Source organism: Oryctolagus cuniculus, chromosome 3, assembly GCF_051225735.1.
Source record: "Oryctolagus cuniculus isolate XC-2025 breed Fujian yellow rabbit chromosome 3, ASM5122573v1, whole genome shotgun sequence".
Lineage (NCBI taxonomy): Eukaryota > Metazoa > Chordata > Mammalia > Lagomorpha > Leporidae > Oryctolagus > Oryctolagus cuniculus.
In genome coordinates this window covers 117,670,069-117,954,415 of record NC_142869.1, presented here as the reverse complement: position 1 = coordinate 117,954,415, position 284,347 = coordinate 117,670,069, and the positions used below count along the sequence as shown (strand labels likewise).

At 51.8% G+C, this 284,347-nt stretch overlaps 5 protein-coding genes and 1 long non-coding RNA gene across 16 annotated transcripts; 1 reads left to right on the top strand and 5 right to left on the bottom strand.

Moving 5' to 3' along the window:
* Positions 1-20,047: 20,047 nt before the first annotated feature.
* Positions 20,048-26,935, bottom strand: INHBB (inhibin subunit beta B). Its single transcript, XM_008258466.5, has 2 exons — positions 25,145-26,935; positions 20,048-22,601 (listed from the first exon to the last, which is right to left on the bottom strand). Exons 1-2 carry the CDS (start codon positions 25,590-25,592, stop codon positions 21,826-21,828), a joined length of 1,224 nt encoding a protein of 407 aa, XP_008256688.1. The 5' UTR covers positions 25,593-26,935; the 3' UTR covers positions 20,048-21,825.
* A 26,154-nt stretch (positions 26,936-53,089) lies between these two features.
* LOC149127474 (uncharacterized) lies at positions 53,090-59,490 on the bottom strand. Its single transcript, XR_016231640.1, has 2 exons — positions 53,937-59,490; positions 53,090-53,326 (listed from the first exon to the last, which is right to left on the bottom strand). It is a non-coding gene; the product is annotated as an uncharacterized LOC149127474 (long non-coding RNA).
* A 9,213-nt stretch (positions 59,491-68,703) lies between these two features.
* Positions 68,704-108,999, bottom strand: RALB (RAS like proto-oncogene B). Of its 2 annotated transcripts, none has more exons than XM_051848758.3 (5): positions 108,937-108,999; positions 88,345-88,495; positions 78,250-78,458; positions 72,486-72,663; positions 68,704-70,047 (listed from the first exon to the last, which is right to left on the bottom strand). In XM_051848758.3, the coding sequence occupies exons 2-5, from the start codon at positions 88,456-88,458 to the stop codon at positions 69,928-69,930; spliced, it is 621 nt and encodes a 206-aa protein (XP_051704718.1). In that variant the 5' UTR covers positions 88,459-88,495; positions 108,937-108,999; the 3' UTR covers positions 68,704-69,927. The 2 variants fall into 2 exon arrangements, with proteins under 2 accessions (XP_051704718.1, XP_069927133.1); XM_070071032.2 differs by having other exon boundaries at positions 108,277-108,960.
* Positions 109,000-132,120: 23,121 nt separating this feature from the next.
* TMEM185B (transmembrane protein 185B) lies at positions 132,121-134,216 on the top strand. Its single transcript, XM_002712400.6, has one exon. It carries the CDS (start codon positions 132,520-132,522, stop codon positions 133,564-133,566), a length of 1,047 nt encoding a protein of 348 aa, XP_002712446.3. The 5' UTR covers positions 132,121-132,519; the 3' UTR covers positions 133,567-134,216.
* Positions 134,217-156,070: 21,854 nt separating this feature from the next.
* EPB41L5 (erythrocyte membrane protein band 4.1 like 5) lies at positions 156,071-281,546 on the bottom strand. 10 transcript variants are annotated; one of them, XM_089329341.1, is made up of 25 exons: positions 281,395-281,546; positions 271,659-271,846; positions 254,315-254,419; positions 238,780-238,822; positions 236,899-236,977; positions 235,957-236,001; positions 235,731-235,783; positions 230,660-230,780; positions 230,438-230,525; positions 228,636-228,724; positions 228,276-228,345; positions 218,229-218,398; positions 216,496-216,602; positions 214,713-214,740; positions 208,971-209,013; positions 208,443-208,558; positions 185,476-185,639; positions 181,170-181,267; positions 176,271-176,399; positions 174,855-174,916; positions 173,583-173,673; positions 170,936-171,010; positions 169,088-169,129; positions 168,286-168,416; positions 156,071-159,209 (listed from the first exon to the last, which is right to left on the bottom strand). In XM_089329341.1, exons 2-25 carry the CDS (start codon positions 271,836-271,838, stop codon positions 159,143-159,145), a joined length of 2,196 nt encoding a protein of 731 aa, XP_089185467.1. In that variant the 5' UTR covers positions 271,839-271,846; positions 281,395-281,546; the 3' UTR covers positions 156,071-159,142. The 10 variants fall into 10 exon arrangements, with proteins under 10 accessions (XP_089185467.1, XP_089185470.1, XP_089185471.1 ...); XM_089329344.1 differs by having other exon boundaries at positions 168,286-168,413; XM_089329345.1 differs by having other exon boundaries at positions 214,713-214,737.
* Positions 246,838-249,809, bottom strand: LOC103348739 (large ribosomal subunit protein bL20m). The gene has a single exon (XM_070071031.2). It carries the CDS (start codon positions 247,442-247,444, stop codon positions 247,073-247,075), a length of 372 nt encoding a protein of 123 aa, XP_069927132.1. The 5' UTR covers positions 247,445-249,809; the 3' UTR covers positions 246,838-247,072.
* Positions 281,547-284,347: the final 2,801 nt, after the last annotated feature.

Below are 284,347 nucleotides of genomic sequence, written 5' to 3'. Positions count from 1 at the left end.
CAGGTCAACCGCGGTGCATCAGCCTCTGACTTAGGGGGAAGTAGAGGAAGGAAGTCGGCCCTACCCCTCCATCAGGTTTGCAGCGAGCCCCATCGGGGAGTTCACCGTGCCACCTGCTCAGCTGTGCATGGGGACATCACCCAGAGTCGCCCCCTGACCCGGCACATGTGGTTTGTGCTCGGCAACCTCTCGCTCTCGCTGCCCGGGGTCACCTCACTCCCTCCTGCCTTCTTTCAAAACACCGACCTCACCTGAGGATTGGGATGGGCCCGAGCATGACCAGGTATTTGTTGCCACGGAGCTTCCAGAATGACAGACTTCATCCTCACGACCTCCCTCCTGCCCCATAATCAGGGCCCTCTGACCCCAGACCCACACAGAGCCCACATGGGCCAGATGGCCATTCTGACCCTGCCAACCTCTGCTTCTCCGGTGGCCTCTTTGTCACCCGCTTGCTCCTGTCCAACAGGACTTCTCATGCCCCCAGCCCTGCCCCAGGCCACCTGCACAAGGAAGGAGGAAGTGGCTGCCCTGCAGGGTATGGGGGTGGGGGAGGGTGCAGGAAGTAGGATGAATCAAGAGGAAGCAGGATGAGGGAAGACTGAGGACAGCCTGGAACTCCCTGGGAGACTCCCTTGGGAGCCCAGGGCCCAGTGTTGGCTCAGGTCCTTGAGGAAAGGTGAGGAGGTGGGATGAAGACAGGTGAAGTGGAAGATTAGAGGCCAGGAGGGGGTTGTGTGTGTGTGCACAGCCCTGCAGCTGCCAGGCTGTACAAGTCAGTGAGCTGGGAAGCCCAGGACTCTGTGCACGGATTGGAATGTGGGGCCCCCTGTGTGGGAAAAAGCAGGTGCAATGAGGGTTCTAGCCAGGACAGTTAAGCTAAAGAATGAAATAAAGGAATCCAGATTGGAAAGGAAGAAGGGGAACCGTCTTGGTTTGCAAATGATAGGATCCTGTTCATAGAAAATCCTAAGAATGCCATGAGAAAACAGAGTCAATAAGCTGATCCATCCAGCTTAGAGGATGTAGTATCATTAGACACAAATCAATCCTATACAAAATACCTGGAATCTGAAGATGAAGTTAATACAACAATTCTGTTTACAATAGTTTATAAAATAATTATGAATATATTTAACCTCAAAATCCAAAATTTATACTTTATAAAACTTCTTGAAAGAAAGGAAGATCTCGACAAATAGAAAGGCATCCCATGTTCATGGATAGGACGACTTCACATTATTGAGATAACAACATTCCCCAGATGGTTTGACAGAGTCAGTGCAGTTCCCAGCAAGGCTTCCTCTGGCATCTTGGCAAGAAGTGACAGGCCAACCCTCCAATGCCCATGGATATCCAAGGGACCATGAAAAAACAAACTTGGAGGACTCACCCTTCCCAGAGACAGTAAACAAGACAGTTTGTTAATGGCACAAGACATACAGAGCAACAGAAGAGTCGGCAGTCCAGAAACAAATGTCCACATCTCATGTTGACTGGTTTTTGAAAGGTTCACCAAGACAATGCCATGGAGGAAAGAAAAGGTTTGCTCACAAACAATGCTGCGGCAACTGACCTACCCAAACATGGAGGAAAGAAGTTGGACCCTAACTCGCTCCATACAGAAAAATCAGCCCAAAGACCTAAGTGTAAGAGGTAAAGTGTAACACTCGTGTGAGAAAACAATGTTTATTTTGGTGCAAAAAAAATGTGAAATCAATGCACGGGCTTTTCATAACATAAATTTTCCCTGAACTTTTTGAAGACGAATCACAATGCAACTCAGCAATTCCACTCTTGGGTCTACATCCAGAGAACTGAACACACACGTCCATGCCAAAGCTTGGACACAAATGCAGCAAACTTCCTTAACACAGCCCAACATGAAAACAACCCAAACGTTCATCGACAGATTGACGGGCAAATGAAATAGGACCTGTCCATGCCACGGAATAGTATTAGGCCATAAAAAAAAATGAGGAAAGGCAGCCGGCGCCATGGCTCAATAAGCTAATCCTCTGCCTTGCGGCGCCGGCACACCGGGTTCTAGTCCCGGTCGGGGCGCCGGATTCTGTCCTGGTTGCCCCTCTTCCAGGCCAGCTCTCTGCTATGGCCCGGGAGTGCAGTGGAGGATGGCCCAAGTGCTTGGGCCCTGCACCGGCATGGGAGACCAGGAGAAGCACCTGGCTCCTGCATTCGGATCAGCGCAATGTGCCAGCCGTAGCGCGCCAGCCGCGGCAGCCATTGGAGGGTGAACCAACAACAAAAGGAAGACCTTCTCTCTGTCTCTCTCTCTCACTGTCCACTCCGCCTGTCAAAAAAAAAAAAAAAATGAGGAAAGGCCTAGCACATGCTACGACACGGACGACCCTTGAAAACATGAAGCTGAATGGACAAAGCCACACACAAAAGGCCACAGGCTGTGTGCTTCCATTTACATGAAATGTCCAGGAGAAACAGCATGGATTCCCGCGGGCCTACATCTGGAGTGGGGGTGGTGTTCCGGGGGGTAATTGTGGACCCACAGAGACCTGGGGGAGCTGGCCGAGGACCTCCCAGGCTGCACACGCCTCCCTTCAACCCAGCTGACCCTGCGTGCTCGCTCACCTTCTGGAGTTTCCTTGCTGGGCACCCGGCTGACCTCTCTCACCTGCTCCCCAACCCTCCCCCGCCCACACACGGGCTCCCAGAGCAGGCGGGAAGCTGCCCAGCAATTCCCTCCAGGCGGGCCCCTGCCCTGAGCTCCTGGGTGCCAGCCCCTCGTCCCTCTCTGATCATGATAGTGACGGTGGCGGTGACGATGGTGCGTGCCAACCCAGCCCGGGCATTCATTATGCACCAGTCACTTTACAGGCCTTATCTATCTCCCTTAATTCTCCGCAGACGCTGGTGAGGTCAACAACGACTATCATTACGCCCATTTTTAAGACAAGGAAACTGAGACCCGAAGAGACAAGATTTCTTGCCCGAAGACTCAGAACCAGGGAAAGCTGTGGAGCTGGGACTCAAGCTCAGGCTGCCGTGGCCAACTCGCCCCCTTCCCCACCTGGCCCCACCCCCGTTCCCCCCTCCTCCTCCCTCTGCACCTCGCCCAATCCCTGCCTGGGGTGCCTCTTCCTCCTGGGTGCCCCCCTGGATGTCCCTCGTGGCTGTGGCCCTCGGGACCCTTGTCCCAGCCTCTTTGGAGGCTGAAGCAGCCCAAATGCCTCAAAGCTCCCAGATGCCAAGGATCTGGCGTGGTCAGGCCCTGGGCGCCTGCTGGCTTCCTGGGACAGGCGGGTCCACGTGGCAGAAGTGAGTCAGGCCCACCTCTGAGGCCCAGCTCTGTTCCAGGAACAGGGCAGCCTTCTGAAACGAGGTGACTCAGGGCTCCGATGAGTAAGGCACACGTTCAGCTTGACAGACGATGGACAGACAGACAGGGTACCACAGCTGGAGTGCGTGGCCGGCAGCACGCAGATGCTGCGGGCTCTCCACAGGACCTGCCTGAACTCGCCACTCCCAGGAGTTGGGCTCCTGCTTCCAGGACCCCAGAAACCCCTGCGCCCCACCCCCAGCCCCAGCCCCAGGGTCAGCCCTCAACCCCGGCCTAGAGGAGCAGCCGCAGCCCCGCCTACTGCCGCCAGGATTCGCGCTTTTCTGTGCCAGCCACAGCCTTCCCCCAGGGCTCGGTGATCTACTTCTGCTTTTCCACCTTGGAAATAGCTTGTCGCCACAGCCTACCCACAGCCCTTGCAAGAGCAGGGGCCCCTCGCCCCCACGAGGACACCCTCACGGGCCAGGAATTTCTGAGGGCATGGCCGGCCTTGGGTGATAGGCCAACAAATTTTTCTTGAGTGACAAAAGGAAGGAAGGGGAGAGAGAGAGGGAGGGAGGGGAGATTCCAGCAGCCCCGGTCCACAGCGCGTCCTTGAAGTTGTCGGCTAAGATTACGCTCTGCCTGTCTTGCAGGGGCTGTGTGATCTTGGAGAAATCTAGCAGTGTCTCTGAGCCTCCCTGCACCAGCAGGGAGGAGGTTGGATTAGGCGGGGCCAGATTCTTGCAGCCTCCTGTGACCACAGCGATGTGGAGCCAGGCCCAGGGCTCTGGCAAGACCTTTTGAGCATTCAGGGGACCAGCTTGGATGGGTCTTCCAACAGCCTTCTCACTCCCCGAACCCCGACTCCCCTCACCCCCATACTGAGCTCCTGCAGGGGCCTTGCCTTGCAGCCCGCAGGTCAACCCGAGCTACGGCTGCTTAGAATCCCAGCCTCCAAGGAGAGGCTTGCACAACCCAGGACCCCTTTATGGCACTCAACAGTTTGTTCAGGTAGCGCTCGTGTGGGGACCTCTCCTCCCACAGCCCCAGAAACCCGGGACAATCAGGGAAATGCAGCTGTCACCTCCCCCCATATGCACACAGCATCTACAAATTCCCGCCTCCACTGCCTCCCTGCCCATCCCAGCCCTGCTGAGACCTCGGCTGCTGGCAGGTGCACCCAGTGCCGCTAGCCCATGCCCTGAGCATAGGAGATCCAACCACTCTCACCCTCGGGTGCGTTTGGAAACTGTCCTGAGGCCTGTGGGGATTTCGGCTCAGGGGAGTTCTCAGAAACACAGCCAGCTCACTGCCAGCTCACTGCCCTTCCCGTCCCAGCCCAAGCAGCGACCCCAAAATCAACACATCCATGCATGCACACACAGACACACACACACACACACACACAGGACAGCCTCTCCTGGGAATGTGCCCTGCAGGTGTCCTGGAACTCTGGCCTCTGCGTGAAACCAGGCTGTGGGGAGGGTGAAATGTGACAGCCCCGTGAGCCCACGGCATGGCCTGCCAGGGACTGTCCCCATCTCCCACCCCAGGACTGGAGGCCTGCAGCCATACACACACAAAACCTCAGCTCTGGACAGTGTAGACAGAGGAGAGGCAGGGCCATGAGGGTGGACCCCATGGAACCTCCAGGGAGCAGCAACACAGCCTCCCATGCCCAGCCAGTGGGGCTGCTGGCCTGGACCCCCAGAGAGCCCACTCGATGACCCTTGCGACCAGGGCCCTTGCTTGGGCCTCCTCGCCTTCTGCCCACACCGCAGCCCTGGGCTGCCCAGTCCTGAGCCCATCCCCATGCGTGGCCAAGCCCTGCAGACAAGGACTATAGTCAGCCTCCATCCTGGGTCCAGGGCCTTCTGAGCATCTTCATATCCCCGCCTGGCCCAGCTCCTGCAGGAGCCTCTGGCTGGATTCACTTCCTCCTTCTTCCTGCCAAGATCCGTTCTCCACACAGCAGCCCCGGGGATCTTTGGATCCCACCAGTCAGGTCACGTGGCACCCTTGCCAAAGACCCCCTGCTGTTCCATCGCAGGGGGAAGCCGCTGCCCCTCTGACCCCTGGGAATAATGTCCCTTCTTTGCTTCCAGAGGGATCCTTGCCATTTCTAGGAAACAAAAAGCTATTTACTGCCTCAGGGCCTTTGCACAATCTATTCCTGAGGTGTGGGATGCCCCACCCACCCCAGCCACAGCTATTTCTGTGGTTAGTGCTACACTTCAGTAAGGGCTGGAAAATGAATAGAGGGTGCACAGATAAACACAGATAGGATGGACACATGGGAAAGTTTGCACCCGAGCCGGCCGGCTCTGCCTTTTCTACACCCACTCGGTCACCTGCTGCAATGCCGAGGGCCTCCCCCAGGCGGATTGCTTCACTCGCGATGGAGGAACAGCCCTCGGCAGGGGACCGGGAGCTCACGGTCACTGGCAGCACAGGTGAGCTCCCGAGAGCAGACCCAGACCAATGACGTCAGCTTGTGGCAGACCACAGCTTGCAGCTAGAGCAAGGCTGGACTTGTGGGAGCCTCTGGGTGCCCCAAGGACAGCTGAGAGTCAGAACACCCCTGGCGGCTCTGGCAGAACCACTGCAGGGGTACAGGACAGAGATGGTGACAGCAAAGTCCTGGGGCCCTACCTGTCCTGCAAAGGATCTGCACCTCCCAAAGTGTCCGGGGCAGAGGAAGGGGGAAGCTCGCCCTGGCTGGCAGGGCAGGGGAGGGGGAGCAGGTCCTACTCCAGGTGTGTCTCTCTCAGCATCAGCCCTCTGGGGAGCTTGGCGGAAGTGCAGGCTCGCAGGCTGGCACTACTCCCTAATCTCAGATCCCAGGGGCTCTGTGTCACTAGGATATTTGCGAAGCTCTGTCTGCTCACAGGCATTCCCAGGGCCTGCTCGCCAGGGGGCCTGCACTGCACTGTAGTATTCTTGGCGTCTGCAAGAATGCACATATAGGAGATGTTCATCACCGCGGTATTTATCCAGAACAGCTAGGAATATCCAAAACACCTCCCAATAGCAAAATGTGTCCTCAATTAAGAAACAGCCACTAAAAATGCTCTTTCTTTTATTTTTTTTTATTTTTTGACAGGCAGAGTGGACAGTGAGAGAGAGAGACAGAGAGAAAGGTCTTCCTTTGCTGTTGGTTCACCCTCCAATGGCCACCGCGGCCAGCGCACTGTGGCCGGCGCACCGCACTGATCCGAAGCCAGGAGCCAGGTGCTTCTCCTGGCCTCCCATGGGGGCCATCCTCCACTGCACTCCCGGGCCATAGCAGAGAGCTGGCCTGGAAGAGGGGCACAGGGACAGAATCCGGTGCCCCGACCGGGACTAGAACCCGGTGTGCCGGCGCCGCAAGGTGGAGGATTAGCCTAACGAGCTGCGGTGCCGGCCTAAAAATGCTCTTTAAAAATATTTATCTATTTGAAAAGCAGAGTTAAAGAGAGAGAGGGACAAAGACAGACAGAAAGTTCTTCCATCCGCTGGTTCACTCCCCAAATGGTCGCACCAGCCGAGCTGGGCCAAGTTGAAACCAGGAACCAGGAGCTTCTTCCGGGTCTCCCAAGCAGGTGCAGGGGACCAAGAACTTGGGCCATCTTCTACTGCTTTCCCAGGCACATTAGCAGGGAGCTTGATCAAAAGTGGAACAGCCGGGACTCGAACCTGCGCCCATATGGTCTGCTGGAGCCAAGTCCGAGGCTGCAGATAGTGGCTTCACCCACTCCACCACAGCGCCAGTCCCCAAAATGCACCACGGACAGGCAAGCTCAGCTCTCTCTGAGCCACCGCACACCCCGGCACATCAGAGACCCACGGAGAATGAAATTCAAAGACAAGGTGCATTTCCCACACAGTGTCCAAAGGCCCCTGGTTCAGTGGTGCAGATTCTCCCACCAACACGTGACCTCGGCACCCTCTCATTCCCAGATCACAGGTGAGTTTTCTTTCCTGTTCTTTCCCTGGGTTTTCCTTACCATAACAATAATGAAACCACCTTTAAATTATTTTTGTTTTTTTTTTTTTTTAATTTGAGCAGCAGAGAGACAAAGAGAGCTGCCACCCACCCACTGGCTCACTCCCCAAATCCCTACCATAGCTGGGGCTGGGCCAGGCCAAAGCCAGGGGCTGGGAACTCAATCTGGGTCTCCCATGTGGGTGGCAGGGAACCACGTACCTGAACCTTCCGGGATCCACATGAGCAGGAAGCCAGAATTGGAAGTGGAGCTGAGACTTGAACCTAGGAACTCGGAAGTGAGATGCTGGAGTCCCACCCACTGGCCAAATGCCCAGCCCTGCTTTCTTCTTTCCTAAAATTATAGTGGGTGTCCCCGCCGAGTGCAGGGGGGGCCTAGGCACCGCCCTCTCCCAAGGTTCCGCCCCCCAGTCACCACAGGGGCCCGAGCGGGGCAAGGTCTACAAAGGCATTGAGGGGCAGCTGCCAAACGTTGCTGGCGAACTCTAGCACTTACTGGCCCCTCCTTGGCCCCCTGGCAAGGCCCCAAGCCCCAGGCTCCTCAGCCAGATTCCCTGCAAACCCTTGGTCTGAAGCTGGGAGATGACCCAAGAATGGACAGCCAGGGAGCACACTCGAAGCTCACAGGCTCAGACTCACGCCCAGCCCATGCAGGGCACACAGTGGCTGTGCTACACGGCACCCAAGTGAGTCTCTGCGTCCAGTGCACTCTGCCCAACAGGACGAGCTGGGAGGGCCACACAGCTCTCGAGGTGGCCCAGCCTCAGGCAGGGGCCAGACTTGGAGAATGAAGATGTCCACCTGCTCCGAGCAGTTCTCCCCCAGCATCGCCTTCCCTAGGAGTCATTTCCAAGGTCTCCGGGGGTGCCCGTGACACCTGCATCCCGCTCTGTTTGTGGGGCGGGGGAGCGGGGGAGCTGGCTTGAGAGGGAGCAGGCCACACCAGCCTCTGGCTCACAGGCGGGGAGGACACTTCCCCAGTTTCTAGGCTGGGTTTGTTGTTTTGAGAAGCGGAGAGAACAGATCCAAAGAGCTGCTGATCTGCTGGTTCGTTCCTCAAATGCCTGCAGCAGCCTGGGCGGGGCTAGGGCTGAGAGCCCGGAACTCAATCTGGGCATCCCACGTGGCTGGCAGGGACCCAAGTACTTGAGCCACCACTGGTGGCTCCCAGGGGGTTGTACCGGGCGGAGGCAGGGGTCAGAGCCAGGGACGCCGATCTGGAACACAGGGTCTGAATGGCTTAGCCAGATGCCGGCCCCATCTTCTTAAGCCTTGAGCTGGGATGAACTATGCCGACTATAAAACTGATGAGCTGAGCCATGATTTAGCGTCCAACCTGAGTGGTATTAAGAACAGGAGCGTTGGCCGGCGCCGCGGCTCAATAGGCTAATCCTCTGCCTGTAGCGCCAGCACACCGGGTTCTAGTCCCGGTCCGGGCGCCGGATTCTGTCCCGGTTGCCCCTCTTCCAGGCCAGCTCTCTGCTGTGGCCAGGGAGTGCAGTGGAGGATGGTCCAAGTGCTTGGGCCCTGCGCCCCATGGGAGACCAGGAGAAGCACCTGGCTCCTGCCTTCGAATCAGCGCGGTACGCCGGCCGTGTCGGCCATTGGAGGGTGAACCAACGGAAAAGGAAGACCTTTCTCTCTGTCTCTCTGTCTCTCTCTCTCACTGTCCACTCTGCCTGTCCAAAAAAAAAAAAAAAAAAAAAAAAAAAAAAAAAAAAAAAAAAAAAAAAAAAAAACCAGGAGCGCTGTACGACGGTCACCACTCTATCTTGCAAAACCGGAGCTCGGCATTCATTCCACAGCAGCTCCCCGTTCTCCTTCCTGCAGCCCCCGGCAGTCAGCTCACTACACTCTCTCCATGCTCACGCCTACCCGCCCCTCCAGGTCCTCCTGTCACTGCTGTCAGAGAGAGCATGTGTCCCTGTGTCACCAGCTCATCTCACCAAGCATGATGTCGGATCTCCTTTCTTTGTAAAGCTGGGTAATATTCCTCCCCATTCCGCAGTGTGTTCATCTGTTTGGCTGCTGTGAACACAGATGTACAAACCTCTCTTCAAGAGCCTATTTTCAGGGGCTGCTGTTGTGGCATAGCGAGTATAGCCACCGCCTGCAACACCGGCATCCCATGGGGTGCTGGTTCCAGTCCCAGCTGTTCCACTTCCGATCCAGCTCCCTGCTAATGGCCTGGGAAAATACAGCAGAAGATGGCCCAAGTATTTGGGCCCCTGGCACCCATGTGAGAGACCCAGATGAAGCTCCTGGCCCTGGGCTTCAGCCTGAGCCCAGCCCTGGCGATTGTGGTCATCTGGGGAGTGAAGCAGCAGGTAGAAGATCTCTCTCTATATATAACTCTTTCAAATAAACATTTAAAAAAAAAAAGCTTTCTTAAAAAGTAAAACAAGCTTACTTTCCATTCTTTTGGGTATCTGCCCACCAGAATTGCTGGATCATATGGTCACTCTGTTTCCCAGCTTTTCCTAACCACCAACACAGCACCAGGTGTCCTAATTGTGCACGTCCTAGCCAGCACTTGCTATTTTCTGGGTTTTGTCTTTATAGCAGGCAGCCTGGCTGTTGCTGGTTTTGATGCCAGTCGGCTCCCTGTTAGTCCTGCCCTGTGCTGGGTGTTCTGAGGGCTCGGCAGCCCAGCCGGCACCTGCTCGCCACATGTCTGGGACAGACCCACTCATGGTGCATCTCAAGGCTCAGGTGACTTGCTGGTCTTGGCCACGCTTAGGGAAGTGGGGTGGGCTCCCAGGAGCCGCCCCTGGCTCGAGGGAAGAGCTGTAGTGACCTGCTGGGACACCTGCCCAGCCCTCTGGACCACAGGCCAGAAAGCTTTTTCCGTAGAGGGTCAGCCCATCAATATTTTAGGTTTTGCAGGCCATACGAGTCTCTGACCTTAGGCATAAACAAGGGTCAGCACTGTGACACAGCAGGTAAAGCCACCACTTGCAGTGCCAACATCCCATCTCAAGTGCTGGTTCAAGTCCCAACTGTTCTGCTTCTGATCCAGCTCCCTGCTAATGCGCCTGGGAAAGCAGCAGAGGATGGCCCAAGTGCTTGGACCCCTGCACCCAGATGGAATTCCAGACTCCTGGCCTTGGCCTGGCCCAGCCCCAGGCTTTGTGGCCATTTGGGGAATGAACCAGTGGATGCAAATCTCTCTGTCTCTCTGTGTGTGACTCTAGATTTCAAATAAAGAAATAAATGCTTTTTTAAAATACTTGGATGCACATGGAAGCCATATTGCAATAAAAGCTAAGAGGCCGGAAATGAAGGTCCCGTCATTTTTGCATCATGCAATATTACTCTCTTCTGGTTCTCTTCTCAGCAGTCAGATACACAGTACAAACCATTCTTAGCTTGCAGGTCTGGCCAGCTGGCTGCGGCTCACCCAACCCTGCTCTAGACGGAACAGTGATGGCACTGGGAGGTCACAGGGCACATTCCCAGGGCTCCCTCCAGCCTGGTCACCTCAACCGGCTGGGACATCCTGGGTGACCCCGTCTGTGACAGAACGTGAGTGCCTTTGACCATGAGCCAAGGGCATCAGACCTCAGTCCATGATAGCATCGGAGGCCCCGTGGCCCTGAGGATGGCAGCAGGGGGTCCCTGGGCACGACCTTAGGGGCAAACGATGTCGGCCTGGCCTACTTCCTTGTTCCCCAAAACAATTCCAGAGCCCTATCTGAGCTTTATCCTGAAGGAAGGTCACCGTCACCCTGGAGCTCCCAAGAGGACCAGCCTGGCTCTGTGAGCCCTGAGCCGGCAGGGGGATACAGGGGCTTTCAGGGGAATACGGGGGCTTCACCATCTCCCTGGGGTGAGCCAACTTCAGGAGTTCAAGGGGGTACAGACCCCAGAGGCTGTAGCTAGGTGCTCGGAGCCCAGGACCTAGGACCCAGGATTCAATTCTGTCATCTGTATGGCCTTGGGCACATCACTCACTCGGCCTGCGCCTCAGTTTGTTGATCTGTGGAATGGAAACGCTCACCCTTCCCGGAGCTGCAGGGGCTCAGAAGAGCTCGGGGCACTTCCTGGACTGGCCTCAGTGGTGGCTGTCATTACGGTGATGCGCTCACTTACTCTGACGACAAGCCTGGGAGCTGGGTACTACTTTCAGCCCCATCATACCAGGAGGGAACAGGAGGGTTAAGGAAGCAGCCCTAGGACTGTGGAGGCCTGTGGGAAGCCACAGGAGCAGGGAGTCCTGGGCCCTGCACAGGCCCTGCAGAAAGTAGCCTGGGCCATCCAGCTGAGGGCTGCCTCCCCCAGGAAGCCCCACCGGGGTTTCTTTCCCTGCTGTGCTCCACCCGCTGTGAGCACACACATACACATGGGTATCATACTGCAGGTGAGGACGACACCTGGGGACAGGAGGCGGGTTTCCGCCCAAGAGTGGACCCAGAGACCCACACACAGAGCAAGGATCCAGGGCCCAGGTTGGTTTGCAGGAGCTGTGGGGGCTGGAGTTTCCCCATCTGTGGGAGGGGCTTCCCTACAGCTGTCAGATCCCACCAGCGTGTGAACCGTCTCTCACTCTGAGCAGTGGGCTCCCCCGGCCTCGCCTCCAAAACCACTACACCCCCAGGGCCTGCTTCAGGAACAGGGAGCCCTCATGTTCTCACTTGTGCCTGGCACACAAGCCCCAGCCTCACACAAGCCGTGGGCCCCGCGGTGGGTGAGGTCCCCCGAGCACAGATCTCAGAAGCGGAAGCCAACACTCTGTCACCTGCCCCCCAGCCACCAAGGCTCCCGAGTGGCCCTGCTACGGGCGCACCTGGGGCTCTGCCTGGGACCTGAAGTTGGCATGAAGTGGGCTCGGGATGACCTGCCTCTCCAAATGCAACAAAACCTCCCGGGGACTGGTTGCCAGCCGCGGCACCGACCAAAATGCTGCCCGTCTAGGGAACTGACTGTATACTGGCACTTAATAGGCACTTACTGAATACTAGAGAAACAAATGAGCAAATACATGGATGCTCTAGTCCAACTCACTCACTTTTCTTTTGTCTTTTTCTCTTCTTTTTATTTATTGACAGGCAGACAGGCAGAGCCCCAGCCACTGACTCACTCCCCAGATGCCTTCAACAGGCCCAGGCCAAATCCAGGAGCCAGCAAACTCAGGCCAGGTCTCCCATGTGGGTAACGAGGGACTCAACTACTTGTCACCTCCCGGGATGCACATTAGCAGGAAGCTGGACTCGCAGACAGAGCCGGGATTCGAACTCAGGCACCATGAGAGTCCCAAGCCGTGGCTTAACTGCTTGGCCAAGTCCATTCACTTGTAAGTGAGAAAACTGCAAGCTACAGAGGGTGGAAAACTTGCCTGAGGTCACACGACAAGTGAGTGGCTATTGATCCAAGAGTATCTATTAAGCACCTACTGAATGCCAGGCAGCATTGCTGGTGCTGGAGACACAGCAGGGCTCAAGAAGATGTGGTTCTGTCCTGAAGGGGCTCATAGTCTGCTCCCAGCTGGAGTGCCCCCCCGGACCCCTGGCAGCAGGGGACTGCGTCACCCTACAGGGGTGAAGGGGCCCCTGCACCGGGCGGCCTCGCTTACCTCCTCTGGACTGGCATGAACAGCCCTGGGCGGTGAACAGCCTTGTGTACCTTCCACTCCTCCGGCACCACTGGAGATTAATTATTAATGCTGAACTAATTGGCACTCGTTAATGTGCCAGTCATCCACAGGGCAGTGGGGCCCCACTCTAACTGATGCGCCTCTCGGTGATTGATTAATTAAAGCTGAGCTTTTACGAGACACCCCCGGGTGACAAGTCACACTCTCCCAAGGGTGGAAGGCAAGGGCAGCCCAAGAGACCTCTTTCGGGGTGCCGGGGCAGAGCTGGGAAGCCAGTAGCGATCTTCACGGGCGCCTGGGGCCCTGGGGTGCCACCCATGTGGCTTGGCATGGCCCTTGCCCGCCGCGGTGACGGCAGCAGCAGCAACAGCACGTGTGTGAGGCTTGCTTTGCTGTGAAGGGAACGCTGGCGCAAATTACAGGCTTTTGGAAATGCTATTAGGTGAATCACCATGGGGCACGGGGTGCTCTTCAAAGTAAGAAAAATAACAGAGGCGGGGTCAGCAGTGGCAGCTCCTGGTCTTGGCCAGGCCAAGCCTCTCCGTGGGGGTCTGCTGGAGTCCCCAGGGAAATGGGCGAGGGGGATTGCCTTTGCATCCCGAGACTGGGGGGTCCTTCGCTCACGTTAGAGCTGGGTGCTGAGCATGTACTGTGCCCCAGCCTCAGCTTGGGGGAGTGGTGAGCCACACAGGGTTCCAGCCCCCCAAAACCCAAGCCTGCAGCCTCTCGGAGGAGGCAGCTGTGCACAGGATAAGTGACCCCGCAGGTGAGAGCGGGAGGAGGCGTTCCACGAGGCTTGGGTGCAGAGCCCCAAAGGGTGAGTCCCAGTGAGGCAGAGAGGGGACAGAAAAGGTGTTCTGGGGGAGGAAGGGCATCTGGCAGGTGCAGAAGTGAGGGTGGGACCCAAAGCCCAGGCAAAGAGGGGCTGGCAGACTGCAGGTGGGCAGGTGAGCGGGCCAGGTGTAGGGCGCCCCAGAGCCCAGCAGGGACAAGATCGCTGCGCTCCTTACTCAGGAGGCACAAGAATAGGGCGCAGGTGAGTTTTGGACAAGGATCTTCTGCGCCCCTACGGCCGCAGTGCTGGCCTGGGACAGGTGGGAGGCAGTGCATCTTCCAGAGGCATAGTGAGACCCAAGGCATTGGGATTCAGCCAGGGGAAGGCTGGGGGCAGCCCTCGGTGCTGACAGCTCGCTGCACGGCCTTGCTGGGGAGACGAATCCTGCCAGGAGGCCCCTGCCCGGGCATCTCAGAGCTGTCGTGAGAACTCGGCTGCCCCAGCAGCTCTCTGCCCTGACAGGAGCAGCGGCTTCCCCTGGAGCCCAGTCTGCCAACAGGGATAATAAGATCGCCCTTCCTCGCTTCCCTTAGAGAGAGCCTAGCAGGAGGGGGCTGGCACCATAAGGCCTCAGCCCAGAGCTGGGCTAACCTGGAGGTTGGCAGGCTCTGGGGACTGGGTGGCCCCCCTCTGGGGGGATGGGAGGGTCCCTGGGGACACAGGAACCAGGCTGGGGGCTCAGAGAAGCCCAGGTCTTGCTCCTAGCAGGCCTGAGCCCACTCGGGGGCCAGATGGCCTGCAGACTCGCACAGGTGTTCCCCGGGCCAGGAAGCGTCTCCCTCCCCCTGCCAGACCCCGGCCACCAGGGAACTCTGGGTCCTGACAGGTGCTCCACCCATGGGCCTTGCAGGAAAGCAGGATTGAGGTAGAGCTGGGGGTGATTCAGAGCACCACAAACCCAGCCCCCGACAGCGCTCATTCCAGGTCTTCCTTCCCACCCAGTCCCTGGGACTGGGCAGAGGGCAGATCAAGGGCCTGCCTGCCTTCTGTGGATTGTGAACCACGGCAGCCTGGCACGGCCAAGTGTAAAGGCCATGAGCTGTCCCAGGGTCCCCTCCTGCCGGCACCCCCACCTGCTTCTGTGTCCCCAGCACAGAATGCCGTCCCCACCCTTGCAGCCCAGCTTGCGTCCCTAGAGGGACAGTGGGGCGGTGGTCAAGGCCCCCTCGGGAATCTCCCCTCCCCTGCCCCCAATCCCAAGGAGTCCAAAACCCCTCCCCTGAACTCCCACTTGGAAACGCAGTTGCGTGCAGCCTCCCAGGGCTTGCAGTGGCTCCATTCTGCCTCCAGGTGTAGCATCTCTCCCCAGGTGGGCCTGCCCCTCATACTTGGTGACCCCCACAGGAACAGGATAGGGCAGGGGTGACCAGGGGGCCTCTGAGGCACTTGGGAAGGGGCTCCCCAGCGGCTCTGCCTCCTACCTTTTCCTGGGCTCCCCCTCCCCGGCCCCCCAAGGGGCTCCAAGACCCCAAGGTTCTCCTGGGAGCCTAGAAGTGAGAGGAAAGACAGCCTTTGGATAGCCACAAACCCAGCTCCTCCCTTTGAGTAGCTACAAAGCCTCGAGCGAGACACTCAACTGCCCTGAGCCTCAACTTGCTCACCAGCTAAATGGGCGCAGGTCACCTGCCCAGCAGGAAGATGGCAGAGATAAGCCAGGTGTTGGGAAGCACTCTATCTGACTGAGGGTAGTTAGTGCTCAATAAATGCTGGCTGATACCATGGGGCAGCAGCCATTGTGAATAGTCCTTGAATGAATAACTGAGCATGAATGAGGTGCCTGGGGGAAGGGTGGGGCCCTTCCTGACACAGAGAATATTTTGGAAAACAGCAACAGCCAACTGCCACCCCCCCCCCCCAGCCTGGTCCTGCTCTGAGCTCTCACAACAACCCCTGCGGCAGGCACTGTCCAGACGGGAACTCTGAGAGGGAACCCAGGCTGGCAGCACGCCGTGAGGGAGGCTGAGCCTAACCCTGGTCCCCGAGACTTCTCTGGATGGTCCAGGTCACCCCCTCCTCCTCTAGGCCCAGAGACTTGCCCACAGCTTCCTGCCTCCAGCCTTCGGCCCTCAGTGCACACCCGCTCCTGTCCTGGAACCCTCGGCCCAGGAGCCTGCTCGCCCAGCCCACCCAGGAGGGAGTAGTCTTGGTGCGTGGACAGCTGTCCCCAGTGCAATGCACAGTTGCCACGGATGCACCAGGCTGGAGTTGGGGGCAGCTGATGGCTCCCAGGTGAACACCGAGAAAACAGCCCCAGCCTGGTCTTCCGCACTGGGAGGTCCCGGAACAGCCACCCCTCCTGGGCATCCGGGGGCTGCGGGTGACTCTTGAAACAGCTGCTTTGCAGCAAATCCCAGCTCTGCTACTTTGGATCTGTGTGACCTTCAGCACATGGCTTCTCTGTTCTCAGCCTCTGCTTTCTCATCCATACAATGGGGATCATGATTCCTGCTCCCCCTTCCCTTCCCCAGGTGCTTGTGAGGACTAAGCTGGGATGACGCTTGAACGCCTGCCTTGCAACAGCAGGCACCTGGGAAGTGTTTGTTGAGTGACTGAATGATTGGTTGGATGGTACTTTTCCATTCAGTTATTTCTTGTATTTATTTGGAAGGAAGGAAGGAAGGAAGGAAGGAAGGAAGGAAGGAAGGAAGGAAGGAAGGAAGGAAGGAGGGAGGGAGGGAGGGAGGGAGGGAGGGAGGGAGGGAGGAAAGGAGAGAGAGAGAGAGAGAGAGAGCGGGAGCGAGCTGTCTTTTATCTTTTATCTGCTGGTTCATTCTCCAAATGCCCTCAACAGCCAGAGCTGGGCCAGGCTGAAGCCAGAAGTCTGGAACTCAGTTTTGGTCTCATGAGTGACAGGGACCCAACTACCTGGGCTGTCACCTGCTGCTGCTCAGAGTGTGCCTTAGCAGGGGGCTGGATCAAAAGCAGAGCTGGGAATCCAACTCAGACACTCAAATGCGGCATGACGGTGGCTCAAGGAGCAACTTAATCCCAGTGCTAAACGCCCACCTGTCCATTCTATTTGCTAAGTGCTCCGGCTTTGAGGCTGCAGGGTGCCCTGGTGAGGCCCTGGCATTGGGTGGCCAGTGCAGGGCAGCAGGGGCTGGGAGAACTACATTGAGGGCACCTGCACTTGCGCCCACCGGTCCAGGCTGCCCCACACCTGCAAGGGTATGGGTGAGCACAGGCACTGTGTTCCAGGGGACTCTCAACACTAATTTAAAAATGTGAGAACACTTCAAAAAGTTCTAGGGAAAAAAATGGAGTAAAAAAATAAGTCTGAGTGCTGGCACTATGGTGCAGTGGGTTAAGCCACCACTGCTGGAATCACGTATGGACACTGGTTCAAGTCCCGGCTGCTCTACTTCCAATCCAGCTCCCTGCTAATGCACCTGGGAAAGCAGCAGAAGATGGCCCAAGTGCTTGGGCCCCCACCACCCATGTGGGAGACCCAGATGGAGTTCCAGGCTCCTGGCTTCAGCCTGGCCCAGCCCTGTCTGTTGCAGGCATTTAGGGAGTGAACCAGCAAGGCGAGTTCTCTGTCTCTCTCTTTCAAATAAAATGAAAGTAGCTTTTAAGGACTTATATGTTGACTTATTTGAAAGGTACAAGGACAGACAGGAGGCAGGCCACAAGGTCAGGCACTCTGAAATGGGATGCAAGCATCCCAAACTCCGGCTCAACTCACACCGCCACAACACCTGCCCTGAAAATAAGTTTTTTTTTTTTAAAGATATGCTTATTTTGGTGCGAAAAAAAAATCTTTGAAACCCAGGCATAAAGTTTTCACAATTTGCATTTTCTCTGAACATTCTGAAGCCCTGCATGTTGCTGTCCCCATCACTAAGGGTGGGACTGCCCAGGTGCACTGCCTCTGGGTGGGGACAAGCAGGCACAGCCCTCTCCACCCCACACAGTCTCACGCTCGCCCACACAACCTCACACACCTGAGCCCTGCACGGCCCAGCACCCCCCCTGCAGTCACAGCACAGCACCCTGTTGCACCTGGTCCACAGTTCCCAGGCCAACCTGCAGAGCCCTGCCCACAGCCCCCATGGCCACTCACGCCCGGCCTCCCACGCAGTGGCCCCTGCAGAGCCCAACAGGTGACTGGGCACCTGCTCACACCAAACGTCCAGCAGCCGGCCTGCGGGCCCGCAGGAGCTCCCAGGGCCTCTGCCCGTGGGAAGGGCGTTCTGTGTCTGCTTTGCCTGCACAGCCATTTGTGGCTTGGCCGCAGGCTGCAGCTTCCCTGGGAACCCCCCTGCCCCTGGGCCGCAGAGGAGGCCCAGGCACATGCAGGCTTCTCTGAGGTGCGGTGGCCCCCAAGTCCTCTTGGGGAGCACAGCAGTTGTTCCCTTGTGGCCCTTGTTGAGGGTCCTGCAGGTGCATGCTGGGCCAGCCTGAGCTCCAGGTGGATCAGGGGCCTGGCCAGGGTGCCCGCCGGAGCTGCCTGAATGACAGGGCCCTGGCTTGGGGCTGTGGTAGGGCTCCTGGCAATGGTGTCACAGCACGGCACAGCTACCAGGTGCAAAGCTCTGCCGCATAGTAGCCCTGTCCCCTTGAACACTGCTCCCAGCCCTGGGCTGGGCCACAAGGGTCCCTTATGTGACCTGTTCTGAGCCAGGCCCTGAGTGGGCTGGGAAGAAAAGCCTGGACCAGGAGAGGGGTGGGGACTCTGATGCTGGCCACCTCATCAGCTTGCCTGGGAAATGGGAGAGAAAGGGAGGGAGGGAGGGAGGAGTGGGTGCTGCCCTCCTACCAGTGCCCACCCCCTTCCCAAGTGGCTCCCACCCAGGCCTCGGGTTCCACTGCCGAGGGGCAGGGGCAGCTTTCCTGGTCAGCTGAGAATGACCCACATGGCAGTGGGAGGGTGGGGACCGGCTCCGGTTCCAGGTAGAGCTGAAGATGGGATGGCAGGTAACCCCCTGGACGCTACGAGAAGGAAGCGGGGCCCTGGAGTCCAGCGAGGTCCCTGAAGCCTGAAGCTCCAAGGATGCCTCCAGGAAGAGGTGGGGCCTTCTCTCCTCGGGCCAGGCCTGCTGGGGAGAGGCTGGGGAAGAAAGACTGCAGCATTGGGCGAGGGGAGCCATGGCTACAGGGAACCCGGGAGGCTGCACAGGGGGTGCCCAGCCCCTCAGCAAGTGCTCCGGGCAGACCAGACTCCAGGGGCATACATGCCAGCATGTCGCAGCAGGAGCCACTCGGGGCCCGTGTCCACCCTCCCCCTGGCCTGTGGACCTCAGGGCTTTGTGGCACGCCATATCCTACTTACAGAGGCAATTCTGGCTGGGTCTGCTCCTGGGGTCCAGCAAAGCAGGCAGGCGGGGGCTGGACTGGGGGCCTGAAACCACCAGACAGGGCCCACCCAGAGCAGAGGGGCCACCCAGGCCTGCCCTGTTCTCTTTTGCCTCTGTATGTTCACACTGTCTCAAGACTGCAAACAAACCCATCCTTAGGACAAAAGCCTGGCAGAGCAGCCAGAGAGGTCGTGTGAATCGGGACCTTGCTCCTGCAGCGGCCCAGGCCAACCTCAGTGTGACAATGAGGATTGTCACCTTCGTGGGTGACACTGAAGCCCCTCCTGCTCTGACACATGACCCCCACTCCTCACGGCAGAGCTCTGCAAGGCCAGAGCAGGCTAGTCCTCCAGGGGACACAGGTGGGCGGGCCATGGTACCCGGTCCCCAACGCTCTGGGTCCCTGTTCTGGCTCTGGGACCTCCAGATTCTCTGAGCCCCAGATGTCACACTCTGGGAAAATGAGGCTGGAACCCCTCGCCCTGAAGATGTCAGGGCTGGGCAGGCATCTCCGGCGCACCTGCAGCCGTTTCATCCCACTGAGGACCACCAGCTCCTGCCACTGCTTCTCCCAGCTCAACTGCCGTCTGCTGTCCCCCCGGATAGGGCAATCACGTGGATCCCAAGAGTCATAGCCCTTTTGGGTGACAACCGCCCCTGTGAGGACCCAAAGGTGAGCCTGGAGGTGAGAGGGGCGCCAGGTTTGTAGGTTTCACGCTACATTCCAGGGATGGGGCCTTAGCCAGCACTTCCAGACCAAACTAGAGGCAGCCTAACAAAAAACACAATTAGCCTTGGAACAAGCAAGGTAAACAAATGTGTCATTCACGAATTTGTCCTGCGTTTTGATCTTCTGCCATTTTCCTGAAATCTCAGAGTGGCACCTGTCTTCCCATGAGGACTCACAGAGCATGCCGGGAAGGAGCCATGGAGGCTGCTGGCACCAGAGCTGGACACCTAGACGAGCCCTCCTCCCTGACACACACCCTCCACCTCCAAGCCAGGCCCCAAGGGCCCCAGACATCACGCGAGGCAGGAAGCCCATGGCACTCCACTTTTATTTTCTTCAACTGTACACAGACGTAAAATACTTTAACAGCAAGTCTACGGGCAAATTGTTTGGTTTTAAATTATTTTGAGACAGAACCTAAGGGGAACTTTATTAAATAAACATAAAGATGGGGACGTAAGGATACACACCTGCCTTCTACTGTCTTCATTCTTTCCTCTACCTTCTGGGTGTGTAAGGATAGAAGAGACACATCAAACTGAATAAACAAAATCCATTTATACCCTGAAACATTGGCAGGCCACTTAAGCGATGGTCGCATCTACCTCATCGAAGACGGCCTCACCATCTAATAAAAATTAAATCAGATCTCTTGGCCTCTTTGGTTCCAAAATTATGTATAATACATTTAACTGTATTCATTTTTTTGCTGCTATAAAAATAACTTCTTTTTTCAAATGGCAGTTTCTAATCATGCAACTAAATCAGTGCAAACATTAAAAGCAATCATTCGCTTAAAAAAGAAGCAAAGGATTTCATTTCAAGTATAAAAAATATAAAAAGAGTCGTACAAGTCCAGTTTCGTCTAGTGTGGGTCAACCCTTTAAATTGCATAGTTCACGTGGCACTTGGCCATGGAGAGGGCGAGCGCACTCACTGCCCGGCCAAGGGCCACTTCTGGACACGCGCAGAATCGGCAAGTGCTATATCATGTGTGCGCTCAGGCGGGCGGGCAAGTGGGCAGGGGCCACGTCCATGGTCGGCCCTGGGGGCCGTGACCCACGTGAGCAACTTCTGCAAAGCAGCTGCAAGATCCTCCCCGTCTCCCCAAGACCTGCTAAGCAGGGGGGAGGGGGCGAGACCCCACCACCACGCCTCTCCCCTCCCCGAACCAGCCCCGGAGGAAGGTCCCCAGCGGAGGCCAACAGATTGCAACATTTTGTCTTCGCATCTAGAACAATTCAGATTTTTTTTTTTAACTGAGAAGGTCATTAACTAGTGGAAAAGTCCCCTTTTCGGTTACACAAGTGGCACAAATGACCTGTCAGCTCGCTGGAGTTCAATTAAAGCATCAAATTAAGACCCCTCGCCTTTCCCTCCCTCCCCACCCCAAAAACACAGACACACACACGTCACGGCAGGGACCCAAGCGACGCGACGAGCGCTCAAACGGTCGTCGGCTCTGCTCCACGGTCTCTGACAGGTTGCTGTGTCCTTTCTGGAACTTTCTCCCACTGCAAGGGCACCTCGGGACAGGCGCCCCCTGGTCTTGCAGCACGGCTGATGCCAGGCAGGGAGGAAGCAGCCGCCACTGCAGAGCAGGCCTGGCCTGGAATGAGCCTCCTGCCTGCCCCAAGCATGCTCCCACCCCGCATCTGCTCCTCCGCTCTGCGCCCGCCCCCACCCCCCTCTCTCTCTCAGTGTCTCTTTGTGCTTTTACGTATGCTCGGAAGGCGTGATACAGAGTGGCCGGGCCAGCTGCTGGGGTGGTGGCTGCGTGCCCCATTCCTTCCAAGCGAGAGGCATGGGCGCTGAGCGGCCGCTCGGCACTGTATCCATCGGCTGGGATGCCAGAGGCCGCCTCGCGGGTGGCAGGAGGAGGCGTAGGGCTGTGCGTGGCCTACGTGCGCATTTTCGTCTCTATAGAGTCAGTCCAGGGGTCTCCCCCGCCTCCCCCGGCTTGTGAGTGCTCGCTTTGCGAAGCCCCAAGGGAAAGCTTTCAGGCCTCAGCGTCCAAGGCTCAGCCTGGCGTGCAACCCCCCACCCCCACCCCGCCGGGGCCATGCTCCGCGCCCCCCGCGCCAGCGTCAGGCGCAGCCGCACTCCTCCACGATCATGTTGGGCACGTCCCGCTTCACGATGTTGTACTCGTCGTCGAAGTACAGCATGGACATGGAGCTCAGCTTGGTGGGGATGCAGCAGGAGTTCACCGGGCCGGGATTCAGGCCCCGCATGCGGTATTGGTTCACCACGGCCGTGTGGAAGGAGGAGGCGGAGCCGGGGACCCCCGCCAGGTAGGCAGGGCAGCTGCCCTCGCAGTAGTTGCCGTAGTAGCCCGTGGGCGCAATGATCCAATCGTGCCAGCCGATGAGCCGGAAGTCGATGAAGAACTGTTGCCTGCAACAGAGGTTGGTCCGCCCGTCGCACTCCAGGCCTCGCTTGCGAATGCGGTGCCGGCTGTCCCCGAGCCGGGCCTGCACCACCACGAAGGGCCGGTGCGACTCCTCGCCGGGGTCCACGAACACTGGCGCCACGGCCAGCTCCCCGCAGCTATCGCACTGCACGTCCAGGTTGAGCCGCCGCTCACCGCGCTCGAACAAGGCCTGGATGGCGTCGGTGAGCGGGAAGGTGTGCCAGCCGCTGCGTTTCAGGTCCACCTTCTTCTCCACCACGTTCCACCTGTCGCCGTGGCCCTGCTCCTGGAAGTACACCTTGACCCGCACCTTCCGCCGGCTGCCCTTCTCCAACACGTAGGGCAGCAGCTTCAGGTACAGCCACAGGCTGGCCTGGACCACAAACAGGTTCTGGTTGCCTTCATTGGAGACGAAGAAGGACAGGCGGACCCTGGAGGAGGCGAGGCCATCTGCGGAGACAAGAGGAGAGCAGGCCAAGTTCACGCAGGGGGAACCTGAGGCCGCCAGCCCCGGGGACTCAGCACTAGCCTGATGCTGGGATGCAGACTCGCCACACCGCTGGAAAAGGCCATGGACCAGGAGCGACACTCCCGGACCCAGGCAACCTGGGAGGGGCAGAGACAAGCGCTGTCCATCCAGGCCTCGGGAGCAGGTTGGAGCCGGAGGGCCCTGGGCCTGTGAAACTCCTGCCTCACCTCTCCTAGGCCAGGGCTCCCTGGAGACAGGCTGTCAGGCCTCAAAGCTCAACAGAGGAACTTGTCAGGAGGCCAAGATCTTAACAAGTTGTTATGGGTATCTGTGCAATCTGGAAAACAAAACCAGGATCGCAGCGAGGATTTTGGGGGTGGGCTACTTTAGTAGGTCTCCTTCTTTTCCTTCTCTCTCTCTCTTTTTTTTTCTGGTTAACTTAGGGCATTGCAAAATCGCGCTGAGCCACCTACCGCCTCTTTGCAGTGTTTACCTAAGCATGATCTGATCCAACCCCCAGTGGAACCTCCACCACAAACAAGCCAGCAAGTCCTGCTCTGCTTCCTGACACAGGAACGTGGGCTCTGCGCGCTGCAGAGCGCAGCCCTGTGTCTGTGTAGCTCCTAGGAACAGGGCATTCAGCCTGCACGCTGGCCGTCAGCTCCTTCCACCAGACCCCGGGGCCCCACCACCTGCACGGTCCACACCTCCCAGGAAAGGTGGGGAACTGGCTCACTTGCTTTCTCAATCATGCAGCTCCACAAGAAAACGGGGAACCCCAACCAAGAGCTGACTCCCCTCACATCCTGTGTCTTAGTGACCCACCCCTCTGACAATCTCTACTGCCCCCCACCCAGGAAGAACAAATAAAGCGACTCAGTGGCCACAGCTGGTTTTAACAAACATCCCTCCACGCCCCCCCCCCAACACCCGCCAGCCCCCTCCTCGGGCCCTGCATAGCTCCTTCTAATAACACTGACATCTGACTTTGAAATGGGGGAAGCTGTAGCCTTAAAAGCTGGTCTTGGACAAGCTGCCTGTGACCTGAATCTGTTATTTATACGCCAAAGAGCTGGCTCCGGGGAAACGGACTCGAAATATAACAGCCCCGCTGTCATTTTGTGCCATGGGGACCAAAAGGCCTCCTCGACCTTCCAGAATCGCATGTCCACCCCCCCCCCGGGGGGGGGCAGTGGCAGGGGTGGGGGGAGCAGCCCAAGCACCTTTTTAACCCAAGCCCTCTAATTGCAGGTCGAGCTTCCCGAACTCCCGGCCGGCTGCTAAAACAGCAATGCACCTCTTTCTAAGCACAAGCCGGCTCTGATTGTGTCTGCCTTTTTCCACACCCGGCCATGCAAAACTTTTCATCCCTTTTCATCTGCAAGCGGCACCAGCACGGTCTGCCTGCTGCCTGGGGGGGGGGGTGGCATCTGCAGCCAGGGGCACAACAGCTCCCCCCACCCAGACTCCTTTCCACCCCCAACCGCACAGGGGCTTCCCCCTCTGCGACCTTCTCCGCGGTTCCCTCCGCACAAATGGGGCCGGGCTCCAGGCACAAAAGCCAGCCTGGCTCATTCAAGTTCTGAAAAGGACAGCGGAACCCAAAGCACTTGCAGCATTTCAGCCGCGGCACATTTTCCTGCCTTTTTTTTTTTTTAAGTTCTAAAAGATTCCCCCCCTCTCCTTGCTCTTTATATTTAGACGGTGGTAGAAATTTGCAGTCTGCGGCCCCGAGCGTGTGTTGAGGGGTGGCTTCCAGAAAGGAGCCCTGCCCTTTGTTAACTGCGAACTCCGCGGCGCTGGGAGCGAGGGCTGCCGCCGGCCGCTGCCAGGCAAGGCCAAAGGCACGGGGCTGTCCCCGAGCCGCGTCTTTCTCTGCGTAAATGATGGACCTGTTGAGAAGCCGGCCTTCCGCCCGATTCTAATGCCCACACAATCGGAAGAGGTTGCCTAGCTCTCCCCAGCGAGGCTTCAGCAATCCTGGCAAGCCCACGCCGCCCGGCGAGGGAAGCGCCCCCGGGGGCCTCTCACGCAGACACACACACACGCACACACAAGCAAACACACACACACACACATGCACGCACGCACACACGCGCCCGTGCGCGCGCTCCTCCGGCCCACGTATATCAACAAGCACACACATCTCCATCCACACTGCTAAGCCTGCACTCCGATCGTGGGAAACAAAAACATTAGGCAATCACCAAGCAAGTGCCCGCAGAGCCAGCCGGGGCCGCACGCATCTGCCGGGAGGGGGGCCGCGCGCCCACAGGCGCTGGGGCCCCGATGCCAGCGAGCAGGGGGCGGTTGGGCAGCGGGGCCGGGAGAGGGGTCTACGGCCTGGGGAGGGAGGGCTGCGAGCCGCCGCAGCGCGCGCGGCACGGCCGGACGGGCCAGGCTGGGAGTCCAAGCTGCCCCCGGGGCGCTCGGGCTGCGGCCGGCCGGAGCCTGCAGGGAGAGGGGGAGAGGAAGGGAAGGAGGGGCGCGCGCAGCGGCTGGCAGCCCGGAGGGCACGACCCACCTGCCTCGGCAAAGCTGATAATTTCCGAGACGCGCTCCTGGCCGTCGGCGCCCGGGCTGGCATGGCCGTCGAGGTGCGGAATCTCCACGCGCCCGTCCTCGCGCACCTTGCCTGCGTGCAGCTTTCGCAGGGCCGTGACCATGGCGGCCTTGGGCACGGCGTGCGTGATGTTGGGCCGGCCCCGCAACTGCAGGCGGTTCAAGATGTGCCGCTTCACCGCCTCCAGGAAGTCGCCGTCCATCCGGCCCAGCTCCTCGGGCCGCCGGAAGCCGCCGCACGACGCACAGGTGTCCTGTGAGCCGCCCGGGGCTCCGGGCGGCGGGGGCGGCGGCGGCGCAGCGGGCGACGGCGGGGGCGTGGGCGAGCCCCAGGCCTCGGGCCCCAGCCAGCCGGCCGCCAGCAGCAGCAGGCAGGCGGCCCCCAACGCCCGACCGGGGAGCCCGTCCATGGTGCGCCGCTGGCGACGAGGGCGCCCGCCGCGAGGCGAGGCGAGCCGAGCGGAGCGGAGCGCAGGGCCGGGCTCCGGGCTCCGGGCGCACCGCCCCGCCCCGCCCCCGCCCGCGCCCGCCCGGGGCCTCCGCCCGCCCGCCCGCCGGGAGAGGGCTGCGGCCGGCTCGCAGGGGGAGGGGGCCCGGCCGGGCCGCGGGGGTTCCCGCGCGGTGGAGAAGGGGCGCCGAGGGCCGCGGGGCCCGGAGGGGCGCGCCGGGCGAGGCGGGGCTGGCGGGTCACTGCCGCGCGGGCGTCTCGGGGCGCTTCGGCATCCGCAGCCTGCTGCCCATCCTCGCCGCGTCGGGGCCCCGCAGCTTCGCTCGGGCGAAGCGAAAGCAGCCGCAGCGGCGAAGGAGGCTCGGTCGACGCAACTTGGCCGAGACGGAAGCGAAGGCGCCGGAGCCCCCCGGAGCGGAGCCGGGCGCGGCTTGGCGCGGCGCTGCGGCGGGCGCTGCGGCGGGGCCCCGCGCTCGCACCTGAGCGCCTCGCCCTCGCTCCTCGCGCCGGGGAAGCGAAGGGCAGCTGCGGGCGGCGACGGGCAGGTCTTCCTCTCGGCGGGCCGGCGGGCGGCGGTGCGGAGCGAACGCGGTGCCGGGGAGCGCCGGCCGCGCGGGCCCGCTCAGCAGCGGCGCCGAGCCCTCGGCCGCGGGCCCTGCAGTCCTGTCGGCGCGTCACGCGGCAAAGTTGTCTCCTGGCTCCCGGAGCGCCGCATCCACGGGCGGGCGGCGGCGGGCGGGCCGGCCGCTGCGCGCCTCGCCGGGGCCTCTGCTCCGCCCGCCTCCTCGCTGCCCGCCTCCCTCCCTCCGCCTTGCCTGCGCGGGCCGGCCGGGCGCGGGGTGCCGCGCGCGGAGGGCGAGGCGGAGGCAGGGCCCTTCTCGCCCGGTTCTCCTGTGCCGGTCGCGGCGCCGGCGGCGATGTGAGCTCGAGCGCCCAAAAGTCTTGCAGCGGCCCCGGAGCGGGCTCCTGGCTCGTGCCCGCACTGGCACACGCCGCGGGTGGAGAGAGCGCGGGCGGCGGCGGTGGCGGCAGCGGCGGCGTCCCCGCGCCCGGTCACGGCACGGAGTGCGGAGCGCGCGGAGGACAACGACTTCTCAGAGCCCTCGCTGCTCTTACTCTCCCCGTTTTTCCTCCCAAGGGATAAAAAAGCCGCACAATCTCCGTATGTGCGCGCGCGTTGAGATAGACGTTGGCAGAGAAAGGGGGCGGGGGAGTGTCGTCCCGGCCGTGCGGGAGGAGATGGTGCGCGCCTGCACGCCCGGGTCCCGAGGGAGGGGGCGGAATCTGCTCCGGTCGGGGCCGCCCCCAGCCCCGCTCCCCTCAGCTCTTTCCCTTTCTGCCCTGGCGAGGAGGAGGGGCGAGCCTGCCCTCGCCCCTCCCCCCAACCCCCCGCAATGCTAGGCCACTTTTGCTACCTCGAAACTTTCCCACCACGTGGGTGCCCCGGACCCTCGTCCTGCTTGGGCGGCGGGCGGCCCTGCCCCTGCCCCGGCCACCGTCCTCCCGGACCCGGGGAGCCGACTCCCGCTGCCTTGGCCGCCTCGGGCCCTCCGGGGTTCCCTTCTCTGGCCTGCCTGGGGAGGCGCGGAGGTGGGGGGGGGGGCGGCCGGCGCGGTTCCCGACGCCGCGGGACAGACTCCGCAGGTGCATGCGGCTCGCGACTACTGCCCCCACACCCAGCCCCTAAGCTGGAAGGCGGCAGTGGCCGCTGGAGGCCTGGCCAGCTGCTCCGCCATGGGGGAAGCTCCGAGCAACGCCCACATCTTGCGGGGTCTCGGCCTCTGGACTCCGAAGCCGGTGAGCCCCGGAGCTTGCCGGGCCAGCGGGGTCTCCAGCTCCACCTCCCCACTAATGCACAAACCTATACCCCGCTGGATCCCGGGATAGCTTTGCGGGGAGTGACCTTGGACAGAGCCTCCACCTCCCCGTCCCGGTCCCCGTCCAGGGGTCACAGTGGTATCTGTGTCACGGACTAGGTGCAAGCCTGCCAAGGGACGCCGAGGAACGCTGGCTCCAAGGCGCCAAGCAAGAAACACCAGGCGTGGGAACCTGACCCCCAGACCCTGAGTGCCATTTATTCCTCCCTCCCCTCCTCACGTCGCCACCTGGGGGCGGGGGCAGCAGGGCAGGGCCCACGGGAGGTCGCGCCCCCTCCCCCCACCCCTGCCTGGCCTGGCCGGACCCGCACCCGCAACAATAGGCGGGTCTCCACGGCAGAAGCAGGGGACCGAAAGTTACTCCGGCTTTCTTGGGATGGTGCGAGACCCGGACGAGCGTAGCCTCCGGCTGGAGATCCATCCCCCACCTCCCCGTTGAGAGCCTAGCCCGCGGGGCAGTCCCGCTGCCTTGGGGCTCGGCTGGGAGAGCTGCAGCCGGCCGAGGCCCGCCAAGCCTGGAGGCCGAGCGCCCCCTCCCTCCCAAGCGGAGGAACCGTCCTACAGTCCGCAGGGCAAGACGGGCCGGTCGGAGTTGGCTAAGCCCAGGTCAGAAGCAGGGACGCGAGAGGATGGGCCGTGACGACCCTGAGGCTTCTCCAGGGGCGTCTGTACTGCTCCCAACCACTTTCTCTGTCTGAGCCAACAGCTCCTATGGGGTGGCCCTGAGCCCTGCACCCACCCTGGCGACTCTGCTGTCTCCATCAGCCCAGTCCTGGACCACAGCAGGCACGCTCAGGCTCAGCACTGCTGACACACGCAGCGCCCTCTCTCCTGCGCCGTGAAACCTTTCCTTGCGCTGCTGTGCCCGGATCAAGACGCTCAGCCCGGCTGTTAGGTCCTCACCAAGGGGGGAAGACCAGACCTGACATATGAGCAGAGAGAGCTTATGGAAGCAATGATTGGTTGATGGGGTGAATGCGAGGCGTAACAGCCTGTGAATGGCTTAGCAACCCCCACTCCCCCACCTGAGACCCCCCCCCAATGGCTACAGCCCCCACCTGAGCTGGACAGTGCTGGGGGGGAGGGGGAGGGCGCCCCACCTTCTGGAAGGCACAGTGTCCTGCCTGCTGACCTGGCACCAGAGAGCAGCAAAAGCCACCACGTCCTTGCTGATAGGCGGAGGGAAGAGGATCCTGGGAGCAGGGTCCACACTTGGCTCCTCTGGTGGTGAAGCTGTTGGCCCTGCAGCCGGGAACTGGGTCAAGCGGTCCTCAGAAACCATCTGCTGGGGAAGCTGGGATTATCCCGCCCTCCACTGATCCCCCAGCCCATGGGCGCCCAGGGTGTAAATTGAGTTCTTCCAGATCACCTCGGACCTTTTTTTTGGGGGGGGGGTGCCCTGCATCTCCTCCTGTTCCTGTTACTTCAAAGCCCCTCATTTAGCATTGAGTTCAGTTCTCCTGGGCCTGGTAACCTCAACCTTCAGTCCTGGCCAGGGATGTGACCGCACCTGTCGGTTTTGAATACAATAATATTCATCAGTGCTGCAGCCAACACCCTCTACACAGGCTGCAAAACCAGGCCACCCCCACGCAGGATGCTGGCAACTGCAGCCCAGTGGCGGGGGCAAGACGGGAACATGGCGACACCATGGCTCTGGGCACACTGATGACACAGGAGGAGCCCTCCAGGAAGCCCTGGGCACTTGCTGTCCTGCCAGTCTTTTTGAACAACCCTGAGTGTCCATTTGTGGGTGGTGCAAAGATCCACAACCGACAAGGCAAACCTTAAAAGTGAGCCTTAAGGCTCTTGGGGATAAAAAAAAAAAAAGAATTGAGTACCAGGTGCAGTTCTTGGCTGCACAGCCCCTGCAGGTGCAGAGGTAAAGAGAGACACCCTTTGCATCAGAGGGCACTCGGCTGCAGCCAGGCTTTGGGCAGAGTTGGGCTCAAGGAGCTGGCATTCCTGGTGGAGTAGCTGCCATTGCCAAGCCCCACCGTGGTGTGTGCCTCGCACTGCCCAGCACAGCTCGGTGTCCCCAAGGGAGGGAGCCTCTCCAGACCCAACACTGTGCCGGCCCAACCAGCAGCCCAGGGCGTAGGACGGACAGCCCGAGCCCAGAGCCAGGCTCCGAGGAAGCGTCAGTTGGGGATGTCTCCAAGGACGAGGGCTCCAATGCCAGCATGAAGCCCCACAGAGCACCCACAGGCCACCTCCTGCCTTGACATCACAGAAGCAAGCCCTGGAGGAGAGAGCGGGGTAGGGAGGGCGATTTTGAGAAGACAGCCCCCGTGTTTCTCACCAGAGCCTGCTGAACGGCTTCCTCTTCCCCAGGACCCCTGTGGCTGCCCGCGTCCTTATGTCGGCTGTGGGCTCAGCGGGGATCTGGGGCTGAGACCTTCCTTGCTACACGCCCAGAGCAGCTCGGTGCCCAGAACGATGCCTGTGTCCATGAGCGCTGTGGTTCATCACGTGCACGGGATGAAGGAGCCGGGGTGTCCACGTGCGGCTCAGCCCAGACCCTGTAGGCCCCCTGCAGAGCTGGTTCTGCAACACAGCCCCCTTGTGTGTGTGCACATGTGTGTACATGTGTGTGTGCACACGTGTGCATGTGTGTTACTATTCCCTCTCCCCCAGGCACAGACACTCAGACACAGGAACAGCCCACTTGCTCATGCCCCCGAGCCTATTCCCTAAAGAGGCCTTAACAGAAAACCCTATTGGGGGGGGGGGCGCTTCTCATCCACTGTGCTACTCTTGAGCTGACTCCTCCACTTCCGAACACCTGCAATCTCTGATTTGTTGCCAAGGGCCCCCCAAAGCATCATGAACTGGGTCTCTCTCAGGAAGACCCTGGAGCCAAGAAGGCACCAGCTCAAGGGGACCCTTCTCCGCTTCTCCCGCAAGGGATGTGGGCGGGGCTGCTGGAGCTGCAGTAGAGGAGGGGTTAGCATGCTCTGAACACTTGGGAAATACTTCAACAGCAGGCCCCATCGGGCTGGCTGTCCAAGTCGGTGTATTTTCTAGAAAAAAAAAATAGAGGTGCTAAATGCAGCAGTTGGTTAGTGGCCCACTTCAAATTGCTAATCACAAACTATTCCTAGCGCAGAATTCCTTCCCATTCGTTCAATGAACACACCGGATTAACAGCTGGGAATACAGCCATGCCAGATCTTCCCCCTGGTCTACTGGGAGGAAGCAGGGGGCAAGCCACCCACCCCTGCCAGGAGTCGTCTCCAGAGAGGCAGGGTTGGACTGGAACCACGAAGCAGGAGGAGGTATTTTCTGGATGGACTCCAGAAAGGGTAGGTGGTCAAGGGATGGGGTCTACGTGCTGAACCCCCAGAGAGCAGGTTCTTGGTGAGGACCAAGGGCAAATCCAGGGTGCCCAGTCTAAGGGGGTGGGCCCATACGCAGCATCGTGCTGGGCGAGACCCAGCCCCTAGGGGAGGAGGAAGCCACAGGGAATTGGTGGCAGTGAGGACCAAAGGGAGGAAGGTGCTGACTGGGCTCCTTGCACTAGGACCCCTGAGCTGGGCAGCCCGTGGGAGGGGGGCAGGTTGGCTGGCCACAGAGCAGAGAGAGCCGGGGCGGGGGTGGCCCTCTCCATGCACTCTGCAGGACCCAGAACCCAAGGACCCATTTAGTTTACAACTAATAAGGAGAAAGAGGTATTTCCCAGGTTTCCTACCCTTGGGACCTTCAAGCCCAACTGTGTCCCATTGGAGAACCTCCTAGTAAGTAGCTTTCCTCAGTCCTCAGCTGGTGAACTTCAAAGCTGACCTTGGAGGAGGAGATGACCTGCCCACCTAATAAACCATCTGCAAGGCAAAGTGCACAGGCAGCCTAAGACGGCATTGCTCAGGCCCCAGCCGGCAGGGAAGAAAGGGGAACTATGCTTGCAGGTAGACAAGACCTGTTTCTTGCTCTTTGAACAAAGCTAGTGCACTCTCCAGTTCATTTACATGTATGAAAGCCAAGGTCCTCTATTCCCCATGGCCAACACCCCCAGCCGCACACAAGTGCTCCATATTCATAGAACTCAGCACCTGCGCAGCAGCCAGCGTAAAAATGGCTCAGAAAGCGAAACACAGCATCCCACGGGTCTCCCGGAAGCACGCAGACGATGCTCACCGCATTTCAAACGTTTTCCCACCAAAGTAAACTTTTTTTTTCCAATTCCACTATTTTTTTCTATGAACTTTTTGAAGTCCCTTCACATGGCTGGGCTGGGTGTCACGCACTCGCTCTTCTTTTCGACCCAAGACCCTAAGAGTTCTCCAAGTCAGTGAGACCGTCTCTGTCTTGCCACCAAAGGGGACTCTGTAGGGGAGACACTGAGGGGTAGAAGTGTGCTAACCTGAGAAAGGAGCCGCTTCTCACCCACCTCCTAGGGCCTGAGTGCATCCAATGCTTCCAGCACCTTCTCTTTCCCGTGTAGTAGATTATGGGTTTAAAATGCTGGCGGAGGGGAGGGGCCGCGGGGGAATGAAGACAAAGGGAAGGATCTGATGTTTGTTCCAAGTGTGAATGTATATTTAAATCTAATTGGGAGACCTCCTCGCGAAGACAGAGCTGCAACTGAGCGCTGGCCTATGAAAAGACAGGCACCTATGGTACACTCACTGTCTAAGCTGGTAAAAAAATTCCCCGAGGGGGGCAGCGCTGTGGTGTAGTGGACTAAGCCTCTGTCTGTGACGCCGGCATTCCATAGGGGCGCCCGTTCGAGACCCGACTGCTCCACTTCCGATCCAGCTCTCTGCTGTGGCCTGGGAAAGCAGTAGAAGATGGCCCAAGTCCTTGGGTCCCTGCACCCACATAGGAGACCTGGAGGAAGCTCCTGGCTCCTGGCTTCGGATGAGCTCAGCTCTGGCCGTTGTAGTCATCTGGGGAAATGAGCTAGTAGATGGAAGCCCTCTCTCTCTCTCTTTCTCTCTCTCTCTCTCTCTCTAGCTCTACCTCTCTCTGTAACTCTGTCTTTGAAATAAATAAAATAAATCTTTTAAAAGAAAAAAAAAAAAAAAAAAAACGATTCCCAGAGCCGGTTGCATCAGTGCTGCCGGGAGAACCCGGCGCGGAGCACAGGGTACCAGGCAGTGGCTCGGCTTCCACCCGCCAGCAGAGCTTCGTCTGCCCAGAGGTTTTTCATGCAAGCGGGTCCCAGGCCAGGAAGCTGAGGATTTGCCTGTCACACCTTGAGGACGGTAAGGGAGAGAAGCCGAAATGGTAGATGACAGTCAGGTGACTACATAGAAGATGGACAGATGATACAGATGCGCGGATGATTAGATAGACAGAAGAGAATGAGCATCTTTAGCAGGAAGAAACACAGACCAGTAAACTTTCTCTTGACCCTCAGCTCCCTTAGAGCATCTAGTGTTTCTTAATCGTTCTTCCTATTGATTCGGAAATAACAGCACAGAGCAAGTAACTTAATGAAAAAGAAAAGAAAAGGAGTGGGCGTTTGGCACAGCCATGAAGATGCCACTCTCGGATGCCTGCGTCCCGTATCAGAGCGCCTGGTCCTGGCTCTGCTCTCCACGTCAGCTTCCTGCTAACGCACACCTTGGGAGGCTGTGGCTGCCAGCTCAAGTGCTTGGGCCCCTGCCAGCCATGTGAGAGACTGGGATGGAGTTCCGGGCCCCTGACCTAGGCTTGGCGCAGCCCTGGCTGTTGCAGGCACTTGGGGAGTGAACCAGCAGATGGAAGACTTCTCTCTCTCTCTCTGCCTTTCAAGTAGATGAAAATAAATAAACATTGACAATCCCTTTGGGATGTTGTTTTTATTTCTGCACCTTACATAGCTAAACCCGTCTCCCTGAGCTCAGCTAACCACGAATGCCCTGGTCTGAGACGCACACTCACTGATCCTGCATTCTTTGGGGCAACAGACATAAGGGTGTGTTCTGGGTTCCCTCCAGCCCTCTCTGACACCTGAACACGGGGTCCGTGGCCTGTTCTTCTCCAGTCCTGTGCAACTGGTAGGAGCAGAGCACTGCAGAAGGCCGGAGCAGGCAGGGCCACACAGCAGGCCAGTGGGTAGGAGAGGCCCTGGCGATGGGGGCTTTGCACAGAGCGGGAAGGGAACAGGGGAGAGAGCTTCCCCAGGGGTAGGCACTGAGGGTGGCAGCGACCCTGGAGAAGGCAGGCCCAGCCGGTCATGGTTGTGTCTGGTGGGGGCCTCCCAGCCGGCAGGCTCCTGAGCACCAGAGTGGGGTCATGGTGACTTTGCAGGGCTGCTTCCCCCCCTCGGCTCTGACCCGGGGGACCGGGGAGGGGGTAAGGGTGGAGGACCTTGGGAGCCTTATCTGAGATTTTCCACCATTGTTGCCAAACTTAATGTCAGCTGACCCAAGGAGACAAGGAGCTGGGTGGGGATACCCAATTAGGGAGCAGGAGGGAATAACCATTAAATACAATGTGGCCCCTTGGGGTGGGGTGGGGGTGGTGGAGGGGACAGCGGGCCAGGGCACCACCACTGGCAACCTGGACCTCTGTGTTAAACCGACCAGGGTGGAGGAGCCAAGGCGAAGCGCCAGGACAGGGGTCCACCCTCCAGGCTTGGGTCACTGCAGTGCCCTAAGCTGGAGTGGGGGCTCTGCTGCTGGGCAGCCCCCAAAAAGAGGAACCAAGGGATGGCGGATTTTCAAAAGCAGAGGCCAGCTGAGCGTGTGCGGAGGTCTGTGGGCTGGCCCCATGGCCAAGTGCAGGGACCCTCCAGTTAGGCTGGGGGAGCGCCAGAACTGGGTGGGGTGGGTATGTGCACTGAGGGGTGTGTGTGCTGGGGAGGGGTCTGTGAGCAGCAGGATGTGTGTACTGGGTGTGTGTATTAGCATGTGTTGGGGTGTGTGTGTGTTGCACGTGTAGTAAGGTGCATGTTGGGGCACCTGTGTTATGTTTTGGAGTACGTGTCTCAGAGTATGTATGTGCACAGGTGCGTGACCGTGGCCAGTCTACGATGTTCAGCAGAGACTTGGAAGGCAGCGGTCAGGAGGAAGAAGGCTGGGGAGTGGCAGGTGCCTGGCACTAGGGCTGTGTGTTCCCGGATGCGTCTGACTTCAGAGCCAAGAGCCAGGTGAACGTGGGGCTGGCCCCTGGCGCAGGGGCCCAGCCCCGCCTGCCCTGGGGTGCTAGGCATGCTGCTTCTGGAGAAGTGCTGGACAGTGCAGAGCCCACCGCGCTGCAGCCGGAGGAATCGCTCTTCACCGCCTCCCTCCTGACGTGTCGTGCTTTCCAGAGCTTGTCCACTGCCCAGGGAGACATCCCCACGCCCTACCCTGCCCCGCAGGCGTCTCTTGCAGCCTCTGCCACCTCTCAGATCCCTGAAGAAGCCTTGTCTCATCTGCAGCTAGCATCAAGCTCTTCAAGTTCTATTTATGTTTACATTTGGTCTCCATCTATGGCTAACACAAGAGATTTCTCGCATAGGAAAACCCAGAATTAGGAATTCCTAGGGCAGTGTGATGGCTCCATAGTCATTCATGATCCATGCTCCCTCTATATTTCTTATCAGCATCTATCTTCAAGGTTTCTTCATAATCACAGGATGGCTGCTGGAGTACCATCCCTCACATCTCCATTTTAAGTGTAGAAAGGAGAAAAACACGGAAGAGCAAACCTTGCCATCCTGCCGGCTCGGCCAGTTCCTGTGAAATGACCACCCCAGAAGCCTCACTCTGCAGCTGGACTTGCTTCTCATGGTCACCCCTAGGTGTAAAGGAGGCTGGAAAATATCGACAGTCCCCTGGTACTACAACAGAAAGTAAGAAACACAGGAAAAAAAATCAAGTGGGTCGCAAAGGGTGTGAAAAGGAGGCTGGGCTTTGTTCTCAGTGCAATGAGAAGGCTGCAGAGTTTTGCGATCAGATAGACCCAGGGATCAGGTGCAGCCAGGGAGGGGTCCAAGCAGGCGGGTGATGCAGGGGTCCAAGCAGGGCGCTGCGCAATAATCCAGGTGGGAGCCGAGGGGGCCCAGGGCCAGCATCTCAGAGTGGAGGTGGTGAGAAGTGATGGTGCCGACAGCCCTTGCCGACAGATTGGGTGTGTGAATGAACAGCAGTGGGAGCAGGAGTGCGGGTTGGTTCCGGGTGGAAGGCTGGGCAGCCAAGAAGATGCAGGGCCACTTACAGGGACGGAAGAGACAGGGTGACCAAGCACGGCAGGGGTGACCAGGGTTCGGCCTGAGTGTGCATTCCCAGGGGTCCATGGGTGCCAGGTAAGGCTTTGATCCTGGTGGTTGGACGTAGAAGTCCGGGGTCCAGAGGCCAGATGAATTTGGGGCGCTGGCAACACACGGATGGTACCGAAAGCCGGGGGCAAGACGAGTTCACCAGGAGGGAGGGGTGTTGATGGAGAAGGGAAGCAGGCCAAGGACGAGCCCTGGGGCATGCTGGTTGTGCCAGGCCAGAGGTGGGGGAGGGGCACAAGCGCCAGGTGCTGTGAGCAGGGAACAGAGGCTCACCCGGGGATCCGGCAACCTGGAAGCTGGTTGGGAACCCTGAGAAGAGGCAGCAACAATTTCAGTAGAGAGGTAGGGGAAGGAAGGCCCCAAAAAGAATGGAGGGTGAGCAGGTACACGCGTGGAGTGGCTGGGAAAGCAGAGCAGGGAAGGGGGGAGCTGCAGGGGTTGGGAAGGGTGGACTGGGGGGGGCAGGCACAGCAGGGCTTCCCCTAAAGTCAAGCCCAAGGGCCCCAGGGTCATCCAGGCAGTGGGCCCTGCTTCCACAAGGGCCCCAAAGATGGGGCGCACAGAACAGTCAGAATTTAGCCCTGGGCACAGAGGGCCAGACTCTCCTGGTGGAAATCAGAGTTTCCATCCCCCTACCCACCCACCCACGACACTCCTGCTGGCCCCAGGTTGGTGGACTTGTACAGGAGCCACGCCAAGTGGGCACAGGGACGCTCACGGCTCACCGGTGTCAGCTCCATGCTGCCTGCTAGGGCTGCTCAATGCTTGAGGGTGAAGCCCTTCAACCCCCATTGTCTCTTTTTGGCTGTGTGACTGCACAGGTGCAGGTGGGTCTCTGTCTCCCTCTCCCTGGGCACGAGCGGAAGACAGGGACTGGCCTGGGATGGTTAGGGCCAGGCTTTTATTTTGTCTTATGGAGAAACTCGCCATGGGGCTGACGCTGTGGCATGGCGGGTGAAGCCAGCTAATGCACCTGGGAAAGCTGCGGAAGATGGCCACACACCCATGTGGGAGACCCAGAGGGAGCTCCTGGCTCCTGGCTTCGGGCTGGCTCAGCCCTGGGTGTTGTAGCCATTTTAGGGAGTGAACAAGCAGATAAAAGATGTTGTCTCTTTCTCCGTGTAACCCTGCCTTCCAAATAAATAAACACATCTTTTTTTAAAGCATAAAGAAAGAGAAGGAATTCCCCCAACACAGGCAGAATAACAATCAGTACAAGCAGTAGCTGGTGCAAGAGTCTGGTCCCAGAATCGGTTTTGCTAACTGCCCAAAGCCATGTCCCTTGAACAGCAGTTTGTCAAACCCCAGTGGGCTCAGAATACAAATTTCATAGATCGCAACCTGCACTTGTTTAATGCAATTACAAAAGCATTCGGGTAGAAAATCACATAAAATCACACACAAGAAGGTAAGAGACATGTTCCTTTCCATGACGTCACGTCTATGTTGCTACAAGGCTACTTGAAAAGGTTCGTGGTAGAAGGGGATTGAAAACATGAGTTTGTTTGGGTACCAGAACAAGTTGGAAATCCATGCGTCTTTGTTTCATAATATGATTTTCCACATATTATGGGGGGAAAAAATTTCTGGACCAAAAAAATGTTTTGGCACCCAAATAAACTCATACTTTTAATTCCATTTTTCCCCAAGTTGTTTGAAGTACCCTGGGATATGTGCGTGCCTGTGTGTTCTCGGGGGCGATAGCAAATGGATTTGCTCCGTCAGCTTAAAGCCAAAAGGGAGCCAAAGCCAGGGGCTCTGGGACCCCTCCTTCCCGTCCCTGCCACCCACCCCACCCCTCCCCTCACCGCCTCGGGGCAGGGACGTCCCCAGCTCAGCAGCTGGAGGTAGTCACCAGTCACCCGCTGGAGAAGTTGCTCTGTCCTGACGCCGATCCTGTGTCGCAGGCTGGCAGAGCCACACCAGGAAATGGCGCATCCAAGCACAGTAATACAATTCAACACACCCAGGGAAAGGCACTGCTCGCCCTGTGAAGCCACACAGCGGAGCACAGAGCCAGCAGGTGTGCAGGCTGGGGCGTTCACTGGTGAGCCTCAGCAGCCGTGGCGGATGCCACCCCCAAAGACCCTGATGAGACAGGCTTGGGACACTGCCTGGGGCTCGGGGGACCTCAAAAGACAGCTGGGCAGCGAACCACTGGCCTCAAAGGGGGTGTAGCGCTCGCGTCACGGGGCTGGGGTCCCAGAACTGCTGCAGCAGGGCGGGTGGGCTTGGGGGATTCTGTGTCCCATGCTGCTGCCCCTCCCCCCTGCTCTGGCCAAGTCAGGTCCCTCTGTCTCCTGGCACTTCTTTGTGTCTCAAGCCCCTGAGCCTCCAAGTGTTCCTTTGAGTGAGGAACACCCCAGCGGCCGCCTCTCCATTCTGCACGGGGATCAGTGGGTCACAGCTCGCCTTCCACCACATCCCTCGGACACCACGCCTGCGTAGAAAGGGCTTCACCCCTGCAGCCTCTAGAACCCTGCTCCTCCCCACCCCGCCCACCCCTGCTGGCCCTCTACTTCCCTCTCCCCAGCGGTTACCGGGGGAAGGGGCTGCCCAAAGGCAGTTGGGGCCAGGATTTTCCTAAATGCACGGCAGCTTGCTGATGGACATTCCCAAGCTCACACAGGAACAGAGAGGCTGCTACAGGGGGTCCCATGCACCCAGCAGCGCCCATGGTGGGTCCCAGCTCCCATCTGCTTGAGTTCCAACAGAGAGGACAGCCCAGCCACCGTGCCACAGCCCATCCCCCTACAAGTGTCTCCCAAGGATTGGGTTCAGCGGGGACCATTAACAGCCCCCAGGGGAACCAGGAGCTCCTGCCTGGAGGTTTAGCTCCCTGGGCTCAGAAACTGGCAGGAGTCCTCTCCCATGTGCAAGCCTGGCAGAAATCAATGGAGCTACTTCATTTAAAAAAATATTTAATTTATTTATTTGAGAGGTAGAGTTACAGAGAGACAAGAGGTCTTCCATCTACTGGTTCACTCCCCAAATGGCCATAGCAGCCAGAGCTGGGCCGATCCAAAGCCAGGAGCCAAGAGCTTCTTCTAGGTCTCCCATGTGGGTGCAGGAGCCCAAGGACTTGGGCCATCTTCTGCTGCTTTCCCAGACCATAGCTGAGAGCTGGATCAGAAGTGGAACAGCCGGGACTCGAACCAGCACCCATACAGGATGCCATAGCATTGGCCCCAAGCTGCTTCTTCATGTACAGCAAGTTATTTAAAGAGAAGTGGGATTGTGGAGGACGGGAGAGAAGATCACAGTTTGTCTGCCCCCATCTCCCTCCTGGGTTGGGGCTCGCCCGTCCACTCCACAGCTGGTCAGCCCCACATTGGCCAACAGCCTTAGAAGGGAAGGAAGGTGGGCACGGGGCACTGTGGCACAGCAGGGTAAGCCTCTACCTGTGCCACCAGCATCCCCCATGGGCACCGGTTCAGTTCCCAGCTGCTCTGCTTTCGATCCAGCCCCCTGCTGATGCAGCTGGGAAAAGCAGCCCAAGATGGCACAAGTGCTTAGACTCCTGCACCCACGTGGGAGACCTGGATGAAGCTCCTGGCTCCTGGCTTCAGCCTGGTCCAGCCCAGGCCGTGGTGGCCTATTGCAGAGTGACCCAGCAGATGGAAGACCTCTCCCACTCTCCCTCCCTCTCTTTCTGTGACTCCGCCTTTCAAATACATAAATACATCTTATTTTAAAAAAGAAAAAGAAAGAAACACCACCTCCAAATTCTGCCTGCCCCGAGTCACCCCCTTGCAGAGCCATGAGAACCCCAGCAGAAGTGTGTTTGTTTGGGGAGGGGGTAGGGCAACGGCCGGTGCCTCTTTAGAGACTTCAGTGGCTTTGTCTGGGTTTTGCTAACGGCTATGCTATCTGAACTGCAAACGAAAATAAATACTCCCCTGAAGTTAAACTATGTTATGACATCAAGGCTGATGTCATGGTTGCAACGCATGAGAAAATCATATTCCAGTATAATAGGTCCTTCTGTTTCACCAGAGAAAAGACCGGGCTACTGGCTTTTTGTCAACTGGAATTCGGTGTTTTCCATCATTGTTAAGCTCTGTGTGTGTGTGCACATACGTGTATGTGTAACCTAATTAGCAATATTTCAGTAATCGTGGTGTGAGAGTGTACAGACAGATACCGAAATATAATTGAGGGGTGCGAGTAAGGCCCTGGACCAACCCAGAGTTCCAGAAAGATTGGCCCCTGCCTGCCCTGTGCCTCGGGCCCCTCCCAGACTCAGCCTCTCCTGGGGGTGATGTTTAGGATTTTGGTGGCCCTCCAGGAGGTGAGGGTTCAGGGGCAAGGAAGGCTGCAGACAGACTAGGAGCTGACCCCACAGCCACGCAGGGCTGAGTGGGTCACTCACTGACCCACAGCCATGCAGGGCTGAGTGGGACACTCACTGACCCACAGCCACACAGGGCTGAGTGGGACACTCACTGACCCCCAGCCACACAGGGCTGAGTGGACACTCACTGACCCCACAGCCACGCAGGGCTGAGTGGACACTCACTCACCCCACAGCCACGCAGGGTTGAGCGGGACACTCACTGACCCCACAGCCATGCAGGGCTGAGTGGGTCACTCACTGACCCACAACCATGCAGGGCTGAATGAACACTCACTGACCCCACAGCCACGCAGGACTGAGTGGACACTCACTGCCCCCCAGCCATGCAGGGTTGAGTGGGACACTCGCTGACTCCCAGGCACGCAGAGCTGAGTGGGACACTCACTGACCCACAACCATGCAGGGCTGAGTGGACACTCACTGCCCCCCAGCCATGCAGGGCTGAGTGGGACACTTGCTGACCCCCAGCCATGCAGGGCTGAGTGGGACACTTGCTGACCCCCAGGCATGCAGGGCTGAGTAGCTCCTTTGCATCTTTCACAAGAGCCAGGCTGGGCAGACAGTGCCCAGAACACGTGGCCTCCTTCCGGACCCCAGGAGGTGTGAAGCTGTTGTGGAAAAACATGAACAGGAGTCACAGGACGTGCCCTCAAGTTCCCAACCCGTGCCACCTGAGCCCTTCCAGCCCCAGGTTCTACAGAGAAAGCTGAAGGTCTTTGGGTTTGGGTCTTGGTGTATACGGAGAGACCACTCAGCGACACAATCGCAAGCACGTGCAGAACCCAGAGCCAGCTGCTGTGCTGGCCCTCGAGCTCCTTCACCTAATGCCCCAGCTGAAGCAGGGGTGGGGACCAATGTTCCTGGGGTCATTTCATCTCATTGGATTCTACTGCAAAAACTCTCCCTCCTCCTATTGTACAGATGAGAAGACAGAGCCCCAGGGAGTGCGGGGGTGGGGTGGGGGAGGGCATTGCGTGTGTAGAGTTCAAGGCTTCATCTCTGGCTGCTGCTGTCAGCGAGTGCCACCGATGGGGTGGCTTCACCTACAGGTTCACATCTGCACCGTTCTGGGGGTCAAGGTGCTGGCAGAATTGGTTTCCACTCAGGCTTCTCTGCGCAGTTTTCAGGTGACCAACTTCTCCCCGTGTCTACACCTGGCTTCATCCTGTGCCCTAATCCCCTCCCCTTATACGGACACAGGCAGATTGGATTAGGGCCCACCGATGACCTCATGTCCCCTTGATTATCTCTCCAAATACCAAATACAGTCACACGCTGATGCCCTTGGACTAGGGCTTGAACACACGGATTCTGAAGGCACAAGGTGCCAGGGTGGGCAGTGGGAGGAGAGAAGTTAGGGGAAGTAGCTGGGGAAGCACCTGGTCCAGGGGGGCAGTGGGCTGGGGGTGGGGGGCTTGCTTAGGGTGGAGGTGGGGATGGTGCACAGCCAGCTCTAAACACCATCCCCATGGGCCAGCACTGTGGTACAGAGGGAGCTTAAGCTCCTTCCTTGCAGTGCCAGCATCCCATTTCAGAATGCTGGTTCTGGTCCCGGCTGTTCCACTTCCCATCCAGCTCTCTGCTATGGCCTGGGAAAGCAGCAGAGGATGGCCCAAGTGCTGGGGACCCTGCACCCACCTGGAAGAAGCTCCTGGTTCCTAGCTTCGGATCGGCACAGCTCCAGCCATTGCTGCCATTTGGGGAGTGAACCAGAGAATGGAAAACTTTTCTCTGTCTCTCCCTCTCTCTGATTGTAACTCTACCTCTCAAATAAATAAATAAGTAAAATCAACCTTTAAGAAAACAAAGATAAGGAGCATCCACAGTCTTTTACTGAGTGCCCTGGCCACATCAGGCCCTGGGAGGTGAGATGTCTGCCCCCACCCTCCACCATGCCGCTGCAGGAGGTGAAAGGGAACAGAGCTGCCAAAGGGGCTGCAGTCCCAGGACCAGGACAGGGACAGCGAGAGGAAGCGAGGGAGACTTTGCAAATACAGCGGTGCCTCCTTCTCTGCAGTCTCACTGCCCGCGGTCTCAGCCGCTGTGGACAGCAAGAAGAATGAGCACAACAGAGAGAGAGAGAGAGAAAGAGAAGGAGGGCAGGAGGGAGGGAGGGAGAGAGAGAGGGAGAGAGAGGGAGACCACATATATAGGCATCACGTCTTCCTAGCAAATTGCTATCATGTCTGTTATCATGGAGTATTGTTCATCTTTTACCGTGCTTAATTTAACAAGTACAACTTTGTCACCGGTCTACGTGTGTAGCGGGAAACAGGATACCTAGCTTTTGATACTAGCCCCGCTATCCGGCACTCACTGGGGGTCTCGGAACAAATCCCCCCAGGAGGGATAAGCAGGGGTGACTGGGTGTTCAAACCCCACCTGCCGGAGGACAGTGTAGACTTTGCAGCTTGGGGCTGAGACCACTCTCACCAGCCCCCAGCACAACTGGGCGCTCTCTGACCACTCCCGCTCCCCAGCCAACGGAGCATCGCGGCCATGGGGGCTCCGCGAGAATTTGCCAGGTAAGTAAAGGAATAAATCCAAGTTCTGACTGATGCAGCTCCTCCTGCACTGCTGAGACTTTGTTTCTCCCAGAACAAGGGTCTGTGTTCATTCCAACTCTGGATAGGATTGGAGCAGAGATGAGCGCCCCCCACCCCAGAGCGTCTCCTCCCCGACATGCTGAGACACCCAAGACGGGGGCATCCAAAATCCCCATGGGGAAGAGCAGTAGCAGGATCAGAAGCAGGGACGCGCCAGGCGCCTCCTGATGGAGCGCTTGCCGACTGCTGGGATCTGTCACCTGGGGGAGCTTCTCCGTAGGTTTCACCGGCAGCCCTGCTGATCCCCAGCCGTCTGGCTGAGCCGAGGTGCCGTCTCGCCTCAAGGCAGGAGTGAGAACCAGCTGACCTCTCGGGTTCCTTCCTGCCCTGGGATCTCAGGCAGACACGAACCTCTGGGGAGTGACAGTAGCTGAGCGATCCCAGTGGCCCCACGCCAGCAGTAACAGGGTGGCCCGGTCTGGGCAATCCTCCTGGAGCTAACCAGCGGGTGCGGCTGCAAACAGCCACGAGAGCTCCACCTGCGAGGATTGCCCGTTTGACAAAGTAAGAGGCAGTGGCTGCAGCGGCTCGGCGGCAGCTGCCTGGCGTGGGTGTGCGTCCACGCAAGGGTCAGCCCCCAGCACACATACACACACAAGGCGTTCATGCAAAGGTGGCCAGGAGGCCTGCTTGGGAGGTACGAAGGAGCCTGATAGAAATCACAGCCTCCAACCAAGACGTGTGCAACCCTCGAACCCCGGCTTTGCTCGCTATCTCTTCCCAGGAGCACAGGGCTCGTGTGCTCCTCTTAGGCTCACAGGGAACAGCGAGCAGCGGACTCCGACCCAGGGCGGCTGCCCTGCCTGCCGTGGTGCTGGGGTCTTTCTCAGCACTGCTCTCAGTCCAACCACCTTGGGCATCAGATCAGCTTTTTTTGTTTTTTTTTTTTTGTTGTTGTTGTTTTTTTTTTTTTTGAAGGCTGGTGTATAACAGTGCTTCGTCAATCACACCGTATCCTCATCATCAATCAGTCAATCAACTCACATGCATGTCCCCCCGCTGTGAGCGAAGGCCCCAGATGTGGAGGAAACACCACCGTCCTTCAAAGAGCTTAGAGGTTGGGAACCCACGAAGAATTCCAGAGAAATGAGGACCATGGGTGAGCTGGGCATCCAGAGAGCAGGGGCCTGTGGGGCCGGGACGCTGGGACGGACGACATTCCAGACCAAGTGAACCATGATGGAGGGTGTGACAGAACCATGGGACAAGTGCACCCTCTCCTGCCCCACCCCGCGAAGGCCGCAGGCCACAGAAATGTAGATGGGGCAGGCCTCGAGGGTGTGGGAAGGGGCAGAGGCCAGATGTGGCGGTGATTTGGGAGGTGGGGGGTTGGGTTTCAGCACGCAGGAAGTCTTCTGCAAAGCCCACCTAAAATCAGCGTATGGGGTCCCCTGCGGACAACTGCCAGAGAGAAGCTGGGGGCTCCAGACACAGGAAAGCTAAGGAGATGGAGAGGCCGGCTGCCTGGCCCGGCGGGTTCCCGCTGTGTGTCTGTGCTGAGATATTGTCCAAAATGTGCAAGCATTACATGGTAAGCTCTGAAGTCTGTTTTGTTTGTTTGAGAGGCAGAGTAATAGCAAGACAGATGTCTTGCATCTACTGGTTCACTCCCCAAATGGCAGCAATGGCCGGAGCTACGCCCATCCTAAGCCAGGAGCCAGGAGCTTCTTCCAAGTCTCCTATATGGGTGCAGGGGCCCAAGCTCGTGGGCCGTCTTCCGCTGCTTTCTTAGGCCATAGCAGAGAGCTGGATCGGAAGAGGAGCAGCATGGACTTGAACTGGCGCCCACATGGGATGCAGGCACCACAGGTGGAGGCTTACGCCACTAAAGCATAGTGCTGACCCCAGCCTAAAAGCCGCCCGAAGATAAGAGCCTGTGTGTCACTGGGAGCACTTTTACCCCATGAGCCAACCGCCCTTCTCCCGTAGCCGCTCATGTGTCCCGGCCCAGCCCTCACAGCCAGCACACCCCCGCGCCTGCACTCTGCGCTGTCACTTCTGCACCGGCTGCCTGCTTGCCTCTCCCCAAGCACACAAAGCCCTGTGGCAGCTGAGGCCCCTGCTGCAGAGCCTGTGACCCTGCAGCAGAGCCTGCCATGGGAAACCACTGTGACGTGCGGCTTTCCCGAGTCCCCTGATGTCCCAGGCAGAGTCCTGTGCTCGCGCCCCAGGCGCTGCAGAGGCGGGAAGGGACCCTGGGGAGTCCCCGTGACTCCACCAGCCCCGATGAGACACCTTTCCAGGCCATGCAGCAGGATCCCTTGCTTCCCTTTGTCCTAGGAAGAGGAAAAGCAGGACCAAAGCCACAACCTCGTCTGTGTTCAGACTTGTCCCTGATGTCACATTGCCACACCCACCACAATCGTATACCTGTTTGGAAAACGTTTTTCAGAAGAGCGCATGTTAAAAAAAAAAAAAAAAAAGAAAGAAAAAGAAAAAAAATCATTCAGGTGTCATTTCCCCTCCATGCCACTGTGGAACGTTCCAGAACCCCAGAAGAGGACTGCAAGGCAGCTTCTGCTCACACAAGCACCTGAGTGTTCTTGCCACGGCTGCTCCCCGGCTGCCAAAGGGGTGGCACGAACTTGGCCAAATGGAAAGTTGGGTTTTTTTTCTTTCCTAAGCCTGTCATTAAACGAGGTGTAGACAAACTTGGATCATCCCAAGCGGGGCTGTCCCTGCTGCTGCCTGTGGGCCTAAAACCTGCCTGCCTCCATTCTCAGGCCACTCTCTACTCTCCCCAGTTCTCCTCTGCCATTTCCTAGGAATCTGTTCTTCAGATCAGGTTCCAGTGCATTGCACCCATTGAGTGGAGCACCTGCGTCCAGGCGATTGATAAAGAAGAGAAGTTTCGCTGGTTCCCGGTTCTGGAAGCTGGGACATGCAACAACATGGCACCAGCAAGCTGCTGGCTGGGGTCGCCCTTCCTCCTCCTGTGGCGCCACTGATGCCTTTATGGGAGCCCAACCCATATGACCTGGTCTGACCCCAAGCACCTCCCCGCCACATACCAGGAACCTACAAATTTGGGGGTTGAGTGTCTGACACTTGCACTTTGGGTGGCACAAACCACAGCGAGATACAGAGCCTTAGGGAAAGCTGGGTGTAAACGTAGAACAAAAATGAGTCTGTGCAAGTGAAGATAAAAACCCACTGAGGAGCAAACACTGCCCAATCAGCGCCAGTCGACTTCCCATCCGTGAAGGTCTTCCTGAGACTTGCCTCAGGAAGCAGGGAGGAAAAGGAGGTCTCGGGACCCTGTCCTCCAGGCCTGGTAGCTAGCACAGGGGTTCCAGCTCATGCTGTTAGCAAGCCTCACCCACCCATGGGAAGATGGAGGAGGGTCCGGGCAGCCGAGGCAGCCAGCACAGAGGTCCTGCCCGAGACATAACAGCCTGGTGCTGTGCCCTCCTGGGGCTCATCTGCTCCAGGAAGGTGGCACCTGGCCCTGGCCCTGCCTGCACACCAGCCGGCTCCCCCTCCAGAAGCTACAAGGATCCACACTGAAGCTGCAGCATCGGGGAGGGGTCAGAGGTCAGGAAGTCCTGGGTCACCCGGCAGGTGAGTGGCAGTGCCCGGAAGCATACGGTGGTGTTCATGACACCACAGGCCAGCCTGTCCTTGACCGCAGGCCGGAGCAGAGCAGGTGAAAGCCCTCAGTCAGGCGTAGCACCTGCTGCGTTCGCCTGCGGCAGCACTGCCGCCATTTCGTGTTTGGCATTTCTCACTTCTCAGCGGCCTGGCTCCTTAGGCCCGAGTTTATCAGAGCATTGGGAATGCAGGGCACACTGAGTTCCTCATCTTGTCGCACTGGCCGCAGATCAGGCTGGTGCTGGCCTTGCAGGAGCACCCGCGCGCCCCCACGGAGGACCTCAGGCTAGCCTGGGAACTTGGCTTCCTTGCAGAAGACTGACAGACTGTGTGGCATCTCCCCTCCTCCCCCTTCCCCCAGAGTCCCACCCCTGGAGAGGGGGCCCAGCTCACAGAGGCTCCCTCACCATGCGCAGTGCACTCAGTCAGTTTCCAGCCGCCTAATTTCCCAGGGAGTAAGGCTCACAGTTGGGAAGCAGAGCTAACATCCTATAACTAAGAGCTTAAAAATGAGGGGTGCAAGCTGGTTTAGGATCTCGGGGTTCTTTGTCTGGAACAAGAAACCGCAGCTGGCCTGAAGGGCTGATCAAACTGTGGTCGCTTCCTGCACTCCCACGGACACAGGCCCTGTGGCCTTGGTGCAGCTCTGCAGGCCGGGCCTGCCTCCCCCGACCCCCGACCCCCCCATCCCCCACCCCGCAGGAGAAGGGAGAGAGAGGGCCAAGGACACTGGACACCTGCCGCGTGCCCTGGGGGTTTCATGGGCCTCCCTTATTTAATTTTCACAGCCCTGTTAAAGTAGGTGTTACCACATTTTACATGTAAAACCCAAGCCTCAGAAAGATTAAGGAACTGCCAAAGTCAACAGCTCCTGGGTGGCAGGGCCAGGACAGGAAGCCAGGTCTGCTCAAGCGCACAGCCCACGCTCTTCCCATCTGGGTGCTACATCCAGGCACACAGCACACAGCACACAGCACACAGCACACAGCGCACCTGCTCGCGTTCCATGTTCCACGCCCCACCGCGGTCAGCTGGCTCCCACTGCCAGAGGGCAGGAACCAGAAGTGGATGGCAGATGGGTGAGAGGCAGGAAGGCAGTGAGTTGCTTGGCCACTGGGAAGCCTTCATGGGGGCCTGAGCCACAGAGAAGTCCCCAGAAAGACAAGGAGAGGGGCACTCGGGGGACCTTAGGGACACGGGGTGAGCAGGGCCGGGCAGCTGGCCGGCTCACACCTGCCACCTGTGACCCCCCAAGAAGCAGCAGGCTGCTGGGGCAGGAGGACCAGGAACAGACCCAGAGGGTATGGGGGAGGTGGGCGATGTCTTGCACGAAGGTGGCAGCTGAAGCCAAAGTGGAAAACACAGCTTCCAAAAGGACAGATCTTGGAGGAGGAGGAGGAGGAAGAGCAGGAGCCCAGGCAAGGCCCCTGGGGATCCCTTCCCTGCCTCCCCTGACACAGAGCCAGCGAGTGTGGGAAAGGGAAGAACACGAGGCCAGGGGACAGCCCCACTCCAGCGGGAGGGTCTGGTGAGAGGAGCTGAGTGCCAGCACGAAGCCGAGGCGTGGGAACTACAGCCACGCTGGTGTCTGTGGCGACCCAGGCAGCCTCTGGGCTGGTCACCCCTCAAAAGGCAACAGCCGAGAGAAAGAGGGAGAGAGAGAGAGGAAGGCGGCCCGGAGCCGGTGAAATCTGCTGGGAGGAACAGCACGCACAGGACCCAGCTGAAGAGGAACTTCGGGGAGTGGGTGGGGCCAACATCAAGGGCATGGTGGATAAGCTTCGATTTGGAAGGAAAGGGAGGAGGGGAGCTGGAAACAGAGCAGCACTCGGGTAGGGGGACTCAGTGTCCGCGGATGACACTGCGCAGTGCAGAAAGAGCAGACCCCCGGGCACCTGCAGGGAGCCAGGCAAGGGGCAGGACGGGCTGCTGCCACAAAGGCCCAAGCCTTGGGGTGGTCCCCAGGGGAAGCCCGGGCCAAGGCAGATGGAGCGTGCGGCCTTCCACACGGTCAGCCTGGGCCCCAGGCTGCTTTCCTCTGGGGTCTGCAGCATTCCCTGGACAGGAGCCCGCACGCGGGGGCTGGGGGATTGCGTGGATGCTCTCCATGTCTTTAGAAGCAGCACACAACCCTTCAGCCCACACAGCACTGGACAGTGCTGCCAGCATAATGTCTTCGCTGAGTCGCAGGCAAGAGGCCCTCATGACAGCCATTCAGCTGTCGCCTCTGGAGCCCCCAGCCGTGGCCGGACACCACGCCCTCTCTACTCCACCACGTCCAGGGACACTGATCACCGTCACAACGGCTCACACACAGCAGCGTGGTGAAGATTTTCGGAAGTGCAACCCGTCTCAGAGAAATCCCAACCACTTCCTTTTGGGTTTGTGTGTGTGTGAAAGATGTATTTATTTATGTGAAAGTCAGAGTTACAGAGAGAGGAAGACACACACACACACACACAGAGAGAGAGAGAGAGAGAGAGAGAGAGAGAGAGAGAGAAGAGATTGATCTTCCATCCTCTGGTTCACTTCCCAAATGACCACAATGGCCAGGGCTGGGTCAGGCTGAAGCCAGGAACCAGAAGCTCCATCCAGGTCTCCCACACAGGTGCAGGGGCCCAAGCACTTGCGCCATCTTCCGATGCTTTCCCAGGCGCGTTAGCAGGGAGCTGGATCAGAAGCAGAGCATAGGCGCCCATAGGGGATGCTGGCATGACAGGCGGCGGCTGTGCCCTCTGCGCCACAGCGCCAGCCCCTTCCCTTTGCTTCTTATTCTAGGAATTGGCTTTTGCCATAGCATTCCCCGCCCCTCCCCTTGGTCATAAAAAACAAGGAAGCTGTGCTCCCTTGCGAAGGAACAAGTTTCCCAGGCCTGTGTTGCAGCTCCTCTCCCACGGTGTGGAAAAAGCCCGGGTGCCCATCGGCCCCCCGAGGGAGGCCGGGCGAGAGCTGGTAATCCCGCGGCTTGCTCATGGGCAGCTGCTGAAAACCATCAGTGCTGCAGAGAGCACGGGCAGCACCGGGCTGACAGATCCCAACGACTCAGGCGAGTCCTACGCATGTGTTGTGCGGATCTTGCAAAATCGGATGGGTGGGGGGGGGAGGGAGTGGGGAGAGAGGAAGAAAACAATCGAGCCCCAGAGGCAACTGTAAATGAATGCTCGGCTGTGTCTGGTGTTGCTCAACGGTGCCCTGCGTTCCCAGGGGCTGAGCCAGGCTCAGCTCCAGGCTCAGGCCCTGCTGATGGCTCATTTCAGCCCCGCTGGAAGGAACACAGGGAGCTGCTTCCCAGCTGCACTGCGGCCTTTGGGCAGCAGCGGCCCAGCCACGCCAGGGCATTAGGAGGGCATCTCTCCCATGGGAGTGGGGTGAGCAGACAAGCGCCTACCTGCACGAGCCGTGTTTACAGGAGGAAAGCGAGGTGCCTCTGTACCTCCGACACAGGCCGTCAGGGGAGAGAACAGAAGCTCATTCATTCCCTGGATGCCCCAGAGCCTAACCCTTCTCCTCCAGTTACCTGAACGCAGCAACCACAGCCCCGCAAGGCCAAGGCGAGGTGGGCGCTCTCCCCCACGCACATGCGCGCTGGCCCCTTTCCGGGGTAGGCACCGGTCGCCCTGGGACAGAGAAGGGGCGACCCTAGGGATGCCTCTCGGAGCCCTCCCTCCCTCCCCGCCCGTCTCCAGCCAGCTCTGATGGTGCTCTGTGAAGTTCACCCAGCAGCGACGCCCGCCCACCCTGCCCGCAGCCCACGCGGAGGTGCACAGGGAGAGCGAGCGGAGGGGGCCGGCTGAGAGCTGCACGGGCAGGCAGCCTGCGTTTCGGCAGGCCCCGGGGAATCTAATGAGCCTGTAATGGCCCGGCTGGAGGTGCGCAGGAAACGGCTCCTTGTGGCGATGGCTTTGAACTCCAACAGACCAGCTCGGAAGCAGGCGCACTGTTCCCTAAGGCCGAGGCCGTGTCTGCCTGATGATTGGCCGGGGCCGCGGGAAATTCTGTGGCGCCTGCTGCCCATCGTGGCCCAGGTGCCCTGGGCTCCGAGCCGTGGTTCAGCTGGGCCAGGCCCCGGTCTTTCCAGGCCTCCTCTGTCACTCTGGGTGACTTAACTTTCCTTTCTTCTTAGCAATCTTACTGATTCCCTTCCATTTTTATTTCTTTATCTGCAGGCAGAGATACAGACAGAGCGATGAGATCTTCCATCGCCCACTGGGTCTCTTCCCCAAGTGCCACGAGTCCAGAAGTCCAGCCAGGCTTCTTCCTACATGGGCGGCGGGGACTCAGGTCCTTGGGCCATCATTTGCTGCCTCCCAAGATGCACATCTGCAGGAAGCTGAATCAGAAGTGAAGCTGGGGGCCGGTGCTGTGGCTCAGCGGGTTAACGCCCTGGCCTGAAGCGCCAGCATCCCATGGGGGCACTGGTTCTAATCCCGGCTGCTCCTCTTCTGATCCAGCTCTCTGCTATGGCCTGGGAAAGCAGTAGAAGATGGCCCAAGTCCTTGGGCCCCTGCATCCGCGTGGGAGACCTGGAAGAAACTCCTGGCTCCTGGCTTTGGATCGGTGCAGCTCCAACCATTGTGGCCAACTGGGGAGTGAACCATCGGATGGAAGACCTCTCTCTCCTTCTCTCTCTCTCTCTCTCTCTCTCTCTGTAACTCTGTCTTTCAAATAAATAAAATAAATCTTTTAAAAAAAAAAAAAGTGAAGCTGGGACTGAAATCCAAGCACTCCACTCTGGGATGTGGATGTCCCAAATGACATGTTAGCACTGTGCCAAGATCCGTCCCACGGTGATGGAACCTTTTGGTTTTTTTTTTTTTTTTCTTTTTGAACACTGAAGCAGAACATTAGTGAGGATTTTTTTCCTAAAAGATCTATTTATTTATTTATTTATTTATTTGAAAGGCAGAGTGAAAGAGAGAGAGAGAGATTCTGTTGGCTTATTCCCCAGAGGGCCACATGACCAAGGCTGTGCCAGGCCAAAGCCAGAAGCCAGGAACTCCATCCAGGTCTCCTACATAGGAGGCAGGAGCCCGAGCCCTTGGGCCATCTTCCACTGCGCATTAGCAGGGAGCTGAAGCAGAGCGGAGCAGCCCGGACTCTGCTGTGGGATGTTGGCATCACAGGCAGCGGCTCAACCCGCTGTGCCACAGCACCAGCCCCGTGACTTAGCTTCTTTATGGCTTCACTTTTTTGTCTACAAATTGAAGTCAATAAACAGGATGCAGCCGGAGGAGCGGTGGGGAGGACCCAGCAGGATGAGCAACGGCAAGTCGCCCCCCCCACACACACTAGGAGCCAGAGGTGTCCAGGCCACTGCCCTCATGCTGGCTGATCCTCCTTCTCCGTGACCCTGCAACCCTCAACGCACCCGCACTCTGCTCCAGATGCCCCCAGCCCCCGGCCCCCAGTGCAGCTGTGAGCAGGACAGTCCCTGGCCTCAGAAAGCACTCATGTCCATGGCCACCAGCAAGCAATGGGGAGACGCTGCTCCAGGGCTAGGCAGAGGCCCCCTTCCCCACGGAGAACCCCGGCGCCCTGCCCCGCACAGCCTGCACACTCCCACACAGGCATCGCAGACCCCAAAATCCATCGCTTCTGTGTCCCACTCTGTCGGGAAAACACAGCTCCCCCTCTTGACACTGACTTCCCAGTCTGCCCTGAGCCCTGGGGAGGGAGGGGTGTTGATGTACTGCAGGGCGGGGGAGGGGGTACATGCCAGGAGTGAGGCTGGGCCCCTGAGCCCACCATGTCAGGCTCGGTCACCGGGTGAGAGGCAGGGCAGCCGGCAGAGGAGAGAGGCTGGGAAAGAGCCTGACTCCCACCCCCACTCCTGCCCCACGCCACTCCCCTCTGGTGCTGACCCCCTCCCCACTCCCAGCCCCAGGAGGGGACCTTGCTGGGCTGCCCCCCTCAGCGGCCACCCCCAGGGTATTTGATCCACCCCTCGGCACCAGAGCCCACCTGACAGGTTCACCCTTGGGGGGTGCCCCATCTCTGCTCCCGAGGGGTGGAACTACATGGAGCCCTGTAAGGCTGTGGGGCTGAGGGCACTTGGGTCCAGACAGACCTGATTTGATTCGCACCCAGTGCCCTCCTGGGCAGGCTGCCTCTCAGCTTCTAGTTGCACGGAGACCTTTTGGGGGAGCTGGTGGGCGCTGCTCCTCCAGGGGCTGGCACTTTGATAAGATATTTATTTGCTCTACCCAGGGTGGGCCACAAAGGGAGGGAAGTCTCAGCTCCTTTGTTTGGGTAAATGGGGCTGCCTGGAGGGGCCAGCCTGGGGGATGGGGGATGGGGGGGTGGTTTTATCCCAGAGCAGAAAGAATAGGGGGCTTGACCAGAGGCAAGAGGGAAGTGGGGGTGCGAGGAAGCCCAGGAAAGATGGGACTGCAGGCTGGACCATCTAACAGCGGGCAGTGACCATGACCGCCCCTTCAGCGTCACCAGCTCCCAGCACCCAGGGCAGCTCACGGTGTCTTTACAGAATCCTGGAATTCAGCCAAGTCTTCCTCGCCCTCCTACTGTCATTGAAGACTGCGGGCTGCACAGAGGAGGAGGAAGAGGAGGAGGACGCCTGTCTTGCCCTTGGCTCAAGGCAAGCCCAGGGGAGAGAAAGCCACCTCCCACTCCCGGAGAAGCAAGGGCCGGAAGTGCCAACCAGCAGAGCTGTGAATCCATGGGAGGCCCACTGAGGAGTGTGGGCAGAGAGTGAGGGGTCGCCCTCCCCCACCAGCTGCCCCTCCCCACTTCCCCTGCTGGTTCTGGAAACTTCAGTTCCTACCCGGTGGGTTAGAGCAGGATCAGCCAATGGCAGCCTGTGGGCCCCAGCTGGCCCGCCACTTTTTTTTTTTTTTTAAGATTTATTTATTTATTTGAAAATCAGAGTTACACAGAGAGAGGGGGGAGAGAGAGAGAGGTCTTCCATCCGCTGGTTCACTCCCCAGATGGCCGCAACGGCCGGAGCTGCACCGATCTGCTGCCACTTGTTTCTCTAGCCAGAGTCGCACTGAGACACAGTCCCCTCCTGACTTCCAGTGCTATGTCTTCCCAGAGCAGCGGGGATGGGTTCCAGGAGGCCTGAAAGACCTGAGTTACTGATTTCCCTGTATGTGGGAGAAAAGGTAGGGAAAGAGAGAGGGGGTGCCTCCTGCACCCCTTCCCTTGGCGAGGAAGGAGGAGCTGGCGGCCAAGCGAATGTTGGTGACATTGAGGTCCAGGCCGGCTCTACGTCAAGCCAATGAGGGCGGGGGGAGGCAGCTGTGGGAGCACAGAAGCCCCAGGAAGCTGAAGGACCCAGGGCGGGAGCTGAGATGTGAGCCCCCACCCGGGGGCAGGGAACGGGGCGGAGAGGGGCACAGTGCTGGCACCGAGGACCCCTGTGGCCGTCCCCCTGCACACCTAGCTCAGGTAGAGGAGGCCCCATGCTTGGGTTTTCTAGAGAGGAAGCAAGCACAACACTGCCCCTGGAGGAGGCGAGGGGGAAGGGCAGGCGGGAGAGCAGCGTCCCCTCCCCCAGCTGGGGACTCTGTGCTGGGACATGCGCTGGCCTCCCTGACAATGACCCCACACACTCTGCGGGGCAAACCCAGCCCCTCTGCGGCTTCCCAGGCTGCCCTGATATCACAGCTTCCAGGGTGGCCGTGACCCCTCCCCCTCCTGTCCCCTCCCCCACCGCAGCCAGGCTCACCTCTCCTATTTCCGGTTCTGCACCCTGCACCCAGGCCCCAGGAACCGCCAGTCCTCCGCGTGCCTTTCTCCTTCCCAGCTGGTGGGAGGCCACCTTCCACGTCCACTCTGAACTCCGCCCGGTGCCCTGCCCTGGCTTTGCGATTTCCTGTGTGTGCGTGTCCACAAAACCAACAGCCCTGCAGCCCTCTGGCCGGCCAGGCTCCTCGGCCTTGGCAATGACGTCACCCAGCCAGGCCCACTCCTTTGCTTCCTGCTCAAGACTCCCAACAGAGGCTTGGGGGCCCCTGGGGCTGAGTCCCCGACCTCACAGGGCCCAAAATAGTGAGAGGCTGGGCTCATGCCAGCGGCTGCTGAAGCCAGGAGGAAGTGCCCTGTGCGTTGTCCCAATCTTCCGGTTGTCACAATTCCCTGTGTGCTCAGTCCTGCTCACTCTGCTGAGGGCCACCAAGCAAAAGCAAGGCCTGCGAGGTGCAAGGGCTGCGTGGTCGCTGGTGCTCTCCCACCCTAAACATCTCCAATTGGAGAGGGACCTGGTCAGACCCGGGCTGCAGAAACCTCCCCGCTGGCACGCCCAGAAAGGACCAAGGTGCGGAAGCCTGGTGAGCTGGCGCCCAGGGGGCAGTGCAGGCTGTCAAGACGGAAGACACTCGGGGCGTCCTTGAGACAGGATTGCAGGACCCCTGACCCGTCTTTAGGGGTCAGGCTAAGAGAAAAGGGAAGGCAACTCGTGTCTCTCCTGCACGGCCAGCACTGAGCCATAGTACCCCACCCCCACCCCCCAGCAGCGGATACAGGAGCATCCAAGAGCCGGGCTGCCCCGCAGGGAGGAATGAATTATGGTTGCAAAGCATGACGTCATGACGCAGACACGTATCGTGACGCAAACGCGCGATGGCAGTGAGCGGCTGGGACAGCAAGCAGGTGCCCACGTGAGGGTGCGGAGGAGAAACAGCGACTGCCTACAAAGCAGAGAGACCGAAAAGCCTCGGGAATAAGGCGGGCGCGGACTCCGGACAGTTGCTGAAGAAAAAGTTAGGAAAACACAGGCCCTAGGCGAGCTGCCTCCTACACAAGCCAGGGGTTCCAGAGGGTTAGCGAGAGCTGGCAGGACGCCCCGCGGATCCCTAGTCGGGTACGCCGCGCAGGCTCTGGGTGCTGCCTCTGGAGAGCTCGCTCCATCCGCAGACGGCTCCATGTGCTTCAGAGAAATCTCTAAGGCCCCAGTCAGGGAACCTTCGCGGTACAGGTGGGGAAGGAGCAAGCAGAGCCGAAGAGGGGCCAGCTGGTGTGGCCCCTGCACCGGCCATGGGCCGAAGCCGAAAGAGGTGTTCGGATGTGCAGGCCCAGTGAGGGTTGGGAACGAGCCGGGACGAGAGGGACGAGGTGTGCAAGTCAGCGGCCGGTGGCCAGCGGCTCCTGGAGGCCAGGTGGATGACAGGCTGCTATGGAAAGTCCGCTGCAAAATCCAAGGCAGTGGATGGTTCCTAGGTCCCCGCAGGGTTGAGCTGCGGGGGCCGAAGATGAGCCAGAGCCACCGCACCCTACCCTCCATGCCCCCGCCAGGGCAGCCTGCCCACATCACAGCTCTGTCAAGGGTCCCCCAACCTGGTGTGAGAGGGCTCCAAGAGGCTTGTGGGAAAGGGAAGGATTGAATGAAATCCATGCCTCATTTTTGCATAACATGTTTTTCCATACGCATGGTTTTCACAATCTCTTGCACCAAAATAGACTTTTCGTTCTACTGGCCCATGAACTTTTTTCCAAGTCCCCTCCTAAGACAAAACGTCCCTAATGCCACATGGCATTCCCGTGACCCAGCGCCCAGCCGGGCAGAATGTGCATCCCCAAGTGCAAGGCGACAGGTCCCAGGTCAGGGTCCAGGCTCCACCCAGACGGCCAAGGGCGCATTATGCCCCCTCCCTCGTGGCTGAGGTCAGTTGTTTGGGCTAAGAGCAGATAAAGGCCATATCCTCCGATAGCAGCCCAGAAGGCCAGGGCCACTGTGGACACCAGCGGGAATGTGTGTCAATGTCAAGGTCTCCGTGCTTTTTCGAGGCTCCCGTTGCACGTGGAGGAAGCGGTCGCCTGTGGAGCTCCTGGCTTCCTCTCGCTTTCCAAAGCCTTTCTCAGTAAACAGAGCTGAGTGTGGGAACGGCTTCCTCTCAATTACAATGCAAATTGATTAATGCCGTAAAAATGCGAGCGAAAACCGCCGGCCCTCCGCAACAGTGGGGCTTATGTTGTCTGCCCAGCTTTGCACGGGGGGAAACTTCCTTAAGAGAGCCTGCATTGTTCACCCTTTTTCTTGGCACACCCACTGCACCCAAAGCCTGTAATAACGCAGGTCATTAAACCAAACAACTGCACTTGGAGCCTTTTCAAGGCAGTGATTCAGGCAAGCGCTGTCCGCACGGAACCGGTTTGCAAGGTGCGATCCATCGGATGCTGCTGCCCTCACCACCCAGGGGGAGACCGGCCCCCACCACATTTGCTAAGCCAAAAAAAAAAAAAAAAAAAAAAAAGGCGCTTTCTCGAAGCCGCTAGGTGGCGCTGGGTGTTTACCCAAAAAAGGGCAGGCTGTGCCTGGGCGTAGCTCCGACGTGCTGAAATGCCATTTTCCTGTGCAATGACCCTTTACACCAAAATGAATTGGAGGAGGGGTCTCTGTGCTGAGAAACACCTGAAAGTTTTCGACCTGGGAGAACCCCCTAAAGTGTGGCCAGAGATGCCCGTCTCTCACTTTACAGGAAGCGGTGGGAAGGGGTCAAGCAGTGTGTGTGTGTGTGTGTGTGTGTGTGTGTGTACGAACTTGGGAAGGGGCGGCCAGAATCCAAAGGGAGAGGTCTGCCTACAGAGCTCAGGAGAAGGGTTAGATGACCCTGAAGCACCTTCCAGCTTAGGAAGCTCTGTTTGCTAAAATGGCATTTACTTATTCTATTTATTTGAAAGGGAGAGGGAGAGAGAGAGAGAGAGAGAGAATCTGCCATCCACTGGTTCCCTCCCCCCAAATGCCCACAACAGCCAGGGCTGGGTCAGGCCAAAGCCAGGAGCCAGGAACTCCATCTGGGTCTCCCACATGGGTGGCAGAGACCCAGGCACTCAAGGCATTGCCCACTGCCTACCGGGGTGCGCATTAGCAGGAAGCCGGCATTGGGAGCAGAGCCGAGACTTGAACCCAGGCCCTCCGACACGAGTTGCAAGCATCCCCAGCAACGCCTTAACCGCTACTGCCAAACACCCACTCGGTTTTCTGGCCTATCTGCCGTGAACTGAAAGAGGAAAGCTAGTGCTTCTGTTCCAGACAAATCATGCAAACGTAAGGAGCGAGAAGTTTATATCAAAGCAGCAGATGTATTTCTAAAAGCAGTCTCCTCTTAAAGGAACCCGCTCCCTGGGTTTAGGCAGCAGCATCCAGCAGCGGGGCCTTTCCAGGGCTAACAGAAACTCCCAGCATGAGCCGCGCCTGCGCACACACACAGCGCTTGCCAAGTACTGTTATCTATAGGGTGTTCACGTCTTGCTTCCATTTTTTTCTTAATTAAAAAAAAAATAAGTTTCCTGTTCTAAGTGCTCAGAAAATGCTGGATTAAAACGCAAATCTTCTGGGGGCAGGCGTTGTGGTGCGGCAGGTTCAGCCACCACTTGTAACACCGGCACCCCCCATGGGGAGTCCCGGGGCAGCTTCGAGTCCCAGCTGCTCTGCCGCCAATCCAGCGCCCCATAACACGCTTGAGAAGCAGCCAGTGCTGGCGCGAGTGTTTGGGTTCCTGCCACCCACACGGAAGCCCGAAGGATGCTCCTGGCTCCTGGCTTCAGTCTGGCTCGGCCCCAGCTGCTGTGGCCATTTGGGGAGTGAACCAGCGGATGGAAGGAAGACCTCTCCCTCTGTCTCTCTGTGACTCTGCCTCTCGAATAAATAAATAAAAATCTTTTTAAAAAGTACATACATACAATGGTCCGATGAGCTCTCTGAACAGCCAAGGGGTGGACTCCGGCCCTCAGTTTCTGGAAAGCCAATTAGCATTTCTGAGAACCAGAGTGTTTGTGAGGAATGCAACATTCCGGCCAGGCCAGCGTTGACTGGAAGTCCCGCAGCCGTCCCGGTGAGTTCCTGGCACTTGGGCAAAAATGGCCAGCCCAGTTTGCTCGCACCCCGAGGGCAGGGGAAGGGCGGGGCCCAGGGGAAGTGCACTGGGGGGCAGGCACTGCCCCAGGCACTGAGCGATCCCCCCCCAGGCTGGTGTTGGGTGCCTGTCCCTGTCCGGCAGCTCTCTCCGAAGCCATAGAGCCACAGAAGCAAGTGCCTCCAACAGAAGGAAGTCTGGACGCTGCAGGAGCCACGCGGCTTGTGAAGGGCTGCGGTGGCACCAGGCGGGGCGGCTCTGCAGTGCTCGCCTGCGTCGCAGCCCCCAAGGCAGAGCCTTCCCCACTGAGGGAGGGGCTGGCGCCTCCCTCCTTTTCTGAGATGAGAAGACCCAGGTGACTCTCCGCTTGAGAGAGGGGCAGAGTCCTCACAGGCGGCGTCAAACTGCCCTTCCTGGTCCGCGTCAACAGGTTCAACTGCAACCTGCGATGCCTGCAACCCATGAGTGCCGGTTCGAGTCCCGGCTGCGCCACTTCCTATCCAGCTCTCTGCTATAGCCTGGGAAAGCAGTGGAAGATGACCCAAGTGCTTGGGCCCCTGCACCCATGTGGGAGACCCAGCTGGAGTTCCAGGCTCCTGGCCTTGGTCTGGCCCAGCCCTGGCCGTTGCAGCCATTTGAGAAATAAACCCAGATAGAAGATCTCTCAATCTCTCTCTCTCTCTCTTTCTCTCCCCCCACCCCTTTCAAATCACTCTGCCTTTTAAATAAATAAATCTTTTTAAAAAATCCTTTTTGTTGCTTCAGAAAACTGAGATGCCAGACATTTTCAAAGAGCTGTCAAAAACTCTTTTCAGGGTTAAATGTTAAAAAACCGGACTGGAAAATCCAGTGACCATTGTGGGGATGGAACCTGAGAAGGTCTGCAGAGCGTGCAAGAACTCCCATGCAGATCGCTGAGCAGGGCGTCCGGGTCCCCATGGGCCAGAGAAGGCGAACCTAAGAGTGGCTCACCACGCTATGGCGCTGACTGCTGTGTGAGATCAAGCTGAGGGCTGTTCCCCTCTGAGCCTCAGGGTCCAGACACCTGAGCCTGCAGCGCCAGGGACCCACCGGAACAAATGCCCAGAGGCTGCCACGCACTCAGCTAGATGACTTTGCCACTTCTGGCCACGGATCAGCCGCCGTGGCCCACGGGTCTGCTGGGCTCGGGAGGGTGACGTAGCCGAAGGCGGTGCTCACGCCTGTTCTGGTGCAGTCCTGGCCCCACCCCCGAGTGTAAGCGGGACCTGTGCCTTGCTACTAACCAATAGGGTCTAGCCATTGGTTGTCACTCCAAGTGACTCCCATTCCACCGTACACCTGCAGGCCTTGGAGACGCCGCAGTGCGAGCTGTCCAGGGAGAGGACCACCTAGCGGGGGACCTGGGCAGCCCTAGACTGAATGTAGAGTCTCTGTTCCAGCCAGAAATCCCCGCAGCTCTCACTTTTCCAGCCACAAGGCGGGAATTCTGCCGACAGTGGGGAGGAGCTTGGGAGTGGATTCTGGCGCAGGCGCCACCGTTGAGCGCAGTGGATAACCAGTACGCCCGCCGTGCAATCAGCAACTGGAGAAGTGGTTGGGGGCAGCAGACTGGATGAGAGCGAGGGGCTGCTGAGGGGAGGGCGGCGCCAGCCCTGCCCACCTCCCGGGGGTCTCTGTCGCCAGAGGCAGCTCACCAGCCTTGTGATCACCCACAGCGGGAACTTGGAGGACAAGGCCAATCCGTCTTCTTCACCCCTTCCCCCCTTCCCTGCGGCTGTCACAGGGTACCCGAGGCTGGGTGACTTAAAGAACAGAGGTTTATTTTGGTTCATGTGACTGGGCACTGGCCAGCCTAAGAGCACGGTGCCAGCTTCTCCAGCTCTCTGCAGAAAGCAGAAGGAAAAGTGCGGAGGAGACAAAACACTAGGGTGGCAGACTTGCTTTGTGCAAACCCCTTGCGGTAACTGACCCAGGCCCACAGGAGCGGCGTTAATCCTCTCAAAGGCCCCACCCCGCTCGCTGCACCGTCACAATGGCCCTCGGTTTTCAGGATGAGACTTGGCAGAGATAAACCACAGTCAAGCCAAACCACAGCAGCCCCGATCCAACACCATCTTTCTGATTTGCCTCTTTTTTAAAAAGATTATTTATTTGAAAGGCAGAGAGAGAGAGAGAGAGAGAGAGAATCTTCCATCAGCTGGTTCACTCCCAGATGGCCACATCGACTGGACCTGGGCCGATCCAAAGCCAGGAGCCAGGAGCTTCTTCCAGGTCTACCATGCGTGTGCAGGGGCCCAAGGCCTTGGGCCATCTTCCACTGCTTTCTCAGGCCATAGCAGAGAGCTGGATTGGAAGTGGAGCAGCTGGGACTTGAACTGGCACCCATATGGGATGCCAGCACTGCAGGCGGATGCTTTGCCTGCTACACCACAGCACCGGCCCCTGCTTTTACCTCTTAAAATTGTCTCAAATTCAAACTCTTCTCCATCAGCCACTGCTTTTCCAGGATGGCAGTGAGCTCCCTGCCTCCATCTCACTTCCTTTTACATCCTGCTGATGAGCACGGACGTCATCGGGGCCGTTTGTCCCCGTGTCTGCTGTAAGCTCAACACGAATCTTTCCCAAGACTCCTAGAAAGAAAAGTGCTGTCCCGACCCGAAGCTGTGCTATTCAGCACCTGTGTTCTTGTTTACCCCGCCCCCAGATACAAGCCATTCTCACCGCCTGGCCCAGCAGCTCTGGAAGTCCACCCTTAGGATGGAGCCGTGCCAGTGGGTGGTGGCTGGAAGAGGGATGGGGACTGCAGGGCTTGTCACCAGTGCCCCACTGTATGTGGCCTACTTCAGACCCAGAGGCATCTCAAAACAGGGGAGTCCCCAGGGGCCAGTACTAAAGCCACCGTCTGCAGCACCAGCAGCTCAGATGGGCAGTGGTTCAAGTCCCGGCTGCTCCTTTCCCATCCAGCTCCCTCCTGCTAATGGCCTGGAAAAAGCAGCAGAAGATGGCCCAAGTCTTTGAGCCACTGCACTCATGTGGGAGACCTGGATGAAGCTCCTCACTCCTGGCTTTGGTCTGGCCCAGCCCTGGTCATTGTGGCCATTTGGGGGGTGAACCAGCAGAAGGAAAATCCTTTTGTCTCTCCTCTCTATATACCTCTTTCAAATAAACAAATATTTTTTAAAAACCAGGGGAGTCTGCCACAGGGCGGCCTCCTGCAGAGGCTCCCAGCTACCCACCTCCCCATTTTCCCCGGGGTCAATGCAGTCACTTGTAGCTGCCTGTACACAGCAGACTGTTTCACTGTTTCTTTCATTTTGCTCGTATGCTGCCTCTGTCTCGAACACACTTTCTCCATTGGTTTGCCTCGCCCTTTCCTTTCTCATCCTTCAAGGCTCATCGCCTCATCACCTCCTCCAGGAAGCCTTCCTGAGCAGTCCAGACGGCCTTCCTCCCTTGCAGGGATGCCCACAGCCAGAGCAGTGCATTACCGCACGGTGTCACATGGTGGCGCTAGCATGGCGTATCCCTGCCGCTGCAGCTCTCACCTGTGTGCGTGATGCTGGGACTGTGTTTGCATGTCCCCCCACCCCGTGCTCAGCCCAAAGCTGGGGGGACAGAGCAGGAAGTAGTGCAATTGATGGCTTCTGCCCGTGAACTCACTGTCCACGGCTGCCGCGCCAGGAACTAGAAAGTTGATTAAAAACATAGCTCAGGGTGGGTGTTGGGTACAGCACAGAAGTCACCACTTGGGGCGCCCACATGCCACATCCGAGTGCCTGGTTAGAGTCCTGGCTCCTCTGCTTTGGGCCCAGCTTCCTGTTAATGCGCCTGGAAGGCAGCACAAGATGACCCAAGTACCTGGACCCCTGCCACGCTATGTGCGAGACCCGGATGGAGCTCCTGGCTCCTAGCTTTGACCTGGCCCAACCCCGGTTTTAGTGGGAACCAACAGATGGAAGTGCACTCACTTGCTCTCTCTCTCCCTCCCTCATCCCCCGCCATTCAAACAAAATAAAAATAAATTAGAAAGCAATAAGCAAAGCTCACGCTTCCTTATGTGTCGCTCACGTGAGCACCCACGTGGCACAGGAGCTGCCACGAGTCACCACCGGAGAAATCTCAGTTGCATGGCTGACTCTACTTCCCCGGGAGCTGGCCGGGCTCCTGGTCTCCCTTCCAGTGAAGGGGAGTCCACAAGTGTCCCTGCAGCCCCGAGCACCTCCACACCTGCTCCTCTTGCTGTGGAGCTGGGGGCCCATCCTCTGCTGCTTTCCCAGGCACATTAGCAGGGAGCTGGATTGGAAGGGAAGCAGCGCTCCGACGTGGGACGCCGGCATTGCAAGCAGCGGATTAACCCACGGAGCCACAACACAAGCCCCATAGCATGGATTCTAAGAGGAGGAGACAACACCCAGAGCAGGGACACCCAAAAAGACGCTGGAGCACTTGGGCTGGCCAGGTGGGCGCAGGCTGCCGTGCACAGTGCATGGCCACATCTGGCCAGAGGGAAGAGGATCCTTGCAGGATGGAGGCCTTGAAAGGATGGGGTTGGGGGGGACTTGGTGAGAACCTGGAATAGCAGCAGAATGAATCATAGGAGAACAGAGTGCAGAGGGGCAAGGGAAGGGCCCTGCTGAGCACCTGTCCCGCCCCCACCCCACCCCCCACGTGCCCCGCCACAAGGTGTCCGGGGCCACAGCCAAATCCATACAGAGGTGCACGTGAGCCCCAGGCGGGAGCCCCCTATCCACAGGTGCTGCGGCAGAAGAGCAGGGTGCAGGTCCAGGGGACGGAAGGTCACAGGGTAGTGACAGGGGTGCCCCAGAACCCCCAGGAACAGCCGGGGGGCTCAGTTGAAGCTGAGTTCTCATGGTGCCAGTGTACTGCAGCTTTAACTTGGGGTGTGTTTATTTGAGGCAGGGCTGCCGCCTGCTTGGAGACCAGTGACCTGCTTTGTGCTGACGTCTGCAGCCTACAGGGACGGCGCCATCTGGAGGGCGCTGGAAGCCAGCTGCAGGGGCAGCAGTGCCTACAGTGGATGGTGGGGGTGGGGGGTGGGGGTGGGAACCACCAGGACCACCACAGCCTGGCAGAAAGCTCACAAGGAAGAGGAACAGAGCCGCCTCTGGGTTTAGAGAAATAGAACTAAGCCAGACTTCTAAGGTAACCGAGAGAACTTTGAAAAAAAAATTATTTATTTATTTGAGAGGCAGAGGCAGATAGAGGTCTCCCATCACTGGTTCACTCCCCAAATGGCTGCAACAGCTGGAGCTGTGCCGATCCGAAGCCAGGAGCCAGGAGCTTCCTCTGGGTCTCCCACGCAGGTGCAGGGGCCCAAGGACTTGGGCCATCTACTACTGCTTTCCCAGGCCATTAGCAGGGAGCTGGATCAGAAGAGGAGCAGCTGGGACTCGAGCCAACACCCATATGGGATGCTGGCACTGCAGGTGGCAGCTTTGCCCACTACGCCACAGCACCGGCCCCAAGAGAGAACTTCTCAATTTGCTCCGACAGCAGCCTGGACTGGGAGGTGGGTCCCTGTACCCTGACAATGAACCAGCAGACTCAGCTGCTGCCCAGAGAAGGAAGCACCACTTTGATGGAGCTGACAACCAGCCCACATGCATTACCATCCAGTGCCAGGCGCCTGCCAGGGTAAATGAACTTCCCACTGGAGCAACGTAATTTGGTTTAGCAAAGCACTTGGACAACCCTGCAATGAGCCCCAAATGCTATCGGGCCCTGGAGACAGAGGGCGCACGCTCCTATGGGACAGGACTGTGACTGCACCCCAATTTCAAGTGACCCCTGCGTGAGGTCAGAGCGATGGGTTCCCTCTACCCTTCATCCAACAGTGATTTGCCAAGAAAAGGAAGGATTTGTGGAAATGAAATCAGGTCAAAATGGAAGACAGACCTCAAATGCGGGTCTCTCCTGCAACTTCCATTAGAATAAGTTTGGAAAGCTCCAAGAAGGCAAGAGAATGGGGGGAGCCGTTGGCTATGGCTCAGTCTGGTGCACTGACGAAAGCTGAGGCTGGGAGAAGCAGCAGAGGAGGGAAGGGGCTGCCCAGGGACGGGCTGAGCTGCCAGCAGGGTCCTTCCCTCGAAAGCAAGCAGCCCAGGGGGTGAGGGCCAAGGTGGCCACCTCCCCTGGGTCAGGCCTGAGGGGGGTCCCCCATGCCCCAGCTGATTCTCTACCCACTCACCCCAAAATCAACTGCTGTCCCACAAGCCCCACATGTGCACCTGCAGCTCCTGGTCATTCTGGAGGAAACCTGTGGTTTAGCCCAGAAAGAAGTAAAAATTGATCCGAGGGAACTCTGGGATGCAGTTAGAAAGCCCGGATATTGAGCCGCGACGCCAAGCGCAGTTGCCGTGAAAGGCAGCGGCTGGGTTCGAAGCCCACGCCGACTCCCGGATGAGCAGAAGCTTCCCGAGCGCCAAGGACCTGGTCTGCGCTGCTGTATTTTGAGATCCTACCCTGTGCCTGGCCGGTCACCAGCAGGGGAAGACGGGCAGGGAGGGAAGCAGTGACCGTGAACTCCAGAGATGGAAAACGAGGGCAGTGATGAGGCAGACAGAAACCCGGGAGGGTTCAACGCTGCTAACACTGGTTCTAGAAAGGAAGAGAACTCAGCAAGGAAATTTCAGAACCACATTTTCTAGAACAGAAGAGGCCAGTCTTCCTCACAAGAGCGCCGGAGCAGGATGGCTCATGAAGACCCACGGGCAGACCTGCCACCGTGTCCTCGGCTAAGGAGAGCGTCCTGGGTGACTGGGAGAGAGCGCAGGCCACCAGGACGGTGCCAGTGTGGAGGCGGAAGGGAGGCTGGGGGACACAGGACAAAGCCTTCCAACCAAGCGCGAGGGAAAATGATTTTGGCCTCAAAACTTCTAATGCACGCCAGACAGAGAGTAGCAGTGGCAACACTCACACACGCCCAGGGACTCTCCAAGCCTGCTCCCTGCACCCACTTCCTGAAAATACACCAAGAAAGAGATGTGAACTTGGGCCGGGCTCTGGTGCAGCAGGTGCAGCACTGCTTGGGACGCCAGCATCCCATACAGGAGCGCTGCTTCATGCCCTGGCTTCCCTGCTTCCAATCCAGCTCTCTGCTAATGTGCCTGGGAAAGGGGTAGAAAATGACCCACGGCCTTGGGCCCCTGCCACCCGTGTGGGAGACCCAGATAGAGTTCCCGGCTCCTGGTTTCAGCCTGGACCAGCCCTGGCTCTTTGCAGCCATCTGGGGAGTGAACCAGGGGATGGAAGATCTCTCTGTCTTTCACTGTCTGTCACCTTGCCTTTCAAATCAACATTTTTTGAAAAGAAAAAGCAGTTCAATTTCAAGACCATGGGAGGATAATGTCTAGGAAACAGTCTGAAAATGAAGGAAGCCAAAATGTGGCATGATGGGGCCATCAAAGGAAGAGAGCAGAGCTCAGGGGCACCCTCGGGGCAGAGGGAGACGCAGCGGTGGCACTGTGCTGGGCTCTGCTGAGTCTCATTACGGAAGCTGGAATAATTACATCACTGACTGGTATTCAACTTCTAGCCATCATTTACAGAGAAAACATCAAAGTCTGAGTTATGGTCCCAGAGTGGGATAAACGTGTCACTACCAGGGGACGTCAAAGTACAGGTGTAGCAGAGAAGGAAGATCCCACACAAGCTGGAGATGGCCAAGGCACATCCTCACCTTTCAACGTGGGATAGTGTTGACGCTGATTAAACAGGAAGCGGAAGTTTAAACACATAGCTGTAAAGTATGGGGGCGGGGAGGAGCGGCGCTGTGGCTTAGTGGGTTAAGCATCTGCCTACTTTGCCGGCATCCCATATGGGCGCTGGTTCGAGTCCCGGCTGCTCCACTTCCAATCTAGCTCCCTGTTGATGGCCTGGGAAAGCAGCAGAGGATGACCCAAGTGCCTGGGCTCCTGCACCCACATGGGAGACCCAGAGGAAGCTCCTGGCTTTGGATCCGCTCAGTTTCGGCCATCTGGAGAGTGAATCAGCAGGTGGAAGACCTCTAACTATGCCTCTCAAGTAAATAAATCTTTTTTAAAAAGGAAAAAAAAAAAAAAAGGTATAGCAGGGGCCAGCGCTGTGCCGCAGGTTAAGCTGCATCTTGGGACAGCCACATCCCATATCAGATAGTTCGAGTCCCGGCTGCTCTGCCTCCGAGCCAGCTCTGCTGATACAGCTGGGAAGGCAGCAGAAGATGGCCCAGGGCCTTGGGCCCCCGCACTCACTTGGGAGACCAGGATGGAGTTGCTGGCTCCTGGCTTTGGGCTGTTGAGGCCATACAGGGTGTGCAACAGCCGATGGAAAATATCTCTGCCTAGCCCTTTGTGTTGCTCTTTCAAGTAAATAAAAATAACCATTTTAACAAATAAAAGAGGTACAGCAGTCACCAAGAAAGCAAGCCATGATGGTGGTGATGGGGGGCGGAGGAGTGAGCAGAGCAAGGGAGCTAAACCCTCGTCGACTCCATCCTGTAGCCACTGGGAATGTTTGAGACTGAAAGCCAAGAACTAGTGGCCTTGGAATATGATTTAGAACCATGGGAGGACCAATGAATGACCTGGGAGTAGAAACAGTGAAATGTGACTTTTGAAGGCGAAGGCTGGAGTAGGGAGGCGCGAGACCACACACTTCTCATTGCAAATACTTCTCGACCATTCCAACTTAAAGGATGGTCACAATGATGGACAGTGTTCATGAGTTTTAACAATCAAATACCAAAGTCGTTGACTAATGTTAACATATTACATAACATCAACCTTTCCACTCTAAGATTTATTTCATCTATTTGAAAGTCAGAGTTAGAGTCAGAGAAAGACAAAGAGATCTTCCACCTGCTGAGCTGGACCAGCTGAAGCCAGGAGCCAGGAGCTTCATCCGGGTTTCCCACATCGGGGGCAGGGGCCCCAACACTTGGACCATCTTCCACTGCTTTTCCCAGACACATTAGCAGGGAGCTGGATTGGAAGTAGAGCAGCCAGGACATGAACCAGTGTCCACATGGGATGTTGGCACTGTAGGCAGTGGCTTTACCTGCTATGCCACAGCGCCAGCCCCAACCTTTCCACTTTTCAAACTTGCCCACCGTGAAGTCCATGGTGCTTTATTAGAGGGTAGCTTCTAGATAACCAGAGTAAACCTTAAAGTCATTGCCATTTAACTGAAATTAAACACCATAATTCACCCATTCTAAAATATACATTTCCCCCCATGTTTTTATGGCATTAATATCAAGGCAGATTAGTTTTTCTGGGCAACTACAAATTGCAAAGCCGTGGTCTTGCAGGCACTGATGGCTTAGAGTCAATACGGCAGGGATACCTACTGTCTATGCTTAGGCATTTCCCCTGGGCTACTGTACGGAATCGTGGACTATTGCTTCTTTTCCTAATACTCTTCCAATGCCTCACTGTACTCCAGCCACACGCAGGTCCCTGGGTATACCCCACTCACACCCCTGCTCCCCACCTACTGGCTCTTGCAGGTCCTGCAACCTCAAACGTCACCCCCCTGGAGAGGACGCCCGGTCCAAGCCTCTCCACCAGCGAGAGACGCCTCCTTTATTTTGCTGCCCAGCCTTATTTTCATCAGAGCCCTCACCCTGCTATTTTCACTTAGTTGTCTCTCTCCTCACTGGGGCCTAAGCTCCAGGGCAGTGGAGGAATCGCCTGTACTCGGTGCCTGGAATTGAGCCCAACACCAAGCAGCGACTCAGATGTTTCTAGAATGAACACGCCAGGAAAATGATGCTGAGCTGTGGACATTAACAGTTCATCATTTAGGCCGGCACCGCGGCTCACTAGGCTAATCCTCCGCCTAGCGGCGCCGGCACACCGGGTTCTAGTCCCGGTCGGGGCGCCGGATTCTGTCCCGGTTGCCCCTCTTCCAGGCCAGCCCTCTGCTGTGGCCAGGGAGTGCAGTGGAGGATGGCCCAGGTGCTTGGGCCCTGCACCCCATGGGAGACCAGGAAAAGCACCTGGCTCCTGGCTCCTGCCATCGGATCAGCGCGGTGTGCCGGCCGCAGCGCGCCGGCTGCGGCGGCCATTGGAGGGTGAACCAACGGCAAAAGGAAGACCTTTCTCTCTGTCTCTCTCTCTCACTGTCCACTCTGCCTGTCAAAAAAAAAAAAAAAAAAAAAAAACAGTTCATCATTTAGGAAACACTGACACACAGCGCTGCTTCCTGGTTTTCTACAGCAAAGTGCCTCCCAGGCAGAGTACCACAGCACCTTCTTTGGTTGGGAAGGCTTGGTTTCCACTGCGACCCGGCTGAGCATCACGGTAGAGGATCGCAGCGTGCAGCAGTGGCAACTCCTACGACGTACACGCCCATCACACGCACACACTCGCAGCCCACAGCCGCCACGGCAGGCATCAGAGAGGTGGCACAGCCGGGATGAAAACAAGAGGACACTTCAGAAATTCCCGAGTGGTTCCCCACAAGCGACCTCTCCCGAAGGAAAGGTGACGTTGAAAAATCACTGTTGTAATTTACTTCCCAGCTCCATTCCAAGGCTGAACTGAAGGGAACTGTGCAACATTTGACAAAAGCAGATACTCGGCTGGGGACTCCCTGCATTCTCACATTCTCTGTTCGTGACCAAAGAGTAAAATAAATAGGCGGAAGCCCCCCAAAAAGTATATCTGTCTGCTTTTTATTCCAAAAAAAATAAAAGCCCATGATCCTTTGGGAGGTGATACAAGATTGTTTGGCCACCGGCTCATGATGTCTGCAGTCTCCGGGGCAAGTTCAACGGTCCCCAGGCTTCCCCACCCCCATCCACTTTTGGCACCTGTACACCAAATGGCACTTCTGAAAAACAGGTGATGATGTGCTGAGAGGCCAGGTTTCGCACGGCGTGCCCTTCCCGACTGCCGGGCCTGGGACAGGGTCACCAGGAGAAAGACTAGGGAGAACCTTCCCCTACCTCACCAGGCAGGGCGACTAGATAAGGAATTAGACTAGCCCCAGCAGCCAGTGCTCAGGGGTTGGCAGCCGCGGGTCTCGCTTATCTTTCTCCACGGGTTCCTGATTCTTCTGGGAGGTAGCAGAGTGTGTGGCCCGGGGTTTGGCTCCGTGATTCGGGAATACAACTGTATCTGGTCACGGGGTCCTGGAAGGCTCCTGTGATTTGCTTAAAGAAACAGAAGCAGCAGCTCGGTGAACCTGTGCAGGCAGAGAGAAGCTGAGCAGGAAGGAGGCATGGAGGCCCCGGGGCAGGGAGGAGGTGGGGGCTCAGCCCGATGGGGAAACCGTCTCATCCATGAAGTGTGCCACTCTGCGCACACTGGAAAAAGGGTCCCCGCCCACAAACCAGAGGCTGTCGGAGAAAACCAGCCAGCGGACGCAGCCGCTAGCCGGTCCACGTTGGAGACTGAGGAGGAGTCACAAGCTCGGCGGTCGCCTATCTGGCCTGATTCAAGTTCATTTTCTTGAGCTGCACTCCGGACCTGCCGTGCAGTGCCGGCAAGCTTCTTGGAACACCTCTTGGAAACACCTCCAGGTTTCCTGGAGTGGATTGCTGTCTGATTAGGGGGAGTGGGGAGCCTCACCTCGGCCCCCTCTTCCAAAACCCTCATAAGGCATCTTCATTTCAAAACAAAAGATGCTAATAGTAAAAAATAAAAATTAGAAAAAGAAAAAAAAAAACTAGGGAAAAGATGCTAGGACGCCACTCCACTGCGGGGCAAGGGGGCGCTTCTTCCGGCAGCCACTGCCTCGCCCACGCCAGCATGTTAGGGCAGCACGCGTGGGCGGGCTGGGGAGAGCAGGGAGGGAGCAGGACGAGGAGGGCCACGCTGGTCTCCTGTGCGCAGAGCGCGGAGCCAGCCCGGGGTCCTGTGCGGCGGCTGCGCGCGGCGCTCACAGCAAGCAACACCTCTCTTTAAAGCTCTTCTTGTTCTTGCTGCTTTTCTTGCCGTTCTTCTCCTTGTTTTCCGACATCTTCTTGGCTCGGATCTCTCTCATGAGGTCAAAGAACACCTAGGGAGGGCAGGAAGGGTGCAAGGAACAGGGAGGGGAAAGTCACGTGAGGATCAGGGGGGAAAACTCGACCAAGCCGGATGTGAGTTAGCGCCGTGGAGGCACGCAGGGAAACTGCTGCGTGGACGTGGGACCTCGGAGAGAAAGCGCCCGGAGCAGGCGAAACAGGTCCTAACTCCAGCAGGCACACGTGTGGCCAAGCCAGGGACAGAGCCCTCGCAGTGTCCCCGCCACACAGCAGCTCATCTCAGACAGTGAAATCTGCTCCCCCAACGGCTGAGCGACAGGCGGCACCAGACTCCGCAGCGTCTCCAACCGCCAGGCGAGGGCGGGCTGGTAAGGGCACCTGTCTCCTGGTGCTTCGTCACACGTCGGTCTTCAGAACGCTCATGGAAAAGGCGTACCATGGAAAACAAAACTCTGCACAGATTTCAAGAACGCTTTGCTCCAAAATAAACCAGGCTTTTCATGCCATCTTCCATGAACTTTTTGAAGACCCTGGGGCCCCCCCGTGTGTGTCACTTACGCCTTACAGTGGCCCTAGCAAGGCTGGACTATTGCCTTGCTGCATACCAGCAGCCGCGGGAAGGGGGGACGGGGCCCCTGCTCTGGGAAGCTGGGGGCGGGGCGAGATGCCCACGACCACAGCCCTGGCCTCGCAGCCCCCGGACCCCAGAGGTCGGGAGCAAGCTCTCACCCCTGTGAGTCCAGTGGGGAGCGCTATCAGGGGCTGGTGAGCTGGCGAGAGCCGGCCGTGTCATTCAGATAGGGATTATCATGTCACAGTGTTTGGGTTCTGCCCTCTGCTCCCGGCAATCGTGCCAGAGAACTGATTGCACTCCCGCAGACAAAACACGCTCCTACAAGGAGACATCTGAGATGGCATGGAGACAACCGCGGAGATGGGGAGTGGGAGAGCGGGTGCGGGCCTCACCTCGGCACCGCCACACACCCGCCACCAGCTCCCCTCCTGTATTCTCGGTGGCAGGCAAGATCAGTGTTCTGGACCGCTAGGAATCCACCTGCTTTCACCTCCAGCTGCAGGCACAGACAAGGGCCCCCCAGGCTGGCTCGGACTGGCCTACCCAGCCCTGGTGCCACCTATCAGGGAAGCCTGTGGCCCACGTGGGCGCCAGCAAGAGCTTGGATGGTGCAGGTGTCTGTCTGCACAGCGCACAGCGAAAGGCCACAGCAAAAGGCCATGATCTTATCAAAAGTCTCCCTTGGGGCAAACTGCTTACAAGTGAATACGATGCTCCCAGTCCTAAGTTTCTACTGCTTTCCTGTGTGGCAGGTCCAGCTGGCCCCAGGAGGAGGGCAGAAGACAACCGTGCCCAGCCCCTTCCCCACCCCACCCGCCTCCTCAAGAAACACACAGGCTGGGGGAGCCTTCCAGGGGTTTCCAAGTGAAGCAGAGGCCTGGATTTCCCGTGTGTCTTCCACACACAGCTGGGAAACAGCGTGACGGAGGCGAGCCTGAGTGAACACTGCACACACGGGGTTGGCGGCCGTGTGGCAGCTGTGACTCGACAGACGGGGGTGCAGGTGCGCGGGGCGCTTCTCAAATGGAAGCCTGCCTCTCGCCAGCCTCCTCCCAGCACTGCTGCCAGCTCCAGGGAAGCCCAGCTAGGGGTCTCGCCTCGTCAGATAGGGGGCAAAGGGGAATCATGGCTCCACCACAAAGACAAGAGGGGACCTGAAGCTTGGGGTGCTGACGCGGCATGGCATGCCTGGGCCAAAAGCGGGCGCCACACACTAAGGAAAATGAACGGGGTGACGGCAGACGGGGAAGTGCCACCGGCACCGGGGGGTCAGCCTTGGGCACATGGAAGCCTGGAAAGGAGACTGCACCATTGCTGAGGGCACCCTTCCGTTAGCTTCAGAGGTTTGGAGGGGGACGCATGCTGCGGAGGGTGCGAGAGAAGAGACTCAGAGAGGCGAGTCTTGAGAGCATGCAGTAATTAGAGACTAAATTATAGAGAGAGCACCGGCCCCGCTGCAGGACAGCAAGCTGAGAAGACTAAATGTAGCCAATAACCCAGCGGCAGCAAAAGCAGAAACATTAGATTTTGTCCAAGGCCATCGCGGGCACCCGGGAAGCAGCCCCCTCTCCGCACAGCCTGCCCTGTGTCTCAAGGGTGACAGGGCTGTGGACGAGGGCACCCAGGAAGGGTGTTCCCGGCACGGTCTGCAGACCAGCAGCCGAGTGCTGCCCGGCTTCCAGGTGCTCCCCCCGGCACAGCGCGAGGGCTCCGTAGGCACTGAAGTGCGGGGTCAGCCCCCCGCCTCAACCCTGCAGTGCGTCTCACTTATGATGGCTTAGGCTTCCGGAAAAAATTGGGAGTCCTCATCCAGTCCCCAGAAACGGTTCCCTCCGAAGCACCCAGGGACCCGCACACAGCCCCTTCCCGAGGGACATGTGCAGAGCGTGGGCCCACCTTGTCCACATTGGCCCGCGTCTTCGCCGAGGTCTCCACGTACTGCACGCCCCACTCGTCCGCTTTGCTCCGAGCCTCCTCGACGGGCACCTGCCTCCGCTCCTCCAGGTCGGACTTGTTGCCCACCACCAGCAGCGGGATCTTATCTTCTTCCGACTTCACGCGGAGGATCTGTTCCCTGAGGCGCGGGAGACAGGGCAGTTCAGAAAGCCACCAAACCTAACGGCCTCCCCGATGCGGACACAGAAACTGCCCGCCTACTCGGGCACACAGCTGCCCCAACGGGGCCGGGCGGGCAAAGCCTGCTCCCCTCAGTCCACCTGTCTCAGAACAGCCAGGGCGGCCCGGCACAAGGCAGACGCTGGCCCCCACGGCCCTAACAGAAGCAGGGATCTGGATAGAGCCCTGGATCAGCCTTCCAACAGCGTCCGCAACTTCCACTGATGACAACAACACAAAAAGAAAAAAATGTGCCTTTCCGGGGTAAAAACACGCTAAAAGAAGTATTTCCGTAAATACATAATTCCCCTGGGGAAATGACTTGGTTTTTTTCTTATCACCATAAGAGCCTCAAAATCCTGTGCTTTGCACAAGGAGGGTGGCGCCCGTGAGTGGATCATGAAGTCACGCTCAGCAGGGGATTTCCCCCAGAGCAGGAGGACAGGACAGACAGCATAGACCAGAACAGAACAAAACAGCCAGGGGCCTCTCGGGAAGAAAGGTGAGTCTGCCTTTGTAAAGTGCAGCTTTGATTAGATCTGTGCGTCTGCCGACATCCCCGACACCGTCCAGGATTTCCACACAGAATGCTGGGCGCTAATCACGTCTCAGTGCACATCACCTTTGTATCGTTAAGTGAAATAACAAATAGACAAAAGGAAATGCTCCAAGGCCATGGAAAAGCATTGCTTCTCTGTACAAAACCTGTTACCTGTAGCACCAAAAATTCCACCTCTGCTAAGAATCACTAGAAGCAGGCATCAAAACCAGCGGCAGGCAGTTAGCCAGCGGGGAAGAGCCCACACCCCACAGCAGAGTCCTGGGCTCGGTTCCCAGCTCCGGCTCCCGACTCCAGCTTCCTGCCAACGCAGAGCCGGGGAGACAGCGGTGAGCTCAGGAGCACTGGGCTCCTGCCACCCACGTGGGAGGCTTGAATTGCATTCCCGGGGCCTGGCTACTGCAGGCATCTGGGGAGTGAACCAGACGGTGGGAGCTCTCTCTTTTCTCTGTCTCAAATAAGTAAAAATTTTGAAGTTATGTTAAAAAAATGAAATTGTCTTCAGCCATTATTTTGGTTGAGAGAGACATTTCTAGTTCTATATTCCAAAAAGAGCCCTGTTCAAAAAGTATTTGAGGGAGTTCTGCACTGACAGTTCTACACGCCACAATAACGAGAAGAGCATTTCAAATTTCCAGAGTGTCAATTTAGTACCAGATCTCAAATATCTTATGAAAAATGAAAAGAAAGTAGGTGCTTGAGAATGGCCTCTGAGTAGCTGTGTTATCCCCTACATTTAAAAAAAAAAAAAAGTGTTTTACTTATTTAATGAAAGGCAGCACGAGAGAGACAGAGAGAGAGAGAGAGAGAGAGATCCACCTGTTGCTTCACTCTCCAAATGCCCACAACAGCCAGGGCTGGGCCAGGCCAAGCCAGGAGCCCCAAACTCCATCAGGGTCTCCCTCCCGTGTGGTGGCAGGGACCCCAGTTACTTGGGCCAACATTTGCTGCCTTCAGGCATGTTAGCAGGAAGCTGGATCGGAAGTGGAATAGGCAGGACTCAGGCTACCACTCTGCTCTGGGACGCTGGCATCATAAGCAGCGACTCAACCTGCTGTGCCACAACATCTACCCCTCCCCTACCTTTTATTAAATGTTTATTTATTCATTTTATCTATCTGAAAGGCAGAGTGACAGAGAGAGAGACAGAGAGAGACAGAGACAGAGAAATCTCTTCCATCCATTGGTCCATTCCCCAAATGCCCACATAGTCGGGGCTGGGCCAGGCTGAAGCCAGGAACCAGGACTTCATCCAGGTCTCCCTTGTGGGTGGCAGGTACCCCAGTACTTGAACCACCATCTGCTGCCCCCCAGGTACAGTAGCAGGAAGCTGGATGGGAAGCAGAGGCAGGACTCAAACGCAGACACTCCTATATGGGACACAGGCTTCCAAAACAGAGTTTAACCCACTGGGCCACAAGATCCACCCCATATCCTCTCCTTTGAACAGGGTCAAAGAGCCTGATACATTCGGAAGTCACTTGATTAACACAAACTATGAACAATAAAGACTGGTAGCTTTCTGGCTCATGAGTCTTGCAGAGGTACGTAAAGTCACATCATAAACAAACGTACTGGAGGTAGGAGCTTGGCCTATTTAAGACGCCCCTCGGGACACCCACATCCCATATCAGCGTGGCTGACTTTGAGTCTCGCTCCACTCCTGGTTCCAGCTTCCCGCTAATGCACACCCCAGGAGGCAGCAGATGATGGTTCAAATACTCGGGTCCCTGCCAACCACTTGGGAGACCTGCACTGAGCTCCAGGTTCAGTCTTGCCCAGCCCTGCCCATGGAGGACACGTGGGGAGTGAACAAGCATATGTAAGATCTCCCTCTCTCATTCTGTCGCACTGCTTTTAGAATGAATGAATCAATGAATGAATGAATAAAAATAAATCTTTAAAAAATTTCATGGAAGAAAAAGTGTATTAAAAAAATTCAAAGATAGGGCTGGGATTGTGGGGCAGCCGTCTGCAACACCAACATTCTACATCGGAGCACAAGTTCAAGTCCTGGCTGCTCCACCTGACCCAGTGCCCTGCTAATGTACCTGGGAAGGCTGCACAAGATGGTGCAAGTACTCCTGGTCACCTGTGTGGGAGACCTAGGATGGGGCTCCTGGCTCCCGGCTTCAGCCTGGCCCAGCCCTGGCTGCTGCAGGCACTTGGAGAGTGAACCAGCAGATGGGTACTGTCTCTTACTCTCTGTCACTCTGCCTCTCAAATAAATCTTTTTTAAACATTTCAGAGAAGCCGGTGTATATTAGAATTTATTTTTACGGTGGCGCTTCTCCATCTGGAAGAGAAGTGCAGAAACGCCATGTGTGAGGGCTGCTGACAAGCATGAAGGTGACTGCGTTCGCCCACAGTGGCCCTGACGACCTAGGAGAGGATTCTGGGTCCAGCGGTTGAGCTGTCGGCTGGGACGCCCACATCCCACCTCCGAGGGCCTGTGTTCAAGTCCAGCTTCACTTCTGAGTCCAGCTTCCTGCCGATGCGCGTCCTGGCAGGCAGCATGGGATCGGACCCCAAGCACCCGGACGGGAGACCTGGACTGACCCAGCCCCGGGCAATGCGGCCGTGGAGGGAGTGAGGCAGCAGATGGGAGCTCTGTCTGTCTGCCTCCCAAACAGAGTTTTAAAACAATACTCTCCTGTTTCCAGTGTCGTAAGACCCCCAGGCAGCTCTGAGACTTGCACGCCAGTTCAAGTCATCAGGGCCAGCTTCTCCCTTCTGTGGTCGGAATCCACCTCTGTGGCTTCTCCTTAGGGCCCCTGGTCTCACACAAGGACGGAGGCCCTTTCCCAAGGCGAGATCACAGGGCTACCCGCTGTGTGCATGCGATAGTCCAGGGCCAGGCCTAGGGCGCCCTGCCTACACTCCGGAGAGGACTGCCGCCCAGCACCCCCCATCCTGGGGAGTCACGGGCGATGGGAGATAAAGGGCTCATTCCGGGGAAGAGGACAGGGCAGGCTGTGCCTCTGTCCCGTTTCCCCCTTGAGACGGCAGGAGGACGGGACGGCGTGGATGCCACTGCGATGGTGTCCGAGCCTAGGAAGCCCGAGGCGTGTCTGAGAGGTCTACGGGTCACTAGTGCTTCTCCCAATGCTCCCGGTCATCACTGATGACCACCCGCACACACCGCGGTCCTGGAGAGGTGACACGCTCGGCTCCCTTCGGGCCGAATGACCACCGAGGCGCTCCCCTGCGACCTGCCACGCTCGCTGCTGCTTTACCTGCGTTCAGCCCTCGAGAGGCCGCCTGGCTCAAGATTCTTCCTTCCGAGTCTTGGGGGCGACACTTAGCTTCCCCACTGTCACCTCTGCCTGATCAACCTTACTTTCCGATCAGCTTGCTAAAGAATGAAAAAAAAATCCACTTGGTTTTCGGTGTTTTCCTTTTTGACCTCTTTAGTTCCCAATTAGACTGAAAACAGACAAACCTTCAGGACAGATGCGGATTGGCAGGGTAGCTGAAAACTACAGCTGTGTAGGAGTGACGGGAAGGGCAGGGGACGGCGTGCAGAGAAGGTCGTGGAAGACAAGAATTAGGCCACGACCACCCCCACCCCCCCGTTTCCTAACCACCAAGTGGACTTCCGGAGTGTTCAGGTGCCACATTTGCACGGCAGTCATGGTGGGGAAGATGCACCTACTCGGACAGTGGGTCAGGGGCACAGGGAGGGGCTGTGGTTCCCACCCCCTACAGAATCCACAGCCTCCTGTGTCCTTGCGTTCCGCTTCTCAGCTACCAAGTGCACTGACAGAGGAAGAACCCGAGGTACCAGGCTGAGTCTCACATCCGCGGTCACTCGGCCGGGAAGCAGCAGGGCAGGCCCATCTGATTACACAGGCAGGTTCTCTCCTGCCCCCATGCTAACGATCCTCCCAGGGGTAGCGAGGGGCTACTCCAATGCACGTCCCTCATTCTCCTGCCCACAGTTCCTAAACCTCAGGTTTTATTATTTATTTATATTTATTTTAGTAAGATGTTAAAAAAAAAAAAGATGATTAGCTGTTTTCAAACCCCATGTTTCAGGATTATCTGAGCAAAATGGCAGGTTTTGGCTGAGCGTCATCTCTTGACAAATAAGATCCTTAACATTATTTTTGACATCAGCAATCGTAAAGCAGGGAGCCCTGGGAGCTCATGATAACAGCAGAATGAAATATCCTAGGGGCCAACGCTGTGGTGCACCAGGTTAATCCTTTGCCTGCGGCCTCGGCATCCCATATGGGCACTGGTTCGAGTCCCAGCTGCTCCTCTTCAGATCCAACTCTCTGCTGTGGCCTGGGAAAGCAGTAGAAGATGGCCCAAGTCCTTGGGCCCCAGGGCGACCTGGAGGAAGCTCCTGGTTCCTGGCTTCGGATGGTCCCAGCTCCGGCCACTGTAGCCAACTGGGGAGTGACCCAGCAGATGAAAGACCTCTCTCTGTCTCTCCCTCTCACTGTCTATAACTTTACCTCTCAAGTAAATACATAAATTCTTCAAAAAAGAAAAAGAGGCCGGCGCCGCGGCTCAATAGGCTAATCCTCCACCTGCGGCACCAGCACCCCGGGTTCTAGTCCCATTTGGGGCGCCGGATTCTGTCCCGGTTGCTCCTCTTCCATTCCAGCTCTCTGCTATGGCCCAGAAGTGCTTGCGCCCTGCACCTGCAAGGGAGAACCAGGAGAGGCATCTGGCTCCTGCCATAGGATCAGCGTGGTGCGCTGGCCACAGTGCACCAGCCGCAGCGGCCATTGGGGGGTGAACCAAAAGAAAAAGGAAGACCTTTCTCTCTGTCTCTCTCTCTCTCTCTCTCACTGTCCACTCTGCCTGTCAAAAAATAAAAAATAAAATAAAATAAAGAGAAAAAGAAAAAGAAATGTGCCAAGGTTCAGCAAGGCCCAGAAAATCCTTCAGAAAGAATTCCACCTATCACCAAGCTCAAGCCTCAGCGCAGACGCCAGGCACAAGTGCGAGGTGGTTCCGTCCTGCCCCACGCACCTGAACTCAGCCGTGGCCGTGAAGGACTCGTGCTCGGTGATGGAGAACAGCAGCAGGAAGCCTTCCCCACTCCGGAAGTAGTTGTCTCGAATGGCCGCGTAGTCCTCCTGGCCGGCCGTGTCCAGGATGTCTATCTGCACCTCCTCGCCGTCCAGAACCACTTTCTTCCTGTAGCTGTCGGCCTTCGTGGGCTCGTAGTCTTCCACAAACTGGGGAGATAAACAGCATCGCGAATTGGGACGCAGTGGGGCAAGATCCGCTACAAATGCGCATCGGTGCCTGAGTACTTGGCTTCAAATCAGCCAAGTGTGGGCTGGGTGCCTCTGTCACACGGTGGCTAAGATCCAAGAAAAGGACACGAGACCCTTCGCTTCTCTACCGCTCCATCCTGCAGTGCTCCGTGTTGTCTGTGAGCCACAGAGACAGACAGGCCCAGTCTACAGATGAGAAGACTGAGGACTGAGCAGAACACGTGGCGATATGACTGTCAGCACAGAATCTTAACACGAGCAGTGGAAGGTGAGAGCCAGGTGCCGGCACTCAGGGTTTCCAGGGATTCAAAAACCGCCTGAGAAGTTAGCAAGAGGCCCCAACAGGTTTCAATTACTACATGATGAGATCCACCCCAGATGGGGCAAGGATTCAGTATAGAAAACACAACCGCCCAACCAGCAAAAGGAAAATGGGCGGGGTCCTTTCATTACCTTCACGAAGGGAAGGCCTCTTTAACTACGGCTCAAAATCCAGAAGCCACGTAAGAAAAAACTGATAAATTAGACTACATAAAAAGTACTTTAGCCGGCGCCGCGGCTCACTAGGCTAATCCTCCACCTAGCGGAGCCGGCACACCGGGTTCTAGTCCCGGCTGGGGCGTCGGATTCTGTCCTGGTTGCCCCTCTTCCAGGCCAGCTCTCTGCTGTGGCCCGGGAGTGCAGTGGAGGATGGCCCAAGTGCTTGGGCCCTGCACCCCATGGGAGACCAGGAAAAGCACCTGGCTCCTGCCATCGGATCAGCGCAGTGCACCGGCCGCAGCGCGCCAGCCGTGGTGGCCATTGGAGGGTGAACCAACGGCAAAAGGAAGACCTTTCTCTCTGTCTCTCTCTCTATCCACTCTGCCTGTCAAAAAAAAAAAAAAAAAAAGTACTTCATAACTTCAGTATGGTATAACAAAGGCAAATGACAAAGAGGAGACACTGGACCCCATTATCGCAAAGAGCCAACCCCTCTAATATCCATAGAGTTCCTAGAAATGGGAGGGGGGCACAGCGGCAATGCAGTGCCGAGGGTGGGCAACACTCATGCACAGAAAAACACAAATGAGCAACGTGAAACACAGAACATATTCAGGCCAGGCACCTGGTCTACCTGTTGAGACGCCCACGTCCCATCTGGGAGTGTCTGACTTCCATACCTGCCTCTGACTCCCAGCCCCAGCCTCCTGCTAACGCAGGCCCTGGGAGGCAGCGGTGACGGCTCAAGTAACTGGGGTCCTGCCTCACCCAGGTGGGAGACCTGGATTGCGTTCCCAGCTCCCAGCTTTGGCACCAGCCCAACCACAGCTGTCGAACACAGGGCAAGTGACCCAGCAGATGGGAGCGCTCACTCACTCTCTCTCTCTGCCTCTCAAATTTAAAAAAAAAAAAAAGGAGAGACAGAGAGAGATACTCATCCTCATCAAGAAAATTAAAATTAAAGCTCCACTGGGGTACCATTTTTCACCTGCCAGACTGGCAAAAATCCCACAGTCGGCCAACGCGCCCTGGGGAAGGATACCTGTCCACTGCCTGTGGGAGCAGAGACCAGGACAGTCCCCCTGCGGAGAGGGATTCAGCAGTCCCTTGTCCCAGCTCTCCAGCTCCTGAGAATCTAATCAACAGCAACTCCTGCCCAAGAACAGACCAGGTAACTCACAGAGGCGCTGCGTGTTAACAGCCACAGATCAAAGCCCTGTGTATTTTTTGCACAGGGAAATTAGGGAGAGTAAAGAATAAACTTCTTTATATATGTATGAGTTTGCCAAAAAGACATCAAGAAGAATAGACTTAAAACTTAAAAGCTGTTCAACAGAAAACCCAAAGCAAATGAGGCTAACAATATTACATGGGTAATGAACCCACATAGAAAAAGAATGGAATTAGGGCCAGTGCTGTGGTGTAGTGGGTAAAGCCACCATCTGCAGCACCGGCATCCCCTATGGGCGCAGGTTCAAGACCCAAGTGCTCCACTTCCGATCCAGCTCCCTGCTAATGTGCCTGGGAAAGCAGCGGAGGATGGCCCAAATCCTTGGGCCCCTGCACCCACATGGAAGACCTGGAGGAAGTTCCTGGCTTCGAATTGGTGCATCTCCGGCCGTTGTGGCCATCTGGGGAGTGAACCAATGGACAGAAGACCTTTCCCTCTCTCTCTCTCTCTCCCTCTCCCTCTCTCTCTGTGTAACTCTTTCAAATAAATAAATTAATCTTTTTTTCTTTTGACAGGCAGAGTTAGACAGTGAGAGAGAGAGACAGAGAGAAAGGTCTTCCTTTCCATTGGTTCACCCCCCAAAATGGCCACTACAGCCAACACGCTGTGCCAATCCAAAGCCAGGGGCCAGGTGCTTCCTCCTGGTCTCCCATGCGGGTACAGGGCCCAAGCACTTGGGCCATCCTCCGCTGCACTCCCGGGCCATAGCAGAGAGCTAGCCTGGAAGAGGAGCAACCGGGACTGAATCCGGTGCCCCAACCAGGACTAGAACCCGAGGTGTCAGCACCGCAGGTGGAGGATTAGCCAAGTGAGCTGCAGCGCCGGCTAATAAATTTATCTTTTCTAAAAAAAAAGAAAAAGAATGGAATCAATTCAGGAGATTGTATTCTCCAGATGGAAAGACTTTTTCTTACTTTTTATTTCTTGTATTTATTTGAGAGGCAGAGAGACAAAGAGCTCTGATCCACAACTGAGATGCTCACAACAGCGGGGGCCAGGCCACAGTGAAGCCAGGAGCTGGGAACCCACCCCAGGTCCCCCAGGCAACACGGGCCCAAACCCCCAAGTCAGCACTGCTGCCCCACAGTGGCGCACATTGGCAGGAAGCTGGACAGGAATGAGGCCAGGACTCAAACCCGGGTACTCCGACAGGATACAGGTGTCCCAACCCGCATCCCATCTACGGGGCCCCACACCCCCACTCAAGAGCTTTCAGAAGAGAAACTTTTCATAGAATGCATCCCACTAGAAAAAGAGGAAGGGCAAAAAAATTTTTTTCTGAAGAAATGTTAAACCCCTTTCAGTAACTGAATTATTTAGAAATAAGGATATTGAAATTTCAGAGCTCTTTGTTATACAGCAAGTAAGAAATGTCAATGATGCTAAAAAATCAAGAAAATCAGAAAAATGGTATGGAAATGACAACACAGCACTACTGAACTGGTGCTGGTACAACTGGATACCTACACATAACAAAATGAAACTCGGGGAGCCGGCACTGTGGGCAGTGGGCTAGGCCTCCACCTGCAGTGCCAGCATCCCATACGGATGCTGGATCGAGTCCCGGCTGCTCCTCTTCTGATCCAGCTCTCTCTGCTTACAGCCTGGGAAAGCAGTGGAAGCTGGCCCAAGTGCTTGGGCTCCTGAATCCATGTGGGAGACCCAGAGGAAGCTCCTGGCTCTGAGCTTCAGATTGGCCTACTCCAGCCATTATGGCCATTTGGGGAGTGAATAATTAAATGGAAGACCTCTCTCTCCCTCTATCTCTGTAACTCTGCCTCTCAAATAAATAAATCTTTTTTTTAAAAAGAAAGTGTCCTGATTAAAAAAAAAAAAAAAAGAAAACTGGATCCATGCTTCACACTAACATACAAAAATGAACTTAAAACAGGTCAAAGACCTAAATGTAAGAGTTTAAAACTAGGGGCCAGCATTGTGGAATAGAGGGTGAAGCCGCCGCCTGCAGTGCCAGCATCCCATATGGGCGCCGGTACAAGTCCCACCTGCTCCACTTCTGATCCAGCTCTCTGCCATGGCCTGGGAAAGCAGTAGAAGATGGCCCAAGTCCATGGACCCCTGCACCTGCGTGTGAGACCAGGAGGAGACCCCTGGCTCCTGGCTTCGAATCGGCACAGCTCCAGCTGTTGCACCCATCTGGGGAGTGAACCAGCAGATGGTAGACCTCTCTCTCTCCCTCTGCCTCTCCTTCTTTCTCTGTGTAACTCTGAATTTCAAGTAAGTAAATAAATCTTTAAAAAAAGAAGAGTTTAAACTATAAACTCTTAACCCTTAGAGGAAACAGGCAAGCCTTTATGACCTTAGATTTGGCCATGGGGTCTTAGACATGACAGCACAAGCAACAAGGAAAACACAGATACAGCTGGACGCCATTGAAATGAAAAACTTTAATGCTTCAGAGGCATTTTCAAGCAAGTGAAGAGACCACTCGGCGGATATCTGCATCCATCATGTCTAATAAGGCACTTGTATCCAAGAATATATAAAGAACTCTTAAAATGCGACACGGAAGACACAAACAGGTGCAGGAAGGAGTCTGACCCAGCAGTTAGGACACTCAGGTACCATGCTGGAGTGCTTGGGTCCTCCGCTCCCGACTCCAGCTTCCTGCTACTGCAGATCCATGGGGGCCGTGAGACGGCCGTGAGATGGCCCAAGTGACAGGGTCCCTGCCGCCCACGTGGAAAACCCAGGCTGAGTCCTCAGCTCCGGCTCAGCCTGACCCAGTCTCCACCACTGCCAGTATCTGGGGAGCGAAACAGTCGATGGAAGCTCTCTGTCCACTTCTCAAATACATGGCTTTTTCAAAAGACAAATGATGTAAAACAGACAATTCTCCAAAGACAATATACACAAATGGCCAGTGGGGGAAATGTAAGTCAACACCACACCAGATATCACTTCAACCCCCAGGATGGCTGTCCCTGAGAAGACGGACAGCAGCAAGCGCTAGGAAGGACATGGGGAGCCTAGAGCCCACTGACAGCTGCCTTCCCACCACCCGTGCAGGATACTGGCATTGCGTTCCGGGCTCCTGGCTATGGCTCCCATCCAGCCTCCGCCACTGTGGGCAGCTGGGGAATGACCCCATGGGTGGGAGCTCTATTAGTGTCCCCTCTCTCTCTGCCTCTCAAATTAGAGACAAAAAAACAAAAATCCGGACGCCTGAACCCCACTACACTGCACAGTGGTGCAGCTACCGTACAAAGCTGTCCTTCGGTGCCTCACAGAGTCACACTCAGAATCTCGTGGCCCAGCACTTCCATGCCCAGGTATACAGGACCCAAGAGGACGTGAGACCTGTGTCTGCACAACCACCTCTGTGGAAATCTTTATTCATAACAACCAAACAGCAGAAGCAACCCAAATGTCCATCAGCTGATGAATGGAGAATAGAACATGGAGTGTCCAGGCGACTGGAATATTCTTCAGTCATGAAAAGGAATGACGCACTGGTGATGGCGACAATGAGGATGAACCTTGTCAATCTACAGTTAGGTAAACGAAGCCAGGCGCCCAAGGTCATATACCGGATAAGCCTGTATGTAGGTGAAATATGCGGAAGAGACAAATCTGCAGCTGCCCAGTCTAGCCGGATGAGGCTCAGGAAGTGACTGCTCCTGTGCACAAGGTACTTTTTGGGTGATGAAAATGTTCTGGAATTCCACAGTGCTGAGGGTTGTACAACCTTGTGGATATGCTAAAATCCCGCTCAAAGGTACACTTTCAAAGGGTAAATTTTATGCAAATCCTGTCCATTTTTTCCAAAAGAGAATGAAGCATAGTTCCATGCTCCAACACGGATGAACTTCCTAACACCGTGCTGAGTGAAAGGGAGCCAGGCACGGAGGTCGCACACCGCACGGCCCCATTTCCTGGAAATGGCCAGGACAAAGCTCTAGGAGCAGAAAGCAGCTGCCCGGGGCCAGGGGCGGCGGAGGCAGACACAGGCATGGGGCCCACTGCCAGCACGGGAGTTGTGCTGATTGTTTCAGAGTGATGAAAAGTGAGTGATGGGCCGGTGCTGCAGCTCACTAGGCTAATCCTCTGCCTTGCAGCACCAGCACACCAGGTTCTAGTCCCAGTCGGGGCGCCGGATTCTGTCCCGGTTGCCCCTCTTCCAGGCCAGCTCTCTGCCGTGGCCCAGGAGTGCAGTGGAGGATGGCCCAAGTCCTTGTGCCTTGCACCCCATGGGAGACCAGGAGAAGTACCTGGCTCCTGGCTTTGGGTCCACGAGGTGCGCCAGCCATGGCAGCCATTGGAGGGTGAACCAACGGCAAAGGAAGACCTTTCTCTCTGTCTCTCTCTCTCTCTCACTGTGAAAGAAAGAAAGAAAGAAAGAAAGAAAGAAAGAAAGAAAGAAAGAAAGAAAGAAAGAAAGAAAGAAAGAAAGAAAGAGAGAGAGAGAGAGAGAGAGAGAGAAAGAAAGAAAGAAAGAGAGAGAGAAAGAGAGAGAGAGAGAGAGAAAGAAAGAAAGAAAGAAAGAAAGAGAGAGAGAGAGAAAGAAAGAAAGAAAGAGAGAGAGAGAGAGAAAGAAAGAAAGAAAGAAAGAGAGAGAGAAAGAAAGAAAGAAAGAAAGAAAGAAAGAGAGAAAGAAAGAAAGAGAGAAAGAAAGAAAGAAAGAAAGAAAGAAAGAAAGAGAGAGAGAAAGAAAGAAAGAAAGAGAGAGAGAAAGAAAGAAAGAAAAGAAAGAAAAGAAAGAAAGAAAGAAAGAAAGAAAGAAGAGAAAAGAAAAGAAAAGAAAAGAAAAGAAAAGAAAAGAAAAGAAAAGAAAAGAAAAGAAAAGAAAAGAAAAGAAAAGAAAAAGAAAAAGAAAAAGAAAAAGAAAAAGAAAAAAGAACATTCCAGCCTGGCAACTTACCCAGGCCTAAACATGGGAAACCACCACAGCCTTTGCATCTGTGCCCCGTGGGATTCCCTCTCAGACGCTCAGGGCAGATGGCTCTAACACACCCTGAACCACAATTTGAGCTGACTCTGCCCGAGACAGAAGTCGCTAGCACTTGCTGCTTTAGAAATCTGCTTTCCCAGGGGCCAGTGCTGTGGTGTAGTGGGCTAAGCCTCTGCCTATAGTACTGGCATCCCACATGGGCACTGGTTCGAGTCCAGGCTGCTCCTCTTCTGATCCAGCTCTCTGCTACGGCATGGGAAAGCAGTGGAAGATGGCCCAAGTCCTTGGGCCCCTGCACCAGCATGGGAGGCCCAGAGGAAGCTCCTGGTTTCAAATTGGCCCAGCTCTGGCCATTGTGACCATTTGGGGAGTGAATCAGTAGATGGAAGACCTTTCTCTTTGTCTCTCCCTCTTAACCTCTCAAATAAATAAATAAATATCTAAAGAGAAGACGAAGAAAAGAAATCTACTTTCCCAAAGGAGACAAACAGCTAAGTCTCTGAGAGTTGGACCGAAGACAAAAGGATTAAAATTTCTGATCACTGCCCGCACTGGCAACTCCCCCCAGATCTTCTCACAGGCAGAAGTTAGGCATAAACGAAGTCTTCTGTGACCGTGGCTCCCACCTTAACCCAGCGTTCCTGGAAATCCCCCATAGAAGCTAACTATGCTTTTAGCCTGTGCATAATGCAGGGGACCAGGAGCAGAGCTTGACCAGCCCAAGGGATGATCGTGAACAGGCATCCAAGCACGGGACTCAGTTTCCCCTTCTGTGTGGTCGGGCTGGACTAGACAGTGCCTCGGGCAGGAGCTGCTACCCCTGGATGTGTTGGCAGCATCGGGAGTACATGATTCAGCATCGTGAGGACATCAATCATTGTTCCAGAAATGTTACTCAGTAGGTATTTTTCAAAACATTCCCCCAGGAGATTCCATGGTCTCCTGGGTTTGGACATTGTTCTAGGGGCTCTTTAAGTTCCAAAGTTATGGTTCGAGAACCGTCCTGTCCAGTAGAGCGGCCAGTAGCTGCATTCTAGTGCTGGGCAGAACACACGACACCCTCATCACTGCAGAGGGTCCCACAGGGTGGCGCTGTTCCAGAAACCAACTCAGGACAAGCACAGCTACTTCACCCTGTGCCTGCCCCGCCCAACTGCACCTTGCTCTTTCCTCGCAGAACTGGGCTCTGGGGCTGAACGTGCCCTCGGCTCTGGCATCCTGAGGCCTCGCCATCGTCACCCCCTCCCCTGATCTGCCAGGGTTCTGCCCCTGCTGTGGTCTGGATGTGGCCCGTGTGGAGAGCTGGCTGCCACTGCACCCAGTGCTGGGAGGTGCTGGGGCCTCCCAGGGCAGCCACCCTCAGCAAGGGGTGGAAGTTCCCGCGAGAGCCAGTTGGTGTTCTGTCTTTGTGCAGATGCCCGCGTGTCCTGTCTGCTGTCCGCTGCGCATGGAACAGCACGGCTGCTGCCGACAGAACACAGCGATGGGGAGCGCCCGCACAATCCCATTTCCTCACACACGAGCCGCCCTCCGCACCCACGCGCTCTGCATCTGTGGATTTAACCAGCACGTGGATTAAAAACGCAGTTAGACCAACAATGGCTGCATCTGCATACACGTGCACACTTTCTTGTCATCACTCCAAAACGGTTATAGGACAGCTACTTACGTGGCATTACGCTGTGTGAGGTATCAGAGTAATCTGGAGATGACACAAGCTCTGTAGGAGGATGTGCGCAAGGTTGTGTGCAAACACCACAGCACCTTACGGAAGGGCTTGAGCGCTGTGGAATCTGCAGTGTGCAGGGCACCCCTCCCACGGATAGGCAGGGAGAGACCGCTGGACTACCAAATTCAGGATGCCTCTATCAGGTTTGCTGTGAAATCTGAAAGAACTGTCTGGATGGCTCTCTAGCTCCCCACATTTCTTCCTTTGTTTTTTTTTGTTTGTTTGTTTTGTTTTGTTTGTTTTTTACAGGCAGAATGGACAGTGAGAGAGAGAGAGACAGAGAGAGAGAGAAAGAGAAAGGTCTTCCTTTGTCGTTGGTTCACCCTCCAATGGCCGCCGCGGCCAACGTGCTGCGACCGGCGCACCGCGCCGATCTGAAGGCAGGAGCCAGGTGCTTCTCCTGGTCTCCCATGGGGTGCAGGGCCCAAGCACTTGGGCCATCCTCTACTGCACTCCCGGGCCACAGCAGAAAGCTGGCCTGGAAGAGGGGCAACCGGGACAAAATCCGGTGCCCCGACCGGGACTAGAACCCGGTGTGCCGGCGCCGCTAGGCGGAGGATTAGCCTAGTGAGCTGCGGCGCCAGCCCTTCCTTTGTTTCTTCCCTGTCGCCCCCCACCCCTGCAGTGCCAGGTGCCACAGGAGGCGTTCACGCCTGGATCCACCTGGCCCTGCACATCACAGTGCATTTGAGTCAGCACAGTGGGTGGCAACTTGGCCACACACTAGAGGGACTGCAAACCACATACAGGCACCCAACCACCCCAGGCCAACTCAGCCCCTCATCCTACTTCCCTTGGCTAGATGCCAAAAACGGCCAGGGCCACTCCAATAAAAGAGGAAGCAGGCCCGGGGCAGGGGGAGGGGGAGTCTGGGGGACAGAGATGCGGATCTGCAATCCCACCACGGCTCCGCCTTCTTTGGCAAATGTCCTGAGACATACATCAGTGCAGACATGACGCAAGGGAGACGCCCTGAAGCGTAAGCCCTGACCCAACACTGCCTTGGCTGCGGCAGCAGCTATGGCCGGCCAGCAGGGACCCTGGCTGTCACCGTGGACCCGATGCCAGTCAGTCACATGGCCCACACTCAGTGATGGGACTTCAGGGCAGCGGGGTGCAAGCTCTTCCATGCTGCACGGCGACAGCCTGACGTCACCACCTGGAGAAAGCCTGAGCTCCCCACTCGCTGTGTCCCCAAATGGAGAGTCACAGAGCTGGACAGCTGACGCGTTCCGCACAGACACCCGCACACAGGCCTCTCTCCCCGCCTGTGCCCGGCTCACAAAGCAAGCTCCAAGCCTAACAGTGGAAAGAACACCAGCAGAGACTCCTGGAAACCCCCCCACTCACACCCCACCAGGGCTGAAATTACCACCTGGAATCAGCAATCCAGGTCTTAACGCTGATTAGCACTCCCCGCTCCCCGCCGAGAAAGCTAAACAGAAACCACTGGACACAGAGCTGGCGGGCGGGCGGGGTGGCTGGCGCCTCTTACCTCGTCGTACATGAACTGAAGCGTCAGGGCCGACTTGCCGACCCCTCCACTGCCGACCATGATCACCTTGTGCAGGGCCAAGGAGCTCTGGCCCTTGCTCTTGTTCGCAGCCATCCTGCCGGTCGTCTGCACAGGAGACCCAGGTGGAGAGCTGTTGACGACAGGGAGGCAAGACTCAGGCTGTGTGCTGGCAGCCCCACTGAAGGCAAGTGTCGTTCCTCCATCGCGCCCGCCAAGTCACACCTCTCAGCCCCTCCCAGCGTGGAGAAAAAGCCCGCCGAGGCCGAGGCTGGAGAGAAAAGATGGGCGCCCCAGCCCTAGGGAGGGATGAGCGGACACCCCATCACCAACACCCCATCTGCCCCCTACAGGGCCTCACGAGGCACAGGGGCCAAGTAGCTCCCAGGCCCGGCTCTCTACCTCCACCCCGAGCCACCTGGGGCCATGGACACCAGCCCAGAGACCTCAATCTCCAGCTCTCCATTTTCCCGCCCCTCTTTCCCTTGTACCTGTAGCCCCCAACATGCACGCGGGCCCAACCTGCATCCAGGCACGCATGCACACAGCCCTCCCGCAGAGCCAGGAGGCGACCGTCAGGGGGCTGTGTGACTGCATGCTTTGTGATAAGCCCCGCTTTACAAGACATACCAGAGCTAAAAGAGGGAGAAGCAGACAGACTACTTCCCCGGGGTTTAGCCGAAGTAATGAACTTTCCTAAAACCACAGCCTCTCGGTCAAAGCCAGTGAGTACAGCAGCGCTGGCATCGTGGGAGGAGGAGGTACCCTGAGTAAGTGAACTGAACAGACACCCGGCACCTGCTCTAACCGTATGTATGAAGACAGCGTCTCTCCGTATTTCACATACGTCACAGCGGAAGGAGAAAGGGCGGGCAGTGAGCGTCTTGTGGGCCTGGGTCTGATCCCGCCACTTAGGAGTGTGTGACCTAGAGCTAGTCATTGTGTTTCTACCTTGATGTGTGGTCCTGTGCCACAATGAGCGCACGCGGAAGGCCTAAGCGCAACCCATAGCACATAGTAGGACCGCCAGGAAGGCTGGTCTCCTTCTAGCCAATTTTAAGAGGATGTTTTTTCTAATTACCTAATTATATTCTAATTACCTAATTGCTAATTGTAAGGGGCTTCTCCTTCCATTGCTGCTGATAAGGTAACTTGAAGACACACTCAGTGGAAAAAAATAAATATACCCCCCCACACACACACACTTGTTGGGTAAAACACGCCACTGTAAGTCAGTGCTTCCCCTCCCCAGCTGCACGTCATGACCCGGGGTGCTTTCCAAGGTTCCCCTTGCAAAGATTCTGATGGGACTGGAATCTGAGCAGCCCTTCCTGTAATCCTGAATGGTTGCTTTCTTATGACTCTACACACACGGCGCTGGGAGACCAGACACCCACCAACGTAGGAGGGAGCGCTGAGACGCCCGAACAGGCCAGAAGACACCTGTCCACCCACAGGGGAAGATGACAACCGTGCTTATTCCCCCGAGTCCTGGCTGTGGGGGAAGGGAAACATCCCCTGAAAATCTGTGACCACAATACTCCTCCAAAACCATTAAAGGAGCAGGCACGGTGGCCCCAGGCTGGCGGAGCAGGAGAGCCCCAGGGTGCCAGGCAGAACATGACACAAACCTCTCAGGGGTCAGCAGGCATGGAGACTGGGCAGGAGTCTCACCGCCCAAGCCCACAATACCAACTCAAGAAACACAGTGGGGCCAGCGTCACGGCATGCCACATAGGACCGCTGGTTACCGCCCTGGCTGCCCCACTTTCGATCCAGTTTCCTGCTAATGTGCCTGGGAAGGCAGCAGGTGATGGTCTAAGTGCTTGGGCCCCTGTACCCACCCACGAGGGAGACCCACATGGAGCTCCTGGCTCCTGACTTCAGGAGCTGTTACACCCATTTGGGGAGCAAACCAGCAAACGAAGCTCTCTCTTTTTAAAAATATTTATTTATTTTTTTATTTGAAAGAGTTACAGAGAGAGGGGGAAAAACAGACAGAGATCAGTCTTCCATCTGCTGGTTCACTCCCCAGACAGCCACAATGGTCAGGGCTGGGCCAGGCCAAAGTCAGGGGCTTCGTTCATGTCTCCCATGCGGGTGGCAGGGGCCCAAGCACGTGGCCCATCTTCTGCTGCCTTCCAGGCCATTAGCAGGGAGCTGGATCAGAAGTGGAGCAGCTGGGACACAAACCAGCAGGGACACAAACCAGTACCTCATATGGGACTTTATAGCGACTTTACCTGCTACGCCACAACACCTGTCCCATTTCAAATAAATAAATCTTAAAATACACACAACAGAAAAACTGCCATGCATGGCAGTTAGCACTTATAATAAGATTTTCAGGCTGGTCCCAAATTGCACATCTCTTCGCTGTCTTATTCCCACTCTTATATTTAACAGCGATCACTTTTCAGTTAAGTTTCAACACTTAAGAATAAATGTGTATTGATTACAGTATTCAACCAAAAGTATTAAGTAGAACAAACAAAAAAAATACTAAGAGGGATAACGTATTAAGTTGTTCATCAACAGTCAGGGCAAGGGCTGATCAAGTCACCGTTTCTCATAGTGTTCATTTCACTTTAACAGGTTTCCTTTTTGGTGCTCGGTTAGTTGTCACCGATCAGGGAGAACATATGATATTTGTCCCTCTGGGACTGGCTTATTTCACTCAGCATAATGTTTTCCAAATTCCCAATAGGGATCACTTTTCAGTTAAAATTTAAACACCTAAGAATAATTGTGTGTTAATTACAGAGTTCAACCAATAGTACTAGAACAAAAAAAAAATACTAAAATGGATATAATCAGAGTCGGTGAACTCAAAAGGCTTCCATAGCCTTGGAAACTCATGACAAGAGCCTAGGGTGATTACTGATGCCATAAACAAGAGTGTCAATTTGTTAAGTCAACAACAGGAGTCACTGTGCACTTACTCCTCATGTAGGATCTCTGTCCTTAATGTGCTATACATTGTGATTAAATGCTATAACTAGTACTCAAACAGTATTTTTCACTTTGTGTTTCTATGTGGGTGCAAACTGTTGAAATCTTAATATATGCTAAACTGATCTTCTGTATATAAAGAGAATTGAAAATGAATCTTGATGTGAATGGAAGGGGAGAGGGAGCGGGAAAGGGGAGGGTTGCGGGTGGGAGGGAAGTTATTGGGGGGGGGAGCCATTGTAATCCATAAGCTGTACTTTGGAAATTTATATTCATTAAATAAAAGTTAAAAAAAAAAGATTTTCAGGCTGGTATCATTAAAAGGATAATTTGGTCCATTTTGGCATGAACAAAAGCAAAATTTGAGAAAAAAGGAGATTATCAAAAGAGTTGATGGTGTTGAACAAGGAAGCACTTAATATCCAGAATATTTTAAATTGATAAAATAAAGTCATGATGCTCAGTAACACATTTATAAAATACATAAAAACCATCTTTAAAATACACACCCAGCGTCTGTGGCACCTGCGACCCTGCGCCTGGGGACAGTCCCTATCCACTGTGTATTTGCTCCCGGTATTTTAATCTGTATCAAGATCATCCTTGTGGAGTTCTGCAAGTGAGCCGTCGTGTGTTCTGTCCTCTGATGCAGCACACACTGAACACGCTCGAGGCTTTGCGTGACAAGCGGAGGGCCAACTGAGGGCGTGCACGTGGGTTCCGTGCCTGGCCCTGGGCTGCTCGCTCCCAGCCCTTACGCCTGACCTGCAGTTCCCCTGCCTACACCAGGCATTCTTTCCACTCCCCCCTGTGCGAATTGCCAGCTTTTTTTTTTTTTTTTTTTTTTTTTTTTGACAGGCAGAGTGGACAGTGAGAGAGAGAGACAGAGAGAAAGGTCTTCCTTTGCTGTTGGTTCACCCTCCAATGGCCGCCGCGGCCAGCGCATTGCAGCCGGCGCACCGCGCTGATCCGATGGCAGGAGCCAGGAGCCAGGTGCTTATCCTGGTCTCCCATGGGGTGCAGGGCCCAAGCACCTGGGCCATCCTCCACTGCACTCCCGGGCCACAGCAGAGAGCTGGCCTGGAAGAGGGGCAACCGGGACAGAATCCGGCGCCCCAACCGGGACTAGAACCCGGTGTGCCGGCGCCGCTAGGTGGAGGATTAGCCTAGTGAGCCACGGCGCCGGCCGAATTGCCAGCTTTTTACTCAATGAGCTGAGCAATTAACTAGAGGATGAAGTGCCTCTGAACTGGGGCACTGGCGTCGAAGAACTGGGCGGGAGAGGCACACCTCTCTGAAAGGCTGCGCTTAGGCCCGGGAAGCTCCTCTCAGCCTTGCTTCTTGTGCACAAGTGTTTCCCACAGGGCTGGGGTGACGAGCAAGGGTGCCCCTTGCAGACAAGCGGCTGTCACGGTTTCTCCCGGGGCAGCCTTGCTAGGAAATGCAGAAGTATTTTCCAGGCTGCAGATAAGAACCTTGTAACCACTGACGCCACTGGCAGTCTAGTTACTGCTGTTCGTCCGGTGTTTGCTTGTGTGGAAGGCATCGCAGGAACAGAGCCGCTGCCCTAAAGAAACAGCCTGGTGACTGTGACAGGTTAGTAAGGCCGTAGCTGCGGTCCAGGGCGACTAGGAACACGGAGCAGAGACAAGGTCTGTGGCCATCTCCTGGGGGCAGAAACGCAGTGAACTGAGATGGAAGAGGAAGAGAGATACCAGGAGGAAGAAACCTAATCAGGGAACCACGGCAAGTCATGTTCATGATTCAAGGTTTACAACAGATCCTCTTCTGAAACAATGCAGGTGTCCTCCCCCGAGCACATCACTGTGAAAATCTGCAAGCATTTGGAAAAGTGGGGAGAACTTCATACTCCCCAACGTGGATCACACAACCAGCATTTGCTCCGCCCACTCCTCCCTCCATCCCTCAATGCACCCGAATTTTTGATGCATTTCAGCCTACGCTGCAGACATCAGCACACTTCATCAGTTCATCGCCAACTTCAGGACAGGCGTCTGTTTTTCCCAAGTTGCACTCTCCCCACCAGCTTCACCAACAGCCTCAGAACTGTATCCCGGGGCGGAGAGCAGGTGCAAATCTAATCCAGTCACGGAGCTACTTGGGTTCATAGCCACTCATGACAGTCAGCACACAGACCTTCCAACCAGAGGAAATGTGACAGAATAGCCATAAAAATGGAAAAACCCCTTTGAAGAGCAAGAGAGGATGATAAGAAAGACGGAAAGACAGATTGGGGCAAAATACTGGCTATACATGACAAAGTAATATACCTAATATGTAAAATGCACCTGCAAAGTGATGACAATAACCTAATTTTTTAAGTGGGAAAGAAAAAACTGCAGTAATTCACAGAGAAAGTGAACACAGATTAGCCAATAGATATATGGAGCCATACCTAATTATTCTAGTAGAAAAGAAATGCAAATAAAACATCTCCTTTTTAAGATTTATTTATTTTGGCCGGCGTCACTGCTCACTAGGCTAATCTTCCGCCTTGCGGCGCCGGCACACCAGGTTCTAGTCCCGGTTGTCCCTCTTCCAGGGCAGCTCTCTGCTGTGGCCAGGGAGTGCAGTGGAGGATGGCCCAAGTGCTTGGGCCCTGCACCCCATGGGAGACCAGGAGAAGCACCTGGCTCCTGCCTTTGGATAGGTGCGGTGCGCCGGCCACAGCGCGCCGGCCGCGGCGGCCATTGGAGGGTGAACCAATGGCAAAGGAAGACCTTTCTCTCTGTCTCTCTCTCTCACTGTCCACTCTGCCTGTCAAAAAAAAAAATAAATAATAAATAAAAAATAAAAAATTATAAAAAAAAAACCATGATGCTATGTGCAAAAAAATTCTATATGTATAAATATAGAAAAAATCAAGACAGGCTACATGCTATTAATACTGATAACAACAGTCAGATTGCAAGTGGGGTAATCTCCGTTTTACTTACAATTTTATATTACCATGCATTGCAAGAGGAATTATATAAAATCAACGGAATACTAAAGTTTGACTTAAAAAGTTACAGAATCGGGCATTGTATGAAGTGACCAGGAACTTTGTCCTGACGAGGTCCCTAAGGCCAGGCGAGATGAGTTATCACCCATGTTCACGGTCAGGGCTTGGTCTGTGTGGCTGAAGTTCTTGCCACTTGAAGTGGGGCCCAGCAACCACGACCCTGAGCCACACCTTGAAGTAGTAGGAATTGCAGACCCTCCAGCTGTCCCCCTGACCCAGGAACCAGAATCTGTAAGGCAGTCCCGGGCCAGGGCAGTGGGGGTGGGCGTCTGCAGAATAAAGTTAAAGCAGCACTATGCCAAGGGCCAAGGCAAATCCCCATTTTTATACCACTTCCTGTGTGCAATCCAAATTAAGAACGCCTCGGTCTTAGTGAGGACCACGAAGGACTCTCTCAAACAGGAAGTACCCCAGCAAACAGAAGGGCTCCAGGGTTTGCAAATGCTGCATAATTTAATAGTTAGAAATTTCTGTTAGTACAGCACTGAAAATCGACACGGAGTCTGTCTTCTTAACATCTAAAACCAAATTATGAGAGCGTTATCGCAGTATGAGCAAACCTGGGGGGCTGCCCCTGTGAGTGTGCAACAGCACGCCCCTCCTTGGCTGGCTCTCTATGGTGTCATCCCGATGACACACCAACTCCTGTCGTGTGAACATCTGTCTTGTGCACTCCCTGGGCATGGATTATAGCTTGCTCATTTCTGAGTCTCCAGGAACTCCAACTCTGACGTACAGGGTGTTAGGAACCCGGGAATGCCCAGAGAATAAATAAAGGGGTGAATGAATGGTGACGTGAAGAGTTACAATAAAAACGAGGACACCTCTTCAGCGATTTTCTGTAACACATGATGCCACATTCCTCACCCACAATCCATTAAGGAAATGCTGCCTGGAGGTAAGCTATTAAAGTAGCAGTCTCCCTTCCAAGTGCTTTGTGTGGTTTTATAGTAACTGCTAATAGCTACGAAAATTTAAAAGCAGCACACGTGCCTACACACCCATGCTCAGAAGCCAACTGGAAGAAGTTGGTGGAAGACGGGCAATTAATAATCAATAAAGTTAACTGCAATGGCTTGGAACACGTCAAATTTGTTTATAATGATATTTCTCAAAGCTCCTCATCAGTCCCCTTTGGAGAACCAGGAAAACAGTGCATTATTTTGAGAACTGGTAAATAAAGGCGAAGAATCAAAGATGTATCTTACTTCCGCTATACAAACCGTACTACTGGGGAGCCAAGTTTCTCTTCCCAGAAATATTCTAACAAACCAAGGGTGGTAGAATTTGGACTCTGACTCTTCTGCATCTTGTCTGAAATTAAGACATCTAAGCCCCGAGCACCCAGGGCTGCTACCATCACAAGGTGGGGGGGGGGGGGGCAACCTGACATTATCAGTATCTTGGAAAAGACACGTGACCACCAATGACACAACCCTGCCCGAAAGCATCCAAATCTAACCTGTTGCAGGAGCGATAGGGAACAGAAGGAGGAGACACGGACCATCAGCGACACGGAAACTCTAGGAAGTCCTGTGGAACAAACCACCCTGTGTCTTCAACAAACCAACTCCAAGGAAAACAGAGAGATGGAGGAGGAGCCTGCGCATCACGAGCCATACCAGACCCATCAACCAACGGAATCAGACCCTCCTGTGAACCAACACAATCTGAACGGATAACATAATGGACAATGGAATCCTTGATGTAATTCCTTGGTGATATTGTGTTTCACTTGATAGGATTCTCAGGTAATGTTAAACAGCCTCATGACAACACGGTTAAATGACACGTGAGGTGTGCGCCACAGTGATCAGGGAGGCAGTGTCGAGCAGGGATGAAGGCAAAATAAGGTCGGCCACAGATGGTTGTTGAGGCTGGTGATGGGGACAAGGGAACTTGAAAAAGGGCATGGAAAAAATGGCTTTACAAGGGGAGCTTATTTGGGGGCCTTTTTGAAATCCATGCATAGTTTGTTTGTTTGTTTCTTTCTTTCTTTCTTTCTTTCTTTTTTTTAATTTATTTGACAGGTAGAGTTACAGACAGTGAAAGAGAGAGACAGAGAGAAAGGTCTTCCCTCTGTTGGTTCACTCCCCAAATGGCCGCTATGGCCAGCACTGCGCCGATCTGAAGCCAGGAGCCAAGTGCCTCCTCCTGGTCTCATGGGGTACAGGGGCCCAAGCACTTGGGCCATCCTCCACTGCTCTCCCAGGCCACAGCAGAGAGCTGGACTGGAAGAGGAGCAGCCGGGACTGGAACCCAACGCCCATATGGGATGCTGGCGCCACAGGCAGAGGATTAACCAAGTGAGCCACGGCGCTGGCCCTCATAGTTCCTTCATAACACACGTTTCTCATGAATTCTCTTGAAGATTCCCGGTGCTTCGGGATGTGTTTTCAATTTCCCACTATAAAGAAACAAGGTGAACAAGCTCGGGCCATGCAGGGGATGCGTTGGGGGAACACCAGTGTATGTCACTGGCACAAAGAAGAAAAGGGACGCCACGCCACGGGGCGGCGGCCGGGACGTTGGGGCAGCGGTGAGCGGGCTCTGAAGGCTGCCAAGACCGTCACTGTGTTTCTCCCCACACGCTAGCTCTCTCTGCCCTGCTATACAGAACTAGAGCTGCCAATCTGTAAGACGTGGTGGCCTGCGGACACGCTGTGTCTGCTCACATAGTGCTTAAAAAAACTGATGGAGTTAGGAACATTAAAAAAGGAGATTGCACATAAAGTCCAATTTTCTGGTGTCTTTTGAAAAAAAAATCCAAAGTCTGATATTCCCAAGGAACTCCTGCAAGGCGCACTCACTGCCCGCAAGGCTGTGGTCAGCCAGCCCTTCTCCTTCCACCTGCTTTGCTCATGCGCAGAACCTGGCCGGCTCCCTGTCCCACAAGGCTCCCAGCCCTCTCAGTCTCGTACCCAGACCCCAGCTTGGGTCAAGTGCTCTGCTCAGTCAACCTCTCTTCTCTTGCGTAGCTACTGTGTTATCAGCACCAGACAGGAGTGTTGTGGTATGTGTGTACATGTATGATTCAGTTTCCATGTCTATGAAAATAAGGAAGCTGGGGCCGGCACCGTGGTATAGCGGGTAAAGCCACCACCTGCACTGCCAGCATCCCACCGGTTCGAGTCTCAGCTACTCCGCTTCCGATCCAGCTTTCTGCTATGGCCTGGGAAAGCAGTAGAAGACGGCCCAAATCCTTGGGCCCCTGCACTCGAGTGGGAGACCCGGAAGAAGCTCCTGGCTCCTGGCTTCAGGTGGGTGCAGCTCTGGCCATTGCGGCCATTTGTGGAGTCAACTAGCTCATGGAATACTCTCTCTCTCTCTCTCTCTCTGCCTCTCCTTCTCTCTCTGTGTAACTGTGACTTTCAAGTAAATTAAATAAATTTTTTAAAAAAAGGAAACTAAGTCAAATGATCTATGTGTCTTTTCAGGTAGAGGCTAATTTTCTTCCTGAAATTAGATCTGCAAAACAAAACAACTCAAGTGAGTGTGCTTCTGTATCTATGGAAATTTGTTTTAGGGATTTCTACTCCCTAATCTGCCTCCCCCACCAAAAAATTTAAAAAAAAATTCCAACACTAAATTAGCTAACTAAGACACAGGAGGTTGTGACTTCCCTTATCAGAAGCTCCTGGCTTCCATGTGCACCTCTCTGTACAAGCTCTGCCCCTGGAGAAGGACCCCCTGTAATTTCCCCAGCAGCCATCATAATACTTCCTGAACCCCTCAAGCTGTCCCCAGCGGCCCACTAGCCCAGGCTCAGCAGGCCGCCTGCCAGTCCATCTGCCTCCTGCTGCTGTGGAGGCAACAGGTCATTTGCTCCAAGCTGACCTCTGACCCTCCCACCACACGGCTGCCCATCATCTTCGCGTGCCTAGAGAAGCTCAATACTTGGATAAAAACCCCAGAGCCAGCGTTCTCCATCGGGTCCACGAGCTTTCGGGAGACGAACGGCAAGTGGCAGCTCTGAGACACCCGCTCACCCTCCTGGTTGACTTTCCTGGGCTACGCAGCAACTAAGAAAGGGCCAGAAGTTATTTGCAAGCTTGGATTTTCCGTAGAGTGCCTCTTTCGGACATTCGGTCCTCTCACACAATAAGCCCCCATCCCAGCCCAGGGCCTCTGAGGTTACCAGCCTCACAACTGAAACGCATCCACTCGGGGCCGGCACTGTGGTGCAATGGGCAAAGCCTGCAATGCCAGCATCCCATATGGGTACCGGTTCTAGTCCCAGCTGCTCCACTTCGATTCAGCTCTCTGCTATGGCCTGGGAAAGCAGTAGAGGATGGCCCAAGTCCTTGGGCCCCTGCACCCACATGGGAGACCCAGAGAAAGCTCCTGGCCCCTGGCTTTGGATAGGCCCAGCTCTAGCCATTGCAGCCTTCTGGGGAATGAACCAGTGGATGGAAGACCTCTCTCTCTCCCTCTCTGTAACTCTGCCTTTCAAATAAAGAAATAAATCTAAAAAAAAAAAAAAAAAGGACAGACATCCACCCTCAAGTTCCTCTGACTGCAAAGGCAGCCGCAGCCTGGGCCACATGTGAGCCACTTCATCTCTCAACAGGTGGAGGTCAAATTTGGAACTGGCACCCGTGTCCCTGTTTTCTGAGTTACTTATCCCAACACTTAAACAGACGTGGCTACTACTTCTACTTACAGCCTCATAGCACACTGCGTGCATTCATAGAACCTGTACTGCTTACCCAAGGTCGCCTAACTAGTGGAGGCAGAGCTGGGGTTTGAACCCGCAGCAGCGGCTTTGGAGCCTGTGCTGAGCCACTCACTGCCTCTGGCGTGGACCGGGGCGCAGTGGGGAAGATATCAGAGGAGGTGTGAGGGAGCAGGCATCTGAGCTGGTGGTTAAGACACCCGGGACCCACCGCGGAGTACCTGGGTCCAATTCCCAGCTCTGGCTTCCAGCTTCCTGCAGCCCCTGGGAGGCAGTGCCGAAGCTCCGGGGACTAGGGGAGACCTGGATTGTGCTCCCAGTTCCTGGCTTTGGCACAGTCCGAACCTGGCCAGGGTGGGCATTTGGGGGAGCACCAGCTCTTTCCGTCTCTCTCTCTCCCTCTCATTTTATAAACAGTGTGAACTACTGAAACTTGTTTCAAGGACATGGACCTACAAATCTGAAAGCTCATTAAAGAGACAGAAAAACGCTTAGGCAACACAGAACACATGTTCTAAACGAAGACCTTGGAGGACCAGAACAGAAGTAGTGACAGTGTTTATACCCCAAAGAATAGAAAGCAGGGACTCGAGCAGCTATTTGTGTACCCGTGTTCATATCAGCATTGTCAACGGGCAAAAGGTGGGAAAAAACTCAAATATCCATCAACATAAATAAAAGGCGGTACATACATGCAATGGAATATTACTCAGCCTGAAAAAGGAAACTGCCACTTCCTCCTATGTGGATGAATCCTGAAGACACCCCACTAAGAGACACAAAAAGCCAATAGCTGTGTGGTTCTGCTGGCACGGGGTACAGGGGACACTCACATGGAGAGAGAGAAGGAAGAACAGAGGTTACCAGGGCCCGGGGAGTTGTTATGTAATGGATACAAAATGCTCACAAGGACCTGTGAGAGAGTCAACAGTGTGACTACATTGAAGGCCCCCCAGAAGGGTACAGTGAAAGCAGGTCAAGTTAACATTCTTACTCCACCAGTTTTTACAAGTAGTTACATGGACCAGAAGCATGCCATCAGGAAGCTAACAGCTTTGTTTGGTGAAGCTATTTGACAGCTTCCTGGCGCAGGTCGGCTCTATGAAAACACAGGACAGCTCCATCCGCAGGGCTGCGGGCGAGAGGGAATGAGGAAGCCCCCTCCCACGCTGAGTGGGCACTTACCTTTCTGGACATCACTCTAAAATTCTAGAAAGTCTTGAGAGGAAAACTGGCCGGGGTGCCAAACCTTCGCTACAGCGGGATGGGCCCTGAAGAAGCAAGAGCTGAGGCAAGAGAGATTTCCGCGCTCAGAGCGTGCACTGGCAAGGGGGAGGCCTGGCTTCGCGTCCCCACCCAGTCGCTACAGGACAAGGGGAGTCAGAGCATCCTCCCTCGGGGCTTCGGCCACCACCCGAAGCTCAGGGCCAGGATCCACCTTGCCTGTCTCACGGGGCAACTGGCCAGATGGGGAAACAGGCGCCAAAGGGCATTTCAACGCGGAAGCCAGCGCAGCACCCTTCCTATCCATCACCCCAAATCACGGTGTCGCTGGCCTCCAGAAGCTCCAGGGTCACGAGGTAGGCCCGCCTTGGCCTAAATCTGCCCACGGCCCCTGAGCTTGCTCTAGGCAGAAGGTGTCTCCCCTCCTGCCTCCAGCCAAGAGGAACAAGATAACAGTCCTTCCTCCCTCCTCCGGCACTGGGTGCCTCCCTCTGTCCCCTCCCTCCCTCGACACAAGTCCCATTATCTCAAAGGCTTGGGTTTTCCCTGCCCCTCGCCTTCCTGTCAGCCCCACCGCCCTCATTTACGGAGGACACCTGACACTGGTTCCAGACCCTCCTCGGTGACTTCATATGCACGACCCAGCCTCGAGCCCTCTACCCTCACTGCACCAGCACACCCAGAACATGTGCTTCCAGCCTCTGCCTCCACCCTTCTAACTCAATTGCTCAAACCCTTCCCCCGCCCCTCAACCTCCGACTCCCCATGCATCAGGCCCCTGCAGGCCCCACTGCCCTCCCTCACCTGCTGAGATCCCAACTCAGGAAAGCCTTTCTGTAGGTCCGTCACCTCTCCCGCCCCTTTCTCCTTCCTCACACGCACCCCTGGCAAGCGAATGGTGCTGCTGCTGGAAAGAAGTTGTCAGGACCAGGGCTGTGGCGCTGTGGGCTAAGCCTCCACCTACAGCGCCAGCATCCCATGTGGGCGCCAGTTTGTGTCCTGGCTGCTCCACTTCTGATCCAGCTCTCTGCTATGGCCTGGGAAAGCAGCAGAAGATGGCCCAAGTCCTTGGGTCCCTGCACCCGCGTGGGAGACCCAGAAGAAGCTCCTAGCTCCTGATTGGCAGCTCCAGCTGTTGCAGCCATTTGGGGAGTGAATCAGCAGATGGAAGACCTGTCACTGTCTCTCCCTCTCTGTAACTCTGCCTCTCAAATAAATAAATAAGATCTTTAAAAAATAAGTCACCCGGTGCTACGGAATGCTCTTTAGGTGCATTTATGACCACAAACCAGGACTGGAAATCTCACCTTGATGCCCTCCCCATGCTCACTCCTTTCTTATTTTATTTATTTCTACTTATTTGAGAGTCAGAAAAAGGGAGCTCCCACCTGCTGGTTCACTCCCCAAATGCCTGCCAACAGTTGGAGCTGGGCCAGGCCAAAGCCAGGAGCCCAGAACTCCATCCAAGTCTCCCATGTGAGTGGTAGGGACCCAAGTACTTGAGCCATCACCTGCTGCCTCCCAGGGTGCTCGTGGTAGGAAGCTGGAATTAGAAGCGCAGCTGAACCTCAAGCCCAGGCATCCTGAGTGCTGACATAACAGCTACGCCAAATAGGGCCCAGCTAGGATCACTCTTCTTTTTTTTTTTTTTTTTTTTTTTTGACAGGCAGAGTGGACAGTGTGAGAGAGAGACAGAGAGAAAGGTCTTCCTTTGCCGTTGGTTCACCCTCCAATGGCCGCCGTGGCCAGCGCGCTGCGACCAGCGCACCGCACTGATCCGAAGGCAGGAGCCAGGTACTTATCCTGGTCTCCCATGGGGTGCAGGGCCCAAGCACTTGGGCCATCCTCCACTGCCCTCCCGGGCCACAGTAGAGAGCTGGCCTGGAAGAGGGGCAACCGGGACAGAATCCGGCGCCCCGACCGGGACTAGAACCCGGTGTGCCAGCGCCGCAAGGTGGAGGATTAGCCCAGTGAGCCGCAGCGCCAGCCAGGATCACTCTTGACTCTTAACTCATTATCCCCCCAAAACCACAGAAGCCATCAGGCTCAAACTCCCACCAGGGCCCTCCACCAAACCACAAGCCTACTAGCATCCACGCCCTCTTCCTGTCTCTGACCACACGGCCACTCCAGACCCCACGCCGCCCAGCCCTCTGTCCAAGAACTCCATTCCTGCCGCTCTCCTTTCCCCGCAGCACTAATCAGTCTCCAGCCCAATCTCCCACACGGTTGGCAGGGACCCAAGCACTTGAGCCTTCATCCACTGCCTCCGAGGGTGCATTAGCAGGAAGCTGGATCAGAAGCAGAGCAGCCAGGACTTGAACCAGCACTCTGATAACAGATGTGGGTGCCAAGCAACGACTCAACCAGCTGGCACCACACCGCCCACCCCTATAATTTGAGACTTTAAAAAGGCTTGACATGGCTGGCGCCGTGGCTCAACAGGCTAATCCTCCGCCTTGCGGCGCCGGCACACCGGGTTCTAGTCCCGGTCGGGGCGCCGGATTCTGTCCCGGTTGCCCCTCTTCCAGGCCAGCTCTCTGCTGTGGCCAGGGTGTGCAGTGGAGGATGGCCCAGGTGCTTGGGCCCTGCACCCCATGGGAGACCAGGAGAAGTACCTGGCTCCTGCCATCGGATCAGCGCGGTGCGCCGGCCGCAGCGCGCTGGCCGCGGTGGCCATTGGAGGGTGAACCAATGGCAAAAGGAAGACCTTTCTTTTCTCTCTGTCTCTCTCTCTCACTGTCCACTCTGCCTGTAAAAAAAAAAAAAAAAAAAAAAAAAGGCTTGACATGGGCCAGCGTTGTGGCAAAGCAGGTTAAGCCATTGCTTGTGACAGTGGACCCCATATCGGAGCGCAGGTTGAAGTTCCGGCAGCTCCCTGTTAATGTTCCTGGGAAAGCAGCAGGAGATGACCCAAGCGCTTGGGCCCCTGCACCCATGTGGGAGACCCGGAAGAAGCTCCTGGCTCCTGGCTTCGGCCTGGCCCAGCCCCGGCCATTGCAGCCATTTGGGGAGTGACCCAGAAGATGGAAGATCAATCTCTCTCTCTCTCTCTCTCTCTCTCTCGGACTCTCTCTGTCACTCTGCCTTTCAAATAAACAAAAATGAATTTTTTAAGGCTCAATATGTAAGCATTACGAGAGGCATCTCACTGGCTAAAATCATTCCTAACAACCAATGACTGGCCACGAATCCTTCCCGGTGGCAAGAAGGAGGGGGACTTATGGGAGAAGGAGGAGGAAAGAAAAGAAAGAGACTCTACCAGCTCCTAAATCAGGGCAGAGCATGGGAAAAGAGCCAAACACAGGAAGCAGAGGAAATGCAAATTGTGCAGACTTTTCCCTCTGGCTGATGGGGACTCTAACAACCTTCAACTGGCCTGGGATGAACAAAAGCGCTTCTCAGGAGGTTCTCTGAAGTTGCAATTTAGCATGATTAATGGAATCTTTTGCTTCAAAGGGTGTTTGTCACATAAAAATATCAGAACCAAAGAACTTTGGGAGACAAAAGGAAGCTGGGGGGTACTTGGCCAAGCTCCAGAGTCCTGGGCCCTCCTTTCCACCTGCAGACATGTCAGGGCATCCGCGCAGGGGCCTCTGGAGACTGCAAGAACAGCACCCTTCTACCAGGGGGGATTAAAATGCATGAGAATCCTGAGAGCTGAACAACTCATGGGCAAATAAACGCTGCCCAGATTTTAAAATAATGAGGGGGCGGGGGGGAGTTAGGTTCTCTAAAATTGTTTCAGCTACTCTGCCAATGAGTTTCATTTTCTGAGAATTCATAGATCAGTAATGATTAATTTTTTTTTTTTTTTTTTTTTTTTTTTTTGACAGGCAGAGTGGATAGTGAGAGAGAGAGACAGAGAGAAAGGTCTTCCTTTTGCCGTTGGTTCACCCTCCAATGGCCGCCGCGGCCGGCGCGCTGCGGCCGGCGCACCGCGCTGATCCGATGGCAGGAGCCAGGAGCCAGGTGCTTTTCCTGGTCTCCCATGGGGTGCAGGGCCCAAGCACCTGGGCCATCCTCCACTGCACTCCCTGGCCACAGCAGAGGGCTGGCCTGGAAGAGGGGCAACCGGGACAGAATCCGGCGCCCCGACCGGGACTAGAACCCGGTGTGCCGGCGCCGCTAGGCGGAGGATTAGCCTAATGAGCCACGGCGCCGGCCAGTAATGATTAATTTTAAGCTGTTCATCAAGGAGACCGTTTTGGCAATAATTTTTTACCAATTTGTTTTAGGATTAAAAAAAAAAAAAAAAAACAACCTCAGCTGTTCCATTTGGTTTAAGGACCAGCAAGATTTAAATTTCTAATTTCCAAAGCTACTGCATATTTGGCTAATTAATTCTAGCATCTGATAATGAAGAACCAGAAGAAAGAACATAAAGTTTCACGCGTAATATTCCGTTTCTGGACTAGTAAAAGCTCCAGCTGCGTTTTAATCCTCTACAACACTACATACTTGTACTTCAGAAAGCATCTGAAACAGATTTTTTTAATAAAGTCTGATCTGAACGTTTTTAAGAATCGTCATAGCTTGCCTCCAAGGACATCATCAGCCGCCAACCTCTCCTTGCGTAGTCCCTTCCTGCAAGTTTGGCCTGTGTTCTCACAGCAGCCATGTCACTTCCAAGACGAGACAGCCAGACTCTGCAGCTTGATCACTGTCACAGTCTAAAGTCCTCAACTTTAGAAACCGGGGCCAGTGCTATGGCGTAGCAGGTAAAGCCTCTGCCTGAGGTGCCAGCATCACATATGGGTGCTGGTTCGAGTCCCGGCTGCTCCAATTCCAATCCAGTTCTCTGCTATGGCCTGGGAAAGCAGTAGAAGATGGCCCAAGTCCTTGAGCCCCTGCACTCACGTGGGAGACCAGGAAGAAGCTCCTGGCTCCTGGCTTCGGATCCGCACAGCTCCAGCTGTTGTGGCCATTTGGGGAGTGAACCAGTGGATGGAAGACCTCTCTCCCTCTCTCCCTCTCTCTCTCTCTCTCTCTCTCTCTCCTCTCTCTGTGTAACTCTGACTTTTAAATAAATAAATCTTTTTAAAAAAACTTTAGAGACCGTGAGACAACAAACATCTGTGGTTTAAACTGTGAAATTTGAACAAACCGATCACATGGCAACAAAAATTTCATTCCCAAGGCAAACTTCAGAGCTGGCCAGCTACACACAAGCGTACTAAATGTCCTTCAACACATGCCATGTACTACATACAATTACCTGGCTGGGAGTATATCAACTTGTATCAGGCCTAACTTGACATAGACTGTCAATTCCCAATCTAGTGGGTCTAAAATACGCTACATATAAATGGTCCACAAAGTACTGGCCAACACGGTGACACATTTACATTAATAATTCTCAACTAACAACCTTTTTCTGCATTTTAGATTTCAGGACAGGAAGGGAGCAGAGGGGCGGGGGAGGGGAAGGGAGGGGAGAGGAGTCCCAAAGGAACAACTGGAAAAATGTGACCATAAACCTGAAATTGAGACCTGGCTGGCTGATACAGTTGCCACAGTAACCACACATGCCTCCCCTTCTCAACACTCGGCTTTCACACTCTCTCTTTTCTTCCACTCTCTTGTCTGCCAAAAACTCCAAACCTCTCGCCTAAAGGCCCCTCTACTTTTGGAGTACACATATACGCCCGCGTTCACATGCCTACATACCAGAGGAACTGAGCAGTTCAATCAGCCAGCTCATGGGCTAATCACCAAGGACAGACACGGGTCCAGCACTGCTCAGATCAGTGGGTTTGTGCCGAGGCGACAGCTGATGCTCACCGTTAGTTTCCCTCTCCTCCTCACCACATCCTAACCCGTGATTAGGGAAGAGGTTCCTTTTCTCTGGTACTCTGCTGTCTTTGATCTCACCATTCAGACTTCTCAACCACACACATTAGTTGAAAAATCGAAGTGTTTTGCACAGCTAACGGCACAGGCTGCTTAGCAGGAACTTGGGCCAATGAAAAGCAGGACTCCTGTATATCTTCTTGAAACAAGTTACACTGCAAACTTCTCCAAGGGTTTCCCCAATATCTCCCAGACCTATAGTTCTAGGCTGGCATGGTCTCCCCAGACTTAAAGTTCAGAAAGTGTCTCCAATTTCCATAAATTAGCTAAGAACCTAGTAACTGGGCAACAGGTGTTTAAGCCTAGTAGTGAAGACAACTTCATCCCACACCAGACAGCCTATGCTCTGAACCTAGTTCAGCCTAGCTCTGACTCCAGCTTCCCACCAATGCAGGGGCAGCGGCGTTCTGCCACTCATGTGGGAGACCTGGATTGAGTTCCTGGCTCCTGGCTGTGTCCCTGACACAGTTCCAGCCGCTGCAGGCATTTGAAGAGCGAACAAGCAAATAGGTACTCCTCCTCTCACATAAATGAAAATTTCCAAATTAGTAGCTGAATGCAGAGAGACACAGTGGGGCTGCGGGATGTGAGGCAGGCATTTGGCCCAGTGGTTAAGACGTCATTACTGGAGTCCCTGCATTGGAGCCCTGGCTCCACTCTGCATTCCGGCTTCCTGCTAATGTGCACTCTGGGAAGCAGCAGGTGAGGGTTCAAGCGGTTGGGTCTCTGCCACGCACATGGGAGACCTAGACTGACTTCCTAGATCCTGGTTTCAACCTGGCCCAGCCCTGACTGTTGCAGGCATTTAGGGAGTGAACTAGTAGATGGAAGATGTGTCTGTCTCTTGGTGCCTTTCAAATAAATTAATAAACTTTTAAAAAAGATTTTATTTATTTGAGAGGTAGAGTTACAGAAAAAGAGAGGGAGAGAAAGAGAGAGAGGGGTCTCCCATCACTGGTTCAACTCCCCAAATGGCTGCAAAGGCCAGAGCTAGGCTGATCGGAAGCCAGGAGCTTCTGCCAGGTCTCCCATGTGGGTGCAGGGGCCCAAGAACTTGAGCCATCTTCTCCTGCTTTCCCAGACCATAGCAGAGAGCTGGATCAGAAGAGGAGCAGCCGGGACTTGAACTAGTGCCCACATGAGATGCGGGCACCACAAGTGGAAGCTTAACCTATTACACTACAGTGCCAGCCCCTTAATAAAAACTTGTTAAAAGAGGATTTGTACAAGTTAGATTTATATGAAAAGTTTGCTTGTTTTTTCATGGAGTCTCAAGTTATCTTCAAGACGAGCATTTAGAACTTTTCCACTTCTCCCATCTTCTACCAAGAACTCTCCAGGTCGGGATCTTAAGGCTCTAATTCTTATTTTTCCATCTTTATGTGTTCCATATTCTCCAAAGATATCTAACGTCGGACACCCATGCTTTTTCCCACACAAAATCCTGGGAAAGTGGGGGGGGGGGCAGGGAAATCGCTGTGAGATTTCAGATAAGAGTACCGGCTGTTTGCAACCGGAAATCACGTGATCAGCAAAGGAAGGAAAGACAGAGATGACCAGAAGAAAGCCGACTAGCTGACACAACTGAAATCAGGCACAGGGGTGTGCAGCCCTGGCCTCTCCCCCCACTCCCTGCCACCGAGAACACTTTGCACATTCCTCATGTCACTTAATCCTAAAAATTAGGATAACCATGTTCACCTTTTTATACTTGACTCTGGAGTTCAAGGGCAAAAAAGCATGCTCAAGAGCCCATGGAAAGTTTCGGAACCAGTATCAAACCCAGCTCTCAAACGCAACCCTCCTGCTGTTGCCAATATCCAATGCCACCTTTCATTATTACTCCCTTCAATATTCTGACTGCTCTAGGCTTCTGGGACATCGCCAGCTTTGACGGCCAAAAATATCGCTGCTCTGCTTGGAACATCAGCAGTTACACACCTGAAAGGCGGGCTATGCCCTCTGATAATCAGTGCCCCCACGGTACAGCCCCAACGCCTCAGGAGAAGAAATGAGGTTAGGGAAATAGGGCAGCGCATCAAGTGTGGAAGTCAAGTCGCAGGCAACCCCGACGAACAATCAGGCGAGTCTGCCACTGACAACGTCAGCTCCCCTGGTGCTCCAGCTGCTCCCCAGAAGTCCCACCTGGTAACAAGATCAAAGTTCCAACACTGCTAGTATTCACCTTGCAAGGGAGCGCAGGGAGGTCGCAGCGGTGCCTGCGACCGGCAGTTCTGAGCCAACCTCGCAGACCCGCTAGAGGGCAGGAACGCAGGTGTGGACGCCCGGCCTGAGCAAGCAAAGTCCAGGGCGCTGCCCGTCGGAAGCCACCTTCCGCACGAGCCCCTACCGGCAAGGAGCCGCGGGGGAAGGGCGCGGCAAACAACCCTGCGCTGGTTTGCGAGACTGGACCCAAAGCAAGCACACCAGGAAACTTCGGGGGCGCGGCCCCAGCTCCTCGCAAGTCTCAGTTCCCACGGCGACAAGGAGTTTCTGCAACACTCCGCAGGAACTCCGACCCTGCGCGAGCGGCCACCGAGGGCCTGAGGAAGTGGCCCATCCTCGGGCGGGAGGCCCGAGACGCCAGGAAGTGGAAGTCGAGGCCATTTGTGGGGAAACAGAAGGGGCTGGGGCACCGCCCCCACTTTCTCAGCTCCAGGCCGGACTGGGAGGTCCGAGGCTTTCCCCAGGGGACCTCCCGGGGGCCCAGCGCGCCGCCGCCCGGAAGGCGGCCCCCGCCGGCCTCAGGGTACGACGTGCCCGGCGCGGACACCACAGGCCGCCGAGCACCGGGGGGCGCGCCCACTCCACCCCGAGGGACCCAGCCCGAGAGCGACTCCCTTACCTGGGACCCGTCCCGCTCCGCCTCGGCCGTCCGCACCCAGCCCCAGGCTCTTAAGTGCGCCCCGCCCCCTCCCGGGGCCGGACCCCAGCCGTCCCCAGCCGATTTGTCATTGAGCAGCCCGGGCTCGCGTCCCCACCCCACCCCCGAGCGCGCGCCCCGCGTCGTCCAGGCAACTCCGCCTCTCGAGAGCGCGCCCTCCTTTCCGGCCTCGCCCCGCCCCCGGAGGCCACGCCCATCGCGACCCTTCCAGTCAATCTAATGAGTAGCTTTCAGTCCGCGGCGGGGGCGTGGGAGAACACTTAGCCAATGAGAAGCAGCCTCCGGCAGAAGGGGCGGTCCCGGCACGTCTGCCCCGCCTACCTCCAGTTCCGTCTTTCCCGGGCCGGACGGGCTGCACGTGACCGCTGCTGCTGCAGTGGAAGCGCCGCGAGCCGGTCTGGGGACGCTGGGCGTGGGCGGGCGGAGTGGGGCTCGGGCTGTGGGATTCAGGCCAAGGTGAGTGCAGAGAAAAGCAAAAGTAAGGACAGGGCCGGCCAAGGAAGTCTATGAGGCGATGAAATATATGCAGTTACTTTCCGGACGCGGGGACCCAGGCCCCCTGCAGCGACCGAACCCTGTTCGCGCCAGAGCCGCGAGCTGCGAGCCGACTTACAACCACAGGCTTTCTCCCACTCACTGCACCCGCCAGGCCGAGCCCCGCAGCTGGTAATTTTCTGTGCAAACAGAGCTTCGCCTCCTGTGGCCCTGTGGCGTCTCCTACTTCACCGCCCTACTCCGAATCTTAGCCATTTCCGCCCCATAGGCCTGCGCCGGCACCGACCCCTACACAAACCTCAGGGCCCTCATACTGGGTCGAAATTCATGGCTAAAACGCCAGTCTCTCTCCTCTGTCCTGTTCACTGTGACACCCACAGCAGCTGGCAACAGTGCGATTAATTCTTGCCTTCGGGGTGAGCGTATGTTAGGATACAAATGTGTTACGGTGGCGACTTTGTGACTTGATTAGATTTTCTGTGTATCTGCTACTAACCCATCCAGACCCTCGCTCAACATATGTCTCAGATGCACTTCGTCTTAAGTTGCTGGCTTAACACGCAGCCAGAGACTCCTGGTGTTGTCCACTGTCTGAAGTATTGTCACCCTTACCCTTTAAGGACTGTCACTGAACGCGGCTGGTGTGGTAGGAACTCCGGAAGGGGCTGTGAGGGAGTCTGACGCGACTCAAAGAGGAAGCTCTCTGCTGTGCACAGCCCAGAAGGGGAATCAGACCCAAGCCTCTTCCTGTGCAACAACGGTGAAGTTCAGGTTTGCAGTCAAGAGGCACAGGCCCAGAGGAGGGCTCTACCATACACCTAGCAGCTAATTAGGAGGTTGCTTAACCTCTGTGGCCTCAGTTTCCCCACTGTCCACTAGGAACAGCACCTCCACCCTGTAGGTGTAAGAGATTCCAGGTAAAGCCCTCGGTTCAGGGCCGGCAACCGGGCAAGCTGCCATCCTGATTGTCACCGGGGGCCATAGGGCCAGCCAAGCATGATACAAGCAACCTGGCACAGCCTGTCCTCCAGAGGCCCATCTGTATCTAAGTGGGATACCTATGTGCAGCCTGCTGGACAGGCCTCTTATCAGATCTGAGTGTAGACAGGACAGTGCCTGCAGCAGTCTACGCAGGTGAACTGAGTGGTTCGGGGAACAGGGTCAGAAATCAGATCCAGGTCAGTGTTCTCCTGCCTCTCCCCACACCCAGCACCCACGGCAGCCCCAGGAGGTTTGCCCACCGTGCCTGGAGTGAGTACCTGCCATTCCTCTGTGTTAGCTAACAAGATGCAGGGTTTTCTGAGAAACGCCCGCTCATTCTCTGCCTACCCCTCACCCCTAGAACTCTTGGGGTTCCTGCTGGGACTCTACCGGCAGCTTCGTGACACTCTTCAGGGCAGCCAGGTGGGGACCAGCACGGTGGTGCAGCAGGTAAAGCCGCTGCTGGCAACAGCAACATCCCATATGGGCACCAGTTCAAGTCCCAGCTGCTCTACTTCCAATCCAGCTCACTGCTAGTGCACCTGGGAAAGGAGTAGAAGATGGCCCAAGTCCTTGAGCCCCTGCACCTGCTTGGGAGACCCAGAGGAAGCTCCTGGCTCCTGGCTTCAATTGGTCCAGTTCCGGCTATTTCGGCAATTTGGAGAGTGAGCCAGTGGATGGAGGACCTTTCTGTCTCTCCCTCTCCCTGTCTGTAATTCTGACTCTCAAATAAATAAATCTTTTAAACACACACAGCCAGGAGGCCTGGAGCAGTACAAGGCTGGAGAAGGAGGCAGGTGTCCCTCATGCAGGGACTTCTAGGTTGGAACTGACGCCTACTATGATGGAAGCTACAGAGGCCATGTAAGCCAGAAAGCTGACATGCTTCATTTAGGTTTTAGAAATAGCTGGCTGTTGTGGGGCAGATGGGCTGTGGGGGAAGCTGTGGCAGTGCGGGTTAGGAGAGCATTCCTGTGGGACCCACAGAGTCAGAGCTGGAGTCCGCGCCACGGGCGTCTCCTGACCAACCTGAGGCCCTAGAAGCCAGGCTTGCAGTCCAGATGCCCAGAGGTGGGCTGTGTGCTCAACAGCCAGGCAGGAAACGGGGCAGCCATGCAGACGGATGGCTGCCCGCTTTCCTCGAGCGCCCGCCACCGTGAGCTGGCAGGGTTATATAAATAGCCAGTATTATTAGAAAGAGTCCAGACAAGCACCGGCAGCCCTGCGGGCACTGGGACTTGGTGGCTGCCTCAATTAGATGAGAAAGGAGGTGGCCCATCTACAGCTGGGAGGTGGGGGAGGGGAAGGCTGTTCTCACCTCTCTGGGAAGAGCCGCTCTGCCCTGCCCAAGCAGTGGTGTTCTTTCTGTTGTCTCAGATGGCCTCTCCCTGCTTCCCACTATCTAATCCTACTCTCAGGAACAGGTTTCGCAGGCTCATTCACCAGCAGGAACCACTGACTAATGGCAGCCCAACACATGGACACTCCTCCCCGGACATGGGCGTCATTCCGCTGATCACCACCCGCGTCCTGAGCCAGGCGCAGCAGTCAGCGGGAAGCCCTGCGAGGATTGTTCGTTTGCTTCATTTCTTTGAAAGGCAGAGTTACAGAAATCTTCCACCTGCTGGTTCACTCCCCAGATGTTGGCAACAGCCAGGACAGGACCAGTCTGAAGCTAGGAACTGGAAATTCCATCTGGATCTCCCACGTGGGTGGCAGGGACCCAGGGCTGAGCCGTTACCTACTGCCCACAAGGGAGCGCATTAGCAGGAAGTTGGAATCGGGAAGGGGAGTCAGGACTTGAACCCAGGGACTCCAGTATGGGGTGTGACGCCCCAAGTGACAACTTAGGCACTGTGCCAAATGCCCACCCTGGGCCCAAGATCTTTAATTCATGCTACCAGGATGGAATGACTCGTTCTTCCTCTGGGAAAGGCTCCAGCTCCTGGGTCCTCACCCAGCGTCCCAGATAAGGGCGCTGTGGCGTTGGACTCCTCCCCAGCCTGGGCAATACCCCTGTACTTTCTGCACTGGTAGCCTTTTGCCAGCAGTGACGAAGACAAGCTCCTGGCATTCACTTATTCCCAACACAGAAAATCTGGGCTTTGGAAGTGGGTGTCACGGTACAGCACGTTAGACTGATGCTTTCAACGCAGGTATCCCAAATCAGAACGCTGGTTCAGTCCCGGCTGCTCCACTTCTGATCCAGCTCCCTGCTGATGGCACCTGGGGAGGCAGAGGAGAATGGCCCAGGTATGTGGGCCCCCTGCCACCCATGTGGGAGACCTGGGTGAAGCTCCTGGCTCCTGACTTTAGCCTGGCCCAGTCCTGGCTGTTGAGGCCATTTGGGGAGTCAACCAGCAGATGGAACATCTCTTTGTGTTGCTCTTCCTTTCAAATAAATAAAATTAATTTTTTAAAAAAGTAAAATCTCGACTTTGTTGCTCTGGTTCGTAATTGTCACCATAACAGACTTACTGGAGGTAGGGGGGTCTTAAATGCCACTTTTCTGGTGCCTTATGGGGGGAGTTTGCTTTCCTCCACTGTGGTCTTTCTCTAAGGCCCCTGCGTCCCCGCCAGCCAGCAGGAACCAGCCAGATGCTCCTGGGAATTTTGGCCCTGGAAGGTCAGAGGCCTGGGTAATTAGCTGGAGGGTGCGTTTTCATCTTCCAGCAGAAATGAATCTGCTTGCGCAATACCTCGGAAAGAAAAAACTGCCATTCATTCCTCCTTTCACATATTGAATTAGCTGGACTCATCATTCTGCCGTCCTCAGAGTGTCTCCCAGAAATGAGGCGCAGTCTGCCTTGGGATGGAGTCATAAGAGCTGATCCCCACCCCTGGCCGGCCTGCTCCGGGGCTCCCCGCCCATCCTCATGGAGACCCCTGCTCTGTGCTCCCCGAAATCCGCACCTCCTTAAGCAGCTGCGCAGATCTGCTACTGACCTCCAGGGGACCAAGAAGGAGCTGCTGCAGACAGACTGAGAGAAAAGTCTGGATCCTGTGTGGCGCTCTCTCCAAAGTGAGATGCGTCGCGCCATCTCCCGGGAAGTCCGCCTGGTGGAGGAGCCTGAACACAGCCCTCGGGAGGTCAAGGGGATTTGAGGATTTGACTTGCTCTGCCCTGGTCCTCGTCTCAGCAGCCAGAGCCAGCCCAGGTGGCCCAGGGCTCCCCCTGCCCTTCATGGGACCCGCAGTTCAAGGCTGATTCTGGCACCAAGGGGCCGGGTGTGGCTGCCTCTCAGAGGCAAAGTGCTCTCCTAGCCCGGACCCCCGGCTGGCTGGGGATTGCTCCCTGCCTCCCCCCCCCCACCCCGCTCCATCCCCATGTCCCCAGATCATCCCCCCTACCCCAGTCCTGGCCCAGCAGCTGGGAAGGAGCAGCGCCACCTGCCACTCCTGGGGTGTGGGGTGGCCCCTCAGCCCATGCCGGGCAGGTGGCCTCGGTCACTTTGTCCCTCTCACCCATGAGTACCAGACCCCTCCTTGGAAAAGTCTCCATAGCTGTGTGTGTGTGTGTGTGTCAATGTGGCTTTTTTTTTTTTTCTGGATAGCCTCTTTCCATCCCTGTATGTGTTCCAGGCCAAGGATCAGAGATCGGAGGAAGACAGGGTGGCTCTCGGGAATGAGGGAAGCCCTAAGCCAGGGGTACCCTGCTTGGCAAAGTAGGCAGGGGCCGGCACCGTGGCGTAATGGGTAAAGACACTGGCAGTGCTATATGGGCGCTTGTTCAAGTCCCGGCTGCTCCACTTCTGATCCAGCTCTCTGCTATGGCCTGGGAAAGCAGCAGAAGATGGCCCACGTCCTTGGGCCCCTGCACCCACGTGGGAGACCATTAAGAAACTCCCAGCTCCTGGCTTCGGATCGGTGCAGCTCCGGCTGTTGCAGCCAATTGGGGAGTGAAGACCTCTTTCTCTCTCTCTCTCTCTCTCTCTCTCCCTCTCCCCTTGCTGTATAACTCTGACTTTCAAATAAATAAATAAGTCTTAAAAACAAACAAACAAAAAAAACGAAGTAGGCATAACTGTTACTGTGCAAAACTACACAAGGCTGCACATCTGGGGGTGGGGGGGCTCAATGTGGACCTGCGGCCCTTCCCTCCCATCTCTTTTTCCATGGGGTCTAATTCTTTGGCCAAGACGAAACTTGGGGTCAGGAATAAAATTAAGGCAGCAGCAGTGGGGTCTGAGTAGCCTGCGGGTGGGAGAGCAGTGAGGATCCTCCGCAGGCCCCCCCGGGAGAGCTCCAGCAGGGTCAGTGCTCGGGGGTCCCTCTCAGCCACACTCCTGCACCAGGGGAGGGGTGCACGCGAGGTCTCCCGATGCAGCTGTGCAGGCCGCAAATCCAGCGTGGACACTCAGGGCCAGGAATCATAGAGAGGGCTGTGTAGCACAGAGCTGTGATGTGGAGGCAGAGCTGCCCCAGCCTTGCAGGAGGACGGAAGGGACAGCCAGCCAGAGCCACGTTCCTGTTGTCTGCACCTTGGGGTGCCTGGACAGGTAGGAGGAGAGGGGCAGAGCACAGAGGGCCCAAGGGACATGCTTGGAGCAGGCGAGGTGGTGGGGACCCTCGCCCCTCCCCACAGCAGCTCAGGCCCCTGCCAGGCCAGGTTCTGTGCCTAGCACTTTGTAGCACCCTCTCACACACAGCCTAAGAGGAAGGCGGGACTTCCTGCTCCCCGTGCAGGCCGGTGTGGAGGAGAGAAGTGAAGGCTCCTTCCAGAGTCGTCCAGCCTCCAACCATGCAGGCCTGCTGACAGACTCCGGGCTCTTTATCTGTCTCCACCATCTTTCCCACCACAGCCACGAGGCTGTGGGACCTCGGACGGCTCACTTCCCCCCGCTGGGCCTCGGTTTCTCATCTGCAAGTCCTGAGCACCTGCTGTGGGCTGCCCCAGAAGAGGGCTTCGAAGGTCCCCAGGCTGTCACCCCCCCCCCCGGTGGACACTGGGCACCAGGCCCCGGGACAAGATGGAGGAAGCACCACACACACCTTTGGCAGGGCCCCCCTCAGCTCCCTGAGAGCGGAGGCCTCTGGGGACCTCAGTGTCCATGTCCCCATCTTAATCATGGTCTGTAGCCATCACCAGGAACTTTCCAGACAAGTGGCCGTGTCTACGGGTTGCGTCCAGAGAACCCCGCCCCAGGGCACCTGCAGCTTCCGCGTGGGGAGGCTGGGCCCTCCGGGCAACCAGAAGCCACAGCTGCCGCTGTCCTCACTTCAACATGGATCCTTCAGTTCCCTTGGCAGCCAGGATGCTGTGCATCCAAGTGCCTGGCCCACAGTAAGCCTGGCAAAGAGCAGTTGGTTGTACGAATGAATGAGTGGATGGATGGGAGGGTGAACGCATGTTCTCTGCAGAAACCCATTCGGCTCACAGGTCCGGAGGCTGGGACGTATAAGGGGTCTTCTTGCTGTGTAAAAACATGGGGAGGGGGCTGTTGCCTTTTTCAACTCACCCACCCCTGTAGTAACAGCCTTAACCCACTCGTGAGGCTGGGCCCCATGACCTAATCCCCTCCTCGAACCCTCACATTGGCCGTCAAGGTTCAGCCTGGGCTTTGGAGGAGACAGACCACAGCAGGAACGGCTTGGAGGAAGAGTGATGGGGGGGGCTCAAGGACTAGGGGTGCCATTTGTGAGCTAGGGGTCCGTGGTGGGGCTGGCCTGAGGTGGTGGACAGAGGTATGGGCAGGAGGTGGGAGAGGCACACGGGGAGAGCACGCCGAATCTGCGACACGTGCCTACCTTGGTGGTAGTGCCTGTCTCCCACTGCAAGGAGCCAGGTCATTACAAGCCCCTTGCTGTCTGCCTGGGCAGCTCAGCTCACACAGACTAGCGGCTCAATTCTAGGCTGCCCTGGGTGTCGGTGAACCTGGGAAATGGGCTGGGCCAGGACCTTGAAGGCAGTGTCTGTAGTGGGCCCTGGCTCCGTAGCCTGGAGCACCCAGAGTGTCTACCTACACGCTCCTCTTCTCACTGGACACGCCTTAAGTCTGCAGCCACCTCCTAGGCAGTCTCAGGGACCTACTTATACTAAAAATGCAAACACAACTGGGCATCTTGTACTTGGTTTTGCAAAATCTGACAGCCCTCCCTAAGGCTCCAGGTGTGCAAATGTCAATGGCCCACCCACCATCGTTATCATAGCATCCAGCTGCAGGGGCCGCCACGAGGGGAGGCCGGAGCGGCAGGCACAAGACAGGAAATGTCCCTCCCCAGGACAGCTGGAGACTCAGATGAGAAGACATGGGGCAGTGTTCCCCAGGCCCTCCCCTCCCCTTCCATGTCCTTCTGCAAAATCCCACCCAGCCTGTGCCCACTCAGCACAGGGCGCTGAGCACCTGCCAGGGGCCGGGGAGACCATGATGGGTCAACAGCAGCCTCTAGCCCTACCCGGTGCCACCTCCTCCTCCGGGAAGCCTTCCCCTGACTCGGGCCTCCCTGATCTGCCCACAGATTGTCACAACTCTATGCATCCCTGTGTTGTGTGTCTGACGGCCCCAGCTGACGTGGGAAGACCCTAGTGATCTAAGTGCTGGAAACTGTCACCCAGAGAAAAACCCACCCTCGCCAAGACGCAAGGCCCACGGAAACCCCGGCCCTGCCACCTCCTAGCTGCAGGGCCTTGAGCAAGCCACGCCATGCCTCTGAGCCTGTTTCCTTGTCTGCCAGCAGAAAGCTCTCTTAGGATAAAATAACACAATGCAAAGTCTGGTCTGTAGGAGCCCCTTGGTTCAAATCCAATCCACTTATTTTTTTGCTTTGAGTTACTTTTTTTAAAGAGTTTATTTATTTACTTGAGAGGTAGAGTTACAGAGAGAGGGAGAGACAGAGAGAAAGGTCTTCCTTTCGCTGGTTCACTCCCCAAATGGCTGCAACAGCCAGAGCTGGGCCAATCCAAAGCCAGGAGCCAGGAGCCTCTTCCCAGTCTTCCATGCAGGTGCAGGGGCCAAGCACTTGGGCCATCTTCTACTGCTTTCCCAGGCCACAGCAGAGAGCTGGATTGGAAGAGAAGCAGCTGGAACTAGAACTGGCACCCATATGGAATGCTGGCACTGCAGGTGGAGGATTAACCTACTGCGCCACAGCACCAGTCCCTAATTTTATTATTTTTAAAAAGTTGTGCTAAAAATACATGACATAAAATTCACCATCTTAACGTTTTTTCCTAAATATTTCTTTTATCTATTTGAAAAACAGAGTTACAGAGAGAGAGAGAAAGAGAGCTTCCATCTGCTGGTTCACTTCTCAAATGGCTGCAATGGCTAGGGCTGGGCCAGGCTGCACTGCCAGGAGCCAGGAGCTTCCTCTGGGTCTCCCACGTAAATGCAGGGGCCCAAGCACTTGGGCCATCCTCTGCTGCTTTCCCAGGTGCATTAGCAGGGAGCTGGATCAGAAGTGAAGCAGCCAACATTTAAGCCTGCACCCATACGGGATACTGGTGTCACAGGAGACAGGTTTACACACCATGCCACAATGCTGGCCCCATCTTAACTAATTTTTTAAAGATTTTATTTATTTATTTGAGAGGTAGAGTTACAGACAGTGAGAGGGAGAGACAGAGAGAGAGGTCTTCCCACCGCTGCTTCACTCCCCAAATGGCCGCAACGGGCGGAGCTGCGCTGATCCGAAGCCAGGAGCCAGGAGCCAGGAGCCTCTTCCAGGTCTCCCATGCGGGCACAGGGGCCCAAGCACTTGGGCCATCTTCTACTGCTTTCCCAGGCGACAGCAGAGAGCTGGATTAGAAGAGGAGCAGCTGGGACTAGAACCGGCGCCCTTATGGGATGCCGGCGCCACAGGTGGAGGATTAACCTACCATGCCAGGATGCCAGCCCCAATCTTATCTATTTTTAAGTGTACAATTCAGTGGCATTAAGTATATTCACACTGTTGTGTAACCATCACCACCACCTAATCCAGACCCCAATTCTGCACCCATTAAACACTAACACCCTCCCCCTTCCCCACCCCCCAACACTCATTCTTTCCATCCCTTAGAACTTGTGTGGAATCACACAGTGTCAGTTTTCTTTGTGACTGCGTATTCCAACTTAGCATAATGTCCTCGCAGTGCGTCCACGTGGTGGCCTATGTCAGAATGCCCTTCCGGGGCTGGTACTATGATGCTGGCATCCCATCTCGGAATGAAGGTTCGAGTCCTGGCTGCCCCACTCCCAACCCAGCTTCCTGCTAATCTGCCTGGGAAGGCAGCAGAAGATGGCCCAGATACCTGGATGCCCGCATCCACGCAGGAGACCTGGGTGGAGTTCCCAGTTCCTGGCTTCAACCTGGCTCAACCCAGGCAGTTGCAGCCATTTGGGGAGTGAACCAGTGCGTGGAAGATCTGTCTGCTGCTCTGCCTTTCGAATAAATAACTAAATCTGTTTCAGAAAGGATGCTCTTGCTTTGTAAAGCTGAATGCCCTTCCATCCTAGGTGTGCCCGTATCTCGCTTACCCATTCACGCGCTGATGGACCCTTGGGCGGCTTCCCCCTGCTGGCTACTGTGGCTGGTGCTGCTGTGAGGGTGCCTGCAAATCCCTCTTGGAGACGCGCGCACCTGGCAGTCAGGTTCTCTGTGGATTGCTGTTCTCCACAGCAGCTGCAACATTTTACATTCCCCATAGCCCACCCACTCACACACCCGGTGCCACCCCCGCTGACTCAGCAGCAAACGTGGGGGCAGCACGGCTGGTTGGACAGCAGGAGGTCATGGACATGGTAAGCTCTGTGTGTGTTTGGGGGAGGGAGGCATGGAATGATCTAGAACAAGTCTGCGGATGGCAGGCTTGCTCTTCCTCCCCTGGGAGCCCAGGTTCCAATAGCAGCTCTGCCAGCGCATGCCTGGGACCCCCCCCCCCCCCCGGGCAAGGGCTTCCATATCGCTGAGCTTCCTCTGACACACGAGGACCACACCTGAGTCACAGCTTTGCCAAGTGGCTTCCAAGAGCAGTCTGGGTGCCCCTCCCACCTGGCCGCGGCCGTGGGACCGTCCTCCTCCCACTGCACAGATCCTACACACATCCAGACCCGCAGCTGGAGGGGAGGGGAAAACACATTAGATTCAAGGGCGATGGCCTTCCCCGTCTCTGCCCCGAGCCCCACCCCTGCGGCACCTCCGCTCCTGCCCTCCTTTGTGCTCTGGCTGCTGGGGAAACAACAGATCCCGCTGTGGCTTCCTTCCAGGCGCCTGCCCTTCCCTCCAGAAATTCCCCCAACGGCTGCCAAGCCCACTGATAAGGAAAGGGAACCAATGCCAGAGAAAGGACCCCGCCTTTCAGAGACAGCCCGGCCTGGCCCGTGGCCCCACCCATGCATGCAGAGTCCAGGGAGCCCTCTCAGTGGCACGTGGCCTGTGGGGGCAGGGACACTCAGCCGAGGGCTCTGCTCAGTGCTGCTCCAGCCCCTGCCCCACGTCCTGGACCTTAAGACTAAGTCCCCAGGCGGGGGCCATGGAGGGGCGGGGCCAGTAAAGGGGGAGATGTGTGCTGTGTCCCCCCCCCCCCATACATCTGTAGCTTGGAGACACCAGGGCTCCCGCAGGCAGTGGCGATCTGTCAACAGTTCTTCAGTGACAGCGCACGGGCCGCTGGGGGCGGTGCTGGGTACATCAAGACTAGGCTAATCCTCTGCCTTGTGGCGCCGGCACACCGGGTCCTAGTCCCAGTCGGGGCGCCGGATTCTGTCCCGGTTGCCCCTCTTCCAGGCCAGCTCTCTACTGTGGCCAGGGAGTGTAGTGGAGGATGGCCCAAGTCCTTGGGCCCTGCACCCCATGGGAGACCAGGATAAGTACCTGGCTCCTGCCATGGGATCAGCGCAGTGTGCGCAGCGGCCATTGGGGGGTGAACCAACGGCAAAGGAAGACCTTTCTCTCTGTCTCTCTCTCTCACACTGTCCACTCTGTCTGTCAAAAAAAAAAAAAAAAAAAGACCCAACAGTGAACAGAGCAGACCCCCACGGGGTGCAGGACAGGAGCCCTGAGGAGGGTGTGGATCTCCCCCAGTCCTCCCTGACCCCCTGGGCACAACGCTGACCAACCCAGAAACTGAGTGGGGGTCCTGAGTCCCATGGGGACAGCTGCCTGGCACAGGGCGCATGGACTGTGGGGCAGGACCAAGAGTGGGCGGTCCCAGGGAAGGACCCACCCATCCGCCTCCTCCAGGCCAAGTTCCACATCACCCCGAGCGGCAAGCTCATATTTTCCACCTGTTGTTGCAGGAAGGGCGACAGGGCTGCAGGGAGCGGGGCGCCCAGAACCAGGATCTGTGCCTGAGTCTAACTCAGGGCCTGCCCTTCACTTACCAGCTCCAAGCCAGCCCCTCCCGGGGTTGGTTTCTCCCAAACCTGCTCCACACAGGAACAAGCCCAGGTCCAGCCCTCCCCCACTCCCCGCCCTCATGTCCAGACTCAGCCTGGCCTTGGAGCCCAGCTACAGGCCACCCTCCCTCATGCTCCCCAGGCAGCGCCCTCCACCCCAGCCCCTCACCTCCCACCCTCCTGCTTCCCTATTCCTGCCCCTCAGGGCCCATGGCCCTCTCTACCTGTTCACCAAATGCAGCCAAGTATCAGAGGTCTTCAAAAAGTTCATGGAAATGCCTGGTTTTTTTTTTTTTTTTTTTTTTTTTTGTTTTTTTGTTTTTTTTTTGACAGGCAGAGTGGACAGTGAGAGAGAGAGACAGAGAGAAAGGTCTTCCTTTGCCGTTGGTTCACCCTCCAATGGCCGCCGCGGCCGGCGCGCTGCGGCCGGCGCACCGCACCGATCCGATGGCAGGAGCCAGGAGCCAGGTGCTTTTCCTGGTCTCCCATGGGGTGCAGGGCCCAAGCACCTGGGCCATCCTCCACTGCACTCCCGGGCCACAGCAGAGGGCTGGCCTGGAAGAGGGGCAACCGGGACAGAATCCGGCGCCCCGACCGGGACTAGAACCCGGTGTGCCGGCGCCGCTAGGCGGAGGATTAGCCTAGTGAGCCGCGGCGCCGGCTGGAAATGCCTGTTATTAAAAACTACATCTGAATTTTACAAACTTTGCTCTCACACATCTTTTAATTCTACTTTTCCATGATTTTTTAAAAAGATTTATTTATTTGAAAGTCAGAATTACACAGAGAGGGGAGAGAGAGAGAGAGAGAGAGAGGTCTTCCATTGGCTGGTTCACTGCCCAGATGGCCACAACGGCCGCAATCTGAAGCCAGGAGCTTCCTCCGGGTCTCCCATGCGGGTGCCAGGGCCCAGGGACTTGGGCCATCCTCTAGTGCTTTCCAGGCCACAGCAGAGAGCTGGATCGGAAGTAGAGCAGCAGGAACTGGAACCGGTGCCCGTTTGGGATGCGGGCACTGCAGGCAGCGCCTTTACCTGCTATGCCACAGCGCTGGCCCCTCCATGATTTTGTTTTGTTTTGTTTTGAGAAACAGAGAGCTCCCATCTTCTGTTTCTCTCCCCAGATGCTGGCAATGGCTGGGCCTGGGCTTAAGTCTCTGGGAATTAGGGACCCCATCCAGATCCCCCACAGGGGTGCTAGGAACCCAGTGAGTGGAGCCATCACCACTTCCTCTCAGGACCTGCATCTGGAGTTAGAAGGCACAACTGGGGCTCGAACCCAGGTGCTCTGTAGTGGCTCATCCATAACATGGGATTGTCCCATTATACAGGTAGGAAAATTGAGGCTTCAGGAGAACAGAGGATTGTGGAGGATTTGTGAACCAAGAGTAATCCTAATAGGGCTATATAGGCAACCAGATGTTTCCCAGGAGAGGTGCAGTTTGAATTTGAATTGGGCTTTAACAAATGTGAAGGGGCCAGCACTGTGGCGCAGCAGGTTAAAGCCCTGGCCTGCAGCCCCGGCATCCCATATGAGCGCTGGTTCGAGTTCCAGCTGCTCCACTTCTGATCCAGCTCTCTGCTATGGCCTGGGAAAGCAGTAGAAGATGGCCCAGGTCCTTGGGCCCCCGCACCCGCGTGGGAGACCCAGAAGAAGCTCCTGGTTCCTGGCTTCGGATTGGCAAAGCTCTGATCGTTGTGGTCATTTGGGGAGTGAAGCAGCGGATGGTAGACCTCTCTCTCTCTCTCTCTCTCTTTCTCTCTCTCTCTCTCTCTGGCTCTACCTCTCTTTAACTCTGACTTTCAAATAAATAAAATAAATTTTTTTAAAAAATGTAGACAATCCTGACTGGCATAAAAGAGGAAGACAGGGGTGGGTGTTTGACACAGCAATTAAGTTGCTACTTGGGAGTTCCTGCACCCCACATCAAAGTGAGTGGTTTAAGCTCCAGGTGCTCCACTTCTGATCCAGCTTCTTGCTGGTGTGCACCCTGGGGAGGCGGCAGGTGATGGCTCAAGTACTTGGGTTCCTGGCACCCCTGTGGGGACCTGGATGGGAGATCCAGACCCCTAACTTCAGCCTGGGCCAGCCTCATCTGTGGCTGTCTCTGCCTCCCTGCTTTTCAGAGGAACAAAACTAAATAAATAAGCATTTGAATTCTCTTCATTAACACAGAAATAAAGCACTGACTAAATACAAAACAAAAGAAAAAAAAGAGGAAGACAGAGCAAAGGAGGGTGCGCAAGGCTGTGGGACTGAGCTAAGCCAAGGGCCGGGGGCGGGGACTCCCAGGGAGCTATGGGCGAGGTTCACCAGGGCTGAGTAACGGGGAACCTGGGGTAGATTAGGAAAAATCCACCAGGAGCAGAAAGCCTGGGACCACAGGACAAGCACCTGCGGGGGGAGCAGGGAGGTTCTGAGCAGGAGGGGCTGAGTGTTTCAGAGAGGGAAGCCCCTGTGGACATCAGTGGAAAGCCCTGCGCAGGAGGCCGAGGGCCAGCATGAGAGACCCTGTGGCCGTGCGTTCCAGCGTTGGCTCTCACGCAAACGCCCCTGCCACTGGGCAGTGGCTCACTCTTCCCTCCCAAGGCTGAGCGCCCCCTCACCCCCTCACTCGGGCTCCTGCACTGCTCTCCCTGCTGCCAGGATCAGTGCTGCTCCGTGGAGTGTGCGCGCCCAGGGGCTCCCATGCACCTGCCAAGCACACCACAGTCAGGACCTCTTGGTCTCTTGTCCCCGAGACCCTCCCGCGAGGTGAACACAGCTCAGGCCCCCAGTGAGCTTGGCTCCTTGACTGGCTGTGTCCAAATGAACATGGAGCTCCGTGGTCAGATTCAGAGAACTGGATTCAGAGGAGCACCAGTGAGCCTAGCAACGGGCGAGGGGTACCCGGCTCACACCGGCTGCCAAGGCAACCCCAAGGAAAGACAAGAGACACAGGAAGACCTCGAGGGTTACGATTCGGAGCACAACCCAACTCCAGCTCACTGCGCTTATTCCACAGTGACCAGAGAGGAGATCTGAGTCGTGTTCTGGCTGTCCCAGCTGCCAGGTGGGCCCCAGGGGCTCCTGTGCTCCCCAGACTCTAGATCTGTGAAGAAGACCAAGGCAGGGGGCTGGCGCTGTGGCACAGGGGGTAAAGCACCGCCTGCAGTGCCGGCATCCCATACAGGTGCCGGTTCAAATCTTGGCTGCTCCACTTCTGATCCCGCTCTCTGCGATGCCTCTCTACTGCTGGGGAAAGCAGCAGAAGATGGCCCAAGTCCTTGGGCTCCTGCACCTGCGTGGGAGACTTGGAAGAGGCTCTTGGCTCCTGGCTTCAGATCGGCCCAGCTCCAGCCGTTGTGGCCATTTAGGGAGCAAACTGGCAGATGGAAGACCTCTCTCTTTCTCTCTGCCTCTGGCTCTCTGTAACTCTGCCTTTCAAATAAGAAAATAAATCTTTAAGAGAGAGAGAGAGAGAGAGAGAAATACCACCAAGGCAGGAGGCTCACCACTGCCTCCTCCCCCAAGGCTCTGCAGGTGCCCAGTTCTGCCCCTTAGAAGTGATGGGAGGCTCAATGGAGATGTTGCATGATGTTTGAGGTATCAGGCCTGGGGGTTGGGGGGACCTATGGAGGAGGTGGAGCTGCCCAGAGGGCACCTTGATCTAAAACATACCCCTCTGCACTTGGGAGGGAAGACACAGCTGAGCAGGCAGGAGGCCCCTCGGAGCTGGCCACAGTGCAACATACAACCTGGATCTTTTGTCTGACCGGTGATTGAGGATTTGGCGTCAGATGGATTTCTCACCCTCCCCGACCCCCCGCAAGCCTCACGTTAATTGGTTTTTGGAATCTACACCCCAAACTGCTGAGCTCCAGTTCCCAGGTGTCCTAGGAGCTGAGATACGGAGACTCTGACCTTGAAGTGGAAGCTGACAAGACACCTGGGCCGCACCTGCCTGTGTGAAGAGCCTGGGAAGGCAGCTCTGGGGCTGTGCCCGCGGGGCGGGGCTGGCGAGCATCTGAGGTCTCAGAGCCCGGCACGGCAGGCACTCTGCCAGTCACTGGGGGAGGCCGCTAATGAGCGGATGTGTTCCAGGTTGTCTGCCCTGGGGGCCAGCTGCACCTGGGCTGGGAGAGCCCTCAATGAGTGGTGAGCGGTGAGAGGCTGTAGAGTCGGCTCCAAGCTGGGCTGCCTGGGAACCCCAGCTCCGCACTGTGCCAGCTGCCCTAGCCTCAGGGTCCTTGTGTGCAAACACGTGGGTGACAACTGAACTCATCTTGTAGCCTGCAACAGCACCTGGTGCACAGTGTAGACCATGTAAGTGCTCCACAGTATTGTTTTAAAACTGTTTTTTATAAAGAATCATTCACAGAGTTACAGGGGGAGAGAGAGGAATCTTCCACCTACTTGTCCATTTCCCAAATGGCTGCAATGCAACGGCAGGGACTGGGCCAGGCCGAAGCCAGGAGTCTAGAACCCCATTCAGTTTTCCCACAGGAGTGCAGGGGCCAGTGCACTTTCCCAGGCCACAGCAGAGAGCTGGATCGAAAGTAGAGCAGCCGGGACTCCAATGAGCGACCATATGGGATGCCAGCACTTTAGGTGGTGGCTTTACCCACTATGCCACAGCACTGGCCCCACATATCTCTGATTTTTAAAAATTTTTTGGTGAGACAGACAGAATGCCCCAGTCCAGCCATAGCCATTGTGGGCTTTTGGAGAGTCAACCAGCATATGGGAGTTTTCTCTCTCATATTAAAAAAAAAAAATGGCACCCATTTAAATATAACAAATTAACCCTTGAGTTACCTACTATTCGTTGAACAACATTCTATAACTCAGGACACTTCCAACCCCACTCCACAAAGATAATTCGTTTTAACCAATAGTATTTAATTAAATGTGGATGCCCCAATTTCCCCAGAGGCTCACTCAGCTAGCTCATAGCATGTGGAGGTTGGGATCCGGCCCCAAATAAGCCACTAACTCTACGTGTACACAACTCACAGGAAGCTCAAACTGGTGCTAATTTTGTTTTCTTTTTAATTAATTAATTACTCGGTTTACTATGAATGGCAGAGACAGAGTGATGGTTTCCCATCCAGGGTTCACTCTCCAGAGTAAGCAACAGCCAGGGCTGGGGCAGGCTGAAGCCAGCAGCCAGGAACCCCACCTGGGCTTCTCACGCGGTAGCAGGGGCCTCCGTACTTAAACCACCACCTGCTGCCCCCCAGGGTGTGCACTGGCACTGGAACCCAGGCACTCCGACGCAGGCTGTGGCATCCCAGGCAGCAGCTTACCCACAGGCCAGACAGCTGCTGCATCCCCAATTGTTAGCCGACTTTGACGCTCACAGCCCTGCACGCAAGCCTGTCTTTGACTTCGGTCTGTTCACCTTGTTCATTTTAATTCTTCACCCGTGGAGTTTTCCAGACCAAATGAGCTCCACCAGCTGCTGTCACTAGCGGCAGATTTCCACCCAGACTCGGGGTCCATCCACTCTGTCACTGCCCGCACAGGGCGAATCAACCTACGGGAGCACCAGGCTGTGTGACTCCACCCTCCTTCGGGCGGACAACTCCGTTCCGGAGCCTCTGAATGCCAAGGAACTATGCCCCTTTGGAACAGCAGAGTCTCCGTATCTCAGAGAACAGAAAGAACCCACAAACGCAGCAGGCAGATGGGTGAAGACCGCTCAGGACAACCCTGTGATGTGCTATGGGTGACCGTGAGAAAGACGCTCCCGCGCCTACAGGGCTCGCGGCTGTTTCTACCTCTGCTGTTCCATCGCAGGTAAGAGAGGTGGTGATAAGCCTCGCCCCTATTTCAGGGCTACAAAGGCAGGCAAAGCTGGGGTATCCAGTGAGGCACCTACGTAGAGCAGGACCCCAAAGGGCTACGTCTTTGACGCAGAAAGTCAGCAAGGAAGGGGCCATGTCACCACCTGTGATGCCGGCTTCCCTTAAGAGCGCTGATTGTGAGTCCCGGCTAATGCACTTGAGAAGGCCGTGGAAGATGGCCTGAGTAGTAACGCCCCTGGGATTCCTGGCTCCCAGCTTCGGCCTGGCCAGCCCTGGCTCTTGTGGCTGTTTGGGGAGTGAACCAGCAGATGGAAGATTCTCTTTTTCTTTCTCTCTAATTTGGCCTTTCAACTGAATAAGTAACTCTTGAGATAAAGAAAAAGGGAGGAGGGGAGGGAAGAGGAAGGGGAGGGGGCAGGGAGGGGGGAAAAGAAAGTCAGCAAGGAAATCTACTGCCTCGACCCTGACCTTGGACACACACAGGGGCGCCTGAGACTGTGAGCGCGCCAGGGCTCCCACGGGGCTGAGTCCGACTTCGCACTAAGAGTTGGTCTGCAAACTCCTGCAGCAAAAGGCTGTACCCGGCTGTCAGTCTGACTTAAAGCGCTCCCAGCTGGTGGTGGTGCCCTCGGTGACTGCCAGAGCCAGTGCAGCCCCCTCCCACAGGGCCGAGGCCGAGGTTCAACGCCGCGACACAGCCCCAGCTGTGACACAGCACCAGCTAACCACGTGGTGCAAGATGTGGCGGGCTTTGCCGAAATGGGAAAATAAGCAAGGTGGGAAAACCAGTGTGAAACCAAAAAGCAGAGTCGAGGGGGCACCAGGGCGAGGACAGCTCTTTGCAGAGTGGCCAACCGGAAGGAAAATCGCAGTGAGTTTTCTTGACATGGAAAGAACACAGCTTTCCTTTCTTTAAGTGGCTCTGCACTTTCAAGTGACCTTGTATTTAGTGACTGCACAGGAAACAAAACAGCGTGATGTAAGCAGCGAGCAGTGATCAGGGAGGGCATCTTGGAGGAGGTGACGGCTGAGCTGAGAAGGAGCCCACAGAGAAGAAGCCATGGACACAGCTCACTGTTGCTGCGTCAATGCCCAGGGCAGGGCCCAGGTCACAGGCCAGATGCTGGACACATATTTGTTAAATTAACACATGAGCTAAGGAATGAATGTTATTAAAAAAAAAAAAAAGAAAAAAAAAACACCAAGCCTGTGGCCAGTGTTGTGGTGCAGTGGGTTAAGCCACCACTTGCAATGCCGGCACCCCACTGTATCAGAGCACCAGTTCTGCATCCGATCCAGCTTCCTGCTATTGTGCCTGGGAAAGCAGCCTGGGCCCCTGCCACCCACGTGGGAGAGAGGATGGGGTTCCTGGCTCCTGGCTTCAGCCGGGCCCAGCCAGGCCGTTGCAGCCACTTAGGGAGTGAAGCAGCAGATGGACGATCTCTCCATCTCTCCCTCTCTCTGTCACTCTCCGTTTCAGGTAAAGAAATCTTTTTTTTTTTTTTTTTTAAAGCAAGCCTAAGTCTTAAAGGACCCCAACCAGCTTGGTTCTTCCTGGGGCCATTCTCAGCCTGTCTCAGACCTCTGTTTCCTCATCCACAAAAGGCGAGGCCTTCGCCACCACCGCCTCTGGACGTTAGCTCCAGATGGCACGGCTCTGAACCCTGACCCCAGCACGGGCACAAGGGACTGTCACACTCCCGGAGGCCATCCTCACGTAACTCCAGGCCTGTGAGCTTTGGCCAAGCTGCTACGTCTCAGGAAGCTGCTGCCTGACTGCTCAGCCTGGGGGTGGGGATGGAGCCACAGAGCCTGCGAATTTCCTGCCCACCTGCGCCTTCCGGATACGGATACGTGTATCATGCCCAGGTCAGTGCTGGAAGCTGCAGATGCCGGGAGGAGAGATGGGTCCCAAACAGGATGACAACCCCACAGCCGGGGGTCTCAGGACCCCTCCCAAGCCAGGTGTCCCAAGCCAGGACATCCGGGGAGCGGAGAAGGAACCACAGCTGACAGAATTTGGTGTCCCTCCTCTGCTAAGGGAGGGACACCAAATCGCTCCCCAGAGGACAAGCGAGTCCACAGGACATTCCATGTATTTCTACATTGTTTCAATTTGCCGGCACACTTTGGGGAGTTGATGGCCCTTATCCAGTGGGAACAGGAGGCTCAGCTACTGGCCAAGGTCATGGAGCTGGGTTCATGCATTGGCCTGGGCTGCCCAGAGTCCATACCTGGAGTGTGCAAGCCATGGGGGAGGCAGGGAGCTGGGGGAGGGGGGTGTTGCAGGGAGAGGTGGGAGTGTGTTGCATTTAGGAACTGGGCGCTGAGGCTTTCACAAACAGCCAGGAGGCCACGGCTTCCTTGTGAAGAAGCTGATGGGAGCCAAGTCTGCAAGTTCCTGGCTTCCTGCACAATCACCCCTGCCCCCAAGCCAGCCCCATGCAGGACCTGTGGCAAGGGGACCTGGTCTCCTGCGGTCAGGGGCCACTGGAGGAATTCTGCCTCCCGCCCCATTCCAGTGCAAGCCCTGGAGTCTCCCAGGGCAACCTGGAGATCCAGCACCATCACCCTGGTCTGTGCTGGGGGGCGGGCACCAACCAAGGGCTTCCCCCCAGAGCCGCGCCCTCCCAGCTCTGAGCAGGAGCAGCGGGACTTTGAGGATTCTGCAGATGGAGTTAAGGTTACTGATGTGCTGCCCTTCGCTGGCAGGCAGGATCCCAGCTTATCTGGGTGGGCCTAGGTGAGCCCTGAAACGGGGGCAAGCAGGAGAGAGCTCCCAAGCCAGGACATCCGGGAGCGGAGAAGGAACCACAGCTGACAGACACAGAACTCGGATGCAGCACCCCCAGAGCGCAGCGCTGCAGCGGGGAGACCCTCACAGACACCAGGCAGACAGACAACGGGCAGGCCTGGGCTGAAACCCGCTAAGCCTTCTGGGACACCTGCAGCTTCCAGAGTTGGCTGAATCCGCCAGGGACTTCGAGAAGTGCCTCACTGTTGCCGATGCGTACTGGGTAGTTGAGACTTACCACGCTTGCCCTCCTCGTGGAGACTGTTTTGTTTGTTTGTTTTTCTTTTTTCTTGTCCTCATTCCCTGAACACAGAGTGGCTATTTACACAGCACTGACCTTGCCTAAGGCATGAGATGTAATCTAGAGGGACTTCAACAGGAGAAGGCGTATGACGTCACAGTTTATAGACAGCACTGCAGCACCCGTAGATTCTGGCATCCACATGGGGTCCTGGAAGCCATCTCCGGCAGACCCCGACGGAGAGCCATAACTGGAAGCGACAAGGGGCCTCCTCGGGTTACGTGAAGACACAGCCATCTGGGCAGTCTGGGCGCCTGGTGTTGGCTCCACACCGCCCCACAGGAGCATGGGAGGAACGGGGCTCCCAGATTTGACACAGTCACCGGCGGGGGTCAAATTCTGATTCTGTCACTCAACCAACATTTGTCAAACATTAGTTAAGATGTTAAGTGTTAGCTGAGTGTCTGGAACTCGGATCTCATGGAGTGACAGATGGCCACGCTGACTCAGACCCAGGGACAGGAAGTAAGTCACTGACGCTGGGGGCGGGGGGAGGCGGAGAGGCAGAGAAGGGTCCCTGGTCCACCCAGGGTCGAGGTTTCCCAGGCACTGCAGCCCTGTGCTGGCTCTTGTGATCCGGAAAGGAGGGAGGGATGAGGTGGTTGCCCCTTCTGGGAACAGCAGGGCCACAGCACGCTGTAGGGGTGGGGACATCATTTGGCCTGGCCCTGCCAAAGCAGCTGTGGGTTGGACTTGAAACTAAACCATAGCCGGCTGAGTTTTAAATTGATGATCAGTGTGGAGCCACACCAATGATGTGATAAAGATCCAAATGGCCCTGCGCAGAAAGAAGTTCCCCAGCCCTGGCACAGGGAGACCACGCGTGGCAGGCTCAGGAAAAGGACAGCTGACCGGCTGGGCCAGCATGCAGACCCCAACAAAGGGTGATGGCCAGCAGGGCGTGGGCCTCCGTGAGCCCAGGACGGCCTCCCAGGTCTGACAGGGGAGGCAGGTTGAAGGTGCCAGGCAGGGGAGAGCATGAGGGGTGAGACATCTTAGGACTTCCCCATCCCTCAGGCCACTCCAGCTCATCCTATGGGTCCCCACTGGTGGCAGGAAGCACCGCACCTGCACTTGGGTACCAGTGTCAGGTGACGCCGTGCTGTCCAGCACCTGGCACAAAGCAAACAATCCATGTTAGCTTTCAGGGTAAACAGAAAGACCAGGGCGGGTAGGCAGGCCTGCCGGGGGAGGGACAACACTGGCCGGCTCCACCCTTACCCTCTGACTTCTGACTGCCCCACCAGGCTCCCGGCGGTTTCTGCCACAGGCCCCTCCCCTCCCCAGGCTAAAACTGATCACTTACCTTTCTCCAGATGCAAAGTGGAACGCACGCACGCACGCACTCATCCATCCCCAAAGCTATCCTACAGGCTTTTGCTGGCCCATTTCACAGATGAAGAGCAAGCGCAACTGATCCACTGGTTTTTGTCAACTTTTTTTTTTTACACTTAAAAAAAAAAAAGAAAAAACACAAAACCCCAGTATCTAACTTTTTTTTTTTTGTCAGCACATTCTTCTGGAAAGGAAATAGTGCCCACAAGACCAACATGCAAAACAGCCAGATTAGCCCTAAGGACGTGGGCTGGGGGAGCAGGGGTGAGGGAGAAAGCCCAGCTCTCCACGCAGCCCGCGCCTTCCCCACAGGGACTGCCAAGGGGCTCCTCCAACTCAAGCCGCCTGAAGCCACAAATGAACTCGGGGCTGAACCCCAAGCACTCGCTGGTGACTCATTCAGCTGGAGTCCCTCCTCCGGGGTCACCGACTGCTGTGGCTCAGGTGGGCACAGGAGAGGCTGTGGGGAGACCTTTGAGGGGCTGTGACCGTGCACCCCATACCATGGCCAGGTAACGCCGGCTCCTGCATCAGGGGCAGAGCAGGGCTGTGTGGGTGCACTGGTTGCGTTCCTCTGATTTCTCCCTAACACTGTTCTGTCAGAATCAGACCGATCAAGCACGCCAAACAAATCAAAGTCCCGGAGTCTTAGTCCCAGCGGGCGACTGTACCCTTGCCTGGGGCTCTGTGACACCTAACACCTTGCCCAGCACATGCCCTGGGAATGAGACCACGGTGGCCCCCTGGGCACTCAGCATGGCCACCACGCAGACAGACCTGGAGGTCAGCCCCGGGAGCTCTCTGTTCGCGCAAAGTTCCCCCTGCCCTACGCCCTGCGTTGAGCCCGCACGCGGGTCTCCCTCGCGCTTGCCAGGGCACGGAGACCGCGCCGGCCCACGCAGCACGTCCCACATGTAACACCCGCCCTGACAAGGTCTATGGTTACCGCACCCCCTCGCCGGGCCACCCGCCTCCGTTCGTGTACACTCGGGCTTCCCGCCCCGCTCACTCTGCGCGTCCCGCTGCCCGCGGCCCTGCCCGAGAACCCGCGGCGAGCCACGCCCCGGACACGCCCCCACCCACCCAGCCCCGCCCCGCCCCGCTGGGCCACGCCCCGGGCCGGCGGAAGGATGTGAGCTCACACCCGCCTCCCTGTTCCGGCCGCCACCAGGAAGCGCCCGCCCGAGGTCGCGGCCCGCTCGCTGCCGACGCGCCAGCCCGGGAGTCAGCCGCGCAGGCCCGGCGCCGCACGCCGCGAGTGCCTCCCCGGCGGACGCGGAATGAAGGCGGGCGCCGCGGGCCCCCAGCCTGGTGGCGGCGGCGACAAGAGACCTAATACAGCCCGTCCGTCTTAGACGCCGCGTCGCCCGCGGGCCTGCGCACTCAGTGCCCTGCGCGCTTCCGGCCGAGCCACGTGACCGCGCGCGCACGTGTTCCGGCCTCTGCGCGCCGCAGCTCGGCGCCTCCGGGCCCCATGATGTCCACCTAGAGCGGGCGCGGGCCGGGCTGGGCTGGGCTGGGGGGCAGCGCCATGAACCCCAGGGGTCTGTTCCAGGACTTCAACCCGAGTAAGTTCCTCATCTACGCCTGCCTGCTGCTCTTCTCCGTGCTGCTGCCCCTGCGCCTGGACGGCATCCTGCAGTGGAGCTACTGGGCGGTCTTTGCGCCCATATGGCTGTGGAAGCTCCTGGTCATGGCGGGCGCGGCGGTGGGCGCGGCCGTGTGGGCGCGCAACCCCCGCTACCGCACGGAGGGCGAGGCCTGCGTGGAGTTCAAAGCCATGCTGATCGCCGTGGGCATCCACCTGCTGCTGCTCATGTTCGAGGTGCTGGTCTGCGACCGGCTGCAGAGGGGCACCCACTTCTGGCTGCTGGTCTTCATGCCCCTCTTCTTCGTGTCGCCCGTGTCGGTGGCCGCCTGCGTGTGGGGCTTCCGGCACGACCGCTCGCTGGAGCTGGAGCTGCTGTGCTCCGTCAACATCCTGCAGTTCATCTTCATCGCCCTGAGGCTGGACCGCATTATCCACTGGCCGTGGCTGGTGGTCTTCGTGCCCCTGTGGATCCTCATGTCCTTCCTGTGCCTGGTCGTGCTCTACTACGTCGTGTGGTCGCTGCTCTTCCTGCGCTCGCTGGACGTGGCGGCCGAGCAGCGGCGGACGCACGTGACCATGGCGGTCAGCTGGATCACCATCGTGGTGCCCTTGCTCACCTTCGAGGTACTGCTGGTTCACAGGCTGGACGGCCACAACACGTTCTCCTACGTCTCCATCTTCGTCCCGGTCTGGCTGTCCCTGCTGACCTTGATGGCCACCACGTTCCGGCGGAAGGGAGGCAACCACTGGTGGTTTGGCATTCGCCGCGATTTCTGCCAGTTCCTGCTGGAGATCTTCCCGTTTCTGCGGGAGTACGGGAACATTTCCTACGACCTCCATCACGAGGATAGCGAGGACCCCGAAGACGCGGCGGTTCCAGAAGCCCCAAAGATTGCGCCCGTGTTTGGGAAGACCAGGGTGGTCACCCAGAGCCCCGGGAAGTTCGTGCCGCCGCCTCCCAAGTTAAATATTGACATGCCGGATTAAGCGCCACTGCCGGGCCGAGTGGGGATTGCACACGCCCGCTTGCTTTGTCTCTCTACGCCTCCCCGGACCCTGGAAGTGGAAACGGGCTGCAGACGCGGCCTGCCCTCGCCCTGTGTCGCACGGAGGCCCGGCAGTGACTCGGTGTGCATGGCGGAAAGAGGAGCTTATTTTCATATGTGGTTGTGGTGTGTGTGTGTGTGTGTGTGACTGTGACCTTGCTTTCCAGGTTGCTGCTCTTAAGAGCTCGCGGGACATCCGTTGAATTGTTTCAGTAGGTCCTCACAAGGAATAACTACACAGCCTTTTTTTTTTTTTTTTTTTTTTTTTTTTTTTAGTGCTATTCTACCTATCAAAAGTATTGGTTAAAAAAAGAAGTATTTTTATACACTGCTAGTCCCAGATACTGTTTCCAATTGTGCCCATTGTGAAGTGACGGCAGCTGCGATGACATCTCCTCCCACACTTTGTAAACCTCACCGTTGTGATTTCCAGTGTTGCTACTGTTAAACTGGTTTTTCTCTGGGCTTTGCTGGTGGTGGTCTTTGCTACTCTAGTAGGTGAATTTTTCTAATGGAGTGCGTCCATGCATAGAGTATTTATATGAACATTACAGCAGTGTAATACATGTTGAATTCCAGTTCTTTGCGGTACAATGTACCATCCGAATGTTTTTTTTTAAGGCTTTATGAAAAGGAATGTGTCACAGATGCCTTCCTGTGTGCGTGGCGTGGGACCTGAGCGGTAGGCGTGGCTCTGACTCTTCCACTGTTAGCTGACTGAGGCCTGTGCCACTGACGACTGCAGAAGCCACCACTCTTGGGGACAGGGACGCGCTGCCATGTGCTTGGTGCCGGGCCATCCAGCCGCACTCTCCCCGAGCGCCTTGAATCAGCCAGGCAGCTGGGAGCAGCACGCGGCTTCTGCATTTCCAGGGCTCTTAGACTGCCGTGTCAGAGAAAGCGTGACTTGCCGTTGGGAAGCTGAGAGAGTGGCTTCAACCACAAACGGCCGAGAGAGTCAGGAACTCTAATGTAAAGGCCCAGACTTGGTGTGTGGCAGCCGTGGGGAGACAGGTGGACGGATTTTTTTAGACGCGTGCACTTTTGGCGGAAGGGCCTCCTTGCGTGCCAGGGAATCTGAGCAAGAGCCAAGCCCAGCAACAGGGAGGTGCCGAGCGCTGAGGCTGTGGCTGAGAGGAGACAGCTGGAACCTGCTTGTAATCTTAGCAGTTTACTCAAAACCATTGAATTTGGGCTCCACGTGAATTAACTGAGCAACTATACTCTGCCCTGGCCATGAGGCGAACCTGTTCAGTTTAGAGAAAAAGAAAAAGCTAAGCCTAAATGTACTATTTGTGTCCCATTTAGAACATGGTACAAAAGCAGGCTTGGTACAAATGCTAGCAACAGGTGGCAGTAACTGGAGCCAGCCATGACTGGGCTGAAGGGTTGGTGGGTAGATGTCAGTCTTTCTCTCTCTCTCTCTCTCTCTCTCTCTCACACACACACACACACACACACACACACACACACAAACGCGCTGTCAACTTATCCCAGCTGGCAGTGTGGGAAGCAGCCTCAAGCAGCAGCGGGTGGAACATTTCTTAAACAAGGATTCGTTCATTCATTTTCTCAACAAATAATATTTTTGAGGCTCTGCCTCAAGCCAGGCACGGTGTGGGGCAGCGGGGACACGGCGGGGAGCAATTCCAGTGGCTGCCTGCCCTTGCGGAGTCTGCAGTGGAAACAGCTGTGCCTCCCCGGCGCTCGTCCGACCCGTGCACCTGCAGCTCGTGGGAACCGTGAGGAAGGGTGCTGCCGGCCTTGGGCTGGCCTGTGCCTGGACCTGCGCGAGCCTGGTGCCTGCTCCCATGCCCCTCCGCAAAGACCTGGGTTCACACTTGAGGGGTGGAGGAGTGGGCGTTGCTGGAGCCGGGAGGCAGGTTGGGGTCTCTGGTGGGATCGCTGGCCCTCATGGCTGCTGTTCCAGACCAGGGGCTCCTTGGCATTGGCACAGCTTCCTGAACCTTGGCGGGTCCCACCCCACCGCCACCCAAGCGTCTTCCTCCATCCCAGCGTAGCTGTGCTGGAGAGCCTGGGTGATGCTTCCTCACCCAGGTAGGCTGTACACGGTGGGGGCTCACGGGCCCCAAGTCCTTCGGGTTGTAGACATTTGATCTGTGACGTTGATTCAATCTCAGTTGTACCTGGAGATTCACCCAAATTGCCTTGCAATACAGGTCCACAGTTTTAGCCTGGAGCTCTGATTGTGTAACTCCTGCTATAAAATGATGTACCAGGCAGCTTCTGCTGCAAGACCACCCCCAGAAGTCCCCGTGGCTACAGCTACAGCTTCTCATCCTTGTATCTACAAATAGCCTCGGGTTCCACTGCACTCCGGGCCGGGCTCTGGCCCAGTCAGCGCCGTAATGTGGCCCGAATTCTGGTTCCCAGGCGGAGGAGCAGTGTTGCGGGGACCACGTTCTGGAAGCACAAGAGACGAAACTGAGCCCCGCACGCACATGGACAGCCCCTGCCCACGCGTGCTGTGTGTGAAGCCTGCACACGTGTTGCAGGCCAGAGCATGCGGCTGAGTCTGGCCTCCCTGGGGTGACGCAGGCAGTTGGTCCTTTCTGGGGGCTCCACACCTGTGGATTCCACCGACTTCAGGCTGGCATTACGTTGTTTTCAAATTGCACCTCATCGTGGACAGACCTCCCTTACTGCTCCCTAGGCAGTATTTACGTAGTGTCTGTCGTATGAGGTGTGGTAAGTAATTGCTGCAGTTTGAACATGATTTGGCCCTGAACTCGTGTGGGACATTTAGACGCCATCATAAGTGGATGTACCTGGGGGTGGGATGGAGACATGGTTGATTTTCATGTTTTGTGGGGTGGGTGCTGTGCCCTGGGACGGTGGTTCTCAGGAGGAGGCCAGGCACGCATGCGTGAGTCCATTCTGCTCCCTGTGTGTTCTGTTCCTGGAGCACACTGACCCTTCTTTCCCCAGGATCAGCCAGGCCCACCCCACCCTCATCAGACGCCCAACACACTGGTGGATTGTTTTTTTTTTTTTTTTTAAGATTTATTTATTTGAGAGGCAGAGTCAGAGAGAGAGAGGGAGAGGTCTTCCATCTGCTGGTTCACTCCCCCAATGGCCACAATGGCCAGAGATGGGCCAGTCCAAAGCCAGGAACCAGGAGCTTCTTGCGGGTCTCCCACGTGAGTGCAAAGGGCCCAAGCACTTAGGCCATCTTCTGCTTTTCCAGGCACATTAGCAGGGAGCTGGATCGGAAGTGGAGCATCCAGGACTCAAACCGGTGCTCATACGGGATGCCGGCACTGCAGGCAGCGGCTTGATCCTGTACAGCACAACGCCGACCCCACATCCTGCACTTATCAGAAGCTGGTTCCGTTGCGAATCTATTGGGAGTTTGAAGAGCATGAGGAAGGCCCCGCATTCAGCCCCGCAGTGCACAGTGGTCAGGCGCAGAGGCTCCACCCAGGACAGCTCTGTGAAGCAGTCCTGGTTCGGGAAGGTCTGAGGAAGCCGCGGAGTGGAGGCGGGGCTCACAGCCACCCTGACTTTCCCAGGCCCTGCCCTGCTAAGGGAAGCCGTGGGCTTCCAGGCAGCTCAGCTCTGTGAGCACCAGGGGCCCCAGGCAGCCCCGGCCAAGCTCGTACTGCAGACTCCGATGAGGATGCTGCAGCTCTGCCACCAAAGGGGGCCACCAGTGCCACCCCGGCTGCCAAGAGCGCAAGAAGGAGACGCCAAGGAGGGAGGGTGTGATTGGGGGAGGCTCGAGCATGCATTGGTCTGCAGCTTCCAGACAGCCGGCAGCTGCGGCTTAGTGCAAGGGGGAGAGGCTCTGCCACAACTCGAGGGAGGATTTACCCCAAAGGGAGCACTGCAGAGATGAGGAGTAACCACAGAGGTCCCGGACTCCCTTCTGTCGCTCACCCTCCGTCCGGGCTTCCCCTGGGGCTGAGGTGCGCCTACCTGCTGCAGCTGTGCTTCCTCACAAACTGGCAGCTCCCCCCACCCCCGGCTTTGGAGGGGTCCTCGCTGTCTCCCAGAACGAACCGCGTGAAGCCAAAGGCCACAGCACGCTCCCCAAAGTGTGGCCCAAGGAGCCCGCGGCCCCTGGCCGCCCTTGCCCAGGGGCGGGTCCGGGAGACTGATGCTCCCCAGCCGAGGCCCCGCGCAGTGAGGATCGCTTGTGGAAGCGGAGTGGAGAACGCAGCTGCCTCCCGTGAGCTGAGCGCTAAGGTTCGCAAACAGCACCACCCTTCTCTCCCTGCACTTTATTCTCTTGGGAAAATATGGCTGATTTTCACAAAAAAGGAATCACCATGAAACAGATCTGCTGTTTAAAAAAAAAAATCGGGGCTGGCACTGTGGTGCAGCAGGTTAACGCCCTGGCCCGAAGCGCCAGCATCCCATATGGGTACCGGTTTGAGTCCCGGCTGCTCCACTTCCCATCCAGCTCTCTGCTGTAGCCTGGGAAAGCAGTAGAGGATGGCCCAAGTCTTTGGGCCCCTGCACCTGCGAGAGGTACCCGAAAGAAGCTCCTGGCTCCTGGCTTCAGATTGGTACAGCTCCGGCCGTTATGGCCAACTGGGGAGTGAACCAGCAGATGGAAGACCTCTCTCTCTCTGTCTCTACCTCTCTCTGTAACTCTGTCTTTCAAATAAATGAAATAAATCTTTTAAGAAAATAAATCACTAGGGGCCAGTGTTGTGAGGCTGCAGCCTCTTTCATCCTACCTTGGCGCGCTGGTTCGAGTCCCGGCCGCTCTGGTCCCTATTCAGCTTCCTCACAAGCCTGGGAAGACAGCGGGAGATGGCCCAGATGCTCTCGGGCCCCTCCGCAGGCGGAGTTCCTGGCTCCTAGCTTCAACCTGGCCTGGCCTGGGCTGCTGCAGCCATTGGGGGAGTGAGCAGCATATGGAAGTGCGCCCTCCCTCTCTCTCTCTCTCCCTCTCTCTCCTTTTCTCCCTATCACTGCTTTTTTAATTAAAATTTTTATAAAGGAATACATTTTTTAAGTTACTGGTGTTAATGTCTACCGTGTAAACATTGATATAACTCATAAACAAATGCCTTTTTTTAAATTTTTTGACAGGCAGAGTGGACAGTGAGAGAGAGAGACAGAGAGAAAGGTCTTCCTTTTGCCGTTGGTTCACCCTCCAATGGCCGCCGCGGCTGGTGTATCGCACTGATCCAAAGGCAGGAGCCAGGTGCTTCTCCTGGTCTCCCATGCAGGTGCAGGGCCCAAGGACTTGGCCCATCCTCCACTGCACTCTCGGGCCACAGCAGAGAGCTGGCCTGGAAGAGGGGCAACCGGGAAAGAACCCGGCGCCCCGACCGGGACTAGAACCCGGTGTGCCGGCGCCGCAGGCGGAGGATTAGCCTAGTGAGCCGTGGCGCCAGCCAAACAAATGCCCTTTAAGACCTTAATAATTCTTTTACATTTTTATTTTATTTATTTGAGAAGCAAGGAGAAAGAGAGAGAAGAGAGAGAGACACACACACACCCATCCACTGGCTTACTCCCCCAAATGCCTAAGACACCTAGCAATGGGCCAGGCTGAGCTGGAAGTCAGAAGCCAGAAACTCAATCAAGGCGTCCCTCATTGAGTGGCAGGAGCCCCATCCCTTGAGCAGTCACTGCTGCCTCCCAGGGTCTGCATTAGCAGGAAGCTGGAGTCGGGCGCCGGAGCTGGGACCTGAACCCAGCAGGCACTCTGATCTGCGAAGTGGGCATCATAAGCAGCATATTACCTACCAGGCCGCACACCTGCCCCTCCATCACGTGAGAGTCCTGTGACCGCAGACCTCGGAGCTGCGCTCCTAGGAGACAGCATCGTAGCCCAGCAGTCTCAGCTGCCTCCTGGGGCACCGACGACATCCCATAACAGAGCCTGGTTCCAGTGACAGCTTCCCAGCTCTTCCAATCCAGCATCATGCTGACGGGCCAGGGTGGCAGTGAAGAGTGACCCAGGTGCTACTTGGGTTCCTGCCCCCGGCTCGGGAGATCCGAATGGAGTCCCTGGCTTCTAGCTTCAGCCTAACCTAGCCCGGCTGTTGTGGGCATTTGGGGCGTGAACCAGTGGATGGCAGATTCCTTTCTCTCTGTCTCTCCATCTATCTCTGTCACTCTGCCTTTCAAATGCATACATCTTAAAAAAAAGAAAGAAAAGGAAAAAGAAAAGAACTGTTGCCCTATGTTATAGTGGGGGCAAGAGAGAGAACAGAAAAGGAAGTGTGGGTGAAGCACACACAAGTCTCTGGGCCGCCTAGGAGGGGAAAGATCAGGCCCCGTCCGCATTCTGCAACAGGTCACAGGCCAGCCAGTGCCTGCTTGGCTGGGATCTCCCCTCGGCAGGTGACTCACATCTGAGCCCGTGCTGGTCTTGCTGCTGTCTTTGGTTCCATCTCGCATGCAGGTGCTCAGAGCAGCCTGCGGCCCCACGTGGTGACAGCAATGCCATTTCCCCTTGGTGGTCCGCCCACAGTCGGGCAGGGGGTGAGGCTGGGCAGTAGGTCCTCGGTGGGTGGGGAGCAGCAGGACGGGCTGGGCAGTCACATCTGAAGCTCACTGCCACCTTCTCTGTTCCAGGACATCCTGTTTGCCTAACAGCTCTGCCGAGGAGGGGAAGTGGGCTTTGAAAACCTTTCCTCTCCCGCGGCAGCTTGGAACTCTGGCTGCTGTCCCGGCTGTGGGTCAGCCCCTCGCCCCTGGTTCTGGAGCTGGCGCTGTGCAGGTGTCCAGGAAGGGCCCTCAAGGCCAGGACCACATGCTACTCTCCAGGGACATCAGCGACTCCGTGGTGCAGGATCCGGGCCCACGCATCCCAGCAAATCTGTCGTCCCCTCCCAGCCCTGTCCCAGGTGCCTGCCCCCAATTCTCCCTACACTGAGGCCCTGCTCCCCAAGTCCTGAGCAGTGCCCTGGGTCTGACACACAACTGACCCTTTTCTGGGCCAGGTCCCCACACGCCGTGTAGCCAGTAGCCAAGGAGCGTGTGGCAGGAGCCCTCCTGCTTGCACAATTGCCCCCAGCGGCTGAATGGCCACTCAGGCTCTCTGCACCCCACCCCCACTCCCAAGCGTGTTTAACAGCCGGACCCCTGGGTGGGGGGACCCTGCTGGCGTGAACATCCCTGAGGCCCCTTTCTCTACTCCCGGCCTGCCTTTCCCCTCTCTTGGTTCCAGTTTGGCTCCCCACCCCACACACACCCTGTCCTTGCCTGCTGCTTAGCTCTCAACCCCCGTGGTTGGGACATCCGAGCCTGGTCCTCTGCCTGGGCTCTGCTCCAGTTTGGAGTGCACTCTGGGACCCACAGGGACTCTGAAAATGTCAGCTGCAGCCCCCCAGCGGGGGAGCTTGCTGAGGCCATCTGGACCCTAGCTGCAGCAGGGGTTGGGGGCCAGCCTGGACCGGACCCTGGTGGCCATGATCCTGCCAGGAGGTGTCAGGCCGAAGTCCATGTGCAGAGGAGGGCCACACCTGGGATGGCCCTGTACCCTGTTTGAGGACCTTCGGCAGGTAAGTGGGTGCATTTCGGAGCAGAGCCTCCCACGTGGGTGGCAGGGACCCAAGTATCTGGTCCACTTCTGTGGCCTCTGGTGTCCCTTGTCTGTCACTGTGTCACTGCAGGCTACGCTCAGTCACTACAGGGATTCTCCCCCATGTCTACATCTCTGTATCCAAATCTCTATTTATAGAAACACAACTCACCGGGCCAGGGCCCAGCCAGCTGCCAGTAAATCCCAGGCCACCTCCTCCAGGCAGTTTTCCTGGACAGCCTCACTCTTTAGGGGATGGGCAAGGGTGTCTCTGGCTTCTGACTCAGCATTTACTCTGCTGCCTTGACACGCCCTGCTGCTACGTCTCTGACTTCTTGGCAGGACTGTCCCCTTCCTCAAGGGCAGGACCAGGGCTGCTCTCTCCCGGGTTTCAGATGGGCCTGGTATACTGCACCTTAAAAAACAAATGGGGGCCAGCACTATGGTGTAGTGGGTAACGCCACTGCCTGCAGCGCTGACATCCCATATGGGCGCCGGTTCGAGTCCCTGCTGCTCCTCTTCCGATCCAGCTCTCTGCTATGGCCTGGGAAAGCAGTAGAAGATGGCCCAAGTCCTTGGGCCCCTGCACCCGCATGGGAGACCTGGAAGAAACTCCTGGCTCCTGGCTTTGGATCAGTTCAGCTCTGGCTGTTGTGGCCTTTTGGGGAGTGAACCAATAGATGGAAGACCTCTCTCTCTCTCTCTCTCTCTCTCTCTTTTTCTCTGCTTCTCTGTAACTCTGCCTGTCAAATAAATAAATCTTTTTTTAAAAAGAAAAAAAAATGAATGAATGAATGAATGAATGGGAGCCTCTGTGCCAGCCCGAGTCTGCTCCTGGATTGTCAAAGGGAATGAGGAGAGCGAAGCTGGGACAGAGGGAAGGGAGGTGGAGGGGAGCAAGGATTGAGGAGCCCCCAGAAGGCCCTGGGCGGGGGCATGGACTCAGAGCCAGGGCAGGGCAGGACAGTGCAGCCACCAGAAGTGGCAGCGGGGACCAAGGTTCTGAGGCCATGGGAGGAGACAGGTGAAGGCCGGCCAGGCCCCCTGTGGACAGATCTGTACTGGGGCCCCCCCGGCACCTCACCATGTGTGTAGCACGGTGCTCAGAGGGAACCGAGCTGCAGCAGGTGCAGTTCCAGGCCCCTGGCGTCCACTGCTCCCACCCCCTATGAAGCCAAAAAAGAAAGTGAAAGTGTCAGGCCAGCAGCAGCACAGCTCTGCCCAGTGCCCTCTGGGCGTGCCCGTCTCGCTGCGCAGAGCAGCCTCTGCCCGGGGCATATGGGCCCCGTGAGCCAGGGGGAGCTTCCCCCAGGGCCACGGCCTGGGCTGGCCTTCTGAGCAGCCGGCTCCTGTGGGGAGCCTGGCCTGGACAGGCACCTGCTGGCAGGGCTGGGGCTGAGACCTCACAGCCTCCTCCCCACACCCCCACCCCGCCCAGGTAGCGCCTGGCTCTGCAGCCTCCCCTAGTGGTGGCTTCTGCTGCCTGCAGCCACAGGTTGTCTCCCGTGCAGGCCCCACGTGATACCAGGGTCAACAGCCCTCTGTGGATCGCCTAGGCCTCAGTGCAGGGGGCATGGGCACCTGGGCCAATGCCAGCAGCCCCTTCCCATCCCCTGTGCCACCCCAAGAAGACCCGGTACGCCCCCTTCTGGCTCAGGGACCATCCTGCTCTGTGTGTGAGTGTGTGTGTGTGTGTGTATGGCTGGATTGGGCTCAGGTCAAGGGCAGGGGCAGAGCGTGGGAAATGGATGGCCAGGGGACCTTGAGAAGGGGAAGGAGAGGCTGGGCCGGCCTCAGCGGGCACGCCCAGGCAGGAAGTCCTGCCACGCCCGGGACTGACTTCCTGTCACTGGCAGGTTCTCCGTGGGGCTGTGGGCTGGGCCCGGGGCCTCCCGACTCCAGCCGCGGGGAGGGCTGAGCAGCGCCACCTGGACCGTGGCTCCCACAGACCTGACAACCAAGAGTGCTCAGAGCCCCTCGGCCCATCCCGGTGCCCGGCCAGGAAGGGACAGCTTGACCCCGCGGTGCCCCGTAGGCCCTTTTTCTGGAACACTCCTCACACTCTCCCATCCCCGTGGTCCCCACAGGCAGTCTGGGAGGCAGGGACGGCTCTTTCGGAATCCTGCCCGCCGCTTCCTGACGGAGATGCGGGAATACAGAGATTCCGCTGCAATGCCCTCGTCTCAGTTGGGCGATTTTTAATTGGACCTTGCAGTGATCCTTATTTTTTTTTCTTGGATCTGCAGCTCTACCGAAGAAGCTAAGGTTTATTGTTTGTTTGTTTTATTTCTTTGGGGTTTATTGTTTTGGTGAAGATAAGAAAACCAACATCTTACATACCTGTAAGTCCCAGATGGGACTGGCTTCCTCTCCAGGGGCCCACAGCCTCAGGACTGCACCAGGGCCCTGCGTGTCTCCCTCTCTGCTGCTGCCCTCGGGTTGGCCTCTCACAGGTCAGCTCTCACTGGAGAATTTCTCCCGGGAGCCCTTCAGTAGGTTTCTCCTCCCGTCTCATGGGCCCGAATCAAGCAGCTGGGTGGGTGTAGTAAAATATTTATATAACATGGAAGTTGCCATATTAACCATTTAAAACTTTTTTTTTTTTTACTTTATTTTACTTTTTTTGAGAGGGAGAGGATCAGAGAGAGAGAGAGAGAGAGAGAGAGAGATTTTCTAACTACTGGCTCACTCTCTAAATGTCTACAATGACCAGAGCTGGGCAAAGGCAAAGTCAGGAGCCAGGTCTCCCTCGTGGAAGGCAGGGACCCATCCCAGGTGTTTATTTAGAATTGGGAGCAGAGCTGGGACTTGAACCTGGGGCACTCTGATATGGACAGGTCGTAGGCTCCACTGCTAGGCCAATTACCCACCTGCCTGCTCCTTCGAGTGTGCAATTCAGGGACACTGGTTACATCCGCATTGCTGTGCCCCATCATCATCACATCATCCACATCTGACCCCCTCCACCAGCCCAAAGAGAAACCAACAGCCATTGAACAGGAGCTCCCGGCCTCCCCCAACCCCGGCCACGCCAGGCGCCTGGCAACCTGTACTCTGCGTCCTGCCTCCGTGAGCTGAACCGCTGTAGATATTTCAGAGAAGGGAGATCACACACTATTCCTCCTTCTGTGTCTGGCCCGTCTTCAAGGTTCAGGCACACTTCAGCCCTTCCTCGATTTTGATGGCTGGGTAATATCGCGAGGTTTGGGCACATCCCATTCAGCTTACCCATTCACCTGCTCGTGGCTACCTGGGTGCCTCCCACCTTTTCATTACTGCAAATGGTGCTGTGATGAACGCGGCCATTTAGGTTCCTGTTTTCAACTCTGTTGAACACCTAGGAGAAGGGTTGCTGGGTCATATGGAAATCTGTTTGGCTTTTCAAGGAAGTGCCAAACTCTTTCCACAAAGGTTGCACAATCTTGTATTCCTACCAACAATGTGTGAAGTTTCCAATGTTTCTGAAATCTCACCCACACTTCTTTTTAAGTTATAGCTTTCCTAGTAGACAGGGGTATCTCATTATGGCATTCCTCTGACCCTAATGACCACGATGTTGGCCATCTTTAAGAGCTTATTGGCCATGTGCATATATATATATATTTAAATTTATTTATTTACTTAAAAGTCAGAGAGGAGAGGAGAGGAGAGGTAGAGAGAGAGAGAGAGAGAGAGGCCTTCCATCAGCTGGTTCACTTCCCAGATGGCTGCAACGGCCAGAGCTGAGCCAATCCGAAGCCAGGAGCCAGGAGCTTCTTCCGGGTCTCCCATGAGGGTGCAGGGGCCCAAGGACTTGGGTCATCTTCTACTGCTTTCCCAGCCCACAGCAAAGAGCTGGATCAGAAGTGGAGCACCAGGACTTGAACCGGTGCCCATATGGGATGCCGGCCCTGCAGGTGGCAGCTTTACCTGCTATGCCACAGCGCCGGCCCCACATATATTCTTTAGAGAAATGTCTGTTTGAGCCTTTTGTGCACGTTTTAATCAAGTTGCTCATGCTGTTGGGTTTTAGTTCTTCTACATTCTGGATATTAATCCCTTATCAAATACATGCTTTGCCTACACTTTATCCTGTTCTATATGTTCCTTTCAGTTTCTGAAAACATCCTTTCATGAACAGGCATTTTTAGCTTTGATGAAGTCATTTTTCATTTGTTATTCATGCTTCTGAAGCCACATGAGAGAATCCATTGCCACACCCAGTGATTTAGCCCTGCACTTTCTTCTCCGAGTTTCAGAGTCTGTATCTTACACGTACGTTGTTCACCCACTTTGAGTCAACGTTTGTGACTAGCGCAGGGGCGGCTCCGAGTTCATTCTTCGGAAGCAGAAATCCGACTGTCATGGCACCACGCGTTGCAGACTCCTGTTCCCCCTCCCTGACCAGCGGTCTTGGAACCCCTGTCAACAGTCAGTGGGTATAGGGGTGGGCATTTGGCCTAGCAGTGGAGACACTGTATCTATCAGAGTGCCTGGATTTGCTCTCTGATAATCCTTTCCAGTTTGTTAGCTTACAATTAATGTGCACACTTTCACTTCTGATTTTAGTTTTTCGTGTCTCGTCATTTTTTCCTTAGTATGACTGAAAGTTTATCAATTTTGTCGCTATCTTCAAAGAACCAACTTTCAGTTTTGTTGCTTCTATTGGTTTTCTATTTTCCATTTTATTGATCTCTAATCTCTAGCATTTCCTCTGCCCTATAGACTTTGGGTTTACTTTTCTCTTCTTTTAGTGCCTCAAACTGTAAATATCTTACCTCTTTTAAAGGTAGGCACCTGCCACTGCAAAGCGCCCTCTAAGGGATTCTGATTTCCCTGTTTCCCTGGGGATTTCTCTCTCTCTCTCTCTCTCTCTCTCTCTTTTTTTTTTTTTTTTTTTTTTTTGGACAGGTAGAGTCAGTGAGAGAGGGAGACAGAGAGAAAGGTCTTCCTTCCGTTGGTTCACTCCCCAATGGCCGCTGCAGCCGGCGCACCACGGTGATCCGAAGGCAGGAGCCAGGTGCTTCTCCTGGTCTCCCAAGCGGGTGCAGAGCCCAAGCACTTGGGCCATCCTCCACTGCACTCCCGGGCCACAGCAGAGAGCTGGCCTGGAAGAGGAGCGACCGGGACTAGAACCCGGTGTGCCGGCGCCGCAGGCGGAGGATTAGCCTAGCGAGCCGCGGCGCCGGCCGTTATTTCTTCTTTGACCATTGGTCACTCAAGAATGTTTGTCTAATTCCCACATATTTCTGCAGTTTCGGTTTTCCTCTCTCATGGATGCTAGGTTCATCCCATGTGGTCAGAGAATGTGTGATTGGTGTGATTTCAGTGTTCTCCCATGCATTGAAGCTTGCTTTGGTGTCTGTCTTGGGCAGTTTGGACTGCTGTCACAAAGTACTGTAGACTGGGTGGCTTATAAACAGCAGAAAGGTCTCACGGTTCTGGGGGCTGGGAAGTCCAAGATGGGGTACAGGCATGGTCAGACTCTGGTGCGAGCTGGAGGCTGCTTATAACCTCACGTGGCGGGAAACAGGGCTTGCCAGCTCTCCGGTCTCTTCTAACCAGGGCACTAAGCCCATTTTGAGGGCTCCACCTTCACAACCTAATTACTCCTCAAGGCCCACCTCTAAAAGGCCCCCACCTCCCAGAGGCCCCACCTGTGGCGGTTCACACTAGAATTAGTTTCAACATATGGATCTGGGTGGGGTGGGTGGGATGCAGACACCGAATGGATTGCATGGCCTGATGCCCGTGAGTCCGCCCTGGAGAACATTCCATGTGCACGTGCAAAGACTGTGTTCTGCTCTTGCTGAGTGGCATGTTCTGTGGGGTAAGATCTATTGTGTTGTTCGAGTTCTCTGTTTCCTGCCTGGTGTTCCGACCAGCTAGTCTACCCGTTATTGAAGTGAAGTATTTAATTCCTCAACTATTACTGTAGAATTCCTTTTCCCTCTTTTAATCTGTCAATTTTTTCCAAATATTTTGGGGATTGTTTTGATCCACGCATGTTTATATTTATTATGCATTCTTGATGAGTTGACCATTATCACAATACATAATGTCTTTCTTTGCCCATGATAATTTTTCACTTAAAGTCAATAATTTCTGATCATGGTATGACCTCTCTCACCTCTGCTCTCTTTTGGTTACTATTTGCATGGAATATCCTTTTCTATCATTTCAATATCAATCTCTTTGTGTCTTTGGATTTAAAGTGGGTCTCTCCAGGAAAAGCACCTGGCTCCTGGCTCCTGCCATCGGATCAGCGCGGTGCGCCGGCCGCAGCGCACTAGCCGCGGCGGCCATTGGAGGGTGAACCAACGGCAAAGGAAGACCTTTCTCTCTGTCTCTCTCTCTCACTGTCCACTCTGCCTGTCAAAAAATAAAAAAAATAAAAATAAAAATAAAAAAAAATAAAAAAATAAAAAAAAAAGTGGGTCTCTTGCTGACAGCACATGCTTAGATCACATGTATGTTATCCATCCTGCTGATCTCTGCCATGTAATTAGAAAGATTAAGCCATTTACATTTAAAGTAATGACACAGAAGCAGGGATTTCTGCCTTGCTGTCTTCGCCAGGGGATGTCCTACTGTGCTTGCATGCCTCACTCCCTGCACTACTGCCTTCTTCTGTGTTTAGTCAACTACTTGTAGTGGACAATTTGATTCCCTTCTTGCTTTCTTTTTGTGCAATTTTCAGATACTTTGTTTTATTACAAATATTATATTTGTAATAAGGACTACATTTAATATCCTAAATTTATAAAAATATACATTTTAAAATGGATGCCAACATCACTTTACTAGCATACAGAAACTCACCTTCTATACAAGTCTGTCAAGCGGAGGAGTCAGGCCCCTCCGTCTCTAGCGGTCACTTAACAAACCGCTGTGCCGAATGCCCACCCCTTCCCCTTGGCTTTGTTATTGATGGTGCTCATTCAAACCTTGTTACACTCATGCGCTCACCTCATGGATTTTTCGGTAGATTCCTGAGACTGTCCATTGGCGATCAGGCTGCCCGTGAAGGCACACAGCTGTACTTTGCTGCACCCAGCCCGAGGGCCCGCAGTGCCTTGAGGAACTGAAGGGGCGGAGCAGATGCTGCTGGTCACTCGGGGAAAGCACTGGGTGCTGCATCTTTTTTTTTTTTTTTTTTTTTTTTTGACAGGCAGAGTGGATAGTGAGAGAGAGAGACAGAGAGAAAGCTCTTCCTTTTGCCATTGGTTCACCCTACAATGGCCGCCACAGCTGGTGCGCTGCGGCCGGTGCACCACGCTGATCCGAAGGCAGGAGCCAGGTGCTTCTCCTGGTCTCCCATGGGGTGCAGGGCCCAAGGACTTCCCAGGCCATAGCAGAGAGCTGGTCTGGAAGAGGGGCAACCGGGACAGAATCCGGCGCCCCGACCAGGACTAGAACCCAGTGTGCCGGCGCCGCTAGGTGGAAGATTAGCCTACTGAGCCGTGGCGTCGGCCGGTGCTGCATCCTAAGTATGACTTTCACTGCGTGTGGGAATGCCGCCAACCCCTATCAGGCTAAGGAAGCTCCCTTCCATTCTGAGTTTCCTGAGAATTTTGCTGACGAATGGACACTGAAGTTTGTCTAAAGTGTCTTGCTTCTACCAAGATGATCAAATAATCGGTTTTTCTTTAGTTGATTGGCAAGGGTGAACCATATTGACTGGTTTTAAAATGTTAAACAAGACATGCATTCGGGGATAAGGCCAACCTCGTGTCCTTTTAAAGGTATTATTGGATCCAAGTTCTTCATGTGTTTCAGGAATCTGTGCATCTATGCTTATTAAGGACATTATTTTGCACTTTTTTCTTGTAAAATCTTTGTCAAGTTTTGGTATCAGGGAAACGCTGGCCTCACGGAATAAGTAGGGACTACTCTCTTCTCCATTTTCTCAGAGAGTTGCGTCAACTGGGAATTACATCTCTCAAGTGCTACTTAAAATCCTCCCACGAGGCCATCTGCACCTCTAGTTTTCTTTCTGGGAAGATATTTAATTACGAATTCATTTTCTTTCACAGATACTGGAATACTCAGGTTATGTTTTTTTTTTTTGGTTATTTGTATTTTCAAAGAATTTGCTACTGTTGTCAAATTCATTGGTATTTAGTTGTTTATAATATTCCCTTACAAGCCTTATAAGATCTGCTGATTCTCAGGACTGGCATTGTGGGGTCAAGGGTAAAGCTTCTGTCTGCAATACCGGCATCCCATATGGGTGCTGGCTAGAGTCCCGGCTGCTCCACTTCTGATCCAGCTCCCTGCTAATGCTCCTGGGAAGGCAGAATGGGATAGCCCAAGTGCTTGGGCCTCTGCACCCACATGGGAGACCCTGAAGAAGCTCCTAGCTCCCGGCTTCAGCCTGACCCAGCCCCCGCTGTTGCGGCCATTTAGGGAGTGAACCAGCAGATGGAGGATCAACTTCACTGTCCCTCCCTCCCCCTCTCTCTGTAAACTGTGCTTTTCAAATAAATACATAAATCTTAAAAAAAAAGTCTGTTGGTGCTGTAGTGATAGCATATCTTACTCATGACATTGGTAACTAATTTATTTTCCTTATCTAACTCACAGGAAGTTTACTGCTTTCATTGGGTTTCTCAAAGAACTGTCCTGTGGTCACTTTATGAACATTCTCTTCTTTTTCACCGACCCCTGCCCTTCAGTTTGTCCTTTCTTCTCCTTCTCTGAGGTCCGATCGCTTTCTCCTCTTGCTGTTTTGGAAGGGTGTAAGCAGAGTGCCGAGTTGAGACCTTGTTTTTCAAGCCTAAGTGTTTAGTGCTGCTCACTTATTTCCCTGTACTGCAGTTTGTGAGATGTTGTGTTCCTGTATTCCTTCAGTTCCAAATAGCTAAATCCCCTCTTGATCTCTTCTCTGATCAGTAAGTCTTTTAGAAGGAAGGCAAGTAGCTGCCAAATACCTGAGGATGTTCCAAATCTCTTCCTGTTGTTGACGTCTAGTTTGATTCCATCATAGTCAGGTAATATGCTTTGTATGATCTGAGTCTTTTTAAATTCATTGAGACTTTTCTATGGCACAGAACATGATCAGTCCTGGTGAATTTTCAGTGTGTATTTGAAACTCTGTGCATTCTACTGTTCTGGGATGGAGGATTTTATAAATGTCCCTTAGGTCAGATTGATTGACAGTGTTGGTTATGCTATCACATCTTTATAGATTTTCTGTATATTTGTTTTTAAAAATATTTTATTTATTTGAAAGTCAGAGTTATGAGGCAGGGGAGGAAGAGAGAGAGGGACAGAGAGAGAGAGAGACAGAGAGAGAGAGAGAAGTCTTCCTTCTGCTGGTTCACTCCCCAAATGGCTGCAAGGGTTGGAGCTGGGCTGATCCAAAGCCAGGAACCAGGAGCTTCTTCCAGGCCTCCCATGTGGGTGCAGGGGCCCAAGGACTTGGGCCATCCTCCAATGCTTTCCCAGGTGCATTAGCAGAGAGCTGGATCAGAAGTGGAGCAGCCGGGACACTAGGTTTGTTTGCTTTTTTACCATCGGTGTAAATGTCAACACAGTGACAAGAAATACATTTCAATACTATCTAGGGATAGTTTCGACCTCCCAGACTGCCAGCTTCCCAGGACTGAACTGAGAAAACCTATAGACTGGAGCCTCCCAAATCCAGTGACCCAACTGTTCTCTCAATGTCTTCTCAGTGTGTCTCTAGTGGAAGTCTGGGCTCCCGCTAGAAATGCAACCCATGGCTGCTGGCTTAACGGTTGATGTCCTTGTGATGCTATGTTGTAGTGAACAGTACCTGGCTGAAGGCTCTGGTATTTGGGAAGTTCATGGCAACAGCTCAGGAAATACATATCAAAACCAGAAAAAGATATTACAAGAAAAGAAAACCACAGACCAATGCCCCTTATGAATACTGATGCAGGGGCCAGCACCGTGGCGCAGTAGGTTAATCCTCCACCTGCAGCGCCACCATCCCATATGGGCGCTGGTTCTAGTCCTGGCTCTCCGCTTCCAATCCAGCTCTCTGCTTTGGCCTGGGAAAGCAGTAGAAGATGGCCCAAGTCCTTGGGCCCCTGCACCTGCGTGGGAGACCCAGAAGAAGCTCCTGGCTCCTGGCTTCGGATCAGCATAGGTCCGGCTGTTGCGGCCAACTGGGGAGTGAACCAGCGGATGGAAGACTCTCTCTCTCTCTCTCTCTCTCTGTAACTCTGACTTTCAAATAAATAAATCTTAAAAAAAAAAAAAAGACATGGCCCTTTACCTACAACAAACACAAAAATTCCCTCAAAATGGATCAAAGATCTGAACATAAGCACTAATCTCCAAAACCCAGAAGCAACCTACCGGACACTTCCCTCACACTGCTTTGGCAATGATTTTGGCGGGGGGATAGAACTCCAAAAGCACAGGCAAATAAATACATTGAGAAAAAAATGGACTTGATCCGAAGCAAAGATTTTACCCCCCAACAGTGTGAAAATGAATCCCATGGAATGGGAGCAAATATCTGCAAGTCATACATCCGAGAAGGGTTTAATAGCAGGAGTGTATAAAGAACTCCTAAAATTCAACCATAACCAAAATAAAGTGTTCCAATGGCCATCCACAGTCCCCCAAGGAAGGATGACAAAAACAGCCAAGTAACACCCGAGAAGAGGCAGCGCCACCGAGCGCAGACAAGTGCTAAGATCAACCCCGATGAGAGGCGATGAGAGGCCGCCTACTGGCTTAGGGTGGACACTGTGGAACCTCGGCCCTGCCTGTGGGGCGCCCAGCGCTGCAGTGCTGTGCAAGGCAGCTTGGTGGCCCCCCCACCCCACCCCAAGTGAAGCAGAGTTAGGATCCCACCCAGCGACGCCAGTTCTGTACCCTCAAGCCCTGGAAGCAGGGTCTTGAAGAGATATTTGGCCTCCGATGTCCGCAGTGGCATCACTGGCAACAGCCACCCACGCGCCCATCAGCCAGGGAAGGGATCAACCAAATGTCCTCTCCCCAGAGCCTGGAATAGTTTTCAGCCTAAAAAATAAGGAGGTTCTGCCACAGACGACGCCGTGGGGGAACGTTGAAAGCCGAATCCACCAGACATCAGAGAGCAAACACAGTGGAAGTCCACGGAGAGGAGGTGCCAGGAGCCGGGGTGAGCAGAAAGGGGGTTCCCCGGGCCCGGGGCGCTGGTGCTGAGCGAGTGAAGTTCTGGAGACTGTGGGAGGCACACCACCGAGTCGGCGCTGGGTGCCACTCAACAGCATCCTTAAATAGGGCCAAGTCTGTCCGTATCCCGTATATTTTATCACAGCGTTGAAGAGCGCCTGGGAGGCCACAGGACAATGGCAGACCCGGAACTCCAAGTCCCTCGTGGCTCTTTCCACCTCCTCGTGGCCACAGAAACACCCAGGGGAGGGGCCAGGTGCCTGGACAAAGCGTGTCCAGGATGGAGGGCGGGGAGCAGGGTAGCACGCGCGCACCACTGCTCTGGTGCGGCACCCGGGGGAACCATAAGGTGATCAGGCCATAGGGGAGAGGCAGGGTCAAAGCGTGGGGGACTGCCAGGCCCGGCCCACTATCTGGGACACCATCAGAGAGACTGCCTGGAGGCGCCAGAGAGGAGGGCTGCACCTGCCTGCCTCGCGCAATGGCTCAGCGGGAAGACTCCACCTCCTCCCACCTCAGCAGCAGGTGCCTGATGCTCCACCCACTGCTCTCCGGGGCTCCGGAGAAGCCCCTCCTCTGCAGGACGTACCCCAGGACAGGGGCTTCCTCCTGGTGCCCCCTCCATCCCACAGCCCCGTGGGGCCAGGGCTCAGGCCCGGAGGAGGCCGGCGTGCGCTGCGCCTTCTCCGGCGTGGGCGCTGGAGGCGAGGCTCCGGGACGCTGCCCACGGCTTTCCTGGGAACAGCGTCACCTCGCGGTGAAAGCTCTTCACTGCAAGGCTGGCGTGTCTGGCTCGGTGCGTTTGTAACGTGGGTACCAGGCACCATTCTGGAAAGCAGTGCCCGCGTTCAATCCCTGCCTCCTGCCTCCAGCTTCTTGCCAGTGCAGACCCCGGGAAACGGCGGTTACAGCTCAAGAAGCTGGGGCCCGGTCACCCAGGTAGGAGACCTGGGTTGGGTTCCCGGCTCCCGACTTCTCAGTGCAGCCCCTGGAGTGAACCAGATGAGGGCTCTTTTCCTGCTTATCTGTCTCAGGCTCTGGCTCTCTGGCTCTCAAAAGAAAAAAAAAAAAAAACTTGCGGGAAGCAGAATTAAAACGTAAGTTTGGGGCCAGTGTTGTGGTCCAGTGGCTTAAGCCGCTGCCTGCAATGTCCCATCATCCCATGAGCGCTGGTTGGAGTCCTGGGCCCCAAGGACAGGTGGCAGGAAAGGCGCTCCACGTGGTGCTTAAGCCTGCGGTGGTTCCCTCACTCAGGGAGGGCAGTGCCCAGAGCAGCAGCCTCGGTGGCCTCTCTGCACCCCATGGCACAGTCCTGAGGGGTGCCCTCCCCCCCATTCACTGGTTCCTGCAACCAGTGCCGCACAGGACGGGGACACACGCTGCAAAGAACCCCTTGATTGAGAGCCATGGAAGGGGCACAGTGCCCACCAAAAACCAACTCCTGTATTTGGCTCAAGGAAAGACCCCAAGGTCCAGCCTGGGACTCCCGCTCTGCAGCCAGGGCTCCCCAAGGTCCAGCCTGGGATCCTGCTCCACAGCCCGGGCTCCGGCTCATGTCGTGTGTGTACTCGTGCCTTCTGTGTGCTGGCATGTTAGGTCACCAATCCTGGGCCTGAAGGGGCTTGGTTTTTGCTTCCCTTGTGTCCACTCTTCCCCTCCCAGTGCAGGCGGCAGGGGAGAGATGATGTCAGGGGTAGAGCTGGGGATGATACAGCCCATGGTGGAGGCAGGTGGCGCCCATCACACACAGAACCCGACACAGAGGGTGTCCAACGGCCACCTGCTGACTGCACCACTCAGAGACCCACTGCCCCTTGGGATGCAGAAGGGCTGCAGAACCTCCAAACCGGGTTCATTCGCCCATGGTGCAGCCAGTCCATCGCCGACACCAGGGGAGAGGACAGGTGTTTGTTTGCAAAGCCCAGCAAGGAAGAGCACGTGTAGCTCCCCCCAAGGGTCTCAGCCTCCAGGGGCTGGGATAAGGCATCTCGCAGACTGCAGCTGGGGCTGACCGGTGCGCGCTCAGCTCGAGGCTGGCCGTTGTGTCTGGGAATTTTGATGATAAAGGGACTGCTGGACTGTTTGCTCTGGGCCTGGGGTTTCCACCTTAGCAACACCCTCCAGACAAGAATGTAACATCTAACATCAAGATATTACCTACAGCTACAGAGGGGATAAATGACTTCCAGTCTTGCAACCCATAACCCCAGGGGGGCCGGCTGGAAGTAATTCACCCCCTCACTCCACCCTGAGTCAGGGGGCTCATTTTTTTATACTTATCTGAAAGGCAGATTTGAGGGCAGGGGGAGAAATGGAGAGAGATCTTTCACCCACTGGTTCACCTCCTAAATGGCCACATGGCCAGGCCGAAGCCAGGAGCCAGGAGGTTCTTCCAGGTCTCCTACCTGAGTGCAGGGGCCCAAGCACTTGGGCCGTCTTCCACTGCCTTCCCAGGCACATGAGCAGGGAGCTGGATCAGAAGTGGGGCAGCGGGTACTCAAACCAGCGCCCATATGGGATGCTGGCATTGCAGGCAGCGGCTTTACCCGCTACACCTCGGCGCCGGTCCCAGGGGCTCATCTGAGTTGAGGCTGGGTTGCCAGCATCATAGTAAGGGGCAACACTATGCTGAGGAGGGAGCCTGGGAAGGCCCACAGCACAGGCATTCCGGAGGGCCTCAGTCCCCGAGGCACGGCTCTCCCCATGCACCTGCCTGGCCACACGTTGCCAGCTTCCCTCTGGGGACTGTGGGAGCCCAGGAACCCAGCAAGAAACTCGGGTCGTCTGAGACGGACTTCCTCTAGGTCCCGGGCCTCAAATGCCTCTCCACCCCTGGGACCTGGCCAGGGGCCAAGGCCTTGCCTGATGGAGAGATCTAGAAGGTTCCGCCTGCCACCTCATGCTGTCTGGTTTCTGTGAGGGGCAGGTGCCAGCCAGGGAACCCGCAGCTCGGGTCAGACAGGGCAGTAGTGTCACTCTGGCTCTCCCAGAGCGCTCCAGGCGCCAGCCCTGCCTGGCATTCAAAGACCTCCTTCCCTGGGCCTGTGCCAACGTCAAGGCCAAGGTGTCTCCAGGGCAAGGAAGCGGTGTACACAACACGCACCGGTGCCCAGAGGCCCCGGGGTGGCCCGCCACCAGGGACATGGTCTCCTCCCTCCCTGGGCCCCACCAGGGAAAGACAGAGCTCCAGGGAGTGCAGGCTGTGCCTGCCAGACACGTGGTCCATGCTGTCTCCCTATGCCTCCCCGCGGGGCCAGAGCAACCCTTCCCCCCTTTCACAACCAGACGCTCCGCCTAAGCCAGGCTGGCGCTCAGTCCTCACTGCCAACACATTCCTTCCAGGAGCCCGGGTCCTGCTTGGTTTCCAGCCCAGCGCACGGTCTCCTCCCAGGAGGAGGGTGGGAGGGAGAGGGAAGGGGTTTCCCCAGCCGCTGCGCACCTGTGCCCCGCCGGAGTCCTGAACGCCGCTGGGCAGCACTGTGTGGGGAGCGGACGCGGAGGCGACCCCTGCCTACTCTCTGTGGGCCACAGCGACACTCATGTCTTGCGTTCCGGCAGGTGATGGTCCCGGGCACAGGCTGTGGAAGATGCATGCAGGCCTCCTGGGTATGGAGCAGTGGCCTGAGCTGCCTTCCCGGATGCGCTGGGGGTGACGCTGGGGTGTGACCTCTGCAAACGCCTCTGCTCCCACCTGCGCATGCGCGGCCTGCAGTGCACTGAGCACCGCCACTTCCACCCACGCCCCCACGCGGCCCCGCGGGGCCAGCAGGCAGGTACCACGCGTCTGAGAACCACATAGAACCGCTCGTGGGAACAGGAATGTGTCACACGCAGGTTTATTCGAGTGGGGCCACAGCTAGAATTCTCAGCTCAGTGCACAAACAACTCGTGGTTTCCAGTACAAGCAGTCACACAACACGGGACGTGGCATGCCATCGGTGCACTTGACAGAGAAATAAATGACACTTTGAAAGCGACTGCGCAGCTCTGCACGTACACAAAGTAAACAGAGCAGTCAGCTCTGAGGTCCCCACAGCTGCCGAACGTCCCAGCCAGGAACACGCAAAGCGGGGGCGGGGGGTGGGGTTTGTGCTACAGAAGCCACTCCGAGGAGCTGAAACCCTGAGATCACTGCCCCGAGCCACCAACAGGGCGGCGACAGACGCACGGGATGGTCCCGAAAGCACAGCTCCTCGCTTCTGAGGCTAACGCGTAGCAAATGTTTCCAGTGTTCTTTTGGTCACTCAAGAAGTGTTTTGATCTTTGAGGTGGGGGTGGGGGGGAGGCCACCTAATCTAGAAATTTCCATCTGTCCGTCTGCAGCAGCCTTGGGTTTCTAAGCAGCCACCTTGCTCCCTGGATGCTGGGGCTCCCAGCTCTGAGCTGACCTGCTGTAGCTGCCACCCCTGCAAGAGAGGCCATGGCACCTCCAATGACAAGGCGACACCTGCCTCCCAACCACTCTGCCCAGCTGGGCTCAGCAGCCGCTGCGTGGACAGCGCCCGTGTGTTCACGCCTCTGGGCCAGGCTGCAGAGGGAAAGGCTGCAGTCTGTCTCTGGCCCTCTCCAGAACAGGTGTGCACACCCCGCTATGTACGGAGCTGAGAACTGAACTTCTCAACACTCTTAGACCACCACGGGACGTTCCCGAGCGAGCACTCTGCTAGCAGGCGTTCCGAAGGTGCCGCGGAGAGTTCCCTTGGGGACCCTGCTAAGCGGACAGAGACAGAACTGAGGAGCAGAGAACCTGGTTCTAAGCACCTGTGCCAACCCTTTCCTGGCAGCACTGCAGATCGGACCCGTCAGAGCCCCCAGGCCCAGTGTCTCAGCTGCCTCCTCCCCAGCGGCACCCTCACCTGGCCCACTCACAGGCATTGGTTCCCCTCCTCTCCCTGCCGCACGCACAGGCCTCCTCCACCCTGCCTTCTCCCCACCCACTCGGCAGCCCTGGCGACAGTGCCGGCAGCAGCAGGGACAGGCACTGTGCACCTGCCAGGCAGCTCATGTGTCAGGGTGAACGCATCCCTCGAGGATCCCCTTCCACGGTTTCCAGTTCATGCCAGGATTGTAGACAAAATCTCTTTGGCCTGAGATTCAAATGAATTTTAACCGAAGTCCCTGTCGGTAACTGACTGGCAAGAATCCAGGGATCTGAAGACAAAGGTTCTGGAGTGTCTTCCACTACTTCATTCCTACAAAATGTACTTCATTGTACAAAGTGTGACACAGGCACCATGCTGCCTCCTAGACTGGATGGCAAACAGCCACCTCCCACACCGCAGGACACTGGCAACGGGAGGCCCGGCCCCTGGCTCCAGGCATCAGCCTCCGCTGCAAGACGATGTGTTTTACAAATAAGAACTGGCAGTGGCTCCACCAACGAGACCCAGAGGCCGGGCGTGCTGGCAGAAGGCAGCAGCCACCTGCTCTCCTCAGCCTGTTCCGTGCAGGAGCAGCTCCCTCCACCCTGTGTCCTGCGGGAGACCAGAACTCCTGAGCTCTCCCGGCATGCCCAAGCATGCGATGGTGCGACAGGAGCCCAGGCCACCCTGAACCACACCGTGCCGCAGGTCATCAAGCTGGAGGCGGCACAAGTTCACACTCGCTTACACACACGGCCCAGTGGCTTCCGCCTAACTGGGGCCTTGGCGTGACTCTAACCCCACAGTCTCCAGGCCATCCCTGCTCCCCATGCCCACGGAGGCTTCCCTCATTCACTGCCAAGTTTCAGAGCTGAAATTGTGCTGACGCTGCGTGCAGACAGCACAGGCGGACGTTTCTCTTTTCTCCAGGAAGAGCACACGTACATGAACATCCACAGTGTTTCTTTTTGTACTAGCCAACTGCAACAGGAAGGGTGTAGAGGGAAGCCTACACGGACCCAAACTTGCTGCCGCAATGCAAGACCCTTCAGTGTGCTGCGTGGACGTGTCCCCCTGCCGGGCATACCCTCCACAATCCTCTCACCCACCGCCACTCCTTGCATCTGGCCTGTTTCGGTTTTGCTCACTTTTGGTCAGTGTGCAAGCTCTCAATTCACCCAGTTCCCATGGACAGGACATGTGCCTTCGTCCAAACAGCATGGACTTGGGGCTCTGCAGGGCTGCGCCTTCCTGCTCCCTGTCCCTGGGTGGCCTGCACTCCCCTGTTGGCTGGGGGATGGTGGGAGCTGCAGGAAACACCCAGATCTGAACAGCGATCCAGCCCTCCGGGCCGCACAGCCACAGGACCTGCGTGTGGTACACGGGACAGCTCACTGCTCTGTGGTTCCTGTCGGATGTACCTGACTTTGATGTAAACTGGGAGGATTCAGATAACCAGCCCAGTAAATTCAAAGTACAAGAGACTGAAAAAAACAAACAAAAGAAAACCCTGTATACTAAACTTTTCTTTAGTAATCACTGGGGAACAAACACAACACCCGGTTTTATATCTACCTACACAGTGTGCACATTAGTTTCCTAATTCCTGACTCCAGGTGATGCATGGAAACAATACAACTTCCCAGCAGGCGTTCAGACCTAGGCCCTGGCCCTGCCACTGCACAGCAAAGCCTCCACGGAGAGACGGCCTCAGGCAGCTGTTGTGAGCAGCTGCAGCCGCTAGGGGGAGCTAAGAGGCTGGAGGAAACTGCAGGGAAAGCAGAGTCCTAGTCGCAACTTTGATAACACTGCAGACAGTCCAGGACCAGACGCCCTCATTGGGCAGCTGTGCAGTGTACCCAACCCTTGCAGTGGGACGGAAAAGGCGGCTCTCTGTTTTCCACCGAGCTGAAGTCAAATCTAGGCAGAGATCCATGTCTACAGGTACAGGATAAGCTCCTGAGTCCAACGGGTTCCAGGACGGAGTGCGGGCAGGGCGAGGCTTCCGGTCACAGCAGGGCGGGCAGTCCTCAGAGCTCCGTGGTCAGTAAACACCTGGGCTTCAAGGCGGCCTCTTCTGCCAGAGGTGGGGCAGAGCTGAAAGGAGGAGAGGGCGGTTACTGGGCTACCGGGCGCAACCAGGAGACGGGGGTGGTGGGGTGGGGTGGGTCATGCCAGAGCATGAGTGGGGGTGCAGGAATGAGGCGTTCCATCGGAGGGAACTTTCTGGATGACTGATGCTGACTTCATCCTGAAACGGCATGTGAAGCCACCACTCTCACACTTCCTGGGGTGAAATGTGCCACACCTACAGCCCACGGCTTCCATGGAGGCATGGTCAGGAGCACGGTGCTGTGCAAATGCTTGGGGAGCGCCAGGGGGAGCGAGCAGGGCTCCCCGGGTCCGCCCACTGCCCCTGGCTCGCCGACAGCCGGCCGAGCTCCCACACCGGCGAATCCACGCTTCTCCGACTGCTGCTCGTGAAGCTCGGGGCCATGGGTGCCAGGGTGCAGCCACTTCTACACTGGTTTCATGAAAACACTGTTTGAGCACCTGCCGGAGATGGCTGCACGGAGGGCAGTCACTCGTCCCACCCTCTCCATTCCTGCTACACAGTCAAACCCCTTCCAGCGGGTCTGGACCCCATGCGGGAACTCCCTCCCCCAGCAGCTGGACAGCTGGATGCACCTGCCAGGATGTCCCAAGGAAGGCTGCCTGGGGAGTATTTCAGAGAAACTGCGGCTCCAAACACCCCCATTCTCCGCTCACGTGTCCCCGACAGTCCACCTGGATGTCAGGTTCCAGCTGCAAAGTGATCTCCCTGGGGGATTCTGAAGGCATGCCCCTGTCCCCCAGCAGCTGCCCTAGAGACTGCACCTGTCAGCACCAGCCCCGCGCACGCATGTGTGTGTGTACGTGCACATGTGCGACCTTGTCCCCCCTGGCTGTCAATGCACCTGCCTCAGGGTGGTCTGGTTTCCTTCTCTGCTGGGCACTCAGCCCCATTACTCTGCAAGTGTGAGCTCTGTTCTGGGAACTCCTGACTTGGGGAGTGTCCTTGAATCAGAGTCCCAGCAGGGCTGTGAATGCTGATGCGACATCAGGCCCTGGGTCTCCCAGCCTCCCTCCCTCAGCTGCTGAATGGAGGGAGTGGCACAGCCAGCCCTCGAGATGCCAATCAGCAGACCCATGAGGTCATTTGCTTCCCCAACAGATCAGGCCAGGATTTCTCCTCGGGGAATTCCAGGTCTGGGCAGGGGAATTCCAACTCCCACCTGCATGAGGCTCCCAGGGGACTGAGGCCACCTGGCCATGGTAAAAATCCCCAAAGAGGACAGCACCTTGATGAGTAAGGAGCTCAGACATGGGCTGAACATGTAACAGATGCTGACTGTGTCTCCAACCAGCCCCCACGCACTCGGCTCTCCCTGCCCTCTGTTCCCCATTCCTGACTTCCCCTTGCTTGCAGCCTCCTTAGAAACCCCCAAGCAGGCTCTGTGGCATAGCAGGTAAGGTCGCCACCTGCGATGCAGGCATCCTATACAGGTGCTGGTTCAAGACTCGGCGGCTCCACTTCCCAGACAGCTCCCTCCTAATGCGCCTGGGAAAAGCAGTGGAGGGTGACCCAAGTGCTTGGGCCCTGCCACCCACATGGGAGACCTTGCTGGAGCTCCAGGCTCTGGCTTCAGCCTGGCCCAGCCCCTGCCACTGCAGCCATTTGGAGAGTAAACCAGTGGATGGAAGCTCTCTCTCTTTGTAACCCTGCCTTTCAAAAATAAATAAACCTTTAAAAAGCGAAACCCCAGAGCAGGCGAAGTTCCTGACCTGGAAAGTGTGCCGTGACGCTCTGTGGAGGGGTTACACTTTCCTCCGCCCGCAAACCTCATGCCTGTTGTGACGGGCACCGCGGACAGGGACGGAGCTGGCGGTGCCCCGTCCCCTCCACGGCCTCGGCCCTTCTTTCTAATCTCAGATCCCGGACTCCCCAGGCCAGTCATCCAGTTTCCGTATCCTTCTCTCCGTTTTCATCTTTCAGCTCTCCTTTTGGGAGACCACCTCAACCTTATTTTCCACACATTCTCTGATTATTTTCAACAGTGCATGGTTTTCGTTACACTCCCGCTTACTGTCTTCTCCACACTTAGACGCCATCATCTGATGGAGTGTTCTGCCGCCATGCTGCCTTCGTCTGCTCCTTGTCTCTCATCTCACCCACGACGCTTCCCACACACGCCTAACCTCTGGCACTTCTCACGCTCACCAGAGAAGCGCGGGACACCACCCGGGAGCTGCAGAGGCACGGGCAAAACTCTCCCACCACTGGGCCCCTGGGCAGCCAGCAAACTCCCCTGGGGGTCCACAGATGCTAGGAGCTGCAAGCCTTCTCTCTGGCGGCCGGTTCTCCAGAGAACAAGCCTCTAAGTTCCTCACCGACCTGCCTGCTTGGCCACGGTATTCAGGAAGTGGAGCACACGGAGGAAGGCTGGACACCTCAGCCTTCTTGGAGGTAAGCTCCTTGTCAGTTCAGAACCGTACTCCACGTGGTAACTTCCAAACCCAGCCTCCCAGCCTGGCTCCCCCAGTGGGAGTGGGCGCGGGGGCAGGGGTGGGGCGGGGAGGCCTGCGGTGAGCCGGGCCTGCTTTGTGTTTTCTCGGTTTGCACTCCGCCCCTTTTCCGGCTTAGCCTTTACCTTGCTCCACTCTGCTGGGTCACCACTTGTCATTTAGATGCTTTCAGAACTTGTGGAGGTCCCTCAACTGCTGTCTCTGTTCCTGTTCTTTGTCCTTGGGGATTTTATGCCTTTTTAAAAAAATTTTATTTATTTAGAGGCAGAGTTATAGACAGAGGGAGAGGGAGAGACAAAGAGGTTGGTTTTCCATCCATTGGTTCCCTCCCTAAATGGCCACAACAGCTGGAGCTAAACTGATCCGAAGCCAGGAGCCAGGAGCTTCCTCCGAGTCCCCCAGGCAGGTGCAGGGGCCCAAGGACTTGGGCCATCTTCCACTGCTTTCCCAGGCCATAGCAGAGAGCTGGATCGGAAGTGGAGCAGCCAGGACTAGAACTGGCACCCACATGGGATACCAGCCCTGCAGGCCGAGGCTTTACCTGCTATGTCACAGCGCCGGCACTGATTTTATAATTCTAAAGTAAAGCATCACACAGAACAAGACAAACTAAACCTGAGTCTATGAAGATGAGACTGAGTTACCATTTAAAAAATAATAATTGGGGGCCGGCACTGTGGCGTAGCTGGAAAAGCCACCGTCTGTGGTGCCATCATCCCATATGGGCACCAGCTCAAGTCCTGGCTGCGCCACTTTTTTTTTTTTTTTTTTTTTTTTTTTTTTTTTTTTACAGGCAGAGTGGACAGCGGGAGAGAGAGAGAGACAGAGAGAAAGGTCTTCCTTTGCCGTTGGTTCACCCCCCAGTGGCTGCTGCGGCCGGCCCACCGTGGTGATCCAAAGCCAGGAGCCAGGTGCTTCTGGTCTCCCATGCGGGTGCAGGGCCCAAGCACTTGGGCCATCCTCCACTGTACTCCCGGGCCACAGCAGAGAGCTGGACTGGAAGAGAAGCAACCAGGACAGAATCCGGCGCCCCAACCAGGACTAGAACCCTGTGTGCTGGCACCACAGGTGGAGGATTAGCCTAGTGAGCCGCGGCGCTGGCCCTGGCTGCTCCACTTCTGATCCAGCTTGCTGCTGATGTGCCTGGGAAAGCAGCAGAAGATGGCTTAAGTCCTTGGGCCCCTCTCCCACCTGGAATAAACTACAGGCTCCTGGCTTTGGCCTGGCCCAGCCCTGGCCATTGCAGCCATTTGGGGAGTGAACCAGTGGATGGAAGAACTCTTTCTCCTTGTTTCTCTGTAATTCTGCCTGTTAAATAAATAAATAAATCTTTAAAAAAAATATATACACACACAAAAAGCACAAAGTTGAGCTGATGTTTGCTGACTTCTGCCAACTGCAAACAGCTTTGTTGTCAGCATGCAGAACAGGTAAGAGAACACTAGTCATACTCTGAATGCCTCCAAGTCACTGCCTCCCGTCAAGGGTGACGTCAGAGCTCTGTGCTTCTCTTTGAACTGGATTTTCCCCACCCCTGTTCCTTGAAGATGACCCCAGTGACTCCCACCTCCTGGTGTTCACACTCTCGCCAGAGCTCCTCCCCTAGAGTACGGGCAGGACCTGTGACTTGCTTTAACCAGTACAATACACACAGGCACAGGAAGTCATTTCTGTGATGAGACGACACAGGACTGTGGCCTCTGTCTTGCGAGAAGACTCTACTGCCATTTCAGTTAGCACACTGGACAAGGTGAGCCATTAGGCTGTACTGGCCCAGGTGACAAGGACCGAGGGTAACCTTGTCCCACAGTCCTGGCTGACCCCCAGGCTGGGGCCCAAGCCCTGCCAACAGCCATGACCAGAGACCCTCCCTCTGACTGGGCCTTGAGAACCTGGCCACTGCCCAACCTGGCAGAAGCCTGTGAGGGACCCTGGCATACGGGACCCCGTCAGCTGTGTGGGCTCCTGACTCACAGAAGATGAGAGTGTAAATACTCGCTGTTCTCAGCTGCTAAGTCTGTGCTAATGTGCCACACAGGAACAGATAACTAACCCGAGTACGTTCATGGGATCTGCTTACTGCTACACTGCAGTGGTAGTTCGTTCATTTCCAATGCTCTGTTGTGAATGGCATTCGGCAGGTTTTCAGCTTGACCGTTATGAGTCGAGTAGATGCTATAAACACTGTTCACGGCTTCTGATGGCCACGCGTTCGTCATCTCACGGGGCAGTACTCAGGAGCAGACACTGAATCGCGGGTGCGCCCAACCTCAGCAGATGCTGCCAAGCCTACTTCAGCATGGGCATTCCAATCCAGGGTCCAGCCGCCGTGCCTGTACTCACCCTCAGCACCACATCAATGTTCAATTTCAGCCCCTCCAGTGGCGAGCTGTGGGATCACGCGGTGCTTGGGATCTGCCTCCCTCCGTGCCAGCCAAGACCCGTGCTGTCTCATATGCTTACTGGCCCTTGGATATCTTATTGTGAACTATCTGTGTAAGTCTCCTCCCAAGTTGCTATTGCACCGTCTCTACCATATGGATCTGAGAAGCTTTCTGTCCCTATGAGAGTCCTTTGTCCTACACATAGAGATGGGGAGAGATGGAGGGGACAGCCCCACACTTGAGAAAGCACAGTTTCTCCTGTTCTGTGGCTTCCCCTCTCTTGCTCTTCAAATTATATCTTGATTAATGCAATTTCTTGATAAAATCCAAGTTGTCCATTTTTCCTGAACAATTGAAAACCTTCTTGTGAGCTGTTTAAAAAAAAAAAAAAAAAAACTGGGGCTGGTGCTGTGGTGTAGTGGATAAAGCCACCACCTGCAGTGCCAGCATCCCAAATGGCTTCAAGTCCCAGCTGCTCCACTTCCAATCCAGCTCTCTGCTATGGCCTGGGAAAGCAGTGGAAGATGGCCCAAGTCCTTGGGCCTCTGCACAGTGTGGGAGACTGGGAAGAAGCTCCTGGCTCCTGATAGGCGCAGCTCCAGCCGTGTGGCCAACTGGGGAATAGTGAACCAGTGGATGGAAAATCTCTCTCTGACTCTGCCTCTCTAATAAAAATAAATCTTAAAAAACAATGGGGCTTGGGGCCGGCGCCTTGGCTCACTTGGTTAATCCTCTGCCTGAGGCGCCGTCATCCCATATGGGCACCGGTTCTAGTCCTGGCTGCTCCTCTTCCAGTCCAGCTCTCTGCTATGGCCCAGGAAGGCAGTGGAGGATGGCCCGAGTGCTTGGGCCCCTGCACCCGCATGGGAGACCGGGAGGAAGCACCTGGCTCCTGGCTTCGGATAGGCACAGTGCCAGCCATAGTGGCCATTTGGGGGGTGAACCAATGAAAGGAAGACTTTTCTCTCTGTCTCTCTCACTGTCTAACTCTATCAAATAAATAAAAAATTAAAAACAAAAACAAAAACAAAAACAATGGGGCTGGCGCCATGGTGCACTAGGTTAATCCTCTGCCTGCGGTGCCACCATCCCATATGGGCGCTGGTTCTAGTCCTGGTTGCTCCTCTTCCAGTCCAGCTCTCTGCTGTGGCCCAGGAAGGCAGTGAAGGATGGCCTGAGTGCTTGGGCCCCTGCACCCACATGGGAGACCGGGAGGAAGCACCTGGCTCCTGGCTTTAGACTGGCATAGCTCTGGCTGTTGCGGCCATCTGGGGAGTGAACCAACGGAAGGAAGACCTTTCTCTATAAATCTACCTGTAAAATAAATAAAATCTTTTTTTTTTTTTTTTGATAGGCAGAGTTAGAGAGAGAGAGAGAGAGAGAGAGATCCTCCTTTTTCCATTGGTTCACCCCCCAAGTGGCCGCTACGGCCAGCATGCTGTGGCCGGCGCACTGCGCTGATCTGAAGCCGGGAGCCAGGTGCTTCCTCCTGGTCTCCCATTCAGGTGCATGGCTCAAGCACTTGGGCCATCCTCCACTGTACTCCCTGACCACAGCAGAGAGCTGGACCGGAAGAGGAGCAACCGGGACAGAATCCAGCGCCCCAACCGGGATTAGAACCTGGGGTCGGCCGCAGCGTGCTGGCCACGGCGGCCATTGGAGGGTGAACCAATGGCAAAGGAAGACCTTTCTGTCTCTTTGTCCACTCTGCCTGTGGCAAAAAAAATAATCTGGGGTGCTGGCACCACAGGCAGAGGATTAGCCTAGTGAGCCATGGCACCGGCCAATAAATAAAATCTTTAAAAAAAACTTTGCCTATTTCAAGGTCACAAGAATGTTCACCAATACATCCTTCTAAAAGCTTTATTATTAGAGGTCTGATATTTAGACCTGCAATCCGCCCAGAATGGATTTTTGAAGATGGTATGAGCTTGGGTAAAGATGATTTTTTTCACGGAGTTGTAACAGCATCATTTTTTAAAAATGTAATCTCTGAGTTAAATTAGTATTTCCCCCAAATTGCCTTTTTTTTTTTTTTTTTTTTTAAAGGATTTTATTCGAGAAGCAGAGTTACAGACAGAGAGGTCGAGACAGAGAGAGAGGTCTTCCATCCACTGGTTCACTCCCCAAACAGCTGCAATGGCCAGAGCTGGGCCGATTTGAAGCCAGGACCTTCTTCCAAGACTCCCACATGGGTGCAGGGACCCAAAGACTTGGGCCATCTTCTACTGCTTTCCCAGGCCATTGCAGAGACCTGGATACAAAGAAGAGCAGCTGGGACATGAACTGGCGTCCATATGGGATGCTGGCATTGCAAGCAGAGGCTTAGTCTACTACACCACAGTGCCTGCCCCAACAGCAGCTTGACAGAATCACTTTTTAGTGTGAGCTGTATCAGAGTTAAGAAGATGTGTCAAAACTGCTACAGATTTTACAAATAAATGTTATAATTACTTTTAAAAAGATTAAAATTTTAGGGACTGGCATTGTGGTGCAATGGGTTAAGCCGCCACCTGTGATACTGGCATCCCATGAATACCAGTTCAAGTTCTGGCTGCTCCACTTCTAATCTACCTCTCCACTGATGAGCACGGGAAACAGCAGCAGGTGGCACAAGTGCTTGGGCCCCTGCCACCTACATGCAAGACTCAGATGGAGTTCCAGGCTCCTGGCTTTGGTCTGGCCCAACCTCAGCTATTGCAGCCATTTGAGGAGTAAGCCAATAAATAGAAAATCTCTCTCTGTCTCTCCTTCTATCTCTTTAACTCTGCCTTTCAAAGAAATAAATAAATCTCAAAAAAATATGAAAATCTGCACATGGACAACTAACTTGCCCAGCTGATTTCCTGAAAGGCCACTGTCTCCCGTGGCCTTTCCATAAACCAGGTCACTGTACATGTGTGGCTCTGTCTCTGGACTCTGTTCCACTAACTCATTTCACCTTCAGCCTCATGAAATCCTTTATTACTTGTGTGGGTTTGGGGGAGGAAGGGTCACAAACTCTTTCTGCACCTGTAATTATTAATTTGGAAGTCCTCAAGCGCATGTTGTGTAAATTCAGTCATGCCCCACCTGGTCCTCTAAGTGGCAATGACTAAGTACACTAATGCTTAGAAAAATCACTCATTACATTTGTATGAGGAGCTGTGCGGCCAGTGTGAGCTTCCACACCTGTCTGGTTCACTGCCGTCTTCAATGGCAGAAAACAATTCATGCCCGGAACGGAACACACGTTCAGGAAGTGTTTGCTGAGTGAATAATGATGCGGCTGGAAAGACTATGGAGATAAGAGGACAGTTCTAAAACCACACTATGAATTTCTTCTACGTTAATCATCTCCGACCATTTTCTTTGTTTCTCATTAGGAAATAATCTATTTCAATTAGCGCACATTCTGCACCCCCAGAGGCGGTGAGAACCGGCAGTGATCACCAGGAGCAACGTCAGGGGAACGGTGAGGGTGGCTGAGGGCCTTCCTGAAGCAGGCACAGCCGAGGTCCCAGCCGCCAAGAGCTGGAGGACCACAGCTTGCAAAGCCCCTCTGAGGGCCGGATGCTCGGTCTGGAAGGTAGGACGCTGGTTAGGACCCCTGCCTCCTGCATCAGAGGGCCTGGGTTCAGTCCCCAGCTCTGGCTCCCGACTCCAGCTTCCTGCTGACGCAGACCCTGGAGGCAGCTGGGATGGCTCAAATGACCAGGCTCCTGCCGCCCACGTGGGAGACCTGGATTGAGGTCCTGGCTCCTGGAACTCCAAAGCACTGCAGGCATCTGGGGAGTGACCCAGCAGATGGGAGCTCAGACTTCAAAATAAATAAATAGTAACTTAAAAAACACCTTTTAAGTCCAGTTTCTGTGGCGAGAAGTATGTTGAAATGAGCTCGGCACAGGTTTCAGTAAAGCCATATCAGGGCCGCACCTTCACTCTGTGCCTCTTCACCCACGGGCACCACACTCACGGTGTCGGGGAAGCCATGATCCTAACATGGTCCCAGGACACATACAACACCTTAACACAAGCCTGTTCATATCTCCACCTGGCAAAGACCTCACAAACAAACTCCAGCAAGGCTACCAAGGAAAACACCCACCACACCAAATACAAGCACAGGAAGAGTCATGTAACTAAGTTCAATAAGGAAGAACTGACGCTGCTGCCTGTGACCTGTTTCCATTCCGTCTCCTCCCCGAAGATGCCCAAGAACTTCCGCTGCACAACGGCCTCACCTGATCACGGCGTCCACCGAGAATGGCGCTGGGGGAGAGATCAGCGAGAGTCCGTCTTTTTTACTGGCTCCCTCCTTCCCTGCCAGGGATGCTCCACAGCCCACGAGGCCGTTGGAAATGGCATTGCTCTGCTAGGGACAGGAACACACAGGTCAGCAGTGGGGCTCCAGGTCAGCTTCACCAGTGACCACGCAGGACAGAAGATGGTTTGGAGGGTCAAGGTTGATTTTTATTTATTTATTTATTTATTTTGACAGGCAGAGTGGACAGTGAGAGAGAGAGACAGAGAGAAAGGTCTTCCTTTTTGCCGTTGGTTCACCCTCCAATGGCCGCTGCAGGCGGCGCACTGTGGCCGGCACATCACGCTGATCCAAAGCCAGGAGCCAGGTGCTTCTCCTGGTCTCCCATGCGGGTGCAGGGCCCAAGGACTTGGGCCATCCTCCACTGCATTCCCGGGCCACAGCAGAGAGCTGGACTGGAAGAGGAGCAACCGGGACAGAATCCGGCGCCCTGACTGGGACTAGAACCCGGTGTGCCGGCGCCGCAAGGCAGAGGATTAGCCTATTGAGCCACGGCACCGGCCAGATTTTTATTTTTGGAAATGTTCCTCACTCAGATTTCTGTTTTTGTGGTCAGCATTCTTAAGCATCCAACAGAAAAGTGTGGTTCCTAGTGGGAAGCTTGTGTGCTGAGAGAGCTCAGATAATGACACCCCTGTTGGAAAGGGAACCTTTGTGATCCATTAGCCCTCACTCTGAAAGGGAAACCGGAAGGAAAAAGATGCCAAGTATCGTGAACTTACAGGAATAATCCACCGGGGGGTGATCGTGGATGCTGAAGATACCTAAAACAAATTTTAGACATGAATTTACTTTTGGGGGAGACAGATTTATTTCCACAACTAAAATGCTTTCTGCTACAGTGAAATGCACCATGGGTGCTGATGTAGATTTCTGAATCCGAGACCCTTTCTGGGAATGCACGCTGTGTCTCACCACAGAAAACCTGTCCTAATTTAAGGGTCTCTTTAATCTGCAAATTCAGTGCTCGGAAACGCTAGGACTACTTTCAGTTCGTTAGACAGGACTTTTCCTTCCCCACACCTACTAGTCTCACATTTCACTTTCTGAAATTTCAGTTAAGTACAAATGATCCTTGCTTCCTGCTGGCATCCTGGAAAATGGGCTGTGATCAATCCAAGGGCACAGCACAAGGACAGGCCCAAGTGAAACACCTGTCCACACCCCGGGCCGTGCGACAGCAGCCAGAGGACACCTCCCTGAGCCGGACACCCAGCCTCTGTAAGTGTCTAGTCTTCTAGACTTCACTTCTATGTGCAGGGTTATGACCTCGTTAGCCTCCTCCCCTTTATGGAAACTGAGGCTAGTCCTTGCACTGGTGGCCTTAGATACTGCTAAAATTTTAAAGTAAAAATTAATATAAGTCAGGGTCTTCCTAAGTTAGATAACCATCCAAAGAATAAAAATATAAAGTATAACGTTCCTTCCTATATTAGGAATATGTGCATTAACGGTAGGAAATAGAGAAGTATGGCAAATAATAAACAAAAAAATGGTTTAGCAGAAGTAAATCCTAGAATAACCATAATTACAATAAACATAAATGGGTTGAACTCAGAGGATGGACTCTCAAATATGACTTGTCAAAAGAGAGCCTAGCAAGTCATGCTGTAAATTTTTTAAAAAATCAAATATACCCTTATTGTCTTAATTCTTTTTTTTTTTTAAGATTTATTTTATTTATTTGAAAGACAGAGTTACATAGATAGGTAGATACAGAGAGAGAGGTCTTCCATCCCCTGGTTCACTCCCCAGATGGCTGCAAAAGCCGGAGCTGCACCGATCCGAAGCCAGGAGCCAGGAGCTTCCTCCGGGTCTCCCACATGGGTGCAGGGGCCCAAGGACTTGGGCCATCTTCCACTGCTATCCCAGGCCATAGCAGAGAGCTGGATCAGAAGAGGAGCAGCCGGGACTAGAACCGGCGCCCATATGGGATGCCGGTGCTTCAGGCCAGGGCTTTAACCTGCTGCACCACAGTGCTAGCCTCATGTCTTAATTCTTAAATGCTGATTTACCACCATGTTTTCTCTCATTTCATTTAATATGGTCTTGCATTACAAATAGGCTTACAATGGCATCTTATTTCTATTCAGTGATGTGCAAATTCAAAGTGACACGGAAAGGCAATGCTAAGTGGTTACTGAAATATAAATGAGGGGCTGGCGCTGTGGCGTAGTGGGCTAAGCCACCTGTAGGGCCGGCATCCCATATGGGCGCCAATTCATGTCCTAGCTGCGTCTCTTCATATCCAGCTCTCTGTTATGGCCTGGGAAAGCAGTGGAGGATGGCCCAAGTCCTTGGGCTCCTGCACCCGCATAGGAGACCCAGAAGAAGCTCCTGGCTCCTGCCTTCAGATTGGCCCAGTTCCGGCTGTTGCAGCCATTTGGAAGTGAACCAGTGGAAGGAAGACCTTTCTCTCTGTCTCTCCCTCTCTGTAACTCTGGCTCACAAATAAAATAAATAAAAATCTTTTTAAAAAAGAAAGAAAGAAAAGGAAAACTCTGGAATGCAGCAGGAGTGTTTCTCAAAACAGAACTGCATTCCCCTCCGCTGTGCTGAAGCACACTCACCTGTGGTGTGATGGTGCGGTCAGCGAGATTCTCCGTCAGAGACAGGAGCAAGGCGTCCAGCTCATCTGTGGCCTCCTAGGGAAGTCAAGGCATCTGTAGTTGTTAAGTGGCTCATTTGTCATCACTGAGTTCCTCCCCTCCTCTCAACTGGTCATTTGGACCCGGGTCTTTAAACAAGCAGGATTCCAGGAACCATGGCCGTAAATGATTCCACTTCTGCACAAGGGGCAGCGAGGTTACAACTGGACTCAAACAGGAAGTGTCAGGTGAGTTTTCACACCACTGGTCCCTTGCTGAGACAACGCAGGCAGGGGTAAGACTGCCCTGGCTCCTAACTTTCAGACTAGAGGAGAGTGCCAAAAGGCTTGGCCCAGGAACTGGCGGATAAAGGAGAAGCCTGAACTCTCAATGCTTCTCTATCTAGATGGGGGCATCACCGTTGATATGAACTCTTCCCCAGTAAGTGGCAATTGATCATTTCTGTTTAACTAGTATCTGAAACACCTTACAAAGGGCCTGGTCTGTACCGCAGTGTGAGTGTTTAAAGAAGGAGTAGGAAGAATTTAAAAACAACAAAATTCCAATCTAGCAATAAGAAAAAAAAAAGGAACTAGGATGCAGTATGTAAGAAAAAAAGCCCCTTTGTACATCTTGACTTTGACCTTCAGGCCTTGGTGAACCTTCCGTTGGTATTTCAGCATGCAAGTTAATTTTCATCATATCTGTTACAGAATGCTCTCTCTCCTCTCCACATCCTCCTCTTTGTCTGCCCCACCGCTCCCACCCTGCTGCCTGGGAGAGCACACAACCACCACAACACACACTACACTTCTGTCCCCCACTCTGAATGCAAAGACTCATTCTTAGCAGGGGCTCAAGCACTTGAGCCACGATCTGCTGTCTCCCAGAAGTCATTAGTAGGAAGCTGGATCAGAAGCAGAGTAGTCAGGACTTGAACTGGCACTTTGATCTGGGATGTGGGTGTCCTAAGGCCATGGTTAGCCTACTGTGCCACAACACCATGCCTATCATGTGGTCTGGGGTGTACTATATACACAATAAATCTTTGAGCCACATATCCTTCTAAAGACATTTCACATGCACTTATGACTTCCAGTGACTAGTCAAAGATGTCTCTATGCCTCGGATGATCACTGACGTCATAAAAAAAGTGTTAATTGATAAAGGAACAACAGTAGTCACTGTGCACTTGCTCCCCGTCCCCACTGAATTGTAATATGAGAATCAACTGCAAACTCTCTCCCCAAACTGTACTCTATATGTTGTGTGTGGATGTGGGTGAAATTGTTGAAGTCTATGATTAGCATAGAGTTGGTCCTCTGTATATAAAGTCATGCTAAAAATGATCCATAATGAAGAAGGAGATGGAAGAGGGAGAGGGAGGTGGAATGGGAGTGGGGAGGGGCACGGGGCAAAGAACCACTATATTCCTACAGTTGTATCTATGAAAAAATGCTTTCATTAAGAATGAAAAAAAAGCTAAGCTAAAAAAAAAGATGTCTCTACATCTTTTTAGAATTTGAATTTGCAGAATATAAGCTTCCAGTTAAAGGTAATGCAGGTTTTTCTTTAAGTCAAAAAGTCTGAAAGGTAATACACCAAATGAGAACTATACCCTGTCTTTGGGTAGTGAGAATAAAGACAACTTCCAATTTTTCCTTTTTGTGAAATATTTGGTAAATTTTTATAATAAATGTACCTTATGCAATAAAAGAAAAAATGCTTACTTGCAAGGACAATTTTGAAATTTAACTTGCAAACTGAAACATTCATGGGGAGTGGACATTTGGCCTACTAGAAAAGACACCAGTACAGATATGTTCATCAGATCAGAGAGCCTGGGTTCAAGCCCCGGCTCTGCTTCCTATTCCAGCTTCCTGCTAGCGTGCACCCTGGGAGGCAGGAGTGAGGGCTCAAGGGGTTGGGTCTCTGTCACTCATGCTGGAGACCAGGACGGAGGTCCTGGCTCCCAGCTTCAGCCTGGCCCAGCCCAGCATTTGGAGAGTGAACTGGATAGGAGCTCTGTCTCTCCAATCATTCTATAAAAAAATTCATGGGCAATGAACTGGGTTTCTATGATTTCTGAGTTGGTATAGATATGACAAGTGAATACAGGAAAGGCACAAGTTAACTGGCTACATGACAACACAACCAGCGGCAGGTCCTTCTTATTTCAAAAAGTTTACTGCAATCCACAATTTAGTGCACACAATATGTCATGTACTCTTTGAGATACTGTGCATACCACAATGACCCAAACAAGTCAAGTCTGTCACAAGGCTTACATTCTGTGCAGCCAATCAGACTCAAATTTCAACATCACCCACATGTCAAAGATCTAGAGATCTTACGAACTGCCTATTTACATATAAAACATATCTTCTGAAAAGAAAAGTTGAAACACAGCTAGAATTCACAACTACCGCAATAACAAAAATGCAAACATCACAAAAACTGCAGAAACCCTGAGATACTCTTGTGGAGGATGTGGCCATAGGATTCTCCTTAGGGAGCTGACAGCTCAAGTCCCAGGGCCAATGAGAAGTCAGCAGGTGTCCCTGGTCACACGACAGGAGTCTACTCCATACTGCCTTTGCAGGAACTTTGGGAGTGACAGTCGTCTTACCTTCAGGATGGAACTGCTGTCTGCAGGTGCGGCAGGCGGGAGACCAAGAGCGTCTCTGGAGAGGGGCAGGTTACTGTCATTTAACGCAGTACTGGGAAGGGAAAGGCAAACCCACGTCAGGGAGGAACTGTACAGTTATCCACAGCGTCCTCAGGGAAAGAAACTAACGTAGGAGAGGAAGGAGTAAGAGCTGAGGGACACACAGCAGGCGGGGCTGCACCCACACCTCTGTGAGCCCGCCTGCATCCCTGCCCAGCCACCACGCAACAGCTCTCACGCCCACGTCACTCTCACCCAGGCTGAAACAGCACACTGCCTGGCCTCCCTCCTCAAACCTCACCAGGACAACAGGAAAGATTTTCTTGAACAACAAGAAAACGTTCATAACAGGTAAAGACTGTTAAATAATGGTCCTGTTCCCATCCCCTCCTTGGTAAGCAACTATTTTTGATAAGGTTATTCTGCAAGTCTTCAATAACAATAAAAGTACTAAAAATGTCAGTACTAATATTTATTAAAATTAATTTAAAAGGAGCTATTCCAGTTTCACTGTGATCACTGCTGGATTCTTTGGCCCACGCTGACCGTAGCCTGCAAACAACGTGTGCTGTGTGCCTGTACACCATGTTGAATATGATGTCTGAGTAACTACCTACCTGAGTAACTACCTGCCTGAGTAACTAGCCCTACCCTGAGAAACTTTCGAATAATGGGAAACGAAACAGCATTCATTCACCAACAAAAGCACCAACTAACTACAGAACACTGGATACACGGGAAAGAGCAAAGCAAATTGGCAGAGTAGGGAGTGCAAGCTTAACAAGACAAGTAAACAGCATAAAACTCATTAAAGAAAACAAATGCAGAAGGGACCTGAAGGGAGCAGCAAAGACCGTGAGAGCCCACAGTCAGCAAGTCTGCCAGCACGGGGCACCGTGATGCCCGGGTGCACAGAAATTAACCACGACTCCCCAGACAGAGTGTCCGTCCTTGCAGGTGCCCTGCAAGGCGGAAAATAGCACTAAAAATGGTGTCTGCTCCACAATTTGAGTCAGTTGAAGATGAAAGGGGATGCAGGGAGACTAGCTAGTATCTTCAGATAACCTAAAGCTGGTTACTAAGTAGCTCTACCACGGCCAGGAAAGAGCGAATTCAACTGCCTTTCACACGTATCCTGAGAGCACGTGGTGGAAGACTGGGGAAGAAGAAAAAAGACTGAAACGCCAGCAGGAACAACCAGCACCACGCTCACTCAGTGTAGCCTAGCTGTACCTGCTTGTGGAAGCATCCTGGATACTGGCGTTTTTATGGCTTAAGGCATCTTCTCTTGAAACCTAAGAAAACGAATTCATAAAGAAGTTAATCTTGTTACTAAAGTAACAAGACTTTCTAGTAAAAATAGAATTATCAGTTTGCTTCTGTTCAAAAAAGAGGTCACTGCACCTTATCAGTACTGCAACCAAGAGCCAACGTTAGCGTGTTTGGGATACAAATTCACACGTACCTGTCACACAGTTCTCAATTATGTAAGGCACCAGTCTGTTAACTCCACATATATAAGGGCACTTCAAGAAGTTCTTGGAAGATTAGAATTAAGAAATAAACTTTGGTGCGAAATTATTTTGAAATCCATGCAGTTTTTTCCTAATACACCTTTCCACGAACTTTCTGAAGATCTTTTGTATTTAAATGTAGTATAAAATAGCCATGTTAAATGCTGCTTGATGAATTTTGAAAAATATATCCAGGTATATTTGTAATTTCCCATCTCCTCCTTCCCAAATATTCTTGAGACTTCTCACATAACCCCCTCAAAAGCCCTCAAAGCAACCAATGAACTGTATACTTCCTACAGTTTCACATACTTGGAATCATATAACAATACCCCTCTTCTGGGTCTGCCTCTTTAGAGTGGCATGATGCTTTTGAAGTTCACCCGTGCTTGCTCCACGTATTACTAATTCATTCTTTTTATTTGCTTTATGGATACGCTGCAGTGTGTATCTGTTGATAAGACATCTGAGCTTTGTCTAGTTTTTAGTTATAAACCACGCTGCAAGGAACACACATTTCCCTTAGGTAAATATCTAAGAACGGAACTGCTGGGTCAGATGGTAGGAGTATGTTTAATACAGTGCCAAGCTCTTTTCTGAAGTGTTTATCTGACTGCATACCCCACCACATGTACCGCTGTGTGTACCTACCGCACACTGAGAACAGCAATGTACACAAAACCATGCACTCCATCGTTTCCCACGTGGGAGACCAGGATGGAGTTCCCGGCTCCTGGCTTTGGCCTGGTCTGGCCCTCACTGCTGCAGCCATCTGGGGAGTGAACCAGTGGCTAAAAGACATCTCTCGCTCTGTCTTCGCCACTTTATCTTTCAATAAATGAAATGAATCCTTAAAAAAATTAAAAATCACTAGGTTTCCTGGCTATAAAACTAGGCCAAATTAAAGATTCACTTTTACAGGAATTTGGCTTTTTTTTTTAAAGCTTTTAAACCCCAGCATCTCTACTCTTGCTTTTTACCCCACGACTGCCTCGTCTTGATTAGCTTGGTTAGAATCTAGAACCGAGGAAGGCGTTTTGCCATCCTGAGTATATTCTTGGTTCTGCACTTGAACCATCCGCCAAGCCCTGCACTGTGCACTTCACGAGGACTCTCCCCATTCAGAGCAGCTCACCTTATGCACCGCTTCTACTTGAGCTTTCAAAATGTTACTCTTGAAGTCAGGAGGAACTCTGACGGTGTTCAGTCCTGAGCTCTCGATGGCATTATTAAGACATTTCTCAGTCAACTTCACCACCTCCTCCTGCGTGTGAAAAATATGCTATCACCCGCTCACAGACCACAGTCACATGGAAACAGGACAGGACTCGATGGAAGCTCATATCCAGGCAACCAAGAACTCAACAGGTCTTAAACAGCCTATCCCATGCCAGACACAATCAATGCCTTCAATATCTACCTGCAAAGGCGTCAGAATTAAAAGGATCCATCTCTGAAGGCACAACCTAAAGCCCAGCTGAAATTAGTCAAGCAAAAGTTACAATTCTCTGTGTGTGGTCCAATTCAGGCTTCGATCCCGGATGGTATGGTCATCTGAGAGACCTGGGCTCACTGATTTCTAGAAGTCCCTAACAATTCATCTTTTATGCTGGTAACTCTGGAGCCGTCACCAAGGAGATGACTGTAGCTGGGATTATGGTGACAAAGCCACAAACAGGTCATCTTCAGACACAGACTTACGAAAAAAGGATAGAAAAAACACAACTCCAGTCGATGAAGACCACAGTTAAAGCAGTATAAATGAACTATCACCAAAGTAAAAGAATGGGAAGGAATAAATTGAGTTTAAAAGAAGGGCAAATCATTTGTACAATGGATACTGTAGTTAACTAAAAATGACTAATGATCGTTAATAATGATGACCATTATCCATCACTGTGGCTAATATTTTTTTAATTTATTTATTTGAAAGGCAGAGTTACAGAGAAGCAGAGGCAGAGAGAGCGAAGTCTTCCATCTGCTGGTTCACTCCCCAAATGACCGCAACGGCCAGAGCTCAGCTCATCCAAAGCCAGGAGCTTCTTCCGGGTCTCCCACGTCGGCGTAGGGGCCCAAGGACCTGAGCTTTCCCAGGCCATAGCAGAGAGCTGGACTAGAAGTAGAGCAGCTGGGACTCAAACCGGTGGTCATACAGGATGCAGACACTGCAGGCGGTGGCTTTACCTGCTACGCCACAGCGCCCATCCCAACCGTGGCTAATTTTTAACACCTGTCTACATAACAAACTCTAAATATGTTCTCAGTACCAGATCCTCTGGGCTTTCGCCCTGTGAGACAGGCTGGCTGTCAGGTGTAGGACTGCAGACTACTCCACTCCTCCGGAGGTGATAAGATGGAATTAACCTGCTTGCTCCAACTTGGCATTGCTGATTCTCAGGGTGTTCTCTGGACACCTGCTTCCAGGTGGGAACCCTCAAATCGGAATCTGTAAGCAGATTCCCCGTGCGACTGTGGCGGACAGCACAGCCTGGGAGTCATTACGCTAGACCAGACCCCCGGCGTCTGTCTTCAGATGGCTGCTGTCAGCTCAGACAGGCTGGCAGTCCTTTCTCAGTTGGGGCTGCTTCAAATGCTTTGACTTTCTTTTCAGAGACAAGCACATGGCAGACTAGGGACTACCTGCTAATCCCTGATGAGCTGCACATTACAGGGTTCTCAGAGTAACCTGCCTTTGGCGTAGGGAGAGACTGCTCTCTCTGCCTATATTAAAAGCAGAAATGAGAATTCAATGCAGGGGACACTGGTCAGAGAAGAAGCTGTTACAGGCCGGCGCCGTGGCTCACTAAGCTAATCCTCCGCCTTGCGGCGTTGGCACACCGGTTCTAGTCCCAGTCAGGCGCCAGATTCTGTCCCGGTTGCCCCTCTTCCAGGCCAGCTCTCTGCCGTGGCCCGGGAGTGCAGTGGAGGATGGCCCAAGTCCTTGGGCCCTGCACCCGCATGGGAGACCAGGAGAAGCACCTGGCTCCTGGCTTTGGATCAGCGCAATGCGCTGGCTGCGGCAGCCATTGGAGGGTGAACCAACGGCAAAGGAAGACCTTTCTCTCTGTCTCTCTCACTGTCCACTCTGCCTGTCAAAAAAAAAAAAAAAAAAAAAAAAAAAAGCTGTTACAGTGTCTCTAGAAGTCCCAAAGTTTTCAGAATGATGCCTGTCCTTAAACCCTTCCCCACTTCCTGGGTATGAACCCAGGGAAATACACATGACTGCAAATATTTAGTTGTAAGAATACTTCTCATGGATGGATGTTGAATTGGAATTTAATTAAAATCTGTAAGATTTTGGGGCCAGCATGACGTAGTAGGTTAAGCCTCCGCCTGTGGTGCTGGCATCCCATATGAGTGCTGGTTTGAGACCCAGCAGCTCCTCTTCCGATCCAGTTCCTTGCTAACGGCCTGGGAAAGTAGTGCAGGATGCCTCTGCACCTGTGTGGGAGACCCAGAGGAAGCTCCTGGCTCCCAGCTTCGGATCGGCACAGGGCTGGTCATTGTGGCCAGCTGAGGAGTCAACCAGCAGATGGAAGACCTCTCTATTTCTGTCTCTCCTTCTCTGTGTAACTCAATAAATAAATAAATAAATCTTCTTTTAAAAAAAAAAATCATTTAAATGTTTGGAAGGTATATATCTTTAAAATGTTAAATATGGGGGGTGGTGGTGTAGTGCAGCAAGTTAGGCTTATGCCAGCAATGCCAGTATCCCTTGTGGGTGTTGACTTGAGTCCTGGCTGCTCCACTTCCAATTCAGCTCCCTGCTAATGCACCTGGAAAAGCAGCAGAAGATGGCTCACATACGTGGAACCCTGGGACCATGCAGGAGACCTGGATGGAGTTCCAGGCACCCTGGCTTTTGTCTGGACCAGCACTAGCAACTGCAGCCATTTGAGGAGTGAAGCAGCAGATGGACGATCTCTCTGTGTCTCTTCCTCTTTGTAACTTTGCCTTTTAAATAAATAAATAAATAAATTTTTAAGGTCCCCAGAGTGAAATCTGGAGATAAAGGAAACCCTGGATTGCATCAGGTAATGGTGGGGGGTTGGGGGGAGTTAGGCTCTGCACACGGAGAGCACATGCCCCGAAGGCTCTCAGACTCAGGTCAAGACAAAACTCGGAGGCTGGGCCTCAGCTCCAGGAAGGAGGAGGCCCCAGGAAAGCCGGCAGAAGACCCGCACCCTCCTTGAATCCCGCACCTCCAGGGGAGGGACCAGCTGTCCATTCAACCTCCGGAGCACTCCCAAAGGTGGCTGCTTTGCAGTCTTAGCTGGAGGAACTGCCGTAGAGCCTCCTGCCTCCTGCATCCAGACGGCCGCCAGGAAATGCTGACACAAGGTGTGCCCAGCGCAGCCCCAGCAGACGTGCCTGCTGACCCGCACGCCTCTCAGAGGCCAGCAGAACACAAGCCACGTTGACTTCCTCTTTCACACTCGGCTGTTCGGATAACCAAATGTGGCCATGGAACTCTCCCCGAGACTTCTGTAGGGTGGCACTCGAGTTAACAATCCCCAGGCGCAGCCCAGGTCTCAGCCCCTTCACCCGTGGACCCCTGTCTTCTCCAACTGCCTCCAGTCTCCTGCGTCATTTCTAACAAGTGCTATCCGAAATGAGTCCAGTTCCATGGCTGGTCCCCTTCTGCAGCCCTCCCGATTCACAAACAGAGCTGTCACACAGCGCGGCATAAGTTTCCACACACACTCTAGTCCCTCTCCTGATTCTGCGTTTGTGAGCACTTGCCACAGGATCTTTCCTGAAGTCCGGTCCCTCCGTCCAGCCTGTCAAACTCCTCCAGGATCCACCTCTGCCTTGCAAACACTGTCTTCCCCGCTGTTCTCAGCCGAGCACTCCACCAGCGCAAGAGCCGGGTGGGAAGTGGTCACTTAAGACAGCCACTTGGAACACTAGCTTCTGTGGGGCTTGGTGGGACAAGTCCAAAGTTTCCTGAGAGCCAACAGCCCCTGCCCTCGATGTGGGAGACCCGGATGGAACTCCTGGCTCCTGGCTTCAGCCTGGTCCAGCCCTGGCCTTTGCAGCCATCTGGGGAGTCAACCCCAGTGGATGCAAGATCTCTCCCTCTCCTGCTGTCACTCCGCTTTGCAAAATCAATGCATCTTTAACAAACAAAAGGCTTACAAGTCCTTCAACAGGTCAGGCTAAATGAAGAGAGCAGGCTTCCAGCAGGATACTTTTCACTGTGGAAGGTCACGAGACGACCTTCCAGTTCTTAACTGTGCTGCACAAGCTTTCTCTTTCCCTCCTAGACAGCTACAGGTTTCATCCTTTTTTATTGAGAAACCAGGTGCATTCAGGTTGAGTATCCCTCATCCAAAATGTCTGGGTTCAACAGTGGGGTGGGCGTTTGGTTCAAACAGCTAAGATGCCACTCAGGACACTCACAGCCCAAACTGGAGTGACTGGGTTGATCCACTTCCAATGGCAGCTCCTACTAACGTGCATGCTTGGAGGCAGCAGTGGCGGCTCAAGTACTTGGGTTCCAGCCACCCATATGGGAGACCCCGATGGAGTTCCAGGCTCCTGGCTTTGGCTCATACCAGCCCGGTTCTTGCAGGCATTTTTGGATAAATGAGTTCTGTGTTTTTTCTCTCTCCCTCCCTCTCCCTCTTTCTCTGCCTTTGAAGTAAATTTAAAAAAATAAATTTCAACAACTAAAATATGGTTGGGACCAGAAGCACTTCAGAATTCATACTTTTTCTGCGCACAGACAATGAGCCATCTTGGGACCCAAGTCTAAGTACAGAATTCATGGCGTCTCACGTATTCCTTACACTGCCTGACGGCAACTCTGCACATTTTTCCAGTGTGTCTACATTTTGCCTGGGACTGTCACATGGAGTCAGGTGTGCCATTTCCCACTCAGGTCATGTCCATGCCCAACGTTCTTCAGATTTTGGAGCCTTTTGGATTAGGGATGCTCAACCTTTTACGAGAGCTCTGATTTCCCAGAAAAACAAGAGTATTAGCTCTGGAGCCGTGCTACGGTGTACACCGAGGCACTGTGCACACCCACCTGGCTGTTGACGTTCACGTTGACGCTGGGCCGTGGGGACAGCTGAGGACTGCTCTCCATCTCCAGCAGTTTGAGCTTCTCTGCAGTTTCTTTCAGAGCTGAAAAGCATGGCAACACAGCCCATTAGTCTGCCAGGCTATCCCAGGTGTGGGAGGGTACGGATTTAAGTTTTGTCTTTTTTTCCTCAATACCACTGTCATCTACTAAAATTAATAATCCAAGTAAACACACAAAAAATGTATTTCCTCTCCATAACCAAATTCTCTTAATTTGATTAAGAGCTAATCCTAAGCAGGAACTGTGGGGAGCAACTCGGACTAGACTAAGTTACTGGAATTAAGACTTATTCTATGCATCTGCTCTCCCACAATATGGTGCTGAGAAGGGAGTAACAGCTTCTACACAGCTGCCTCCAGTTCAACCAATAAACTGTAGGACCTGCTCCTGATTGGAGGAGAGCAGCATACTCAGCGTGTGTGTACCAGAGTTGGGATTGGTGGAAGAGGACTATAAAGGAGGAAAGAGACAACATGCACGAGGAACATCTAAGGGGAACATCTATCTGAAGGAACACCTGAGCAGCCCCCGAGAGAGCCGGCCGGCGGTGTGCCGCTCCCCCGCGGAAGTGGGGAAAGTGGCAGGGGGAACCGCCCTTCCACGGAGGTGGAAGGGACGGTAGCCAACCCGGGAAGAACCAGCAGCAAACCCGGGGAGGGCCGAGCAGATGAAAGAACAACGCAGGGTCCTGTGTCGTTCCTCCACGAAGACGGGGAGCGACAGAAACACTGCCTTCTATCTGCACCACTCCTAACAGACAACTGGATACAGAATCTCAGTGGCATGTGTGGTTAAGATTCACCCAGGAGCTGGCATGTGGTACAGTGGGTTAAGCCACTGCCTGCAATGCTGGCATCCTGTATGAGAGCTGGTTCTAGTCTTGGCTGCCCCAATTCTGATCCAGCTCCCTGGTAATGCATCTGGGAAAGCAATGGATGATGGCCCCCGTTCTCAGGCCCCTGCCATCCATGTGGGGGACCTGGGTGGATCCTTTTCTTCCCTTGGCACAATCCAATCTCAGGTGTAATCTTAGTACTTCACCATCTTTCTTCAGTGGCCCTAAGTACGCATTGCCTAAAACTAAACTCGTGTGGCGCAAGCTGATGAAGGACACTTTCTTATCAATGCACTGATCCATTATATAATACATTGATGTCATCAGGCAGGTTACAGGACAAGCATTTCGCCTTCATGGTTACCTTCCAAGCTGCAAAATACATTATAAATAAAAAACCTTCTAACCATTGAAGAAGTAATAATTTTAAACAAAACTCATCTTCAAATAAAATCCAAATTAACTACTCTGAAGTACTCTTGTTTTGTAGGGATTAATATGATCTAAACTTGAATTTTTATTTTACACTGTTACTTGACAAGAAGTTGCTGAATGCCTAATAATTTCTATATAATCAGGTAGAAGAAAGGAGGGGAGAACTCTGTGTAAAGGGATCCTCTAGAAGCATCCATAAATTAATCCAGAGGATTCTCTCCGATTGCACGTTAGAGCCACATGGGGAGCTTGCCGGAAATTCTGATTCCAGGGCGCGTTCAAACCCACTGTCTCAGCGTCTCTGGAGGTGCAGTTCTGCCCTGGCAGTTCTGAGAATTCTCCAGGTAGCAATGAAGAACCACCAGGGCTAAAATCAAGTCACCACCATCTAAAGCGCATCCCTGGCTACTGAACCGCCATCTGCTGGTTTTCCTGTGCTTCCAATTAGCTGACTGCATTTTTAACACGATGATGTTGGGATCACAACTGCTTTGGTTTATGCTGGTAAGTTAACACTTCTTTTAGTTGAAATAGAGCTGCTTCGTCTGCTTCTGTTTAGCTGAGCAATGTTCTGAGATGCAGGACAATCGACTGCCCAAAGTGACCTCCATAACTACTTACCTATGTGAACGAAGATTTTGACATTACAACTAAAATAAGATCCTCCATACAAAGACTAGTAAGACCTTACCATAACAATTATTTTCACTGATTGAGTAAATGTTAGCTCTCTGAAGTGAGTTAAATTCACGAAACCCTTACACTACATAAGTATTTCTTCTGCCACAACCGTCACAGCTGGTGTACTTTCTCCAAGGAGGGGTCACTAATACTCAGGTACCTACTTTTATTGCACAGCAGAAACAACTAAAAAACTCTTCCCTACACCAATGCAAATTCCACTTCTCTATACATGTAAATTGCTCACCAGTACAGTCCCATAAAATAAACTCTTTGATATACCACACTTGAAAATAACTGCTGAATATCACATCTCATTTAATCTTTACTTTCCTAGGCGTCCCTAGTTCATTCAGCCATGCTGTCCTCTGCTAAAAACTATGTGTTCAATAAACGCTTGCTAATCAAACACCATTATAGTGTTGAAGAAATTAAACTTTAAGAATTTCTATAATGGGAGTTGGCATTGTGGTGCAGCAAGTAAAACTGACACTTGGAATGCCAGCACCCCTTAACAGAGTGAAGGTGTGAGTGCCTGCTACTCTACCTACTCCCCATCCAGCTTCCTGCTCAGGAACCTGGGAAGGCAGCAGATACAGCCCAACTACTTGGGTCCCTGCCACCCACATGGGAAACGCAGATGGAGTTCTAGGCTCCTGGCTGTGGCTCGGCCCAGCCCCAGTTGCTGTGGGCATTTGGGGAGTGAACCAGCAGATGGAAGCTCTCTCAATCTCTCTATCTCTCTTTCTCTGTCCCTCCAACTTCTCCTTACTTCTACTTCTCCTTCTTTCTCTGTCACTCTCTACCTTTCAAATAAATAAATCATACATGTCATGTAATGAACATAAAAATGAAATCAACACAATGATCTTTATAAAAGGAGGCTGTTTTTATTTTAACCCTGGAAACATTCTGCATTACCTAGTCCTGCTTCTGGTTGAGTCTAAACCCTGATGTCTTTGGTTCTCTACGCCTGCTATCATTCTAGGGATGAAGAGCAAGTACTTGTAACAAGCAGTAGAGCTGAGGACACGGCTGTCAAAACCAGCCCAAACCAAAAGAAACTACTACAGAGAGAGTGCATGAGAAACATTATGGAGGATTTTAAAAAATCTACCTAGTACTACCTTTAAAAAATCAAATTCAAGCATTATTCTGAAACTACCAACACAATAAATAACAAATAAAAAGTTAACTCTTGCTTCTCTAACCTTAGACCAACAAAGAAACCCAATGTAAAGATGGCAGATGCCAAAAGCCACAGCAGCCATGACGTATGAGAACACTTCTTTAGCTGTGCGTCCATGGTAGTTACTTGGAAAGCAAAAGAACAGGCTTCCAGCACCACGTATGACAGTGCTCAGCACGCTGGTGGCCAGAAGCACCGTGTGACTTCCCACGGACGCTGCCCTCTAACTGCTGACTCCTATCCTCTCTTCTGCACCCTTCAGACCCAGCAGCGTACTCGGTGGTGTCTAACTCTGCCCCGGGCAGAGCCATGGAAACACACGCTGCTTTACAACGTGCACGCTCTGCACCGGCCCCATCAGGAGACTCCTGTTTCAAATCAGCACAGGCTCCGACACCCAGCCAGGCCCCAGACGTTCTCCATGAGCAATTCACTTTCTCCCTTTCCTCTGAAAAAGTTAAAATAGGCAGCCTTCTTCCTGTATTACTTCTCTTCCTGAGACTAGGCAACAGTCTTCCTCATTAGGAACAAAATATCAAGTATCTTAAAAAGCTCATGGAAAATGAAAAGATGTATTTATTTTGATGCAAAATAATTCGGAACTCCATGAATAGCTTTTTCATAATACACATTTTCTGTGAACTTCTGAAGACACCCTTTCTATGCCCGGCTTTCAATTTCTTGCACCAAGACAAACTTCTCTTTTAATTCCATTTTTCCACAAACCTGAGGGGCCCTCATACCTTCTCGAGGCTCATGGAATGTGCAAACACCCATGAGTTCTATGCCCTGGAAGACCTGCAGGGAAACATTCTTTTCTTTCTCCTTTGCACTTGGGAAGCAAAGTACAAATCAAGTTTGAAACCTTGTAAATGTTTAATGACTTATAAACAACACACAAGTTTAACGGCCTCAATTATATTACCCTACATATTTCAATGATCCCTTCAGTCAAAAAAAGAAAAGGGCAAGAAGACATAACTACTTTGAATGAAATTGTAAAACTGACTCTTACCTAAAATACTCCTGGAGGACCTGATTTAAAGATCTCACTTCAAAGGAAGATAAAATTAAAAGCTATTATGGAATATGACAGAACACTGACTTACTCCCACAGTCGACCACAGGCTCCTCGGATCCCGTCTGCCTAGTGGTTGTGTTCATTTCACCCGGTGTCTGGGAGGTTTCCATGGTGTCAGAGGTACCACCACCACCACCAATGGCTGTTTCCAGCAGGTCTGGGCTTTCTAGTAAATTGATACTCAGAGGCAAGCTGCAAACATAATAGAAAACTTACTTAGAACAAGAAGGTTATCATGAAAAAAAAAAAAAAAAAGGAAAACAGTAACAAAGCTCTTTGTAGAAAAAAAAGGTGGAGAGTTTATATCCCAACTGGCTTCATTTCTCTCTAAAAACCCTTTCAGGCAAACTCCTTCCAACTGAGATGGTGTAAAAGGACTGGCTTAGACTCCTACTGCAGTAACCCAAGGAGGAAAACACTAAACAAATTTCTAGACACCAGCCACGAAGCAACAGAAGACAGAGACAACCAACAGGTGGGGTGAGCCCTGTGATTGCCTCGAGAGAATTTCCAGGCCACAGTGCAGAGGCGAAAAGTGAGGCGGAACACGTCAGACTCCTGTGCTTGAGAAGATGGGGCTGAGAGAGCAGAGAGACCAGGGCAGCCAGGAGAGTGCCAGAGAGAGCGAGCAGCAAACAGGCCTCCTGGAGCTTGGCAGCAGGTCCCCACAAGTGTGTGGCAGAGTGCTGATCGGAGCGCGAGTGTGGAGGAACTGCCCAAGGCTCAGGAAGGAACTCGGTGGACAGCTCAGAGGGGACCACGGGCACTCACCTGGAGCTGGGCTGCAAACACACAGGGCCACAGGGCGCCGAGTATTCGGGCAGGTCTTGCCTCCACAGCGGAGGGCAATTAACCCAGACTGAGCACTGCAACACCTGCCTGACGCGCTATGACAGCAAAACCTGGAAAGATTAAACTGCTTCCAGGCAACTTCACTTCACCCCAGAACGAAGCTCAAGATTCATGGAAACTCAGTACCAACATGTCTGGCATCCAACAAAGAGAAATCCAGGGTCAAACATCCACTGCAGGATTACCAGGCACGCAAAGAGGCAGAAAAAGATATCCCCATTTAAGAAAAGAATCAATTAACTGGAAACTGACCTAGAACAAACCACATGTTGGAATGAGCAGATAAAGACATCAGAACTTGTAACTATATTCCATATGTTCTAAATACTAGCCAGAGGCATGGAAGATATAAAAAAAGATTCAAAATCAAACTTCTAGAGAAAAAATACATTACTGAGATGAAAAACCCATCAGGGTGGGTGTCTGGCACGGCAGTTAAGATGCCACTCAGGACACCTGCTTCCAGCTCTGCTCCTGATTTCATCTTCCTGCTAATGTGCACTATGGGAGGCAGCAGGTGAAGGCTGACATATTTGGGCCCCTGTCACTTATGTGGGAGATCTGGATGCCGTTCAGGTTCCTGGCTTCGGCTCCTGATCCAGCCCTGGCTGTTGTGGCCATCTGGGGAGTGAACTGGCAGATGGAGATCCCTTTGTCTCTCTAACTTGGCCTTTCAAATAAGCAAATATATCTCTAAAAAAAGAAAGAAAAACACACTGGATGGAATTGATATAGATTAGATGCTAGAAAAAAATACCAAATTCAAAAGCATAGGCAATAGAAACTATTCAAAACAAAACACAAAGATAAAAAATATTCCAGAACATTAAAAGAACATTGGTTAGTTGTGGGATAACTAGAGTCTCAAAATAGAGGTAATACAGAACAAATATTTTTGAATAAATAATGGCTCAAGGGGGCTGGCACTGTGACATAGTGGGAAAAGCCACCACCTGCAGTGCCAGCATCCTATATGGGTGCCAGTTCAAGTCCCAGCTGCTCCACTTCTGATCCAACTCCCTGCTAATGTGCCTGGGAAAGCAGTGAAAGATGGCTCAAGTACTTGGGCCCCTGCACCCAGGTGGGAGACCCAGATGAAGCCCCTGGCTTCTGCCTTCTGACTGGCCCAGTTCCAGCCCTTGCAGCCATTTGGGGAGTGAACCAGTGAATGGAAGACCCCCCCCCCCACCTCTCCCTCTAACTGCCTTTCAAATAAATAAAATTTTTAAAGTGAATAATGTGGTACATGACTTATATCTTAATAAAGCAGATGAAAGAGGTAAAATAAATACAATGTCACATGTACAAGTCATAACCAAAAAAATTCATTTCAAAAAATATTAATAGAAAACCCTTGCAGAAGCAAAATGACACCAGATGAATATATGGATCTAAACAACGGAAGGCAGAGTATTGGAAAAGGCAGGTATGAAGGTAACACACAGAGGGGTTTCTCCTTAATGTTTACAGTGTCTGAAGACATAAGAGATTGTTTAAACAAAAATAATGACAATGTATTCTGGCTTATGACATATATACAAATAAAACCCTTGACAAAAGAGAGCAGAACTGGGAATAAAGAAGTGGAAGAACATTAATATGAGGTTCTTGCAGTAGGCATAAAATGCACGATACCGCTTGAGAGTAGACGATGATAAAGATGTACACTCTCAAAAATTACTAATAAGAAAACAGTTACAGCTAAGGAGTGAATAAAGGAAATGAACAGAATATGAAATACTGATTAATGAAAAGGAAACACAGCAAGAGGAAATACTTACACTTAATCATACTGAACATTTAGAAATGGTCGAAACATCCAGTCTTCAAATGCAGAGACTTGTCAGTTAAGAAGCAGAATCCAATTACATACTGCCCACACAAAACACAATTTATATGTAACAGATCAAAAAGATTAAAAGCAAAAGGATAAAAATATACCATGGTAACAGTAGTCAAAGAAAGGTAGAAGAGACATGCTGATAGCAAAGTCAAGTTCACAGCAAAGGGGTGAATTCAGAGACTGTAACAACCCGGAACACTTATCACCCCAAAGACAGAACTTAAAATACATGAGCCAAAACTGGTAAAACTGCAGACGGAAGTGCACAACTCTATAATCATAGCTGGATATTTCTACACTGTTCTCTTAGTAACTGACAGAACAAGCAGGCAGAAAACCAACAATACAGTAAACTTAACACTAACAGTCCATAGAGACATATATTTCCACTGGACAGTTACCTGCCAGGCACGCCAGGCTAGTATGTCCTGGGGATCTTAAGGTGATGGAGGGATAATTGGCTTTCCTGGAAGCTGAGGACATGCAGGACTATCAGGGAAGTCTGGGAGGAGAAGGAAGCCTGGGTACAGGCCAAAGCCAGAAGAGGGAGTGAGGTACAGGAAGACTAGTGTAACTCTGTGACGCAGATTGGTGGCTGAGCGGGATACCTGCCACCGTTTCATAGAAAGTCCTTCAGCTGGAGACAGTCATCAGCACATTGGCTTCTAAGATCCGGCCGGGACTCTGCTTGACCTGGGTTCCCACGTCCGCCTGGCTTCCAAGGCTTTCTCTCCTGGCCCTTGTGCTATCTGGGCCTCTGCTGCCATGCTCACACCACACACTATGGCAGGACCCACCGTCTCCCCAGTTCCCCAGCCCCAGGCTTGGATGCCTCCCTTGCACTGACTGGCAGACTGCTCCAACCAATCCTCAACCACCGCCAGGCCAGGAGCTCTCTGTTACCCATTTACCTATATCCTGGTTTTTTTTTCTTAAAGATTTTTTATTTGAAAGGCAGAGTCAGAGAGAGAGAGAGAGAGAGAGAGAGAGATAAAGAGATCAATCCTCCATCCACTGGTTCACTCCCCAAATGGCCACAATGGCCAGGGTTGAGCCAGGCCAAAGCCAGGAGCTTCTTACGGTTCTCCCACGTGGGTGTGGGAGCCCAAGGACTTGGGCCATCTACTGCTTTCCCAGGCCACAACGGAGAGCTGGATCAGAAGTGGTGCAGCCAGGACTCTAATCAGGTCCCATATGGAATGTCGGCATTGTTAAGTGGCAGCTTATGCACACACCACAACACTGGCCCCTACCTGCAAGCTTACTGAATCCAATGTTCACGGGTACGGATTATACTTGAGTTCTTTACATTTGAAACACTATTCTCAACCAGGTATAGGAATGACACATTCATCGGTACAGAGCTGAACAACAAGCAGGACGGTATTTTCTCTGGCCTGTCAGAATTAACTGCCCCTGAGAGAGACAAACAGGCAGTGACAGTATTTTAGAGTTACACTGGGAGAAGAAAAGATTTTTGAATTCTTTAAAATATTTTTAAAAACTGATTTTGATTTGCTTATTTACCTTCCTGTCTTCATCTGCTTCAAAAGACAGAATTTTCAAGTTTTTAAAGCGAGGTAAAACGGACACTGAGTAATTTATTCAAAACAAAATTCTTTCTCTTATATTATCTGATCATTTCAAACAAAAATATTTTGATCCTAAAAAACAAAGCTGACTCTCAAAGCACTCTGCAGACACAGCACAGATGCGGGAGAGCCGCAGGAGAATGGGAGGTATCCTGTGAGCGGAAGAAAGCGAGGAAGGGGGAAAGGCTGACAGGGAGGAACCGGGAGAACGCGGGCTCCAGGTCATTTCTGAGTGTCTCTGTGCTGACAGACCACCTTTCCACAACCCCCTTTCCTGCACACGGCCCCAGGTGCACACCTCGAAAGCTCTCGTAGAATTCTAGGCGGTGTGCCCACGTGCGTGTCCACGTCCTCGCCTTCCCCTCTAAGAGGGACCTCACAGGGTTGTTGTGAGGCTCAAACAAGACACGTGCACGTCGGCCAGCGCTGCAGCTCACTAGGCTAATCCTCCGCCTTGTGGCACTGGCACACCAGGTTCTAGTCCCGGTCGGGGCGCCGGATTCTGTCCCGGTTGCCCCTCTTCCAGGCCAGCTCTCTGCTGTGGCCAGGGAATGCAGTGGAGGATGGCCCAAGTCCTTGGGCCCTGCACCCCATGGGAGACCAGGAGAAGCACCTGGTTCCTGCCATCGGATCAGCGCGGTGCACCGGCCGCAGCGGCCATTGGAGGGTGAACCAACGGCAAAGGAAGACCTTTCTCTCTCTCTCTCTCTCTCACTGTCCACTCTGCCTGTCAAAAAACAAAAAAACACGTGCACGTGAAGATGCTGTAAAGACATAAACAATACCGTGGATCAAACAGGAATTGGAAAGGAAAATATTTTGAACTAAATGGAGGCACAGCATAACCAAATTTGTGAGGTGATACTAAGGCAGTATGTAGATGAGAAGTAAAGCACATGACCGGGGCCAGGTGATTAAGATGTTGGCTAAGGCCAGCGCCGCGGCTCACTGGGCTAATCCTCCACCTGTGGCGCTGGCACCCCGGGTTCTAGTCCCAGTTGGGGTGCCGGATTCTGTCCCGGTTGCTCCTCTTCCAGTCCAGCTCTCTGCTGTGGCCCGGGAGTGCAGTGGAGGATGGCCCAAGTGCTTGGGCCCTGCACCTGCATGGGAGACCAGGAGGAAGCACCTGGCTCCCGGCTTCGGATCGTTGGCATGGTGCGCCGGCTATAGCGGCCATTTTGGGGGTGAACCAACGGAAAGGAAGACCTTTCTCTCTGTCTAAATCTGCCTGTCCAAAAAAAAAAAAGGATGTTGGCTAAGACACCCGGGTTGCACACTGGAATGTCTGCACTTAACTAGTTCCAGCTTCTGACTCCAACCATCTGTACATGTGGACCATGGGGAGGCAGCAGTGGTGGCCCAAGTAAGTGGATTTCTGCCATGCGTGGGGAAAACCTGGATTGTGCTCCTGGCTCCTGGCTTTGGCCTGGTTCAGCCTGCCACTGTGAGATCTGGAGAATTAACCAGAAGATTAGAGTTCTAGACTGTGGGGGAGGCTGAATCCTGAGAGGCCTAGAGGAAACTTCCTGAGCCTGCCTCGAATTTGAAAACCTGTCTTTAAGTTTCAAATCCCTGGTAGCAAACACCCCAGCCCCAGGGCACTTTTGCCTAAGGATCATTAAGGTGGTATAACAGGAGTGGCTAAGACCCTTTTGCATCACATCATCCCACCCCTTGCCCGCATCCGCTCATCCGCTCCGTACCTCAGATATATATACACCTCCCTTTCACAATAAAGTGAGACCCTGCTTCGACTGGGCTCCACACTGTGCCTGATTGCCTCCCGGGTTTGGGGAAGGCTGAGTGGCAGGTGGCGCACTTCCCCTCCTCCTCGGTCAGGGCAAGCTGCGGGCAGCCTGCCTAATTCTCCGGTGGTGGTGAGGAACAGTCACCTCACTAGACCCTCTTGCTCTACTTCTCAAATAAAAATCCTATTAGAAAGAAAGCTAGCTCTCCATCAGTGGCCTAAGCTTACACCTTGAAAAACAGGAATAAGATGAGGAAATTAAAGTCCAAAGTAAGAAGAAAGGAAATAATAAAGATTAAAGGAAAAATAGGTCAAAATCAATTAAACCAAGAGTTAGCTCTTAAGAAGCTCAATAGAGGGATCAGCACTGTGGCATAGTGGGTAAAGCCACCACCTGTGATGCTGCCATCCTATGGGGGGTGGGGAGTTTGTGTCCTGGCTGCCCCACTTCTGATCCAGCTCCTTGCTAATGGCCTGGGAAAGCAGCAAAAGATAAACCAAGAGGTTGGGTTCCTGCCACCCACTTGGGAGACCTGGATAAACCTGCTGGCTCCTGGCTCTGACCTGGCCCAGTCCCAGCTATTGTAGCCACTGGGGGAAGCAGATGAAAGATCACTCTGTCTCTCCCTCTTTCTCTGTACCACTTTCAAATAAATAAATAAATCTTTAAAAAAAAAAAAAGCAGTTCAATATAATTGGTAACTTCTAGGTAGACTAATCATGAAAAAATACATATTTATCAGTATCAGGAATGACACCACTATGGGTCCCACATATATGAAAATGGTCAAAGGGAATACCATGAGCTTTAAGCCAACAAACTCGACATGTGGATGGCATGGACGGATCCTTGGGCTCCTGGCTCTGGCCAGGCATGCAGGCCTCTGCTGCCCTCACGGGAGGTCTGGGTTGCATCCCAACGCCTGGCTTCAGCCCCAGCTCAGTCCTGGCTGTTGTGGGCATTTGGAGAATGAATCAGGGATGGGAGCTATCTGTCCCTCAAATACATTTTTTTAAAAAAATATTTTTTAAGAGATTTATTTATCTGAAAGTCAGAGTTACAGGTACCATTTTCTATACTTTGTCTTATGAACCTTTTACCTGATTGGACTGAACCAAAAGCACTAAATCAGATGCCCTGAAATAATAATTCAGCTTCTTCCTCCTTCCCATGCTTCTCAAATTATTTTATGGAAATACAGTTTAAAAAAATTCCATTTTACAAAAAGATTTTTAAGATTATTTGTATCAGAATTTTAGATGAATATATTCATTTTTAATTCCAAAGAAGATATCTCTCAAAATTAAACCTTTCAACTACAAAGAAAAAAATACCATTTTCAATCTGGCACTTGCCAGTAGATACGCGTTTCTCAGGAGTGTGGACAGGACTATGTAGGGCATTCTCTCTACGCATACTATGCATGACATTTTCCATGAGTTTCTGAAGACCTTCCGCACGTGCTGGTCAAGGAAAGCAACGTCTCTTACCTCCGTCCTCTGCAAACCTGCTATTTATACTGGTTCATCTTTTGTATGTGTGCACATTTAGAAACATTCCTGAACATTTTTCTGAAGATAAAAATGACAACAAACCTTAGGCACCTCACAAACTTAAGTTTTGAACCTTGCAATGCATCACGGACCTTCCTCATTCCAACAATTATGTTACGGATGCGCAGCCATTAGGCTACCCAGGCCTCCCCCACCTGGCTGCCCTCCTCCACGCTGCCTCCAGGGTTATCTTTCTAGAGCAGCACTGCTACTGTCACTCCTTCCTCCACAGCCTGGGCCCCACCAAGCCCTATGGTGGCTACGTCCGGGCTCTAGGATCAACCTGTCTGAGTCCAAATCCCAGCCTCCCCGTTCGCTAGAGCAAGGCAACTTTGGACAAGTAGCACATCTTTTGTGTGCCTTAATTTCTTTGCTCATCTAACTTAGAGATCCCGATCGGGGGCGGGACGCTTGGCTGGTGTGTGATTTGCTGCTGCACCTCCAGATAGAGGCCAGGCAGTGCAGCACTCAAGTGCCAGCTGTCATTGCCACTGCACTGCCCCATGAATTCTGCACTCGGTAACTCAGACCCAACTCCTCACTCCTCACCTGCACCTCGTGCTCCGCTACTTTAGATTTCCTTTTCCCATCCATCGGTATCTTGTCCTCCAAAGCTCTACCTACCTGAGGCTCCCGACTGTACATATCCATCAGAAAGGAAGTAAATGCCAGGAAACCATTTTAAATGCAATCTCTTCAGCTCTTCCAGGACCTTGCGGCTTACCTAGCCATACTAGGATCTGTTATTTGTAAAACTGCCCATCGCCACAGTTTGAGTGTCAACTTCTTGAAGCCAAGGACAGCACTTGGACTATTTCTTTATCACCAAGTGTGTTGAGACGTTCACTCACTCCATCAGTATGTATGGAGCACGCGTTGTGGGAAGAAAGGAAACAAAAGCTCTCCCTACAAGCAAGTAAACCTGCAACATGCAAGATGAAGTGCCCTGAGGAAAAACATCAAGCAGGTTAAGTGGGCCAGGAACACCAAGCATGGGGGAGGGGAAGCACACCAGCATTTGCGAGTGGTCAGAATAGGGCTCTCTCCTCTGCCAAGAATCCCCAATGTGCTGGATGCACCATAAGAGAGCCCAGAGGGGAATAAAATCCAGGCAGCAGTGAAGGATGAAGGTTTTCAGAGGGAACACACAGAAAGTTTGTGGAGTGCCAGGACAACGTTGTGGTGCAGCAAACTAAGCCACAGCTTGGGACGCCTGCATCCCATACTGGAATCCTGGGTTCCAGCTTCCCTTCTGCTTTTGACTTATCTTCCAGGCAACATGCACCCCGGGAGGCAGCAGATGATGGCTCAAGTGCTTGGGTCCCTGCCACCTACAGTGGAGACCCAGAAGGAGGTCCTGGTTCCTGGCTTTGGCCCGGCCCAGCCCTGGTGGTTGTGGGCATCTGGAGGGTGAAATCAGCAGATAGAAAATGTGTTACTCTGCCTTTCAAATAAATAATTTTTTTTTTTTGACAGGCAGAGTGGACAGTGAGAGAGAGACAGAGAGAAAGGTCTTCCTTTGCCGTTGGTTCACCCTCCAATGGCCGCCGCAGCCGGCGCGCTTCTGCTGGCACACCGCACTGATCCGCTGGCAGGAGTCAGGAGCCAGGTGCTTTTCCTGGTCTCCCATGGGGTGCAGGGCCCAAGCACTTAGGCCATCCTCCACTGCACTCCCGGGCCACAGCAGAGAGCTGGCCTGGAAGAGGGGCAACCGGGACAGAATCCGGCACCCCGACCAGGACTAGAACCCGGTGTGCCGGCGCCACAAGGTGGAAGATCGGCCTAGTGAGCCGCGGCGCCGGCCTCAAATAAATAAATTTTAAAAACAATATTGAAAAGTGTGTGCAGGGGTCAGCGCTATAGTGCAGGTTAAGCCACCACCTACCATGCTAGTATTCCATATGAGCAAGGCTTGGACTCCCTGCTAGCATACCTGGGAAAGCAGCAGTTGATGGCTCAATACTTGGGTCCCTGCCACACACGTGGAAGATCCAGATGGAATTTTGGGCTCCTGGCTTCAGCACGGCCCAGCCCCAGCTGTTGTGGCCATTTGAGGCATGAACCAGTGGATGAAGATCTCTGTGTCTCCCTGTCACTCTTTCAAGTAAATCAATCTTTAATTTTATGTAGAAGTGGAATTAAAAGATAAGTTTGGGAGGTAGATGTTTGGTGTAGCAGTTAGGAAGCTGTTTGGGGTGCCCACATCCCATATCCAAGAGCCTGGCTCGAGTTCCAGCTCCATTTCTTTTTTTTTTTTTAAAGATTTATTTATTCATTTGAAAGTCGGAGTTACACAGAGAGAGAAGAGGAGAGGCAGAGAGAGGCATTCCATCCGTTGGTTCACTCTCCAATTGGCCTCAATGGCCAGAGCTGCGCCGATCCGGAGCCAGGAGGCAGGAGCTTCTTCCGGCTCTCTCACGTGGGTGCAGGGGCCCAAGGACTTGGGCCATCTTCTACTGCTTTCCCAGGCCATAGAAAAGAGCTGGATCGGAAGTGGGGCAGTCAGGTCTTGAACCGGTGCCCATATGGGATGCTGGCGCTTCAGGCCACTAACCTGCTGCGCCACAGCGCCGGCCCTCCAGCTCCATTTCTGATCCAGTTTCCTGCTATTGTTGCACCCTGGGACGCAGCTGATGGTGGCTCAAGCAAAAGACCACTACCATGGGAGATCCACAGTGAGCTCCTTGCTTCTGGTTTCACCTGGCCCAGTGCTGGCTGCCAAGAGCATTTGGAGAGTGAACCAGCAGATGCAAGAACTCTGTTTCTCCACCTTTCAAATAAAATGAGAATAAAATATATATAAAAAAAGGTAAGCTTGGGGTGGATGATCAGCTTGGATGCCTGTACCCCTTATCAGGGTCCTTGGGTTTGAGTTCTGGCTCCATTTCTGACTGCAGCTTCCCACCAATGAATACCCTACAGGGGCAGTCATGATGGCTGAAGTACTAGGGTCCTTGCTATCCATGCAGGAGACTCGGATTCAGTTCCCAGCTCCCTGTTTCAGTCTGGTCCAGCTCCAGATAGGTTTATTTTGGTGAAAGAAGAAAAAACCACCAACTTGAAATCCATGCATATCCTTTTCATACTAGGCTTTTCCACGAACTTTCTGAAGACCCCCTGTTCTTGGCACGTTTGATCAAGTGTTAGCAGATGAGTATCTGGAGGCAAAGGAGCAGGTCAGGCATTCTTGGCAATGTGAGATTTGGGGTTTTGGTCTGAGGGAGCCAAGATGGATCTGACAGAGCAGTGACGTGGTCAAGGTTATGACCAGACACAGATGAACAAGGGCAACGGCTGGGAGACCCAGGAAAAGGGTTCTGGGAGCAGCAGAGACGGCCACAAGGGGTGGTTTCCGGATACATCTAGAAGACAGGGCAGGCGGGACTTACTGACCGATAAGTAGGAGACAAAGAGGAGTCAAGGTGACTACAGGTGCCCCAGGCTAAGTCAGTGCCGCTCAAACTTGAGTATGCTCCAGGCCTTCTCGGAGGGCAGCATGGGCAAGCACAGACCACTGGGCAACACCTCTAGAATTCCTCACCCACTAGGCCTACGGATAGAAAAACCTGCACAGACTAGAGGCGTCAGCTGTGCCATTCGGAACATGGGAAATCTGGGCTGCCCCAACATCACCTGCACAGTGTTCTCCCCAGAATGCATGGCATCTATCTCATCACATGAAAACACGGCACAGCCCCAACCTGAGAGGCGTTCTGTGAGGCCTCGGACCAGTGCTCTTAAAACGTCACCAACAACACGCAGTGACGGAGGGCCACATCCTGAATGCAACACAGGACTCTGGGTCAGGTGCTAGGCCATCTGGGGAAAGACTGGAGAAAGCTTAATGGTATTGACCGTCAATTTCTTAGTTTGCTAACAGTGCTATCGAACCACTGTAGTATGGGATGTTAACACTAGAGAAAGCTAAGGAGGGGTTGTGGAAGCTCTCCACAGTATCCACGTATCTGTTCTATAAACCTACCATTATTTCAGAATAAAGGGGCTACAAAAAATAAGACGCCAGAGAGGGCGCTGTGGCACAGCAGGTCAGGACCCCATACTGGAGTGCTAGCTTGAATCCCTGCTACTGTGCTTCCAATCCAGCTTCCTGTTAATGTGTCCTGGGAGACAGCTGATGATGGCTCAAATGCTTGGGCCCTGCCAAGCACACTGGAAACTCGGCTGGAGTTCTGGGCTCCTGGCTTCGTCCCGGCCCAGTCCTGGCTGTTTCAGGAACTGGGGAATGAACCTGAGGATGGAGCATCTCTCTTTTTGGCTGTCAAGTAGATGAAAATAAACATTTTTTATTAGATTTATTTGAAAGAGTTACACAGAGAGAGAAGGAGAAGCGGGGTGGGGTGGGGGGTCTTCCATCCGCTGATTCACTCTCCAATTGGCTGCAATGGCCGGAGCTGCACCGATCTGAAGCCAGGAGCTTCTTTCGGGTCTCCCACGCGGGTGCAGGGGCCCAAGGACTTGGGTCATCTTCTGCTGCTTTCCCAGGCCATAGCAGAGAGCTGGATGGGAAGTGGAGTAGCTGGGTCTCAAACTGGCGCCCATATAGGATACCGGCACTGCAGGCGGCGGCTTTACCCACTACACCACAGCGCCGGCCCAGAAAATGAACATTTTAAAAGATAAGATGCCTGTATGAACTCCTAAGCTGACATATCAAGTAGGCAGGCGTATATCCAAGTCTGGAAGTAAAGAAGTCCGGGCTGGTGACATAAACTGAGAAACAGCTGGTGTATCCATGGTGTTCGTAAACCAGAGAACACTAGCGAGGCCACCAAGGGAATGTATTGTTACAGAAAAGGTCCTAAAGACAGAGCTTAGGGGTTAGGGAGCTAAGAAGGAACTAAAGAACTAGCAAAGGGAACTAAAACCATGGCTAGGGCAGTCAGACGCTAACAAGAGTGGCGTCCCTAAGTGAAGAGAGCAGTTCATGAGGGAGGAAGTGAGCACCTGCTGTCCGTGCTAACAAAGTGACTGGATCAGAAACGTGGAGGTCACCCGAGACCTAACAAGGGCTGTTTTGGTGGAGCTCGCGGCGTGCCGCTGCCACCCCAGGCAGAGCGGTTCTACAGATGTGAACAACATCCCTCATGAAGACACTCTGCTTCCATCTCTTGCCTGTCATACAGTAACTGATACCAGAACAAGACAGTTAGTGCCAATTGCTGAAAACCGCTGTCACACATACGAGCATGCCGTCCTCTTGAACACGACTCATGCAGCAGGCAGCCTTCACGGTCCTTCCTAGGGCCTCTGTGTCGAGGACAAAACCTACTCAGGAAGGGCTCAAAGTGAGTGACGGGGGAAAGTGAATAGACGATTCTTTCAAGGCAAAGAGCGTGGCTCTCCGGGGAACAAAGGGATGTAGGTGGAGGAAGGAGTTCTCAATGTCGTCACAGGACATGTTTCCAGTACACAGGAAACACGAGTGACACACAACAGAAGGCAGAACTGCTGCAAGGACGTTCTTAAGTAATCAAGGGTCAGGAGCCAGTGGAGCAGAGGAAAGAGCACGGGTCCATGTGGACAGCAGCCGGGGACGCAAAGGAAGCATCCCCTAACACATACTCCCTCACTGATGACAGCATGGGAGAAGACCGCAGATTCTTCTGGACCCTACTTCCTCAGTAAAACATGAAGCAAGGTCAACTTAGAGTGAAGAATCAGAAAGAGGGGCATAGGGCATAAAACCGCAGCCTGTGATGAGTCCCGGCTGCTCCACTTCCAATTCAGCTCCCTGTCAGCAGCCTGGGAAAAGCAGCAGACGATGGCCCAAGTATCTGGACCCTGCCACCCACATAGGAAACCTGGAGGAAGCTCCTGGCTTTGGCCTGGCCCAGGCTCCACCATTGCAGCCATCTGGGGAGTGGACTAGCAGATGGAAGATCTGTCTCTCTCTGTGACTCTTTAAAATCAATAAATAAACCTTTTTTTTTTTTTAAAAAAAGTGAGAAATGAGGAGCTGGTGATGGTTTGAAAGAAGAGGAAAGCTGGCCACACAATGGGAGAACAGGCTGAAGAGATGGGACAGACACTAGCGGCAGCACTGACATCCCACTTGAGCCCAGTGGTCAAGACTTAAAGTAGGACCATTCAACAAGGTGTGTGCATTTCACAGTCACCATCTGCATGCACAGGACACAGAGTTTTCATTTAACTAGAATAAATCTGGGATTTAACCAGATGCTCAGAACAGGATAAGGGTCAAGGAATTGGAGGCACCTGCACAGGAGAAGTTGTGATGGGAGGGACGGAGGGAGGGACAGAAGGAGGGAGGGAGGGAGGGACAGACCAGGGAGGTTCTCTGGCAGGTGTTCAACAAAGGAGGTGAATAAAAAAAATATTAATACCAGATGCCCCAAATCTTTCACTTAAAACGCAGCAGGGGCTGGCGCTGTGACACAGCAGGTTAAGCCACTGCCTGCAACACCAGCACCTCATGTGAGTGCCAGGTTTGAGTCCCAGACACTCCAATACCCCTCCAGCTTCCAGCTAGTGCTTCTGGGAAAGCAGAAAATGGCCCAGGTGCTTGGGCTCCTTCTACCCACATGGGAGACCCAGTTGGAGTTCTAGGCTCCTGGCTTCTGCCCTGCCCGGCCCGGCCCGGCCCGGCCCAGCCCCAGCCATGTGGTCATTTGAGTCACACAACAGATCTCTCCCTCTCTCTAACTCTGCCTTCACATAAATAGTTTTTTTTTTTTAAAGCAATAAATGCTCCAGGTCTCATTACCAAATCTAGACTCCTTTGTTTTCAATATTCTAAAATACTTTTCATTATTATTGCCCTAATATGATTGTGAAATTCTGAAATGATAATGTGGATATTCCAGAGTACCCAACTCTTCATGCGTCTTTCTAGAGATTTCCAGAGTTCTGCTGCTGGTGCCCCCAGACAGAATTGAGACAAGTTGTTAAACATAGGGCTTAGCTATCTAAACTCCTAGAGAGTTCACAATTACACGATTTCTGAAGCTAACGGCTAGGTCTCTTTGTGGTAAGAAACTCCTCTGGGTAGTCATAAATAGTCTGGTGGCATTTTACCTCTTGAGATGATTTATACAATTACTCTGGAGCACCCTAACCTAATGCCACAAGCTAAATCAAGCCAACGATAGCCCCTCTATCATCTCTTATTTTCGTTCTTCCCTTTTACTTTACCTCTAGTAATGTAAAGTAGCTTACACTTAGATGACAAGCTTCATTAAGGAATCTGCCATCTCTTGCAAATCCTCACCACACACTGCTCTCAGTGCTTTAATTAAAGTTAGTTAATAACGAAACTAATGAAAACTTCCATGAACAACACAAAAATAAGAGCTACAGCTGCTGAGCCTGTTTGGAAGAGGAGCTGCAGGTTTATTGCCACACGGAGGGAGTCTTCGGTCACAGTCTCTAGAGAATGTTGTTCTCCAGGTCAGATCTGCCTTCTGCACGCCAACACAAACAATGCTGGCCAGCTGTCAGGAACAGCGTGAGAAACGCTCACGCCAGCGCCGCACCTAGGACTGAGGACACAGCTGCTGGTTAGGAACACAGGGGCTTAGGTAATGCCCTGCTAATAAAAAACCGGTGAGAACAATCCTTTCAGGAAGGACAGAAACATTTGTTTTTCTGCTTCAGTACAAAAATAGAATGCATCAGCTTAAAAAAAAAAAAAGCCTCAAGAATCTTCTTTTCCTTTCACCAATGTCTTCGACAATTTTCTCACTACTTTAGGGAGGCTAGTACGTGTGCCAATCCCCATCAGCTCAAAGAGCTCAAAGCAGCTTGCGTATGACTACACCGGCAATGGTCACAAATTGTGAAGGAAATGCAGTGACTAAGCACTTCTTACACTGAAAGCGGCATGGCTCATGTCCCAGTTTGTTTCTTTTTTAAATCAATGTTTTATTTATTTGAAAGGCAGAGAGAAGGGGGTGTGTCTTACACCCCTGATTCACTCCCCAAATGCCTGCAACACCTGGGTCTGGGCCATGCTAAAGCTGGGAACTGAGAGCTTCATCCAGGTCTCCCACATCGGTGGCAGGGATCCAAGTACTTGCTTGAGTCATCTCCTGCTGCCTCCCAGGTGCACATTAGCAGGAGGCTAGGATGTGAAGTAGAGCTGTGACTTGAACCTAGGCACTCCTATATGGGATGCAGGTGTCCCAAGCTGTGTCCCGAACACTGGCCCAAATAATTTCTATTACACCCGGGTAGACGTTAACCGAACAACATTCAATTCTCACAATTATTTCACAAGACTCATGTAAATATTTACAGTAACAGAGAATGGTAAGGTTTTTTTGCTCTGCAAAAGAGGGAGCTGAGGAAGAACATGACACCAAAGTCCACAGGATTCACAACCCCTAGAAAAGAGCTCATGTATCATATTGCAGGGGGAGGGGTGTGGAAGAAGAGGCAGGGACAGAGAGCGGTTTCTCCCACTACTGTCCCTTCTACTGAAAGCACCTCACTTGCAGGCATTCACTACAGTTCTGGACACCGGTATAACTGACGATGGTAAGATTCACCATGAAATAAAGGATGGAAGCGTATAGTGGCAGAGATTCAGTGCTACCGGCACAAGTTGACCTTGATCCATATGATAAGCCCCAACACCAAGGATGAACAATGAACTAATGGAACTCAGTATATTATTATTCTCAAATCCAACAGTCAAAGCCTAAACCAGGAAATAATGGCCTTTTAAGCAATGCACTATTGGTTAATAAATGAAGTGTTTGTCCCAACCACGATCGTCAAGCATCACGGTTTAAACAACTACCGCATCCACAGTCACAGCTGCTGTAACCAGTACAGCCACGGTCCCCAGCTCTCTGTTTCCATCTGTGCACACAAAGGGACCAGGAGACCAACACGTGGGATCCTCTGAGGCCTGGAAGCCAGGTACCTGCACCAGCCCAGCCCTTCTACTCCCCACCTCCTCCAACTATTTCACTGTTGGGGCAAAAGAGGCAAAGGTGAAATGCCTGACACCAGGGTGTGCCAAGGTGATCGGGCGAGGCTGGCAAATCCAAGCCATTATTCACATGTCAGCCAGGTACTCAGCTACAAGCCACATGAATGCCATTCAGGCCCTGCTCAACCCTTCTATCCTGGGAGACGAGCTGCCTCTTGGTCTCCACTAAGGACAGGTTTCTGTTTCCTGTCTTACCCTGCTGACACCCTGGAAAACTGTCCCCTAAAGACCCATACAAGTGTTACAAATAATGTTTCCTGAGGTCAACACTTTAAATAAATCCCACCCCAAAAAAAGGCCACTTGAATTATACTGATAGGAAACTTCAGAACGTTTATATTGGAATGCCCAAACTAGTTGCTTTTCAAAATAGACACATGCACAGTCAGGCAAATAAAATGTCTGTTTTTCTCTGTGAAGTCATTTAAAAGTGTCTGAGATTCCCCACCTAGGTCAGAAAAGGTTAGATTCGACTCAGAGAGAGGTAATGCCTTTAAAATGTTTCTACCATAAAAAGACGTCATGATGTTAAACAGCTCATTTACCTTTTGTGTGCCAAAGTGTCAAGATCACCAGTCCTGCGGGGTTTCTCTAAGTCTCCTATGTGCCAAGACACAGCTCAAACATAAACCTGACCCAAGATGTGGAAATCATGCGAAACAAAGTACTCGCAGTTGAATGGCGCGACCCTGGAGCCCGTGCTGCTGATGCTCTGTGGTCAAAAGCAGGGGCTGTCCCAGGAGGATGCTATGTCCCTAACCCAAGACCCAGACTGCTCGAGTTTGGGGCAGAATAACGTGCAGGGAGGCTGTGGCAATCTAATGCAGGCGGAGCTAACTGTGACTGCCTCACAGCCCTGGGAACAACATGTGTGTGCCACTTGGAAGTATCAGTAGCAAGAGAAATATTCACAATGCAGGCTGAGTGACCAGAAGTCTTTTGGATTGCAGATTTTTTAAAAATTGTGGAATATTTGCATACACATAATGGGTGATGGGACTTAAGTCTAAACGGAATTAATTTATGTTTCCTACACACCTCTCTCCACATAGCCTGAAGGTAGTTTATGCAATGGTTTAGTGTATCTGTGTTTTGGCTGCAACCTGTCGTCACATGGGGTCAGGTATGGAATCTTCCACTCGTAGTCTCCTGTCAGTGCTCAAAATGCCTTTGCATTTAAGGCTTCCAGATCGGTGATGCTCCATCTGCATCTGACAGGAGACTTTCACACAGCAATCTGACCTGTACCTCCCTGCTTTTCCTATGCCTGCTCCCTCTGCGGCCTCCCCCCAAATTCCTCCGACCAGCTTCTCTCACCAGGAATTCAAATGAATGATTTCATAGCAAGGTTTTCAAAGAAAAAAAAAACCATGATGTGATTCTTTAATCACTCAAATCTAAAAAGCACTGATTAACTCACATTCTAATATGTAAAAGGCCACTTTCAACACAAGTGCAAGAACCTTAACCCAGGGTTACACTCTGCCCACACACCAGTTTTAGATTTTGCTAAGCTACACTGAGGCACTGTAGCAGTGTGTGACATGCAGCTGTCAAGGTTAATTCAGAAGTTAGAGAAGTCAGACCCTGGGACTCTCTAGGAGACTGGGAGAGCACCGCTGTCCACCACACCACTCCAGCCTGTATAGGAATAGTACACTTATAGAAGTAGCAGGTCTTTCACTGTGGTCATATCCATGAAGTCTCTTCTAAATGGCACAAGCCACAGAGTTTCTGTGCTTAAAATATTGTAATCTAGATTCTTTTCCTGTTAAAAGAAGAATCACCACAAACAGTGGCAATAATTTGAGATCTTGCTGAACGACCAAAAGCTTGGAGGCCAGGAGCTGGGCTGTGTGAGATGCGAATTTGTTCACGCTCAGGAACAACTGCTGAGGAAGATTTTGGGTGTTGTCCCAGTGGGGATGATGGTGGTAAACTCAAGACTTGGCACCCTGCCTACACAGTATTTCATTCTCTTCCGTTTAGCTGACCATGTGTCCTACTAACAAGCTGTGTTACTTGTGAGTCCAGAGTGCAAGCCCTCTGCAGCCTTCCTGTCTGTCTAGCAGAGCATCCAAAGGATAAAACTGACCCTGGAGGTGAGCAGGATGGGTTGAACAGGTTAGCTTTTACCTAATGAAGCTTCGTTATATTAAATAATTATGAATTCTCAGAACATGAAATATCCTCAGATTTCTACACACATAGTTTAAAAGTTTTAAAAATTCTTCTAAAATTTGAAACAACTGTGAAAGAAGAAATACTTCCATCACCTGCCACTTCATCAGGAACAGACATTTCAAAGAGCTTGGATCGTGACATTCTGAAGTTCAAAAGGGACCAAAAATTCTGACACACATCCAGTCCTTCTAGAAATGATACGATTTTGGCTTTAGACATTTATTTTAAAGGTTGTACAAGGCTAGAATTTGAGGCTGTTACAAACCTGGGCAATCTGTCAGGTGTAGGTGATGAAAAAGAGAATGAAGTGAAAAGACAAAAGTAAATACATTTTCCATTTCATATCAACATCTAGTAGTAACGTAAGCATTCAGTTGGCCATTCAAAAGTAACCAGATGTACCTCCCCACACATGTGACATTATTCTGATTTTAGTAACTTGAAATATTTGTGTTTATTAAGAAGTAAAAGTGTTTTTAATTAAAATTACATTAATTAAACCCCTAGGCACTTAGCTGGTAGTTCTAAGCACGGGCCAGTTCAGAGAGTCACGTGGACGCATGGTGTTAAAACATACCATGGGAGGTTGACCGGCCATAACCAGATGCACTTCATTTCAGATGTGCCTTCAGGCTCTGACTGGTTTAACCTCAGTCTTAACTGAAGGGCACATGGTGGGTGGAGAAGGGAAAGCCTGCTCACAAACACAAACCTCCTCCTGAGACGTTCTGAGTGAGGCTCTGACAGGCTAGGACCCCGAGATCCCTTGCCAGATGGGAGCGGTGCACACACGTCTCCACCCAGAAACAGAGGGCATCATGGCTGCTTCAGAGCCTTTTGTTTTTCACAGAGGAATCAAATCACATCAGCACTATATAACTAGTGACTCAGTTCAAAATAAATTCTCCCAAGCACCCCTACTGCGATCCGTCCTTTACAGACACCAGGAAACGTGTAACCATCAACTTGTACAACAGAGTCCCATGGCTAAGGGGTTAAGACTTAGATCTCAGTCATGGCTGCGTGGCCGGGGATATGAGCACCGTGGTGGACTCCTGCATTCTTCACATTGTGCTCATGGACAAAATCAGTGTAGTTTCTATGTGCAGTCTGGGGTGGGGGCAAGGCCCTTGTGTTCCACTGGTTTCCACCACGTTGAAAGCAGTCACTGGCAGCAGAGAGCCTGGATGGTTGGGAGTGGGAGGGGAGCACAGTTAGTCAACAGGAACAGGAGAAAACGGATGTCATAAAGGAGAAAAGCACCGTGATGAACATGCACACGGCTACGAGCGGTTATCAGCACCTACCCATGCAAGGAGAGCGACCAAGAGTAACCAAGGGGGCGAGGGTCCACAAAGGTAAACGTGATGGAAATATGTGTAAGTAATCAGAAGCAGTTTAGTGAATTAATTAGCGGGGACTTGACAGAGAGCAAAACACTGTATCTGTTCCTGATACTGCCACAAAAATCACGGGCAGAAATATTGTTCGGGGTTTCAGTGAAAGGAAGAAAATACTCACAACCCACTTAATTCAAATACTTGAAATGAGAATTCTACGTTCAAGCCAAGGCACAGGTAGAGAAGGGCAATGCTGAAAATTACCCCCCAATTAAGGGATTTCACAAAACTGAAATCCAGGAAAGGAAATTTAGAGAGGGCATTTTAAAAATCCTCTCCCCTCTACGGGCCACGTCATTTTCCATTCACGTTTCCAGTTAACGGAGAATGACTGTGCCTTCTATACTCAAAGTTCACAGCATCTCAAAGTGAAATTCAACAGGTACAGGTGTGATGAGGTTCTAGCTCCCCGAAAGGAACAGGTGAATAGGCACATTAGATGCCGTCTGGCACAGCACTACAGGACAGGCCTCTTAGAGCAGCGAGAGCGAAACATGCATCCGTGCAGGCCCTGCTCAGAACGGCCAGGGTCCTCCAGTAGAAAGAGCAGCAAATCAAAGCTCCGGGACACAGTAAAAAGGGCAGCATGTACTTAAAACAGCTACAAAGGAAGAAAAAAAACCACGTGCAAAAGATATCTTTAAAAACTGGATTTTTAAAAACAGTTTCTCCCTAATTTAACCAAAATATTATTTACTTTCATCTTTTTTCCTTGAGCAAACTAAAACAAGTTTTTCAGAATAAACATGGAGGGTTTCTTTTTTAAATAAAAGCATCTTTCTTCAACTTAAAGACTTATCTGTTCATCAGATCTAACACACAAAATTTGGAACCCTCCACTTACGGTCTCTAAAAATTTAGAAAATTAAATTAGGCTTATGTTATCCCCTATAGATGTAAGAGTTCTAAATACTATACCAGCTTTTGTTTCACTATGTATAAACTATTCACATAATTTAATCAAATGAATTATTTCTCCAAAGGTGATACTTTGAACACCTGATAATTACAGGTTACTGTTATACCAAGTCATTTACCCAAATAAGTTGCCATGAAAAGATGGCAGGGGTGGAGGGGTGGGGGAGACTTGAACAGGAGGGAGGTTTAGCTTAAACTGCTTATCTGCCAGAATTAGCATGGTCCATTATTCTGCCCAATTGTTCAAACCTGGGGAGCATTTCCAAATGTTATTAACTTATGACTTTCTAAAGGAGGACTGTGTTATAGTTTTCCAAAAGTGCTAAGAACTAAAGCATGCAGGAACAGAAAGAAAGGCAGACTCCACGGCTCCCACGCATGTCAGCTCCACGTTCAGTTCCACGCCCTTGCCGACAGGCGTGCAGTCTCAGCACAACCACTAAATGAAGGAGGACACACAGCTCCAAATGGCCACTTTCCTTGAAATTCAATCAAATTTAACGCTCTCTCTTTGAAAAAGGCTTTATCAAAGGAACTGAGCAGTGTGTAAAATAGCAAATTAAACAGACTTAAATGTGTACCCATTAAAATGGAAAAAGTCTAAACAAAGATTTAGTGTTGCCAAACAGGGTACAACCCATCCGGACTCTCAGTCCACATTCACGTACAAGGCACTATATATTAACACAGCTCTTTTTCAGCTGAAGTCTCAATACTATGCCTCCTTGTCAAGAGGACCTGGTGGTTAACAAGGAGAGACTGCATCGCTGCCTGCTGCAGCCATGCTCTCAGTAAGAAGCTGAGGAAGACTTTTAGTGGTGTCAAAAAATAAGACTAAAATTTCACATTTAGAAGCCTCAATATTTACACTGTTAAGCATGTACCCACATGTGCACATACAAGGTACCCCAACACACTCCCAAGTAAAAAAGAATTTTAACAAGGAGGCAATGGAAAAAGGCAATTTCCTCAATCGTAATTGCAACCCTAATTGCAAGTTACCTGGAACTGACGTAAAAAGATACTCAACCATCCAAAGCAAAGCACCTTGCAGTTAGTTACACCAAAATAACAGTGAAAAAAATTTCATAGCAAAGACTGAAAATAATCACCAACCACCACCAGGCAGAAGAACTGGCTGCACAGAAAGCTGACCAGCCCCTTGAGATCACCACAGAAACTCATTAGATTTCAGGTACTACACAAACTGAGCAAGAGAAAAAGAAGAAAGGCCTATGATTATCAAAGTTCATTCCAAATACGCATAAGAAGTGAATGGATGTCGCGCCCGATATGACCACTCCACGGAATCATTCCCACGGAGCACCCCCCTCCCCGCACCCCATACAAGTCACACACATTGATTTGGCAAAGAATGAATCCAACTGATTAACTCCAAGAAGTCACAAAGTATTCATATTTGTGTATTTACTGTTCATCTAGGAAAAGACCCTGAAAATTTTGCCTCCCAACACATTATCTTTCCATCTCCAAACAGAGTATGTCACATTTTGTTTTACTGAACCTGAATCATGTCTCCTCTTTGGCTTTATCTCCAGTCTTTAATGAAGAAAACACACCCCAAGTAGTAACACCTTGTTGTGTGGCGTACCATGGAGCACACATATTTTCCTTATCCATCTGGGAGGGCTTCCAGTGACTGGCAAAGCAGTCCTTTTCCCCAGAGAGCCAGCCTCCACTCCCGGACCAGGCTGATCCAGACAAAGGCAGCTGGCTGGTGCTGTTCCTCGAGACAGCTGCATTCCCCTCCCCATTGCCAGCCCACGTAACTGCTCAGCAACATGCTTCCCTTCACCTCACAAATATGAATAATTTGCCTTCAAGTATATAAAGTACACTTAAGATTATGGCTCGGAATTTGGAATACGGTCAAGCAAGCAATACTTTGGTTTAAGGCGTGAACAAACCATCTCCTGTCTTGCTGCTCTGTCCCAGGACTCCGTGGAAGATTCTCTATCTCCACCAACACAGGCCCGGAGGTCGTGGAAGGAATCACAGGCACAGCAGATCTCGCACTCCAAGCCTTTGCATAGAAATCATAAAAATCACCTACTCTGCCTTAATAACAGCTCTTTACAACAAACAGAACACTACAATGGATACTATCACTTAGCCAAACAATACAATGTCAACAAATGCTTGAAGGTTACACATCACTGTAGAGACAGATGCTTTAACCAAATATTAAATTTCATTCATTTTTCTGGATTGACAGAGATAGAAATGTTTTATAGAACATCTGTTCTGTTTATACCACCTGAGAGAATAAAGCAACAGGGAATTAAGGCATTACTGTACCACTCCAAAGATAAGAAAAAGAGAATTGCACAAAACTTGTACAAGGTCACAGCTCTCTGAAAATCCAGTTAATACTACCACTGTTTGCTGTATTTGACCATGGTGTTCCAGTGGTTGAGAGTATCATACTGTCTTACCTGTTGGGAGCCATTACTCTGTGATGAAACATTATTGTGAACACTGAAAAGGGGAAAAAACAGTGATTAAGAAACTATCTATAAAATTTCAGGGCTTCACTTTGTAAGAGTACCCTAAAGAAAACAGCACTTAAGACATTGTTTTATTTCAAATAAAGAAAATGAAGTATGTTATTCAAAACTAAGAATGTCAGAGGCCTAGAAAACATTTATAAGTAAACAACTGCCATTTCCATAAACCTGCTCATTTGATGTTTCTATTCAACTGTTACCTTAATTCTGCTTAAGATGTATACACTACTATTAACCTTGCTTCATCATTGGTCGAAGATGGTAAAAGATGGTAAAGAGCAGAACAAATCATTTCCTAAATTCAAGGCATCCAACTTAAATGCCCACATACACATCTATCCTTTCTTTTGTACACCACCACCCTCTCAAGAAGCACCCGTGTAGGGGCCAGCATCCCATATGGGCTGCTCCACTTCCAATCCAGCTTTCTGTATGGCCTGGGAAGGCAGTCGAAGGTGGCCCAAGCCCTTGGGCCCCTGCACCCACGTGGGAGACCTGGAAGAAGCTCCTGGCTTCGGATCAGCCCAGCTCTGGCTGCTGCGGCCATTTGGGAAGTGAACCAGCAGATGGAAGATTTTTCTCTCTCTCTGTAACTGCCTTTCAAATAAATAAAATAAATCAATCTATATATAAAAAAAAAGAAGCCCAAGTGTCAGCAAGAGCTCAGAACTTCCTATTTCAAAAGGTCTCAATAGAAACTTAAATGTTAGAAATTTTTGTGTGTACCTTCTCTTTCAAGTAATTTTATTTTTTATTTTTAAAAATTTTTTTTTGACAGGCAGAGTGGACAGTGAGAGAGAAAGACAGAGAGAAAGGTCTTCCTTTGCCGTTGGTTCACCCTCCAATGGCCGCCGCGGCTAGTGCGCTGCGGCCGGCGCACCGCGCTGATCCGATGGCAGGAGCCAGGTGCTTCTCCTGGTCTCCCATGGGGTGCAGGGCCCAAGTATTTGGGCCATCCTCCACTGCACTCCCTGGCCACAGCAGAGAGCTGACCTGGAAGGGGGGCAACCAGGACAGAATCTGGTGCCCCAACCGGGACTAGAACCCGGGTGCCGGCGCCACAAGGCGGAGGATTAGCCTAGTGAGCCACAGCGCCGGCCCTCAAGTAATTTTAAAACATCTTCAGATTTTTAGTTTAGGTTGTAAACATCCTCCTGCCCACCCCCACCCAAGGCACTTTAAAACACCTCAACCTGTAATACAGCAAATAGGAACAAACTACAGAACATAGAAATACAGCAAATATTTGATTAAGTAGGAAATCAAAGATGAGATGCTACCACAATAAAAGAGAAGCAAAAGCTTGCTGACTTTAGACATTCTCATATACAAATAATTGGTATCTCTGAAGTAAAGAATTCACAAGAGGTAAAAGAAAACATATGCGAAGTTAGAAAAGAGAACCCCTTGAAAGAAACAAGCTACAATTTACAATTGCTGTAGCAATGGATCTATGCAAAACAGTATTTAAAATTTTTTTTCATTGATTTAAGAGGTAGAGAGATACATGAGAGAACTCCAGTCTGCTGGTTTGTTTCCCAGATACCCACAGTGGCTCCCAGCTGGGCTAGGAACTCAGTCTAGGTTTGCCATGTGGGCAGCAGGAACCCAGTTACTTGAACCATCACCACTGCCTCACAGGCTCCACATCAGCTGGATGTGAACCCAGGCGCTTGGATAGGGAATGCAGCTGTCCCAGCTGGTACCCTTAACTGCAGGACGTCACCTGCCTCGAAACGGTATTTTTAAGTGGATTTTTTTAAGTTTTTAATTTATTTTAATTTTATTAGAAAGGCAGAGACGAAGATCTTCTGTTTGCTGGTTCTCTCTGTTTTGCATAGATCCATTGCTACAGCAATTGTAAATTGCATGTGTGTCAGGCACAATTTCTTTTACCAACCATACTGCTCTTGCAGAACACACTACGTTGGGGAACATAACCACTATCCTAAAAATCAATGGACTCTCACCTGGCCTGCATGGTACATAAGTCAGAATCACTAGTCTACAGGATGTTAGTTACTCTCTGAAGCTTTTCTTTTACTGGCACTAACTTCAGCAGGTGATGAATAACATGAAAAAGAAGTGCTTATTGTAGGTGATATTAGCTGGATCACAGCTTCCTGCTTCAAATCATTTGCGATGACGAAGCACTGTTTTCTCACAATTATATGCACTCTTCCAGTTCCAGGAGTGCGAGAATCACTTGGCATTACCGACCCCAGCCAAGCTTCCCCTTTCTAAGTGATTACATGCAGTAATCCCCTCCCCCCGTTCATCTGATTTCTTCTACCTCTCTCCTGTCTTCCAGACAGCCTGCTTAGGCTATACAAAAAATACCAGTAACTGGAATATCAACCGCCCTTGAAAAAGTCCCCTCTTCTTAATATACTCTGTCAGTCAAGACTCACAAGGGAGAAGTTGAGAGAGAAACCATAAGGAAAATAACTGACATCAGCCAATTCCAAAGTTTACAAGGTCAAAAGCTCTTTAGGTCAAATAGTTGTACCCTTTCAAACAGTGTAGTTTTCCATGGTTCACTGGAGCAAAACTGTTCCCACACACAGAAGCGCAGGGCAGGCCTGAGAGGCCACCCACGCCAGGCCCAGCTCGGGCTCTCTGAAGCACGGGTGTGACTGATGCTCAGTAACCTCGGGGGAGCCCGTTCTCCCTCTACCCCTCACTGCCACAGTAAAAAGGCTCCTTTAGTATCCCACCTTCTGTGCTTTCCAGAGCCAGACGCATCACCAATGAAAGACAGCAACACTTAGGCATTAAAGTTAAATCATATTAATCCTAGGAATAAGACTATACCCACTTTTTGATCAGATATGTGACTTTCAGAAGCATGAAAGGCAGCACTTCACGTTTCAACAGCATCTCATTGCCTGAACACTGTTTGCCTCCCCGCTAACTTCACTAGGAGTTCACCCCTTACTGCAGCTCTAACACTCTGTCCCAACCTCCTTTGGAGGAAAGCAGCCATGACCCAAACAAACAAAACAGTTTAAAAACACAGAACACCGCTAATATTTCTCTGCCATTTTTCTTAAAAGCATACCTTATAAATAACTCCAAGGAAACAGTGTACAGCCCAGAGAACACATACAAATTTTTTTTTTTTTTTTTTTTTTTTTTTGCCAAATTAACAATTCCCCATGGAAAGAATCCCTCGCGTCCTTTCTGCTCTATCCCCGTATTTACCTGTAACAGCCAACTGACAGCCATGGCAACTGAGGGGAGCCATTGTTCAAAACCACAGACAGCTTTTATCGTTTTAAAGCCCTTAAACACAGTCTAGCTTCAATAGCTTTCCAAGAGAAAAAAGCAAACAGCAAAAATCTCAAAGTGAGGCTGATCATACTCAGTACGGAAAAGCAACCAAAAAGCTTTCTGAAGCGGCTTGGGCACACAAATTCACAAAGGCTCTAGATTGTGAGCATGGTCTGAGTCCGGTTCTTTCGTGGGCACTCAGCAGACTCTAACGCAAGCTCACGGCTGACAAACACTACACCACACCATGATTGTTACCTACTCATGTTCACGCAGCCATCAGAGCTCAAACCACACAAAGTATGTCCTCTAACCACTGCGGAATAAAATAAGAAAATACTCTACGATATCCACAAACTTGGAGATTCTCAACACACTGCTAAATAACCGAGAAGTCAAAGAAGAAATCACAAGAGATATTAGAAAATAATTTGGCATGAAGAAAAAAAAAAACACCAAAACTTATGGAATCTAATTAAGCAATACTTAAAATCTACAGTTGTATGGGGCCGGCGCTGTGGCACAGAGGGTAAAGCTACCACCTGCAGTGTTGGCATCCATATGGGCTGGTTAACAGTCATCTAGGAAGTGAACCAGTGGATGGAAGACCTCTCTCTCTCTTGGCCTCAGCTTCTCTATAACTCTGCCTTTCAAATAAATAAGTAAATATTTTTAAAAATCTACACTTGTAGAAGTTATGTTATAAAATCAAAGGGAGCTAGCACTGTAGTGTATTAGGTTAAGCGCTGCTTGTGACACCAGCATCCCATTTTGGAGCACTGGTTCACGTCCCTTGCTCTGCTTCCAATCCAATTCCCTGCTAATGCACCTGGGAAGGCGGCAGATGCTGGCTCAAGTGTTTGGACCCCTGCCACCCATATGGGAGACCAGGATGGAATTCCAGGCTCCTGGCTTCAGCCTGGTCCAGCCCCGGCTGTTGTAGCTGTTGTTTCTCCCCTTTTCTTTCTTTCAAATAAATCTTTTTTTTAAGATTTATTTTATTTATTTGAAGGACAGAGTTAGAGAGAGAGGTAGAGCCAGAGAGAGAGAAAGAAGTCTTCCATTCGCTGGTTCACTCCCAAATGACTGCAACGGCCAGAGCTGAGCTAATCCGAAGCCAGGAGCCAGGAGCTTCTTCTGGGTCTCCCACCCGGGCACAGGGGTCCAAGGACTTAGGCCATCTTCTACTGCTTTCCCAGGCCATAGCAGTGAACTTGATTGGAAGTGGAGCAGCTGGGACTTGAACTGGCACCCATATGGGATGCTGGCACTGCAGGCCACGGCTTTAACCCACTGTGCCACGGCACTGGCCCCCAAATAAATAAATCTTAAAAAAATAAAATAAAATAAAAGGGCTCTTGCACAGTGGGTTAGGCCACAGCTTGGGACTCTTGCATCCCATATAGGAGTGCCAGTTCAAGTTCCAGCTACTCCACTTCCAATCCAGCTTCCTGCTTCATGCACCTGGGAGGCAGCACATGATAGTACAAGTACTTGCATTCTTGCCACCCAGGTGGGAGACCTAGATGGAATTCACGTCTCCCGGCCTCACCCCAGCTGTTACATGCATTTAGAGAGTTAAACAGTGCGTGGAAGATTTCTCTCTCTCTCTCCTTCTTTGAAACTCTGTTTTTCAAATAAATCTTACTTAAAAAGAAAAGAAAACAAAAGGGGCAGGCATTTGGCATAGTGGTTGAGACACCTGCATCATATACCAGACTGCCTAGATTTAAGTCCTGGCTCTGGCCCCCCCATTCCAGCTTTCCTGCCAATACACAGCCTGGGAGGCAGCAGGTAACAGCTCAAGTACTGGGGTCCCTACCACCCACGTGGAAGACCAGGACTGAACTCTTGGATCCTGGTTTCAGTCTAGTCCAGACCCAGCTATTGAGTGCATTTGGGAGTGAACCAGCACATGGGAGATCACTCTGTCTTGGTCTCTTTCAAATAAGATGAAAGAAAAAAAAATTTCTAACAAATTACTACCACAGAAAATGCAGCAACATAGCATGTAATGTAAAAGAAAATTATATACCACGACCAAGTGGGACTTATCCCAGGAACAAAACTGCTTATTTGCAAATCCACCTCTGCTGTTTGAGCTCCCTCTGCTTAAGCACAATTTATTTATCTGCATAGCCTCAGTTACCTGCCAATAACATACGTACGTCATTCACATCATGAATAGCACAGATACTCTCACCTCACGGCTTTATTTTGTCACATCAGAACTGTATCTACCATTATGTACCTATTTGTCCCTCGCTCCATCTCCATGCCTTGGGATAATCTGACACTGATCAGTATTCAACAAATACTTGCTTTATTAATGATAACAACAACTCCATAATTCCAAAACATTCTGTATCAGTTCCTAAGTTACAAGACATTACTCACCTGGGTTCTTCGGGTTTTGCTGCATCTGCTGACAGAAGAAGAAAGGTAACATCTCATTAGTCTCATCCTACATGACAAAGTGCTTCACTAGGCATCAAAGCAAACGCTCCACTAGCTGCTTTACAAACTGTTTCCCAGGAGATTCAAAACCTTCATTTTACAACAGTGTTCTGGGGTTCATATCATTAGAGTCAATAATGTCAATTATCATTTTTTTAAAAATAAGGCAACAAGAACATGTTTTCCTTTAAAACAGTCCCATCTGCAAGCCTCCTAGCATGAGCTGACGGATTTTGAATCATTGTCAGGGGAAAAGAAACAACTTAATAGTTTTAAACCATCACAAATTATAATGGTTTCACTTACAGTTATGTATTATTTTAAAGCAACACCAAAAATTCTGAATATAAATCAGCATTTTAAAAATAATCTATACTATGGGGGCCGCCACTGTGGAACAGAGGATTAAGCCACCACCTAGAGCTCCAGCATCCCATATGGGCGCTGGTTCGAGTCCCACTGTTCCACTTCTGATCCAGCTCCCTGCGAATGCACCTAGGAAAGCAGCAGAGGATGGCCCAAGTGCTTTCGACACTGCACCTACATAAGAGACCCTGATGAAGCTCCTGGTTCCCTGCTTTAGCATGGCCAGCCCTGGCTGTTGTGGCCATTTGAGGAGTGAACTAGGGGATAGAATCTTTCTCTCTCCCTCCAATTCTTTCAAGTAAATAAATAAATCCTTTTAAAAAATCAATACCGTGAAACATTACATAATAATTGTTTTTGGACACCACTGATGGCCCTGACACTGTATATACTTAAAATTCAATTTGTAGTTCAATGCTAATTCAGATTTGAAATCAAACACAAGTTTTAATTTATTTGTAAAAGTAAACCATGCTTTTTCTTACATAATGAAGCTATATAAAACATTTATGAATTTGGAAATATGTATGAGTGGTATACACTGATGATGAATTTTTTAAGGCACTAACGAAATTCTTAACTCAAAAAGGGAGAGAAGCTTCCTTATTTGCCATCAGCAGTGGGGCCACCACCAAGATGCAGATTTTTGTAAAACCCATACAGGAAAGACCACCATTCTTGAGGGTAAACCTCTGGATACACAGCCAAATGCAAAAGCCAGGATCCAGGATAAGGAAGGAATTGCTGCCGATCGGCAGACTGATCTTCACCACAAGAAACCAGAAGGTAGAGGGATGAGCTTTCCCTGACCACAACGTTCAAAACTTCCTGGTGCTGCTAGGAAAAGGAGGAAGCTGACTTACACCACTCCCACGAAGAATCAGCAAAAGAGAAAGCAGGTGGCACTGGCTTTCCGGGAGCCCTAAGTTAGCTGCCTGCAGCAGCAGCGCCCCTCTGCAGGTAAAGGCAGTGCTGGAGCCCTGCAGGCAGCCGCCTTGACAGACACCACCATGGCGAATGCTATCTCACTTACTGGTTCAACAAACCAGGAGACAACTAATTGTGAACAGGAGTTAAGACACGAACTTTAACAAAAATGGAGGAGGGGGAGTGCTGCTAGAAAAACACTAAGATAGTCAATACTTGCTCAAGTAACAGCTGAACACAACCTCGGAATACCATCTGAGTTGGGACTAACGACAAGCGGAATCTCCGCTTGTATCTCATGAGACTGATTATGCGAGAAGAGACCTTTGGATGACGGGAATACCCCTCAGGAGAGTCAGTGCTCTCGAGTAAACAAGAGCAGCCCAGGACTGGCCAGGAAGGACATGCTTTCAAACAGGCTGCACGACACCTTTCATTTGCAGAGTTCGGCGAGAATATCGTTTGCTGGGCCTTCTTTCAAAGGATGTGGATCTTCTTGCTTTATTGGTTTTTGTGGTCTGGTACTCAGTTTTCCCACTAAAATAAATGAGGTGTAATAACAAGAGTAAGTGAGTTGGAGGCGAACATAAATGAGATAAAGTCTGTATGTCAGTTCTCCCTGAAAGACTCACCCTGAACTCCACCCTGAGAAACTCCTCCTACATTCTGAGGTCTCTGCCATAGCAGATCATCCTCGCTCTCGACTTAGGGAAACATGCAGGAGGTGATACTGGCTTTCCCCTTGCCCATGCCCACCACGTGAGAACCCGGGGCGTGTGGGGCCACTGTGCTTTTATGGACGTCCTCTCCTCCCTGTCCACACTCCATGGTACTTCCAGCTGCTTTTCCTAATTGTGCTACACTGTTAAAAATATTTCAGCAAAATTATTCTGAACAACTGTTTTAAGAAAATGCCTCCCTACTTTTAATACAGGTACAATGGAAGTTCTCTTCCATGAACTCCACACGCTATACATGATCCACCACATTTTCGCTTCCATCCAGTCCTTTAAATCATGCTGATTCCCAGGGGCCTGCTGAAAACTCACAACCAACAATCCACCATAATGTAAACGAAAATATTTCTGACCCATGACACAAACAAGGAGTCCATAAGAACAATGTAACTGGGCCAGCATTGTGTCACAGTGAGTTAAGCCACTACCTGCGATGCCAGAGTCCCATGTCAGATTACCAGTCTGAGTACACCCGCTCCACTTCTATCCAGCTCCCTGCTAATGCACCTGGAGAGGCAGCAAGATGGCCCAACTGCTTGGCCCTGCTACCCTTATGGGTAAAAACAGGATGGAGTTCCTGGCTCCTGGCTCTGGTCTGGCCCAGACTTGGCTATTATGGCCACTTGGGAGTAAACCAGCAGATGGAAGACTGATATATCACCCCCCCTCCAACCCGGGTCTTTCACTCTCTGTTATTCTTTCAAATAAATCTTTTAAAGAAATGGAACTTCAGTATTATAAAGAATCACAAATTTTACTGAGATCAACATCATACTCAGGGCAAGATATCCTCTTTCTACCTGGTATGCAGACGTTGGGTGGCAGATGCCTAAGACTCTTGTTAAACACATTTAAATTAGGAGTTTGTCAGTATAAAGTGAATGTCAAGAGGGATAAAAAAATTACACAATTACTGCGTTTTCCCATCTTTTCAAGAAATTACAACCAATAATAGTACCAGCTAAATCTTTTTTGTCTTGGCCAACTGAAGACATTGGCAAATCACTTATGTCTCCATGCCTTAGTTTCCACATCTGAAAAGCAGAGGACTGGCTTTTTGGGCCTCTATGCAAGAATGAAATATAGAGAAAGCAACCGTTAAAATTAACTTGTATACAGGGCTGGCACTGTGGCCCCACAGGTTAAGCTGCTGTCTGTGATGCCCACATCGCACCCTGTAACAGACTGCCTGGCTTCTCTGCTTCCAATTCAGCCTCCTGTTAATGCACCTGTGAAGGCAGCAGAAGATGGCCCAGACACCCACGTGAGAGTCCCAGTTGGAGTTCTGGGCTCCTGGATTCAACTGCAGCCATTTGGGGAGTGAACCAGCAGACAGAAGATTGATCTTCTCTCTCCCTATCCCTTTCCCTCTCTCTGTCACTCTCCTGTCAAATAAATAAATACATTAAAACACAATAAAAGTAACCTGTATCTAAACCGTGATCCCAGCCGAATGAATCCTGACCGATGAGAACTCTTTTGGACAGGGCCTCGGAGGCGGAAGAAGGCATGATGCTCCACAGCGCACTTCCACAAATGCTTGCATGCTTTGGGATGATCCAGTCTAAAGACAAATGTGTGCTCCTGCTCTTTGCCCTGCGGAGACGCATGGAAAAGGGAGGGATCCTCAGGTCAAACAGTCCTGTCCCATAATTCTAAAATACAAATACAAGCACAGCAACACCAAGAAGCGAATAATAAAAGTATCTGGTTTGCTTCCAGCAATTACACACTTAGCTTCATAAAAAAAGCAGAGCTAGGGCTGTTGTGCTGCAGTGGGTTAAGCCACTGCCTATGACGCCAGCATCCTGAATAGGTTGGTTTGACTCTTGGCTGCCCCACTTACAATCCAACTCCTTGGTAATACACCTGGGAGAGCTGTAGAAGATGGCCTACATGGTTGGGCCCCTGCCACCCACGTGGGAGATCAGGATGGAACTCCTGGCTCCTGGCTTCAGCCTGGCCCAGCCTTGACCACTGTGGCCATTTGGATAGAAGATCTCTCTGTTTCTCCCTAACTCTTCCTTTCAAATAAATTAGAACAAAACAAACAGGAAAAGAGGCAGAGCTGAAGTCAAGCTGTCTAGCTGCTCAGCCTGTTTGAGATTATTCCAAGAGTATTCTCTCTAGTTTTACTGATTCAATTTGTCACAGACCAAAGTAAAAATTCATCTGTCACTGCTTGAGATAACTACAGACTTACAATTGAAAGGATCATCTTAGATTTGACAATATGTATCTATAGCCTTAAAAACATTCACACTTGTGTCCTAGGAACCATACTCCCAGGAGCCTAATCATAACTAACATTCGTGGACACTTTTCTTAAGAATTCCACATGAATCATCCCAATGAACAGAACTATCATTAGCCACATTTCATAGATAAGGAAAATAAGGCTCAGAGAAGTCAAGCGAGGTTGCAAAGCTGGTAAGAGAAGACACTGAATCTGAAACTAGCCCATCTGGCTCAAAACCTATACTTGTGACAACTAATTTTTTGCTACCTCTCTAGGGAAAATGATTCTCTAAACACCATAATTTACAAAAAACTACTTTCTTCAGTCTCATTTACACTAGGAAAATGGGCCCTAAATGTCTAAAAAAGAGAAATGACCCGTAATGGCATATTTAAAAACTATACAGGGGCTGGTGCTGTGCACAGCGGGTTAACTGGCATCCCTTATGGGCGCCGGTTCTAGACCCGGCTACTCCTCTTCCAATCTAGCTCTCTGTTATGGCCTGGGAAAGCAGAAGATGGCCCAATTCCTTGGGCCTCTGCACCCATGTGGGAGACCCGGAAGAAGCTCCTGGCTCCTGGCTTCAGATCGGCACAGCTTTAGCCGTTGCAGCCACCTGGGGAGTGAACCAGCAGATGGAAGACCTCTTTCTCTGTGTCTACCTCTCTTTATAACTCTTTCAAATAAAAAAAAAATCTTAAAAAAAAAACTATAGAGATATGAATAAAAGATGAATGAATGTACTACTGTTTATTTCTATTACTGAATGCCAAATATGTTAAAATGAATGAACTAGGGGCCGGTGCCATGGCGCAGTAGGTTAATCCTCCGCCTGCGGCACCAGCATCCAATATGGGCATCACTTCTAGTCCTGGCTGCTCCTCTTCCAATCCAGCTTTCTGCTGTGGCCTGGGAAAGCAGTAGAAGATGGCCCAAGTGCTTGGACCCCTGCACTCACGTGGGAGACCGGGAAGAAGCACCTGGCTCCTAGCTTCAGATCTGTGCAGCTGTAGCCGTTGCGGCCATTTGGCGAGTGAACCAACAGAAGGAAGACCTTTCTCTGTCTCTCCCTCTCACTGTCTGTAACTCTACCTCTCAAATAAATAAAATCTTCCCCCAAAAAATGAATGAACTAGATCTACATGGCTACATACTGAGATAAAACAAACTACAAAATATATGTGTGTGTATATATACGAGTTATATAAAATATAATTTATATATTTATATTTGTTTTATATAAAATATTTTATAATAAATATATATTTATTTTATATAAAATATGAAATATTCTACCATGTGTGATGATGTGTCTACATTTGGGGAAAATTATAAAATAGATATAAGAATGATACCCTCCAAATGGTAGTCAGCTATAGGGAAGCAGAAGTTGGGGCATTTGATCATAGTTGTTTCATCTGCTTATTCATTCATTCATTCATTCACACACACACACACACACACACACAATCTACTTCTAACAGATTTGAAGCAAAATGCTAAATCTTGATTATTTATGTTGTAAAGCTTTTTGGACTTTTCAGTTTACTTGGATATTTTCTAATTTATTTTGTCATATTTATTTATTTATTATTTATTTTGAGAGGCAGAGTTTACAGTGAGAGAGAGAGACAGAGAGAAAGGTCTTCCTTTTCTGTTGGTTCACCCTCCAATGGCCACTGCAGCCGGCACGCTGCAGGCGGCGCACCACGCTGATCCAAAGCCAGGAGCCAGGTGCTTCTCCTGGTCTCCCAGCCTATTTTGTCATTTTAAATACTCTATAATTTCCTTATAACCTTGATATAGGCAAAGCTTCTTCTTTGAAGACGCAAAACATACCAAGAAAAAGGTTTATAACCTGTACTATAAAAAAATTGAGGCCGGAACCGCGGCTCACTTGGCTAATCCTCCACCTGCGGCGCCGGCACCCTAGGTTCCAGTCCCGGTCGGGGCGCCGGAGTCTGTCCCGGTTGCCTCTCTTCCAGTCCAGCTCTCTGCTGTGGGCCAGGAAGGCACTGGAGGATGGCCCAGGTCCTTGGGCCCTGCACCCATATGGGAGACCAGGAGGAAGCACCTGGCTCCTGGCTTTGGATCAGCACGGTGTACTGGCCATGGTGGCCATTTGTGGGGTGAACCAATGGAAAAGAAAGACCTTTCTCTCTGTCTCTAACTCTGCCTGTCCAAAAAAAAAGAAAAAGAAAGAAAAGAAAAAAGCAAAGAAAAAAAATTAAAAGTTTCTATTTACCAAAAGGTACTACCAAAGACAGTCAGGACGCAAGTCAAGGAGAAGACATTCCAACACATGTATCTCACAACAAAGTATGCCCAGAATACTTTTTTCCTTGATAAAAAAAATAAACATGACCTACTTGAAAAACAAAGTATCTGAACAAGTAGTTCATAAGAGACTATCCAAAAACCCAATAAATAAATAAATACTAAAATAGAGTCATTATCCATGAACAACAATGGGAAAGTATATAACTTCAAAGTAGGGAATTCTTTTCTATGAAAAAACAAAAACCAGAAAACATCACAGATAAAAAATGCATCTGCATAAAAACCTTAAGAGATAAGGCAAAAATCATCATAGCAATGTCAAAAGACAAAAACAATTAGACAAAATATTTACCACTGGTATCATAAAGGCCTCAAATCTTTCAGAAAAAAAAAGGCAAACTGTCGATCCCCGTCTTCGTGGAGGAACGACACAGGACCCTGCACTGTTCTTTGGTCTGCTCGGCCCTCCCCGGGTTTGCTGCTGGTTCTTCCCGGGTTGGCTACCGTCCCTTCCACCTCCGTGGAAGGGCGGTTCCCCCTGCCACATTCCCCACTTCCGCGGGGGAGCGGCACACCGCCGGCCGGCTCTCTCGGGGGCTGCACAGGTGTGCCCCTTAGATGTTCCCCTTAGATGTTCCTGGTGCATGTTGTCTCTCTCCTCCTTTATAGTCCTCCTCCGCCAATCCTAACGGCTGCCCACACGCCGAGTACGCTGCTCTCCTCCAATCAGGAGCAGGATCAGCTCCTGGAGGTCATCACTCAAGTTGGCAAGAGGCAGCTGCGTAGAAGCTGTTTTCTTCTCTCCCAGCGCCATATTGTGGGAGAGCAGATGCATAGAATAAGTCTTAATTCCAGTAACTTAGTCTAGTCCGAGTTGCTCCCAGTTGCTCCCCACACAAACAAGGAAGAAATATTGGCAAAAGTGGACAGATAGCTTCGAGAAAAGGAAACACAAATGATTCAAAGGTATGAAAATAATAACAATTAAATCTATACTGAAATCCCGTTTTTCACCTTTAAAATAAAAATGTGTGACAGCTCACAAGCCAGCACACTGATGATGGTGTGACTTGATAGGATCTTTCTCTCCCTCCCTCCAGAACAAATGCACAGAAGCACTGCACCAGCCAAATCCACCTGCAGGAAATTATCCTATACACTTGTCAGGCCACAGATTAATGCAGACAGAGTGAAGAAACGTCAACTAATTGAGAACTGATTCAATAAATGAGGGCACTTCAATATACTACAATGCTATGTTGCTTTAGTTCTTTGTTATCAAGCACTTTATGTACAATACGGAAAAGATCCCATACTATAAAGTTAGAGAAGTGAAGTAGACAACAGGGATGCTAATCTCTGAGTAAAAGAATCAATATGAGGCCGGCACTGTGGCATAGCAGGGAAAGCCACCTCCTGCAGTGCCATACGGGTGCCAGTTTGTGTCCAAGCTGCCCCTCTTCAGATCCAGTTCTCTGCTACGCCCTGGGAAAGCAGCACAGAATGGCCCAAGTCCTCGGGCCCCTTCACTCACATGGGAGACCTGGAAGAAGCTCCTGGCTCCTGGCTTCAGATTGGCCCAGCTCTAGCCATTGCAACCACATGGGTCCAGCCGATGTGGCCATCTTGCGAGTGAACCAGTGGATGGAAGACCTCCCGACCTCCCGACCTCCCTCCCTCCTTCCCTCATTCTCTCCCTCCCTCCCCCTCTCTCTCTCTCTGCCTCTGTAACTCTTTAAAATAAATAAATTTTAAGGCCGGCGCCGCGGCTCACTAGGCTAATCCTCCGCCTAGCGGCGCCGGCACACCGGGTTCTAGTCCCGGTTGGGGCGCCGGATTCTGTCCCGGTTGCCCCTCTTCCACGCCAGCTCTCTGCTGTGGCCAGGGAGTGCAGTGGAGGATGGCCCAGGTGCTTGGGCCCTGCACCCCATGGGAGACCAGGAAAAGCACCTGGCTCCTGCCATTGGATCAGCGCAGTGCGCCGGCCACAGCGCGCCGGCCGCAGCGGCCATTGGAGGGTGAACCAACGGCAAAAGGAAGACCTTTCTCTGTCTCTCTCACTGTCCACTCTGTCAAAAAAATAAATAAATAAATAAATAAATTTAAAAAAAAAAAACTATATATTCTTGCTTATATGTGTAAAATACCACAGAAAAGATCCAGAAAGCAAATACTATATTTGATCAAATCTACAATACCATCAATTATGAGATACTATTAGCTTATGCCCCAATAAGGACAAATGTCACAATGAGATTATGACTTTTTTTTAAGATTTTATCTTATTTATTTAAGAGGTAGAGTTACAGACAGTGAGAGGGAGAGACAGAACCACCATGCAGTGGTTCACTCCCCAAATGGCCACAACAGCCAGAGCTGAGCTGATTTGATGCCAGGAGCTTCTTCCCGGTCTCCCATGTGGGTGTAGGGACCCAAGTGCTTGGCCCATCTTCTACTGGTCTCCCAGGCCATAGCAGAGAGCTGGATTGGAAGAGGAGCAGCTGGGACTAGAACTGGTGCCCATATGGGATGCTGGCACAAAGGTGGAGGATTAACCTGCGCCACAGCACCAGTCCCCCATTATTTTATCCTACAAGCATTTTGTTTTTGAAAGATCACATTTAGATTTATATACATTTAATGATACCTAGGATTATATAAAAAAGGAAAATATATTAGTAAAATAATCTCATTCTTGTCACTTTGAATATTTTCACATTCCAACTCTGAGTCATTTTCAACCCATTTGCTGATGATACAATGATCATCCTGTGCTTGCAAGGGATTTCTCCTTAAAATACCCATGACTGTCTCTGTGATTTCCTTCTAAGCAATCTAACAGGGCAATTCTTAGCATGTGTCTTAGTAGTAACTCCAAACTTCCAAAGCTTATCACTGTTTCCCCTACTTTCCAAAATCTTCTTTCTCAAGTTCTGCTAAATAGTGTTTCTTGCCCGTCAGCATGAACACATCTTGATGATGGTTTACTGTACTCTTTTTTGACTAAATAGGGTGGAGGGTGGAGTAAAGGAGATCAAATACCTAACTGGCAAAGGAAATAGAAATTTTAGGTGATTCTCCAATAACATATGACAAATTCACAGGCCACACTCAGCACTCAGAGCAGCTGCTCACTCCAGTGCTGAATCATTGTGCCACCTTTCTGAAGCCATTCTATTCGGAACGGAGCACCTGCAGCACTAACAATGACTGCAACCCAGCAGAACTTGCTAAGGCAACTTCCCACACAGGCAGGCAATGAGGAGTATGTCACAACAGCTGCTTGGTTAACAATGATTTTAGGGCACCACCTATGTCCGACAGATCCCAACTTTCTCAGTTACAAATATATAGGGCTTCGAATTGTTCAAAACATGATGCTGGTAACTTGCAGAAAAGGAAATAAGAAGTGTGGCTGGGAGAGAAGGAATATTTTTTCTCCAGTATGACTTTTTGTGTTTTCTGTTACTAGATCTATTAAAAAATGTGAATGTAAGGTTATTAAAACCTATGCAGAAATATTAGTTGATTCAGTACAGCTGATTTTAGGCTTTTATATAAAAACATACACAGCTGACACTCTTACATGCTAACCCACGACAGGCATTTTTCAAAGTCTGAAATGAGGAGAGCTCAAATTACACATCAAAAATAGTCTTGGCTTTTGACATCAACACTCAATGTCAATGATCTCCACAAGGACAGAGATCAAAAAGTCTTCTCATTTTGTTCTTTTTTTTTTTTTCCCCCAGAGTGTCTTGGCTTTCCACGCCTAAAATACTCTCATGGGCTCTTCAGTCAGATCTGAATGCCTTAAGGGCTGATTCTGAGGCCAGAGCGCTATTTAGGACATCTGCCATTCTATGAGTTTGCTGTGTATCCCACTTCCCATGATGGATCGTTTTCTTCCCTTTTTGATTCTATCAGTTAGTATTAGCAGACATTAGTCTTGTTTGTGTGATCCCTTTGACTCTTACACCTATCAGTGTGATCAATTATGAACTGAAATTGATCACTTGGACTAGTGAGATGGCATTGGTACATGCAACCTTGATGGGATTGTATTGGAATCCCCTGGCACGTTTCTAACTCCACCATCTGTGAGTGAGATCCCAGTGGAAAGAACAGGTCAAAGAAGGAGGTACCTTTCTCTGAAGGGAGGAGAGAACTTCCACTTTGACTATGACCCTGTCGGAATAAAATCGAAGTCGGCGAACTCAAAAGGCTTCCATAGCCTTGGCAACTCATGACTAGAGCCTAGGGAGATTACTGACTCAATAAACAAGAGTGTCAAATTGTTAAGTCAACAACAGGAGTCACTGTATACTTACTTCTCATGTGGGATCTGTCCTTAATGTGTTGTCCAATGTGAAGTAATGCTATAACTAGTACTGAAACAGTATTTTACACTTTGTGTTTCTGTGTGGGTGCAAACTGTTGAAATCTTAATATATACTGAATCGATCTTCTGTATATAAAGATAATTGAAAATGAATCTTGATGTGAATGGGAGAGGGAGCGGGAGATGGGAGGGGTGCGAGTGGGAGGGAGATTATGGGGGGGGAAGCCAACGTAATCCATAAACTGTACTTTGGAAATTTATATTTATTAAATAAAAAAAGGAAAAAAAATAAAATAACTTTATTATGGTGAAAAAAAAGTCTTCTCTACATGTCCCTCTGCAGCACACTGGGAGGAAAGCAACGAGGGAGCTTCCACTAGAAAAAGCTCAGACCCTCGCCCAGAGACACAAAGAATTCTGAAAATTCTAGATATCTAAGCAAACTAGGTATCTCAAACGGAACCTAACGATCAGTACCGACGGCCCTCTTATCTCCTAATCCCTGCCCTTTACTTTGTAAGAAATAAATATTTAGGAAAACATAAAACAAGAATGAAAATCATGCAAAGTGGCAATCACTCTGCGATAGCAATCAGCAGTTTGAAAGCTCTGCAAACTTTTCTCTAAGCAAAGTACGTAAAATACTACTGTACAAAACATTCACTCACTACACCCATTTTCTTCTCCTGAGTTTTCCTGGCCACACGGTGTGCTAATGTGCGGCTGTGTCTTCGTCTTGTGACCACGAGCTCTATGCCTGGCACATGGATTATGCGTTCCCCCTTTACCGCTGACCACACCCAGCTCTTACAAGAACAGGAATATTTCTCACTCATCCCGACAAGTCACATGCCTTGCAATCCACCTAGCACACGAGCACGCAGCATCTCTTCAGAGCCCAGACAGACCAAGTGCAAAGCACTGCCTCCCGTCAGGCAGCAGCAAGCTGACCCATGCAGGCTTCCAATAAACTACTGCTTCTTTTATTTCACTAACACGGACCTAAATGTGAACTCAAAGAATACTTACCAACAGCAGCGGTCTTACTTGAGAAAAGTGACCAGTCTAATATCAATATTCAAAAATTTGGAAAAAAATTATACCAAGTATCAAGGGAATATTTAACTTAATTTCCAGTTATTATATATTTTACATATATCTGTCAAGTTTTTCCCAGTTATTACACTTTTTTTTAAAGATTTATTTTATTTATTTGAGAGACAGAGAGAGAGGTCTTCCATCCACTGGTACACTTCCCAGGATGGCCGCAATGGCCGGAGCTGCGCCGATCCAAAGCCAGGAGCCAGGAGCTTCTTCCAGGTCTTCCATACGGGTGCAGGGGCCCAAGAACTTGGGCCATCTTCTGCTTTCCCAGGCCATAGCAGAGAGCTGGACCAGAAGAGCTACCAGGACTAGAACCAGCGCCCATATGGGATGTTGGCCAGGGCCTTAACCCACTGTGCCACACAGCATTATAATATATAATATATATATTATAATATATAATTATTATACTTAATTAGATCCTCATATATCCACAATAATCATGGCAAATCATTAGAGAGCTACTATCTGGAAGCACAGTGATGCTTAACTGATCTCAGCTTTTTATTTGCTAATATTTATATTGGAATTTACACTGATATTTCATATAACTCCTTTATCAGACCAACAGAAAAGAACATGAACTACCCAAAGGAAATGCAAGAACAAACGAACATGACCAAATGTTAACATCTATAACTCTTAGAAAAGCCAACTTAAAACAGTAAGATATCATCATTATAAGCCTTTTTTTTTTTTTTTTTAAAGCAACAGAATCCAATCCTGGTAAAGTTTCAGCAAAAATAACTCACTTCTCTTACTGCTTATCACACTTTACACTGGAACAGCAAAAATGCATTACTATTACCACTGGCATCCCACAACAAAGTCCTAGCTACTCTGCTTCTGATCCAGCTTCCTGCTAACATTGTCTGGGAAGGCAGCAGAAGATGGCCCAGGTGCTTGGTCCCCTGTCACCCATGTGGGAGACCTGGATGAAGTTCCTGGCATCTGGCTTTGGCCTGATCCAGACCTGGCCATTGTGGTCCCTTGTCTTTAATCTTAATGGCAGAAAATCGTTGTTTTAGGATGGTGTGCTCTGAGTCAGGAAATTATACTTAGGGGTGGTCACTTGGTGAGCAGTGAAAACACCCAAGAGACACCCCCATCCCCTACCAGAGTGTCTGGGTTCCAGTTCCAGCTCTGCTTCCAATTCCAGAAACTACCTAGGTTCCTGCCACCCACGCAGGAAATCAGAATTGGGTTCTGGGCTCCTGGCTCCAGTTCCAGCTATTGAGGGCACTGGGTTCTGGGGTCCTGGCTCCAACCCCATTTATGGAGGGCATTTGGGGAGTGAACCAGCAGACAGAAGATCTCTATCTGTCCCTGTCTCTTTCTCGGTCTGTCTTTCAAATTAATAAATATTATTTTTTAATTTTTCATTAATTAATGAAGTATAATACAGTAAGTCTTTGTCCCAGGGCTCTCCAAAACAACAAGACACATTCCCCCTTAAGTTACCACATGACATAGCTGCTGTTAAATTAGTAACACAACACAATTCCTACCTGGTCATCATCTTCTACAACCACCAACGTTAACTTATTCTTCTTAAAATCCAATCTGGTTATCTTGGGCCTATAACAACATGAGACCAACAGTCAGATTAAAAATAGATTTTCTCTAAATTAAAAAACAATTTTTACTTCAAGCACATTTAATCATCTAACTCCTGACTCAGCCTGGCCCAGCCCAGGTCCTTAGCAGCCATTTACAAAATGAACCAGCAACTGGATGGAAGACCTCTCCCTCTCCCTCTCCCTCTCGTTCCCCCAATCCAACTTTGTCTTTCAAATAAATACACCCATTTTTTAAAAAAGAAGCAAAACAACAGTTAAGTACCATCTTCAATATTTAACTCTGCTTACCAAAAAAATAAACCAATTTTGGTCTCTCCTTCAAAAACAAGGACTCCTGTGGGGGTTAGTCCCAAACTGTAGTCATTCCCATCTCTAGCCTGAGTAAAGGAGTGAAAAACAAGTTAGCTTTATTTACATAAGATAGGTTTCTTATTTTCACAACACAACTGAAAATTTTCACACCAAGTTATAGTAGTTACATAGTCACAAAGCTAATATTAATAGGAAAGATGTTTCAACAATTAGTGTATCCAAAACATTTTCAAGAAAATTCATGCATGGATTTTTATTTGTAGTCAGTGAAAAGCCACAGGGGACCCAGTACAAGACCCCAGGGCATTTCTGAAACTACAGGTGAGTCTTGTAAACAGTGTTTTCATATATTCACACCTGCACGTGGAGTGCCGCAAGCTGAATCCATGCATCAGGCACAACAGCACAACGGAGTCATTCTAACAATACACTATAATCAAAGCTATGTGAATATAGTCTCTGCCTCTTGAGACACCTGGTTTCTGGAATCTTCTGTGTAATATTTTTGGACCACAGATGACCACAGGTAACTGAGAGCACAGGAAGCAGAGCCACGGATAAGGGAAGACTACTGTGTCTCAGGGAGCGCCTTCGCTCAAGGCACCGCCTGATCCTCTCACTACAAATGAGACACTTCAGACTCTCCCCACATGCTCTTAAACATTTTTTTTTTTTTTGAAGATGCATTTATTTTATTTGAAAGGCAGAGTAACAGAGAGAGAGGGAGAGACAAAAAGAGGGAGAGAGAATCTGCAGGTTCACTCTCCAAATGGCTGCAATGGCCGGGGCTGGGCCAGGCTGAAGCCAGGAGCCAGAAGCTTCATCTGGGTCTTCCCAGGTGGGTACAGGGGCCGAAGGACCTGGGCCACCATTCTGCCCTTTTCTGAAGTGCATTAGCAGGGAGCTGGATTGGGAGTGGAGCAGCTGGGACTCAAACCTGTGCCCATGTGGGATGCCAGCACCCCGGCAGCAGTTTAACCCACTGCGCCACAGCACCGGCCCTCCCCCATATTTTCTTAAATCACAAGTTTTGAAAACGATCAACTTTCTGGAAAAACGTTGTAGTTCAACTAGAAATAACTCAGATCACTACACGAGCTATAAATTTTCAACTCTGCCTCCTGAATTATTTTAATTTTCCAAGAGCCTATTCAAGGGCCAGCGTTGCGGTGAAGCAAGTGAAGCCTCCTCCCGCAACACCAGCAGCACCCCACGTCTCCCATATCTGAGTGCTGGCTCGAGTCCTTTATTCCATGTCCCAGCTGCTCTGCTTCCAATCCAGCTTCTTCCTTACGCACCTGGGAAAGCAGCGGAAGATGACTCAAGTACGTGGACCCTGCCACCCACGTGGGAGACCTGGGTGGAATTTCTAGCTCCTGGTTTTGGCCTACCCAGCCCCAGGCATTTGAGCAGTGAATCAGCAGACAGAAGATCTCTTTCTCTCTCTCTGTCATTCTACTTTCCAAATAAAAAAAATCTTAATAAAGAAATCAGTGAAAGATCCCATTTGGCTTAAGGAATTCCAGACAGCATGAAGTGAAAATACAAAGTAGTCTAAAGGGCAAAAGCTGTTTAAAATAAATACACCCATTTTTTAAAAAAGAAGCAAAACAACAGTTAAGTACCATCTTCAACATTTAACTCTGCTTTCCAAAAAAATAAACCAATTTTGGTCTCTCCTTCAAAAACAAGGACTCCTGTGGGACTCCGGTTGTGTCTCTTCCTTCCCACAATGAACTGATCTGTTAGTTTTTAAAGGCACTGCACACAGTGCTTACCTTGACCACGTGCATGTCAACCCCATACATCTCCAGCCACTTGGCTTTATTCAAATAATTGGTTTCAGCCTGTGCTGGTGTCTGACCTCTGAAATGTAAAACATGATAGTTTTCAAAAGTAATAGTAAATATAAAATGAATTCTGCCAACAGAGAGAGAAACAAAAGAAAAAGAATATGAAAATAACCGTTGTGGTAATGTTAAAAAACAAATGCTAAATACCTGTATTCTTTCCATTTCTCAAAAATAGCCAGTTCCATCTCTTCAGTCTGAATGGGCACAAACCTGAACTCAGAGACAAGTTCGGGGCTATGCTCAGCAAGATCGTAGTCACCAAGTTCAGCTACAAACAAAGCGACACTGTGTTAATACTTATTCCCTGTAGAATACTACTTCAAAAATCCAATTTATTTTTGCTTCTTCGACTTTTGGCTAGGATCAAGTGTAAAAATACAATTTATTGGTAAAAATCATTAAGCAGCTTAAAAAGATTCTTACACAACTAAGAATTGGTAACACACAGGATTCCCAAAAATAAATCCAGCTTCCATTACAATGTGTCAGTTAACACTCATAAAGTACATGTGTACATTTAGCTAAATGTCCTTCTCTTAATTTACTCACACCTTGGTGGGTAGCTTTTAAAAACCACTTTGTAGATATCCACTGAGAAGTATCTATTAACCTTATAATGAATAAATGAAAAATTCAGCAATTCTTAAAGCACAGTTAGCTAGTCTCTATAAAGAATCTAATTTGCTCACAACATGATGCCTGAAATTTAAAGTTATTAATCCCAAATAACTGAAAATTACTGAAAAAAATGGGAGGAAGAGGCAGCAGGGAAAGAACTGGACAGCACACAAACATGTGCATGCTCATCTGCAGGCATCCTTTCACTGTGGTTTGGAGAAAATAGCACCACCAATTTTCAATATCTTAAACATCATTTCCTTTAAAAGAGTGTATTACTCTCTTTTAAGAAAATCAAATTATTTTCATTTTGATAAAGTTGGGGAGAGAAATAACACTTGAGGCAATAAGTCATAACATAGTATTCTTCTATTTATTAAGTACTTACTCTATTAAGTACTTAATCTATCCATAAAGACATAACAGAGAGTTCTTCAAAAGGCTGGGGGTGGGCCTTTGGTCTATTGGTCAAGATGCTGAGAAAGATGGCCACATTCCATATTGGAAAGCCTGGGTTAAACACCTGGCTCTGGTTCCTGATTCTAGCTTCAATCTGCTACAGGACCTTAGAGGCAGCAATGAATGCTCCAGTAAGTGGGTTCCTGCCACCCACTTGGGAAATCTGGATTTTCCCATTCAGCCCAGCCCAACCCCACCACTGCAGGCCATCTGGGGAGTGAACCAGTAGATGGGGGGCAACACTTGCACACTCTCTTTCTCCCTCTCTCTAGATGGGGGGCAATACTTACACACTCTCTTTCTCCCTCTCTCTCTCTGTCCTTTGTCTCTGCCCCTCTGCTCTCAAATAGTTTTTAAAGTTAGAACAGGCCAGCACAGTGGCATAGCAGGTAAAGCCATCACCTGCACTGCTGACATCCCATATAGGCACCAGTTCAAGTCCTGGCTACTCCTCTTATGATCCAGCTCTCTGCTATGGCCTGGGAAAGCAGCAGAAGATGGCCTAAGTCCTTGGATCGCTACACCTGCGTGGGAGACCCAGAAGAAGCTCCTGGCTCCTGGCTTTGGATAGGCCCAGCTCCAGCCATTGGGGCCACTTGAGGAGTGAACCAGCGGATGGAAGACCTCTCTTTCTCTCTCTGACTCTGCCTCTAACTCTGACTTTCAAATAAGCAAATAAATATTTATAAAAGAAACTAAAACAAAAGTTTGCAGACATGGAATTTTAAAATGTTTATTTTGGTACAAAAACTTTGAAAACCATGCATACATTAACATTTAACTTCACAATAACCTTGGAAAATATATATTTTTATGCCAACTTTATTACTAAAGAAATTGCTCTTTGGTCTGTAATACAACATCTTTAAGGAGCATCAAACCAAATCTGCTACATAATGTATTAAGACGTGACCATGAGGGGTAGGCTTTTGGAGCAGCCAATCAGATGCCACCTGGGACACCTGCATCCCATACTGGGAGCGCCTGAGTTCATGTCAAAGCTCCACTACTGACTCCAGCTTCCTGCCATGACCCATGTTCCTGCTGGGTTCCTGCCACCCACATCAAAGACCTGGCTGGGTTCTCAGATCCTGGCTGTGGCCCAGCCAGTCCTGGCTGTTGTGGACATTTGCAGGGTAAATCAGCATATGGGAGATCACTTTATATTTCTCTCTCTAAATTTTTAATTCAACTTGAAAGTATGAAAAATTAAGTTATTCTGGTAAAATATAAAATCATAAGTGAGAAAACAGGGAGTTTCTTTTATGTGGACTGGAATGATTATTTAGCAAATTTATTAAGAATCTTAATAAGCAGGATTTAGTATACTATCACAGACATGGGACAGAGATGAAAACAAAATGAAGAGGAACAGCCCGAGACTGAAGAGAAATTAGGACAGAGATTTTATTCAGAAAAATCATGTGGTAAGTGAGGTTAAGGAGGAATAGAACAGAACCACATGAATGAATCAGAGTAAGAAGTTACTGAGCACTAGGCAAGTTAAACTTTTGTTAAAATACTAAAAATTACAGGAACCCTGTTTTCAAGAAGAATGCACTTTTGGCTGTGATGAAACTTTAAAAATGGGACACAAACAGATGTTATGAGGCAGCACATGCTGTGGCAGAGCTCTTAAAAACCGCTGGGGTGGGCATGCAGGGCAGAGGTTAAGTCACCACCAGAGCCAGCTGCATCCTGTACTGCAGTGCCTGGTTCCAGTTCTGGCTCCTATGCTTCTGATCCAGCTTCCTGCTAATAATGCGCCTGGCTCTGGCCTGGCACGGCCCAGCCCAGCCTTGCTGATACAAGCATCTAGGAGTGCATCAGCTGACAGAAGATCTCCCTCTATCTGTATCTCTGCCTTTCAAATAAAATGAAAATAAATCAAACTTGTAAAAAATTAGCAACAGTATAGGAGCGTGGGGAGCAAGGTTAAGCTGCCCATCCCACGTTTCAGTGCCTGGTTTAGTGCCTGGCTGGACTTCCAACTCTGGCTTCCTGCTAATGCGGGCCCTAGGGAGCAGCAGTGATGGCTCAAGTGGTTGGGCCCCTGCCACCTACCTGGAAGACCTGAATTGTGTTACCAGATTCCAGCTTCAGCCCAACCCAGTTCTGGTCACTGTGGACACTGGGGAGTGAACAAACACATGGAGCTCTCTGCTTCAATCCACCTCTCGTCTCTCAAATAAAGAAGTAATTTTTAAGACAGCTTTACAGTAAAGAATTCTTAGAATAATCTCATACAAGAAATAATATAAAAAGTGTGCTTTCAAAAAAGAATCTGATTACACACTTTTGATCATTACAGTGCTAGAGGCACAGCATTCTCAGTTAGTAGTTGTATTCTGCAGCTGAGAAAATGAGTTTTAATCTGGAGACAGACTATGATATTAAATGGAGGTGGGCCCAAAAAATTTACATTAGTGGCGGATTTCTCAAGAAATTTCCTTTAGTTATCAATTTAGTTATCAAAAGAAATTTCCTTTAGTTATCAATCCCTTAAGAGGGTACTTCAGAAAGTTCATGGAGAATGCAAAGTTTGCTTTGATGCAAAAAAATATGACAGCCATGCAGTTTTTTCATAATTTGCATTTTCCTTGAACTTGCTGAAGACCCCACCCATGTATGGACTTCAAAATGCTTCTGTACTAAAATCAACTTATCAGGACACACTTTTGGCGTAACAGTTTGATGACACTTGGGCTGCCCACATCCTACACAGGAGCACCTGGCTTTAAGTCCTGGTTCCGCTTCCTATTCTTGCTTCCTGCTAATCCAAGTCCTGTGAAGCAGCAAGTGACGACTCAAGTACCTGGGAGACCCAGACTGAGCTCCAGGCTCCTGACTTCAGCCTGGCCCTGGCCCCAGCTATGGCAGGCATTTGGGGAATGAATCAGCAGAAGGAAGATACCTCTGTCTCTGTCTCTTGCTTTTCAAATAAAATAGAAGTAAATAAGTAAACACTTTTTAAAAACTTGTCTTTCAATTCCATTTTAAACGAACTTTTTGGAGTATCCACATGTTAACAGGAAAATATGTTTTCTTCATTAGTGAACACACAAAATAAGCAAAAATCTCAAGTCTACAATAAAACATAAAAAGTTACTCTTAACAATGGCAAATAAGTATTACTGAAGTTCAAGGGACTGGAGGGAAATACAGAATCACAGAAAAGGTGTAAAATTACTAATATCTTGATAAACACTAAACATTTTTATTGTACAGATACTGCCATCAGAATATTTTTTCATTTTGCAGCCATGAGTTGAGATAGTTTTCCTTTAAAAGTCAATTTTTACTATAACATTCCTGAGTTTAACAGTGGTGTATCAATGCAAGAAGATACATAGTGAGTTTTCCATTCACCTCACTGATTGGAGACTGCTTTACAGAATGATCATCAGGAACCGTACAATGTATTTCCTGTGATCCCCTCCCGGATTCATTTTTAAGAATAAGACTAAGAAACCAGGGGCTGGCGCTGTGGTATAGTGGGTAAAGCCGCTGCCTGCAGTGCCTGCATCCCATATGGGCACCGGTTTGAGTCCCAGCTGCTCCACTTCCAATCCAGCTCTCTGCTGTGGGCTGGGAAAGCAGTAGGAGATGGCCGAAGTCCTTGGTCCCCTGCACTCACATGGGAGACCCAGAAGAAACTCCTGGCTCCTGGCTTCAGATAGGTGCAGCTCTGGCCATTGCGGCCATCTGGGAAGTGACCCAGCAGATGGAAGCCCTCTCTCTCTTTACCTCTCCTTCTCTCTGTGTAACTCTGACTTTCAAATAAAATAAATAAATCTTAAAAAAAAAAAAAAAAAAAAAAAAAGACTAATGAACCAAGCCATGTCGCCACCACAGTAATTCACCCAGAAATCACTGCATTCATTTTAAGGGAAAAATGAGCTAAGGGCTTACTCATAACATTTACTGAATTATCAGAATGGAATTGTAGCCTGAAAACACTGTGGATGTGTCCAAAACATAGCATTCTGAACCAAACCAAAGCAAAAGTCAGAACTGGGCACTGACACAAGTCCACACAAAAACAGTGTTGTTTTTATTGCACATCACTTAACCCCCTGAAATTCTGTAACTAAAAGCAGGCAAAAAATTAGGCTTCAGAATTGGCATAATCACTGCTCACCTTGCAGGTTATATGCTGCCAACTGCACTGCTGTATCAAAGGGGCATTCCAATCTGAGACCAAAACACAAAGTTGTTAAGCCAATTTCATGACCTGCCATTTAAGATAAATGAAAATAATACATCCTATATGCTGATCATTTCTGTTCTCATAGCTATGAAGTTATTTTCAAAATTGTTTTTAACCACATAAGAAAATATGCATTTATTAAATAGCCAATACTCACTTTCCACTGAGAATATCCTGTTTTAACTGAAGAACAAATAAATACCTAAGAAAAATAAAAGGCATAAATGTAACTAAAGAGAACCATCTAATATTAGTGTAAGAAGAAAACCTTACCTGCTAATCCCAGAATAAATGTTTTTACAGACTTTTATGCACAATGAAGTAAATAAACATCAAGAAGATGGCAGCATGACCACAAGATAACAGCGAGGAGCAGTGGCCTCAAAGTAGGATGCAGAAACCATTAGGGAAAACGTTCAAAGCACTTCAATGGGAAAGAGCTCCATGATCTAATCTGACTTTATTCTGACAACACAGCCACCTCATTCATAAAGAGATAAAGGCACTAACTCTAATTTCATGGTCAAGGTGTTGAAAAGCAAAACAAAGGAAACTCAGCTCTTCTACTTAATAAACAGTGTGTGTACATGGAGCTACAGACTTGCGACACAGAGTCAATGAATAAATATCAAGGAGGCAGATAACAGGAACATAAATGCATATAACCTAAAGTGTATTCAAACCACATCGGGACCAAACATTTTCCATTAATCAATGGCATTCTGATGAGTAAAGAAAGCGAGGAGCTTACGTGAATAAACTTCAGTGGCCCAAGACGGATGACAGAGAGCATCCGTAAGCACAGTACCAACAGATGCTGAAACAGCCCAGCGCTGTGAAAAGCCCATGAGTTGACAGGGAAACTTCTGGAAAGAACTCACTGGTCACCTCTGGAAAATGCCAGGGCGCCAACTCTTTATTCTCACACTGATAAAGGGCAAGAATCGTTCACTTACAACACTGCTGTCCCAGAATGAAATTGTTGTGTGAGTTCCTGGTCCCAGCAGCAGGGAGTCCATTTCAGCAGCTGTCTACAACTTGGAAATGATTCTAACACACCCCAAGTCCCTCCACACCACTCTACAGAGCATGGTCTTACCGCGTCAGCTCTTCACGCAGATTATTCGGTTCTGAGGAATAAAACTTAACTCGAAGATGCAGACAGTAAGGTGACCCAACTGCCATTAAAAACAAAAAAGCAGCTTTAACTTTCATTTAACTATTGAAACAGGAACAATCTTCAGCCAGTAAATCTGTCACAACTCCCCTGCGGTGGGATAGATCACAGGTTATCACGGCACTGTTTCAGGTTGGATCAGGGCTTATGCTTGACACAAAAAGATCAATCAGTAGATTTTTAAAAAATGTACTGCCCATGGTGTAATCCTCTCACAATCATCTGTCACCGGCCAGGGCCTGCTGCACGCAACAGGAATCCTGACTGTGCGATGTCACAGCCTGAACACTGTGGATCCTCACTTCTGGACCACGCTGAGGAATGCCTGTGGTCACTGTTTCCGGCAGCTCCCACACACCACAGGGAGTTCACCATCGTGCATGTTCCTCCCCGTGGGTCTGTCCCATTACTTTGTAAAGACAAGGGCTGAGCTGCCCAGAATTTTCAGCCACTCTAGAGGACAAGCGGCATTAGAAGCTGCTATTACATTAGAGACTCGGTATTCCCCTTTACATATCACCGGGAAGAATCCTGACATTTTATGTGAATTGCTTCAGTTCATAACTTTTAACTGGGGCCTGTGCTGTAACGTAGCGGGTAAAGCCGTCACCTGCAGTACCGGTTCAAGTCCTGGCTGCTCCACTTCCAATCCAGCTCTCTTCTATGGCCTGGGAAAGCAGTAGAAGATGGCCCAAATCCTTGGGTCCCTGAATCCACATGGGAGACCCAGAGGAAGCTCCTGGCTCCTGGCTTTGGATCGGCACAACTCTAGCCATTGTGGCCAACTGGGGAGTGAGCTAGCGGATAGAAAACCTCTCTCTCTCTCTTTCTCTGAGTAACTCTTTCGGAGAAAACCTATCTCTATCTCTCTGCCTCTCCTCTCTGAGTAACTCTTTCAAATAAATAAATAAATCTTTAAAAAAAATATTATGAAAGTCAGAGTTGGTGGTGGGGCGGGGGGGGGGGTGTCTTCCATCCATTGGTTTACTCCCCAGTTGATTGCAATAGCCGGAGCTGCCGTGATCCGAAGCCAGGAGCTTCTTCCGGGTCTCCCACGTGGTGCAGGGGCCCAAGGAGTTGGGCCATCTTCTACTGCTTTCCCAGGCCATAGCAGAAAGCTGTCTCCTTCATCCTGGGAGCTGAAGTCCTGCAGATCCCAGGAACATCTCCTAGCTGATAACCTGGCATCCTGTTCAGCGAGCAAGGCTTCCTCTTTGCTGAGAGAAGAATCACCTGCTACTTTTTTTTTTTTTTTTAAGATTTCTTTATTTATTTGAAAGGCAGAGTGGCAGAGTTGCAGAGTTGCGGGGGGGGGGGGGACCAAGAGAGAGATGGGTCTTGTAAGGCCACCACAAAACACACCAAAACACTGGAGTAAGGGATAGAGTTTATTGGGGGAAACCTGAAAGACTGGAGGTAAGGGGGAGAAGAAGGAAAAGAGGGAGACGGAGAGCATGGGGTGGGGGAGAAGACGGAGAGAAAGAGAGAGCTAAAAAAATAGTTTTTAATTAAAAAATTTCACAGCCTTAAAGTCTTAAGATGTCAAACAAAAGCCACACATGAAATTTCTAATACGTGTACTAAATCAAAGTGGAGCACTTCTTAGGAAACCAACTCCATTGCAAGGTGCAAGCCTTTATCCTGGGAACCTTAAATCACAAGGCACCTGGAATTTAGATCAGTATCAAAATATAACTTGAAAAAAAAATCTGAAACATGATTTCTTAAGTTCTTACTATCAGGAATCAAGTTTCTAATATATTTGATTTCCATTTTTTTGCAAGCAATTTTTGCAGTACTTACTTTTGACTTGCTTTTTGATGCTTTTTGTACCATCCAACCAATGCTGAAAATAAAACAAAACATTCAGTGGTTGCCAATGATAGAACTTTAACATTTCAATTACTAAAAGTTATTTTCATCATATTTTTATTGAAAATCACAAAGAAATATTTCATAAAGAAAAGCCAAAGTAAGTGTGTGAATGTGTGAGAGAGAGAGAGATACACACACAAACACAGACACACCCATTATCCAAGCAGGTTTCAGACACATGTGAATGAGAAAAACCTAAAACTGATCGATGACTTCTTAAAACATTTTCTCTGCTCTCTCAGTAACAAAGCTCACGGTTTGAATTCTGTACTTGGTTTCCCCAATGTTCCCAAGTCAATTACTCTTTCAAACCTATTAAATTAATGAGAAGAATCCTCATATTCTAGTGCCTCATTCATTCTTAGAATAACAATGTAAGATTACCAGATCTCTAAGAAAAATTGTTATGAAATAACAATGTCATCTAAATTTTACAGAACAGACAACTCAGAAATAGTCACTTTCGAAGAGTCTGGGTAAAATTCTTTCCTATAAGCAAGGCCTCTACTAGTGAACCAGGCAGTCTCTGCTCCTTTGCACTACAAACAAATGTTAACATTGTGACCAGCAGACCTCTGCTCTCAAGACCAAGAGCCTTTTGATTTATGTAACCTCTCCACTGTGAAATGCCCATGACACAGACCTAAAAAACAACTCCAGATCTTTCCACTGATAAACGGTTCCAGCTCACTTCTCATTAATCCCTTTACACCACCAAGGCCTAACAGGGACAGGATGCGGCCATGTGTTCTCTCCAGCATGCTTTCAACTCCAAGCACCCTCAACGAAAGGAGTGCTCTTGTGCTAACTAGTTCACAGAGCCAAGGAATCCAGTTTCAGAAATCCAGATAGCAAAGAGAGGGTAAACAAGGCTGCATTGTGCATAGACTAGTAACTGTTTGCTTTTCTTGCCAATTGCTCCCCAGCCCTTCCTCTCCACTCTGTCCTGAGGTTCCCAAGTGACATGCACAGAAGTGCTGGCCCGTCAGCAGCAGGCCTTTCTGCACTGAGGTGAGGCGCCAGTCAACATTTCAAAAGGCAACTGAACTCTGCAATGTTGTCTCCCAATTCCAAGTACATAGGTTACTTAACCATCTCATCTCCTAACACAATCAGCAGGACATCCATTTTTAAGCATATTTCAGCTAAGCAAATGTTCAATTTTAAACACCCACCCTCAATAAAACACTAGCCCTGTGGGGAGGCAGAACACAATTCAGTTCATCAGTAGAAAACACTCTTAGCCTAAGACAGCAAACAGTCCCCCCATCCCTGCCCAGCCCAGCAACCCAACGTCCCAAGCTCCCAGCCTACTCTAGCCTGATGCCAACCCCAGGCAGGGTACAAGGTAAAGGCAGTTTTCCAGCTCAGACTGCCTCCTCCCCAGACCCATGAGCCTATCTTCAGGGTTTGTTTCTTTCACTGCAGTAAGACAAGAAGCCTGTAGCTGCTGCCCTGTGTGAGACCCTCAGTCACCCTAAAGGGTGTAAATGAGCACGGCTCTGCGCGGAGCCCACCTGACCAGACGCTGCTAATGCCTCCAAAGAACTGTGTGGCTCTGGCCCTGCCATGCTGCACTGGAAACCACTACGGCTGCATGCAGCCTTGCCCATAGAGGAGGATGTCAGAGTGAAGACGGCTTCGTACATCCAACCGCGAACTGGTCACAACAAAGCACTTTAATATGGCAGAGCACCAAACAGCAAGGTAGTTGAGCAAACAGTTATGGATCTGGAAGATTACTCACAACACAGGGCTATTATAAGATTTTAAAAGGCACGTTATAAATATTATAGATTGTTTCATCAAACCATACAAATTTATATACGAAAGTATGCATTTTCTTTCAGACTGAGATGATCTATAACGAACCAGTAACTGTCTCTCTAGGTGACAGATTGCTTGTGACTGTTCTTCATCTTTGCGTGTTCTTCTATGTTCTGCTTGCTCTATAGTGAACACATTTTACTGAGAACAATCATGGATATGGATCCCCTTATTTTTATGTTTTAATAATAAGTGACATTCAACAACAGGAGTCACTGTGCACTTACTCCTCATGTAGGATCTCTGTCCTTAATGTGCTGTACACTGAGGCTTAATGCTATAACGAGTACTCAAACAGTATATTTCACTTTGTGTTTCTATGGGGGTGCAAACGATTGAAATCTTTACTTAATGTACACTAAACTGATCTTCTGTTAAAAAAAAAAAAAAAAAGAAATTATCAACTCCCAACTTGACTCTCACTGGGATTAAACATGACAATAGGTCTGATCTGATTTCATCATCATTTAAAAAAAATCATCTATTATTTTTCACTTTATGTTTCTGTGTGGGAACAAACTGTTGAAATCCTTACTCAAGGTATACTAAGCTGATCTTCTGTATATTAAGATAATCGAAAATGAATCTTGATGTGAATGGAAGGGGAGAGGGAGTGGGAAAGGGGAGGGTTGTGGGTGGGAGGGACGGTATGGGGGGGAAAGCCATTGTAACCCATGAGTCGTACTTTGGAAATTTATATTCATTAAATAAAAGATAAAAAAAAAAAAAAGAAAGGAAAAAAAATAATAAGTGACATTATTATGGGTTAATTTTTTGGTAATACTAAAAAGTATATGATCAACAGTTCTCCTGAAACCCTACCTCCCATGTGCCACCCCAACACCACATGTACCCTACCCCAAGATGTTGGTTTTTCTTGATTCCTTCCAGAACTTCTTGAAACAAAGAGGAAAAAACTTCAGTATGCGTATGTGTGTGTGTGTGTGTGTGTGTGTGTGTCTGTGTGTGAGTTAGAGAGGGAGGGAGGGAGGAAGAGAGAGTTGAAACAAATATAATCAGTGGAGTGAAAATCAACAGGCTATTATAAAATTTTGATAGAATAAATTTGAGGACTATAAAGATGAGACAGTAATGACAGTATTCTACGACATTCATCTTTCTTAGTCATAACTTGAATTCCCCTTTTAGGACTAGTCTCATACATCTTTGCCCTCTAATTCATACCCTATTAACCTATGAAGACAGCACATTACACATAAAAGAAACATGAAATCATTCCAGTAGGAACAAAAGACCAGGATGTGGCTTCCAAGCAGGCACTCAGTCTCTTTCTACCTGTAACAGCTTCTAAAGTCTGTGCTCCCTAAGATGACCTGAAACTCAGATAACGCATCAAACACATTTTAAAGTGAGATTTAGGAGCTGGGGAGTTCTGGGGGCTGTTCTTCTGGGGGAAGGTCTAAGTTCATGTTTGCATATTCTCAAGTCTGTTTTCTTTCATCTCCTCCACATTCCAAGAGCAGGGACTGGAAAGCTCTGAGCCCAGAGACAGGCACTGATAGTGCTTTCCTTGAACCAGAGTCTATAGGAGTGGAGTGTAAATTACACTCGAAGATAAAGGGACAGCACGCAGACACAGATCACACAGATCTGGGTGCTTAGTGAGAAACCAGTATGGTTCTCTTCCTTCACTGGGTCATTAAAAGGAAACAAATTCCCCCTAGTTTCCTACTTTTAAAGTTTAGCTGATAAACTTAGATATCAATGGATACATAAAGCCACATTTTTCCACCCTGTTGAGCTGGGTATCAAAGAACAATTATTTACTGCTGTGTCTTAAAATATAGAATCACAAACACAACAGACTAACCAATCACCAAGGAAGCTTCCAAAATACTACCAAGCATTCATCCTGGTCCCAGACCCTGCAGCCAGTGTGCACACAGCTCTCCAGCGACTCCCACCTGCCCCACCCCCCAACAGGACTCTCCTACAGAAACCCACAGCTCCTCTAGCTCAAGGAGCAAACAGCTCAAAGCAGAGAAATGGGAACCATCTTTCGAAACAATCTCCTCTGCAAGAAATACTTCTGTGAGTGATGGCTTATGCTCTGCATTGAAGAGTTATTCTAAAACAGAATTTAACAATTTAAGTAATTGTGCTAAGAAAACAGAGGACCACTATGCTGTATTGTTGCAATCTAACTGAAAACTAGTCTAGACTCCATTATAAAGTCTTCTAGAGGGATTATTTCTGAGGGGTTTACTCCCCATTGTTTTTAACAGAACGCTTGGTGGCATCCATTCAATATTTTTGTGGTACTTAAGGTTCATTCTTGGTTTTTGGTGTCAATCGACAACCAAAACTACTGTAAAGCCTAATTCTCGGCCGGCGTCGCGGCTCACTGGGCTAATCCTCCACCTACCGGCGCCGGCACACCGGGTTCTAGTTCCGGTCGGGGCGCCGGATTCTGTCCCGGTTGCCCCTCTTCCAGGCCAGCTCTCTGCTGTAGCCAGGGAGTGCAGTGGAGGATGGCCCAAGTGCTTGGGCCCTGCACCCCATGGGAGACCAGGAGAAGTACCTGGCTCCTGCCATCGGATCAGCGCGGTGCACCGGCCGCAGCACACCGGCCGAGCGGCCATTGGAGCGTGAACCAACGGCAAAAAAGGAAGACCTTTCTCTCTGTCTCTCTCACTGTCCACTCTGTCAAAAAAAAAAAAAAAAAAAAAAAAGCCTAATTCTCCAAAGTAGAAAGAACACCACTCTCAGAACCAGAACACGGATTCAGGTCTAACCCAGAAACTCCAGAAGTCTCACAGACGCTCCTCTGAGCATCCACCTAGACACCCTACAACTGTCAAACACAGAAACAACGAAATCTATGTATATCTTAAAACACAAATTATGGAGAATGTATTTCTAATGTAGCACTTTCTAATACAATAAATATTAGTTGAAACAAAGCATTGTGTAGACAAAAGGAAATGTACTGTTACTCTCATATGCTGATAATGGAATTTAATTTGGCAACAGCATCAACAAATTTAGGTCTTTCTTCCACTCTGACCTGAAAATGCCATTCCTCAGAGTGTATACCTATTTATTTGAGAGAAAAAGTGAGAGAGAGCATGCTCCCATCTGCTGCACAGGATCTTACAACTTGAGTGGCTGAGTTACCACCCCTGCCTCCCAGGGTTCACATCAGTAGGAAGCTAGCAAGAGCTAGTGGGAAATTGAACCTAGGTACTCCAATGTGGGATTCCAGCAGCATAACCAGCACTTTAGCCAACAGGCCAAACCCACCTCTCCTTACAATACAGTTTAAGAAAATAAGAGGGGCCGGCGCTGTGGCGCAGCAGGTTAACGCCCTGGCCTGAAGCACTGGCATCCCATATGGGCACCGGTTCTAGTCCCAGCTGCTCCTCTTCACAGCTCTCTGCTGTGGCCTGGGAAAGCAGTAGAAGATGGCCCAAGTCCTTGGGACCCTGCATCCACATGGGAGACCCGGAAGAAGCTCTTGACTCCTGGATTGGTGCGTTTCCGGCCATTGCGACCAGCTAGGGAGTGAAGCAGTGGATGGAAGACCTCTCTCCCTCCCTCTCTCTCTGCCTCTCCTCTCTCTGTGTAACTCTGACTTTCAAATAAATAAATTAATTAAAAAAAAAAGAAAATAGAAAAAAATCTAAAATACTGACAAAGATTTACAGAAACAACCAACCTCAGACTATTAGCCACAAATTATAAACAATCGTTACGGGCAGCAAGAACACCAGTTTTCCTGGAAAATTCAGCAAGGCATATTTTTAGATTTAATCCTTCAACATTTCACAGTTTCTTCCTGTTCAGCAAATACATGTGTTACGTACACATATATACAGTTATCATGTTATTTATTTCTACATATTTTTCACTCCCCATTACCATTTTGAACGCTATTGGTTTTGTTAATTCTCAGTTAAACCCCAGTATAAAGTCTAATCACCTGCCAACACTGATAAATGTTTCTTCTCTTTTCTAACCTTTCCAACTCTTTCCTCCATAACTGCCTTTGCTGCCCCATCTATTACAAAGCAGTAGGAATAGAGGGCATCATCGTCTCTAGGAGGAATTCTGTACTTTCCTGTATTACTCTTGGGATGTCTTATTTAAAAAAATTATCAGAATTCCACATAGGACAAGAACAGAGCCACTGGGCAACCACCAGGTCTGCTCTCCAGTTTGTCTACCTGTTTACAGAGCACCTTCTGTTCCCCTACTCCCAACCCCAGGTGGCCACACCTTCTAAACTTTGGCTAGACTGCACAAAAAAAAAAAAAAAGTCAATGCTATACAAGCCAAAGTCCTCTAGGTTTATTAGGTTTATTTATCCAAGGCATTCTGAAGCTAGACATTCAAAAGCACCCACACACAAAGAAGAAACACAAGAATTTTAGAATATTACTGGCTTAATCTCCAACGAGTGAAAGTCAGAAAATCAAGCTGACAACTCACCAGGTATTCCTAGAGCACCTGGAATACCTGATTTCTAAAACTAGAACAACAAAAACTGCCTGTTCTCTTAGCTCAGTGACCCTGGGTTTGCTATGGAGGGGATCTTTTATTGCAGCCTCCAGATATGCACTTAGAAAATATTTACCCAACATCACACTGCACAATTAAATGTACTCCAGCCCTCAGTTTTGGATATACCATCTCCTTCTCCTATGTGTGTCATCTTTAAACTAAAGGTCATTAGCTTCAACTAATCAACCTACTCATCTTACTTTCTTTTGTGGCAAAGATTTCTATATCAATCTTTTTTAATTATTATCGCTTTACCTAAGTGTAAGATAAATCAATCACAGCACAAATGAAAGGTTAAACCATTCAGAGTTAGAACATACCACATCGACGCACATTTCATTAACAGCAAGTCACAAGGCAAGCCTATCATGGTAATAAAAAGTACAATTCTTTTTTTTTTTTTTTTTTTTTTTTGATAGGCAGAGTGGACAGTGAGAGAGAGAGACAGAGAGAAAGGTCTTCCTTTGCTGTTGGTTCACCCTCCAATGGCCACCGCGGCCGGCGCACCACGCTGATCCGAAGGCAGGAGCCAGGTGCTTCTCCTGGTCTCCCATGGGGTGCAGGGCCCAAGCACTAGGGCCATCCTCCACTGCACTCCCGGGCCATAGCAGAGAGCTGGCCTGGAAGAGGGGCAACCGGGACAGAATCCGGCGCCCCGACCGGGACTAGAACCCGGTGTGCCGGCGCCGCAAGGCAGAGGATTAGCCTATTGAGCCACGGCACCAGCCAAAAAGTACAATTCTACTACAGCAAATGCAAGAAATAATACCACAATATACCACACATGATGAATTCTATCAACTGGTATTGAACCATCCTTGTATTCTAAAAGTAGACTTTATCTGACCATGATGTATTCTTCACACTTTCAAATTGAGAGGGAGAGAGGGGGAGAGAAAGACAGAGTTTGAGAGCAAGGGCAAGCGAGAGCAAGCTCCCCTCTGCTAGTTTACTCCTTCAAGTGCCCACAACAGCAGAGACTGGGCTGATCCAAAGCTGTGAGCCAGGAACTCAATCCAGGTCTCTTACATGGCTTGTTCCCCTCCCAAGGTCCACACCAGCAGGAAGCTGGAGTTTGGGAATCAGAGCCAGGTATCAAACCATGGTAGTCTGGTATGTCTGGTACAGGACATGGGTGTCAAACCAGAGTCTTAACCACCAGGCTAAACACCCACCCCTCTTTATACTTTTAATAGACTGCTGAATACAGTGTCTTAAAGTTTGTTTTTACTTTCTCTTTAAAGTATTTATTAGAAATACTACTTGTGTTTCCTTTTTTCTGAAAGAATAATATACAGTGTTATGTTATACAAGACACCTACTCTCTAGATAACCCACTTTTAAGAACATTACTGGGCCAGCTAACATTCAAAGGTCTAAGCATGACTTTTCAAACTTCATCAAAGGTTACAAATATATGGGTCAGAAAGCTGAATTCTGTTCTGACAAATGCACTGTTTGGCCAACATTATCTCCTTTTTCTATGTACAGTAAAATGATCACACTCACAGAAAGTCATGAAGACATTAGCAAGAGGTCAGTGACCCCTTTCTCTGCCATCCTCCAGTGCTTGTATCTTAAACCCCTACAGGACTACAGTGAAATCAGAAAGTGACGTGGGTCCAATATGTCAACTTTTTTTTTTTTGGACACCAGGTGGGCTTTATTTGCAGTCAGTGGAAGGTGGTTCTGGGAACAGTTACAGGCGACACTTGCACACTGCTGATGAACTCTCTCCCTCCTGTGCTTGGGTCAGCACCAGCAGGCAGAGCGGCCTCCCAGCGCTACCAGGTCAGTGGTCCCGCGCCACTCGGGAAAACACGCCTTCCGGCTCCTGGCCGTCCCCCAGGGCCGCAGCGAGTCCTTCTTGTCACCTCCTCTCTGCCAAGGCCGCCAGGGACTTAAAAGTCTTGGGTTCGTGGATGGCCAGGTCTGCAAGCACCTTCCTGTTGAGCTCCACCTGGCACTTAATTAAATTGGAAACGAATGCTGGGTACTTCAGGCCGTGTTCCTGGGAGGCAGCTGTAATTCGGTTAATCCAGAGGGTCCGCATGGTCCTCTTCTTCAGCCTGCGGGCCTGCGTGCATTTCACGAAGGCCCTGGTCACGGCCCGGACGGCCAGCCGGTAGCAGCGGTTCTTCCTACCCCGGAAGTGCCGGGCGTGCTTCAGCACCTCCTGCACCCGCCAGTAGCGGTCGGTGAGCCGGTTCCGCAGCCACAGCTGCGCCGTGAGGAAAACCATGGCGCCCCCGGGACCCCGCGGCTCACAGCTCGCGCCGCTCCGCCGCCATGCCGCCCGCCGCGGAAGCGGGGCTCGCGAGCGCTCAATATGTCAACTTTGTCACTCATCACACGTTTACGTTTCTGTGGTGGCCTCACAATCACAGAAATACTCCATTCTCAGAGGTCTCTCACCAGCCAGCCCTCCACCTCCAGCAGCCCTCACCCACGGCAACCGTTTCTCCAATTCCCATCTCTACAAATGGGTCATTTCTAGAGTATCAATGGACTCGTGTGCTGTGTAACCTATTGATACCGGGGTTTTTTGCACTCAGCATAATGCCCTTGAAATCCATCCAGGCTGCGTATGTGTCAACAGTCTCTTTCTACTGCTGTGTGGTATTACTGGTGCAGTTATGACACTATTTAGTCATTCACCTACTGTAGGACAGTTTGGTTGTTTCCCTTTTATTGTCTTGCCATAAATAAAGCTGTCATGAACAACAGTGCACAGGTTTCTGTGTGGAAGTAAGACTTGAATCCTCTGGGATAAATGGCCCAGTGTGCACTTGCTGAGTCATATACTAAGCAGAGGTTTACTTTATAATAAACTGCCACAATGTTTTCCAGAGTGGCTGCGCCATTTTACATCCCCATCAGTGACGTCTGAGAGATCCAGTTTCTCTATATCCTTACCAGAATTTGGAGCTGTCACTACTTTTTATTTTAGTTGTGCCAACAGATGCATAATGAAGATGTTTTATCAACATCAAAATTGCATTTCCCTGATGCTAGTGATGTTTACCAGCCTTTAGCATGTTTACTGCCACCTGTATACCCTCTGGGATGTAATGTCTCCTTGTGTGGTCTTTGTTCACTTCATGATCAGATGGCTTGCTCTCTACCACCTAAGCACGTGTGGCTAGGAGTTTATAAACGCTGCGTATGAGTTCCTGTCAAACAAGCAGGACACAAACACTTTCCCCTAATGGGCAGTGTGGCTTCTCATCCTAACAGGGTCTTTCCCATAGTGCAAGTTTTTAATTTTATGGAGTCCATTTGATCAATGTTTTTAAAATGGGTCTAAGAACTCTTTATGTTCATGAATGATTCTGAACTGTAGCTCCCAGAGATTTTCTGTGCCCTTTTCTCTAAGCCTTACATTCCCTATTTATGCCCATTATCTACTTTGAGTTCATTAAAATGGGACAAGGTAAAGCCTCAGCTCATTTTTCTGCCTAGAGCTATCCCACTGCTGCAGCTCCATTATTGAGGCTCTTCTTCCACTGAGTTACTTGGACACCTCTGTGAAAAATCAGCGGCCACCTGTGCATCTGGCTATTTCTGAGTTCAGTGCTCCATTCCAGAGATCTGTGTGTCAATTTCTCTGCCAACACCACACAGTCTTGACTAGGGCAGCTATACAGTCAGTCCTGAAAATCAGTGGAGGAATTCTTCCCACTTCATTCCTACTTTTCAAAACAATTTTCTCTATGCTGATTTGTGCCTTTTCATATAAGTTTTAGAATAATTTTACCTGTATCTATACTACAGAAGGTTTTGTGGAATTCGGAGATAAACTGTGTTAAAGCTGCCCGCTGATGTGGGAGAAGCTGTCTCTACTTTGTTCAGAATCCACTCAACACAGACTTCTGTGTCTCCACGTATTTATATCTTCTTTAAATTCACCTATCAGTCACACTATTTTTTAAAACAAATTTGATGACTTTTTAAAAAGTACAATCCTTAACCTAAAAATCCAGATTTCAGCTTTTCTTGAAACATAAGATAAGCCAGCAGTGGTTGTAGCAGCCCTCCTCGACAAGCGCCTGAAGCTCGGTGGCAGCTGCCCCTCTCCCTGCTTTGCTGAGCAAGGTGATGTGCCTGTCAGAGCACCAGTCCCTCCACTACCCTTCTGCACCTCTGACAGACTGTCACAAGTCCACTACAATCTGTCATCATGCTTTGTTTCTCCATACCTATCGCTACCCAAAAACAGGAAAGCAAAACATCGAACATGCAGCATGATTCGAAAGGGACAGAGATTTCTTCTTGGACAGATTTCCTTCCCTTGTTTTGCTCTGTCTGGTCCAGGTAAACAATTTAAAAATTAAAACTCTCCCTTCAAAATGAATCAAACACGTTCTCCAGCAAATCAGTATAGCAAATTCTCCAACTACTCACTATCTACAGAATTCCTTATTGCCCTGCTAGAGATGAGACTACTTCCACGCTAGAAAGTTCTGCTGCACAAGAAAACCACCCAGAATTGTTATTTTTTAAAACAATTGATATTAGCAGTGCTGTTGTCACAACACAACTGTATTGTGCATGCTGTCATATTTTTATTTTTTATTTTTTGACAGGCAGAGTGGACAGTGAGAGAGAGAGACAGAGAGAAAGGTCTTCCTTTGCCGTTAGTTCACCCTCCAATGGCCGCTGTGGCCAGCGCGCTGCGGCCGGCGCACCGCATTGACCCGATGGCAGGAGCCAGGTACTTCTCCTGGTCTCCCATGGGGTGCAGGGCCCAAGCACTTGGGCCATCCTCCACTGCACTCCCTGGCCACAGCAGAGAGCTGGCCTGGAAGAGGGGCAACCGGGACAGAATCCGGCGCCCCGACCGGGACTAGAACCCGGTGTGCCAGCGCCGCAAGGCAAAGGATAAGGATTAGCCTAGTGAGCCGCAGCGCCGGCCGCTGTCATATTTTTAAAAATTTTTATTTATGGGGCTGGTGCCATAGCATGGTAGGTTAAGCCTCTGCCTGCAACGTCAGCATCCCATATGGGTGCTGGTCTGAGTCCCAGCTGCTCCACTTATTTTTGTTTCTTTAATAATGTGAGGCTTTTTTAAAAGAAAAATTATTTATTTATTGTGAAAGCTACAGAGAGTTACAGACAGAGAATGGGGAGACAGAGAGAAGGGTCTTCTATCTGCTGGTTCACTACCCAAATGGCCACAGCTGGGCTGGTCCAAAGCCAGGAGCCAGGAGCTTCTTCTGGATCTTGCATGTGGGTGCAGGGGCTTAAGGACTTGGGCCATCTTCCACTGCTTTCCCAGGCCATAGTAGAGAGCTGGATTGGAAGTGGAGCAGCCAGGACTCGAACCAGTGCCCATATGGGATGCTGGCACCACATGCAGAGGCTTTAACTTACTTTGCCATAGCATTAGCCTCTGCTCCACTTCTGATCAGCTCTCTGCTATGGCCTGGGAAAGCAGTGGAAGATGACCCAAGTGCTTGGGCCCCTGCACCCACAACGGGAGACTCGAAGAAGCCCTTGGCTCCAGGCTTCAGACTGGCCCAGCTCTGGTCGTTGTGGTCATTTAGGGAGTGAACCAGCAGATAGAATTTCTCTGTATCTCCCTTTCTCTGTAACTCTGTTGAACAAATCAATAAAAAATTGTTTTTCATTTATTTGAAAGGCAAAGCAGGGGGAAGAGAGAGAGAGACAGACAGACAGACAAAGAGAAATCTTCTGTCTACTGGTGCACTCCTCAAATGCCCACAACAGAAGCTGGACCAGGACGAAGCCAGGAGACCAAGCACCACAGGTCTCCCACATAGGCACAAAGACCCAACCACTTGAGCCATCACCTGCTCCCTCACGGGTGTACAATAGCAGCAAGCTGGATCGGAAGCACAGCGACCACTCAATGCCCAGAATCCAAGTGTGAAGCAAGTGTCCCAAGCAGTGGCTTAACTGCTTCACCACAGGTCCACCCCCAAGTTATTGTTTTTATGACAGAAAAGAATGCCCTAAATTCTTAATAAAAAAAATTTTATAGTCATGTGAGATTTAATAACAAAGTTGCACCAACAGTATAAAAGAGATTATAAAGGTTTGAAAATATTAATTAATGCCATAAAGACTAATAGAGAAAAACAGATAAATTAATACAATTATCAGTTTTCCTTTAAGCTACAGGTTATTCACTTGCTGAAGCAGGCGGGCTTCAGGGCTACCTGAAAAATGCAGACCAAGCGTCATTTCCAAGTGCATTTTTCTGGGGAGAAAGTCTGTATGATGATTTCATCACCACAGTTCAAGGTTTAAGATCATCACTGGACTATATAAAATGACATACAGGGGCCAGCGGGTAAAGCTGCCGCCTCCAGTGCCAGCATCCCATATGGGCACTGGTTCCAGTCCCAGCTGCTTCACTTCTGATCCAGCTCTCTGCTGTGGCCTGGGAAAGCAGTAGAAGATGGCCCAAGTCCTTGGGCCCCTGCACCCACATGGGAGACCCGAAGCTCCTGGCTCCTGCCTTCGGATCAGCACAGCTCTGGCCATCGCGGCCATCTGGGGAGTGAACCAGAGGATGGAACGCCTCTCTCTCTCTCTCTCTGCCTTTCAAATAAATAATTTTTTTAAAAAATATGACATATAAAATGACTTATATAATAATATATTAAGTTTAGGTTTTTTTATTTGACAGGTAGTGATACAGACAGTGAGAAAGAGAGACAGAGAGAAAGGTCTTTCTTCTGCTGAGTCACTCCCCCAAATAGCCATTACGGCCGGCGCTGTGCCGATCCGAAGCCAGGAGCCAGGTGCTCCCTCCTGGTCTCCCATGCGGGTGCAGGGCCCAAGCACTTGGGCCATCCTCCCGTGCACTCCCGGGCCACAGCAGAGAGCTGGCCTGGAAGAGGAGCAACCAGGACTAGAACCCGGCGCCCATATGGGATGTCGGCGCCGCAGGTGGAGGATTAACCAAGTGAGTCACGGTGCCGGCCCCAAGTTTAGATTTTAAAAGAAAGGACGGTACAGTATTCTAAGGTCCATTAAATAACGAGGGTGAGGATAAGTTTACCAGAACAATACTGGTTTATGCCTATATTCCATCTCTTCACTCAGTAAAGTTCCCCTTTCACTCTTTTTTTTTTTTTTTTTTTTGACAGGCAGAGTGGACAGTGAGAGAGAGAGAGAGAGACAGAGAGAAAGGTCTTCCTTTACCAAGTTGGTTCACCCCTCAATGGCCGCTGTGGCTGGCACGCCTCGGCCAGTGCACTGTGCTGATCCAAAGCCAGGAGCCAGGTGCTTCCTCCTGGTATCCCATGCGGGTGCAGGGCCCAAGGACCTGGGCCATCCTCCACTGCACTCCCTGGCCACAACAGAGAGCTGGCCTGGAAGAAGGGCAACCGGAACAGAATCCGGTGCCCCAACTGGGACCAGAACCTGGGGTGCCGGTGCCGCAGGCGGAGGATTAGCCTATTGAGCCGCGGCGCTGGCCCCTCTTTCACTCTCTAAAGTGGCTGATTCAAGAAAAAAATCAAGACGCTGAACACACCTGTAACAAGTGAATAAGAGAATGATCAACATCTCACAAAGAAAAAGCCCATGGCCATGGCTTCACTGATGAATTCTATCAAATACTGAAAGAAGAATTTACACCAGTTTCCCCAAGACCTTGCAAAAACATAGGAGTGAATGCGTCCCTAGCTCATTCTATCAGGTCAGGGTTACCTTAACATCCAAACCAGACACAGACATCACAAGAAAACTGCAGCTCAATAGTCTTTATAAAAACAGATGCCAAAATTCTCATCAAAATACTAGCGAACCAAATCAAGCAACATTATTAAAAGGATTACACGTTATTATCAAGTAGGATTTATCCCTGAAATGTTCAACATACAAAATCAAGCAATGTAACTAATATACCAAATTAACAGGATGAAGGAAATAAATCACATTATCTTCTCAACAGATACAGAAAAAGGCAACTGACAAAACCCAATACCCTTTCATAATAAAAGCCTCAACAAATTAGGAATAAGAGTCCCTCGACCTGATAAAGGACACCTTGAAATTCCCAAAAGTCGGCCAGCGCCGTGGCTCACTTGGTTAATCCTCCACCTGCGGCACCGGCATCCCATATGGGTGCCAGGTTCGAGTCCCGGTTGCTCCTCTTCCAGTCCAGCTCTCTGCTGTGGCCCAGAAAGGCAGTGGAGGATGGCCCAGGTGCTTGGGCCCCTGCACCCGCATGGGAGACGAGGAAGAGGCATCTGGCTCCTGGCTCCGGATTGGCACAGCACCGGCCATTGCAGCCATTTGAGGAGTGAACCAATGGAAGGAAGACCTTTTTCTCTGTCTCTAACTCTGCCTGTCAAAAAATTTTTTTTTTAAATTCCCAAAAGTAATATCATATTTGATGGTGAAACCCTGAACACATCTTCATAAGATCAGGGGCAGGTCAAGGATGTCATCTCTCAATACTTCTATTCAAAAATCCCATAAAAAGGAATTAAAGACATCCAAACTATAAAGAACAACTACCTCTTTTTGCTGATAACATGTCTAAAGCACACACAAACTATTAAACACTTTCAGGTAGGCTGTAGGATATGAGATTCACATTAAAGAATCAATTTTTATAAACTAACCGAATAATCTGAAAATAAAATTAGGTTAACAACTCTGTTTACAATAGCATCAATCAGTGAAATAAAATGCTTTAGTAATACATTTAATCAAGGAGGTAAAATACCTAGACTGAAACTGTAAAACACTGCCTATATGGGCGCCAGTTCAAGTCCCGGCTACTCCACTTCCATTCCAGCTCTCTGCTATGGCCTGGGAAAGCAGTAGAAGATGGCCCAAGTCCTTGGGCCCCTGCACCCACGTGGAAGACCTGGAGGAGGCTCCTGGCTTTGGATCAGCCAGGTCTGGCCACTGAAGCCACTTGGGGAATGAACCAGTAGATCTGGAAGGACACCCCCCACCCCACCAGCTTCTGCAGCTCTGTAACCCTGCCTTTCAAATAAATAAATCTTTAAAAAAAAAAAAAAAGAACACCACCACATGAAGGATATGTAGTCTCCTAGCGCTCAGCACATGCTCTGAACTTTTCCACTTCTGCACCCATACTGGAACCTCCAAAAAAGTTACTCACTGCAACTTGAGCTGAATCCATAAATCTCAGGCCAAAATAGTCGCTTTCAATAAGGTCCAGATGATACATAATCTGATCGAACAGCTCTTGTCCTTTGGCTTTTTTCTGAAACGGTGAGAAAACAAATCCATCAGTTAAATGCCTTATAAGATCAACAAGCTGAATAAAAGGTAGTTTCAAAAGTACTGTGACTTCTATGTATCTGCTTGAAGGTTATTACTTCAAATTAAGTACTTGAAGGTGTAAGAATTTGTACCAGAGAAATATTTGTCTTCAATTTTCTGAGTACCTATTTTAAGGAGCCCATTATGTAACTGAAAAGAAAACCCAAGAAAATTTGGAGCACTTCGGTACAAATCATATGGAACCAATTACACTTCAAACACTCTCAAAGTGTTCTCTCAGGATCACCAGAGTTCCCAAGATCATTCCCCCTCCCCTCTTTTTAAATTTATTCTTATTGACTTGAGAAGAGGTGGGGGAGGGGGAAAGAGCAAGCTCCCACCTACTGACTGGTAGCCAAGGTCCAGGGGTGAGCCAGAACAGAATCTAAGAGTTGGAAGCTAGATCCAGGTTGCCCACGTGGGTGGCAGGGACCCATCCACTTAAGCCGTCACCGCTGCTTCCCAAGGTTTGAGCAGGAAGCTGGAACCAGGAGCCAGAGTTGGGAATTGACCCCAAGCACACCAATGCGGGATGTGGGCGCCTCAATCACTGGCCCAAACACCTGCCCTATCCCTCCTTCTTCCCCTCCTCCACCAGGACCCTTTTAAAAGAGTCAAGAGGTCCTAAGAATCTCCTCATATACCTCAATCAAAAGCAGCATATTGCCAACACAGTGGCTGCAGAAGCGGATAAGAGTGTGCAAAGTAGCTTTTATTAAACCAGACATTAAAGAGATTTGCAAAAATGTATGCAAACAACACCACTCTAAATTCTTTGTTTTTCTGGAAAATACCGATTTCATAAAAACTTCACTCATGTCAACATATAAGGAGTACTATGTTGTTATTTTAACAGAAATTTTTAACTTTTTCCTTTTTCTTTTCTTTTTTTTTTTTTTTAAGATTTATTTGTTTCAAAGAGTTACAGAAAGCAAGAAGGAGAGACAGAGATCTTCCATCCATTGGTTCAGTCCCCAGATGGCTGAAATGACCAGGGCTGGACCAGGCTGAAGTCAAGAGCTTCATCTGAGTCTCCCACAACGGTAGCAGGAGCCCAAGTACTTGGGCCATCCTCCACTGGCAGAGAGCTGGATTGGAAATGGAGCAGCCAGGACAAGAACCGGCCCCATAGGGGATGCCATCATCACTACCCACTACACCACAAAACCAGCCCCGCACTTTTTATTTCTAACTATGTTAACCATAGACAGCTATAACTCATAGAAACAAAAACACTGTCAGGAATCTTCAATTTTCAGACAAAACCTATGCATGCCTCCCACCTACATAATCCTAAACTATGGTTTATGGTTCTTTCCCACAAAAACTGAACATAAAGTTGGACTTTTCATAACATTAATCTCTGCCTTTTAACTACAAGTTTATTAAACTGAACTTGTCCTTTGCTGCTTCTATGCTTTTTAAACCCCTTCTTTTAGTTGACTAAAGCTGCTATCCTATACACCCTTTTATCAAGACAAGAATTTCACCACACCCTCTGACCTCCCCTCCAACCACACCCCACCCTGAAACCAAAAATATTCTTTCCTTTGGCCTTCAAGACAAGTTTTACTTGGGTAATTGTTACCACCCCTTAATTTACAGGCCTTACACATGTACACTCCAGGTCTTTCTAACACCTGCTCTGCTCTTTTGACTTCCTTCTCCAAAATGTTTCCCATGTGAGGCTCTGGACAGCTCATTCTCTAAGGTCCTCTGTGTTTGAGAATATTTCAATCATGCCCTCACACTGGATGGACAGTTGGCTGGATATAAAATTCAAGGCTCAAAGTTATTTTCTTTCAACACTTTCTCCAGTATTCATAAAGTATTATCCCATTGTCTTCTTGCAGTCAATACCACAGGTAAAAAATGTGTTGTCAATTTTAATTGTATTCATTTGTAATGTAGTTCACTTTTAGACTTCATCTCTAATAGTCTTACATTTCATTATAATGTACAGAGATATAAAAATTTTTCCTTAAATTTCTTTTTTTTTTTTTTTTTTTTTTTTTGACAGGCAGAGAGGACAGTGAGAGAGACAGAGAGAAAGGTCTTCCTTTTTGCCGTTAGTTCACCCTCCAATGGCCACCACGGTTGGCGCGCTGCAGCCGGCGCACCGCGCCTATCCGAAGGCAGGAGCCAGGTGCTTCTCCTGGTCTCCCATGGGGTGCAGGGCCCAAGCACTTGGGCCATCCTCCACTGCACTCCCTGGCTACAGCAGAGAGCTGGCCTGGAAGAGGGGCAACCAGGAAGGAATCCGGCGCCCCGACTGGGACTAGAACCCGGTGTGCCAGCGCCGCTAGGTGGAGGATTAGCCTATTGAGCCATGGCACCGGCCTTCTATGGTTTTCTACACAGACTTGTCCAATCTGAGTTCTTCATCTTTCTTCAATTCTGGGAAATCAATCAGTATTATGTCCTCAAATATTTCTCCTCTATTTTTTGTCACACTAAGTTTCATATCTAAGTGCTGGTGCTTTTTTAAGCATACACATGTTTATAGTAGAGTTCTTCAAAATATGCATGAAAAACAGGTATTAAAAGTATGAGTGGATTGGGGCCAGTGCTGTGGCGCAGCGGATTAAAGCCCCAGCCTGCAGAGCCAGCATCCCAAATGGGCGTGGGTTCTAGTCCTCCTGGCTGCTCCTCTTCTGATCCAGCTCTCTGCTATGGCCTGGGAAAGCAGTAGAAAGAAGATGGCCCAAGTCCTTGGGCCCTTGCACCCACGCAGGAGACCTGGAGGAAGTTCCTGGCACCTTGCTTTGGAGCAGCTCAGCTCCGGCCATTGTGGCCATCTGGGGAGTGAACCAGCAGATGGAAGACCTCTCTCTGTAACTCTTTCAAATAAATAAAATAAATCTTTAAAAAAATAAAAAAGTATGAGGAGGGCCAGTGCTGTGGCACAGCGGGTTAAAGCCCCAGCCTGCAGCACCAGCATCCCATATAAGCGGTGGTTCGAGTCCCAGCTGCCCCACTTCCGATCCAGCCCTCTGCTATGGCCTGGGAAAGCAGAAGATGGCCCAAGTCCTTGGGCACCAGCACACATGCGAGACCTGGAGGAAAATCCTGGCTCTAGATCAATGCAGCTTTGGCTGTTGTGGCCATCTGGGGAGTGAATCAGCGGATGGAAGATCTCTCTGTCTCTACCTTTCTCTTGTAACTCTTTCAAATAAATAAATAAATAAAAATTTTTTTAAAGTATGAGGTTATTTTGGTACAAAATAAAAAAATTCATGCACAGTTTTTTTACAATACACACTTCCATACATTCTAAAAAAAAACTTCTTATACACTAAAGAAATTCTTGAACCCTAAATTCTTGAGAATTTAACCATGTTGATTAAATCTTTTTTACAATGTCAACTAAAAGACAGTGGGTGCCCTTTAAAGACTTTTTTAAGATTAGGAAACAAAAGTAAGTCAGAGCCAAATCAGAACTGTGAGGTGTATCCCTAAAGATTTCTCATCAAAACTCTCACAAATCTGCCCATTTGATAAGCATGAGCAGGATTGTCATGGCAGACAAAGCTGTCTAAAAACACTCTCATAAAAATCAGATGCTATTTTTTGGCCCTCCAGAAAGCTAATAAGCAAAACATCTTGCCCATCCCAAGAAACTCTGCCCCTTGCTCTTGATCAACCCACTGTTTTACAGGACCCACTTCCAGCTCTCTGCTCGTGCTACAGGACAGGACTGCACTGGGAAAGCCTTGACCATCTCCCATCACAATCGTTCAAAGAAAGGCGTCAAGATCTTGATCCCACGTGTGGGGAATTTCCATCGGAAGCTCTGCTCTTGTCTGCAGCTGATCTGGAAGCAAGAGTCTGAGCCCTCATTGATCTGCTCCACTTTCATTTTCCTGTCAGAATCATGTGAGCTGAGCCAACTGAGGTATCTATAGTGCTGTCCGCTGTCGCTGCTGTCAACCGTCAGTTCTCTTCAAGGAGGGCAAGAAACACATTTTTTCCCCTGTCACTGCAGGGTTCATACTCAACATCATGTCATCCCTTCTTAAAATGAGTTATTCGCTTGTAACCTGCTGCTTTTTTTGGCGCACTGTCCCCAGAAACTTTTCATAAAGCACCAATGATTTCACCACTCTTCTACCCAACCTTCACCATGAATTTGCTGCTTTTGCTTCAGTTTTAGCAGAATTCATGTTTGCTGATTTTAAGATTTGCTTATTTATTTGAAAGGCAGAGTTAAAGAGATGCAGAGGGAGAGAGAGAGAGAGGTCTTCCATCTGCTGGATCTCTCCCCAGAGGCCGCAACTGCCAGAGCTGCGCCGATCTGAAGCCAGGAGCTTCCTCTGGGTCTCCCACGCAGGTGCAGGGGCCCAAGGACTTGGGCCAACTTCTACTGCTTTCCCAGGCCATAGCAGAGAGCAGGATCGGAAGTGGAGCAGCCGGGACTAGAACCGGCGCCCATATAGGATGCCAGCACTGCAGGTGGCAGCTTTACCCACTATGCCACAGCTCTGGCACGTAGGGGCTCTTTTCAAATTGATGTCTTACTTTTCTTAGTGTGTCAAACTAGGTCCTGTTCAGATAAGTATGAACACATCAGTACTAGCTTATTTTGGTGCGATTTTTGAAAACCATGCATAGTTTTTTCAAAAAATGCATTTTCCATGAACTTTAAAAAAAAAAAAAACCTCATATCATGTTGTTTATCCTTTGTTGACAGACATCTGGGTCGTTTCCACCCTTCGGGTTTAGACAATGTTGCTATGAACACTGGAGTAAAAGTACCTGTTCCGAGTTCCTGCTTTCAACTCTTGGGTATACAGCCGAGAAGAGTATTGCTGGGGCATAGGCTAATTCTATGTTTAACTTTTCGAGGGACTGCCAAAACTGTTTTGTACAGTGGTTGCACCACTTTAAAATCCCAGCAACAGGGGGCCAGCGCTGTGGCATGGTGGGCTAAGCCTCCTCCTGTGTCGCCTGCATCCCATATAGGCGCCAGTTAGAATCCCAGCTGCTCCACTTCCGATCCAGCTCTCTGCTATGGCCTGGGAAAGCAGTGGAAGATGCCAAAGTGCCTGGACCTCTGCACCTGCGTGGGAGACCTGGAAGAAGGTCCTGGCTCCTGGCTTCAGATCAGCCCAGCTCCAGCCAATGTGGCCATTTGGGGAGTGAACGAGTGGATGGAAGACCTCTCTCTCTCTCTCCCTCTGTAACTCTGCCTCTTAAATAAATAAATCTTTAAAAAAAGTCTCAAATATTGTTCCAAATTTCTTTTATTCCAAAAACATTACTAGAGCACTTACTATGGGCACTATACTAGGCAACTACAAAGGGGAACCCAAGAGGTGAGCCCTGGCCCTTAAGAAGTTAACATTCGGGACCGGCGCTATGGCATAGCAGGTAAAGCCAACTCCTGTAGGGCTGGCATCCCATATGGGCATCAATTCCAAGACCTGGCTCTCCATTTCCAATCCAGCTCTCTGCTATAGCCTGGGTAAGCAGAAGAAGATGGTCAAAGTGTTTGGGCCCCTGCATTCCTGTGGAGACTTAGAAGAAGCTCCTGGTTCCTGGCTTCAAACTGGCCCAGCTCCGGCCGTCACAGATATTTGGGGAGTGAACCAGAGATGGAAGACCTCTCTTTCTCTCTACCTCTGCCTTTCTCTAACTCTCTTTCAAATAAATAGTTGATACATAAATCTTCACAAAAAAATAGAAGGGGGCCAGCGCCACGGCTCACTTGGCTAATCCTCTACCTGCGGCGCCGGCACCCAGGGTTCTAATCCTGGTTGGAGTGCCAGAGTCTGTCCCGGTTGCTCCTCTTCTAGTACAGCTCTCTGCTATGGCCCGGGAGTGCAGTGGAGGATGGCCCAAGTGCTTGGGCCTTGCACCCCATGGGAGACCAGGAGGAAGCACCTGGCTCCTGGCTTTGGATCGGCGTGGTGCGCTGGCCGCAGAGGCCATTGGGGGGTGAACCAACGGAAAGAAGGAAGACCTTTCTCTCTCTCTCTGTCTAAATCTGCCTGTCCAAAAAAAAAAAAAAAAAAAAAAGAAGTTAACATTCTAGCGAGGGAAGAAAATAATAAATTGCATTAGTGATAAGTTATCAAGAAAAAGATAAGGAAATAAAGGTTGGGAAATATTCAAATAGGAAGCCCCCTCCCTTTTTTTTTTTTTTTTTTTTTTAAGATTTATCTATTTATTTGAAAGTCAGAGTTACACAGAAAGAGAGAGAGAGAGAGGTCTTCCATCTGCTGGCTCATTCCCCAATTAGCCATGATGGCCAGAGCTGGGCCGATCTGAAGCCAGGAGCCAGGAGCTTCTCCTGGGTCTCCCACTCTGGTACAGAAGCCCAAGGACTTTGGCCATCTTCTACTGCTTTCCCAGGCTGTAGAAGAGAGCTGGACCAGAAGTGGAGCAGCCAGGACTTGAACTAATGCTCATGTGGGATGCTGGCACTGCAGGTGGTAGCTTTACCCACTATGCCACAGCACCGGCCCCAACCCCTTTTAACAAGGGCAAACTGAAGAGAGATGGAATGAAATGAAAGTGTGAACTATGTACTCAGGCAAAGCACATCCCAGGCAGAAACACACAGTCCCCAGACGTGTGGGTGCGGGCAGGGCGTGGGTGCAGCGGCCAGGAAAGGGGATTCCAGGAACAGCAGGTCCAGGACAGCTAACGCACACTGAGCAAGGAGAGGAATGGTCAAGAATGTGACAGAAACCTGCAGAAGACCATAACATGTAAATCCAGACAGACAAATAAGAAAACCACTGAATACTTGAGGACATGTTTGTTCTAGCAACACGACAGGAAGGAAGAGAACTGCTGGTTTTAAATATTCTTACAATAAAAAAGCACTGCTAGCAAACTTTAAAATACAAAGACCTCAAAACACTGCTAACAAGCTTAAATAGAAATAGCAATTGTGTTAACATTTGCTAATGGCTATTACCTACAAAACACAAAACATTTCTAGAGTGGGAAGCCATAGAACTCTTCTGCTGGTTCCTTCATCTGGTGCCAAGTGCTAATACACTTCCATTACAGTTATTCTAAAGTGCAATTCTAGATTCAAATTCGTATTCCATCAACATCCCATTTTTGTTTTGAAGACCAAAGTGAAGCACAGCCTAAAAAGTAACTCCTGGGGCTGGCACTGTGTCGCAGTAGGTTAATCCTCCACCTGCTGCACTGGCATCCCATATGGGTGCTGGGTTCTAGTCCCGGTTGCTCCTCTTCCAGTCCCGGTTGCTCCTCTTCCAGTCCAGCTCTCTGCTGTGGCCCCGGAAGGCAGTGGAGGATGGCCCAAGTGCTTGGGCCCCTGCACTCGCATGGGAGACAGGGAGGAAGCACCTGGCCCCTGGCTTCGGATCGGTGCAGCTCTGGCTGTTGTGGCCACTTGGGGAGTGAACCAACTGAGGGAAGACCTTTCTCTCTGTCTCTCTCTCTCACTGTCTAACTCTACCTGTCAAATAAATAATAAAACCTTAAAAAAAAAAAAAAAATAAAGTAACTCCCCTCCTTATTCCGCCCAAGTACTAATTCCCAGCCCCTTGAAACATGACACTGGTGTTCTAAAGACACCGGATGGTCTTCTGCTGGCTGGACACTGGCCTCTGCAGAGCAGAAACCCTTCCAAGGTTCTCTCTTGACCCTTTCTTAATGGAGGCCAGTTCTAGGCCAACCAACAGCAAACCCAAGACATCTGCAGGTTCCTGAAGTTAATAATCCACAGTCTAGGGAGGGTGGGAGCGTGGGCAGGAGGGAGGAGAAGGTAGGATCACTAGGCTACTGAATCTGTATATATGAAATACATGAAATTTTTTCAGCTTATATAAATTGAAAAAATAATAATCCAGTCTAACAAAACTATAGCTTTTATTTTAAAAAAAATTAATTTTATTTATTTGAAATACAGAGTTATAGAGAAAGGTAGAGCCAGAAAGAGAGAGAGGTCTCCCATCCACTGGCTCACTCCCCAGGTGACCCCAACGACCAGAGCTGAGCTGATCAAAATCCAGGAGCCAGGAGCTTCTTCCAGGTCTCCCACACAGGTGCAAGGGCCCAAGGACTTGGACCATCCTCTACTGCTCTCCCAGGCCACAGCAAAGAGCTGGATCAGAAGTGGAGCAGCGGGACTCGAACCAGCGGCCATATGCCACATGCCAGGGCTTTAACCCGCTGTACCACAGCGCCAGCCCCAAAACTATAGCTTTTCATAAGAGAATCTCTCAAAACAGCAAAATCTGTTTTTTTAGGTGTAGCTCCAGAGACCGGTACTGTGGCATATAAAAGTAAAGCTACTGCTTGTTATGCCGGCATCCCAGATGGGCATCAGTTTGAGATTTGGGTACTCCACTTCCGGTCTAGCTCCCTGCTATTGCACTTGGGACAAAGTAGAAGATAGCCCAAGTGCTTGGGTCCCTGCCACCCACACGGGAGACCTGGAAAAAGCTCCTGGCTCCTGGCTTTAACCTGGCACAGCCTGGGCTGTTGCTGCCATTTGGGGAGTGAACCAGCAGATGGAAGATTCTCTGTCTCTGCTTCTCTGTAACTCTGCCTTTCAAATAAATAAACTCTTTTCAAAAAAAAAAAAAAAAAAAGCCTTTCTGCAATAGAAAGAACTACACTATTTCATGAAAATAAGTCAAAGATAGAAAGTACAATAACAACAGTATTTTGGTTTCAGAAAATTTTCTGGGTCTAATCCAGAAATCTGTGTGTTACTGACAATGTGGAAAAGCAGGCCTTGATAATATTATTGTACGTCAGTGAACATTTGATTCAAATATTTTTGGAAAATAACCATAAATCTTGAATTAACCTTGGAAATAATGTCTTAAATCAGCTGGTTCTATCCCATTCTAATTTTCTCAATATTTTGTTATGTACTTAATAGCTTATAGAAAAAACACATTTTACCAAATTATTTATTTGAAAGGCAGAGAGATAAAATAACAGAGAAAAAGAGGTTATCTCCCATCTGCTATTTCACTCCCCAAATGCTCTTAACAGCCAGAAATGGGCCAGCCTAAAAATGAGAGCCAGGAACTCAATCCGGGTCTCCCAAATGGGTGGCTGGGTCCTGATTACTTGAGCCATCACCTGCTGCCTCACAGGGTATGCATTACCAGGAAGCTAGGACAGAAAACTGAGGCAGAACCTGAATCCCAGCACTCCAATAAGGGATGCAGGTAATCCAAGCAGGGGTCTAACTATCGCCCCAAACACCTGTCCCAGGAAAAACAGGCTCCTAACATGACGGATTCAACAACTGCTGGACAGACACCTATCATGGGTTGGACGCTACAGTCACATATATGGGGAGATGAAAACGCTTTTTCTCACTCCCAACCGTTCACAGGGCTCTTAGGCAAGAATAAAGGTATACACTAGTTTAAACACGACAAACTGTGCCGCAGTGTCCCTCTTGCAGTACAAACAAAGCACAAAGGACGGGAGACTGAGCTGCTGGCTCTGCCAGGAGTACTGACAGCTTCAGAGGCTTCTGTTGTCAAACCCAGGCGGGAAGCGTGACCAGAAGGCTGCTGCCTTCCCCTTCAGTGAAAACAACATGAACACAGAGATGAGATCCGCGGTTTCGGGCTGGGGGTGGGGGGCTGTTAAGGAAGTGGACTGAAACAGCAGAGGCTGCCAACATCATCTCCCCAGCACTGCAAAACAATGTCACTCTGTTCTTTAAAAGCCTTCAGTTATTCCTCAGGGCACAAAACAGGCTTCCCTAACTGCTCGAAATTTACCCTTGCCAGCTTATCTCCTGTCACTCCAGCATTTTTATCAGCTTGTAATTTCCCAATCATGCCTCTGGGCCTTGGCCTACCTTTCTGCTTAGAATGTCCTTTATGTGTTTCTCAAGGAATCAGTAAGACAAGGAGCCCTTCTCCCCCTGGAGGACCCAGTTCCTGGTAAGGAGGTCTGGTGTGACCACAGTGTGCGCAACGTGGAGGCGCGATCCTCCACTCCAGGGGACGTGCCTTATTTTTGTGAGGGCTTTCCCTTTGCAACTATTGAATACGAGAAGCAGGAAAGGAAAAATGAAAACAGACCCACTCGGTTCTAGCCCACTATAGATTCACAGTTCAGCTGCATCTACACCAGCACACCTGCTACCCACCTCCTTCCACCCTACCCCCAACAAATCATCCCACCTCTCCCAGAGCCAGTCCTCACTTCACAACCATCTCAAGATTAAGACCAACAAGATGTTATCTTTCCTCCCTGTGTTTAGAAAAGCAATTCCTGAGGAACATTCTTCCTGGTCAGTTAAACAAACTCACATCTTCCCTACTCAGACATTCTCCAGCTACTGTGCTGTCTCCTTCTTTCTCTGCAGTGCCAGACGTCACAGCAATCTCCCATTTCCCTTCACATACTTCCTCAAGCAACTTATGGGTATTTATAAAGCACCCACTATGTGCCAGGACCTGCAGGGGGTCCAAAGAATCTGGCCGTCCCCAGTATTTCCTTTAATCCTCTAGAATTTGGCTTTCAAACACACCGTCCCACGTCCCCAGACACGACAGCTCCACGTCGTTCCTTCTTCACCGGGTTCTTCAGGACAGCTGGCTGCCCTCTCGCGATCTGGCACACCATCCATACGACCCGTTCATCAGTCAGACCCCTACTTCACTCATGCTGGTCTTCAGTCCCTCCTGGCTCCACCCTCCTTCCTCTGCAACCCAGCAGCAGCGCTCAGCCTGCAGCACCGTCGCCCTGTGTCTATACAGCCACAGCGGGCTCTAGGTTAGCCTCTTCTGTAACAAGGCAAGCACACTGCCTCTAAATTAAACCTATGTGTCATTTTCACCATGTTTCTTGACTACTAAAAAAAAAAAATTTTTTTTTGACAGGCAGAGTGGACAGTGAGAGAGAGAGAGAGAGGGAGAGAGAAAGGTCTTCCTTTTTTGCCGTTGGCTCACCCTCCAATGGCCGCTGTGGCTGGCGCACCGCGCCTATCCGAAGGCAGGAGCCAGGTGCTTCTCCTGGTCTCCCATGGGGTGCAGGGCCCAAGCACTTGGGCCATCCTCCACTGCACTCCCTGGCCACAGCAGAGAGCTGGCCTGGAAGAGGGGCAACCGGGACAGAATCCGGTGTCCCGACCGGGACTAGAACCCGGTGTGCCAGTGCTGCAAGACGAAGGATTAGCCTACTGAGCCGCAGCGCTGGCCTTGACTACTAAAAATTTTAAGTGGAGTAAAAAATAATCAAAACTCCATGCCCTTTAAAAAAAAAAAAAAAAGCGCTTTATTGAAATACAGCTCATCCATTAAAAGTATACTACTCAATGGGTTTCAGTATATTCACACATACATACAAACATCAATGAAGTCAATTTTAGAATATTTTCACTGGGGCCTGCACTGTGGCGTAGCAGGTAAGGTCTCCACCTACAGTGCCAGCATCCCATATGGGCGTCGGTTCGGACCCCAGCTGCTCCACTTCTGATCCAGCTCTCCGCTGTGGCCTGGGAAAGCAGCAGAAGATGGCACAAGTCCTTGAGCCCCTGAACACGTGTGGGAGACCTGGAGGAAGCTCCTGGCTCCTGGCTTCGGATTGGCTCAGCTTCGGCCATTGCAGCCATCTTGGGAGCGTACTGGTGGATGGAAGACCTCCCTCCCCATGCCCCTCCCTCCCTCTCTCTCTCTCTCTGCCTCTATCTCTCTGTGACTCTGCCTTTAAAATAAATAAATAAATCTTAAAAAAAAAAAAAAAAAAAGGAATATTTTCATCACCGCCAAAAGAAACGGAATACCCTAGAGCTACCATCACCCTGGCAGCCCCCACTCACCTTCTCTAGAGACCATTACTCTCCTTTAGCTCCTACAGATGTCCCTATTCTGGACTTCATGTGAATGGAATCGTAATAAATGCTCTTTTCTGACAGGCTTCTTTAACTGGCATAATGTTTTTCTTTTGTAGCAAAACAACAGTCAATCATGTGGATATAACACATTTGGTTTACCTATCCACCTGCTGCTTCTACCTTTTGGCTATTATGAATATCACCGCTAAGAACATCTGTATACATGTTTTTGTGTAAACATGTTTTCAATTCTGCCACAACACTGCCACAAGTGTTACTCTTGCAGTATGAAGTACACACCTAGAGAGCAGACAGTTCATCCTCTAAGTTCAAACATCTGAGAAACTGTCTGACCGTTTTCCAAAGCAACTCTGCCGTATTAGTCTCACCAGCAGTGTTAGACGGTTCTAATTTCTCCACATCCTCACAATACTTGCAATCATCTTGACTTTTTTATTTTAGCCTTTCTAGTGTGAAATACTATTTAATTTGCATTTCCATGATGACCAATAATGCCAAGCTTCTTTTCAAGTGCTTGCTGGACACTGGAACATCCTATTTAAAAAATGTCTATTCAGATCCTTTGCCCATTTAAAAAAGTTTTAAATTGGGTTGCAATAATTCTTCACACATTCTACATAAAAAATCCTTATCAGATTTATAACCTCCAAATACTTTCTCTTATTCTGTGGAAGTTGTAACATTCTTTTCATTTTTATTTTTTTAAGATTTATTTATTTGAAAGGCAGAGTTAGAGCAAGAGAGAGAGAGGGAGTGGGAGAGTGAAAGAGATCTTCCATCTGCTGGTTCATTCCCCAAACAGCCACAATGGCCAGAGCTGAGCTGATCTGAAACCAGGAGCCAGGAGATTCTTCCAAGTCTCCCACATGGGTGCAGGTGCCCAAGTGTTTGGGCTATCCTCTGCTGCTTTCCCACGCCATAGCAGAGTTGTATTGAAAGTGGAGCAGCCGAGATTTGAACCGGTGTCCAAATGGGATGCCAACACTGCAGGCAGCAGCTTAACCCGCTACACCACAGCACCAGCCTCAGTCGTACCATTCTTAATGGCATCCTCTAAAGGGCAAAATTTTGCTTTTTAAAAATTTATTTGGTGAGGCCAGCACTGTGACGTAGCTTCCAATCCAGCTCCTGATAATGCACCCGGGAAAGCAGTGGAAGACGGCCCAAGTATGTATGTATGTATTTGAAATGCAGAGTGACAGAGAGAGAGACAGAGATCGATCTTTCATTCACTGGTTTACTCCCTCAAATGGCTACAATAGCCAGGTCTGGGCCAGGCCAAAGCCAGGAACCAGGAATTCCTTCTGGGTCTGGCAGGGGCCCAAGCATTTGGGCCATCTTCTGCTGCCTTCTCAGGCACATTAGCAGGGAGCTAGACGGGAAGTAGACCAGGCAGTACTCCAAGTAGCACTCTGATAGGGGATGCCAGCTGCACAAGCTATGGCATAACCTGCTGCACCACTGCAATAACCAGCCTGTGGATAGACATACAGCTTTGACAAAGTCCAATGTACTCTTTCAGTTTTTGCTCATACTTAAAATATATATATATATTTGAAAGGCAGAGTGACACACACAAAGAGAGAGAGAGAGAGAGAGAGAGAGAGAGAAATCTTCCAGCCACTGATTTACTCTTCAAATTATAACTGCCAGAGTTGGGCCATGCTGAAGCCAGGAGCCAGGAACTCCATCCTCGTCTCTCACGTGGGCACAGGGGCCATCTTCCACTGCTTTCCCAGGTGCATTAGCAGGAAGCTGGGTCAGAGGTGGAGCAATGGAGCCTTGAACCAACACTCATATATGATGCCAGCATCAAATGGCAGTAACCTACTGCACCATATCAGCCCATCATCACTTTTGGTGATGTATCCAAGAAACACGCCAAATCTAAGGTCATATTTACCTCTTTTCTTCTAAGGGTTTTACAGGTTTAGCTTTTAGGTACAGGCCCTCCATCTACTTAGAGTTAATTTTGTATATATCATGAGGTAAGAGTCCAACTTGATTATTGTGCTTCTAGATACCCAGGGTCCAAGCATCATTTGTTAAAAAGACGATTCTTTCCTTGCTGGATGGCCTTGGCACCCTTGTCAAAAAAACCAACTGACCACAATACAGGGTTTTAGTTCTGGGAGCCCTGTTCTATCCCACTGATCCACACCCGCCTTCATGCCAGTAGCACACCATCTTGATGACCGCTGCTTTGCTAAGTTCTAAAAGGGAGAGCAACCACCTCGTTGTTCTTTCCAGTGACTGTTTTAGCGATCCAGGGTCCCCCTTGAGATTCCACAAGACCCATCTTGTCAACTCCTACCATGAGGCCAGCAGGGAATCGGGCAGGGATTACACTGAGTCTGTCCGGCACTGGGACTACTGCTGTACTAACAACTCGCAGTCTTCAAACTCATGAATGTGCAATGGTTTGCATTTGTAGCAGTGCCTCCTTAGTCACACTCCAAGACTGCCAGTGGACACCTGAAACCACAAACAGCACCAAGCCCTATACATGCTGAATGTATGTACTGTTGTTTTTTCCTATGCACACCTATGACAAAGTTTAATTTACAAATTAGGTACTACAAATTATTAACAGTACATAAAAGAACAACTGTAACAAAATACTGTAATTAAGAGTAAAGAATTATTTCTAGAACTTCCCATTAATACATTCAGATTGCAGATAACTAAAACCACAGGAAGCAAAATCACAGATAAGGGGTACTATGGTATTTAAAAATGTAACTGCAGGCAAGAATATTTGGCCTGTGGTTAACACACCACTTGGGATGCTTGCATCCCATATCAGAGTGCCAGGGTTCAAATCCTGACTAATTCTAGCTCCCTGTGAAGGCCCACCCTGGCAGGCAAAAGGTGGCTCAAGTACGTGGGTCTCTGCCACCCACATGGGAGACCTACACTGAGATTCCAACACCTAGCTTCAGCCTGGCTCAGCCCCAACTGCTGGGGAATGAACCATCAGATAAGAGCTCTCTCTCTGCCTCAGGGAAAAAAAAAACAACTCTTGCCCAATTTTCAAAGAAAAGGAGAGGAAGAATAAGAAAATGACCACTACTACCTGTACATATACATTCGAAGTCCAAAAATTTAAATTACTCTATTTAACCACAGATAATCCCTTACATATTACCCGAGTAATCGTCTTAGTTTCACATTGGCTAGCTAAAACCAAGTGACCCTAATCCTAACGGGAAATGAATATGTGATTCATTTAATTTCCAAAATCAATTCTAAATCTTCTTTCGGAATCCTACTAAACTGGGTAAGGCACTAAATCAGAAAAGTGAAAATTTTTTCAAAGAAATTAATATTCTGGGCACCGGGTTCTAGTCCCGGATGCTCCTCTTCCAGGCCAGCTCTCTGCTGTGGCCTGGGAGAGCAGTGGAGGATGGCCCAAGTGCTTGGGCCCTGCACCCGCATGAGAGTCCAGGAAGAAGCTCCTGGCTCCTGGCTTCGGATCGGCATAGCCCCGGCTGTTGCGGCCATTTGGAGAGTGAACCAACAGAAAGAAGACCTTTCTGTTCCTCTCTCTGTCTATAAAACTCTACCTGTCAAATAAATTAAAAAAAAAAAATAGAAAAAGAAAAATATTCCTCTGACCTATCTTTTTACTTCAGTATAAAGCAGCCAACGCTCCTTTTCTATCCCTGTGAGTTCAGTTACTCTCAGAGTTCACCTGCAGAGCTGAAAAGGCGATTGTTCTTGCTCCACAGTCAGATCCAGAACTCCAGCTGTCTCCCTGCAGTTGTCCCCGTGACAGCCCAGCTAACATTTCTAGACCTGATCAAGTATCCCATGTCCCTCACGGGCACGCCAGGCTTGGGAAATCATTCCAGACCAGTCACTGACCATTTGTTCCACTACCTGAAAAACTCATGCTGCCGCTCCTCCACACTACACTGCTTTTTTTAAAAGGCTTCTTTAAAAATTCGACTCTCCTATTATCAGCCTAGCCATCAACAACCCTGAGACTTCATACTTGAAACATTAGGTAACAAGAAACTTCCTTCCATCTCTCACACAGCAGTCGTGGGCTCTTCACCACATAGCTAATGATATTTGAGGAATAGTACACAAAACTCTTAAGATTCTTATCAAAAAGAAATGAACAGGAAAACTATCCTCACAAAGTATCTCACACTGGAATGTCTGACAACTCCCAATCTCTTACAGGAAGAACGTTAAGATGCCTAAGCCCCAGATATGTGCAGTCTAATGTCCAAAGATAACACACACACATAACAACAATTTCAAAACATGTGAAGCCTGAGTCACTGGCGAATTTTATCATATTCCAATATGGTAAAGTATTAACATACTTTGTGTGCTCAAAATTATTAAAATATAAAGATACCGAGGGCTCTCCAAATCATTCAATACATCAGAGAATATTCATTTGGGAACATTAGCTAATTCCTTAAACTCCCACTCCCAGTTTCAGGCCCTCCAGAGCTTATTCAACTACGTACTGCAGCAACTTTGCCCTTGAATTGAGCAAATGTGTACACTAAGGAGTCTGTGGGGAGGGAAGCTCACACATTACACAGGTTACAGTGAGTCTGTGAGCTAAGGAGATGGACAGAGATGCAGCATGAATGAAATAATTCAGAAAAAAGGAACTCAAGTGCCCCAAGGCCAATTAACTCTCTCAAAAAAGATTAGTAAGGAATAAGCTACTCTAAAACAGCTAGATTATTTTACACTGTGAGCTACAAATGATTCTACAATTTGTAGCTACAAAAAATGAACCGATTACCCCCAAAACGCAAATATCGTTAAGACATTCTGTCCTGAAATAAAGACTACAGAGTATGAAAACAACTTGTAACACAAACTACTTTCAGAGCTAGGAGACAGTCAGACCTGAGCAGTATAAAGACTAGTCGTGTTTCACATTTCATTTCACTAAAACTTCACAAACACATCAAACAGGGAAATGTTTGCTTTATTTTTAAGGAGAATAAGAGCAGTTTTTAAAAATATAGAAAAGCACCAGAACTATAAGTCTTACAGTACACATGTAAGTATTATTATGGGTCCAAAAAATTCCCATTGCTTTAACCTTGTTCCAACAGGGATTGTGAGAAATCCACTAGATTAGACTATGTTGCGCCTAAGTGCACCCACTAGCATGTGTCACCGCAGTAACAGCCCTATCGTGCAAACGTTTAAGTTGACTGCCACTCATTCCAGGGGGAAATACCATCATTCCAGGTCCTCGGGGCCAAAGTTCCCTGACGTGGGCCTGACTCCCGCAGTGCTGCACATGAATGAACCCATACTGCCTACCTCCCACTGCAAAGCTCAAAGACTGCTGAACTTGCGGCTCAACAAGACCCCGTACCGGCAAGTCCACACTGACGTCGGTGCCATCCAGAAGGGACACCCGGCACGTGATGACGGATTTGGCATCTCCAGCCGCAGGAATGTGCGTGGGGGCTCGCTGCGCCTCCCGGAGCCGCTCCTTCTCGGCATGCTTCCGCATGGACCGACGCCCGAGGGTTCTACGGAGGAATCGCAGCATTTCTGCCACTACAAAAGCAGAGAAAGAGAGAGGGTATCAGGGAGCAGAAGATGGCACCAGTCGGATAAATTGCGTTATCAGTGCAGTCCTGTGGACCTGGGCAGGTATGCGCTAAAAAAGGATTAATATTGGAAAAAAATAATTAAAACTGGCTTTATATTTATTTCAAAATATTTCAAAATACAATCTTATAGTCAGACAATTTTTATCTGTCAACTAAAAATAATTTTTAAAAACTGGCTACTTGAATTCAAAGTTGTTTAAAGACTGTTACATATAAGCCGAGTCATGGCCTGCAGCTTCCTCAACCTACTGGACAATTTTCTCAGAAGCTGATCTGGAGGAGAGGGGTGAACATGCATGAAGCTCATCATATCTTCGGGATCAATACATCGTAAGTACAAGCAAACATCAAAGCTGTCAGACACCAAGGTGCACTCTGGCGGTCGCAACAGTCCTGAAGTTCCATCCCTTCTGAGCATTTGTTAAAGAGAATCGCCTACTGCAACTAAAGTACAATGCCAAACCCTAAGTGTCATCAAACAGCCTATCATTTACAGTTCTTACATCACAAGTTAACAAATCTTTACAGTGTCCAACTATTTTAATGCTACTGCTTCCTTACCTCCATTAAGAACATTAAGGTTAATCAAAATGGTTAACACAGATAGTAGCAATTTAAAATTCAGCACTATATTTAGAAATGCCCAATGTAGTATCAGAAACACATATAATGGAAAGTACTCTAAATTACCTTCTAAATTCATGGGTTTAATTTGCACAACTAAGAGAGTTCAAGAATAAGTATAGGGGGCCAGCACAGTGGCACAGCAGGTTAATTCCCTGGCCTGAAGTGCCTGCATCCCCTCTGGGCGCTGGTTCGAGACCTGGCTGCTCCACTTCCAATCCAGCTCTCTGCTATGGCCTGGGAAGGCAGTGGAAGATGGCCTTGGACCCCTTTGCCTCCGTGGGAAACCTGGAAGAAGCTCCTGGCTTCAGACTGGCACAACTCCGGCTGTTGTGGCCAATTGGAGAATGAATCATCAGATGGAAGACCTCTCTCTCTCTCTGCCTCTCTCCTCTCTAACTCTTTCAAATAAATAAATAAATCTTTAAAAAAGGTATAAGTATAGTACATTAACTAATGTTAATTCCAGAGAAAAACAAGTGGTAGAAGAGGGAGAGAAATCACGGTAAAGTACATGACTTAGCTAGTAGTTTAAAGTCATAATACTATCAGCACTAAATACTGATCTAACCAGAACTATGAAGCAACTACAACTAAGAGTGTCTGACATGTGTAGGGGATCAGGAGTGTGGAGAGTTCATTCCACATCTTGCCCAGTACCAACCTGACAGGCTGACTCCCAAAATTAGAAATCATGAACGAGTACAAGGGGCGGGAATCTGGCATAGTGGTTAGAACACCACCGTAGAGTGCCTGGCTCAAGCCTCATCTGCTCCGCTTCAGACCCAGTCTCCTGCTAATGGGTCCCGTGGGGGGCAGCAGACGATGACTCAAGCAAGTTCTTAGATCCTTGCATCTACATGGGAAACCCAGATGGAGTTCAGGCTTCTGGCTGCAGCCAGGTTCAGCCCTGGTTGCTGCAGACACCTGAGTTATAAGCCAGCACATGAAGATCTCTTCTCTCCGTCTCCCTACCTTTCTTTTTTTTAATTAATTTATTTATTTGAAAGTCAGAGTCACACAGAGAGAGGGGAGGCAGAGAGAGGCAGAGAGAGGCAGAGAGAGAGAAAGAGAGAGCAAGCGAGCGAGCTTCCATCCAAGGGTTCACTCCCCAGATGGCTGCAACGGCCGGAGCTGCACTGATCCGAAGCCAGGATCCTGGAGCTTCTTCCAGGTCTCCCACGTGTGTGCAGGCACCCAAGGACTTGGGCCATCTTCTACTGCTTTCCCAGGCCATAGCAGAGAGCTGGATTGGAAGAGGAGCAGCCAGGACTAGAACCGGTGACCATATGGGATGCCGGAGCTTCAGGCCAGGGCATTAACCCCCTGTGCCACAGCGCTGCCCCGTCTTCCTACCTTTCAAATAAAAATGAATTAAAATCAGCGCATATGACTTAAAACGTGGAAGTGGTTCCCTGAGAGTAGAGCAATTCAGAAGAATGCCGCTTTTGAAAAGAAGCCTTAATTATGGCCCTGTCTAAATACTGACGGAGTTTGTGGACTCAAAAGGCTTCCATAGCCTTGGCAGCTCATGACAAGAGCCTCGGGTGATCACTGACGTCATAAATAAGAGTGTCAATTGTTAAATCAACAGGAGTCACTTGTTCCACATGTAGGACCTCTGTCCTTAATGAGTTGTACTATGAGAATTAATGGTAAAACTTGTCTTCAAACAGTACTTTATACTTTGTGTGTCTGTGTGGGCGCAAACTGTTGAAGTCTTTACTTAGTATAGAGTTGGTCTTCTGTATATAAAGATAATTAAAAGTGAATCTTAATGAAGAATGGTATGGGAGAGAGTAGGAGGTGGGACAGTTTGGGGGTGGGAGGGCAGGCATGGGGGGAAGAACTGCTGTATTTCAAAAGTTGTACCTATGAAATTTATATTTATTAAATAAAAGCTTTCTAAAAACAAAAAAAAGGAAAAGCAAAGAAGCCTTAGACCGGATGATTCCAGTATATACCTAGCATGCTAGATGCATGCTCCTATGTGATCCCAACAACTAAAATCCTAAATGGTTCTCCAGTTTACACAGCCTTCAGACACAACGGCTGGTCTCCAGGGTTTTCCAGGCACAGCTCCTCTGGCACCTACACCTGCAGCCCCGCTTTCAGCGGTCTAAGACTGCAGCTATTAGCCCAGATTTCTAAAACTCTTAGACCAGAGAATCTCTACTTACTCCTTTTAACTCAGCTCCTTCAACACCTCCCCTGGGAAACAGTCTCCGATTTCCAAGTTAGTCGCTCCCACCCAGGCACCTCCACCCAACCTTGACAGTATTTCATTGCTTCACTAATCAGATTTGAAATTACTCATTTACACATCTGCCTCATTTATTGTTAGCAAATTTGAGGACACAACCCCTCCTCTGAATAGCTAGCCACCCCACATAATTCATAATCCTAACAACAAACAGTAAGTAAATACTCTTATCTGTCTTAAGAAAAACTGCCCAGGCATAGTCTCATTCCCATGAGACGTAAACCGAGGCTCAGAGAAATTAAAGCATTGGCCAACTCTGTATTTTAGCAAATGGTGAAAACAGGGGGTCTCTTCTCTATATCATAGAAACATTCATGCAAAACTCACATTATGGAGGCAAGAAATTGTAAAAGATCATAGATTACAAGAAGCTGAATGAAAACACAAACACAAAAAACCTCTTTTTTAAAAATCTAATTTGTCTAATCCAACAAATTACAAAGAGGAAAAAGATGCAAAGGGAAGCAGATATTAAAAGTGACTGAGGGGCCAGAGCTGTGGCATAGCAGGTAAAGCTGCCGCCTGCAATACCAGCACCCCACAGGGCACTGGTTCATGTTCCAGCTGCTCCTCCTCTGATCCAGCTCTCTGCTGTGGCCTGGGAAAGCAGCAGAAGATGGCCCAAGTCCTTGGGCCCCTGCACCTTGTGGAATACCCAGAGGAAACTCCTGGCTCCTGGCTTTGGATTGCCTTGGCTCCTTCTGTTGTGGCCATTTAGTGGGTTAACCAGAGGATGAAAGACCTTTCTCTCTGTCTCTCCCTCTCTAGCTAACTATCTCCAAAAAAAGTGACTGAAGTGTGCCAGCATTGTGGTGCAGTGGGTTGAGCCATAGCTTGCAAACCCAGCATCCCATACTTGGAGTCGCAGCTGCTCTGCTTGATCCAGCTCCCTGCTAACGTGCCTGGGAGGATGGCCTAAGCACTCTGGGCCCCCTGCCACCCACGGGGGAGACCCAGATGGAGTTCCCGGCTCCCAGCTTCAGCCTAGTCCAGCCCCAGCTCTGGTGGGCATTTGGGAAGTGAACCAGCAGATGCAAGATCCATCTTTCTCTACCCCCGCCTCCCATCCGGCTCTTTTTCTCTATCACTCTGTCTCAAATAAGTAAAAACAAACTTTTTTTTTTTTTTTTTGACTGACAGAGTTAGACAGTAAGAGAGACAGAGAGAAAGGTCTTCCTTCAGTTGGTTCATCCCCCAAATGGCCACTACAGTCGGCACGCTGCGCCGATCCGAAGCCAGGAGCCAGGTGTCTTCTCCTGGTCTCCCACGCAAGTGTAGGGCCCAAGCACTTGGGCCATCCTCCACTGCCTTCCCAGGCCACAGCAGAGCCTGGAAGAGGAGCAACCGGGACAGAATCTGGTGCCCCATCTGGGACTAGAACCCAGGGTGCTGGTGCCGCAGGCAGAGGACCAGCCAAGTGAGCCACAGGGCTGGCCAAAACAAACTTTTTATAAAAGTGACTTAAAAAAAAGTGATTTAAGGGGCCGGTGCTGAGGCATGGTGGGTGAAGTCGCCCCTGCAGTGCCAGCATCCCAGGTGGGTACCAGTTCGGGTCTCCGCTGCTCCACTTCTGATCCAGTTCTCTGCTATGGCCTGGGAGAGCGGTGGAGGATGGCCAGGGTGTTTGGGCCCCTGTGCCTGCGTGGAAGACCCAGAGGAGGTTCCTGGCTCCTGGCTTTGGATCAGCTCAGCTCTGGCCGTTGCAGCCATCTGGGGAGTGAACCAGCGGACGGAAGACCTCTGTCTGTCTCTACCTCTCTCTGCCTCTCTGTAATTCTGCCTTTCAAATAAATAAATAAAATCTTTAAAAAAAAGTGACTTAAATACATATCAATCACAATATGTTGACCTATTTTGGACTCTGATTCAAATAAACCAATTTAAAAGTTGTGAGATGCTATCATTAGCGGAAGCTCAGTGAAATGTATAACTCCTACATTAGTCTAAAATTATTTCAATTTTTTTAAAAAATCAAAATCTGTTGTCATATACAGTTTATTAGAAGCCTTGCATAACTAGCTGACTCTTTAATCTAGAAGCATTTATAAACCTCATAAAAATAAAAGCTAAAATACTAAATGACATATTAAAAATATATTCAATAGCCATGAATTGAAGACTATCATCTTCATTTTAACAAGTATGCATGCGCCTGTGTAATTAAAAAACTGGAAAAGCCAAGAGAGTTGTCGTTTGAACTTTACCAAGGAAATAAATTATACACACACAGTTCAGCACTGACTGTATTATTGAAGATAACCAAGCAACTACTGCCACTTTTCCTTTAATTAAAAACAGGGGCACCACGGTTAATTTTTTTTTAAAGAATCCTTATCTTTCAGAAATACACACTGGAATATTTATAGACTAAAAGATGTGAGGTCTTGTATTTGCATCAAATTAACACAAGAAAGGGGGTTAAGTGGTGACAGAGACAAACTGGCTCCTCACAGGGCAGTAACTATGTCTGGGCGCTGGGTACCTGGAGCTTCATTATACTCCCTTAACCACTTTTGCATACATTGAATTTTTTTCATAAAATAAAGGCTTTTAAAGAAAAAGTGTTCAAATACACAATTCTGTGCTTCTTAGGTTAGGGAGCAAATATCATAAATCAATTTTTCTGACTTTCTCCTTAGATCTGAATTGAAAAAGAAATGAAAAATTACCAGAAGGAAACCGCATATTAGCATGAGAGGTTTTTAAACAATTTCCAAAAAAATTTTTTTGAAGGATTAATATGCAGTTTAATAAAACTACACATCTTTTTTTTTAAAAAAGACTTATTTTATTTACATGAAAGACACAGCTCCAGAGACAGAGAGATCTTCCATCCACTGGTTCATTCCCCAAGTGGCCGCAAAGGCCTGAGCTGAGCCAATCCGAAGCCAGGAGCCAGGAGCCTCTTCCGGGTCTCCCACGTGGGTGCAGGGGACCAAGGACTCCGGCCATCCTCTACTGCTTTCCAGGTGTAATAGCAGGTAGCTGGACTAGAAGTGAAGCACCCAGGACTCAAACCGGAACCCATCCGGGATGCCAGCGATGCAGACCAGGGCTATATATAACCTGTGCACCACAATGTTGGCCCCATTCAGAAAAGCAACAGAAAAATGGGCAAGATGAAAAAATAACTGTGAAATGAGAATAAAGATTCACAAAAAAAATTTGCTTAAAAATATGTTCAACTTCAACAGTAATCAAGAAAATTTTAACTAAAAAGTAGGATATTTGTGATGCAAGACTCAAGCTCAGGGCCACCGTTGTGGCATTGCCAGATAGGATAAGCTGCCACCTGCAACACCAGCATCCCTATGGGTGCTGGTTTGAGTCCTAGCTGCTCCGCTTCCTATCCAGCTCCCTACTATGCTCCTGAGAAAGCTGCGGAAGAGGCCCAAGTGCTTGCACCCCTGCACCCTTGTGGGAGACACAAAGGAAGCTTCTGGCTCCTGGTTTCGGCCTGACACAGCCCCAGTCATTTCAGCCATCTAGGGAATGACCCAGAAGAGGAGGATCCCTCTCCCTCTCTTTCTCCGTAACACTGCCTTTCAAATAAATGACTAAAATAGGGCCCAGCGTTGTGGTGTAGTAGGTTAAGGTGCCGCCTGCAATGCCCATATGGGTGCCTGTTAAGAGTCCCAGCTGCTTCATTTCAAATCTAGCACCTGCCTGCGTGGGAGACCCAGAGGAGGTTCCTGGCTCCTGGCTCCTGGCTCCTGGCTTTGGATCAGCTCAGCTCTGGCTGTTGCAACCATTTGGGGAGTGAAGCAGCAGATGGTAGACCTCTCTCTGTCTCTCCCTCTCTCTCTGCGACTCTTTCAATAAATAAATAGATCTTAAAAAATAAATAAGTAAATCTTTAAAAAGGACTCAAAGTAGTGTTAAAACAAATATTAAAAAACTATCTTTTTTTTTGGCCGGTGCCGCGGCTCACTAGGCTAATCCTCCGCCTTGCGGCGCCGGCACACCGGGTTCTAGTCCCGGTCGGGGCGCCGGATTCTGTCCCGGTTGCCCCTCTTCCAGGCCAACTCTCTGCTGTGGCCTGGGAGTGCAGTGGAGGATGACCCAGGTGCTTGGGCCCTGCACCCCATGGGAGACCAGGAAAAGCACCTGGCTCCTGGCTCCTGGCTCCTGCCATCGGATCAGCGCGGTGCGCCGGCCGCAGCACGCCGGCCGCGGCGGCCATTGGAGGGTGAACCAATGGCAAAGGAAGACCTTTCTCTCTGTCTCTCTCTCTCTCACTGTCCACTCTGCCTGTCAAAAATTAAAAATAAATAAATAAATAAAAACTATCTTTTTTTAAGATTTATTTTTATTTGAAAGTCAGAGTCACAGAGAGGTGCAGCGAGAGAGAGGTTTTCCATCTGCTGGTTCACTCCCCAGATGGCTGCAATGGCCAAAGCCAGGAGCCAGGAGCTTCTTCCTGGTCTCCCATGTAGCTGCAGGGGCCCAAGCACTTGGGCCATCTTCTACTGCTTTCCCAGGCCACAGCAGAGAGCTGGATGGGAAGTGGAGCAGCTGGGACTCAAACTGGCACCCATACAAGAGGCTGGCACTGCAGGTGGCAGCTTTACCTGCTATGCTACAGCGCCGGTACAGCGCCGGCCCCAAACCATCACTTTCACACAATGTCCTCTGAAAGGGGATTTGATGTTTTTATGAAAAACTAACATGTATCCCCTTTCACTCAGTAACGCTATTTCTGGTAGAAGAGCTGAGAGAAACAGTCACACATGTGCCCTAAGTTGTAGGAATAAGGATCCTTCCGGGTGTAAGTGACCTGGGGAATTTTTCAGTGTGTCCACCAACTTGCAAATATTTAAGCAAGTTCTGGTATATACAATGATATACAGCATAGTCATCTGCTGACAAAACAGGCATCTAAGTGAAAAATCAAATTGAGAAAAACAAATACAGCACTATCCCACCTGGAGTGGAACACACACTCCCCACCACCACCACCACACACACACACACACACACACACGCACGCACACACACACACACGCACTATAAGGTCTTGTAAACGGCTGAGGAAGGCTCTTTCTGGGAAGGGCCATGTGAGAGACCTTAATAAGAACACATGAATGTGCCATTAAGAGCTGAACTGTTTAAAAAGCCATTTCCTCAAGTTCCTCTTTCCCCATCCCACCAGCATGCCCTCAATTCCACTCTTCCTGCTGCAGCCGGCGGATTTCCCGCCACCACCAATCTGACGGCTGCTCCCAGCCTCTCCCGGCCCGGCCTCCTGACCCAGCTCCCGCAGGGCCCTCTCGCAGCCCGCCTCCCGCTCAGCAGAGTCTCAACTCTGGCCCTGCTTTTATTCGCTGCCCCATCGTTCTGGAAAAATCTTTCTCCACTGCACCTCTCCCCCTCCTCCTCTCCCGTCCCAGGGCTAACTTGAATGGCTTTTACTCAGAAAAGCATTCCTAGACTCCCGGGTCTAAAAAGGTGCCCCTTTCAACAGTTTGGCCTTTTCTTTATAACACCTCCAGAAACTGTAATTAAATCCCTAATTGCCTCTTTTTTTTTTTTTTTAAACCGGCTGCTCTGCCCACTTGACTGGTTCACTGCTATAACCCGACAGTTAGCATGGCAACCTGCAGATCAGGCACCAACAGGGTATCGCCAGGCACACCGAAGTGACCCAGCGGAACTTTTGGATGGCAGCATTATGTGGCTTCAAAAAAGAAAGTTTTAAATATATAATTTCTACCTTGTTTGATAACGACCTAACAACGGTTCCCTTTACAACCAGAGAAATGTCAATTTAAGTACCCGGCTTACTATCTAAAATTAACAGAAGTTGACTTTTTGTTGTTGTTAAAACACACACACACACACACATATCCAAAACCCGAAAGTTCATCACAAAATGTGTGCGCTCACAACCGCGGAGGCTGCCCCACGCACTTAACCGACAGAGGCGGGCAGCGGCCGTGGGAATCGGCTCACCGTGGGAAGCAGGGCCCGGCCACGGGCTAGGTGGGCTACGACCGGAGGTAAGGCAGGTGCGAGCGACGGCGAGACCCCGGTTTAAAACACACACTGCCAAACGGCTGAGATTAGCTGGGTCTCGTCTCTCGCAAGGGGAGCTCACGAGGCCCACGCAGTCCCGACGAAGACAGGGACAGGGACGATGAGGACGGGAGCAAGGTCTGCAGCCCGAGCTCAGGGCGGCCGCGAGCGCACCTGCCTCTCACCGCTTCCCGGCGGCGCCGAGCCTCACTCAGTCAGCAGCCAGCCAAGTCCGCCCGGGCGCTCGTTCCGAGGCCGTGACCCGAGCTCGCGGCGCCCTCCTCGCACCTGCGCCCCCTCCCCGGCCTCCCAGGCTGCACGGTCACGCGCCCCCACGCCCCTCCCCGCCACAGGTGATGCCCGGCGGGCGGGGCCGGCTCGAGTCCCGCAAACATTAACCCGGCGGCGCGCCGGGCCCTCGGCGGTATCGCCTGAAACTCGCCGCCCGGCCTCCCCGGGCGCCGCCGCCCCTCCCCTCCGGCCGGTGCAACGCCGCGCCGGCCCCGCGGGGCAGCACCGGGGCCCCCGCTCCCGGCGCGGTGGCCGCGGCTGAGGGCTGCGTCGCTCGGGCCGTCCGGCCCCGCGTTTACCTGAGCTGGGCGCGGTGGCGCGGTGGCGGCGGCGGAGGCGACCAGAGACGAGAGGACCCGAGCAAGGCTGAGGAGGGGGCGGCTCCTCCGGAGACGCCCGGAAATGGCGGCCTGCGGCGCGCGCCCACCCCGCTCTAATCCCCCGGCGGACCCCGGCTGCCCGCCGGCCCGCCCCTTAAAGCCCACTGCAAGCTCCGCCCCCGGAGGGCGGGGCGTGCGGCTCTTAAATGGGCAATGACACCGCCCCGGAAGTCGGCGCGCGGAGTGCGACCCGGGTTAAACCGGCGACGCCGGACTCGGCCGCGCCGAGCGCAGACGGCCGAGGAGGCGCTCTGCAAACCCTGCCAGGGCTCTCGGACCCGGGGCCTCGGGGCCGACGCACGCCCCGCGTAGATGGCCCCCAGAATGAGTCTTCTCAAGGGCGGAGCTGTGGAAATATGGGAGCTAGATGCTTTTGCGCGTAGGTGCAAGAAATCAATCCGAACCGCAGAGATTTACTGCCCCCGCGTCCCATGGCTGCTGAAGGAACTTCGGCTGTGTTTGCAGGCGGGAACGGGAACAAAGTGCCGAGTAGGGATCGGCGTCGGGAAGGAAAACAAAGCTGGGGAAAAGCCGGGAAGCGTGGCTCTGCAGACTCTTCGGCCTTCCTGTCCGCGGCGGACACCGCGTTCCAGACGTGCGAGGGGCCCGCGATAGGCGACCCGGACAGAAAGTCCCTCCTGGGACTCAGCCCCCGCGCGGGAGACGGGGACGGTGAGATAAGGCGGGCACGCGGGATGCTGCAGAGATAAGGCCAGGGGTGGCCGGTGCCGGGGACCGGTGACGTCCGGCAGGCAGGGGCGTGGGCCTCGGGGCTGAAATGCCCAGCGGCTGTTGCCAGAGCTCCCTCTGGGCCTCAGCCCTGCCCACTCCTCCACTACCCCCAAACTTAGAGGGGTACCGCAGCTCGGCTCACCGGGAGCTGGTGATACCCAGAAGGCAGGCCGACCACTCCTGCTGCCTCTCGCTGGTTTACCCGAGTTCCCGGCTCAGACCAGTTTCAAGGAGGATGTAAAAAACTCCATCTCGTTTTAAATGTCATTGATTTTTCTTTGCGAGAAAGAATGAAACACGCAGGCTCCCGGCTACTGGGTCACTCTCCCACGTGCGTACAATGGAAATAGCTGGGATCCTGGAACTCAATCCAGGTATCCCACAGGGACTCAGTTGCTTTAAGCGTCACCACTGCCTCCCAGGGTCTGCATTAGCAGGGAGCTGGAGTGGAAGCAACAATCAGGACTCAAACCCAAGCGCTCAGATACGGCGTGCAGGCACTGCAGCTGCTAGGCTCAATTCCCAGCACCTTTTTTCTTTTAATGTTATTGAGTTGGAGGCCGGCGCTGCGGCTCACTAGGCTAATCCTCCGCCTTGCGGCGCCGGCACACCGGGTTCTAGTCCCGGTCGGGGCGCCGGATTCTGTCCCGGTTGCCCCTCTTCCAGGCCAGCTCTCTGCTGTGGTCCGGCAGTGCAGTGGAGGATGGCCCAAGTGCTTGGGCCCTGCACCCACATGGGAGACCAGGAGAAGCACCTGGCTCCTGCCTTCGAATCAGCACGGTGCGCCGGCCGCAGCCCCCCAGCCGCGGCAGCCATTAGAGGGTGAACCAACGGCAAAGGAAGACCTTTCTCTCTGTCTCTCTCTCTGACTGTCCACTCTGCCTGTCAAAAAAAAAATGTTGTTGAGTTGGAGAAACTTTCCTTCTCCAATCAAAAAAAGTGGGGAGGGGGCGGTGTGGCATCGTGGTAGCAGGTAAAGCCACTGCCCGAGACGCTGGTATCCTGTGTGGATGCTCCCTGCTTATGCGCCTGGGAAGGCAGCAGAGGATGGTCCAAGTGCTTGGGCCCCTGCACCCACGAGGGAGACCTAGATGAAGCTCCCGGCTTCTGGTTTTGGCCTGGCGCAGCCTCTGCTGTTACAGCCATTTGGGGAGTGAAGCAGCAGGTGGAAGGCCTCTCTTCCTCCCTCCCTTTCCCTGTCACTCTGCCTTTCAAATAAATAAAAAATCTTTTTAAAAATGTATACTTCCTTGGCTTAGTGTTTCCACAAAGTGGTAAAAATATCACCATGCTCTAATTGTACAACATCTGCATCAAAGTCATGCTTGAAGGAACAGCGTGAGCCCCCAGGAGGGGAGGAATTGTGCTGCTCCTAGCTTCATCTTATCTCAATTAACAAGTGATGATGATGATGGGATGGGGAAGAAGCAGATGGGAATCGCGGTCAGCTAAGAATGGGCCATGAGTTGAGGCTGGGTGATGGGTGCACTCCTCTATTTTCTGTATAAGTTTAAAAATCTTACATAATAAAAAGTTTTTAAAATACCACTTGGGGGCCAGTGGTGTACCAGCATCCCATATGGGTTCAAGTCCCGGCTGCTCCACTTGTGATCCAGCTCTCTGCTGTGGCCTTGGAAAGCAGTAGATTACCCAAGTCCTTGAGCCCCCGCACCTGCGTGGGAGACCCAGAAAAAGCTCCAAGCTCCTGGCTTCGGATCGGTGCAGCTCCGGCCGTTGTGGCCGTCTGGGGAGTAAACCGGCGGATAGAAGATCTCTCTCTGCCTCTGCCTCTCTGTGGCTCTGCCTTTCAAATAAATAAATCTTAAATATAAATAAATAGATAAATAAATACAATACCACTTGGGCCTTGTCCCCCTTGGAAAGATTCTACCCAAGGGTCTGATCGCCCAGTCTGACAGCTGTAGTCCTGGGGGCCATGGCCCAGGCAGGTCAGCGCCCCGCCCTCAAGCGTTTGCAGAGCTGAGCTGTCATTCATCTCCCAGCTGTCCGGTCAGTACTCAGTCCCATCTCATTCTCCTAAACTGTTGGCTAACACACCAGTTTGGAGACAGGGTCCCCTTTGCCTTTCCTGCTCAATCCTTTCTTCTGCCTCCTGCCAAGGGTGTGGTTGAAGGAGGCT

Excerpts from the sequence above, each read along its gene's own strand:
- INHBB (XM_008258466.5), bottom strand. The coding sequence starts at position 25,592 with ATGGACGGGCTCCCCGGTCGGGCGTTGGGGGCCGCCTGCCTGCTGCTG. Across the intron at positions 22,602-25,144 it reads TATCAGCTTTGCCGAGGCAG|ATGGCCTCGCCTCCTCCAGG; the intron begins GTGGGTCGTGCC and ends TTGTCTCCGCAG.
- RALB (XM_051848758.3), bottom strand. The coding sequence starts at position 88,458 with ATGGCTGCGAACAAGAGCAAGGGCCAGAGCTCCTTGGCCCTGCACAAG. Across the intron at positions 78,459-88,344 it reads TTCAGTTCATGTACGACGAG|TTTGTGGAAGACTACGAGCC; the intron begins GTAAGAGGCGCC and ends TTATCTCCCCAG. Across the intron at positions 70,048-72,485 it reads CGCGGGCCAATGTGGACAAG|GTGTTCTTTGACCTCATGAG; the intron begins GTGGGCCCACGC and ends TGCCCTCCCTAG.
- TMEM185B (XM_002712400.6), top strand. The coding sequence starts at position 132,520 with ATGAACCCCAGGGGTCTGTTCCAGGACTTCAACCCGAGTAAGTTCCTC.
- LOC103348739 (XM_070071031.2), bottom strand. The coding sequence starts at position 247,444 with ATGGTTTTCCTCACGGCGCAGCTGTGGCTGCGGAACCGGCTCACCGAC.
- EPB41L5 (XM_089329341.1), bottom strand. The coding sequence starts at position 271,838 with ATGCTGCGATTCCTCCGTAGAACCCTCGGGCGTCGGTCCATGCGGAAG. Across the intron at positions 235,784-235,956 it reads CAGGATATTCTCAGTGGAAA|ATTGGAATGCCCCTTTGATA; the intron begins GTGAGTATTGGC and ends TTTTGGTCTCAG. Across the intron at positions 230,526-230,659 it reads GAGAAATGGAAAGAATACAG|AGGTCAGACACCAGCACAGG; the intron begins GTATTTAGCATT and ends TTTACATTTCAG.